At 46.8% G+C, this 250,124-nt stretch overlaps 17 protein-coding genes across 41 annotated transcripts; 11 read left to right on the top strand and 6 right to left on the bottom strand.

The window, feature by feature from the left end:
• The first annotated feature begins 6,882 nt into the window (after positions 1 to 6,882).
• On the top strand, positions 6,883 to 84,962 carry magi2a (membrane associated guanylate kinase, WW and PDZ domain containing 2a). 13 transcript variants are annotated; one of them, XM_078787784.1, is made up of 23 exons: positions 6,883 to 6,922; positions 7,063 to 7,553; positions 27,445 to 27,561; positions 56,474 to 56,593; positions 57,674 to 57,889; positions 60,699 to 60,903; positions 61,301 to 61,380; positions 68,348 to 68,405; positions 69,389 to 69,510; positions 69,979 to 70,248; positions 71,195 to 71,377; positions 72,792 to 73,448; positions 75,586 to 75,639; positions 75,726 to 75,841; positions 76,702 to 76,897; positions 76,985 to 77,221; positions 77,289 to 77,474; positions 77,542 to 77,752; positions 77,818 to 78,025; positions 78,248 to 78,400; positions 80,188 to 80,326; positions 80,499 to 80,587; positions 83,653 to 83,854. In XM_078787784.1, the coding sequence occupies exons 2-23, from the start codon at positions 7,259 to 7,261 to the stop codon at positions 83,707 to 83,709; spliced, it is 3,969 nt and encodes a 1,322-aa protein (XP_078643910.1). In that variant the 5' UTR covers positions 6,883 to 6,922; positions 7,063 to 7,258; the 3' UTR covers positions 83,710 to 83,854. The 13 variants fall into 13 exon arrangements, with proteins under 13 accessions (XP_078643910.1, XP_078643897.1, XP_078643903.1 ...); XM_078787771.1 differs by lacking the exon at positions 80,499 to 80,587 and having other exon boundaries at positions 6,884 to 6,922; positions 77,824 to 78,025; positions 83,653 to 84,962; XM_078787777.1 differs by lacking the exons at positions 6,883 to 6,922; positions 80,499 to 80,587 and having other exon boundaries at positions 7,099 to 7,553; positions 75,726 to 75,817; positions 76,705 to 76,897; positions 83,653 to 84,962.
• A 1,088-nt stretch (positions 84,963 to 86,050) lies between these two features.
• On the top strand, positions 86,051 to 108,304 carry LOC131132475 (fatty acyl-CoA reductase 1). The gene is made up of 11 exons (XM_058078169.2): positions 86,051 to 86,322; positions 90,999 to 91,250; positions 103,534 to 103,709; positions 103,857 to 104,036; positions 104,585 to 104,762; positions 105,435 to 105,479; positions 105,550 to 105,736; positions 106,405 to 106,576; positions 106,657 to 106,786; positions 106,896 to 107,023; positions 107,994 to 108,304. The coding sequence occupies exons 1-11, from the start codon at positions 86,314 to 86,316 to the stop codon at positions 108,154 to 108,156; spliced, it is 1,620 nt and encodes a 539-aa protein (XP_057934152.2). The 5' UTR covers positions 86,051 to 86,313; the 3' UTR covers positions 108,157 to 108,304.
• Positions 108,305 to 110,472: 2,168 nt separating this feature from the next.
• kdm7aa (lysine (K)-specific demethylase 7Aa) lies at positions 110,473 to 126,435 on the top strand. 2 transcript variants are annotated; one of them, XM_078787744.1, is made up of 17 exons: positions 110,473 to 110,598; positions 119,210 to 119,295; positions 119,391 to 119,508; positions 120,240 to 120,400; positions 121,777 to 121,918; positions 121,995 to 122,181; positions 122,268 to 122,430; positions 122,800 to 122,887; positions 123,036 to 123,142; positions 123,217 to 123,395; positions 123,468 to 123,800; positions 124,564 to 124,691; positions 124,778 to 124,908; positions 124,979 to 125,067; positions 125,145 to 125,263; positions 125,344 to 125,681; positions 125,821 to 126,435. In XM_078787744.1, the coding sequence occupies exons 1-17, from the start codon at positions 110,501 to 110,503 to the stop codon at positions 125,907 to 125,909; spliced, it is 2,556 nt and encodes an 851-aa protein (XP_078643870.1). In that variant the 5' UTR covers positions 110,473 to 110,500; the 3' UTR covers positions 125,910 to 126,435. The 2 variants fall into 2 exon arrangements, with proteins under 2 accessions (XP_078643870.1, XP_057933050.2); XM_058077067.2 differs by having other exon boundaries at positions 125,139 to 125,263.
• Positions 126,436 to 127,477: 1,042 nt separating this feature from the next.
• Positions 127,478 to 129,803, bottom strand: ndufb2 (NADH:ubiquinone oxidoreductase subunit B2). 2 transcript variants are annotated; one of them, XM_078787757.1, is made up of 5 exons: positions 129,681 to 129,803; positions 129,512 to 129,607; positions 129,227 to 129,371; positions 127,672 to 127,747; positions 127,478 to 127,561 (listed from the first exon to the last, which is right to left on the bottom strand). In XM_078787757.1, exons 2-4 carry the CDS (start codon positions 129,595 to 129,597, stop codon positions 127,673 to 127,675), a joined length of 306 nt encoding a protein of 101 aa, XP_078643883.1. In that variant the 5' UTR covers positions 129,598 to 129,607; positions 129,681 to 129,803; the 3' UTR covers positions 127,478 to 127,561; position 127,672. The 2 variants fall into 2 exon arrangements, with proteins under 2 accessions (XP_078643883.1, XP_078643879.1); XM_078787753.1 differs by having other exon boundaries at positions 129,512 to 129,733.
• A 1,166-nt stretch (positions 129,804 to 130,969) lies between these two features.
• On the top strand, positions 130,970 to 152,646 carry kmt2e (lysine (K)-specific methyltransferase 2E). 7 transcript variants are annotated; one of them, XM_078787725.1, is made up of 25 exons: positions 131,941 to 132,300; positions 135,519 to 135,718; positions 139,816 to 140,000; positions 143,664 to 143,775; positions 143,874 to 144,103; positions 144,195 to 144,334; positions 144,778 to 144,962; positions 145,046 to 145,084; positions 145,150 to 145,350; positions 145,433 to 145,563; positions 145,631 to 145,748; positions 145,819 to 145,928; positions 146,000 to 146,252; positions 146,660 to 146,758; positions 147,681 to 147,866; positions 147,981 to 148,307; positions 148,373 to 148,660; positions 148,737 to 148,887; positions 148,961 to 149,187; positions 149,263 to 149,319; positions 149,401 to 149,925; positions 149,995 to 150,269; positions 150,338 to 150,417; positions 150,491 to 150,570; positions 150,639 to 152,646. In XM_078787725.1, exons 3-25 carry the CDS (start codon positions 139,930 to 139,932, stop codon positions 151,596 to 151,598), a joined length of 4,845 nt encoding a protein of 1,614 aa, XP_078643851.1. In that variant the 5' UTR covers positions 131,941 to 132,300; positions 135,519 to 135,718; positions 139,816 to 139,929; the 3' UTR covers positions 151,599 to 152,646. The 7 variants fall into 7 exon arrangements, with proteins under 7 accessions (XP_078643856.1, XP_078643851.1, XP_078643857.1 ...); XM_078787730.1 differs by lacking the exons at positions 131,941 to 132,300; positions 135,519 to 135,718 and adding an exon at positions 130,970 to 131,266; XM_078787731.1 differs by lacking the exon at positions 135,519 to 135,718 and having other exon boundaries at positions 144,781 to 144,962.
• Positions 152,647 to 152,903: 257 nt separating this feature from the next.
• On the bottom strand, positions 152,904 to 157,705 carry lhfpl3 (LHFPL tetraspan subfamily member 3). The gene is made up of 4 exons (XM_058077079.2): positions 156,956 to 157,705; positions 155,039 to 155,269; positions 154,229 to 154,286; positions 152,904 to 154,166 (listed from the first exon to the last, which is right to left on the bottom strand). The coding sequence occupies exons 1-3, from the start codon at positions 157,389 to 157,391 to the stop codon at positions 154,264 to 154,266; spliced, it is 690 nt and encodes a 229-aa protein (XP_057933062.2). The 5' UTR covers positions 157,392 to 157,705; the 3' UTR covers positions 152,904 to 154,166; positions 154,229 to 154,263.
• orc5 (origin recognition complex, subunit 5) lies at positions 157,436 to 162,380 on the top strand. The gene is made up of 14 exons (XM_058077070.2): positions 157,436 to 158,387; positions 158,530 to 158,622; positions 158,678 to 158,863; positions 158,933 to 159,007; positions 159,137 to 159,248; positions 159,383 to 159,513; positions 160,255 to 160,303; positions 160,385 to 160,475; positions 160,752 to 160,801; positions 160,876 to 160,988; positions 161,707 to 161,757; positions 161,838 to 161,948; positions 162,031 to 162,143; positions 162,245 to 162,380. Exons 1-14 carry the CDS (start codon positions 158,274 to 158,276, stop codon positions 162,288 to 162,290), a joined length of 1,335 nt encoding a protein of 444 aa, XP_057933053.2. The 5' UTR covers positions 157,436 to 158,273; the 3' UTR covers positions 162,291 to 162,380.
• Positions 162,381 to 162,873: 493 nt separating this feature from the next.
• Positions 162,874 to 165,650, bottom strand: guca1aa (guanylate cyclase activator 1Aa). Its single transcript, XM_058077080.2, has 4 exons — positions 165,355 to 165,650; positions 163,603 to 163,752; positions 163,315 to 163,408; positions 162,874 to 163,233 (listed from the first exon to the last, which is right to left on the bottom strand). Exons 1-4 carry the CDS (start codon positions 165,550 to 165,552, stop codon positions 163,106 to 163,108), a joined length of 570 nt encoding a protein of 189 aa, XP_057933063.1. The 5' UTR covers positions 165,553 to 165,650; the 3' UTR covers positions 162,874 to 163,105.
• A 1,675-nt stretch (positions 165,651 to 167,325) lies between these two features.
• Positions 167,326 to 180,852, top strand: golgb1 (golgin B1). Of its 2 annotated transcripts, none has more exons than XM_078787714.1 (17): positions 167,326 to 167,535; positions 168,160 to 168,412; positions 168,486 to 168,599; positions 168,674 to 168,958; positions 169,046 to 169,159; positions 170,027 to 170,660; positions 170,729 to 170,826; positions 172,461 to 172,518; positions 172,601 to 177,437; positions 177,504 to 177,915; positions 177,973 to 178,968; positions 179,053 to 179,246; positions 179,317 to 179,476; positions 179,544 to 179,644; positions 179,708 to 179,797; positions 179,866 to 179,935; positions 180,009 to 180,852. In XM_078787714.1, exons 2-17 carry the CDS (start codon positions 168,170 to 168,172, stop codon positions 180,144 to 180,146), a joined length of 8,544 nt encoding a protein of 2,847 aa, XP_078643840.1. In that variant the 5' UTR covers positions 167,326 to 167,535; positions 168,160 to 168,169; the 3' UTR covers positions 180,147 to 180,852. The 2 variants fall into 2 exon arrangements, with proteins under 2 accessions (XP_078643840.1, XP_078643843.1); XM_078787717.1 differs by having other exon boundaries at positions 179,708 to 179,779; positions 180,009 to 180,851.
• Positions 180,853 to 182,113: 1,261 nt separating this feature from the next.
• hcls1 (hematopoietic cell-specific Lyn substrate 1) lies at positions 182,114 to 186,558 on the top strand. 2 transcript variants are annotated; one of them, XM_078787690.1, is made up of 15 exons: positions 182,115 to 182,244; positions 182,629 to 182,712; positions 182,799 to 182,872; positions 183,905 to 184,028; positions 184,087 to 184,197; positions 184,430 to 184,484; positions 184,555 to 184,665; positions 184,747 to 184,857; positions 184,923 to 184,978; positions 185,052 to 185,121; positions 185,201 to 185,349; positions 185,417 to 185,509; positions 185,651 to 185,954; positions 186,064 to 186,129; positions 186,195 to 186,558. In XM_078787690.1, the coding sequence occupies exons 2-15, from the start codon at positions 182,629 to 182,631 to the stop codon at positions 186,329 to 186,331; spliced, it is 1,545 nt and encodes a 514-aa protein (XP_078643816.1). In that variant the 5' UTR covers positions 182,115 to 182,244; the 3' UTR covers positions 186,332 to 186,558. The 2 variants fall into 2 exon arrangements, with proteins under 2 accessions (XP_078643814.1, XP_078643816.1); XM_078787688.1 differs by having other exon boundaries at positions 182,114 to 182,244; positions 184,555 to 184,857.
• On the bottom strand, positions 186,007 to 187,409 carry llph (LLP homolog, long-term synaptic facilitation factor). The gene is made up of 3 exons (XM_078787706.1): positions 187,284 to 187,409; positions 186,823 to 187,055; positions 186,007 to 186,758 (listed from the first exon to the last, which is right to left on the bottom strand). Exons 1-3 carry the CDS (start codon positions 187,367 to 187,369, stop codon positions 186,595 to 186,597), a joined length of 483 nt encoding a protein of 160 aa, XP_078643832.1. The 5' UTR covers positions 187,370 to 187,409; the 3' UTR covers positions 186,007 to 186,594.
• Positions 187,410 to 187,884: 475 nt separating this feature from the next.
• pex26 (peroxisomal biogenesis factor 26) lies at positions 187,885 to 190,346 on the top strand. 2 transcript variants are annotated; one of them, XM_078787692.1, is made up of 5 exons: positions 187,885 to 188,278; positions 188,353 to 188,493; positions 188,603 to 188,913; positions 188,980 to 189,111; positions 190,093 to 190,346. In XM_078787692.1, the coding sequence occupies exons 1-5, from the start codon at positions 188,067 to 188,069 to the stop codon at positions 190,197 to 190,199; spliced, it is 903 nt and encodes a 300-aa protein (XP_078643818.1). In that variant the 5' UTR covers positions 187,885 to 188,066; the 3' UTR covers positions 190,200 to 190,346. The 2 variants fall into 2 exon arrangements, with proteins under 2 accessions (XP_078643818.1, XP_078643820.1); XM_078787694.1 differs by having other exon boundaries at positions 188,356 to 188,493; positions 190,093 to 190,341.
• Positions 190,347 to 206,227: 15,881 nt separating this feature from the next.
• LOC131131977 (G1/S-specific cyclin-D2-like) lies at positions 206,228 to 224,235 on the top strand. Of its 2 annotated transcripts, XM_078787703.1 has the most exons (6): positions 206,228 to 206,373; positions 208,682 to 208,819; positions 214,002 to 214,217; positions 217,446 to 217,605; positions 219,203 to 219,351; positions 222,476 to 224,235. In XM_078787703.1, exons 3-6 carry the CDS (start codon positions 214,077 to 214,079, stop codon positions 222,623 to 222,625), a joined length of 600 nt encoding a protein of 199 aa, XP_078643829.1. In that variant the 5' UTR covers positions 206,228 to 206,373; positions 208,682 to 208,819; positions 214,002 to 214,076; the 3' UTR covers positions 222,626 to 224,235. The 2 variants fall into 2 exon arrangements, with proteins under 2 accessions (XP_078643829.1, XP_057933057.2); XM_058077074.2 differs by lacking the exons at positions 206,228 to 206,373; positions 208,682 to 208,819 and adding an exon at positions 212,940 to 213,348.
• Positions 224,236 to 224,635: 400 nt separating this feature from the next.
• On the top strand, positions 224,636 to 228,770 carry tigarb (TP53 induced glycolysis regulatory phosphatase b). Its single transcript, XM_058077077.2, has 6 exons — positions 224,636 to 224,725; positions 224,807 to 224,844; positions 224,992 to 225,113; positions 225,240 to 225,317; positions 225,417 to 225,527; positions 227,108 to 228,770. Exons 1-6 carry the CDS (start codon positions 224,694 to 224,696, stop codon positions 227,468 to 227,470), a joined length of 744 nt encoding a protein of 247 aa, XP_057933060.2. The 5' UTR covers positions 224,636 to 224,693; the 3' UTR covers positions 227,471 to 228,770.
• On the bottom strand, positions 227,738 to 230,141 carry fgf23 (fibroblast growth factor 23). The gene is made up of 3 exons (XM_078787684.1): positions 229,716 to 230,141; positions 229,536 to 229,639; positions 227,738 to 229,360 (listed from the first exon to the last, which is right to left on the bottom strand). Exons 1-3 carry the CDS (start codon positions 229,960 to 229,962, stop codon positions 228,923 to 228,925), a joined length of 789 nt encoding a protein of 262 aa, XP_078643810.1. The 5' UTR covers positions 229,963 to 230,141; the 3' UTR covers positions 227,738 to 228,922.
• A 5,457-nt stretch (positions 230,142 to 235,598) lies between these two features.
• LOC131132260 (fibroblast growth factor 4B-like) lies at positions 235,599 to 237,771 on the bottom strand. Its single transcript, XM_058077726.2, has 3 exons — positions 236,762 to 237,771; positions 236,516 to 236,619; positions 235,599 to 235,910 (listed from the first exon to the last, which is right to left on the bottom strand). The coding sequence occupies exons 1-3, from the start codon at positions 237,054 to 237,056 to the stop codon at positions 235,734 to 235,736; spliced, it is 576 nt and encodes a 191-aa protein (XP_057933709.2). The 5' UTR covers positions 237,057 to 237,771; the 3' UTR covers positions 235,599 to 235,733.
• An 8,395-nt stretch (positions 237,772 to 246,166) lies between these two features.
• On the top strand, positions 246,167 to 249,856 carry rad51ap1 (RAD51 associated protein 1). The gene is made up of 9 exons (XM_058078671.2): positions 246,167 to 246,419; positions 246,498 to 246,547; positions 247,537 to 247,660; positions 247,721 to 247,815; positions 248,035 to 248,103; positions 248,178 to 248,267; positions 248,335 to 248,511; positions 249,404 to 249,538; positions 249,602 to 249,856. Exons 1-9 carry the CDS (start codon positions 246,403 to 246,405, stop codon positions 249,727 to 249,729), a joined length of 885 nt encoding a protein of 294 aa, XP_057934654.2. The 5' UTR covers positions 246,167 to 246,402; the 3' UTR covers positions 249,730 to 249,856.
• The last annotated feature ends 268 nt before the right edge of the window (positions 249,857 to 250,124 follow it).

The raw sequence follows: 250,124 nt of genomic DNA, 5'->3' as shown, positions 1-250,124 counted from the left end.
GTAAAGGGTCTACAGTCTTGGTAGAGAAGGTAAGGGTCCACAATCTAGGTAGCACATTTGAAGGGTCCACGGTCTAGGTAGACAAGGTGAAGGGTCCGCGTCTAGGTAGAAAAGGTGAGGCGTCCATGGTCTAGGTAGACAAGGTGAAGGCTCCACAGTCTAGGTAGACAAGGTGAAGGCTCCACAGTCTAGGTAGACAAGGTGAAGGCTCCACAGTCTAGGTAGACAAGGTGAAGGCTCCACGGTCTAGGTAGAGTAGGTGAAGGGTCCACGTCCAGGTAGAGTAGATGAAGGGTCCGCGGTCTAGGTAGAGTAAGTGAAGGGTCTACGATCTTGGTAGAAAAGGTAAAGGGTCCACGGTCTTGGTTGAAAAGGTGAAAGGTCTACGGTCTAGGTAGAAAAGGTGAAGGGTCTACGGTCTTGGTAGAAAAGGTGAAGGGTCTACGGTCTTGGTAGAAAAGGTGAAGGGTTTACAGTCTTGGTAGAGAAGGTAAGAGTCCACGGTCTATGTAGCAAAGGTGAAGGGTCCACGGTCTAGGTAGAGTAGGTGAAGGGTCCACGATCTTGGTAGAAAAGGTGAAGGGTCCACGGTCTTGGTAGAAAAGGTGAAGGGTCCACGGTCTTGGTAGAAAAGGTGAAGGGTCCACGGTCTAGGTAGAAGGGGTGAAGGGTCTATAGTCTTGGTAGAGAAGGTAAGGGTCCACGGTCTAGGTAGAAAAGGTGAAGGGTCCACAAACTAGGTTGAAGGATCCACGGTCTCGGGCCCACCCCCCACCGTAGGAGTCTACGTACGTACGTTGATAAGTCATGTCAGCAGGCTGGGGTGTAAATAGAAACAACAATGGTGTCTTTATTCTGTTGGCTGTTCCCTGCTGCCACCCTCTCAAGGGGGGGGGGGGGGGTAAGAGGTCTTATCAGCCCCCCCATGAAAGCAGCAGACTTCTATTCTGAAGGGTGCAGATGTCACGGGTCTGACTTTGAGTACACCTAAGAACCTGAGACTCTGGGATCGGACTTTCGATGACATCGAGACTACATGACTTTAGTCAGGATTTTTGACTGGACTAAGATTAAGACCACATAAATTTAGACTGACACCGTCATGTGACGTCAGGTCACATGACAACATGCGTCAGAAAGGCGGTCTTTGGTCGCTGCTGGGCTCTCATCTCCACACGGCGTGTGATGTCACTGCTTGCTGGCGCCATGGCAACAGGGATCGGGGAGGAGAGATGGCGACACAAAGATGGGGGGGGGGAGTTGGTAAAAATAGCTGCTTTGGGGGGGGGGGGGGGTTGTTCCCCCGTGGGAGCACAAAGCGGCCTGGCAACATTTTTCAGGTTCCCTTTTTGTTGGCAAATATGGCCGCCTGGTCCAAAGATCCAAAATTGTGTTTTGAGCCGGTTCATTAGCTTAGCATTAGCATTTTTGACTGTTTACACTCCAGACCAGAAGGGGGCGGCATCGTACCAACAGTACATTGTTAGCCACTAAGGAGGGATTTATTGGAAGTCAAAAATGACAATACCTGAACCTGGATCCGTGTCGGGACCACATGACTTTAGACTTGGACCACATAAATGAAAACTGAATGGAAATGAGCGAAGACCATCTGAGACTTGAACCAGCTGAAGTATTCATGATTCTCAGAGTCTTAAACCACATGACTGTCGGCCATCTTGAGAGTGGGGTAACGTGACCTAAAGCTGAAGTGGGACCAAATGAATTCAGGCTGGACCACTTGACTTAAACCTGGATTGGGAAGAAGAAAGCCTTCCAGCAGTTGATTGTCCTGCAATCACACATGGATTTGGGTCTGGTTTGACACGGAGCGTCTGCATGTAATCCCACGCAAATCCAGACTGAGCTGCGGCATTGTTCTCCCGCTTCTGGGCCAACAAAAGTTCCAGCCAGGATTACAGTGCGAGTTTTTGCACTCTTAACATTCCTGCCTGACCTTGGCCAAAGGGAGCCCCCCCCCCGCCCCACTTCATCCTGATGCCAGTTATCCTGCATTCATTCATATATTAGTATTGAATGAATGTCATGTATTTAGATTATTTCATATAATAATTTATCACATTATTTGTTTCATTAGTGGTTTTACTCCTGGATTTATCCTTTCCATGACCGAATAAGCAATCGATTTATTGTATTATTATTTCTTATATTTCTTATTAATATGATGAAGTAGGACAAATTACAGTAATAGCCTTTTCCATGCTTATGGCGCCCTCTTGTGGAGAACACTACACCTTGCTTCTTAATAAATGTACAATACTATTATACAGCTTTAATTTGAATCAAATAACTAATAGTACATTACAAAGTACAATACATGAAGGTGAATTATTGGAGATATTAGCATTATCGTACGTCATTGTCCTTTCTAGTCGTCTTCCATCCAAACAAAACACCTAAATGCCACTTTAGCTATTTCAAGCCCAGCCCCGCCCCGCTGCCGTCGGATGACGCTAATTACCCAGTGTTCCCATGGAAACGGCATAAGGTCAGACGGCACTTTCTTTACGCATGCGTAGACTTTAGAAGTCCAAATGGCTGTAACTCCACAAATGGCACATTTCTTCGGTTTAAGTCCTGTTTTCCATCGTAGAAAACGTAACTATCATTTGTCGCTCTGAAATGACGTCACTGCGTCTACTATAACTGTAGTTAACCACTCGTTGACTTTAAATACAAAGTAAGACTCTTGGGGTCCTGTTGCACAGTTCAGCCACAGGGGGCGCCGCGGCTTGGTTCATTAGGAAGGCCACACACAGCAGCGAAGAAGAAGAACAAACTCCTGCTGTGTTGGGAAGTTAGCGACTTGTTCCCGCTCTTTTTCGTGTTTCAGGTCGGTAAAAAGTACTTTAACATCAACAAATACGATGTGTAATACAGTCAGATAGGGTGTATTTTCCTACACTTAAACCCACAGGGGGCGCCGCGGCTTGGTTCGTAAGGAAGGCCACACACAGCAGCGAAGAAGAAGGATAAACTCCTATTGTGTTGGGAAGAGACTGACTTGTTCCCGCTCTTTTCCGTGTTTCAGGTCGGTAAAAAGTACTTTAAAGTCAACAAACACAATATGTAATACAGTCAGATAGGGTGTCTTTTCCTACACTAAACATATGTGATCCTTGGAGTTGTTTTATGTGAAGAAACGGTTGCAAATGCTCATGAAGCCTTAGGACGCTAACAGTTAGCATGTTGTCAGGAAGCACTTTGGGCATGTGACCAATCACAGTGGAGTGGGCGTGCCTGAAATAAATTAAAACAGCGTTTTGACATGAAGCACTAATCCAAGGAAATCCATCTGGAATAGCTTCAGATTCTGCTAGATCTAAAAGGTTTTCTTATATATCGGTTTTCTTATATTTCTTATATATAGCTGCTCTTTCGGCGACCACAAGTCTAAATTGAAATGGTTTAATCGACGCGATTAAAGCTGTCTTGTATGCTAGGACGCCTGGTGGCCACCAGGTGGCAGCAATGTCGCTTCCGCTGTGATAGAAGCCTCTTTTTGCATCTTTTTGTATTTCATTCATTTATTTACAAATGTGAAAATATAAATAAATAATAATAAAAGACGAAATATACAATTAAAGTAAGTATAATAATAAATTAATACTTGCATAAAAATCTAGGAATATACCATATTGATACAGTGTAACTGTACCTCTGCAAATTCCAACCATATAATATAGTAGTTATATTGCATGGTTAATAGCGCTGCATAAACAATATTCCGTCATACACAGTGATATTATGTTGACAGTAGAATGCAGGAGGACAATTCATCACAACCTTCTCCAGTTCTTCATCAGCGCCAAGTCAGACTAACGGATCCTTGAGTCCCAGCCAGTCATTTGCATTGATTGCAAAATCAGATTAACGAGCAGGACGACGCGCCTCTCACGTCCTTTTACTCGCCGATGGATGGAAAGCGATGCAAATTTACGGCAGCGTCTGCAAGGAGGCAAGGAGTCCTGGAGCAAACCTCATCAGCATGGATGGATGACAAAGTGGCTCCAGAGCAGGAGAAACAAGGGCGTCTTCCCAGGCCATGATTCTCCATTTTTATTGCCATTTATGGCAATCTTGATGATGATTGGGGACATTTAATTTCAGCGTCTCCGAGGCCTGTCCTTGATGAAGACGGAATGGGGGGGTGGTCTCACTTATCTTTTCTTCTTATCTGTTTCTTTAGGACAATTACCTTGTTCAAATCTATGTCTCGGGTTTTGGTTCTTGGTTCATTCCATCCATCTCTGGGGTCATCAACCCTTACCGGGGGACCGTGAGAGGATGACATGTTTGTCTTTTGCCAGGCCTTACACCAACATCATGTCCCCGTCCCCATCATTTGGGGGTCTGAGTGGTTCCGTTCAACCCTCATTTGCCATACTTCGGTCTGCATAGGGTAGGAAACAGCAAGTAAGGAGACAAACCAAGGACACTAAAAGAGCACAAAATGAATAGAGTGCTCCTCTACCTGCGTCCATTAGTTTCCACGGCAACGCCCACTCACACAGAGCAGGGGAAAAGCAGCCAAGCGGTCCTTATAGCAAGCTTTATTGACTTATTACCCAGGTATAATTGAGGCGTCCCCCAGGGCGCTGTTGTTAGCCCCCATCAATTTCCTGTCCTCGGCTCTCTGTCTTGTTTGTTCAGACCGCATTCTCTTATCCAGCGTGTTTGTGCTGCCATCATGCAGATGGAAGCACAGTAAGGTAGCTAGCATAGCAACGGCGGCAGCATCATTTCCAGCGAGCGTCCCACAGGTCACCCAGACTAGCATAACGACGCTGTGTGGTCCAAAATGTACTCTGTGCTCTTAAGTAAGCCCTGGAAAATGAATGCGCTCCCTCCTCCGTCTCCGAGCTTCACAGGAGATGTCACTCATGCTCGTCTGACAGACGGTTCTCTTCAAGTAGGTCACGTCTAACGAGAAAAAGCCTTTTTTATTCCCGCTTCCTCTCAGTGGCCCACACACCAACATCTGCACATGTCTTGCATTTCCACCGTTCCTCTTGGATTTCTTCCCGGCCACACCAGCCATCTCATGGATTTTCCCAAATGAAGTCATCCATATGTGACGACTGTATGTATATTATATATATATATATTGAAGTACACTGAACTTATACTTGGCCTACATGAAGCCATTCCAAGAGTCATTTTATGGCTAAACGGTCGAACTAAATGAATTCAATGGAAATCCAAGGCAGGAGCGGCATTGCATTGTAGTATTCCACATTGGCCACTCGGTGTCGGTGTTCAGTGGGACACTTTTACTGTGACACTCCTCCTGCAGGACTGGCACACATTTTTTAAATGCCTTATATGGTTTATTTTGTCTTATTCTGTCTACTATTTTGGGAATAGATGTGTAAATGTAACTATAGGGGTGTTATTTTATGTCTGGAGGGCTCTAATGTTAAAAAGTGTATTTAGAAGGAGGTAAACAGGGATTCAATGTCATACGAGTCTTAATTCTTCTTATTATGTTTACTATATTGGGTAATAGGAGTGTAGACGTGGTTATAGGGGTGTTATTTCATGTCTGGAGGGCTCTAATAATGCTAAAAGGAGGTAAACACATTTTTATGTCTTACTGTATGTTTCATTTGTTCTTATTCTGTCTACTATATTAGGACTACATGTGTGAAGGTGACTGTAGGGGTGTTATTTGTTGTCTTGAGGGCTCTAACAATGTTTTTTGCAGACATGTTTCTGTGTCTGACTCCGCCCACAGATCAGCCTAAATCATTGAGTGAGGCGGCGTTCCGCCGTGAAAGAAGTTTAATGAGACGACCTTTGTGCTTTGGAAACGATGCTGATCTTTCAACAAGCTTGTGTCCGGGTCGTATGCAAATGTGACCATTTCTTTCATGGCCTCTGGGACACAAAGTCCTGTGTGGAGGCGAGGAGACGGGGAAAAAAAAAGGCCTTCAGTGGAGGCTTTGTCTCCTGCAATCTTTGCTTCTATCTGCTGGCGTTTCATCCAGTCCACCCGGAAGCTTCCAGAAAGCCCAGTCAGTGTGTTTATACTAACATGTATATCATGATATGATTTATGCTCCACCTATTATTATTACTCCACCTATTGAATGCTATTTTCATCACTTACTGGCCTTTAAACGCCTCATATCACAAATCAAATGTCAGCTGACTTTGACGGATGTAACGCATGATAGTATAACCTAACCTTTTCATTATTATCATTCATAATAATTCATGTTGTATTATTATTTTTTTCATTGTGATTAATAGTAATGCTATTATTTAATGATGTAAAATAGTAATAATAATTATTATTACTCATAACTATGCATCATAACCACTACTATAATTAGTACTTCACTACTAATTACTTCACTACTACTAATTCACGTTATATTATGTTTAGTTGTCATTGTTATTTCTGTAATTATTATTAGTAGTAGTAGTAGTACTATTAGTAGTATCCAGGAGAAAGTAGTCCACCAGGGGGAGCTATGGAGCCAAAGCCAAATCATCTGGGTTGCAACCTGCCTCTCTTATGTTTAGATGTAATCATTATTATTATCCTCAGTCCATATTTTATTGTTTTCATATTTCCCAATATGAATATGATTTTAGTGGTATTATATTTTTCTACTTTTGGGAAACTTTGACCATGGCATGAAGACAGTGTGAGAGGCCTTTTTCCTAGGGGCGTACCACGTGACCTTTGGAATAACCTCCTAGAATAGATCTTATGTTATTCCAAATGGACTATTCCAATTAAGTTCGATTTGTTTATGAGGTTGATTTTTGTCATTAGAATCTACTCAAAATATTCTGTTTTTTGTCTTTTTCCCGCCATGGAAAGAAAGATGTTCCCCCAGCAGGATTCACATCCGGGTCAGTCATGGACGGAGTTCGGTGTTGCCTTCAGGTTACCCTCGTACATCGGCACTAATATCATAACAACGTGTGATAATACCGTGAAACGTCCGATGATATGAAGAAGTTATAAAAAATAGAACAATAGTGTAGACAATCGCTTAAAATTAAAACAGCGTCACTTTTCAATAGTGAGGCTGTAACCTCCCACTTCCGGCGAGCCACTCAACGCGTCACAAGTTGAGACCGTGAAGGCAACACGGAGTGTCAACCCAGCCGCCTCACCGAGGACATGGGCTCAAGTGGCTGCCAACACGGAAACATCGCCCCGGGGGTGGGGGGCCCTCATAGTACGCCGGAACTTTCCTCCCCCGCCTCGATGTGAGCCATGTCCAAGAGCCTGAAGAGGAAGAAGAACCACTGGAGCAACAAAGTCCATCGGCGCGTACTTGGTCGGAGCGCGGAGGGAGAGCTGCTGGCTCCGGAGCTGAGGGGCGGCGCGGAGCATGGCCAGTTCCCGCTTGTGGGCGAGCTCCCTCCCGGTGGAGCTCCGTGCCTTCCCCTCCAAGGCGAGCTGCTGCTGGAAGTGAACGACACCCCGGTGGCAGGACTCACCAGCCGGGACGTGCAGGCGGTGGTGAAGCACAGCAAGGCGCCGGTGACACTCAAGTGCGTCAAACAAGGTAAGCACGCAACTTTGTCCTCCGGAGTGGGACTCGGATAGCTTCCAATCAATCCTAAACATTCCCAACTAACGCTTGAGTGTTGTCAACGTGGAGGACGCTGTGTGCGGTGTGGTATTGCATGTGGAGAAATGTTTTGTTATGCTAGCGAAGGGCTGTGTTGCATTTGAGGCAATCAGAAAAGAAACAACCTCAAACAGTTGGTGACGACTCTGCATCCATGACGAGGCTTTTTGTTGCTTGCAAAGTATGTCATATTTACATTGGCACGGCAGAACACTCGAAGCTATGATATCTATCTACTATAGGTGCACGTGACTACTACCAGGAATACCATGACACGACTACTAGTACATGACTACCACCAGGAATACCATGACATGACTACTAGTACATGACTACTACCAGGAATACCATGACATGACTACTAGTACATGACTACTACCAGGAATACCATGACACGACTACTAGTACATGACTACCACCAGGAATACCATGACATGACTACTAGTACATGGCTACCACCAGGAATACCATGACATGACTACTAGTACATGACTACCACTAGGAATACCATGACATGACTACTAGTACATGACTACTACCAGGAATACCATGACATGGCTACTAGTACATGACTACTACCAGGAATACCATGACATGACTGCTAGTACATGACTACTACCAGGAATACCATGACATGACTACTAGTGCGTGACTACTACCAGGAATACCATGACATGACTACTAGTACATGACTACTACCAGGAATACCATGACATGACTACTAGTACATGACTACTACCAGGAATACCATGACATGACTACTAGTATGTGACTACTACCAGGAATACCATGACATGACTACTAGTGCGTGACTACTACCAGGAATACCATGACATGACTACTAGTACATGACTACTACCAGGAAAACCACAACATGACTACTACTACCAGGAATACTATGACCGGACTACGACCAGGAATACCATGACATGACTACTAGTACCTGACTACTACCCAGAATACCATGACATGACTATTAGTACATGACTACTACCAGGAATACCATGACATGACTATTAGTAAATGACTACTACCAGGAATACCATGACATGACTATTAGTACATGACTACTACCAGGAATACCATGACATGGCTATTAGTACATGACTACTACCAGGAATACCTTGACATGACTACTAGTACATGACCACTACCAGGAATACCATGACATGGTGATGATGACCTCCTGTCCTTTGTACGTGGTTGAGAGGGAGCTGCAAATGAACAGGTTTTGTCTTTTATGTCTTATTTTGTCTTATTATGTTTACTATATAGGGTATTGGAGTGTTTAGGGGTGTTATAGGGGCTCTGATAACGTTAAAAAGCATAACTGGAAGGATTGTCCTTGTCTTATTTTCTCTTGTTATGTCTATTAAATTGGGTAATGAGAGTGTAAAGGTGACTATAGGGGTGTTATTGTGTGTGTGGAGGGCTCTGATAAAGTTGGAAGTCTTTATGAATCCTTTTTAGTGGAAGTGGACGTAACCAGTATCCACCACTGGGAGGGGTGGCATGCATGTACTATAATTTTACGATTGTGGAGGGACGTTGCATCCTACTGAGGGATGTTTTCCAATATTTTCCTTACCTAATTGAGCTAGACAGCTCTCAGCATTGTGCGGGATCAGGAATAATAAATACAGTGTGGGTGTTTGTTTGCCAACTCCCAGAGCAGTCGTCTTGATGCTGGCACTTTTGAAAAGCACACACAAATCCATGTGAACGTGCACCACAAACGGCAAAAGTCCGTGCAGACATTTGAATCTTTTCCTCAGGGATCCCTTAATTGTACGCACCTTTTATCAGCTCTGATTTGTTTGTGGGAAAAAAACCTTGTAAAAAAACGAAGATTTATGTAAAAGTGCAGCCAAGTCTATGAGAAACTAATATCAATTATTTACTATTTACGCTTCAGTGATTGCCTTTTTTTTTAATCCAATCAAAACACATGAATTCCCTTTGAGTTGATCATATTTCTAACATCTGCCTACATGATAAGTAGGACGAAGAAAAATCTACTTTTGGAACCAATGTGGAGGCAATATTATTTTTTCTATTAATAAAAAAATGAATATATATTTTATTTTATTTTTTTCATTCATTTTCTACCGCTTTTCCTCACGAGGGTCGCGGGGGTTGCTGGAAACTATCCCAGCTGTCTTCGGGCGAGAGGCGGGGTCCACCCTGGACAGGTGGCCAGCCAGCCAATCACAGGGCACATATAGTCAAACAACAATTCACACTCACATTCATACCTATGGACAATTTGGAGTGGCTAATTAACCTAGCATGTTTTTGGAATGTGGGAGGAAACCGGAGTACCTGGAGAAAACCCACGCAGAACATGCAAACGTGGGTGGAATTGAACCCTGCTCTCCTAGCTGTTAGGTCCTTGCGCTACCGTACCACCGTACAGCCCCCATTTTTTAATCTATTTTTCAAATTGATTGTAAATATTTTTTTCTATTGGTGAATTGACCCTAAATGGGGCATAGTGGGCCGACCCACAGCACATACTGAGCCCCATGAGGGCGTGCCTGGCTGAGGTTGGTGACCTCTTCCCTGGGCTGAGGGTGAGCAGGATTACGTATTCCCTGAAGCAAGATAGACGACTCTTTGCCTCAAAGGAATGGATGATGTGATCGGAGGATCCCATTCCGGGGAGCCGCTAAAGTGTCCCGCGTGGATGAAGACATTCCTCAAAAGTTGTGTGGGAATTGTTCTGCTAGTTCTCCAGCGGGTGAATGAGAACTTTTTGTGACCTTCTTCATTATCAACGCTCTAGAAAGTTGCACAGAGGAAGTGAAAATAGACTGAAGAGCCTTTTTACACTTTCATGGCCATGCATTAAAGATGAGCACCAGACGTTTTTTGCTTGAGAGTTCCATTTTTCTCCATTGGAGAAGACGTTGGACCGGCTCAGCTGATCCGGTTCAGGCGGTCCGGCTCAGGCAAAGTGCTTCCCACTTCCAGGTGTGTACAAACTACGAGTGAATGTAAATTTCCATAGTGCTTTTCCAAAAGTTCTGCAGAATTAGCATCATATCTTGAGAAGCAGAAAGTGCATCCGATGAAAAGTGTTTCCCAAGCGAGGAGATCATGCTCTGCTCCACAGTGTCACGGAGCATGTTGGAATGTCAATAAAAGGCAGCACTCGTGCAGCCCCTGACGCTTGTGTTGGCGGTTTGGACTAGAATGGCGGTGTGACGACTGACTCTCCGTGGTTGGCCATCCACCAGGGGGTATGCGTGGGTTGTCTCCGGGTACTCCGGTTTCCTCCCCCATTCCAAAAACATGCTAGGTTAATTAGCCACTCCAAATTGTCCATAGGTATGAATGTGAGTGTGAATGGTTGTTTGTCTATATGTGCCCTGTGATTGGCTGGCCACCAGTCCAGGGTGGTCCCCTCTCGCCCGAAGACAGCTGGGATAGGCTCCAGCACCCCTGCGATTCTGGTGAGGAAAAGCTGTAGAAAATGAATGAATGAATGAATTATTATTTTATTTATTTATTTATTTATTTAACAATAATGTTAAATTATTGCTCCAGCACCCACCGTGACGATAAGCGGATAAGTGAAAATGAATGAATAACGGTACTTTGACAAGTAGGCCAGATAGCTAGCTAGCTGGTTAGCATTAAAGCTACTGACACACAAAAGGCCGCGTGGCCACGTGGGCGGAGTTAAAGCACTTTTAAAGGCTGACACACCTCCAATACCTTTCCCACGGCTGGGAAATCCTCCAGTGGTCCGTACTGAAGTCAGCCGTGCCCTAAAGTGCGTCTGATGACGCGTGTTTTTCCACCGTCAGCGCAACATGGTCGCCCTCGCCCGTTTGTGTCAAATAAATGTTTGGCCTTCAAATTAGACACCGAGCGCTAAAAAACCCACCAAAGTGGCACCGGGCTGCCAAAAGCGACACGGCGTTCCGTTAATGACGTCTCAGCGCCGCCTTTCAAAGCATGCGGAGAATGCGCTTGGAAGCAAAAAGCAATTTAAGAAGCGGTGGCGGTGACGGATGTGAAGTTGAAACACACCATCAGGATGTCTTCCTCTCCCTTCTCCTCCAGCACGTCTGCGTCTTCATTTTCTATCCGTGCCATCTTCCCTCCTTGATGCTCGCAGTCGTCCGCGTCTCCAATGTGCTCGGTGAGCCAGCAGCTAATGATGAGTCATCTCCAGACAGTCTGCTCCGAGTTAATGAGGCTTAACAGATCTCACATGGCGCTGACGTTCGCCTGTTTCGTCGTCTTCATAATCATCTGAATCAGTCGGCCCCCGTGGGGGACGCGACCCATCACGTGGTCGGGGGGGGGTGTAAATTTCATCTTCTCTGCTCTCGCCTGCCTCTCCTCCCATCGTCCCACTCGTGATTGTGTCTGAAAGCTGACATCACGAATAGGAGGCTCACAGTCGTAACCATGGCCGCTCTACACACCGTTTCTTCCTTCACGGGAACGCACGCAAAGGGCTGCCGGAGCACCTCGTCCGCCGCTTGGCTTCCCTCGGAATCGACCGCGTGTCTGGAACCGTCCTTGATGCCTCGGCATCATCCCGAGACCTCCTTGATGTCCTACTGGCTGCTCAGAGCCTGTACCCTAGTACAGTACACCCAGCTGGGCTCCAGACTCCAGATATTTCTTGTTGGTGTATATCATATACCATATCATATCGGTATTGCTTCCTCCATTAATTCTTCTTCTTCTTATTATTATTATTATGATGATGATGATTAGTAGTAGTATTAGTAGTATTAGTATTAGTATTGGTATTGGTGGTGGTATAATTATAATTATTATTATCATTATTATTATTATATATTTTTTAATTAAGTTCCATATTGTATGATATGATAATTATGGGGCTCCATGGTGGTCGAGTGGTTAGCGCGCAGACCTCACAGCTAAGATACCCGAGTTCAATTCCACCCTCGGCCATCTCTGTGTGGAGTTTGCATGTTCTCCCTGTGCATGCGTGGGTTTTCTCCGGGTACTCCGGTTTCCTCCCACATTCCAAAAACATGCTAGCCACTCCAAATTGTCCATAGGTATGAATGTGAGTGTGAATGGTTGTTTGTCTATATGTGACAAACTGTGATTGGCTGGCTGGCCACCAGTCCAGGGTGTACCCCGCCTCTCGTCCGAAGACAGATGGGATAGGCTCCAGCACCCCCCACGACCCTGGTGAGGATAAGCGGTAGAAAATGAATGAATGAATGAGATTCAAAAATGTAAATATACATATACATATATATATATATATATATAAGACATAAAAATAATATAAATATATATAATATAAAATATATATATATTATTTTTTATTAATATAAAAATAAATTAATTTTAATTAATTGTAATTTTAAAGAAGGTTTTCCAGGAATAAAGTTCCAATAGTACAGGAATAAACCTGAAAGTGGAGATTTGACCGTGTTAGACCAGACTGTCGTTGTTGCAATACCACCTGCTTCCACTGGAGGCAGCAGCTGTTGTATACAGTATCAGCATAAATCTTCTTTGTTTGGCCTTGTTCTCCAGGACAGTCCTACGCTAGCCGCATGGCGTCGTCCATTAGTCACGCTGTACGTTGTTTATGCTCACAAAGTCTCCAAGAAGACAAACTTTGGGGTCTCTCCTCTGACTGATTGGTTCTCCTCCGGCCCAGATGGCCTCGGCGGGGCTATAAAGTCGCCGAACGCGAGAATGATCTATCCCGTGCCGAGCGCCCCCACGGATCAGTCTCATCAAGAGACGACAGCAGGCCGTGAGGTCATTAATAAAAGCTCGGCGGCGGGACGGAAGGCGGGAAAAGTCACCTTATGTCACATCATTGTCTATTTATTCTTTTTTTTTCCGGGCCTTATTTGTTTGCGGCTCTTGAAAGCCGTGAAACATCCCGGAATGATCACATCGATTCTGGCTGAGCGAGTCGCGTCTCGGGAGTGATGTGTCAAAATGAAATGGCCTTCACATCGTTTATCTCCCGCCTTGTTCCCCGTGACGCGACCTTGCCGGGAGGGAGAAACAATAGGAAGCAGACAAGTTTTTAGGATTGGCTTTTAAAGGACCTGCCGCCCCCAAATTAGTGGTCGGCTTGTAAGCAAGGACACTTAGCCGAGTGCAGATAGCAGCGATAATCCGGCTGTAGAAAGACTACTGTATTACTTTCAAAATACCCCGTAGGAACCTTTCATGCGCACCCTAGTTATCATTTAGCAACCCCCCCACCCCCCCTTGCTCTCCCCGGGGGTATAATACAACCCGACACCGAGTGGTACTCCAGGTTGATCCCGCTGCTGCGTGGCACGTGTGTGTGCATATCCGCTAAACGAGTGCGCCGTGTAATGGAACACGCCCACCAAACACTCCCAATTTCACAGGGCGCTCCATCCGTAATGGCCCCCCCGAGACCGCCCCAGGCAGCCCACGGATCCGGTGTTTGGATGTGCGCTCCGCCGCGGTCAGCTATCTCCATTTATTTCCATAATCTGGCGGTGCACATCACCACTCGGGACTCGCGAGTGGTTGGAGGGAGGGGGTGCGGGGGCTCTCGTCGCTTCTTGACTTCCAGAGTAGTTTTGTTTCCTGGATTGTGTGGCTAGCGATGCATATTTAAGGAGGAAAGCCTCACGGTTCGTTCTCATTAAAGTCGCCCCTTTCAAGGCCAGGTAACCTTTAAGGCCCCCGGGCTACGTTGCCCAATCTGGGGACCAAAAATAGCTCGGTAAAAAATACCAGAGCAGCAGGGGGCACCGCAACATTTTAATTTGGTCACTAGGTGTCAGTAATGCTACATCCATGAGATGGACGGACCTTCACACCACACGCAGCCAGAAGGTCTGGCATGATGGAGTCAAAGACAGTTCTCCCATTTAGTGTGGAAGTGGTATATTTCATCCAGTGTTAAGGTAATGTAGGACAAGGAAGAAGTATTTGAAGTAGTTGTGGGTGTTCTGTGTGGGGTTGGTGAGGGGTTGCTGGTTCCATCCTCAACATATATTTCAGACCTTCTGTATTTCACTTCAGCATCAGCATCCACCTTGTTGGGAAGACTGGATATGGTTTGGGATTAGAAGCCGGGGAGTGTTAGAGTCCAGTTAAGGCCCTGGTTTTCCTTTGTGCTCTTGGCTACTTGGGGGGTCCATCAGAGAAGATAGGAGAATAGGGCGAGCATCAAGAAGCAGGCGTGCCTAATAAAGTGTCCAGGAAGCAACACGGAATGCCGGCTGTATAAATCCCAGCAGTCGCTCCGAGCAAAACGACACAGGTGTCGTCCTCTAAAAGTCAACGGCCCGTATAGTAAATCCAATATAAAATTATTGCGCTGGAAAACCAGCGACAGCCGTAAAAGTGACTTATTGGGACGTCAGCCGCCTCTCAAACGCCCCCCCACCCCCACCCCCTCGGAGTCCGACCTGTCGGCTCCAATTACCTGAGGCCAATGTTTGCCTCCGCCTGGGTGACATCTGTATCCTAATTGCCGCCGCCTGGTCGGCGAACGGCACTCCGAGGCGCCCATGTTTTGGGCGGCGACGGCTCGATTAGCTCACAAACAAGCGTTTTATTTTGAAAGGGATTGTTCATCATCACTACGCAACGGGGGGGTGGGATGGGGGGGGGCACACGGCAGACGCTTGCTCAGCAACTTGGGAAGCGGGGGGGGGGGGCTCTTACACAGGTCAGATGTACTACATGTACAGGTCAGATGTACTACATGTACAGGTCAGATGTACTACATGTACAGGTCAGATGTACTACATGTACAGGTCAGATGTACTACTTACGTACACAGGTTAGATGTACTACATACGTACACAGGTGAAATGTACTACGTACACAGGTTGGATGTACTACGTACACAGGTTGGATGTACTACGTACACAGGTTGGATGTACTACTTACGTACACAGGTCAGATGTACTACATACACAGGTTGGATGTACTACATACGTACACAGGTGAAATGTACTACGTACACAGGTTGGATGTACTACATACACAGGTTAGATGTACTACATACACAGGTCGGATGTACTACTTACGTACACAGGTCAGATGTACTACATACACAGGTCGGATGTACTACATACACAGGTCGGATGTACTACATACACAGGTCGGATGTACTACATACACAGGTCGGATGTACAGTGCATCCAGAAAGTATTCACAGCGCTTCACTTTTTCTACATTTTGTCATGTTACAGCCTCATTCCAAACTGTATTAAATTAATCTCTTACCTCAAAATTCTACACAAAATACTCCATTATGACAATGTGAAAAAAGTTTTTTTTGACATGTTTTGAATTTATTAAAAATAAAAAACAAAAAAATCACATTTACATAAGTATTCACAGCCTTTGCCATGAAGCTCAAAATTGAGCTCAGGTGCATCTTTTTTCCACTGATCATCCTTGAGATCTTTCTACAGCTTAATTGGAGTCCACCTGCAGTAAATTCAGTTGATTGGACATGATTTGGAAATATAATAACTGTCTATATAAGGTCCCACAGTTGACTGTGCATGTCAGAGCACAAACACCAAGCATGAAGTCAAAAGAACTGTAGACCTGCGAGACAGGATTGTCTTGAGGCACAAATCTGGGGAAGGATACAGAAACATTTCTGCTGCTTTGAAGGTCCCAATGAGCACAGTGGCCTCCATTATTCGTAAATGGAAGACGTTTGGAAGCACCAGGACTCTTCCTAGAGCTGGCCGGCCTTCTAAACTGAGCGATCGGGGAAGAAGGGCCTTAGTCAGGGAGGTGACCAAGGCCCCGATGGTCACTCTGTCAGAGCTCCAGCGTTCCTCTGTGGAGAGAGGAGAGCCTTCCAGAAGGACAACCATCTCTGCAGCAATCCACCAATCAGGCCTGTATGGTAGAGTGGCCAGACGAAAGCCATCAGACCAGAGAATTTTGTTTCTCATGGTCTGAGAGTCATTCAGGTGCTTTTTGGCAAATTCCAGACGGGCTGCCATGTTCCGTTTACTAAGGAGTGGCTTTCGTCTGGCCACTCTACCATACAGGCCTGTAACATGACAAAATGTAGAAAAAGTGAAGCGCTGTGAATACTTTCCGGATGCACTGAACCACATACACAGGTCAGATGTACTACGTGTACAGGTCAGGTGTACTACATACACAGCTCAGATGCACTACGTGTACAGGTGAGATGTACCACGTGTACAGGTCAGATGTACCACGTGTACAGGTCAGATGTACCACGTGTACAGGTCAGATGTACCACGTGTACAGGTCAGATGTACCACGTGTACAGGTCAGATGTACCACGTGTACAGGTGAAATGTACTACATGCACAGGTGAAATGTACCACGTGTACAGGTGAAATGTACCACGTGTACAGGTCAGATGTACCACGTGTACAGGTCAGATGTACCACGTGTACAGGTGAGATGTACTACGTGTACAGGTGAGATGTACTGCGTGTACTGGTCAGATGTACTACGTGTACAGTTGAAATGTACCCCAGGTGTGTTCTATGTTCTGTGTTGAAGTCGGTGTTGATTGGACGGGATGTTATTCCAGCAAGTGTCCGTCTGTCCCAGGAGGATCCATGCAGCCCAAAGCTGTTTTTTAATTGGCCTGCAGCACATCCTAAAAATATCATCTAACAAGAAGTAAAAAAAGCTCTAGTAGCAGTAGTTCTACTACAACAGAAACAGCAGGAAAACGTTGTGGTTTTAGCAGATTAGTATTAGTATAATATTAGCAGGGAAATCATGTCATTTTAGTTGCATGGAGTTAAAATGATTACACAAGTAAATTTATAAAGATTATTTTAAGAAGAAAGTTGAATTATAGGGAAAATCTTAAAAACAACAAAAATTGAAGACCAAAAAAAACATATTCTAATCAGCACCACACGTCCCACAGGGGGCGCCCGTGAGCTTCCACCAGAGCATTACCCCCCCCCCAAGGAGAACATCCACTCCATGCCTGGCGCTCCCGTTACACAAGCCTGCACCTGCATGCAAAAATAACCTGGAAAGCTGAAAATGGAGCACGCTAAGAGGAATTGTTCCTGCCTGGGCCCCCACCCGGCCCCCCTCGGCCCAGTCCCAGAAAGGCTCTCAACGCCGCATAAATGTTTCATGACTACTACACGCTTAGCATGTGCGTTGTTGACTTCGACCAATCAAATCCTTCCTTCCTTCCTTCCTTCCTTCCTTCCTTCCTTCCTAAGCATGTGCATTGATGACTTCGACCAATCAAATCCTTCCTTCCTTCCTTTCTTTCTTCCTTCCTTCCTTCCTTCCTTCCTTCCTTCCTTCCTAAGCATGTGCGTTGATGACTTCGACCAATCAAATCCTTCCCTCCTTCCCTCCTTTCCTCCTTCCTTCCTCCTTCCTTCCTCCTTCCTTCCTCCTTCCTTCCTTCCTTCCTCCTTCCCTCCTTCCTTCCCTCCGTCCCTCCTTCCTTCCTTCCTCCTTCCCTCCTTCCTTCCCTCTGTCCCTCCTTCCTTCCCTCCTTCCCCCCTTCCTTCCTTCCTTCCTTCCTTCCTTCCTTGACTTGCAGTCAGGTAAAGTTGCCATTCTTGGAAAATTAAAAAAACAGCAAAAATGGCAGAAAAACTGCAAGAAGAATAAAGTAAGAAAAAAGTCATTTTATTAGCATAAAGTTGAAACATTAGCACCTTGTGCTGGTGAAGTCATAGCATTAGGAGAAACAAAACAACGGGTAAAGTCTATTGATCCCATCTGCATATAGTAAATAACTTCGGCTACCAGGGAGCCGCTTCCTGACGCGCTCCCAGAGGGACGGCCTGCCATTCTCAGCGATACCTTTGGCACCACCACCGCTCCACCAAATCCGCCCGCAGAGGAAGTATTCCCCTTTGCGTCGGTTTTGGCGGCGTGACTGATCCATGGCTCAGCAATACATGGCAGCCGTCCCCTTGATGTCCGTCGCTTCTGGAGGCCCCAAGTTGTTAAGTGACACTAACACGCAGAAAGGAAACTAGCACCTCTCCCATCAACGTGATAGCCACTTGTAGCTTCCCCGTGGGACAAAAACAAGCTCCACACTAACCACACTAACTGCTTGTAGAGAGAACGTCAGTGTGGTCATTTGGAGTCTGAAGCTAAAGGTTTGTCACTGACAAGGGTGGGACCTTTAGGAGGAGCACGCTTCATCTGGAAGGTCATAGTTCAATCCTCAGACCGGCTTTGACAGTGATGCTGATGGAGCGTGCGAGTCCTCAATGGCATGTCGTGCCGCATCCTCCCACTTGGCCACAGGGCTTCTGGGGCCGGGATGCCTGGCAAAGTCTGAACGAGGCTTTCTTTTTTCTAGCTGAAGTTTGTGTCCAGCCTCCACATCAGCTACTGGACCTGTCACCTTTCACTATCATGAGATGTTGTGACACCCTAATAGGAAGTATTCAACACTGGTCCCTAGCTGTCAGTAATGTCATCTTGATGGGACAACAGCCAGGAACAACAAGGAACTCTCCCAATGGAAATTGCTATATTGTGTTTTACTTTTTCTCATGGAATGGTAAATAATGGTGACTATAGGGGTGTTGTTTCATGTCGAGAGGACTCTTATAATGTTAAAGAGTGTATTTAAAAGTTGGTAAACTTATTTACTATGTCTTTTAGATCTTATTGCCTCTTATTATATTTACTATATTGGGTAACAGTAGTGTAAAGGTGACTATAGGGGTGTTATTTCATGTCTAGAGGGCTCTAATAATGTTAAAGAGTGTATTCAGAAGGTGGTAAACAGGTTTTCTATGTCTTTTAGGTCCTATTTCTTCTTATTATATTTACTATATTGGGTACCAGTCATGTTGAGGTGACTATAGGGGTGCTATTTCTTGTCTAGAGGACTCTAATAATGTTAAAGAGTGTATTTAGAAGGTGGTAAACTGGTTTTCTATGTCTTTTAGGTCTTATTTACTTTTATAATGTTTACTATATTAGGTAACAGTCGTGTAAAGTTGACTATAGGGGTGTTATTTCATGTCTAGAAGCCTCTAAAATGTTAGAGTGTATTTAGAAGGTGGTAAACAGGTTTTCTATGTATTTTAGGTCTTATTTCCTCTAATTATATTTACTGTATTAGGTAACAGTAGTGTAAAGGTGACTATAGGGGTGTTATTCCATGTCTAGAGGGCTCTAATGTTAAAGAGTGTATTTAGAAGGTGGTAAACTTGTTTTCTATGTCTTTTAGATCTTATTTGCTCTTATTATATTTACTATATCGGGTAACAGTAGTGTAAAGTTGACTATAGGGGTGTTATTTCATGCCTACAGGGCTCTAATAATGTTAAATAGTGTATTTAGAAGGTGGTAAACAGCTTGTCTATGCTCTAGCAACCAGAATATTCCATATACGAGTAAGGAACCTACTTTTCAGCGCCAATTAACCGTATGAAGGACTGGAACTGGAAAGTAACACCAAAAGTTGCACAAAGAAAAGCTAAAACCAGCAAAGAGTTCATCGAGGGGTGCGATTGTGCCTCACTGGCTGGGATGGCCATAAAAGTCTTTCAAGTTTGGATGAGAGTCTTGTGCAAAACAGCAAGTATATTTTCCCTGTGAAAGCACAGCGCTGTGCCGCTAGTGACACAATAATTAGCCTCCTCTCGCTCGCAGGAAAAGAAAAATCGATGAGCTACGTGGCACAGTCATTACTTGGAAAATAGACTAGCCTGTTTAAATGTTGATTTTCTATAGTGACTCCGTGTCTTTGTGCACGGGGCAGGAAATCGTTTGTCCTCGCAAGTGGTGGCTGATGTCTGGGATAGGAAGTCTATGGAATGTGTCTTTCGAAGTCTAACAGCTTGTTGACAAAAATACACAATAATACGTGGGTGGAGTATCAGCTAGGCTACAACAGCAGACCCTTTTAAACCGGGGGAGGGGGGGCACAGGGTATCCATGGGGTCTTCACAAGTCTACAACCCAATCCTTTCAATGTACGTCCTGAATGCGTTTTTGAAAGGTCTTTCAAAGAATGGGGCTGTCAGTCGCTAGGTTGGGATGGAAAGTACAAACATACCCAGGGAGGGGTTCAGGGTACCATGGATGGACAGACAGATGGATGGACGGATGAACGAACAAACGGATGGATAGATGGACGGACGGACAGACGGATGGATGGATGGACTGACGGCTGGATGGCTAGACAGATGGACGGATGGATGGATGCATCAACGGACAGACGGATGGATGGATGGGCGGACGGATGGATGGACTGACGGCTGGACAGATGGACTGCTGGATGGATGGACAGACGGATCGAAGGACAGATAGACGGATGGATGGACGGAAGCATGGATGGATGGATGGACTGACTGACGGATGGATGGACAGATCGACAGACAGACTGATGGATGGGCAGACAGATGGATAGGCGGACGGAGGGACGGATGGATGGACTGACAGATGGATGGACGGCTGGACAGATGGATGGACAGATCGACGGACAGATGGCCGGATGGATGGACAGACGTATGGACGGACGGATGGATGGACAGACGGACGGATGGACGGATGGATGGACTGACAGATGGATGGACAGCTGGACAGATGGACGGACGGACGGATGGACTGACGGATGGATGGATGGATCGACGGACAGATGGCCGGATGGATGGACAGACATACGGACGGATGGATGGATGGACGGCTGGACAGATGGACGGACGGACTGATGGACGGATGGATGGATGGATCGACAGACAGATGGCCGGATGGATGGACAGACGTACGTACGTACGGATGGATGGATGGACAGACGGATGGATGTTGCACATGTCTGCGTGGTTGCACCCTCATCAAAAGAAAGGTTGTCAAAGTGAACCCAAGGGTGGCCGTAAGAGCGAGGTAGGTACTGAAGGGTGTTTGCGGCTCCCGGCCTGACCTTTGTGTTGGCGCTTCTGTGCGCCACGCTGATGCAGCAACACGGCTGCTTGTTTGTCTGGGAATTCTTGTCCACGATCCGTGGACGGGAATGTTGGACGCCGACTCCAACTTTGCTGTGATCAGGAGTCAAACTGCCAAGCGCAGTCGGGCAAAGGGGCCCTTTGAAGCGTGCTGTGATTGGCCGAGCGTGGCGACTGCTTTGACAGCGCGCCCTGTGACGAGGAGCCACAGAAGCTCTCTAGGTCACCCTGTCTGCACCACGGCGTGGGCGCGTGTGCGTGCGTGCGTGAGAGAAGGAGTAAATCTCTTTTTAACGCTCCATGCTGAGAGACGGCATAGATTTACTTTGCAAACCTCCCGCAGCTCCAAATTCCCAGCTCAGTCATTTCCCATTTTTTCCTCCCCCAGTTACAACTTTGTGTGGAATACTAACGTTTTTAAACTCAATTAGAAAGTGAAACGTTAGCAAGCGGTGACCTAAATACAGGAACTCGAATATCAACGCAACACTTTGGCTCTTTGGCTGCTTGTTCACAAGGCGGCCTGTCGCTCCGAAACACTGTTTACATGTGTGTGACGCTAGCGTTGGGAATGAATCCTTCATCCAGCTGCATGTCAGCATTCCAGGGCTGACTCCACATCTGGCGATGTTAGGAGTGTTATTTAGAAGTTTGCAAACAGATTTTCTATGTCTTTTTTTGTTTTATTATGTCTACCATATTGGTAATAGGAGAGAAAAGGTGACTGTAGGGGTGTTATTTCATGTTTAGAGGGCTCTCACGATGTTGGAAATTTTATTTAGAAGTTTGCAAACAGATTTTTTCATGTCTTTTTTTGTCTTAATAGGTCTACTATATTGGTAATTGGACTGAAAATGTGACTGGAGGGGTGTTATTTCATGTCGTAGGGCTCTAATAATTTTAGAAATCGGATTTAGGTGGTAAACTGATTTTCTATGTCTTTTTTGTCTTATTATGTCTACTATATTGGTAATTGGAGTGAAAAGGTGACTGTAGGGGTGTTATTTCATATCGTAGGGCTCTAATAATTTTAGAAATCGGATTTAGGTGGTAAACTGATTTTCTATGTCTTTTTTGTCTTATTATGTCTACTATATTGGTAATTGGACTGAAAAGGTGACTGTAGGGGTGTTATTTCGTGTCTAGAGGTCTCTAATAATTTTAGAAATTGTATTTAGAAGGTGGTAAACTGATTTTGTCTGTCTTATTTTCTCTTATTATGTCTACTATATTGGTAATTGGAGTGAACAGGTGACTGTAGGGGTGTTATTTCATGTCATAGTGCTCTAATACATTTAGAAATTGTATTTAGAAGGTGGTAAACAGATTTTCTCTGTGTACTATATTGGTAATAGGAGAGAAAAGGTGACTATAGGGGTGTTATTTCATGTTCAGAGGGCTCTCATGAAGTGTTGCCTTTCTATTTACGTTGAGCATGTGTGGACATTTCCACAGGGGGAGATCAATGTCATGTCAGTGGGATTGTTCAACCCTTATTTGTATCTTCTAGTTAAAAATAAATCTCCCCGTTGCTTCCACAAGGCTTCTCTCCACTGTTGCTCCATCATTACCCACAATTCCCTTCCACCAGCACGTGACAACGAAGTGTCACATTTGGGACGCTCCCTTCCATCAGAGTGCGAGTGCGGCGGCGAGCTGAGCAGACTGCGATGCTCCTGAGCTTTGGCTGGATGAGTTCAATTAAAAAGGGCCGCCGGCGACATATAATGAGAAGTGTGTTGTCACGGTGACGGCGACACAGCCACATTAGGCCAGGATACCTTTGTTAGCGTCTTTGTGTGCTGGTGGCTACACGGGACACTAAATTTGGCTAAATCAGGTGATTTAGCCTTGGTAGCCAGCTGTGGCCGCCTCATCAATTAGTGTTGGTAGTAGTGTTGTTGTCAAGTAGTGTTGTTGTCAAGGCAACCGTGCTGCCAAGCACTCGCTTGCTCATTCCCGGTGTACTCAAGCAGCAGCGGTGGCGAGGAGGCACTCGGGCAGGAGGAGGTAGATCCTCCTTGCGATGAGTGAGTGGCGAGTGGAGAGATAAGCGTCTTGGATGACGTTACGTCTGGCCTCCTGAGGGAACCTGATTGGTGCATCCCAAATGGAAGGTCTCCTAAAAACCAGAACCTTCTGTGTTCTCCACCTTGTCCCCATCTGTTTTCTTGCATGCAAATAAGTGTATTGCAAACTTTTGCAACGTGAAAAGACACCTAATTGGTGGCACAGTTAGCTGGTAGCATCTTCATCCCTGGGGAGGGACCAGCTGCTGCCTTGTTTTGGACTCAAAGCAGGCATGGGTTTGCCGCCCGGGGGGGGCGACGCATGGCACCTGCTGAGTGCACAAAAGCCTGGTCTTCTGAGTCATCCCATCCATCCTTCCATCCATCGATCTATCCTTCCATCCATACATCCTTCCGTCCTTCTATCCATCCATGATCCCCTCCATCCATCCTTCCATCCATCTATCCATCCATGCATCCATCTATCCATCCATGCATGCCATCCATCCTTCCATCCATCATCCATCTATCCATCCATGCATCCTTCCGCCCATCCATGCATCCTTCCGTCCATCCATCTATCCTTCCATCCATGCATTCTTCTGTCCATCCATCTGTCTATCCTTCCATCCATGCATCCCATCATCCATCCATGCATCCTTCCATCATCCATCTACTATCTATCCTTCCATCCATCTATCCATCCATCCATCCACATATCCATCCATCCATCCTTCTACATTTCCATCCATCTAGCTATCCATGCATTCTTCCATCCATCCGTCCATCCATCCACATTTCCATCCATCTATCTATCCATGCATCCTTCCATCCATCCGCATATCCATCCATCCATCCTTCTACATTTCCATCCATCTAGCTATCCACGCATCATTCCATCCTTCCATCCATCTATCTATCCATGCATCCTTCCTTCATCCATCCTTCCGTCCGTCCATCCATCCATCCATCATCCATCATCCATCCATGAAAGGAAACAGCTAGCGTGGAAGTGTGATGGAGAGGTCCACACTTCTTCCACGTAGTGGACCATGAAAGGATGCCACATGGATCTATTGTAAAGATATGCTAAGAGGTTATGCTAAGCTAATGTTTTTCCCAAAATTTCCCAAACGTTGTTATGACGTTTCTTTTCATAATATTATGATTTTATTCCCACCTTATTTTCACTTTTTTCCCCAACCTAATTTGACAAAAATGCAACTTTATTTTGTGTTGTTTGTTTCTTATAATAATAATTCTTCTAATATTCCCACTGTGTGCTACTAAAAGGCTCACAGTCACGAGGTTGTAGGAAGCGATCCATGTGGTGGTGATGGTGGGGGGGGGCGGGTTGTTGCATGTCCAAGGCCCAGCAGCAGGATCAGTCGGTCGTTCTGCTTCTCCTAGAAGGACCAAAGCTTATCCAGTCTGGAGTTGCAGGGGAGGATGTTGACACTGAAGCCGCAAACGTGAGCGGCAATGAGGAGAGCGTGAGAGCCATGTAGTACCCCCCTTTGGTGGACAGGGGGAGCCCCTAGGTCTGGGATCTTGTCGAAAAGAGGACTCTCTCCCAGTGTGATCCTCTCCCTCACTCTTCCTTCCCTTCCTCTTGATCCACTCTCCTCGCCGCCTCCCTGTCACTCTTATTTTCCACGCTCACCTCTTCCGGTTCCTGGCTTTTTCCACCGAGCGCACGCACACACACACACACACACACACACACACACACACACACAGCGAGCGAGAGAGCGGTGATGGGAGTGGGAGGGGGTGCTTGGCTGGCAGGCTGACTGGTCGCGGCTCGATTGCAGCGAGAAGAGATTGAGTTGGGTGACCGGCAAAAATACCAGCGGGAAAGCTCGATGTGCCGTGGCCTTTCCGACAGCGGACGCATCGGGGACGCCGTGGCTTGAGGACGCTATCTTTTCCAAGAGGTGACATTTTGTGTGTTGGTGTGTGTGTTTGATTCCCGTGCGTGTGCACACACCTTTTCAGCATGCAGACCGCCCGCCTGCTTGGCTCTTCTCATGCAAATGCTAATTGGCCACTCGTGCCGCCGCTCGCCGTCTTTGACTGAGGCGCAGATGCACTCGCCCGCTTCAATTCCGCTTCCTTCATTAGGATGCCGCAAACGACTTGGGCTCTGATGGATCACACGCACACGCGCACGAGCGCGCTGATTAATGCGTGCCAATCTACGCCTGGAAACTTCTAAACTAGGTTGGCCTCGGATGATGGACTCACCTGCACCTTCTGGTCCCAGACCAGGACATCCGTGCCTTGGAGACCTGCACCTCCCTCTTTGCCCCCATCTGTGGAAACGTGATTATCCCAGCACGTCCATGGATTTAGGGACAACCCAGGAAGAGTCAAGTTGATGCTTGTTCTATGCCCAAACCCCAACCACCCCCCTCCCACCCCCAACTGGGGACTGCCCTCACCTTCATCTCACTTATCCTCCGTCGCCGCCGTCGTCACTTTTCTTCCATGCTGAGCCAGCGAGATTCCCTGGATTGCCACAGAGGCAGGGGGTGGGCTTTACGGGCCATTAGTGGGTGTCGTCCCAGCACATGTTCTCCAGTTAACACCTCCACCGGTCCATGGCCTCCTCGGACTGATACTGGATCAGAACCTTGATGGTTTGTGGGACGCTGATGACCTGATACCCTCCTGACCAAAACGTGACCACAACCAAAAAATTTTCACTTTGCTGGCTCGGATCTTAAAGGGATGGTTGGGATATTTGGACCTGACATCCCATCAGCAGTGTAGAGCATCAATAGTGACTTTCCCCCGACCTGGGTCCATGAGTCCAGTCCTGGGTTGAACTGGGCTCACAGCACCAGGTTCTAAGTACACAGGACCAGGTTCTAAGTACACGGGACCAGGTTCCAAGTACACGGGACCAGGTTCCAAGTACACGGGACCAGGTTCCAAGTACACAGGACCAGGTTCCAAGTACACGGGACCAGGTTCCAAGCACTCGGGACCAGGTTCCAAGCACTCGGGACCAGGTTCCAAGCACACGGGACCAGGTTCCAAGCACTCGGGACCAGGTTCCAAGCACACGGAACCAGGTTCCAAGCACACGGGACCAGGTTCCAAGCACACGGGACCAGGTTCCAAGTACACAGGACCAGGTTCTAAGTAGGTTCAGCAGTGTAGAGCATCAATAGTGACTTACCTTTGACCTGGGTCCATGAGTCCAATCCGGGGATGAACTGGGCTCACAGGACCAGGTTCTAAGTACACAGGACCAGGTTCTAAGTACTGGGACCAGGTTCCAAGCACACGGTACCAGATTCCAAGTACACAGGACCAGGTTCCAAGTACACGGGACCAGGTTCCAAGTACACGGGACCAGGTTCCAAGTACACGGGACCAGGTTCCAAGTACATCCGCCGTCCGGAACTCCGGTCCATTTCTGTAAATCCATCCCAAATGTTCTCCATTGCATGGAGATGAAGGGAAGACCCAGGATGGTCCAAAAAAGTAATCCGGCTGCCGTTTGGCACGACCATAACCATCAAACGCCATCTGTCAGAGAAGAAAAGATCTTCCATCGGCTGTGGAATTAGCGGGAGGGCACCAGAAGTTAGAAATCTTCCTGTGTCCAAGGCCAACATTTGGGCCTTTACAAGGCTACAATCTTAAACGGCCGATTTCACTTGAATGCATCTTTGAAATCAGTTCTTTATTCGTCTCGCTTCCATTTCTTCTTTTGCGTTTAGAAGCTCGCCTTAGAACCTCCTCCACATCTGGATCGGGATGGTATCGGTTCTGTTCTAAGATTCCCAAACGTCTATCCCTGTTTTTCACCCCCCCCAGGCCAGCGGCGGTTCCTTTTCCTTTAGCGTGACGTGTGACTGCTGGTCTTCTTCCTGTGTCTTCCTCCAGGGGGCGTGATCGACCAGGACCTGTGCCGCTTCCTCAGCCTGCGCTTCCAAAAAGGCTCGGTGGACCACGAGCTGCAGCAGATCATCCGGGACAACCTCTACCTCCGCACCGTCCCCTGTGAGTCCAAAATGGGGGAGGGGGGTTTTACGTCTTCAAGGAGCCGTGACGGCGTACCGGTGCGTTAGCTTAGCATTAGCTTAGCTGCATCATTAAGCCCGCTGAGCTGCCTCCTGAAGAGATGTGGAACCCCGGTTGCCAGATGATCGGGTTTGATGGTTGTGGTTTCAGGCTGGATGACAAGATGTCTCAACACCTGGGGCGTGTTGGTTCTATAGCAGAGTGAACCCTCCTGTCAATCATTCAGTCAGTTGGTGCACGGGACCGGTGGTCAATTCAGTCTCCTGGCACCAACTGACTGAATGACAGGAGGGTTCACTCTGCTATAGAACAAACACGCCCTGCATGTCTCGCCATCCAGCCTGATGGTTTTAATTTATTGTCCGGTTAATTGATTGATTGATTGGGAGGAGCCTAATTGTGTGTGAATGATGGCTAACTCTGTTTCTGTCTCCTTTCTTCCTTGCTGTGCTGATGAGGCGTTCAAGCGCACTGCGTATTTCTGTGTGGTTTTTTTGTGGCGGCCGCTGGCTGAGAGGCATTGAGGAGGAGGTGGAGGAGGAGGAGGGGAGGAGGTGGGGAGACAAATTGGAGAAGAAAAGCATGCAAATAGACAAAAGGGAAATGGGCTGCGTGCAGAGAAGCAATTGAACGGCACAATGACGCTTGATTGCTAAGCCAAGAACGATGGATGGACGGCTTTTTGCCCGAGAAGTTCCTGTTCGAGTATGAGGTCACGTGACGAACTTGGCAGGCGTTGGCGAATAAAAGCAAAGGCGACCTGATAAACGCTCGCTTTGCAGCTCTGACGCCTTTTAGCTGGGGAACGTCTCAAGTAGCGGCGTTCAAGGCCAACACTTCCTAACAAAAACACCAAAACAGGGTGGACCCCGCCTCTCGCCCAAAGTCAGCTGGGGTAGGCTCCAGCATACCCGTGACCCTCGTGAGGATAAGCGGCATAGAACAGGATGGATGGAAAGAAAACAACGGAGGTGGAAAATGGAGCCCGGTGCTCTTTTAGGGGGGTGGCTGTCATCAGGTGGTTCTCTTCTAAAGATATCAAAAGAGCTAAAAAGGGGCAGCTAATAGAGAACTCCAACAAGGTTTTGTGGCTGTCTCTACGTACTGTGAGTGTGTACTAGCGTGTACATTCATGATGGGCGTGTAGTACTGGTAACGTGTACATTCATGATGGGCGTGTAGTACTAATAACATGTACATCCATGATGGGTGTGTAGTACTAGTAATGTCTACATTAATGATGAGTGTGTAGTAATGTGTACATTCATGATTAGCGTGTAGTACTAGTAACGTGTATATTTATGATGAGCGTGTAGTACTAGTAACGTGTATATTTATGATGCGCGTGTAGTACTAGTAATGTGTACATTCATGATGAGTGTGTAGTAATGTGTACATTCATGATGAACGTGTAGTACTAGTAACGTGTACATCCATGATGAGCGTGTAGTACTAGTAATGTGTACATTCATGATGGACATGTAGTACTAGTAATGTGTACATTCATGATGGACATGTAGTACTAGTAATGTGTGCATCCATGATGAGCGTGTAGTACTAGTAATGTGTACATCCATGATGACCGTGTAGTACTAGTAACGTGTACATCCATGATGAGTGTGTAGTACTAGTAACGTGTACATCCATGATGAGCGTGTAGTACTAGTAACGTGTACATTCACGATGAGTGTGTAGTAATGTGTACATCCATGATGAGCGTGTAGTACTAGTAATGTGTACATCCATGATGAGCGTGTAGTAATGTGTACATTCATCATGAGTGTGTAGTCATGTGTACATTCATGATGAGCGTGTACTACTAGTAACATGTACATCCATGATGAACGTGTATTACTAGTAACGTGTACATCCATGATGCGTCTTGGATGTTTTTTTTGTTATCACTCTCTCTTTCTAATCTCCATTTCTTTTTCAGTTGTGGAGGAAATGAAAAAAAAATCCACAAAAAGGATTTAGTGATTTTAGCCCCTGCGTGTGGTCCCGTATATTGTGATGGGGGCTTAGTCACATGGTAACATGCAACCAATCACTGCCGGCGTGGAGATTACGGCAGAGGCGGCCACGTGTGGGAAATGTTGGCTGAAGGCAAAATGGGCCTTTTGCTAAATCATCAGATACTTTTTGTAAAGTTAAACAGCTCTGTTTCCCGGAGCTTTATTGTTATGTGCAGCTGGTGTTGAGATTTGAAAAGATAACATTGGACGGGGTGGGGGGGTCTGGGGGGGGGTGCTTATCTTGAAACTGTACGCCTGTTGAGATGGCTGAGATAAATCTGGGAGCTTGAGAGAGAATGATAATAAATGATAATAAATATGCCAGAGATCTGAAGTGCTTCATCACAGCAATTCCAACATCACCCTTCAGTGGGGAGAAGAGACATTGGGGAGGGGGGGGCAGACAGGTAGAGAGTGGCTGCTACTCATACTAATCTAGGAACTTGAACCCAGCCGGAGGGGGTGGGGGGGGGCGTAGCTTAGAAGTATTGCCTGCTGGAAGTCCAAGGGCAGAGCGTTAATAGCCCGGGTTCGTGTGAAATCAGGCCTATCATGGCGTAATCCTCGTAGACCTGATGAGAGCGATAGATGGGGGGGAGGGGGGTGGGGGGCAGTATGCCAAGTCGTAGTGCCGAACGGGAATCCCTCCCTAGCGCTTCATTGCTTTCTCGCCCGCCCGCCGTTCAGCTATGATGATGCTAATAGACATGCTATCATATGTACCGTATGATGATGCCAATAGACATGCTATCATATGTACCATATGATGATGCTAATAGACATGCTATCATATGAACCGTATGATGATACTAGTAGAGACATGCTAATAGACATGCTATCATATGTACCTTATGATGATGCTAATAGACATGCTATCATATGTATCGTATGATGATGCTAATGGAGACGTGCCATATGATGATGCTAATAGACATGCTATCATATAAATCGTATGATGATGGTAATAGACATGCTATCATATGTACCGTATGATGATGCTAATAGAGACATGCTATCATATGTACCGTATGATGATGCTAATAGACATGTTATCATATGTACCGTATGCTGATGCTAATATAGACATGTTATTATATGTACTGTATGATGATGCTAAGACACATGCTATCATATGTACCGTATGATGACACTAATAGACATGCTAATAGACAAGCTATCAAATGTACCGTATGATGATGCTAATAGACATGCCAATTATGTACTGTATGATGATGCTAATAGACATCCTATCATATATACTGTATGATGATGCTAATAGACATGCTATCATATGTACCGTATGATGATGCTAATAGACATGCCATCATATGTATCGTATGATGACGCTAATAGACATCCTATCATATATACTGTATGATGATGCTAATAGAGTCATGCTATCATCTGTACCGTATGATGATGCTAATAGACATGCCATCATATGTATCGTATGATGACGCTAATAGACATGCTATAATACAAGCTATCAAATGTACCGTATGATGATGCTAATAGACATGCTAATAGACATGCTATCATATGCACCGTATGATGATGCTAATAGAGACATGCTATCATATGCACCATATGATGATGCTAATAGAGACATGCTATCATATGAACCGTATGATTATGCTAATAGACATGCTATCATATGTACCGTATGATGATGCTAATAGACATGCCATCATATGTATCGTATGATGACGCTAATAGACATGCTGTAATACAAGCTATCAAATGTACCGTATGATGATGCTAATAGACATGCTAATAGACATGCTATCATATGCACCGTATGATGATGCTAATAGAGACATGCTATCATATGAACCGTATGATGATGCTAATAGACATGCTATCATATGTACCGTATGATGATGCTAGTAGACATGCTATCATATGTACCGTATGCTATACTGTACAGTATATTTATAGCCAGAAATTGACATGGAGTCCATGTGTCCAAAATATGTTTTCTAAGATGAGGAGTTGATATGATAGGTGATGGTGGTGAACTGACAGGCGCGTCCCAAGACAAGTTCATGGAGGGTTTGATTCTCCCAGGGAGAAGAGTCGGCTTGTCCCATCCGTCCATACGCGGTTATTGGTTAGATCGTCCTTTCCATGTGACTGAGGTGTGTCCAGATGTGTGATGGATGGATGGAAGGTGACACAAGTCTTCATGATGGACCCATCCTGGACCCATCCCAACCCAAAGTACTCCAACTGACGTGTGGAAAAGTTACCCGCTTTCATCAACGTCGGATCACAAAGATGCTTTTCATCAAAAGCTCAATTACTGTCGTCCATCTGATCCGTCCCCCTTTCTCTTCCCTCGCTCGTTGGAGGCAGGGTGGGGTTTCCATGGCAACCCTTTCCACTCCCCGTCTACGTCAAAGTCTTTGCTGCTAAAATTCTCATTTCTTTTTTTTTCTTTCTCTCCCCCTCATACGTCTCTCTCTCTCTCCTGTCAGTCGGAGTCTTCACCCAAGAGTTCGTCTTGGGTTCCTGTCCTCATTCAGGCCCATCGAGACCCGCAACAACGTGGAGGTACTCCTGCGAGTCATTGTGGGGAATGCGGACTGGGGGGGGGTGTCGCCTGAAGTGTCCCCATGCACTTCCATGGATTGGTGAGACTCGGACCACTCGGATTCGGGTTTGTCACTGCCTTAGGCTGGGGTGTTCCAAAGGAATCACGGCCTGGTCACTAGCAGCTTTCCTAGCGCCAGATGACCACTGGCTTCCTGCCACCTGGTCTAAAGAAGTCTTGTTCGAGACTTTAATCAAACACTTCCTACATTGCTTGGAGTTTGTATTCCCACCGACACAGAACCCCCCCCCCCCCCCCCCCCCCCCCGTATGCTCCATCTTTTCAATTTTAATGACAGACAGCGGCAGGATAGTTATCTGCACATTTCCTGCTGAGCTACGTCTGACAGCCTTATCTCGGGATGTCTCCCTGGAATATTTGACGCTAGGCTGATGGTAGCGTACTCTCGGCCCCACTTGGCACCTCGTGCAGCTGGGGGCTGGCTTTGTTTTGATTGGCCCATGACATGACATGTTCCAATAATACAATTAAACAAGAAAACAACAGCAAAAATTGAAACTCAACTTTTTTGTATTTGTACTTTTCTGTGTTGTAAAGACATACAAACAGGTAAAAGAGGCCACCAATGAATGTATTTAATGGGACACACCTATTTCAAGAAGCTCCAGCTTTCTATCCATGCGTGGCTCAGGTGGTAGAGTGGTCGTCACCCAACCTTAAGGTTGTGGGTTCGAACCCCTCCGTCTTGCCGTGATCATGTCAAAGTATGTCAAGATAGTTGCTCCAGTTGCTAACTGTGCTGACAATGTAGGTGGAATAATGACGATGAGATAATGATCTATACAAGTGAAAGACCGGTAGCATAGCATGGTTAGCATAGCATGGTCTGAGCCAGTGTGGAGTTGCTAACTGTGCTGACAATGTAGGTGGAATAATGACGATAAGATAATGATCTATACAAGTGAAAGACCGTTAGCATAGCATGGTTAGCATAGCATGGTCTGAGCCAGTGTGGAGTTGCTAACTGTGCTGACGGTGAAGGTGGAATAATGATGATGAGATAATGATCTATACAAGTGAAAGACCGTTAGCATAGCATGGTTAGCATAGCATGGTCTGAGTGAAAGCAGGGATCCTGTGATGCTAAGCACATTTGTGGTTCTTCCTCATGTTTGTCCCCCAATATGAGGCCAAGCTCAATGGGGTTTGTCACCCGACGGGCACAGAAAGCTGTCAGAACCTGGCTAGATGCTGAATGGACCACGTCCACGTGGACACATTCCGCTGTGTTGTTCTTTCTGGACATTATCCCCGCTAATGATGTCCTCCAAAGCTTTTGAAGTGCTCTACATACTAAGTCCCAGGTGTCTCTCTTCTGTGAGTGGTGGCTCATGTCTGCAGAGGACAAAGAGGGACGCTTGATTGGGTCCACAGAGCAGCTCTGGAGGACAAGAGCTTTAATATTCATGGCCAGAGACTCTTGTCGCCAAAAGGGCGTTCTTATTCCGGCCGACAGGCCCTCCTTTTCAAGTGTCCTCCTCCGTGTACACGCTCCCAGAACAACCAGGGACGCCATCCTTTTCATGGGGAATCATCCTGAATCATTATTTCTCGACTTCTGCTGCCATATGTCACACATCCGACGCGCCATCAGCGTCTTTATGGTGTCAGGAATACCAAAATATCCTTTTTATTTCTCTCTGCTTTGCAGCATTCATGTAGCGTTTCACTGCGAGGCGCCACCAGGGCGTGGTGAAATAGTATAATAGTAAACACCCGCAATTTCAAGTCTTTCCGCCGCTGATTTATGGACCCAATCTGCAAAAAGGACATGAAAAGCATCAACAGTGCCTCCTAGCTGCTGCTCAATGGAATGATGTAGTTTTGCACGTAGCTGGGAGCATCCCATTGATGAATGAAATCCATATTTCACTTGTACGGAGTACATATAGGAAGGTAGAGTACGTATAGGACGGTAGAGCACGTATAGGAAGGTAGAGTACGTATGTGTAGAGTACATATAGGAAGGTCGAGTGCGTGTAGAAAGGTAGAGTACATATAGGAAGGTAGAGTACATATGTGTAGAGTACATATAGGAAGGTCGAATGTGTATAGGAAGGTAGAGTACATATAGGAAGGTAGAGTACGTATGTGTAGAGTACGTATAGGAAGGTAGAGTACATATAGGAAGGTAGAGTACGTATGTGTAGAGTACGTATGTGTAGAGTACGTATAGGAAGGTAGAGTACGTATGGGTAGAGCACGTATAGGAAGGTAGAGTACGTATAGGATGGTAGAGTCCGTATGTATAGAGTACATATGTGTAGAGTACGTATAGGAAGGTAGAGTACATATAGGAAGGTAGAGTACGTATGTGTAGAGTACATATAGGAAGGTAGAGTACGTATAGGAAGGTAGAGTACATATAGGAAGGTAGAGTACGTATGGGTAGAGCACGTCTAGGAAGGTAGAGTATGTACAGTGCATCCGGAAAGTATTCACAGCGCTTCACTTTTTCTACATTTTGTCATGTTACAGCCTCATTCCAAACTGAATTAAATTAATCTCTTACCTCAAAATTCTACACAAAATACTCCATTATGACAATGTGAAAAAAGTTTTTTTTGACATGTTTTGAATTTCTTAAAAATAGAAAACCAAAAAAATCACATTTACATAAGTATTCACAGCCTTTGCCATGAAGCTCAAAATTGAGCTCAGGTGCATCTTTTTTCCACTGATCATCCTTGAGATCTTTCTACAGCTTAATTGGAGTCCACCTGCAGTAAATTCAGTTGATTGGACATGATTTGGAAATATAATAACTGTCTATATAAGGTCAGTGCCTCCTAGCTGCTGCTCAATGGAATGATGTAGTTTTGCACGTAGCTGGGAGCATCCCATTGATGAATGAAATCCATATTTCACTTGTACGGAGTACATATAGGGAGGTAGAGTACGTATAGGATGGTAGAGCACGTATAGGAAGGTAGAGTACGTATGTGTAGAGTACATATAGGATGGTCGAGTGCGTGTAGAAAGGTAGAGTACATATAGGAAGGTAGAGTACATATAGGAAGGTAGAGTACATATGTGTAGAGTACATATAGGAAGGTCGAATGTGTATAGGAAGGTAGAGTACATATAGGAAGGTAGAGTATGTATGTGTAGAGTACGTATAGGAAGGTAGAGTACATATAGGAAGGTAGAGTACGTATGTGTAGAGTACGTATGTGTAGAGTACGTTTGATTTGGACATGATTTGGAAATATAATAACTGTCTATATAAGGTCCCACAGTTGACTGTGCATGTCAGAGCACAAACACCAAGCATGAAGTCAAAAGAACTGTAGACCTGCGAGACAGGATTGTCTTGAGGCACAAATCTGGGGAAGGATACAGAAAAATGTCTGCTGCTTTGAAGGTCCCAATGAGCACAGTGGCCTCCATTATTCGTAAATGGAAGACGTTTGGAACCACCAGGACTCTTCCTAGAGCTGGCCGGCCTTCTAAACTGAGCGATCGGGGACGAAGGGCCTTAGTCAGGGAGGTGACCAAGGCCCCGATGGTCACTCTGTCAGAGCTCCAGCGTTCCTCTGTGGAGAGAGGAGAGCCTTCCAGAAGGACAACCATCTCTGCAGCAATCCACCAATCAGGCCTGTATGGTAGAGTGGCCAGACGAAAGCCATCAGACCAGAGAATTTTGTTTCTCATGGTCTGATAGTCATTCAGGTGCTTTTTGGCAAATTCCAGACGGGCTGCCATGTTCCTTTTACTAAGGAGTGGCTTTCGTTCTGGAAGGCTCTCCTCTCTCCACAGAGGAACGCTGGAGCTCTGACAGAGTGACCATCGGGGCCTTGGTCACCTCCCTGACTAAGGCCCTTCGTCCCCGATCGCTCAGTTTAGAAGGCCGGCCAGCTCTAGGAAGAGTCCTGGTGGTTCCAAACGTCTTCCATTTACGAATAATGGAGGCCACTGTGCTCATTGGGACCTTCAAAGCAGCAGACATTTTTCTGTATCCTTCCCCAGATTTGTGCCTCAAGACAATCCTGTCTCGCAGGTCTACAGACAGTTCTTTTGACTTCATGCTTGGTGTTTGTGCTCTGACATGCACAGTCAACTGTGGGACCTTATATAGACAGTTATTATATTTCCAAATCATGTCCAATCAACTGAATTTACTGCAGGTGGACTCCAATTAAGCTGTAGAAAGATCTCAAGGATGATCAGTGGAAAAAAGATGCACCTGAGCTCAATTTTGAGCTTCATGGCAAAGGCTGTGAATACTTAGGTAAATGTGATTTTTTTGTTTTCTATTTTTAATAAATTCAAAACATGTCAAAAAAACCTTTTTTCACATTGTCATAATGGAGTATTTTGTGTAGAATTTTGAGGTAAGAGATTAATTTAATACAGTTTGGAATGAGGCTGTAACATGACAAAATGTAGAAAAAGTGAAGTGCTGTGAATACTTTCCGGATGCACTGTATAGGATGGTAGAGTACGTATGTGTAGAGTACATATAGGAAGGTAGAGTACATATAGGAAGGTAGAGTACGTATGTGTAGAGTACATATAGGAAGGTAGAGTACATATAGGAAGGTAGAGTATGTATGTGTAGAGTACATATAGGAAGGTAGAGTACGTATAGGAAGGTAGAGTCCGTATGTGTAGAGTACGTATAGGAAGGTAGAGTACATGTAGGAAGGTAGAGTACATGTAGGAAGGTAGAGTACATGTAGGAAGGTAGAGTACGTATGTGTAGACTACATATGTGTAGAGTACGTATAGGAAGGTAGATTACATATAGCAAGGTAGAGTACGTATAGGAAGGTAGAGTCCATATGTGCAGAGTACGTATAGGAAGGTAGAGTACATGTAGGAAGGTAGAGTACGTATGTGTAGACTACATATGTGTAGAGTACATATAGGAAGGTAGAGTACATATAGGAAGGTAGAGTACATATAGGAAGGTAGAGTACGTATGTGTAGACTACATATGTGTAGAGTACATATAGGAAGGTAGAGTACATACGTATAGGAAGGTAGAGTACGTATGTGTAGACTACATATGTGTAGAGTACGTATAGGAAGGTAGATTACATATAGCAAGGTAGAGTACGTATGTGTAGAGTATGTAGAGGAAGGTAGAGTACGTATGTGTAGAGTATGTATAGGATGGTAGAGTAAGTATGTATAGAGTACATATAGGAAGGTAGAGCACGTACAGGAAGGTAGAGTATATGAAGTATTGGGGCATCCCGATACTTCACATACTCTACCGGCAGCAGTGGGGGAGGCGGTGGCAGAAGGAAGAAGGTTCCCTGAGGTGGGGGTCCTTGGAGACGGTGTCTGAGTAGTAGTTGTAGTAGTAGCAGTAGTACTACGGCGTTAGCAGCGTTAGCCGCCCCCCCTCCTTGTGGCTGATGTTAATTACGGAGGCTGTAGGAGTAATTGTCTCATCTTGGACGGTGAAGCTGGAAGGAAGGGGGGGGGCACATTGACAGAGACTTTTATCCTCCCCCCATTGGCCGTCCCTCCCCCGTGTGGATGGCGTGTTTGTTCTGGTACGTACGTGTCCATCACGTCAGCTCCTAAGTGGGACAATAACGTGCGTTCGCTCGCCGCGTGTGTTGTCAGCGTTTGACAAGTGGTAGAAATCAAAAATCCTCCCCTGCAGCTCGGCCTGATTTGCCCGTCCTTCCCCGGAATCCTCCACGCGTTATTTCATTATTTATCCGGGCAGATTGAAACCTTGCTACGCGCCGTGCTCTGTTGCTTCAAGCCGCCACCTTGCCTGCGCCGCTGGTGGCGGCACGCTGTGTGTTTGTCCGAGCCGCTAATGGAATATTCCATCAGCCGATGACCAATTGATGCGCGGCAGCTGTCGCCGTGTGACCCACCAAAATGTCAGCCGGCGTGTCGCCATATTTGGGGCCATCACTGCAAATCAGCACCACATGCTAAACGTCCCGCCACGCCGGCCCATCATGGCGGTGAAAGTGGACCGTTTGAAGTTTCACGGCGTTTCATAAGAAAACCCACGGGGCGCTGAAAAATCCAACACAGGCCGACTCATGTGAAGGCGGCTTGCTCTTTTTTCTTAAAGTACATCATGCCATGTTAGCTTAGCGGCCACCGTAGCCATCCATTGCGTAACACATCACTTCTCTTTATTTGTTTTATCATCTCTAAGACCCCCCCCCTACTACCCCACCCCTCCTCCTCCTCCTCTCGCAGCCTCAGTGGCTCCGCTGCCTCTTGGGGATGATTAAACTTTCATCTTATCTTTAAAGGAGACCACGTACGCATCGCTAGCGTACGCTACGCCATACCACGCTACGCCGCAGGGCTTTGAGATACACAACCACGCAGAAGAACCATCACATTGTTCAATAAATATTGAAAATAAATCAATATTTCACTCTGTTACTGCTGTACTGTACTGCCAGGGTAAATACAATCCATCGCGCTTCGGGTTCACTCTATTATTCATTTACTCCATTTGTGCTGGAGCCTATCCCAGCTGTCTTGGGCCGAGAGGCGGGGTCCACCCTGGACTGGTGGCCAGCACATATAGACAAACAACCATTCTTTGGGCGAGCCAGCCAATCACAGGGCACATATACACAAACGACCATTCTTTGGGCAAGCCAACCAATCACAGGGCACATATAGACAAACAACCATTCTTAGCGAGGGCTCACTGGTAGCGAGCACCAGGACGTGGACCTTGGCGCCACGTAGTTGCCCAGCAGATAAAGATCCCTGAAACAGGAAGTGTCCATCCAGCTCGCGCTCGCGGTGCCCGAGGCTGTGGCGGCACATCTGCGGCGTCCATGTCTGCTCTCATTAGACCCGGCCGGGGCTTTGGGGGGGGAGCACCTGCTCTCACACACCTGAAGAGCATTTGATGGCTTTTCAGGATTGAATGGTGTCTCGTATGCACGTGAGCGCCACCACAGCTGCCTCCTCTTTCCTCACACTTTTGCAAGTGAATTAATCAGGGTTAATTAATCGTTTGCAGCTCATAGCGGTTCATTGGTTCCAGACCCGACCACAATAAATTAGTGGCTTCACTCTTCATAAATCCAACGTTTCCATAACTCCAAAAACCTTCCATTCCGCCTTTCTGGACCCTCGCTTATCACGGTTGGGTCTGTAAGCAGCAGACCGTGATAAAGGAGGGCCTGCAGTATGATGTTCTTAGCTTCTCATCTTCACACAAAGAAGTGGACCTGGAAGTTCTGCTACGTCTCCACGCTGCATGAGTGACACCGCAGTGTGACTGGCGCTGAGGCTTGACTGATGGCGTCTGTGGGGACCAGACGACAGCCAATTAGGAGCCAATTAAGCTGATGAATGGGATTGCGGCTCCTACCTCTCCTGGTCTGCTCGATACTCAAAGCCTCGTCAAGCGGAAGTGGCAGGATGATTGCTAACGTCTCTGCCGATAGCTGCTACCTTCTTGCCGCCGACTTATTTGCGTGCCGGACGGTTTGCTTTTGAAGTGACCAATTAGCGGCTGCAGGCGGGTTTCCGCCCAGCAGTGGAAAAAACTGGTCTTGAAGCAGGGATGGTAGGAAATACTCGTGAGGAAATACTCTTCGTCCTCAACGATTTCTGTCCACAGACCTCTGCCTAAAAGCAGACCAACGTCTAATCTTGGGCTTTTGTTGGCAAATCAAAAGACTACAGACACTAAAACAGAGCTTACTATAGGGGTGTTATGTCTTGTCTGGAGGGCTTTACGAATGTTTAGAAGGTGGCAAACAGGTTTTCTATGTCTTACTTTTTCTTATTATATCTCCTATATTGGGTAATAGGAGTGTAAAGCTGACTATAGGGGTGTTATGTAATGTCTGGAGGGCTCTACTAAAGTTGAAAATAATGTTTAGAAGATGTTAACAGGTTTTGTATGTCTTACTTTCTCATATTGTATCTCCTACATTGGGTAATAGGAGTGTAAAGCTGACTATAGGGGTGTTATGTCATGTCTGGAGGGCTCTACTAATGTTTAAAAGAATGTGTAGAAGGTGGCAAACAGGTTTTCTATGTCTTACTTTCTCATATTATATTTCCTATATAGGGAAGTTGGAGTGTAAAGCTGACTATAGGGGTGTTATGTCTTGTCTGGAGGGCTCTGCTAATGTTTAGAAGATGCTAACAGGTTTTCTTTGTCTTACTTTCTCTTATTATATCTCCTATATAGGGTAATATGAGTGTAAAGCCGACTATAGGGGTGTTATGTCTTGTCTGGAAGGCTCTACTAATGTTTAAAAGAATGTTTAGAAGATGTAAACAGGTTTTCTATGTCTTACTTTCTCATATTATAGCTCCTATATAGTGTGAAGCTGACTATAGGGGTGTTGTGTCATGTCTGGAGGGCTCTACTCAAGTTTAAAATAATGTTTAGAAGATGTAAACAGGTTTTCTGCGCTCCAACTCTGAAAAATTCACTTATCCCAGTCAGGTCTGGAACCAGTGAAGTGCCATAAACAAGAGATTACTGCATGGATTATTAATACTTGAAATAAATAACACTTTCTTAGGTTATTTAGAAAAAGATAACCGTAATTTCCAAATGTCAAGTAGAAAATCGGTGCGTGTACGTGCACGGCTGGCTGCCAGTCATTGCATCCACAGAGAAGCCAAGTGAAAAGTCGCTGAGCGTGCAACTCCTGTCCGTGTGCGGCGGTGGTGGGCCGGCGGTGGTGGGCCGGCGGCGTAGCATGCACGGGCCACGGTTCTTGTGTACAGTGTAACAGGCTGTTTAACTGCGGGGCACATTTATTATTGATGCTTACAAGAGAGGTGGACATCTCTCAGCGGCACTCGGGTCCATCGCGCTCAGCGAGAGAGTCTGGGCCTGAGAAGAGCTTTTGCCGAGGTTGAGGAGGCAGAGCGCGACCTCGTGCTTGAGCCGACGGCGTGACTCACGGGAGTTCATTCAAGTTCTCCGGCTAATCTGCTATCTGCCAGCGTGGAGGAAACGGCTGCAGCTGGCAAATGAGGGGACGGGATGGGCTTTACATGCAGCAAGGAAGGAGGAAGCTCCGCCACGGCAGATGGACCAGCTTGGACAGAAAAGCACGGGACACGTTGGTGATGGATGTTCTTCCCAGGCAGGGATGGAGGCTACGGATCCATCGTCCCTGGCAACCAGCAAACCTTCAACAAGGGAGGTGTCCAAAACCACATCAGTTCCAGACCGCGGATGCCCTCTGTGACGCCATCTTCACACCTGCGGCCTCCTGGCATCCCTGAAGGACCTGAGGAACCTCCATGTTGGTCGGGTGAACACAAAGAAGAATGACTTCCTGGATGTGGCCTACAAAAAGCCTGCAGAGGGAACTTTGATGCACCAAAGAAAATGAAAGAAAAAACCTTTTGGCGTGCTAAATGTCTGCAAGTCAGCTTGTGAATCTGCTCAATTGCACACCCCCCCCCCCCCCCAACCCCCCCTGTGTGCCAAACGCCAGCCCTAATCTGCTTTGTGAGGCAAAGATAAAGGAAGGTAAAAAAAAAAAAAAAAAAAAAGCAGGCGACATGGGACAAAATGTGTGTTTGCGACGTTTGCATCAGCAGTCGGAGAAAGAAAAGAAAGCGTGGATTTAAATCAGATTCTGCCTCCGCTCGCCTTCGCCGTCGCTCTCACACCCCCGTCCGAGGCCTATTTTTAGACGGGTGACTTTACGAAGCAAATAGGTCAAGGCTGTTGAGAAACACACAGGATCACATTGTTCGGGATTCCTCCTGACTCCTCCGCCGGCTTCAAATCCAAAGCCTGAATGCTTGGCCTGCTTTCATCCGCTGCTCAGCACGCCGCCCCCGTGAGGAGGTTCTGGTCTAGTCTTCGCCCGGATCACCACCGTTTGGGGGACAGCCATATCAAGACAGGGAATCAAGACACCAATAGGAGTCCACTCCTCCCCCCGTTTTTGGGGAGGTGGAGAATGCGCTGCACGTTAGCATCTCACTTCCGTAGCTCATCCATCTTGACATTTGCAGCGTAACGCAAAGGTTGCGCTGAATCAACACCGTCATTCGCCGCCGTCAGGAGGGGAAGAGTAAATTGCTGTGGAATTGGAAATAGACGCGCTACCTTGACGTTTGTTATTTATTGCTTCCAAAATGGACGCAAACCGAAGCGGATGAAAACCGAGGGCGTTTTTTTTTATCATACGATATAACCCAATTCCAGCCACCAAAATAAAAGCTTTTACAGAGGAAATGTAACCAAACGATTGGGGGGGAAAGTTGTCAGGAAGAAAGCAAGACGTGTATGGAGTGAGGTTCCACGGATTAGTAAAGTTAGCACATCCCAGAAACACGTATGTAGAGTTTATCCCACCTCACCTAACCTAGTTTGCCACCTTAACGTTAACTCTTGAGCAAATCCTAGTGCAAGAATAGAGAATGACCAGAGTGAGGTTCCCCACCGCTGCCAAAGTTAGCGCATCCCAATTACTCAGCAAACTGTCATGCAATTTAAGTAGCTTGCTGCCTAAAGGCTCTGCGATAGACGTCATAACACTAAGTTGTAGGGAACAAAACAAAGATTGGAAAACGTGTATGGAGTGAGGTTCCACGGGTTAGTAAAGTTAGCACATCCCAGAAACATGTATGTAGAGTTTATCCCACCTAACCTAGTTTGTCACCTTAACATTAACTCTTGAGCAAATCCCAGTGCAAGAATAGAGAATGACCAGAGTGAGGTTCCCCACCGCTGCCAAAGTTAGCGCATCCCAATTACTCAGCAAACTGTCATGCAACCTAAGTAGCTTCCTGCGTAATAGCTCTGCGATAGACATCATAACAGTAAGTTGTAAGGAAAAAAACAAAGATTGGAAGACATGTAAGGAGTGAGGTTCCACGGGTTAGTAAAGTTAGCACATCCCAGCTATGAAACACGTCCCTGGAGTTTTTCCCCTCCTAACATAACAAGTTTTCTGGCTAAATGTTAAAACATAAGCAAATATTGGTGGGAGATTGGCGAGTGAACTGAGCGATGTTCCCCACAGCTGCCAAAGTTAGCGCATCCCAATTACTCAGCAAACTGTAATGCAACCTAAGTAGCTTGCTGCCAAAAAGCTCTGCGATAGACGTCATAACACTAAGTTGTAAGGAAGAAAACAAAGATTGGAAGACGTGTATGGAGTGAGGTTCCAAGGGTTATTAAAGTTAGCACAATCCCGGCTATGAAACACGTCCCTGGAGTTTTTCCCCTCCTAACATAACACGTTTGCTGGCTAAATGTTAAAACATAAGCAAATATCGGTGGGAGATTGGCGAGTGAACGGAGCGATGTTCCCCACGGCTGCCAAAGTTAGCGCGTCCCAGTTACTCAGCAAACTGTCACGCAACATGTTGACACGCTGCTCTTTCTCAGCAGGCATCAGTAGATCTTTATTTTGCAACACTTGGCATGTGCATTTGAATGTGCGGAGGCTTAGCTCTGAGCCTCAGGCTAAGCTGCCTTTCTGCTCCACTTTTCCCTCCTTCCTTCCATTAAAGCAAGCCCGTATGTGAATATGCGGATGTCATTTTCATGCGTTTGTTTAGCGTGTGGAAAGAATGCTAAAGTTATTCTGACCCTGGAAACTGAGTGAAGATTTATGACCAGATACCAGAAGCTCTTCCCAAGTCCGAGCCGGAAGGCTTCCGTGTCACCGTGGCTTCGTGTGACCTTTGCACTCAAAGTCTGTTTTCCGCTTGACGGCGAGCCGACTGTTGCCGAAAGTGTCAGCGCTTCCTCCTCCCTCCTTGATCTTGGTATTCAGCGGCGGTCGCTTCCTGACACGATGTTCCTTCACGCCTCTCCCTGAGGATTTCCGACTCGCCGTCTCTCTCGCTCTCACCTCACTCACCCCCCTCCCCAAATACAGCGGCGGTTTCTGTCCCATCGCCATGGAGACAGACGTGATGTCAGCAGGGATCGGCCTCGCAGGTGACTCGCGCTGGCTTTGTCATTACGCAGGACATTAGGGCCACCTGCTGAAGAAAATAAGGTCTATCTTCTCCAGGATGGCCGATGGATAGATACCTTCATAGATATGATAGGTGCCTTCATAGATACCTTCATAGATACCTTCATAGATATCATAGATACCCTGATAGATATCATAGATACCTTCATAGATACCTTCATAGATATCATAGATACCTTCATAGATACCCTGATAGATATCATAGATACCTTCATAGATAATTAGATTCTGGTCCACATTGTCATGGTTCCTTGTCCGGTCTTGTTAGACCAACATTGTGATAAAACCGTGCCGCTAGAACTCCTCCAAGAGCCCTCCTTGGGCTTTGTGTAGCATTTTACGGACACATTATTTGCCAAGTTGAATTCCGGAAGAGAATAAAATAAAAAGCAACGTACTGAGCCCGGCACGGAGCCTTCCCAGAACAAAACATGTGACGGGCAGGAAGGCCATTTCTCAGCAAGAAGAGGAAAACATGAAGCTTTTAGAGAGTCACATGTTGTCGTAGGAGCATATTCCATTTTAGAAAAAAAGAGTCAAATGATTCTTGTGTAGCCATGAAGGAGACGCTTACAAAAGCTCCTAAACCTCATGTAGACTGGACTCGTGGCTTGGATCTGGACTTGGTCTTTGTCAGGCTAAGCAACCCAAACGATCAAATAGCAGAAAGAACCTTTGCTATTCATACCTTCCATCCATCCATCTGTCATACATTCTTCCAGCCATTCTTCCTTCCATCCATCCACCCACCCATCATCCTTCCATCCATCTATCATCCTTCCACCCATCCATCATCCATCCACCCACCCATCCATCATTCCACCCACCCATCCTTCCATCCATCCACCCATCAGCCATCCATCCATTCCATCTGTCCATCCAACCATCCATCCACCATTCATCCATACACCCATCCATCATCCGTCCATCCATAATCCTTCCATCCAACCAACAATCATCCAGCCATCCATCCATCCATCCATCCATCATCCTTTCTTCATCCATCCATCCATCATCCTTCCATCCATCCATCAATCATCCAGCCATTCATTCTTCCTTCTTTCCATCCATCCATCATCCATCCATCCTCCATCCATCATCCATCCATTGAGAAGAACTGAGTGCTATTTGCGTCTACATTTTCCCTAATCTTTCCTGCTTTTGTCGTTATCTCCTTCCACTCATCAAGATATTTCTATTGCTTCATGGCAGCAGATGTCCATAGCTGATGGCCATAGCTGATGTCCATAGCTGAGTGGAGTTATTTTGCTTGGTAGTTGAAAGGGAATCATCAATGAGCCCAAAAGCATAAAAGCACAGCGTGCTTGTAAATAATTGAGTCATTGAGCCGTTGACGTTGGAGCTAGCATACTAGCGTGCTAAGTCGTTACACGCTTGCCTTCACTTCCTGCCAAGGTCCGCCTGTTTGGTGGCATGTGGGTCAATATGATGACGATCAGCACTCATTTTATTTCTACTTCAGGGTTTTTCTCTTCAACATTTGATGAACGGCTGATTCATGCTTTCATGCTTGTTTGCAATAAATATCGTTTTTGTCTGATTCCCATTTCTCCTTTTAACATCCTTAAGATCCAACAATGACTGTGTCACGCGCTCCCCTGGTAGCCCGTCGTCCACCCACTCCAAAGAGGGCCCCCGGTGTGGCCTCCCACGTCCTCCGTCTGGGTTGAAGTGCGTCAGTGCAGACATATCGCCCGTGGATACGCGGTGATTCACCATTACCTGTTTGTGCCAGCGTGAGCACGGCGTGAAGCGCTGACATGTGGCCTGTTTTCCCGCCAAAGGGCCCGGCGGCTGTGCCAACAGTCGTGTGTCAAATCAACAGTTAGCGCCACCACGCCGCATGCCTCTTGATGCCAAACATCTAAGTGCCACATGAAGGCATCTGGACTTTCTCAGACGGCTGCTCGGGGGCTACAGGGGGGGAGGGGGTTGGAGTCTTTATGATGAGACGGCTTGAGTCAAGTCAAGTGGCCCTGGTGTGGCGCCCCCAGGATGCCAGTGACACCCACATGTTTATTAGCACTCACATGTGCCCTATCTCTGGAATGGCTCGTCTTCCAAGCCGACAAGCATCCCAACCTCATTCCCGGAACATTCCATCCCTTTCACGGCCCCCACGCTGCTCAGGGCGGGGGCATGCTGGAGCCTATCCCGGCGGAGAGGCGGGGTGGAGATGATGATGTCATGAAAGGTCGTACTTCCTAGCTAGCGACAAGCCGGTTAGCGACGATCCGGCTAGCGACAAGCCGGTTAGCGACGATCCGGCTAGCGACTAGCGACTAGCTAGGAGTTTTATACCAAAATAATAATACATTTATCACATACACACATTTATTTATTTATTTATTTATGCCCCTTTTTTTTAACCTGTTTGTGTATCTTTAGAAGAAGACTTGCGGTGATGTCTGACTTAAGGATGGTGACATGATGGAAGTCAGGTGAGGGGGGAGGGGGCAGCGCACTTTAAATGTCTTGATGGGCCGTCTTTGATGCTCTGGCTGGCAATCACTGTGCTTAAAAGAGCAAAAATGGCCCCCGGGGGGCGAGACAAGTCACATTAGCGAATTAGCTTCCATCGCCGGGACGAGAGGGGACAACGGCGTCTGGGCTCGGCGTTGCAGGCGTGACCTTGAACCTGACGTTGTTCTTCTTGTCCGCCGGCGTCCGAGTGCTCGTTGGTAGCGGAAATGGGGGGGGGGCATCATATAAACAAAGATATACTCACCTGAGCGTCCTTTCACCTTTTCATTCAGCGTGCCGTTCGCCGACTGAACAAATCCAAATGTCAGGACACGTTTAAAAGCCATCCCACGCCATCTCTCCTCACGGCGCCGTGCAAATGGAATTTCAGCATCAGTATGCGCAGCAAGGTCGTTAAATCTCCCGCTCGTTATGTACATAATTCCTTCCAAGGTCAACACCGGGCTCCTTTGTCCCTCCTTGTTGCCATCAGACAAGTCCTGCTTTCGTTGATGATGTGATGTCACGTCCACTTTATGGCCGGCAGGAAACGGACGCGCTCAAGAGGCTGAAGAGCGTCCATCATCACAGACTTTCTCTTTTCTCTGCCTTCTGAAGATATGAAAACAGATCAAATGAAGCAGATAATGCACGTAATGGGACGCCCCCCCTTTGTAAACGTGGACTCTGCCAACAGTCCGGTTTTGGAGGTAAAGGCAGACCCTTTAAGGGCATGTAAAGTGGGCTCCTTCAGGCGTGGATGCCCACGTTGCCGCTAAGTAGCGACAACAAGAGAGGCTGGACTCGTCAAGCGTGAAGAGTCTAACACCAGCTTTCATGCGCTTATTTCCCCCGACTTGGCAAACTTTTCCAAAGTCTGAATATACATAAGTCGCTAGCGTCTTCCTCTTTGACAATGATGAGATCCCCACCGTGGCGGCGTCTACTAGAGGCCGACGGGTGGGACCTCTGGAGGCCTTCGACTTCCATGTCCGCCTGTCTGGGTCCGCTACCGCCATCGCCATGCTTGATGTAGGCAGTTATCTTATATGTATATACATACATACATATTTATTAGGGTGGCCCTCTGTAAGGGGGTGAAATTTCAAACGAATAATGTCTATGCTCCAAACCCGGATTCTTGTTCCTTTTGACCCAGAAACGTGCTGTGCAAAGTTTCGTTGAAATCGGAATATATTTAACCGGTGCTCAACAACTCTGAAATTTTACTCAGCGAACGCTAGTCACAAGCACTCCGGGTCCCCCTCCCACGTTGCTCTCGTGGGAGTATTAGCCGCTTTCCTCTCCTGGCGGGGGTTATGTGGCTGCTAGCCACTCATTGTCGCCCGGTCCGTGCAAGCGTTCCCTTCCTGGTGTCCGGGAACTGGCGCCGATGGTCCGCGACGACCTGGACGAGGAACTGCAGTTGTTCTTCGTCCTTCGTCAGGAGCCGGTTATATTCCTGAATCAGGGCGACGCCTCGTTCCGCGTGGTCATTGGTGACCGACAGCTTCCCCAGCGCTTTGCACGCCTTGCCGTACGCCTCATCCTTCTTCCAGTCTGCCGGTTCCAACGCCAGGAATCCCTTGTCGATGGACATCTTGTCGAAGAACGAGGACGTATTGGAGGTCACGAAGTCCTCAAGGCTGCAGCCGCTGATCGCTGAAGCGGGAATGGTCACTCGCTTCTGGGCTGTGTCGTTGCCATCCTTCTCCTCAATCGCCGCTACCATCTTCTTCTTTGTTTCTGATGAAACCCGGTCATCGAAGAACGCCAGGGCTACCAGCTCTTCCGAGAGGTACCAGAGGTGGCCGAGGAGCTTGTTTGTCGCGGCCTTGGAGACCTCCGCGTCCTCGTACCCGTCCAGTGCCTGAAGCAGCTGAAGATCGTTGAGCGGAGCCGCGACAGCAAGTGGGGATTGCGTCCAGGCTTTGCTGTAGAGGCGGGCGGAGAACATGGCCACCCTCAACAGTCCGCGCTCCTCCTTCGGCGTCAGTTTGAACTGTCCCCTGAACAGCCACACCTTGAGCGAGTACAGCACCTTGCTCATCCTCCGAGCGTGGTGCATGGGGCCAGGGGCACGGAAGCGGATTCCGCGGGGAGGTACGCCGCCGAGAAAGATGACGGTTAGTTCCAGAAGTTCCCGGTAGTCGTCCCGAAGGTCTGTCCGCTCTTTCAGGGCCTGAAGGAACCACTCGATGTCGACCTCTCCTGCTCCATCCTCGATCGGCTGGAACTCGCCTTGGTTGATGAAGGGCCACCTCTCCTGGAAACGCTTGAACGCTTGAGAAGGAATTCCTTCTCAATCAGAACGCACTCCAGAAACATGCAAACACGTTGAAAAAGTACTGCCAAGCACTAGACAAATCCTAGACAGAGGAAAAGGAGCACTAGACGAGAGTTGCCACACACAGTCCTTGGTCCATAGTCCACCAACGAGAGCACCTGAGAACAGAGCCGCGGCATTTGTCACCGACAAAACCCCTGTATCGTTGAACGTGAAAATGATCTTATATAGTAAAACTTTAAGGTCGTTGAGCACCGGGTAAATATTATTCGATTAAAAAAAAAAAATTACTCGCGTGGTTTTCTCATGGAGTGGAACAAGAATCCGGGTTTGGAGACTGAATTTTCAAACTTTCGAAAATAAGGGCCACCCTAATATTTATGCATCCATATTTAGATAATAATGGCCGTGTGTTGACACAGAATTCATGTTTTCTCAATGCTGGTGTCGGCAGCACTCGTGCAGCTCCGAACCATGTTGCTACCAGGTACAGTAATGACCGTGTGTTGAATTCATTCTGTTCATCACTGCCGGTGTCGGTGGCACTCGTGCAGTTCCAAACCTTGTTGCTACCAGTTACAGTAATGACCATGTGGCTGTGTGTTGAATTTATTCTGTTAATCAATGCTGATGTCGGCAGCACTCGTGCTACTCATGTTGGTACCAGGTACAGTAATGACCGCGTGGCTGTGTGTTGACTTCATTCTTTTCATCAATGCTGTATAGGCAGCACTCGTACAGCCCCAAACCATGTTGCTACCAGGTACAATAATGACTGTGTGGCTGTGTGTTGACTTCATTCTGTTCATCAATGCTGTATTGGCAGCAGTCGTGCAGCCCCTAACCATGTTGCTACCAGGTACAATAATGACCGCGTGGCTGTGTGTTGACTTCATTTTTTTCATCAATGCTGTATTGGTAGCACTTGTGCAGCCCCTAACCTTGTTGCTACTAGGTACAATAATGACTGTGTGGCTGTGTGTTGAATTCATTCTGTTCATCAATGCTGGTGTCGGCGGCACTCGTGCAGCCCCTCACCATGTTGCTGCCACCAGCACCATGCTTAACATTAGCAGTTATCTCGCTACTCTTGTGTTGCCAGATATGAGGCAATGATGGCTGTGTTGACGTAGAATTAGTTTTTCTCGATGCCGGTATTGGCAGCACTCGTGCGGCCCCACTATTGGCTGATGAAATGAAAAGTGAGGAGTGGCCGTGTGTCTTCTTCTGCAGTCTCCGCACATCGTACCTTGCCATTAGCTAATGCTAATGCTAATTTCCGCCTGTTTTTGACTTCATCCAATTCCAGCAGGTCATGGCTGGAAGACGTGAATATTCCAGGGATTATCAAGCCCTGACAGCCAATGAGCATCAGCGAGAATATTTTCCAACAGCGGCTTTAGTTGCTTTTTCCCTTTTTTCCCTCTCGTTGTCGTTGAAGGATGCGGCGCTCTGAGGGTCGGCGATAAGTGGCTTCGTTCGGCTTCTCACTGGGGCGACGCCAGATAGGTGAACACTAAGCCGAGCGGGGGGGCTGCACGGTTACCCCGCCCCCACACACACACACATACACACTCTGGGATTTCAATGGGGATTGTAATGTAACAAACACGCTTCCTCGTTCTCAGTACTCGCCGATGTAATCCCTCGTTAGCAAAAAAACGCTGCATTGCGCTCGTCGGTGGAGATGAAGCACGAGTGCTTCTTCACTCTGGACCTTGCACTCCCACACGATACCGACACACACTTTCTGAAGCACACCATCGGATGAAAATGCAAGATTTTCAAAGTAAAATGCTACATGGATGAAGGCAGTGAAGGAGAAAAGGAGCAGATAATAATAAATATATGTAATATAAATATATAACATATATAACAGAGGTAGGGAACCTATGGCTCGGGAGCCAGGTAGGGCTCTTTTGATGACTGTATCTGGCTCTCAAGCATTTCTTACCACAATAAAAATGTATTTTTGCTAACATTTTAAAGTAAACCATCACAGAAATGACATTAATGTGTTTGCATTAAAAATAATATTCAAAATCAACAACTTTCTTATGCATTTTAATTCATCCATCTATATTCTGCTGAAATACGGCCAACCATATCCATCTTTCCTGATGATATTTTCCAGGTCAAACACCAAAACTTGATTATTACTGTGTAATGCTGTAGTCTACCTCGGTCATTGAGATGTCAAAAAAACATGTAAATGTAAACTTTCCTCCTTTAGTCAAATAGCTAAAGCTGCAGAACCAAGCCTTCTGACGAAGATGGACAAAAGAATGAAATACGTCTACAGAGTACGGTGCAAAACTATGCAGCAGCAGAAGTTGTATTAATGGCAACAAGTATTTGATTTATTATTAGACACTGCGCTGCTCACGAAAGTGTGCTGGCCACACCCCATTGGTGTGGAGTAGTGTGCCTGGTCTACGTAATTAGAGCCCATTATATCTAAAACTGTTGGTTTTACATAAAAATGCACACATTTTATTGCATTCAATGTTTAAAAAAATGTATATGGCTCTCACAGATACACATTTTAAAATATCTGGCCTTCATGGCTCTCTTAGCCAAAAAGGTTCCCGACCCCTGATATATAATATAAAGTATTTGAAACTGAAATAGTGTTTAAGAAGCTCCAAAATGAAATTTGAAGTGAAGTCATTTTTCAAGTTAAAGTTCAATGAAAGTTACATTTGTTTGGCGAGTCAGTCAAGCATCATGGAGGAGAAAGATGGCTGCAGCAGGCGCTGGGATGAGCGGTGGAGGGGAGGTGGGGGGGGGGGTTAGGAGGTGATGCAGCACGTACGGGAGCGGAGAGTGGAGTATTTTATTTTGAAGGAAATGAAGGTCTGTGATGTGTTTACCTGTGATGTCTTGCATATTACCACTGATGGCTGAACTTTCAAATGGGGGCTGAGGTTGCACACACACACGCACACGCACACGCACACACACACACACACACACGTGACCTTTCGAAGTATTCACCCTGCTGGCCGGCCTGGGAGCGTTGCTGCGTTCAGGCGCCATTAGCGCTAATTGAAGGCGGCAGATGAGCTTTCCAGCAGGTGGGGCGAGGTAGAAAGGTTAACATACCAAAGTGATGAATGGACCGCCTTTTTATTTTATTTCCTCGCGTGCGTCATTTTGGCAAACGCTCTTCATCAAAACGGAATCTGCGGTGGCGCCGGCATATTTTGGAAGTAATCAAGTGTATTTAATTAAGCGGCAGGCAGATGGCGGCGCAGGTGATTTCACGCCGCCTTGTGTTTTATGCTTTACATTCTAACCTTACATGAAAGTCAACGGGGGGGGGGGGTGTCTCCGCTGGAAGCGCCTCTGCCGCCTTTCCTCTGGCGGTCATCTTTAAGGGCAGGCTGATCCGTCTTCATGATGGACCCCGTCACAAATCCACTTTCTGGAGTAAACACATCTCGCTCTTTTCAGGGCGGCTGAGCTATGAAGTGTCACAGCAGTCGCTGACAATTCCCGCTTGTCCTTTCTCCGGGAGACGGGGGGGCTGATCCATCATCTGCTCTTACATCTACACGAGACAATGATCCTGCATTTTGACCGTGAGGGGAGACTTCTCCCTTGGGTGTCCCTGGTTTGTACGTAATCTCTGACATGCCTTCATGTTTTAGCCTCATCACATTAGTGGCTAGCATGGTGAATCCATTCCACTCCATGACCACGCCAGTTATGCTAATCCTCCCTCATTGGATGAGTACATTTCAGCAAAGTAGGGGTGGAATGTCTTGCTAGACGGAGCATAGAAAACCTGTCTACCAACTTTGACATGATTAGAGCCCTCTAGACCTGAAATAACACCCCTATATTCACATTTGCACTCATATCAGCCAATAGAGTAGGCATCATAGAGAAAATAAGACGTACATATTAGCCACAGACGGCTTGTTTACAATCTTCTAAATACTCTTTTAAAATTAGAGCCCTCTAGACCTGAAATAACACCCCTATGTTCACCTTAGCACTCATATTAGCCAATACAGTAGGCCTCATAGAGAAAATAAGACATACATATTAGCCATAGACAGCTTGTTTACAATCTTCTAAATACTCTTTTAACATTAGAGCCCTCTAGACCTGAAATAACAACCCTATATTCACCTTTGCACTCATATTAGCATAATGAGACAAAAATTTCAGCAACATAACATTGAAATATGGAAGAAAAAATATTATAATGTTGGAATATTATCTTGAGGGAATAAAGTCTAAATATTATGCTAATAAAGTCATAACATTATGAAAACAAAAAAAAATAAGACACTAGAAACATGAAGTAACTTAAAGCACGGCGTTATGATGTCATACCGATATGTCTGCACGGATCATGAATAAAAACGCTGCAAATCAAGTGCTCCTTCCCCCCTGACTGTGATGTTAACAGCCCGTCATACCTCCCCTTGATGTTTGCTGGAGAGCTCCAGTGGCTGCTCGGAGCGTGTGCCCGAATACAGTGCACCTTGCTGGGCTACGGCAGGTGGCTGCTCCCCCTCTGTACTAGAAGTCATGTCATGGTGTTCAGTTATCAGGTACCTTTGGTCACATACTTCCAGGAGGGTACTAACCACATGAAGTAGACATGGTAGTGTTTGGCATTCTGATGTTTTGATGAAGATGAGGGAGCGCTTGCATAGCCGCCAGGCACGCCACCCCACGCCACGCAAGGACAGACAGGTTTAATTGCAGCAAAGGGTCAGAAGGAGATAGCTTAGCCTTTGGTATTAAAAAGTCACAAGGTCTGGGCATGAGATGATTACCGCCGGTTTGCTGGGCAAAGATTATTCCTGTCTCTTTGACCCACTCCTTGAAATCCCAGCCTGATCCGGAGAGCGCCATCAGCAGGAGACGCCGGTATCGACTCGTCCATCCGGCGTGGTGGAGATGCGGGGCAGCCATGACGGGGCGTCGGGGCTGAATGGAGGCGACAGACAGTTGGTGTCATTGTGTTTCCGGAGCCCCCGGTGGAGGGATTAGGCTGACGCAGCGGCCCACCATGGACGCCTAAAACGCCATCCAAACAGATGACATCAGCTGCTCTTCTTCCACCGCGGGACTCCTGTCTGGGAGAGTTCCTATGAAATGTCCGCAGGGAATCTGTTGATTCACTGGAATTGAAAAGCAGAGAAAAGAAGGAATACCGGTCTCAGGAGACTTTGGGGTCGACGGGAGAACTTTTCCCTGATTCCTTACTTGGAAGGATGCTGCTGATGACATTCCGGTACGTCTTCTCATCATGTCCTTTATCGTCTCTTCCTTCTTCTCGCCCCCCCTGTGACGTGGATTTGAACTTTTACCACGCCGGGTGTTTTGGCTAACGTGAGCTGACAAGCCACACGCTAGCATGCTAAATGTTTTAGCACCCGGGAGAGCGTTTAGCAAGCGGAAGCAGGATTAAAAAATGTTGACATTAGTTGATGATAGGACTCCTGCTGTGCTCGTTTCTTCGCCATGCTGTTGCCACTTCCTGTCATGAGTGTCAAGCGTTTTCATCCAGCGGGGCTGGCAAAGTACGGCTCGGGGGCCGTTTGCAGCGCGCGACAATGGACAAATCATTTTATTGGGGGGAGCCAAACAAGAGAATAGGGTCAAGCTATGATGGAATAGTTATCCCATAATACCCGTAACCATGGCGACCAGGGTTTAGTATGAGGTCTGGAAGATGGCGGTGCTTTCCTCCCACTATTCCACAAACATGCCTGGTAGTTCCGTGGATTGAATGTGGCGTTGGGGTCGCCCAAAGGCCGCTGGTGTAGGCTCCGACATTAAAAAAAAGTCGGCCATGTTTGCAAGGACGCAGGTCACAGCAAGCATAAATGACAAATGATTGCAGCCGTTTGAGTCCCCGCTCCGTATCGCCAGGCAAATCTATGATGAAGCGTTCAGCTAAAAGTGCAAGGAAAGCAACTTTTGGTGGCGAAGCGTTATCCTCTGTGGCCGCCGTTTGTCCGCAGACGACGGGCGAGGGGCTGAATGGCGAGCTAATCCGTCCCACTAATGCCGGGGCATTAAGGGCATTAGGGCTGCCCCTCGCTTCCTAATTGGCTAATGTGGCGTACAATACGCCCTGCTGACGCTCGACACACGTGGCTTAGCGACGCCTCCTCGACATCACAATCATCCTTCCTCCGTCCTAGCCTACACAATTAATAATAATAATACTCAAATATGCTTTACAGTGAAGAAAAATAGAGTTGAGTAATAAAAAAAAATCCAACATCTATTGGGAGATAAAAAGGCTAAGGGGGGGGCACAGCAGTCAGGAACATCTACCACCTCAACCACAGGACTGAAATCTACATGACTCATTTGCATCAATGGCCACAACACATCCATTCATACATACATACATACATACATCTACCATCTATACATCCATCTACCATACAGCTACCACCCTTACATACATCTACCATACATGCATACATCTACTGTACATCTACCATCCTTATATACATTATATACATCTACCATCCTTGCATACATCTGCCATCCTTACATACATCTAGCATACATGCATACATCTACCATCCTTACATACATCTACCATACTTACATACATCTACCATCCTTGCATACATCTACCATCCTTGCATACATCTACCATACATGCATACATCTACCATCCTTACATACATCTACCATCCTTACATACATCTACCAAACATCAACCATACATGCATATATCTACCATCCATTCCTACATCTATCATGCATACATCCATCTACCATCCATACATCCATCTACCGTACATCTACCATCCTTACATCTACCTTACATGCATCCATCCACCATCCATTCATACATCGACCATACATCTACCATCCATACATCCATCTACTGTACATCTACCATCCTTACACACATCTACCATACATGCATCCATCTATCATCCATTCATACCTACATCCACCTTACATACATCAATCTACCATCCATACATCCATCTTCCATACATCCATCTACCATCCATACATACATCCATGGACCATCCTCCTTGGACCCCGGGAGGAATCTTCAAGGTGAAGAAGATTCTAAGACTTGCCTAACTGATAGCTAACACGTTGTGGTTTCTTCAGCGGGAATGGCTTTAACAAGACTAATTAGAGTGTTTATAAAGTTCCTGTGTTTAGCAATTGATTGTCTCATCAAGGAAGGTCAGGTCAACAGGTCAACAGAGGACAGCGTGGGGGGGGGGGTCCTGCCTCACCATCGGTTTGTTTTCCACAAAGTAGAAGAGTTGCTTTGATGTGCGTGACTGAGCAGCCATGACAACCAAGTGTTCAATAGCACCGTGGGGAGCTCCTAAACTTCATCCAAAACCACAAACAACAAACTTTCCTGGTGTTTCTGTGTCCTGGTCGGGCCCCACCCTTGGGTGATCCCATCGGTGCGCGCGGGGCCCCCTGACATTATGGGTCAGCCTCCGGTGTAGTCGATGCCACGGAGCTGTGAACGCGTGATCACGTGATCCCCGTCTGCAGTGATGAGGTCTTAGGGCCTCCTTTGGTTTGTCACCCACAGGCACCACCAGGCCGCCCAAGGAAGGAGAGGTCCCGGGGGTGGATTATAATTTTGTGAGCGTTGAGCGGTTTCTGGAATTGGAAAAAAGCGGCGCCTTGCTCGAGAGCGGAACCTATGAAGGTAAGGACGGACTCCGGTCACGCTCCGCAAACCCTCTTATTGGGGATTTTGGTTACTTTACTCTTTTTACTCTCTACTCTCTTTACTCTTTTTGCGTATGCGTGGTAACCTTGCAAAGACCCGTCAGTCAAAGCGAGCGTCCATCGCTTCACGCTTCCTCCATCCGTGAGAAATGTCATCACTCATGGAGGCCCCCGAGAGCGGGACACGTCCTCCAGATAGACGCCCACGCGTCTTCAGTGTGTAATCACGGCCAACACTTCCTCTCCATCCACTTGTGGGCACACTCCAAAAAATTCCTCTCTTGGCCCCGCTTCAACCGACCCCCCGGGGACCCCCTGCCGTGATGATGATAACACAAAGTGCGTCCACGCCGCGTCCGTGCAGTGATTACCAAATGCAGGTGGGACGTTTATTGGCGCTCAGAAGGAAAACTTAAGAAAGTCTTTTGTTTTGTTTTGTTTTGTTTTGTTTATTCTGAACAGGCTTGGCCATTGAAAATACGAATAAAGTTTTTGTTGTGCTTAATGAGCTAATCCTGTCCCCCAGCTGAATCGCCCATGATGGACGCATGAGGAACAGGACTCAATCATGTTCAAATATTTCAGATACAGAGTATACAAATGTATTCAGGAGTCATTGCAGTGCCCCCCCGACAGTGCCCCGGGGGGGCCCGCCCCACAATTTGACAAAAACTGCCCGACAACTCCTATGATTTTTTACTGGCATCACATTATTTTGCTATGTGATCACTGCAGAGACATAACAGGCGGCTGCTGCTAGCATAGCAAGCTAGAGAGCTAATGTGTTAGCCTCTCCAATTTATCAAAACTGTACCACTTCCACACGGAATGACATTTTTTTTTCATGTGATGAGATTTAAAAAAACAAAACGAGTGATTAAAAAAAACAAACTTTCACAATGATTCCTGGACCCCTACTTGATCTGTGGCGGGCCAGCCCAAATAAAGGAGTGTACGGGAGACACTGCAGTCAATGGAACAGCCATGTCCGTTCCTGTATGATAGCACATGTAGAAACATAAGCACTTACATAAGTGTGTCCTCCTCTTTGTTCCAGATAACTTTTACGGCACTCCCAAGCCCCCCGCCGAGCCCAGCGCTCCACCGCTAAATGTAACGGAGCAGCTGCTGCCGGGCGCCAGACCCAGCTCCGAGGGCAAGCGCAAGCGCAACAAGTCGGTCAGCGACATGGAGAAAGCCAGCATCGAGCCACCGGAGGACGAGGAGGAGGAGAGGCCCGTCGTCAATGGCAACGGGGTCACCCTCACGCCAGGTCAGACCCGACAGGCGGGGGCGGTGCGGAAGAGGGTCCCGGTGGTTTGGTTTGGCGACAGCTGGGCTCGTCCGGGGTCGTAAACCGGGGTCGTGGCGCGTTTGAGCCGCCCGAGCGGTTGCTTGGCAACAAGGACAGGAGCAGATTAGCGCTTTTAATTGCGTACACGAATATGGGTGGAGATACTGTGGTGTGAAAGGGGGCGGGGGGGGGCCCCGACCCTAATAAGGATAAGTGGTATAGACAGTGGATGGATGGATGTTTACATCGAGCAAAAAAGTGACAAAACAAGAAAAGAAACAGCCATCAAATATCAAATCTGACTTTTCTGCACGGTGGAGAAAGTGTTTAGTATGTAGGCTACTCAGTCAGGAGATGGGAAAACCTGAGATGGGAATCCCTCGGCCATCATCTGTATGGAGTTTGCATGGAGCGTTTTAATGGAATTATTTTCAGTTAAGAATCCACCAACCAGCCTGCATGGCGGACAAGTGGTTAGCGCGCAGACCTCACCGCTAGGAGACCAGGGTTCAATTCCAACCTCGGCCATCTCTGTGTGGAGTTTGCATGTTCTCCCTGTGCATGCATGGGTTTTCTCCGGGTACTCTGGTTTACTCCCACATTCCAAAAACATGCTAGGTTAATTGGCATTCATGTGGGATTCATGTGGGATTCATGTGGGATTCATGTGGGATTCATGTGGGATTCATATGGGATTCATGTGGGATTCATGAGGGATTCATATGGGATTCATGAGGGATTCATATGGGATTCATGTAGGATTCATGTAGGATTCATATGGGATTCATGTGGCATTCATATGGGATTCATGTGGCATTCATATGGGATTCATGTGGCAATCATATGGGATTCATATGGCATTCATGTGGGATTCATATGGGATTCATGTAGGATTCATATGGGATTCATGTGGCATTCATATGGGATTCATGTGGCATTCATATGGGATTCATATGGCATTCATGTGGGATTCATATGGGATTCATATGGGATTCATGTGGGATTCATATGGGATTCATGTGGGATTCATATGGGATTCTCGACCCAAAACGGCTGGGATAGGCTCCACCCTAGTGAGGATAAGTGAGGATCCATGGATGGTCTTGGAAGGCTAGCCTGTCCAACCTGTCCATCACAGGGACCCCAGCCCCGTCTGGTCCTCGTCCCTGTGGTCGCGCCACCAGAATATGTTGCAATAACTTCTACGGTGAAGCGTGCATGGATTTTACCCGGTCTGATCTGCACTTGAAAGCATCCCGGGTCACATGAAGGGAGCGTCATAAAAGAGGCATTATGACTTAGATTTTCCTGATTGTAAAGCCAACACCACGCTCGAGTCCTGTGACTGTCTAAGCTGGTTTTATGCCCTCAAGACGTCCAAATCTCTCTCTCTCTATCTCTCTCGCTTTCTGTGTCTCGCTCGCCTGCATTAGCAGTCCGGCGACTTCTTTTTGCTTTTTGCTTTTCTTGAAGTTGCTTTATGTTGCGAGTGTTGACTATCAGACGAGAGGATGAGGTTTTGGTTTTACCACAAGGACCTCAAACAAGGTAGGCTGCTTGATGGTAGAACATAGTAGCACCGCTCCGGTTTACCATATGATTCCGAGTCACATTCAAGCTGCTATCCATAAGAAATGTGACCTAGCATGAATATAGAAGGCATTCATTCATTATGAACAACTCATTAGTATTAGTGAATTGTAGATATGGTAATGGTAATGGTTTAATTTCATTTGAACATGCAGATTGCAATTGAATGCATCACATAATCAGTTCACAGTTCCACATGTCCAAAAGGAGTAGGAAGAAGCAAAGCTTATTAGATCCTACCCCTCCATCTGGTACTTTTATATTCAGTAACTGTTACATTTGTTCACTTCTTGCTTTCCTAATATAGTTTAAGGTTTTTTTTATTTATTTTTATTTTATTTATTTTTATTTTATTAATTTATATTTTATTAATTTATATTTTATTTTATTTTTTAATTTTATTTTATTTACTTATTTTTTTATTTATATACGATGAATAAAGTACTGAATAAATGGAAGTAATTGATGTATTTATTTGTCACCCTAAAGTGTCACACAAATCAGGGAAAAAGCTCCGTATCGGCCGATACTTGCCTCTGTCAGGTGGCGGCTATGGCGCCGGTCCCGACCCGCTGTACTGGGGTCGCCAGTGGGGGCAAATTTGGGAATGAGTACCCCTCATTCCGGGTGTTGTTGATGTTGTGGTAAAACTGGGATATGAATAACTGTCTCCCTTTGGCATCGCTATTGTTATTTCAGTACGGGTCCGCACATCGGGATTCAGGAAAGGTGATGCTGGTTCACAGCACACGCGTCCTTTTGGGACAATCAGATTTCTTCCCGGGAAGCTGGGCTAATGTAATCCGGGATTAGAGGAGCCTGATAATCGGGATAATCGGGATAAGCGCAGTTTCTGTGTGCAGGTAGCCCAGCTTTTCGACACGTACCTGTCCCAATACTTTTGTCCACACATATTCCGACATAAAGCGACCCCCCCCCACCCCCCACACTCCCCGCCTACACACGCTCTCTATGGGTGGAGGTTCTTCATGGCTTCTCCTCTGTGACGTTCCCACCAGCTAAGTAGGCCACGGCAGGCTGCTCCTCTTGCTGTATCGTCTTCCACTCTTGTCAACCTCGCCCCCCACCCCTCTGCCGTCGTCTCGCCCCCGGGTGACGGCTTCCTCTCCCCCTTTTCTGATGATTCCCTCCCTCGCCTCCTTTTAAGTTTTATCATCCTCCTCCTTTGTCACCGCAGAGTCCAGCGAACATGAGGACAAGAGCACTTTGGGGGATGCCGTGCCCCCGCCGGGCAACATGGCCGACGTCCCCGCCGAGGTTCCTGATGACCCGACGCAGTCCCCGAAAATACTCCCCACCTTGGAGGCCAATGACGAGTTGGGGCCGCTGCCGGACAACTGGGAGATGGCGTACACGGAGAAGGGAGAAGTCTACTTCATAGAGTGAGTTTCTCCCAACACTTCCCAGTTATAAAGACCCCAAAAGGCTAGAAATAAACAATTTTTCTGAGGAAAGAGAGTCCAAAGTTCCTTTACACAGCTAGGTTAATTGGCCACTCCAAATTGTCCATAGGTATGAATGTGAGTGTGAATGGTTGTTTGTCTATATGTGCCCTGTGATTGGCTGGCTGGCCACCAGTCCAGGGTGGACCCCGCCTCTCGCCCGAAGACAGCTGGGATAGTCTCCAGCACCCCCCGCGACCCTTGTGAGGAAATGCGGTAGAAAATAAATGAATGAATGAATCCGCCAAGCTGCTCTGTCTCTCCTCCATCCTTGCCTCCCTCCCTTCCTCTCCTTGCTGTGCTCACTAAGCTGTGTTTCTTTGTCGCCTTTCGACAGCCACAACACCAAGACCACGTCCTGGTTGGACCCGAGGCTCGCTAAGAAGGCCAAGCCGCCCGAGGAGTGCAAAGAGGACGGTGAGTGTTTGCCCAGCCTGTCATCGGGACATATCAGGACGTGTCGGAACGTATTGGGACGTATCCAAACGTTGGTAACACAGGAGAGACGTGGACTTCCTATTTATGGACTTGCCGTCCAGATAGGCCGCCCACTGCTTACAAAGAATTCTTTATCCTCTGCTGGGAGTCAAACGGTGTGTCCTTCAGCAGCCTCTCCCTTTGTTTACATCATGGTGACTGATGGCGTTTTTGGTGGCGCGTTCACAGGCCCAAGGACAGTGTATCAAGTACACAGAAGGGTCGCAGCTGATTAGGTTCTGTTTTTTTTTTCCCATGTATGTTTATTGGGTTTTTCTCTTTTTTATAACACAAATATACAAAATACAAATTCAGAACACAAAACATAATATACAAACATAACATCAATACAACAAGGCAGGTTGCCAGCCCACCCACCCCCTATCCCCATTGAGGACCCATATAAAACCTCACTTGAATCTTGAAGTGCATGTTACATTCATCATTGAGCTTGATTTGTATTTACCAGATATTGAAGAAAAGGTTGCCACGATGTTTCAAAATGTTGAAGTCTGTCTTTCAAGATATATCTTATTCTTTCCAGATGGAGTGTGTTCGTCAACTCCTCTAGCCACATCTTAGTTGATGGTACACTTACACTTTTCCACAGCATTAAAATCAGTTTTTTCGCTATAATGAGACCATATGAAATGAAACATTGTTGTGCCTCATTTAGCATTTGGAAGGATTCAGAAACCCCAAGGATGATGAGCAGAGGCTCTGGCTTTAACACAATCCCCCAAACCTTGGACATTATATCAAAATCACCAGACCAAAAAGAGTATATTCTGGGGCAGAGTGCATAACTATGAAGATGAGTTGCCTTCGAAGATCTGCACCTGTCACAGATAGGCGAGACATCTGGGTATATATTATGTAGTTTTACCTTTGAGAAATGGAGCATGTATATAATTTTAAATTGAATAAGGCAATGTCTGGCACTATGCGAGCATGTATTAATTTTTTCAAGTGCACTATCCCAGAGATCATCTGTAATCGATTCGCCAAGTTCTTTCTCCCATTTATGCTTATGTATATGAGCTGGAGAGGGAGTCATTGGCAGGAGGGCTTTGTAGATGCGTGTTATCAGTTTTGGTTCGTCTATTGTCAATTTCAGGCAATCATTTATTAATGTTTTTGACTCATTCCGAAAGTCCTCCATATGTTTACGTATATAATCCCTAATTTGCAGATATTGAAAGAAAGAATTATTTTCCAATCCAAATGTATGCTGTAGTTGAGAGAACGAGGCAAAGATACCCTGTATATATAGATCTCCAACACATTTTATACCTTTCTGGCTCCATTTGGCAAAACTTCCTCCCAGACCAGATGGGGCAAAAGTGGGATTTCTATCTATGGGTAGGGCAGGGGATATAGAATTGAGGTTATAACTGGCTTTAATTTGTTTCCAAATGCGAATCATGCTGTGGATAAGAGGGTTATTGTTGTATAATGATCTACTGATCGGGGTTGGTGCTAATAGAATTGCGGCTAGTGAATGTGGATGGCAGTCTCCCTGTTCCATCATTAGCCAATTGGGTGGGAACTCTGTGGTGTTTAGACAAACAATAAAATTCTTGAGTGCTGAGGCCCAGTAATAAAACAGAAAATTTGGGAGAGCCAATCCTCCTTCAGATTTTAGTCTGTAGAGATATTTCCTACCGATTCTAGGGGATTTATGTCCCCACAAAAAGGGTGTAATTATGGAGTCTAATTGTTTAAAAAAAGATTTTTAAGGAATATTGGAATGTTTTGGAACAGGTATAGTATTTGTGGGAGAAAGACCATCTTGATTGCATTTATTCTTCCGATCATTGAAATCGGAAGTGCATCCCAAAAGAGCAATCTAGAGCGCAGACTCTCAATTAAGGGCGGAAAGTTCTCTTGGAAGAGAGAGGTGTGTTCTCTTGTCACCTCTATCCCCAAGTAGGTGAATTTATCTAGGGAGATTTTGAATGGGAGATTAGACAGGGACGTCAGAACATCTGTACGAGCCTGATTAGGTTCTGTTGTTGTAGAACCCACAGAACACACTTTGATTACCCAAATGACCCAAATCCACCAAGACCTGACAGTCCTAACTCTGGTCTGTACCACTTCATGGACACCCCCCCCTCCCCCTTGCCCCCTTGTATGGAGATAGGATTCTTCTCAGAAACGGAAGGGAGACATGAAGGAAAAAGTCCTACTTCGGAATGTTTACTGACGGAACTTCCTGTATTTCAAACGTTGTCATGAAGACTATTCCCATAGAGATAGAAACCTAGACCATACCATCCCACACAAGACCCCACTCCCAAAAGTCGTCCACCCAAGTCGTTTCTTGTGACCTTGTTCTTCTGGAACTCTGAGTAGCTTCATCCTGTCCAGACACCTTGACGCTTTAATCGGTTCCAAATAATCTGGGTAGGTTCCTGCAACCACAGGATCATCCATCTGGTCCATGAAGGGAACTTCTCACATCTTAGGACCATGAGCCTTTTGAAAAGCCCGTGAGAAGCGACTCCAAAAAGAGCGAGGAGGAAAAGTGCTGACGTTGTTGATGATTGTTTATGTCCGTGGTGGCCCGCATGCTGCATCACGTGGTCATGTGATGTGTTCGTAGTCTGCCGCCTCTGGAAACTTGCACTCCAATAGACGCGTGTGTGTGTGTGTGCAGGAACACGCATTGAGCGTGCACGCCTTCAAAGCTTTGGTGGCGAAGGCAGCAGTCGACATCACAGACGCCTTGTCGTTACATAACTGGCTTGATATTTCCGTCTTCTTGCCTGCCTGCCTGCCTGCTCCTCACCTCCCATCCTTCTCTTCATCTCATTCCGTCTTTGTCCCACTCCTTCCTTGTCTTCCCTTCCCTTCCCACCTGTCTCCTTTGCTTCTGGCAGACGAGAACAACCAGCATGAGCTTTTTTTGCACGTTCTTCCTCTCCGTCTTTGTTCTCGCTCACGTAGTTTGCTACACGTTTTGTCGACACCAACATGGATGAAAATGGAAGATCTTCAAGCTTTGCTAAATTGATAACTAAATAAGATGCTAAGGAAGTTAGCATTTCTTCCTTTAAAGAGGGCTAATGATGCCTTCAGGACTGCTGGGAGTGTGGAGTTTAAGGAGCGCCGACCTTATCACACTTCATTGAATACTTTTGGTCAGGACATAGTTTCTTTGGGGCTGCACGGCGCTCTAGTGGTTAGCGCGCTGACCTCACAGCTAGGAGACCAGGGTTCAATTCCACCCTCGGCCATGTTCTCCCCGTGCATGCGTGGGTTTTCTCCGGGTACTCCGGTTTCCTCCCACATTCCAAAAACATGCTAGGTTAATTGGCCACTCCAAATTGTCCATAGGTATGAATGTGAGTGTGAATGGTTGTTTGTCTATATGTGCCCTGGGATTGGCTGGCCACCAGTCCAGACTGTGGCCCGCCTCTCCCCTGAAGACAGCTGGGATAGGCTCCAGCACCTCCATGAGCCTTGTGAGGAAAAGCAGTAGAAAATGAATGAATAGTTTCTTTGGAACATGTGCTGAAGCTAGTCGCTAGCCGGCTTGTAGCTAGGTGTCGCTACAACAGTAAGCTAGTTCTTGGGCGTACCAATTAGAACAATATTAACAATGTGGTTCCTAGAATGGATGTGGTTCCTTGGAGGTTTTTTTATTGAAGGTGATGTCGTACATTCTTAACTGCTTTTTTTAGCTGTTTGAATATATTTAGAATTATAAGGATTGCATCTAACGGACAACATCCCCCTTTTTCAGGGACCGATGATGCTCATTGTTGTTCTTCGTGTTAAGTTGTGGACTCCTGTAGAGCAGCTACACGCAATAACTCCCACAGAAAGCTTTCTAGATCTTCCACAATCTGCACCTGTACTTCCATGGATTTTCCCCAACATGTGTTTTCGTTTGTTCCAGGAGAGATAGTGAAGGTGATTGATGGGTTCACGTGTCTCCATCCATGTGTCCTGGTGTTGTGTTTAGTAGTCTGTGAGAGGGCCGTCCCAGTAAATTTCACGGCGAGTCGATAAGAAGCACATTTGCACGTCGTTATGGTGGTCTGGTACTTCTTCTTGCGGCGTGTGCGTGTGCGTGTGCGTGTGCGTGTGCGTGTGCGTGTGCGTGTGCGTGTGTGTGTGTGTGTGTGTGTGTGTGTGGTAGTGCTGAGTTATTATCACCCTCCTTCACCTTGAGCCTCCCGCTGCAGTGGCGAGGAGCTGGCATGGTGTCGTAGACGTCTGCCACATGATTGATGGCTGTATTTTGAGAGCATCCTAGCACGCCTGAGGATGGAAGATTGGACAGGAGTGGGGGGGGCGGGTCTGAGTGTGACTGAGTGTGTGTTTTGCTAGCGTTGTTAGCGGGGACATCCAGCATACTTGCATTACTCTGTTTCATTTATTGCCGATGACTTCCACGCTTCTTGTCATGTGATAGGAAATCAATACTTGATTGACGCGATGGCGTCTTACTGAGTCGAGTGTCATATTTTGTAATGGAGATCATTAATAATTCTATGTAGTTTTACAACCAGTAAAACCAGTCCAGGCAGGCTGGACCCCGCCTCTCCCCCAAGACAGCTGGGGTAGGCTCCAGCACACCCCCACCCTAGAGATGGATGGATGGATGGACTTTGGACTCTTTTTATTTACAACATATTGGGCAACTGCAGGGTCTTGAGACACATGCTAACTCGCAAACTAGAGAAGCTAGCGACCTAAACGGTAGCCTTCAAGTTATTTCCTTTCAACTTAAATAGCCAAAAACTTACCACTTCCGCACGGATAGGGAGGATAACTATTAACAGTTATTTAACCTTTAACATGAACATTAATCAAACGTAATAATTTTTTTCTGAGTACACGATACCATACAGCATCCATATCAAACTTGCGCGGGCCGCGTGTTTGAGACCCCTGCCATAAAGTGTCTACAGCGGAGAGCACGTGGAGGAAGTTCAGCCAGAAGATGTCAGGTGAAGGAAAGCAGAACACGGGAGGCTCGAGACGAGACGAGAGCGAGCGGCAGGTCACGGTCGGCTAAAGTCGGCTAATGTCGACTAATGTCTGCTGCTGCCGTCCCTGCGCTGACTCGATAAGCCGCCAGCCTCGTCAAGTCGTCTTCTTATTCTTCTTGTTTTACGGCGCCGCAGAACACTCTGCTGTTGTCTGCGGCTCAGAGCGACTTTGGACGCAGGAGGGCAACGCGAGGACACACGCCATCAAAACCCAAAGCTTTCAAAAAGCCGCCCCCCTCCCCTAAACATCTCGGTTATGGTCGCTAGTCATGGCACGGCTAGGAGGGGAATTTCTCATTAGCTTTTATTTCATGCTATTTTCATATTGAACTTCAACATCTGGGATGGCAGAGTACACAGGCGGCCATTATGGAGAGCAGATTGATGGCGAGAGTCATTGAACACACGCGTGTTTACTCCTGCTGCAGTGGAGGTCAGCGATCGATGAGGAGGTCAGCCGAGGTTTGGTGGAGCTCCTCGCCGGGCTCCAATCAAACGGCGACGCCTTCCTTCTTTTTTCCCCTGCGCTCGCCGCCATTTATCACTCTGAACAGGCTGGGGATTCAATTCACACTTGGGCTGGGGTGTGTATTAATACTGGACCCCCCCACCGTCCCTAAGCCCCCACTGCTCTCCACACGTATGCATACCATGACAGGCCACTTTTACAGCGTGAGATTTCTACACCTCCGCATTAGAAGGTGATAAAATGTGACAAATGATAACCTCAGGAGGAAGGAAGGAGGGCGATCCCACGGTTGGGAATAACACCGGACCTTCCCGTTCATACACTTGGATCATTTGGACAACACGTCATCCTCATCATCCACATCAACCACCTCATCCACATCATCCATCTCATCCACATCATCCATCTCATCCTCCTCATGCACATCATCCACCTCATCCAGATCATCCATCTCATCCACATTGTCCACCTCATCCTCATCGTCCACATCATCCACCTCATCCTCCTCAACCACATCATCCACCTCAACCACATCGTCTACATCATCCACCTCATCCACATCATCCACCTCATCCTCCTCATCCACATCATCCACCTCATCCACATCGTCCACATCATCCACATCGTCCACCTCATCCACATCGTCCACATCATGCACCTCATCCACATCGTCCACATCATGCACCTTATCCACATCATCCACCTCGTCCACATCATCCACATCGTCCACCTCATCCTCATCATCCACATCATCCACCTCATCCTCATCATCCACCTCATCTGTCCACCATCTTTCTTGATACTTGACGCTACATTTCATGTTTGTTTGTTTCATCCGTGTAATGAGGCTGGAGCTTCTCCAGGCTCAAAGCTTTTTAAAACCAGGAGTGGAAAAGGACACTCCGAGTGACGCTCCTCCTCATTTCTGCTGCCTTGAGATTCCCAAATGTTGGAGAGGTTAGTCTGTCTGCATCACTTTGGAGACTTTTTCTCCACGTGGGAGGACAGGAAAGATGAATGCAGGTCGCTCTCTGTCCGCTTTAACTAGGCCAAGGAATAATATTCAAATATACCGTGGCCATAATACAGCGCCCACCCCCCAACCCCCCCAACCCCCCAACCCAACACACATACACACGGCAACCCAGGTGCTGGTAAACAGGTGCTGTAGCGCCCCCTGTGGTGGCTTTTCATTCCTTCCCAAGGATGTCTGCACTTCTCACCAGTTGTTTACCAACTTAAGACAACATTTACAAGCATGAAAAGCTTGAAAAGCTTGCAGCATGAATATTTCCCTGCTATTAATGAAGCCGCAGGCGTTTTTATCATTTATTCATCTTTGGACAGAAATGGAGAGGAATACTTCTATACTACTATACTACTATACTACTTCTTACAGCTAAAGAACAATCCTTGTGGCTTTCTTTTCCAGAACTTCCGTATGGCTGGGAGAAAATTGATGATCCAATCTATGGCAGCTACTATGTGGAGTAAGTTGGCAGCTTGGATGAAACTTAAGGATCCTGGTACACAACCTGGTAGTACACACACAACCTGGTACATTCACAACCTGGTATATTCACAACTTATTACATTCACAAACTGGTACATACACAACCTGGTAGTACACACACAACCTGGTACATTCACAACCTGGTACATACGCAACCTGGTACATACACAACCTGGTATATTCACAACTTAGTACATTCACAAACTGGTACATACACAACCTGGTATATACACAACCTGGTACATTCACAACCTGGTACATACACAACCTGGTACATTCACAACCTGGTGGTACACACACAACCTGGTACATACACAACCTGGTAGATTTACAACCTGGTACATTCACAACCTGGTAGATTTACAACCTGGCACATTCACAACCTGGTACACACACAACCTGGTACACACACAACCTGGTACATTCACAAACTGGTACACACACAACCTGGTAGAATTACAAACTGGTACATTCGCAAACTGGTACATACGCAACCTGGTACACACACAACCTGGTATACTTACAACCTGGTACACTCACAACCTGGTAGATTTACAACCTGGTAGATTCACAACCTGGTAGATTCACAACCTGGTACACACACAACCTGGTACACACACAACCTGGTACATACACAACCTGGTACATACACAACCTGCTACATACACAACCTGCTACAAACGCAACCTTGTACATACACAACCTGGTACATACACAACAACAAAAACCTTCATTCATCTCTCCTAAATACCTACCAACACCCCCAACCCCCCACAATGCCCATTCTGCAGCTCAGTTACATAATATGGCGGCGGGCCATTTAATTAATCATCATAGCGACAAGGAGAGAGAGAGGAGCCCGCCGCAGTGCCGGAATTGATCTTTATTTGGGGGGGCGGGGGGGTTGGTCGAGTGTGAAATGTGAAATGATTTGTTTTTGTTTCTTTTTGTTGATTGTAGCCACATCAACAGAAGGACCCAGTTTGAGAACCCGGTGCTGGAGGCCAAGAGGAGAGTCCAGCAGCAGCAGCAGATGCAAAGCCAGGGTCTCTCCTCGCTTCCGCTTCCTGCCATCTACAAAGGTACGCGGGCACACGCAGCTTCCTGTCCGATACGCCACCTGCACTACCTGCACTTCCTGCACTACGTGTGCAGTACACACAGATAGTACACAGTATGTACACACAGCTAGTACACAATGATGAGCGTGTCCATCCAATTACGGATAAGTGGGCATGTCATTGAAGACCCAGATGCTAACTTCCTTAGCATTAGCTTTAGTCCGTGATCAACATGCCAGCTATGGTTTTAAGTTTTGGTGAGACTGCAACACTTTAAGGTCGGCCCTCCTTAAACTCCAAACTCCCAGCAGTCCTGAAGGCATCGTTAGGCCTCTATGAAGGAGGAAATGCTAACTTCCTTAGCATCTTATTTATTTATCAATTTAGCAAAGCTCGAGAGCCTCGTCTCCATGGCGACGCATCCCAGTGAGGCTCTCTTTCCTCCTTTTTTGCACCCCTCTTTTTTTCCGCCCCAAATGTCAAATATAGAAGATGCCAGCCCCTGTGCCCCCCTCCCCAGACCCTACCCGCCGCAGGTGGGCCCGGCATCGGCGCCGGAGCGGAGTCACAGCCTGGGCGACCTGTCCTCCTCCTCCCGCTCGCCGCCCATCCCACGGCGGGCGGCCTCGCCGTTCGCCTCCGCCGACATCTCCCCGCTGCGGCACGTCCTCACCCGCCGGATGAACATGAGCCCCCGCCGGCTGCCGCTTCCTCATCTCCGCAGCGCCCGTAGCCCCTCCCCGCTGTGGCATTGCGTCAGTAAGTAGGTCAGGACAGACGGAGACAGGCTAGCATCCTTTGACTTAGCATGCTAGCAATGTAGGAGCGGCGAGAGGCTTGACGGGAAGCGAGCTAGCCCGCTAGCCACACCCCCTTTTCCTGGGATAAGCCACGGGAGGTTCCTCTTTTTCACAGGTCTTCCCTAACACCCCCAAGCTTCCTCATGGAGCTCATCCCTGATTGACAGCATGCCTTTGGCTGGCCCCTCCCCTGACACGCCCCCTTTTCACCCCCCCCTTGCCGCCATATTCCTGGAAGAAGTCATACTTTACACTGCAACACTTCTCAAACACCAAGAGGGATATTTACAACCTCCACGCCGTCTTGAACGCATCATGAGCACTTATTGAAGGAGTAAATGCTAACTTCCTTAGCATTAGCTTTTTTTGCCTTTTCTTATCAGCGTGGTCAACCATCTTGGTTTTGAAACAGTTTGAGCTCAGACTCTGGGCGGGGGGGATTTCCAACACTCGAACGCATCGTTAGCACTCACTGAAGGAGAAAATGCTAACTTCCTTAGCATTGGCTTTGTTTGCCTTTTCTTAGCAACGTGGTCAGCCATGTTTTCTTGTTCGACTTAAATAGTTTGAGGTCGAACCCCTTAAGCTCCAAGTGACCCCCCCCCCGTCCTTTCTGCAGATCTTCCCTAAACCCCCCCGCATCGTGTCACGGAGCTCAGCCTTGATTGACAGCATGTCATTGGCTCGATTTGTAGTCTGGTTTAGCAGGTTGAAGGGTTTCCTCATGTACCTTCTGCACGGGGGTCCACCTGCATCCGCCCCCAAACCCAACCCGGTCCCACGCTTGGGCAAATGTCCTGCCAGTTGTCCACCTTTCGGGACCAGCTTCTACTTAACCCTTACCCCCCCTCCCCCGGCACGGTGGCCACGCCCATCCTTCCATCTCGTGTTCTTTCCTGTTCCAGAGAAGCCGCTGTTCACGCGCGACCCCACCCAGCTGAAAGGCAGCTTCCTGTCCACGGCGCTCCAGAAGAGCAGCATGGGCTTCGGCTTCACCATCATCGGAGGCGACGAGCCCGACGAGTTCCTCCAGGTGAAGAGCGTCATCCCGGACGGGCCGGCCGCCGCCGACGCAAAGATGGCCACAGGTAGGAGACGACGGCGGGATACGCAATAGCGTGCATGGAATGTTCCTCCCTGTGCCTGTGCACTTTTAGCTGGTCCATTAATCAGCCGGGGGGGGGGGCTTTATGAGCCCCATTAATCCGGCCGGGGGCCACACGGGGGTACAAAGTGGACAGGAAGCATCAGGACTGTTAAGGCATGGCGTGCTGCATAGTAAATATTTGGGTCTGTCATCTTTTCATAACTCCTCTGCAGTCCCACCTGGCCCCCCCCATCAGTACCCCCCCGCCCCACCAGATTGGGTGTCCTACTTCTGCAGCTGACGTGATGACAGGAGCCGCCCCAAAAAAACACACCGTGCTGGGAAGGTGGGAGGTTCCTGATGACGTTATTTGTACATGGTTTACTCTATATAGTACAAGTACACATGTACATGATATACTCTACATAAAGTACTGATATACGCTACATGAAGTACACATGTACACGATATACTCTACATAAAGAACTGATATATGCTACATAAAGTACACATGTACATGATATACTTTACATAAAGTACTGATATACGCTACATAAAGTACACATGTACACGATATACTCTACATAAAGAACTGATATACGCTACATAAAGCACACATGTACATGATATACTTTACATAAAGTACTGATATACGCTACATAAAGTACACATATGTATACTAATGTACTTTCCATAAAGTCCAAACATCAAAGTCTGGCTAAGCCCTGCCCACATCTTATGGACCAATCGAACGTCGCCTATCTGTCTCGTGTCCGTCGGGGTCATTCGGTCAAAGTTTGTTAAAATACAAATCCAAAATGGCCGACTTCCTTTTGGTTTTGGAGACATTTTATATGTGTCTTGTCATGATTGACAGGACGTCATGATTGGCGGGCCCTCATAAAAAAAAATGAAGAAATTGGCCCCAGTTGGCTGGCCCCCATTCCAGGGTGTAGTCAGCTGGGGTAGGCTCCAGCTTGCCTTCACTGGAGTGATGTCTTTATCCACGATGACATCATCGCTTTTGTCACGCCGTCCTAACGACCTCGTTAGCTTTCTGCTATCGACGACGACGGCACTGCTGCTCAAGGCCGCCGTCGCCTGCCTTTCGCCAGATTCGTGAAGAACGTCTTCTTGACGCGCCGTAACGCCACCTTGGCTCGGTTGAGCGCAGCATAAAAGATATTTAATGGCTGCCTTTTACGACGCTCTTGGAGGATGACACCGACGCTGAAGGTCGCGCATGATGCAGGTTTTAGTGGCGGGGGATCTGCTTCCCTCTTAGCCCCGCCCTTGCAGACATCAGCAACAGGCTCCGCCTCTAATATTTTGCCTTGATTGGTGTAACGTTACTGCAGATGTTTCCTTCTCCTAAACGACTGGTGGCGGTCCCCACGGCGTCTGTCTCCCTGCAGGTGACGTCATCGTCTACATCAACGACGTCTGCGTCCTGGGCACCACCCACGCCGACGTGGTCAAGCTGTTCCAGTCGGTGCCGATTGGGCAAAGCGTGACGTTGGTGCTGTGCCGAGGGTACCCGCTGCCGTACGAGCCCGAGGAGAACAGCGGCGCCGACAACGCCGGCATGGTGTCCCCGCTGGGCGTCATGGACCAGCGCCCCATCCTGGTCAACGGTCGCTCCGGATACGACAACTACCTGGATTATCTTTCCCGCACGGCCCGCTTGGTTCCGGACAGCGGCCACGACCCCGCCCGGCAGCTCCTCCCCCCCCACCCGGGCGACACCCACTTGGACGGCTCGTTGGCGTCCGCCGCCACGCCTCCCGACAGCGTCTCCGTGTCGTCCGGGGCCGCACAATCCGAGACGCTGGCCCTCACCATGGTGAAGGGCGCAGACGGATTCGGCTTCACCGTCGCCGACAGCCTGGCGGGACAGCGGGTCAAGCAGGTCCTGGAGCCGCAGGGGTGCCCCGGGTTGAGCGAGGGCGACCTGATCGTGGAGATCAACAAGCAGGCGGTGCTCGGACTCACGCACGCGCAGGTGGTGGAGATGCTCAAGGAGTGCCCGGTCGGCGCCGACACCGGTCTGCTGGTCCAGAGAGCGGCAGCAGGTAGGGCCGGACTCTAGGGGGGCAGCAACGGAACAGTAGATGTTCCACTAAAGTCAAAGAAATATGATTTTCATAAGTCATGAAATGTAACTTTCCATTTCCTGCTTGATTGGCGTCATCATCACTTTCCTCTTTCTCATTTTATGACTCATTGACTACTGCAAAAATAGCATTTTTATTGACAACATATAGTATATTTATATCGAATTTAATTTCCAGTATCTTTTTAGGCCTGACAGCATATAAAAATTCTAAGTTATGATAAAAAAATACAATATTTGGACATGGAATATCATGATAATAGTGACTGAATTCGCCCTTAGCATACTAGCAATATGACAATGGATAGTGAGTGGCTTTCAAAGGACACCAGCTGGTACACGGATGAGGGTTCTGGTGCCCCCTGGTGGTCGCTGCTTGAAGTGTCAGCATCACGACTTGGCCTTCAGCAGAGTTTAGGATGGGACATGGAAGGCTTTGGTGTGGGTGTGGCTAGCGTCCATCTTACTGCAGTTTTTACACCAACGGCAAAACTGAAAACACGGCAGGATACGTTGTGGTCGTCCTCTAACATGGCGGGGTACGTTGTGGTTATCCTCTAACGTGGTGGGATACATTGTGGTCGTCTTCTGACACAGTGGGATGCGTTGTGGTCGTCCTCCAACATGCCGGGATACGTTGTGGTCGTCTTCTGACATGGCAGATACATTGTAGTTGTCTTCTAACGGTGGGATACGTTGTGGTGGGATACGTTGTGGTCATCTTCTAACGTGGTGGGATACGTTGTAGTTGTCTTCTGACATGGTGGTCATCTGCTACCATGGTGGGATACGTTGTGGTCGTCTTCTGACAGCGGGATACGTTGTGGTCGTCTTTTGACATAGCGGGATACGTTGTGGTGGGATACGTTGTGGTCGTCTTCTAACACGGCGGGATACGTTGTGGTCATCTTCTAACATGGCGGACATGTTGTCGTCGTCTTCTAACACAGCGGCATACGTTGTGGTCGCCTTCTAACATGGCTGGATACGTTGTGGTCGTTTTCCAACATGACGAGATACGTTGTGGTCATCTTCTAACATGGCTGGATACGTTGTGGTTGTCTTCTAACATGGTGGGATACGTTGTGGTCGTCTTCTAACATAGCTGGATACGTTGTGGTCGTCTTCCAACATGACGAGATACGTTGTGGTCGTCTTCTAACACGGTGGGATACGTTGTGGTCGTCTTCTAACATGGTGGGATACGTTGTGGTCGTCTTCTAACATGGCTGGATACGTTGTGGTCGTCTTCCAACATGACGAGATACGTTGTGGTCGTCTTCTAACATGGTGGGATACGTTGTGGTCGTCTTCTAACATGGCTGGATACGTTGTGGTCGTCTTCCAACATGACGAGATACGTTGTGGTCGTCTTCTAACACGGTGGGATACGTTGTGGTCGTCTTCTAACATGGTGGGATACGTTGTGGTCGTCTTCCAACATGACGAGATACGTTGTGGTCGTCTTCTAACACGGTGGGATACGTTGTGGTCGTCTTCTAACATGGTGGGATACGTTGTGGTCGTCTTCTAACACGGTGGGATACGTTGTGGTCGTCTTCTAACACGGTGGGATACGTTGTGGTCGTCTTCTAACACGGTGAGATACGTTGTGGTCGTCTTCTAACACGGTGAGATACGTTGTGGTCGTCTTCTAACATGGTGGGATACGTTGTGGTCGTCTTCTACCACGGTGGGATACGTTGTGGTCATCTTCTAACACGGTGGGATACGTTGTGGTCGTCTTCTGACACGGTGGGATACGTTGTGGTAGTTTTCCAACATGACGAGATACGTTGTGGTCGTCTTCTAACATGGTGGGATACGTTGTGGTCGTCTTCTAACATGGCTGGATACGTTGTGGTCGTCTTCTTACACAGTGGGATACTTTGTGGTAGCTGCAGTGTAGTCATGACAACTGTGTTTCCCATCATGCATCAGTGTGAATATGCGAGGATATTACACGCCGTAAGCAGTTCCTGACTTTTATGGAAGATTTACGGCGATGTTAACGCTGATCTAAGTTCCTTTCATCCGCCTGGAAAGGAATATTTCTTGTTTATGGATTGCTCCTACGTCTTTTTTTCCCTATCCAGAACCAGCCGGCCTGCCGAGGACAACCTTCCCCACCGACTCCTCCCCCCCCTCAGGTAGACGCCCCCCCACCCCCCACAAGCAGCCCACGTCAGCTGTAAGTGAGTATTAACTAAAAAGCCTGGATGTGTCCGTCCCCCAGGGGCCGAGTACCAGGACATGGAGGTCCACCTGCGGAGACAGAAGTCCGGCTTCGGGTTCAGGGTCCTGGGCGGGGACGAGGCGGGGCAGCCTGTGAGTCCGGAGACACGTGAGAAGGCTCGTATGGCGATGGGACCCCCCCTAACGCCCCCCCAACACCAAGTCTAAGCCTGACCTTTCAACCCAGACAACAATAGTTATTATTATTATTATTATGAACTATAAGCACCTATGAATTTGTAATAGTTGTAATTAATAATGCAGATCATATCCAAATATTCATGTACATTTTCCCTGCTGCCATGTTCTCTTTTCATAACTACAACATGGATTTGGAAGTACAAATAATAATCATCTACACCAAGTATAGTATAGTACAGTATCTACACCAAGTACAGTATAGTACAGTATGTACAGTATAGTATAGTATGTACACCAAGTACAGTACAGCATCTACAGCAAGTATAGTACAGCATCTACAGCAAGTATAGTACAGTATCTACACCAACTACAGTACAGTATCTACACCAAGTACAGTATAGTACAGTATCTACACCAAGTACAGTATAGTATAGTATGTACACCAAGTACAGTACAGCATCTACAGCAAGTATAGTAGTACAGTATCTACACCCAGTACAGTACAGCATCTACAGCAAGTACAGTACAGCATCTACACCAAGTACAGTATAGTACAGTATGTACACCAAGTACAGTACAGCATCTACAGCAACTACAGTACAGTATCTACACCAAGTACAGTACAGCATCTACAGCAAATACAATACAGTACTTAAGTATGATTCAACAGTAGAGTCTGCATGTACTGCATGTGTGATGATTGAACATGTGTAGTCGGTACTACGTGTACGTGCGTATCGATGATACGATCGAAGTGCAAAGGAAAGGGCCGTGATAGTGGTTTCTTTAGACAGGAAGTACTTCCTGCATGTGAACGTCTTTATTTATTTTCACAGCAGATCTTAATCGGCGCCATCATCGAGAAGAGCCCGGCGGACCTGGACGGACGCCTGCGGCCCGGCGACGAGCTCCTCTTCGTGGACGGCATTCCCGTGGTGGGGAAGCCGCATCGCTACGTCATCGACCTGATGCACGGGGCGGCACGGAACGGCCAAGTCAACCTGGTCATCAGGAGGAGGCTGCACGCCGCGGGTAACGTAGTAGCAGTAGTAGTACTACCAGTAGTAGTATGATAGTATTTGACGTGTGATGCTAGGAGTAATACATCTTTGCCTCCAGGCGACTCGTGTCAGGAGAACGGTCGCCATTCGGGTTCGGTTTCCACGCAGCACAGCTCACCGCGTAGCGAACTCACGTACGCCAACAGTACCGGGACCGCCCAAGCAGGCGGCGGCGGCGGCGCCTCCGACGTAAACACGCAACCGAGCGACGTCCTCATCCACCGCAAGGAGAGCGAAGGCTTCGGGTTCGTCATCATCAGCTCCCTCAACCGGCCCGAGGCGCCCGCTGCCAACCGTAAGACCGGACGAGACCGCGCCGCGTCGTGTCGGGGACCTCCCGCTTATGACTTTGTCCCCCGCAGCCGTGCCGCACAAGATCGGGCGCATCATCGAGGGAAGTCCGGCCGACCGCTGCGGGAAGCTGAAGGTTGGGGATCGAATCCTGGCCGTCAACACGCAGTCCATCGTCAGCATGCCGCACGCCGACATCGTCAAACTCATCAAGGACGCCGGACTCAGCGTCACCCTGAGGATCGTCCCACAGGAGGGTGAGATTCGTTTTCGTTTTCGCTTCATGTTCACGTTCTCACCGATTTTTGTTCAACTTCACTCCAGAGGTCGGCAACCCCCCATCAGGCCCCGCCTCCCAGCAGCAGAGCCCCCTGACGCAGCAGAACAGCCCCCAGATGCAGAAGCCTGGCGGCGGCGTGGCCCCACCGCCCGGCCCGGGTGTCCAGAGTCCAGAACCCAACACCAAAGCCCACCAGAGTCCTGGCACCCAGCTGCCCGTCCCCCCGCCCCAGACCACCTACACCCACGAGGGCAGGTAGGACCCTCAAGGCTCGTCTCGGTTCTCGGTTCTCGTTTTTCCATTCACCTCACATCTCTCAGTTACAGGTCAGAGGTCAAAGCCAGGCAAGACGTCAAACCGGACATCTGCCAGCCGCCCTTCACCGACTACCGCCAGCCGCCCGTGGACTACCGCCACCCACCGGTGGCCGACTACAGAGCTCCGCCCACGCTGGACTACCGACACCCGCCGCTGTTGGACTACCGGACCCAGTTTGCCATCCCGGAGTACAGGATGCCCCCGGTTCAGGTACCGTGGCTTTCAGACCACACACCAGATGCCAAAGTCCGGCTTGGGGGGGTGGGGTCATTTGGGTCTCCAGCGCCCGTGTCAGCAGTCCAGACTTCCCGGTCCCCAGCCACCTGGTCCATCCTTGTTTTAGGATGGAGGTGAAAGAGTGAATGATGATGCTATGACCTTGAAGTGTGAAAGGTCAAAGGTGAAAGGCGTGTTGACGTCTTGTGCTTTCAGCTGTCGCAGGACTTTGACTTCTTCACGGTGGAGCTGGAGAAGAGCCTGAAGGGCTTCGGGTTCAGCATCCGAGGAGGTCGGGAATACAAGATGGACCTGTTCGTCCTCAGACTGGCCGAGGACGGGCCGGCTGTCCGCAACGGGAGGATGAGGGTAGGTCGCCGTCGCCGTCTCCCGCCGCTGCGGCGAGGTGACAAGTCGCTGCACAGATTGAAGTAATCCTTTTCAATCCGCCCAATCCGTCTCCGATCTCTCCGGATTAGGAAGACTGGCTGTAAAAGTAGGATATTACGCAACCATGCTGTCGTGGCGCTGTGTGGATTAGGATACGTTGTGGTGGTCTATTTTTCTACAGGCATCTTGATAGCCTTCCCTGCAGCCAAGCATGACTCAGCTTTTTTCCTTATCAAACACAAAATGACAGCCATAGTCGCAGAGAGCGTTTCATTCCCAGTGGGAGCGTGAAAGCAGGCGCCCATCAGTCGCTTCAAGAAGGCCACGCCCATCCCGAATGGTGCGTACTTCGTCTTTTCTCTCCTCCTCCTCCTGTGAGGGACAGAGACCATGAAGGGCAGACTCGCATGCCCAGACACCAAAGGTGTTTGGATCAGGTGATTTGGGGGGTGGCTTAGATGGTATGGTAAAATGATTTAAATCACCTAAACGGGACGTGTAAAATGCCATTTAATCTGGATCTGGTCCAGATTGGCCGCAGTGTAAATAGGAAGTGTAAAAAATTGCCAATTAATCTGGATCTGATCCACATTGGCCGCAGTGCAAACGGGATGTGTAAAATGCCATTTAATCTGGATCGGATCGAGATTGGCTGCAGTGTAAACGGGACATGTAAATTGCCATTTAATCTGGATCGGATCCAGATTGGCCGCAGTGTAAACGGGGTGTTTTATATGCCATTTAATCTGGATCTGATCCAGATTGACCACAGTGTAAACAGGACATGTAAAATGGCATTTAATCTGGACCCGATCCAGATTGGCTGCAGTGTAAACGGGACATGTAAAATGCCATTAGCCGCAGTTTAAACAGGACGTGTAAAATGACATTTAATCTGATTTTCGATCCAGATTCGCCGCAGTGTAAACGGGACGTGTAAAAAAAAAAAAAAAAAAATGCCATTTAATATGGATCTGATCCAGATTGGCCACAGTGTAAACGGGACGTGTAAAAATGCCATTATATCTGGATCTGATCCAGATTGGCTGCATTGTAAACAGGATGTGTAAAATGCCATTTAATCTGGATCAGATCCAGATTGGCCGCAGTATAACCGGGACGTGTAACATGCCATTTAATCCAGATCCGATCCAGATTGGCTGCAGTGTAAACAGGATGTGTACAATGCCATTTAATCTGGATCTGATCCAGATTGACCACAGTGTAAACAGGACGTGTAAAATGGCATTTAATCTGGACCCGATCCAGATTGGCTGCAGTGTAAACGGGACATGTAAAATGCCATTAGCCGCAGTTTAAACAGGACATGTAAAATGACATTTAATCTGATTTTCGATCCAGATTCGCCGCAGTGTAAACGAGACGTGTAAAAAAAACACAAAAAAATGCCATTTAATCTGGATCTGATCCAGATTGGCCACAGTGTAAACGGGACGTGTAAAAATGCCATTAAATCTGGATCCGATCCAGATTGGCTGCATTGTAAACAGGATGTGTAAAATGCCATTTAATCTAGATCAGATCCAGATTGGCCGCAGTATAACCGGGACGTGTAACATGCCATTTAATCCAGATCCGATCCAGATTGGCCGCAGTGTAAACAGGATGTGTACAATGCCATTTAATCTGGATCCGATCCAGATTGGCCGCAGTGTAAACAGGACGTGTACAATGCCATTTGGTGTGCTTCCTTTGCTTTTATCCGTCAAATCCCGTTGAGTGTTGAGTCTTTGTGTCCCGTGCAGGTCGGAGACCAGATCATCGAGATCAACGGCGAGAGCACGAGAGAAATGACCCACGGCCGCGCCATCGAGCTGATCAAGTCGGGAGGCAGACGGGTGCGTCTTCTTCTCAAGCGCGGCACGGGCCAGGCGCCGGAGTTCGGTGAGTCCCTGCTGGCGCCCCTCGCCCCCCCCCCCCCCCCCCCTCCACGTCTTCCAGCTAACATGAGCGTGCCAACATGGCTCCTGTGGCGCACTAACGCTGGTTCTATCTGCCGTCCATTGCGGTCGGGTGTGACTAACTGATGGCTAGGTTGTGACTCCCCCTTCTTTAGGAATGGCATCTTCCACTCACTCCATGTGCATGAAAAGTGACACGCATGGCGCCCCCTATTTCGTCCTCATGGGCCACGCTAAGGACACGGTTTGTGACCACGCCAGCCTTCTTCTCTTCTCCGCGTAACCCCGCCCCTGACTGATGCTCGCCGTGGTGTGTCTTTGGTGTGTTGGTGTGTGAGGCAACCGGAACGTTGGAAACCGCTCTCGTTGGGATGCTAGCTGTTTGTTAGCATCCTGTACTCATTTGCATACCGAACGCTTATGCAAATCGTCTGCACTGATTGTTCTTACACGTGTGTGCTCATGCTCCAAGGTGCATCATACCCGTTGTGTGTACGCAGCCCCCGGCGTGGGGGCTGTTGTTTGGTTTTTAAGGTACAACAAACACCTCGTGATGGACAAAAGTATTGGGACACACCTTGTTGTCATCAATCAGGCTTCACACTTCATTTAACCTTCTGGACCTCACATGAGACTCCACGTGAGGCCGGGACCCCCGGTGAGGCCACTGGCGAGGGGGTGGGACGTTTCCCCACCAACGTGCCACTTTGTTTTTCTGGGGGGGAAAAAAGCACAAAACATTCCTTGGTCCAGATTCTCTTCACGTGTCACTTCCTGTCAGTGATGGCCATGTGTCCCAATACTTTTGCATGCTGATTGTGTCTGCTTTTTAGTTAATACTCATGTCAATACATACATACAGTACATATATACACACAGTGCATACATACATACATATGTACATACATACAGTACATACATACAGTACATACATACAGTACATACATACAGTACATACATATGTAGTACATACATACGTACATACATACATACATACATATATACATACATACAAATGTACATACGTACTACATACATACATACAGTACATACATACGTACTACATACATACATACATACAGTACATATATACATACAGTGAAGAAAATAAGTATTTGAACACCCTGCTATTTTGCTATTTCTCCCACTTAGAAATCATGGAGGGGTCTGAAATTTTCATCGTAGGTGCATGTCCACTGTGAGAGAGATAAACTAAAAAGAAAAATCCAGAAATCACAATGCATGATTTTTTAACAATTTATTTGTGTGATACAGCTGCAAATAAGTATTTGAACACCTGTGTATCATCTAGAATTCTGACCCTGAAAGACCTGTTAGTCTGCCCATTAGAAGTCCACCTGCACTCCATGTATCATCCTGAATCAGATGCACCTGTTTGAGGTCGTTAGCTGCATAAAGACACCTGTCCACCCCATACAATCAGTAAGACTTTAACTTGTAACATGGCGAAGACCAAAGAGCTGTCCAAAGACACCAGAGACAAAATTGTACACCTCCACAAGGCTGGAAAGGGCTACGGAGCAATTACCAAGCAGCTTGGTGAAAAAAGGTCCACTGTTGGAGCTATCATTAGAAAATGGAAGAAGCTAAACATGACGGTCAATCTCAATCGGAGTGGAGCCCCATGCAAGATATCACCTCGTGGGGTCTCAATGATTCTAAGAAAGGTGAGGAATCAGCCCAGAACTACACGACAGGACTTGGTCAATGACCTGAAAAGAGCTGGGACCACCGTTTCCAAGGTTACTGTAGGTAATACACTAAGACGTCATGATGTGAAATCATGCATGGCACGAAAGGTTCCCCTGCTTAAACCAGCACATGTCAAGGCCCGTCTTAAGTTTGCATATGACCATTTGGATGATACAGAGGAGTCATGGGAGAAAGTTTTATGGTCAGATGAGACCAAAATAGAACTTTTTGGTCATAATTCCAATAAGCGTGTTTGGAGGAAGAAGAATGAAGAGTACAATCCGAAGAACACCATCCCTACTGTGAAGCATGGGGGTGGTAGCATCATGCTTTGGGGGTGTTTTTCTGCACATGGGACAGGACGAGTGCACTGCATTAAAGAGAGGATGACTGGGGCCGTGTATTGTGAGATTTTGGGGAACAACCTCCTTCCCTCTGTCAGAGCATTGAAGATGGGTCGTGGCTGGGTCTTCCAACACGACAACGACCCGAAGCACACAGCCAGGAAAACCAAGGAGTGGCTCCGTAAGAAGCATATCAAGGTTCTAGCATGGCCCAGCCAGTCTCCAGACCTGAACCCAATCGAAAATCTTTGGAGGGAGCTCAAACTCCGTGTTTCTCAGCGACAGCCCAGAAACCTGACTGATCTAGAGAAGATCTGTGTGGAGGAGTGGGCCAAGATCCCTCCTGCAGTGTGTGCAAACCTGGTGAAAAACTACAGGAAACGTTTGACCTCTGTAATAGCAAACAAAGGCTACTGTACCAAATATTAACATTCATTTTCTCAGGTGTTCAAATACTTATTAGCAGCTGTATCACACAAATAAATTGTTAAAAAATCATGCATTGTGATTTCTGGATTTTTCTTTTTAGTTTATCTCTCTCACAGTGGACATGCACCTACGATGAAAATTTCAGACCCCTCCATGATTTCTAAGTGGGAGAAATAGCAAAATAGCAGGGTGTTCAAATACTTATTTTCTTCACTGTATATACAATACATACATACAGTAAATAATTATGTGGTACATATATACATACATACATACAAATGTACATACGTACATACATACTATATACATACATACAGTACATACATGCGTACAGTACGTGCCTACAAACAGTACATACATACTTACATAAATACGTACAGTACATGCCTACATATGTACATACAGTAAGTACATACATGCATACATACAGTACATCATATGTACATACATACATACAGTACATAAAGTACATACATACAGTATATACTGTACATACATACATACAGTACATAAAGTACATACATACAGTATATACTGTACATACATACGTACTTACAGTACATAAGTACATATAGTACATACATGCAGACAAAAGTATTGAGACACCCACCAGAGTGATGACCATGTGTCCCAATACTTTTGCACGTGTGTCCTTGTGTCTTGCACTGCAATGTCTTCACGTCCAATTGTGTGTGTGCTGTAGGTTGCCACGGCAACCAGCAGATGCTTTTATTTTGAAGGCATGTTTGGTTGTGCCGTGGCATGCGTGGTAGCGGCCGGCCGTTGCCTTCACCGTCGCTGACCGGACTCGCTTGTCTTCCAGACAATAACGCCTCACGGGATGCTCGCCCTGCAGCCTCTCCAAGCCTGTCGGAAGTAGCCCCGCCCCCTGACGGCCTTCCTACGCCGCCGCCGCCTTCATCCCGCTCGGCCGCCTCCCCGGACCCGCCTCTCTCGGTCAAATCCGAGGCGCTCCAGAGAGATGATCTCGTCAGGAGAGCAGGCGGCAGGGCCCCCCTCCAGGGGCACAGGGTGCCGCCCCCTGCTGAGGGGGACGCGCTTCAAAGCACCGCAGGCGGAAAGCATCCTTCTTCTTCCAAACACCCGCACGCCAACGGGACCAGCAAGGAAGATGCGGGGCCCGGACTGAACGAGAGGGACTCGGCGGACACCTGGTCCGGTAGGGGTGCCGGTGGATCGGCACGGAAGTCCACCATCTCCCCCGGACTCTGGAAGATCCCCGGATCGGACAAGCTGCCCGGCACTCTGCGGCTGGGAGCGTCCACGCTCAGATAACCCGACTTCCCCTGACATGGATCCGCTTTTTATTTATCAGACTCTTTGCTAAATTATTTGACACCCTCCACCTTAAAAACTGGAGTCATCCACCGCAGCTGGGCTCACAACCAATCAGATGTCAGCAGCTGATTTCGGAAAAAAAACTTAGCAGGACACCATGCAGTCTATTTTTAGGACTAGTGGACTTTGCCTTAAGGAGAGCAACAATCAGAAGAAATGTACAGGAGATCATCTTGAATTGATGATATATGTGGGGGGAGGGGGGTGCCTTAAAGGGACACTGAGGGGGTGTTAAAAGGCTGCTATGAAAATACCCAATTCCGTACTGTGAAATACATTTCCGTTTCACTCCACGTCCTGACATGATCCCCCGTGCAGGAGGTTTTTTTTTTTGTTGTTGTTGTCTAAAAACGACATTTTTGTCTGCGTTCATCACGGTTGCCATGGCGATGTGACGGACCTTCATGCACAAGCAAAGAGGTGGGACCCGAGCACATTTGTGTGTCAACAGGACTTCTTCTTCTGTTGGGCGCCAAAAACCAAAACGTGTACATCTGTGTGCACATATGTACTGTGTGTGTGTGTGTGTGTGTTTTTACACACAGCTCAGAATCACTGTGTAGTGTAAAAAAAAACAAACAAACAAAAAAACAGAACTACAGTATGGAAAGGACTTGGTCACCAATTATTGTAGGAAAAGTGAAGCGACTATTTTTATGATGAAATGCAGCACTATAAATATATGAACTTGTTTTTTCAGAAATCTTGTTTACCTGTATGATAATCTGACAAATAAAACATTGACACAACACCAAATATGCTCCAAGTGTGGACTTTTGGGGTTAAAAGTCATTAATAATATGATAAATAAATGAAAAATATAAATAAATAATAATAATTAATAAATAAATATTAATAAATAATAATGAATAAAAGTAAAATATAATTTAAAAACATAAATAACTCACACTGCCGGTGTTTGTTCTTGTAATGACAACGTTTGGCCACAAGAGGCACTGTTTCACGCCTTTTCTTTTGTAGTGACAACATTTATCTACAGGAAGGCGCATGTTTGTGGTCATTCGGTCTGTGTTGTATTTTTACTGCATGGCCACTGGAGGGCGGTGTTGATCGTCAGTATTTGATAGAGCTTTAAAGTGACTCAACCTCTTCCTCACACACTATATTTGTTATTAATAATAATGACAGTCAATTTAATGTACTGTTATTGATTAAGTATTAGAATAAAACTTGAAATATTAATGTAGATAAGTGGGGAAGTTATTGGGCCTGCAAGACGCCCTGAGGTCACCACAGGTCACACAAACTTGACTCACAGGGTGTGGAGGACTTGATTGAGAGTGGGAGCTCCTGATAATGGATGTGGATGGGAGGAATCCGTTTGGGGGTTACTTCAGATGCAGACCTGCATCATGTGTGTTTGGGGGGGGGGGTTCATGCAGACATGACATTCCACCTCACAAGCACACCCGCCTGCACACAACTACACACACATACCTGGCATTCTCCAATACAGGCTGTCCAGCCTGTTGCACCACATGCTGCTAAGTAGTGTAAACGTCAGCAAATAAGGCATTGATTCAGGATTCGTTCAGCTATAATGAATTCAAATCGGAAGTAGTGATTTTATGTACAAATGTCCAAGTTTACTAAAACATGCCAGACTTGCATGAACTATCATTATTTACTACTGTAATAAAACTTCCAATTCCAGTTGGCATAATTGAACAGCGATATAAAAAAGATTACGCTATGTTAATCGAATCCGGATTTGGCATAAAAGGGAATTGACCAGTGGGATTGGATTTATAGCACCACTTCCGGGAAACGACTCCCTCTGTGTCGGCCAAGAAAGTGTCGTTAACTTGGCACATTTCTCTCGGGAATTTGGCAGCAGAGCCCCACACACACCCAGAGAAGCCGCGAGAAGGGGTGTGGTGACAAGCCGGACCCGCTCATCGCCTTCGGGGTCCCACAGGGAAGCCACGTTGCCGTCGAAGAAGAGGCGGTCAGCGGAGATTCTTTTTTTTTTCCTCCTCCACGGTGGAAGCATCCGATCGGTCGGGGGCGGCCGGGTGGGAGGAGGCAGAGAGGAAGCAGCTGCCGCACCGCACCGCACTCCCTCTTTGACAGGCGCAGGAGGACGGAAGCAAGCTCGCCGCTCATGTCTACGGTAAGAGCCGTTTTATACCCACATTTGAACCGCAAACCTCCGGTTGTTGTGTCCCGTGTGGCCGTTGACTAGCGGTTGGGTTCAGTGGTTCCCTTCCGCGGGGAGCATCTTCGCTTTTTGTCGGGACTGCGCGGTTCGGACAGTGAAGTATCCATCCACGCAACCGGGGGCTTTATGCGAGGGACAGCCTACTTCATGTTCCGGTTGTTTTAGTTCGTGTTTAAACCACGGAGGTCGCTCAAGCTAAGGGGGCCGGGTGGAGCTCACCCGCAGCCGCCACTGGTGGCAGGGAGGCGGGCGACGCGAGAGCCAGCGAGCCGGTTAGCTTGGAGCCGGTTAGCTAGCAGCAGTTAGCGCCGATGATACCGGAAGTGCTGCCTTCAAATGAAATTCTCTCCTCGGGTGTATGAATTAAAAAGATGAATTCAATCAAACGTTGCAGTGAAACGGATCAAATTAGAGGCGAGTTTGTAGTCAAAAACGACCACCAAGTGGGCGAGCTAGTAGCCATTTTCGGACGTTCTTTTTTTCCACAATTAATAAAAATGAAAAGTTTAGAATTACGTGCTACATTCCCGTTCGTGCTGTCGCAATACCAGAAGTGGCGTTCAGGTTCAAGTTGAGGTTTCGATGCAAATGAAAAATCCTGATAATTTTTCTCCAGTATTGGAGAAAATATATAAATCTGTCCTGTGTGTCAATCTAACTAAGACGTTTTAATCCTAGGGGTGCTATAAAAAAAAAAAAACTCAATGGGCAAACTCAAAGCTACATTCAACCCTAATTGTGACAGTGTGGTAGTGACGTCACTTCCGGGTACGTAAACGCACCAACTAGCTTGTGTGTCTTGTTGTGCCTTTTGGGTTAAAGTTTGAGGAATCTTGCAGAACTTCCCAAACCAGTGCAGTTACCCTGAAGAGGGGTGGACTTGGGGGGCCTGGACCCCCCCCCCCCCCCCCCCAATAAGACCACATCCAAAACCAAAGTGGGGCTAAAAGGGGGACTCTGGTCTCATCTTCTCTTATGGAGACCACAGCTCCAGTCATGAAGGAGCACAAGTGGACACAATGTCCATTTCCACCGGTCACCTTGCACCGCCCCCCCCATATCACCCCCCCATATGCTTTTAATAACCATGTGTGGCACGACTTTGAACCCTGGCAGAGAAGGGCGTGGCGTTAATAGCATGTCACCTGCGAGGATTTACGGCTGTGGCGTCCCGATGGTACCGATGGCCTCCATGCCCCTCCCCCTTGCAGAGTCCTCCACGAGACACCACCCCCACGTAAAGTCTTGGCTTCATTTCCAGAGAGCTTCTTCGGTGCGTCGAGGAAAGTGAAGCACGGGAATACAACCGACCGACCGGCCGACAGACTGAAATCGGAGGCTTCGTTTCGAAAAAAATCACGGGCGGGTGTCCGTTCCTCGCCAGGCGTAAGGGGACACCCGGTCGTGTCACCCGGGGTTGGGCGGTGTAATTACAGAAGCACTCTGCCGCCAGACATCATGTAAACACACAGACTGTCAACCCTGACTCTGTTAGCTAGTTAGCTAGCTAGCTAGCTGGCTGGCTAGTTAGCTAACTAGCATGTAATTGCTGTCAGTCCGTTTGCTAGCAGAATTGGTATCAGGGACTTAGCACGCCTGACTACAGTGAACGTTTCCGCGTCTTTTGTTAGCTAGCGTTGGCTGCTGTTAGCATGCTGAGACGGCCATGTTGGCCCGGCCACTGGTTCCATGCTGTTTTTCATCGTCCACTTGACTAAAAGCAAGCTAGCGCCGCTCTAAATAACGTGATTCCCTCCATTTTTGCCCCCCCCCCCTTTTTGTGAGCGTCTGTAAAGCTCTCAGCCAGACCGCATCTGTTGAGCTCGGCCATGGCCTCCGCCGAGCGCCGCTGACCCGCTAATGGAGGGTTTGTGTGAGCGCCCAAAGGGCCGGGGGTGGAGGTGGGGGGCGGATGCCTTTAAAGCGCTAGCAGCTCAAGCGTCTCTAAACGTGAATGACTTTGGCGTGCTGCTGTCAGGACGCATCCTAACCTGACCCGAGCGAGTCCTGGGAAAGTCCAGGCTAGCAGGCTTCATTTGACATAAAAGGAAGGGGCGGGGCCTCGGCGGCCCCCCCAGTAAGAATGAATGTATTTGTGAATATGTGATCCACTACAATGATCGTTTAATTTACGTCTAATACATACCTCGCCCCCGTCCCTAAACACCCACCCCGTCCCCGACCCCACCCTGACCCACGTGGGGCTCCCAAACAGCTGGACTGTCTGAAGCCGATCCAGAGGACTTGAACTGGAAAGATGGGATGAAGCTGGTGGATAAATCAAGCACACCCATTTTTTGTGCTCTGCAGTGTATAATTTCCTACAGGGAGGGGGGGCAAAGTCCCCAACCCCACCCTGACCCACGTGGGGCTCCCAAACAGCTGGACTGTCTGAAGCCGAACCAGAGGACTTGAACCTGAAAGATAGGATGAAGCTGGTGGATAAATCAAGCACACCCCTTTTTGTGCTCTGCAGTGTATAATTTCCTACGGGGTGGGGGGGTCAAAACTAGCAACGTGGCCTTGTTTGGTTCCCCTCGGGAGGGTTCGGCGTTTAGGCCGCCCTGCCGGGAATTTGTGGGGGACGGGATGGTGTGCGGAAAACGTGCTGATGTCAGGTCGGCCTCAGAGAAATGTAGCGGCGCCACCGCTGCCAAAAGTCTTCCCGTAGGTTGGCGACGTGTCCCTGCTGCCACGGCGACCGCCAACCCGCCTGCGTGAAGTCACGTGAGCGGCGCTTTGTGCGGCGAAGCAACGACAGCACAATAAAGTTGCGCTCGGTGGACTTTTATACGGACAGTAGTTTCACGTGTTTAAACATTCACCCTATAAACCGCACTGGATCACTCATTATGTGCCCCGTCGACCCCCCCCCCCCGTCCCCCCCGTCCCCGCAGAAAGCATCCCATAGGACCTGGCCCCCGCCGCCGCTCCTCATCCTATGAGTTGGCCCAAATAATTGCACACGCTCCATTACCGTGGCAAGCGGTCTCTTAATGAGGCTGCGTGGCGTGTCGCATCTGGGTCACGGGGGAGGCAGCTCGCGGGACAGCCCCCCCGCAGGTGAGATATACGGGGTGAGGGGCCGGCGACCCTCTTCGTGCTAAAACGGCTCGTAAAGCCTGAGTCAAACATTCAGTGACTCCAACGTGCGGCCTGTCAGCGGAGGATGCAATATGGCCGTTTCTTGGCGGGCCCGGCAGCTCCGACTTGATGAAAGAAGGAATGTGACCCCCGAATTCATATCAGGGGTCCCGCAGCAGTGGGGTGGAAAAGCCCCCCGATTTTCCCCCGACTGTCCTCTTAGTCAGGCCTACTGGGAACACGCTGTCTTCAACGTGAATGTCAATGTACTGGAAGAAGTACTTTGGGGGTACTTCATCTTCTTGTACTGGAATTCTGTCATAAAGAACAAATACCATGACATGACTACTAGTACATGACTACTACCAGGAATACCATGACATGACTACTAGTACATGACTACTACCAGGAATACCATGACATGACTACTGGTACATGACTACTACCAGGAATACCATGACATGACTACTGGTACATGACTACTACCAGGAATACCATGACATGACTACTGGTACATGACTACTACCAGGAATACCATGACATGACTACTACCAGGAAATACCATGGCATGACTATTAGTACATGACTACTACCAGGAATACCATGACATGACTACTAGTACATGACTACTACCAGGAATACCATGACATGACTACTACCAGGAATACCATGACATGACTACGACCAGGAATACAATGACAGGACTACTAGTACATGACTACGACCAGGGAATACCATGATATGACTACGACCAGGAATACAATGACAGGACTACTACCAGGAATACCATGACATGACTACTAGTACTTGACTACTACCAGGAATACCATGACATGACTACTAGTACATGACTACTACCAGGAAATACCATGATATGACTACTAGTACATGACTACTACCAGGATTACCATGTTATGGCTACTACCAGGAATACCATGACACGACTACTAGTACATGACTACTACCAGGAATACCATGACACGACTACTAGTACATGACTACTTCCAGGAATACCATGACATGACTACTGGTACTACATGACTACTACCAGGAATGCCATAACATGACTGCTAGTACTACATGACTACTACCAGGAATACCATGACATGACTACTACCAGGAATACCATGACATGACTACTAGTACATGACTACTACCAGGAATACCATGACATGACTACTAGTACATGACTACTACCAGGAATACCATGACATGACTACTAGTACATGACTACTACCAGGAATACCATGACATGATGTCTAGTACATGACTACTGCCAGGAATACCATGACATGACTAGTAGTAGTAGTAGTAGTAGTAGTAGTAGTAGTAGTAGTAATACTCATTGGGACATTTTCAAGGAAGATTGAATCTAGAAGACGTGAGATGTTTTAGGACTGGTGGTCCTCCATCATGTTCTTCAGCCAAGTCATAGAGTGTGTCCATTCTTTCAATATTTCTCCATATGTATACTTTATAACGCTTACTTGGAGTTTAAAATGAAGTCCTCACACTGAAATGCCCCCCCCCTCCTCCCCCCACAGGATCTACGTGAAGGCCGGGTCAAAGAAGCGCCGACCCGGCCGTCGGACCCCAGCAGCGGCGCCATGGCGTCCGTAGCGAAATACTACGCCGGCAAGAACGTTCTCATCACGGGGGCCACGGGCTTCATGGGCAAAGTCCTGGTGGAGAAGCTGCTGAGGTGCTGCCCGGAGGTCCGAGCGCTCTTCCTGCTGGTCAGACCCAAAGCCGGCCAGTCCATGCGGCAGAGGGTGGACGACATGATGAAGTGCAAGGTGAGCGGCCTTCCTCGTGCGCCGAGCGCCGTTCCAAAAATACCTGGGTGACTCGGCGGCCCCCCACCCGAGGCCTGCTGAGGTCATGGAAAAGTTGAGTGGTGACGAGGCGCCTTCTCGGCACCTTTGGGGGCGCTGATGTCTGGAGGGGGAGGAGCTGGGCGGACGACACGTTTAACTCAGTGGGAGTTGTCATCAATATACTATATAGAATATTATATGTTTAATATGTCTAAAAGGTGAGGAATTACAATTTAAAAAATCTCAATTAAATTTTTTTCTCATATAAAAAATAATTTTTAATTTTTCAAAATTTTTTCAATTTTTTTTTCTTTTTTTTAATGTTTTTTTTTCTTCAACCCACAACAATACATTAGAATATATCACACCGGTGAGACATTGACAGCACATTGCATAGCATAAGCAGCTGTTGCCATGGCAACCGTCTGATTATTTCAAATTATTTTTAGAAGACCCAGAGAGTCTGTTCCCGGCTGCCCTTGTCCCGCCCGGAAGAACGATTGCAAAGGCGACTCGGCAGGAGGGAGCTGATGTGGGAGGAGTGGGTGTGGCCAGCAAAGCATGACTCATCAGAAAGGATGTCGGACATCTTAACATTGGCGGGACGCCGGCTGCGTACTGATGATGCTTTGCGGTGCACTGACGATGGCCTCAAACTGTCAGAGAATGAAAGTCGTCCACTTCCAAGTTTCTCTCCTGCGGTTGTACCGTGCTTTAAGGCTTATGGGGCGTGTCTATTGGAATAGATCATTGTCAGCACTCTGGGACTTCGTTTTAGGATGTGTAGTGAAGCCCGCTGTCGGCCAGAGAAGGAAGTTCCTGCACTTTTTCACGTTACAGACATCTGCTCTCCAAACAGGAAGTGATCTGTGAATTTTTCCAAATATTTCCGACGCTTGGCATTCCCGGTTCCGTTCTTAAAAAGTCCACCAAAGGAACATCAGGTGCCAGATGGGAGCTGATTCATGAGAAAGTAGCCTTTTCATCAAGCATCCCTCCGTTGCACCTGTTGCTAGGTAACCGCCACAGATCCCGTCCTGCCGGCCGTTTGATGGAGGCGGCGTCTGTCCATCCGTCCGGGCACACTGGGCCTCTATTTGCTTTGCGGAATGCCCTTTTTGCCCGCCTACTCGCAGAGCCTGCTTTCTCTAAACACTGCAAGCCCTGTGTTGGACGTTGGTGGAATTCCTCAGGAAGGGGGCGGAGCTTGTGCCGGTAAGGTAGGAGTGTGAATGGGGGGGGGGGGGGGGGTTAGAAGGTTATTGACAAGCGCTTTAGAGCAGAGCTGCTAAAAGCCTCACCAGATCATGACTACTACCAGGAATACCATGGCATGACTACTAGTAGATGACTACTACCAGGAATACCATGACATGACTACTAGTACATGACCATTACCAGGAATACCATGACATGACTACTAGTACATGACTCCTACCAGGAATACCATGACATGACTACTACCAGGAATACCATGACATGACGACTAGTACATGACTACTACCAGGAATACCATGACATGACTACTAGTACATGACCATTACCAGGAATACCATGACATGACTACTAGTACATGACCTCTACCAGGAATACCATGACGTGACTACTACCAGGAATACCATGACATGACTACTAGTACATGACTACTACCAGGAATACCATGACATGAGTCCTAGTACATGACTACTACCAGGAATCCCATGACATGACTATTACCAGGAATACCATTACATGACTGCTACCAGGAATACCATGACATGACTACTAGTACATGACTACTACCAGGAATACCATGACATGACTATTACCAGGTATTCCATGACATGACTATTACCAGGAATACCATTACATGACTGCTACCAGGAATACCATGACATGACGACTAGTACATGACTACTACCAAGAATAACATGACTACTACCAGGAACACCATGACATGACTACTACCAGGAATACCATGACATGACTACTACCAGGAATACCATGACGTGACTACTACCAGGAATACCATGACGTGACTACAAGTACATGACTACTACCAGGAATTCCATGACGTCACTACTAGTACATGACTACTACCAGGAATACCATGACGTGACTACAAGTACATGACTACTACCAGGAATACCATGACATGACTACTAGTACATGACTACTACCAGGAATACCATGACGTGACTACAAGTACATGACTACTACCAGGAATACCATGACATGACTACTAGTACATGACTACTCCAGGAATCCCATGACATGGCTATTACCAGGAATACCATGACAGGACTACTAGTACATGACTACTACCAGGAATACCATGACATGACTACTACAGGAATACCATGACATGACTACTACAGGAATCCCATGACATGACTATTACCAGGAATACCATTACATGACTACTACCAGGAATACCATGACGTGACTACTACCAGGAATACCATGACGTGACTACAAGTACATGACTACTACCAGGAATACCATGACATGACTACTAGTACATGACTACTACCAGGAATACCATGACATGACTACTAGTACATGACTACTACCAGGAATACCATGACATGACTACTACAGGAATCCCATGACATGACTATTACCAGGAATACCATTACATGACTACTACCAGGAATACCATGACATGACTACTACAGGAATCCCATGACATGACTACTAGTACATGACTACTACCAGGAATAACATGACTACTACCAGGAATACCATGACATGACTACTAGAGCATAACTACTACCAGGAATACCATGACAGGACTACTAGTACATGACTACTACCAGGAATGCCATGACATGACTACTAGTACATGACTACTACCAGGAATACCATGACATGACTACTAGTACATGACTACTACCAGGAATACCATGACATGACTACTAGTACATGACTACTACCAGGAATACCATGACATGACTACTACAGGAATCCCATGACATGACTATTACCAGGAATACCATTACATGACTACTACCAGGAATCGCATGACATGACTACTAGTACATGACTACTACCAGGAATAACATGACTACTACCAGGAATACCATGACATGACTACTAGAGCATAACTACTACCAGGAATACCATGACAGGACTACTAGTACATGACTACTACCAGGAATACCATTACATGACTACTAGTACATGACTACTACCAGGAAATACCATGATATGACTACTACCAGCAATGGTATCATGTCCCGCCCTCCCTTTGGTGAAGATCATGTATTCCTGAAGAGGTTTGTTCTCACTGAATAATGCATCCGTGTGACGAGAGCGTCTTACACTCCGAGCTGCTGTTGTAAAAGCTTCTGCTTTGCCAAACCATCCTTTCCGCTCCGACGCCACCGACGTTGCATTCAGGTGACGCTCGGTAGCAGGCAGCCGCTCCTCCCCAGACAGGCGGTCCGAGGGGAGCGCCGTGTAATTAGGTCGCAAATTATCTCGAGTTTATGGAATCAATTGGGACCCGGAGTTTGAGACGCCATTGTTCCGGCTGTTTTTGCTGTTTCAGCTTCAACATGAGCTCACGGTGGAATGCGATGCCACAAGCATTTGGAAAAATACCACATTTTCCTCTTTTATGTCCACTTGGGACGGATACTTTGGGTCGCTATGCACACCAGATTGTTTAACATGACACACGAGACCATCCGAGGACAAACACAGACGGGAGGGGAAAACAGGACAAACGCCTTCCGTGTTCTCGTAACTTAAGAGGTTATTGTTATTGTCCTGGTCATGGTGTCCTCAAGGCCTTGAATCTATCCTAGCTGGACTGTTCCGAACACTTTTATCCGAGCCGGCTTCAGGATTGGACGGCTCTCGTCTAACAGAATAAATAAATAACCATAATGACGTTGGACTGGAAGAAGGCAAGTGAAGGTGGCAATGATGCCCCAAACCCTGGGGTGAGGTTTACCAACACCCCCAACAGCCTGCATCCTTTGATCGTCTCTTCAAGTATTCCCACCCTTCCATCCATCCATCCAGCCATTCATCCATCCATCTATTCAACCATCCATCTATCCATCCACCCTTCCATTCAACCATCTATGCATCATCCATCCATCCGTCTGTCTATCCATCCATCCATCCATCCATCTATCCATCCATCCATCTTTCTATCCATCCATTCATCCATTCATCCATTCAACCATCCATCATCCATCCATTCAACCAACCATCCATCCATCCATCTATCATCCATTCATTCTTCTATCCATCCATCCATTCAACCATCCATCCATCCTTCCATTCAACCATTCATCTATCCATCCATCCTTCTAACCATCCATCCATCCATCATCAAGTCAAGTCAAGTCAAGTTTATTTATATAGCCCTTAATCACAAAAGAGCCTCAAAGGGCTTAACAAGCAGGCAACAGTAGAAGACAGACAATAGACGACAGACGACATCCCCTGATCTGAACCCCCATCAGGGCAAGGAAAAACTCAAAAACCCATTAGGGAAAAAGAAACCTTGAGAAGGGACCGCAGATGGGGGAATCCCCCTTCTAGGATGACCAGGCTGCAATGGATGTGGAGAGGTTTACATGTGACAGTTAAATAAAAACATAGAGTATAATAGTCCAGGTCCAAGATGTGATGCCATTAGGACAGTTGGGCAGCCGTGGGTCTTGAGATGATCACTATCCCTCTGCTGCAGCGCCTCCAAGGTAGGCCACGTCCGATGTCCAATTTCGTCAAGGCAAACTTCCAAAACAGCCTCTCCTGGACCCGCCCCCTCAGCCGGAGGGGCGGTATGGGAGAGAGAAGGAGCGGCAGTCAAAGCAGGCGGGGAATATTTTTAACAAAACGCTAAAGTATAGAAATGAGTCTTAAGTCGGGACTTGAACATTTCTACTGAGGTAGCAGCTCTAATATTAACAGGTAGATCATTCCACAACGTTGGGGCCCGAATGGAAAAGGCTCTAGAGCCTGCATACTTCTTTCTGGCTCTCGGGATAGTCAAAAGACCGGCGTGTTGTGAGCGTAGGTTTCTAGACGGAGCATAGGGTACAATTAGGTCCACCAGATAAAAAGGTGCCAACCCGTGTAATATTTTGTAAACCAGAAGCAGTACCTTAAAGTCACATCTTAAGTGAACTGGGAGCCAGTGCAGGTTGGCTAGTATTGGTGAAATATGGTCACACTTACGTGTCCTTGTAAGAAGTCGCGCTGCAGCATTTTGTACTAACTGTAAGCTTTTGAGACTCGCCATTGGAAGACCAGAAAGCAGTACATTACAGTAGTCAAGGCGAGACGTGACAAATGCATGGACTAGGGTCTCTGCATCAGAAGTTGATAGAATAGGTCGTATCTTTGCAATATTGCGAAGATGAAAAAATGCTGTTTTAGTAACATTCTTAATGTGTTTATGAAAGGATAAAGTCGGGTCCAATATCACACCCAGATTTTTTACAGAGTCACTTTGGGAAATTATACTATTATCAAAACTCAGAGTGGTGTCCTTAAACAGGCGGCTCTGTTTAGCAGGGCCGATAATCACCATCTCAGTTTTATCAGAGTTCAGGAGTAAAAAGTTACAGGACATCCAATGTTTAATATCAATGAGGCAAGCCTCCAAATTAGAGCAGTCGTGCGGGTCAGTTAACTTTAGTGGGACATAAAGCTGAGTGTCATCAGCATAAGAGTGAAAGCTAATCTTATGTTTGCGAATGATGTCGCCAAGCGGTAACATGTAAATGTTAAATAAAAGAGGGCCGAGCACTGAACCTTGTGGAACTCCACAGGTGACATCACAGAACTCTGAAGTCATATCATCACAGACGACACGATGCGTCCGATCCTCAAGATAAGATTTAAACCAAGAGAGTACCGGACCAGTAACACCAACATATGTTTGAAGGCGTTCCAGTAAGATAGAGTGATCGACAGTGTCGAAAGCAGCACTGAGATCAAGTAATAGCAATATTGTAGATGTGTCACAGTCCATAGAAAGAAGAAGATCATTTGTCACTTTTGCAAGGGCTGATTCAGTGGAATGGTTTCCCCTGAAACCAGACTGAAAAGGTTCAAAAAGATCACCCAAAGCCATGTGGTCATTGAGCTGTTGTGCTACAATTCTTTCAAGGATCTTGGACAGAAATGGGAGGTTAGACACCGGCCTATAGTGGGAAATACTCCCGGGGTCGAGGGTTGGTTTCTTCAGCATGGGTCGAATCACTGCAGTCTTGAAAGCTGCAGGCACAGTGCCAGATGAGAGTGATAGATTAATTATATTTAAGAGTGAGGGGGCTAAAATTGGGAACAGTTCTTTAACAAGTTTCCCAGGAAGCGGGTCAAGCAGACATGTTGTCTGCTTTGCTGCGCTGACAAGTTTTGTAAGCTCATCCAGAGATACTTCCTCAAAGTAGGAGAAACTAGTGGGACAGAGGCTGGAAGTAGTCCCAGCAGCGGTCATGGCGGTTGACATGTTAAGCCCATCTGGCGGTAGGGTGTCCTTTATTTCCTTCCTGATGAGCTCAACTTTATTTGCGAAGAATCGCAAGAACTCGTCGGCTGAGAAGGGGGAACTACTAGGAGAGGTCCTCTTCTGGGTTAGCAATGCAACTGTGTCAAATAAGTATTTAGGGTTATTTTTATGGAGGTCAATTAGTCTAGAAAAATAGTTTGTTTGTCAACCATCTATGCATCATCCATCCGTTCGTCTATCCATCCATCTATCCATCATCCATCCGTCTGTCTATCCATCCATCTATCCATCCATCCATCTTTCTATCCATCCATCCATCCATTCAACCATCCATCATCCATCCATCCTTCGATTCATCCATCCATCTATCTATCCATCCTTCCAACCATTCATCCATCCATCTATTCAACCATCCATCTATCCATCCATCCTTCCAACCATCCATCCATCCATCTATTATCATCCATTCATTCTTCTATCCATCCATCTATCCATCCATCCTTCCATTCATTTTTCTATCCATCCATCCATTCAACCATCCATCTATCCATCCATCCTTCCATTCATTCTTCTATCCATCCATCCATTCAACCATCCATCATCGATCCATCCTTCCATTCATCCATCCATCTATTCAACCATCCATCCTTCCATCCATCCTTCCATCTATCCATCCATCCTTCCATTCATTCTTCTATCCATCCATCCATTCAATCATCCATTCATTCTTCCTTCCATCCATCATCCATCCATTCAACCATCCATCCATCCGTCTATCCATCCATCTATTCAACCATCCATCTATCCATCCATCCTTCCATCCATCCTTCCATCTATCCATCCATCCTTCCATTCATTCTTCTATCCATCCATCCATTCAATCATCCATCCATCCTTCCATTCATTCTTCCTTCCATCCATTCAACCATCCATCATCGATCCATCCTTCCATCCATCCATCCATCCATCCATCCTTCCATCTATCCATCCATCCTTCCATCTATCCATCCATCCTTCCATTCATTCTTCTATCCATCCATCCATTCAATCATCCATCCATCCTTCCATTCATTCTTCCTTCCATCCATTCAACCATCCATCATCCATCTATTCAACCATCCATCTATCATCCATCCTTCCATCTATCCATCCATCCTTCCATTCATTCTTCTATCCATCCATCCATTCAATCATCCATCCATCCTTCCATTCATTCTTCCTTCCATCCATTCAACCATCCATCATCCATCCATTCAACCATCCGTCTATCCATCCATCTATCCATCCTTCCATATATCATCTGTATGTACATGATGGACTGTGATTCTATTTACACCATGTTCCGAGAGCCACTCGGGGTCCGATGTAGACTGAGGCGGGGGTCAGGGGAGCATGTACTGGTGCGGGTGAGTTGTCGGGCGAGCGAAGCGGCGTGGACATGGCCGTCTGGCTGAGCTGGTAATGCTGGTAATGCTGGTGGTGGAGCGGGCGGGCGGTTGCGTGGCTGAGGAAGGCCTCCATGCAGATGACCGGGCGTCCAAAGTGAAAGGAAAGGCTGCATTGTCTCGGGTTGCCATGCTGAAACCGAAGCCTCTTGAGGTGTCTAGTGTCTGTGAAAGTCCAACCGGCGGACACTTGAAGGCCTCTTACGTGAGATTTATTGCTCTCGCACTGATAAAAAGAAAAAAACTATGTCCTGTACATAGAAAGGACAAATGTTGCTCCCCAAGAAACGTCTGCAAGCATGACCTTGACGCTGCGGAGAGCAACACTGGGACTGTTGTTGTTATCGAGGACCGGTGACTGGCACCACAGAGCCCGCTCACAGTCCCACAGTGTCCTCCTCGGCCCCACAAAGAGCGCCGTTGAAGCCGCGTCGCCCGACCCCCACGACCTCTGTTGCACTCGTCATTATCTCTGCATTGCCGCTTGTCTTCGTCTTGACGTTCCGGCTTGGGGGGGGGGGCACCCGGAAGCTTTGAGACGACTTGCAGAAGCTGATAAGCCACGAGCGCTCAAGATTAGCATTTTTGTTTTCCTTTTAGTAGACAAATGGTCAATGACTTATTGGGCCTAAGTCCCGCCCCATGCCCCTGCCAATCTTGCTCTAGTTTTATTAACCCATGTGTTTGCTACTCGCCGAAAGAGGTGCACCAAATTCCCTGGTGATTTCGGTCAACATGCTAAAGTTAGCGCGTTTGTTTTGTTGAGCTATGTGAGTCCCACCTGTGGTGTTTAATGACCTGACCATCGTCTGGTGTTTTCTTTGAAAAGTAACACATGCCACACAGTCAGGGTGCACACCTTCACACCTTTTCACCCTTTGGTGTTCACGCAACGATGCTATTGTTGGGTAGCAGCAGCTCCCAGGGGTTTCCCACCAAGTCTGGGGAATCGATCCCGTGAAGGGATTCTAGAGTGGGCTAGAAATTCCGCTCCAGTCGGCTACTTTTATGTCAGCCAATCAACAATTTTCATGAATGGCAGAGCTGTAAGGAAGCAGTTGGCACCTGTTATGGCATGTTTGTATTAAAATGACAGTGGGCCTATGACGGATCCCAGGGGTTTCCCACCAAGGCTGGGGAATCGATCCCATGAAGGGATTCTAGAGTGGGCTAGAAATTCTGCTCCAATTTATGTCAACCAATCAACAATTTTCATGAATGTCAGCGGTTGGCATCTGTTACGGCATGTTTGTATTAAAATGACAGTGGGCCTATGACGGATCCCAGGGGTTTCCCAAGAAGGCTTTTTTTTTAAAGATTGTTGGGGAATTATAGACTAAAACAGAAATTGTGCTCCAATCCGGCTTTGGTACGGTGGTTTCCGTGTGTGGTCGTGTCATCCCAAAGGGAATTGTGGGTAATGCGATGTTGACATTATTAACAGGAAGTGACACACGCTGCAGAGAATCAAGCATTCTATTTTTTGGGAACATTTCATTGCTTCACACGACACCTCCCCGGATCGCCGGCCGGCCGGCCCGCCCGCGTCGGCGCCAGCTGCTGGCTCACTGTTTGCATTACATAACACTTAGCTGCCTCGTACCGCCACGCCACGCCCCTCCCCTTCCCCCGCACCCCCATCTGGTTTCCAGGCGATGGCCTTACTACCGCGCACACATTTGGGGAAGGGCGGCATCACAGAAGCGGAGAAGAGGAGATGTACGCAAACGGCGAGCACGAAAGCAAACAGCTGTCCGAGTCGGCATCTGTCCCCCTCCAGCACTTAGCGGGACAGCTGACACGCACACACACACACAGGGAGCGGGAACGTCGTAATGCCGCAGCTGCACCGAGCAAAGCAGCGGGGTAAACATCCGACTGGTGCTCTATCTTCCTCGTTGCCCTCGGCAACCCGTTCTGCTCGCTTGGCCGACAAAAGAATACGACTCTTATCGGGCCGGGAGCGTTGTGTGTGTGTGCGAGCCGAGTTCACTTAATCCCTCCCTGCATGTCGGAATGTCAGCCGTCCGCTGAGCCAACACAGGCGTAAACAGGTGCAGTCACACCGGAGGGAGGAAAGTGGGACTGCTGCACCAAGCAGATGGGAACTGCTGAGAAAAGCACAAATGAATACGAGTGTGAAAAAAAATGGCGTCTGCAACTCGGAGTGACGTGGTTAAGTTGTAAGAAAAATGGAGGCGAACTCCTGGATGTGCTGCATTCACAGTCATCGGGGAAGGACGCGGCTGACGGACATCCGCCGTATACCCGAGATTCGGGTTGAGCAACACCGACAAGAGACTTGGGGGCATTTTCACGAGTTGAAGGGAAAAATGGAACGGAGAGGCAGTTGAGGCTCAGAGCTAAACTTTTGCTGCATAAATGAATACATTGAAAATACACATGGAATCTGATGGGTAGCCCAAGGTTAGTTTAGAGGTGGGCATTTGTGGATATTTACAGCAAGGTTCTCCGTGTTTAAATGGATCAGAATGGCAGTCGAGGCTCAGAGCTAAACTTTTGGCATGAAGCTGCATAAATGAATACATTAAAAATACACATGGAATCTGATGGTTAGCTTAGAGTTGGGCATTTGTGGATATTTACTGCAAGGTTTTCCGTGTTTAAATTGATCAGAATGGCAGTCGAGGCTCAGAGCTAAACTTTTGGCATGAAGCTGCATAAATGAATACATTGAAAATACACATGGAATCTTATGGGTAGCCCATGGTTAGCTTAGAGGTGGGCATTTGTGGATATTTACAGCAAGGTTCTCCGTGTTTAAATGGATCGGAATGGCAGTCGAGGCTCAGAGCTAAACTTTTGGCATGAAGCTGCATAAATGAATACATTAAAAATACACATGGAATCTGATGGTTAGCTTAGAGTTGGGCATTTGTGGATATTTACTGCAAGGTTTTCCGTGTTTAAATTGATCAGAATGGCAGTCGAGGCTCAGAGCTAAACTTTTGGCATGAAGCTGCATGAATGAATACATTGAAAATACACATGGAATCTGATGGGTAGCCCATGGTTAGCTTAGAGGTGGGCATTTGTGGATATTTACAGCAAGGTTCTCCGTGTTTAAATGGATCGGAATGGCAGTCGAGGCTCAGAGCTAAACTTTTGGCATGAAGCTGCATAAATGAATACATTAAAAATACACATGGAATCTGATGGTTAGCTTAGAGTTGGGCATTTGTGGATATTTACTGCAAGGTTTTCCGTGTTTAAATTGATCAGAATGGCAGTCGAGGCTCAGAGCTAAACTTTTGGCATGAAGCTGCATAAATGAATACATTGAAAATACACATGGAATCTGATGGGTAGCCCATGGTTAGCTTAGAGGTGGGCATTTGTGGATATTTACAGCAAGGTTCTCCGTGTTTAAATGGATCGGAATGGCAGTCGAGGCTCAGAGCTAAACTTTTGGCATGAAGCTGCATAAATGAATACATTAAAAATACACATGGAATCTGATGGTTAGCTTAGAGTTGGGCATTTGTGGATATTTACTGCAAGGTTTTCCGTGTTTAAATTGATCAGAATGGCAGTTGAGGCTCAGAGCTAAACTTTTGGCATGAAGCTGCATAAATGAATACATTGAAAATACACATGGAATCTGATGGGTAGCCCAAGGTTAGCTCAGAGGTGGGCATCTGTGGATATTTACAGCAAGGTTCTCAGTGTGTAAATGGATCAGAATGGCAGTCGAGGCTCAGAGCTAAACTTTTGGCATGTAGCTGCATAAATGAATACATTGAAAATACACATGGAATCTGATCCTTCCTGTTGAGAAATACCACCATATCGGTCCAAAGTTGTAGGGGTCGAGATGAGCTGATTTTGCAAGCCTGGGGAACCTCGCTCCATTCACGTATCTCGTTGACAGTATTTCCTTTCTACCGCAGCCCATTTAGGCAGGCCGCTGAGGGTTGATCTAAACTGACTAAAGGCGGGCATTCAAGGACATTTCCAACACTGCGCTGCGTATTTACACATTATACATGAAGGAAGACATGGATCAGAAAGGCAGCGGAGGCTCAGAGCTAATTTTGTTGACTCAAGCTAGAACAGAGCAATTTGAAAAACTTAAGTCCTTCTTGTTGAGAAATCCCAACATATCGGTCCAAAGTTGTTGGGGTCGAGATGAGCTAATTTTGCCCGCCGGGGGAACCTCGCTCCATTCACGTATCACATTGTACCGCAGCCCATTTGAGGACATTTCCAGCAATACGTTATAAACATATATAAACGTCATATATGAAGGAAAAATTGGACGAGTGTGGCGGTTCAGAGATAAGGTCAGGTTAGTATGCTAATTCCTCCTTCCTTTCATTTTTTTTTTTTTTATTTGCAGCTGTTTGACCGCGTGCGAGAGGACGACCCAGACTTCCACCAGAAGATCGTGCCCGTCAGCAGCGAGCTGACGCAGCCCGGCCTCGCCATCAGCGAGGAGGACGCCGCCAAGCTCGCCGCCTGCATCAACATCGTCTTCCACTGCGCCGCCACCATCCGCTTCGACGAGCCGCTCAAGTGAGTGTGTGTCAGTTGCGGAAGTTGTGTTCAAGAACACATGAGGAAGTAGCAAACAATGAAAGTTTCCGGTTTTCTTCACCGGCGACAGTAGCGCCGAGAGGAAGTGGTTTGGAGTAGAAAGTGACGACCGTCCCTTCCTTCCAGGCACGCCCTGCAGCTCAACGTGATCGCTACCCAGCAGCTCCTCGGCTTGGCTCAGCGCATGCGCCACCTGGAGGCCTTCATCCACATCTCCACCGCCTATGCAAACTGCAACCGCAAGCACATCGACGAGGTCATCTACCCGCCGCCCGTTGAGCCCCGGAAGCTCATTGAGTCCCTCGAGTGAGTGAACGGGGACGAATATCACGAAAATTATGACATCATACCGATATATCCGACATGAAAAACAGATCTGATTACAAATAATTTTTTTAATGCTACAGAGAGGCGATATAAAGTGCAGGTGAGCAAATCAAGTGCTCCTTTTTTTTTTTATCCTGCCTGTGATGTCACTGTCACTTTCAAACATCCCGAGGAATTTTGCAAGCTAGTCGTACCAAATGCTCCATAAGGAGAAGAAAAGAGCACACCCGAAAAGTGCAAATGGTTTTGTCCGAAACCTCCATGGCGTCAGAGGGGCTGCTCCGAGAGTGTGCCCGAATACAGTGCACCTTTTTGGGACACAGCAGGTGGCTCCTTGCCTCTACTCTGGTTCTCCTGGTACTAGTGATGTCATCATATTTTTATAACAATACAGTTACATCGAAATTAGAAAAGTAGATCTCGTTATCAGTAGAAAGAAATCTCGTTTTCGGGACCATGTCGGTGGTTGGGATCTGTTTGTGAAATATCGTTACTGTGTTAATATCCCGTCCCTTTCTGCACCTCAGGTGGATGGACGACGGCATCGTGCGCGACATCACACCGCGGCTCATCGGCGACCGGCCCAACACGTACACGTACACCAAAGCCCTGGCGGAGTACGTGGTGCAGCAGGAGCAGGACAAGCTCAACATCGGCATCATCCGCCCCTCCATCGTGGGCGCCAGCTGGCAGGAGCCCTTCCCGGTGAGTCCACCCGTGGGTGGATATCGATAGCGGTTGTGGCGTAGAGGATCAGGGATTGAATTGGTAGGAAAAGGGAAGTGAGTTTTAGAGACGCCGACCAATTAAATGTCACGGCGGCAAAGGGAGGGGAAAGTTCGCTCGAAGGCCAGCGAACGGGTGGAGAGGTGGACTCGGATGCTAACGGCCCAGCGCCTGCGGCTTTAAGCTGCTTTCATTCAACCGGATGTCTTCATCGTCCATTGCCGTCAAGGAGTCAGTCAGTCCGTCTGGTGGGCGGGATTACGCCGGACCTTGGGTGAGAGTGGCGGTTTGTATCATACCCGTCTAGTCGACTGCGTGCTTTTAACAGCAAAACATGGCATGACGGACTCGGGGCGACCTCGAACACCGCATCGCACAATCGTGTGCACATGTAGAATACGGCAAACTCAAAACATCTCATGTCAGTCGTCGGTGGGGGTGTGGCCTATTCTCCCGCTTTTCCACCTTCTTGTTCTCGCCGGACTTGGCACGCTTGCTGCTGTCTGGGAGTCATCCATTTTTAATGGCGTCTAATTGACAATCACCGCTACTACAATGGCTCCCGCCCGCAGGAAGTAACCTGATCCGCGCACGCACACACACATACGTGCTCGTATGGGCATGCCTTTTTTTGACCTGTTCTTTCTGCAGGGCTGGATTGACAACTTCAACGGACCAAGCGGAGTCTTTATTGCTGTAAGTCGGACTCACACACACGCACACACACACATGCACAATTTGACATCCTGTTGTGAAACGGTGACAGGCCGGCAAAGGGATCCTCCGCACCATGCGGGCCAACAACGACGCGGTGGCCGACCTGATCCCGGTGGACGTGGTCATCAACCTGACGCTGGCGGCGGGCTGGTACACGGCCGTGCACAGGCCCAAAACGGCGCTGGTGTACAACTGCACCACCGGCGGCATCAACCCGTTCCACTGGGGCGAGATAGGTAAGTACGCGGCGGCGCAGGATATCCGTCTGGCCGGGACGTCGGCCGTCGTTTCCTGTTTCCTGTCAGATTAGCGCGTGCTGGAAATTGCTACCAGATGGCTTTCTGTGGGGCGGGATTAGGTCTCATCATCATCATCATCGCTGTTACGAAAGACGCCCCCCCCCCCACCGCCCCAATAACGTGTTCCAAAGTGACTGACAGAGCTCATCCCATCCCCGCCATCTTTATCTTTTCTTTCCTTTAAACGTCTTGGAGGGCCTCCAGCCTGCTGTCGCATCGCATCTGGTCATCTCTGCCCCCCCCCCCCACCACCCCCACTCTCAACCCCCCCCCCCCCTGCAACCGCCACAGACATCTGTTGCCATGGTAACAGAGGCCCGTGTTGCGTGCTGTGTGTGAGTGATGTAATGTCAGCAGTCACGTGACACCCCTCTTTCTGTATAACGGGGGCGGCCCGGGGCGGCCCTCGTTATTCCCACGGAAGGCGCCTCAGAAGCAGGAAGTTTGGCTCAAGGCGCCATTTTTAATCAAAGACAAAGGACGTCCGATGGCGATCCACTTCAGCAATCGAATGAACGCCGTTGTTTGATATCGTTTACGGTGAATTTGTCGGTGTCGCTATTACGTAATGAGCGATGGGCGTATGATTTTGTGCGTGTGCGCAGAGCACCACGTGATGTCATCCTTCAAGAGGAACCCTCTGGATCAGGCCTTCCGCAGGCCCAACGCCAACATCACGTCCAACTATCTCATCAACCAGTACTGGATCCTGGTCAGCCACAAGTTCCCCGCCCTCATCTACGACCTGGTCCTGCGTCTCTCCGGACAGAAGCCGCAGTAAGACCGCGACACGGCGAATTGTCGCGGCGGAACGAGCGAAGGTCCTGACCTCTGTTCTCTCCCTCTCCCATCTCCAGGATGATGCGCATCTTCAACCGTCTGCACAAAGCCATCAGCCTGCTGGAGTACTTCAGCAGCCAAGACTGGGAGTGGAACTCCGACAACATGAGCATGCTGATGGCTCACCTCAGCCCGGAGGACCGCAAGGTCCGTCTCTTTTCTCACAAATATGCACCGTTACCAGCTGTTGGTTACCTTTTTTTTTTTTAACAAAACATCTCTAAAAAGTCCTAAAGCGTGCGTGTCTTTCTCGCAGACGTTCAACTTTGACGTGCGCCAGCTCAACTGGCCCGAGTACATCGAGAACTACTGCATCGGCACCAAGAAGTACGTCCTGAACGAGGACATGTCCGACATTCCCGCCGCCAGACAACACCTGAGGAAGTAAGTCGGCGTTGATGTAAAGCAAGGATGCGTAACGTTGCAGCATTTCCGTTTTTTGGGAGGTGTAAGAAATCTACACAGCCCCCCCCCCCCCAACCCCACCCACACACACACACACACACACTTTAGAGAAATATGTAGGAAAATAAGATGACCTGACTCAACTGCGCCCTCTACTGGCCTCCCCCAAGTAGTCAACTCTATGATGGTTCAAATTGTCTCAGTGTGGCATTACCGTGACGACTAACAACAAAACAAATGCTATTCATCCAACTGCTTATGTTCACAATCATTTTGCAATAGTCACAGAGCTAATTAAATATCATATCATATAAAATATCATATCATATATAAAAATAATATGATTAGAAGTGATCATTTAAGGCTGCACGGCGCTCGTGTGGTTTAGCGCCGGGTTCGATTCCGCCCTCAACCATCTCTGTGTGGAGTTTGCATGTTCTCCCCATGCATGCGTGGGTTTTCTCCGGGTACTCCGGTTTCCTCCCACATTCCGAAAACATGCTAGGTTAATTAGCCACTCCAAATTGTCCATAGGTATGAATGTGAGTGTGAATGGTTGTTTGTCTATATGTGCCCTGTGATTGGCTGTCTGGCCACCAGTCCGGGCTGGACCCCACCTCTCGCCCGAAAGACAGCTGGGATAGGCTCCAGCAACCCTCGTGAGGATAAGTGGTAGAAAATGAATGATCATTTAAAAATATGAAAATACAATACGTTTAAACGGTGTTATTCCAAATGAATACACTCCCACAAACAAAAATTCAAAACTGCTCATAAAATTAAATTGTTTAGTATAAATTAGTATATTGATGAGAAACATTTCTCACTATAATCACTATAAAGCTGACCTTTCACGACCTCTAAACGGCTCATGAAATTTTGAAACTTGTAGAATTTTTTACTGAATTTTGTATTTACATTTTGATCTTCGTTCTTGTGGCGGGTGCAGGCTGAGGAACATCCGCTACACCTTCAACACCCTGCTGGTGGTCTTCATCTGGAGGGTCTTCATCGCCCGCTCCCAGATGGCCCGGAACATCTGGTACTTTGTGGTCAGCCTGTGCTTCAAGTTCCTGTCCTACTTCCGCGCGTCCAGCACCTTGACCAACTGATGAGTCTTTTTTCCTGCTCGCCGGACTCTCGGGCGGGGCGGGGCCGAGCCAGCGTGGACCAGCAAGGACGACACGGGTGCACCGCCAGAACTTCTCCACACACACACACACACACACTCACTCAAAAGTTATCCATTGGATACGTTGTTCCCCTCTCTTAATATATGCAACAATTCCTGGCGTCGTCATGGTTACTGCATACTTGCCTTCTGCTTCTTTTACTTGAAACGCGTTAAGGGAGGACTTTTTTTTGTTTTTTTTTAAATGAAACCAGAGGATAGCCAAGTCGTCTTTGAGGCGATTCGGATATCCGCATGTCTTGTCGTACTTGTACCTACTGCCTTTTCCAAGATGGAAGCATTGTTTGTCTGGAGGCCAGCCCCCCCCCCCCCTCCCCCGTCCCTGACCGTCTTTTTCCCGTTAGCAACTCTGTACAGCGATTTGTACTGACACTGCGTTTACTACTTTTTCATCTTTGTACTCGGCCCGGAGCTCCATGCGCTGCGACTGAAGGTTGCGTTGGAAGGAGAAGGAAAAATAAAAAGTGCGGGGTTTATTTGCCGTCGACAGCCGAGCGAGGCTAATGACCACTTCCTGTTGTTGCGGCCAAATGTTAATCAAGCACAGTCATTTCATTGATGCCATTTTTTTTTCCTCAAGGCAAGCGGCTTGGGGTTTTGAGCAGTATCGAGACGCAAAGGGGCTAGGTACACAGCCCTGTGGGACGCCTCCATTCACCAAACAGGACCTGCGTCTTTTAGTTTGTTCTTACATATTCTATTGCTGATTTGGAAGATGTGTAAATAGTTTATGGTTCTTCTAAACCACCAAAAAAAAGGGAGCGTAGGAAAGCGATGGCGTCGAACATAACGTAACAAAGTAGCGTTCTTCGGCAACACAGCCACGAGCCGCCGAGAGGGAAAAAGGGATGAAATGTTTATGCAAAGTTTATTTTTTACCAGCCAAAAAAAACGAAAAAAAAAACAAAGTGTTTGATCCCGAGCTTGTCGCGGTGGTCACGCGGGACGAGCGCCGACGCCTCAAACACGATCAAGGACTTCATCTCATTCCATCTGACGTTTGAGCGTGTCTGCTCCGCCGTGCTTCATTCAAGTGTGAAATAAACCAAACCAGAGCGACAACCTACCATGTCCACGCCGCTTTTTTTTTTTTTTTTTGCCGTGGGTGGCCACTACATTAGGAATATCTGCCATCTCAGGTAGCTCCAACTACAAACACAAACTCCATCCTGATTCATTTATCCCAAACGTACCTTAGAAAAACAGGTTATGTCATAGGAAAAATTGATTGGATTATTTATAGATGTGTTTATTGGATGTGCTAAACAGAAGTAATCAAGAAAGGTTGATTTTATAAACTTAATTTTTGCAATATTTGCAAAAAATTTGCCTTTTCTACTGCCTTTCTACCCTTTCTGGGGCAGGGAAATTAATAATGGATAAATACTGACGCCTAGTGGCCAGAATACGTACTTCAATTCTTAAATGCTACACTGACACTTGATCACTGATTGATATTCACACAGTATATTTCATATTTATAAATCAAATTATGTACTGTATATTTACTGTATATGTTTACCGTCTGCCATGAAGCGGTATATTATTTTTAAAGCAAATATTACCTTATTCGTATGTTCCACTTCCGTCGCGTTTGTACTTGTAATGTTATTAACGCCGTATTTCATCAAATGTAATTGAACTGCACCACTATTGCGTCATCACGACGCCTTATAAATGGCGCCGGGGCAGGGCTAGCTTCCGTGTTGTTGCGGCTGCGCCGTGACGTCAATGACTTACGTACGGACATGCAGGCGTTACGCAGCTCATCCCCTAGATGGCGCTGCTGCATCGAGGTGAATTATCCTGATGATGCAATTTCCAGGAATGTGATGCGTGTCCAGCTGTGGGAGTGTTTGCTCTTTAAAGACAGAGTCAGGTTGTTTTTGGGCTTTTTATGGCCTTCTTGTAGCATAATAGTTTGACTGAAATTAATTGACAAGAAGTGGGAGGGACGACACAAGAAAATAAACAGTTTAAATAAAATAATTTGTTATGCAGTATTAAGCAAAATAAACCCGTTCTGTTAAGCACATAAATATCTCCTTAATGCGTACTTTGCACTCACCTAATCATCTTTTGTCATGTTTGTTGGGGGGAAAAGTCCCAAAATGGACATTTTGCAAAGTGACGTCAGAGGAGGGATTGCCTCGAATGGCCGGGGATCTTCGTGAGCGCTCGGGCTCCCCATTCGGCTATTTCCGGCTACTGGGCTAAACTCTCCGCCCCTCGTCGTCCCTGCGTTGTTTGGGGACAGTAGCAAGATGGCGGCGGCCCCGCTGTACTGTGTCTGCCGGCAGCCCTACGATGTGAGCCGGTTTATGATCGAGTGCGACATCTGTAAGGACTGGTTCCACGGCAGGTATGTGGGGTAGGGCGTTTCCTCGGCTGCGAGGTCCACCCGAGACGATAAACACCCGTGGTTTCTTTTAAGAAAGGCGACGGTTCACTTAGCTGTGGACCGGTGGCTAAGTTAGCTTAGCTAGCAACTGGCGACGGGGTCTTTAAACCGTCTATCCATCTTTACTGAACACTGGGCTTCTTTTCCTAGAAAGCGGCGTGTATTTTTGTCTGAATGCGTGTCTAACGCAACAACAATACGCGTTAATTGTATATTTTTCTGTAAGGTAAGATTAATGACAAAAGAAGTACTTTTAGGAGCTGAATCTTTTATCGTCGAGCGGTTGTCAGTGTGAGTGATCGTCATCTACAAAGGCGGCGTGTTTAGCACCCGAAATCACTCCACTCCTATCTGATCTTTTAATATCTTTATCCGCTTTAAATATGTACCGCGTTCTGTCGCTGGAGATTGTTTACGGGGATGTCGCTGGACTTTTAACGTATTTCCACTCCTGGAGCAACTTCCCCTTATGGTGACACATTGTTAAGCGTGGCCCGGTAATATTCTGTTAAAATATGAAACAGGTAGATAATATGTAACTCGTAAACAGGAGCTTTATTGTGTTGTTTTTCTTTTGACGCGAAAGGCGACGTTTGAGAACAAGGACCTTGTTATGGTGGTCTTTTTGATTGACAGCCGTAGAAATTTAAATCCCCCCCTCCTTGCCATGCGCATGGCCTGGGGGGCTCCTCTAGTGGTGAGAATGGGAACTGCGCGTAGGACTTTTTGTTCTGTTGGGTTGTTTTGAGCTGTGCAAAACATGAGCAAAAATAATTTTACTCATTTATTTAGTATAATTGGACTCAGTATTGGACTCCGAATAAGAGATAATGTTGTTTCAAAATGCTTACAAATTCTAAATCAGCTATGGTATTATCCCTCCTCTTGTGTTAGGGTCGGCATCGACCCGTTTTACATTTTAATGCTTAAAAATAATCACATAACATTTGTTTATTGCATCAAGTCTTTTTGACTTTGTCAAGAAACTCTATTTCAACAAAATAAAACCAAAAAAATAATTTTTACTACATTTTAAAATGGTCTGGTTGAAATTCTGACCACTGTCCGGTTATAATAATATGACTATAAAGCAATATTTTGTAGCCACAACTGAAATCATAAGTGTACAATTAGCCAACACAATGACAACCAGCTCATTTTCTCATCATGTAAGCTTCAGGGGATTCTCATTTTGACCGTTTTTCCCGTTTACCATGTGAGGTGAATTCACTCATTAGAATGGCTGATTTCACATTTACAATTTGGATCATGGAAAAAAAATGGCAAAAAGTACAGTGAACCAAGACCTGGACCTGTTCTGCTTTTTGATTTCAATTTAAACTAAAGTTCTGTTGCTGAAAACAATAACTTTTTCAACCTTTTCTTGACATTAATATATATGGGTCAAAATTCACCCCAACACCATCGATGTTTCTTTAGTGATTAATACTAACATGAGAAAATAAATAATTGATTTAAGAGATATGTTCTGTAGCTCTCAGTAATAGCCAGGAAACAAAAGAACCTTCAATTTATTAATATGATTCTATTGAGGTTCATTTTACCATTTTTGGAAATTGAAATCAAGGGGTTAAGTGACAAAAAAAGGCCTACATGCCCACACCAAAAGTATTAAAACCAACATTTTTATGGATGAGGAAGCCTAAGAAGGTAACCAAGACATGAGAAGCAAATTTGATGGCAACTTATAGTTTTTAACGTATTTTATAGCTGATTTAATACATGGGTCAAAAGCGACCCATTAACATAAGAGATGATACCAGAAAGCTAACACAAGAGGAAGGATATACATGCACGTATTCGCCAGCATTAATTTGGCACTTGTCATACTTTAAAGCTAACTTAGTCACGTCCAGCGAGCCCGCCTGTGCTGTTATCAGCGCTCCCTTCCGTGTGACTCATTGTGTCGTTACGCAACATTATTGTGCGTGTGGATTGGATTATTAAGTTAATTGGCACACACATGCCAGGGAAGTTCATTTCAGGCCTTGAGGTCACAACCGCCGCGAAGCTTGCGTCACTCGTAATTGAGTAACCGGGCTTTAAAGTCCGTGTAGTTGTATCCTCTGACACGTGTCATCACAAGCATTCACCGTGACCTGGGAGAAGTCGGCTCGAAATAAAGCCACTTGTATCCTGCCCTCAAACGGGAGAAACATAACCCTTGGAACGGACTAAGAAGCGTGGTCTTGTACCACAAGGCGTTTATTACGTACATCATGTTTAACCCTTAGATGCATAAGTGGGTCAAAAATGACCCGGTCAGGTTGTTTTCTTGAAATATCTTTGTAATGAAAAATTGTTATCATTTCATATTCCATGTATTCCTCAAAAAACATGTTTTTGATATCATGCCATTCAAATTTTTAACTTACCTTTTATACATTTTAAGAAATTTTTAGTTTTTGTGTTACTACCCCAACCTTCCATAAGTGGGTCAAAAATGACCCGGTCAGGTTGTTTTCTTTGTAATTAAAATTTTTTATCATTTCATATTCCAGGTATTCCTCAAAAAACACGTTTTTGATATCATGCCATTGACATTTTTAACTTACCTTTTTATACATTTTAAGAAATTTTAGTTTTTGTGTTACTACCCCAACCTTCCATAAGTGGGTCAAAAATGACCTGGTCAGGTTGTTTTCTTGAAATATCTTCGTAATTAAAAAAAAATATCATTTCATATTCCAGTTATTCCTCAAATTACATGTTTTTGATATCATGCCATTTTCTTTGTGTGAAAAATGAAGATGTTTCTAACATGAAATTATTTTTGTGTGGTCCTAAATATAATACTAAATATCATACAATTGATTATTCCTAACCAAAATGGCAAAATTTGCATAAAAAGGCATTAATTCTAGTATGGGTCGTTTTTGACCCGCTTATGGAAGAGTATAGGGTCCAGTCACTCGTGCATCTAAGGGTTAAACTCTAAATAATATATATATTACAGTATATTTCCCAAGGTTTCATGAACAACACATACTGGCGCTTTTTAAGCCTCTTTCCCCAAAAAGGATGTCAGGAAGTTAGTAAGCTCAGCGCGGCTCGCGGCTGTGTTTATATTTGGGTGAGACGCTTGCTTTATCACAAGCCATAACAGGATTGTTCCCGGTTGTGTTGCTCCAAGCCCGTTTGCATGTTCTGGGAATCGTCAGCAGGCCGGGGTCGACTCGGGTGACTTGGGTGGATGACGGGACAGAGGGAGGTGATTGATGGGTGCAAGACAGGGCCAAGTTCATTGTGTTGTCCGTCAATGTCGTGTACTAAAGAGAGATGGATCGGCGGTGCGGAGTGCCTTTTTTTTAGTTGAGCTCCTCCTCCTCTGCTTCATCCGTTTAGGTGTGGGGCGAGCGGCTCCTGGTAAAAGCTGTGTTTACCTTCATTAGCAGGGCAGCAACACCACTTATTTTGGCTTGATGGGTGTTGATTTGGGCTCGGCATCCCCCCCCTTCCCCTCGCTGCCAGGCGTGTAAATATATATAAATATAGTTTTTTCTGTTTTTACCTGTCTAGAGTCACCACCGGTGAGTGTTTACACCAGATGGAATGGAACCATGTCCTCTGCAGTGAAAGTTGGAAGTGCATATGGTTTCACATGTGGATATCCTTCTGAATGTGAGGAAAGTAGTGTTTACGGGTTCAATTGTTGGAGTTATCACTAAATCCAATCCACTTTATTTATATAGCACATTTTATAAACAAACTTTCCAAAGTGCTGCACAGACTAAAAAAATAAAAAGTAAACGTAAAATACAATAAATAAAGGTACAAATTGAATTTAATCCAAAACTAAAAGATCAAATAAGAAATTAAATAATAAAATAGATATTAAAATATTAAAAACAAGAAGCAAAGCAATAAAAGTATAAAAAAATAAAAGAAATTAAAATAAAAAGAAAGGTTGGAGTTATCAGCAAATCCAATCCAATCCACTTTATTTATACAGCACATTTTATCAACAAAGTTTCCAAAGTGCTGCACAGACTAGTAAAATAAAAAGTAAAACTAAAATACAATAAATAAAGGTACAAATTTAATTTAATCCAAAACTAAAAGATCAAATAAAAAATTAAATAGTAAAATAGATATTAAAATATTAAAAACAAGAAGCAAAGCTATAAAAATAAAACCAATTAAAATAAAAATAAAGATTGGAGTTATCAGCAAATCCAATCCAATCCACTTTATTCATATAGCACATTTTATAAACAAAGTTTCCAAAGTGCTGCACAAACTAGTAAAATAAAAAGTAAAAATAAAACACAATAAATAAAGGTACAAATTGAATTTAATCCAAAACTAACAGATCAAATAAGAATAAAAATAGTAAAATAGATATTAAAATGTTAAAAACAAGAAGCAAAGCAATAAAAGTATAAAAAATAAAACCGATTAAAATAAAAAGAAAGGTTGGAGTTATCAGCCAATCCAATCCACTTTATTTATACAGCACATTTTGTAAACAAAGTTTCCAAAGTGCTGCACAAACTAGTAAAATAAAAAGTAAAAATAAAACACAATAAATAAAGGTACACATTGAATTTAATCCAAAACTAACAGATCAAATAAGAATCAAAATAGTAAAATAGATATTAAAATGTTAAAAACAAGAAGCAAAGCAATAAAAGTATAAAAAATAAAACCGATTAAAATAAAAAGAAAGGTTGGAGTTATCAGCCAATCCAATCCACTTTATTTATACAGCACATTTTGTAAACAAAGTTTCCAAAGTGCTGCACAGACTAGTGAAATAAAAAGTAAAAAATAACATACAATAAATAAAGGTACAAATTGAATTTAATCAAAAACAAAAATATCAAATAAGAAATAAAATAGTAAAAATAGATATTAAAATATTAGAAACAAGAAGCAAAGCAATAAAAGTATAAAAAAATAAAACCAATTAAAATAAAAAGAAAGAACTAAAAGACACAGGACCATACAACTCACTCCGAGTTAAAAGCCAGAGAATAAAAGTGTGTTTTAAAAGGCTCGGTCTCCCCTGGCCTTAAGTCTCGTCTTGGGCAGGGAAAGATAAGTTCTCCAAGACCTGCCGAGCGCCTTTTACTAAGTCAGCTTGTTGACAGTCACTAGGACGACGGTGTAGCTTTAATTTTTTACGTGCACCGGGGGCCTTGTGATGACCACGTTGAAGACGTGTGTTAAAGTGCTCCAGGCCTGGATGTAACCCAACCTGCAGTAAAAACAATGATGCCGTTAAGACCCTCCAGTGCCTTGTAAACAACAAAGCGCTCCGCTTTTGTTGCTTTAACGGCCCGCGTGCTGCGATGTCACCCGGTGTGTGGATCAAACCACAGATCCCAGTCCCATGTCACATGGATCAGCGGGGGGGGGCTCTAGGTTAGGTAAAGCTAGCTTGTCCTCGTCTCCTCAACATTGTACACCGGGTCTCTCGTGCGGGGTTGTACCGCGTGCTTACTTAGCGCTTCAGATAAATAGCCATGCCCGCCTCCAGTCTTTTGTGTTGTTGCACTGATCACCGAGGACAATGAAGCCCCTTCTCACAGACTGGCTAATGAATAAGCCCACTCATGCCACACAGGAAGGAGGCCCTTGATGAGAGGAAGTGGAAGGAAAGGGCCGGCTGACGCTCGGCGTTGAGCCAAGTGCCCGGGAAGGAAAGTTGTGCTCGCAACTCTCTAACGAGGGCCCTGTTCACACGGGATTTTTTTTTAGGCGGGTTGAAGACACATGCATCTTCCACTTTCCGACAAGGCTCAGCTACCGTTACAACAAAGCGGAATTACATGTGCGCCATTTCGGGAGTGAAAGTTGGAGAAATCCTCCCCCTGAGGACTCTAAGTGGTTTTTGAATACAGGGTAAGGGAATCTTAAACAACCAAATTATAGAATGAGAAGCAGATTGTTTATTCCTGACAACAATACCTAATACAGACGTCCGGGCTTATCTGCAGTCCCTGTATGCCTACAAGTAAACGGGTCTTATTACAGCGCAGCTGCAAAAAGGGGTCTGTTTTAGCTTATATCTTTAGCTAGCACGATTGAGCAAATACCTTCAAAAGACAAGAAAATACCAGGACAATGTGGACTGGCATGAAGTCATAACGCTCCTCTCTGGTCATGTGACGGCAACAGGTCGCTTACGTTATTTTTAAAAAGCAGCAAACTGCTTGTCCACACAGAAACGAAGAGCCTATGTTTAAAAACAACAAAGAAGACCGCTTCCGGGTGGCTGACACCATAAAATACCTTGCGGTTTTGACTTAAATGTTTCTGTCTGTTCAATCCATCGCCGTCACAAGACCAGAAACGAGCTTTAAAGCCATAAAGCGGGCGCTAACAGCGCCATCTGCTGGATATGGCGGGCCACCAGCCCAGGCTGTCCTGGAAACAGAACCTGTTTGTGTGCTCGGCAGATTCTAAGACAAAGACAATGCTGTAATCATAACAATACATGGCGGTCATGTGATTACATGGTCACATGGTCTGCCGAGGTCTGATGCAACACATCTCCGGAGAGCGAGCAAGCGAGAGCTAACGAGAGAGAGAGAGAGGAAGGAAATACTCAGCCTCCCCCTCAGTCTTTAGCTCCGCTTCTTTCCCACCCGAATTCCCTCCGCATTGCCGCGGCGCCTCCAAGTCGTTATCTCAAGTAAAAATCGCCACATGTGACGCATCAGCTGAGCCGTGCATGTGGCCGGGTGCCCTGCCCCCCCCCCCCCTTCTCCACCCCCTAAAACACAAGAAATGCACGGCGAGGTCTCCTCCTCAGAGGCAGTGAGTCATGCTTTCCCCCAATGAAGGAAAGGCCTGAAACATGAGCCAGCCCGAGACCACTACGGCCAAGCGGCACTTGGTTGTTGTTCCAAGTCATCTGCTTCCTCACGTGAGGATGGGGGGGATTACGGGGGGGAGCACATCTGGTTGCTTCATAGCATCAGTAAGAGCCAGCATGGTGTTGATTTAGATAGATTTGTTAGTAAGTCATTTAAGGACATGCCCCCCCCCCTTTCAGTGGAGATGTTTGTTCCAATAGCAGCTGCTTGCTTGCATGCTTGCCTCACAGGAGCCCTCCACTTCCTGTCAACTTAAGGGCCCTCCGCTTTTATTTTCTTTTTACAGTTTCCTGCCATTCCAAGTAGATCAAAGCCGACATCCCCCTGACATGAGCCCCGTCCCGGGGCATCTAGGACCGGATTGAACCTGTAGTCCCGACACAAGCCACGTCCCGAGGCATCTAGGACAGGTTTGACCCTGTAGTGCCGACGTTTGACCCTGTAGTCCCGACATGAGCCCCGTCCCGAGGCATTTAGGACAGGTTTGACCCTGTAGTCCCGACATGGGCCACGTCCCGAGGCATGTCGGACAGATTTTACCCTGTGAGCCACGTCCTGAGGCATCTAGGACAGGTTTGACCCTATAGTCTTGATAAAAGCCACGTCCTGAGGCATCCAGGACAGGTTTGACCCTGTAGTCCCGATGTTTGACCCTGTATCCCGACATGAGCCACGTCCCGAGGCCTCAAGGACAGGTTTGACCCTGTAGTCCCAACATGAGCCCCGTCCCGAGGCATGTAGGACAGATTTTACCCTGTGAGCCACGTCCCGAGGCATCTAGGACAGGTTTGACCCTGTAGTCCCGAAATGAGCCCCGTCCCGAGGCATGTAGGACAGATTTTACCCTGTGAGCCACATCCCGAGGCAACAAGGACAGGTTTGACCCTTTAGTCCCAACATGAGCCACGTCCCGGGGCATCTAGGACAGGTTTGAGCGTTTAGTCCCGACATGAGCCCCGTCCCGGGGCATCTAGGACAGGTTTGGACCTGTAGTCCCGACATGAGCCCCGTCCTGAGGCATCTAGGACAGGTTTGACCCTATAGTCCCGACATGAGCCCCGTCCCAGGGCATCTAGGACAGGTTTGACCCTGTAGTCCCGAAATGAGCCCCGTCCCGAGGCATGTAGGACAGATTTTACCCTGTGAGCCACATCCCGAGGCAACAAGGACAGGTTTGACCCTTTAGTCCCAACATGAGCCACGTCCCGGGGCATCTAGGACAGGTTTGAGCGTTTAGTCCCGACATGAGCCCCGTCCCGGGGCATCTAGGACAGGTTTGGCCCTGTAGTCCCGACATGAGCCCCGTCCTGAGGCATCTAGGACAGGTTTGACCCTATAGTCCCGACATGAGCCCCGTCCCAGGGCATCTAGGACAGGTTTGACCCTGTAGTCCCGACATGAGCCCCATCCCGAGGTATCTAGGACAGGTTTGACCCTTTAGTCCTGACACAAGCCCCGTCCCAAAGCATCTAGGACAGTTTCTGAAGTGCCTTGCAGCAAACCAACTCATGGGGCAGGCCGTTTTAGGTCAAGCGATGACAAATATTTCCCCTCCCGATCATAACGCTACCACCAGAGATGGATTAAGTCGTAAGTCTGCGGCACTTAGAGCACAAAGGCGTCTTTGTATGCCAAACCTCTAATATTGCATAACACCAGCCGATCGGGCAAGCGCTAACATTCCATCATGGCCGCCTGGTTCTGACTCCTCTCTCCATCCGCTCCAGCTGTGTGCAGGTGGAAGAGCACCATGCGGTGGACATCGACGTCTACCACTGTCCCAACTGCGACGTCGTACACGGACCCTCCCTGAGTGAGTTGACCTTCCCACCTTGCGTAGGTCCCAGTAGGTCCCAGTAGCAGTGCGATGGAGGATCCAAGGTGTCTTTTGTTCTCTCTCGCCTGCAGTGAAAAGACGCCACAACTGGCACCGCCATGATTACACGGAGCCCAACGACGGAGCCAGGCCGGTGCAGGCCGGGACCCCCGTCTTTGTCAAGGAGCTGCAGAGCCGGACATTCCCGAGGTAGAATCATTGCTGTCATGATGTTTTCCTTATTTATTCATTATTAGTCATTATTACATCGTTTATTTATTATTTATTGTTGGTTAGCTTCAGTGTAGCAACGTTATTGATGAATTCAGAGGCTTATATTCTAAAATTGTTGGTCTTGTTTCAAAATGCTCTCATTTAGTTGTATTCAGTGTGAAGAACATTATATGGATCTCTAAAAACCCGGGTTCGATTCCCCCCTCGGACATGTCTGTATGATATTCTCCCTGTGCATGTGCCCTCAAGTGGGCATTTACAGGGTTGAAATTCATTCTTTCATTTTCTACCGCTTTTTCCCTCACGAGGGTCGCAGGGGGTGCTGGAGCCTATCCCAGCTGTCTTCGGGCGAGAGGCGGGGTTACACCCTGGACTGGTTGCCAGCCAATCACAGGGCACATATAGACAAACAACCATTCACACTCACATTCATACCTATGGACAATTTGAAGTGGCTAATTAACCTAGCATGTTTTTGGAATGTGGGAGGAAACCGGAGTACCCGGAGAAAACCCACGCATGCATGGGGAGAACATGCAAACTCCACACAGAGATGGCCGAGGGTGGAATTGAACCCTGATCTCTTTCATGAAAAATAATCAGGCCATATGGAGTAACACAACCAAAATGAAAGTGAAAGTGTGTGTGTTTCAAATCGGGTTTTTCGCCTCTGACCCGACGATATAACTTTAACGTTATCTTTGCAGTGGCGAGGAGATTCTCATGAGGATGAAGGGCGAGCAGGTGACCCCAAAGTACCTGGAGCGCCACGGCTTCAACTACCCCATCGTCGTCACGGAGATGGAGGGCCTGGGACTCAAGCTGCCACCCCCGACATTCAACGTCAGGGACGTGGAGCAGTACGTGGGTAAGTGAGGCTTCCAAAAGCTGAAGACGTCAAAACGAGCGGCCGGGAGAAGCAAACACCAAACAGTGGCCAGCTAAGTGGCCATCTTGTGTGTCCGTGGAGCCCTTTCCGAGCTGGCGCAGGTTCGAAACCCACGTCTCTGCCGTCAGGCCGGAACTGATAAGCTTTCTCTGCCGCCACTTCCCGGCTCCTGTTACAAGCCCACTACCCGCGGCGGCAGCCGCCGCCGCCACCGCTCTCATCGTTAAGTTCAGATTACACAAGCAGCCCTCATCCATGGCCCACTGAGCCAAGCACGGGTGCCGTGGGCGGCCAGCGTGGGTCACATTACATTTCTTAGCTGCTAGCGGTAGTCCAACCAAGCAGACAAATGGTTTTATTTGTTGTCGGAGGTTCTCTGTTGAGATGTCTTCAAGGGTTGTCGTGTACAGATGCTGGCATCCGCACCTTTGGTGCCTTCAAGATGTTTCAGCCAGGCGTTTGTTTTCACTGGCTGTCCAGCTGTTGTCTGCCATCAGATGCGTGCCAGCTGCTGTGGGTGTGCTGTGGAACATGCCGAGGGGGCAATAAAAGGTGTGTGTGTGGGAAAGTGGGACATGCAGCTGTCCGCCCTGCATGGCTGTCCCGCTCTCTGGAGCGTCGCAGATGCTATCTCCGTGCGGCGTTTTTTCCAGCATGGATTATGGATTATGCCTCACAGGTATAAAAAGATGGCCGCACATCTGCATTTCCAGGGAGGTTTGCTCGTGCTACTTAAGTACATTTGACTGGTTGTCTACATAGTCTCAGAGGAAATGATAGCGTTCCTAAGAGTATGTAAGAGTAACGTGTAACAATAACTAGCACAGAAAGCTTTCTAGATCTTCCAGAATATGCACCTATTCTGCTGTATTTCTTTGGATTTTGTGCTTCCAGGAAATGATAGCGTTCCTAAGAGTATGTAAGAGCCCATGCGGACTCCTACAGAGCAGCTACACACAATAACTAGCACAGAAAACTTTCCAGATCTTCCAGAATCTGCACCTATTCGGCTGTATTTCTTTGGATTTTGCGCTTCCAGGAAATGATAGCGTTCCTAAGAGCATGTAAGAGCCCATGCGGACTCCTGTAGAGCACTACACACAATAACTAGCACAGAAAGCTTTCTAGATCTTCCAGAATCTGCACCTATTCAGCTTTATTTCTTTGGATTTTGTGCTTCCAGTGAATGATAGCGTTCCTAAGAGTATGTAAGAGCCCATGCGGACTCCTACAGAGCAGCTACACACAATAACTAGCACAGAAAGCTTTCTAGATCTTCCAGAATCTGCACCTATTCGGCTGTATTTCTTTGGATTTTGTGCTTTGTGAGTAATGGCTTGCTTCCATCCATCCAGGTGGTGACAAAGTGATTGACGTGATTGACGTAGCGCGGCAGGCCGACAGCAAGATGAAACTCAGCCAGTTTGTCAAGTATTTCACCAACCCCCACCGGCCCAAAGTCCTCAATCTCATCAGCCTGGAGTTCTCAGACACCAAGTGAGCCCCCCCTCGACTCCTCTTGGTCATCAGCTATGAAAAAAAAAAGATTCATAACGTTGTTCTCTCTCTGAAGGATGTCCGAGCTGGTGGAGGTCCCCGACGTGGCCCAAAAGATGTCCTGGGTGGAGAACTACTGGCCGGATGACTCCTTCTTCCCCAAGCCGTTTGTCCAGAAGTATTGCCTCATGGGCGTCAAGGACAGCTACACGGATTTCCACATCGACTTTGGCGGCACGTCCGTCTGGTACCACGTTCTCTGGGTAAGGGGGGGGGGGGACACACTCCGTTTGTTACAGGAAGTGGAAATGGAAAACAAAGACGCTGAACGTCTTCACACGCTCCACAGGGTGAGAAGATCTTCTACTTGATAAAGCCCTCGCCCGCCAACCTTGCACTATACGAGGCGTGGAGCTCCTCGCCCAATCAGAGCGAAGTGTTCTTCGGCGACAAAGTGGACAAGTGTTACAAGTGTGTCGTGCCCCGAGGGACCACCCTGCTCATCCCCACAGGTAGGACGTGTGCCACCCCCCTCGTAAGCACCAACTGTCAATACCATCCGGGTGGCGGTCGCCGTACGCCCTCGGGGGCTTTGTCCCCGGGAAGCCGACAGTGGTGGGTGTGGAGAGGTTGGAATTAAGCGGGGGTCAGAGCTCAGTGGGCTCAGTCAAGCAGTGTTTATTGTCAGGCCTGTCTATCACACAGACACCTCCCCGTCTCGCCCCGCCCACTAGAATCTGCTTTCGCTCACTTTGACTCGTTGAAATGTTTAACTCTGTCGTGGGTAACAATTGATGTAGTGGACCTAATCTAGAGTGGAATTTGTTTGGAAGTGGAAAAGTTCTTCCGTGTAAACTTCCATGCTGTGGCGCCCCCCGCAGGCTGGATCCACGGCGTGCTCACCTCTCAGGATTGCATGGCCTTTGGTGGGAACTTCCTGCACAACCTCAACATCGGCATGCAGCTCAGGTACACACGCAGGTTGAGAGACGGGCATCAAACCCCGGTGATAGATCTAGACGGGTCTCTGCTGGTCGGCTATTTCAAAAATCTAACCAAACCGATGGCGCTTTTGCGGTTGAATGCAACGTTTCCGTTTGTCGTTGTTGTTGGGCAGGTGTTACGAAATGGAGCGGCGTCTGAAAACGCCGGACCTCTTTAAGTTCCCGTACTTTGAGGCCATCTGCTGGTACGTGGCCAAGAACCTCTTGGAAACGCTCAAAGGTAAAATGTCCGACATGGCCTCTTTGCCTCCTCCTTGCGTGTGTTCTCATCAAGTCGTCGTGTCCTCCCATCAGAGCTCCGAGAAGACACGTGCCCGCCGCCTACCCATCTGACGGAGGGCGTGAAGGCGCTGATCTGTGCGCTGAAGACCTGGTTGAAAAGGGAGGTGACTCAGCCCAACAGCGAGGTCCCGGACAACATCAGGCCCAACCATCTCATCAAAGAGCTAACCAAGGAAATACGCCACCTGGAGGTCAGCAAACGTGACGCTTCAACGCCACGCCAGACGACGGCCAGCCTTGAAAGACCACTGTTGTCTCTTCAGGAGGAACCGGGCGGCGGCAGCGGAGGAGGCGGTGCCGGTGTTGGCGGCAGCAGTGGCGGCGGCGGCTCCAGCAACGTCAGCGGCGTCGCCAAGCCCGTCAAACCTCAGGGAAGTGTCTGCGGCGTTCCCGCCACACCCGGCGCATGCTCGTCCACCCGTGCCACGCTGGAGCGTCTGTGCCAGGCGCGGCAGGCGCGGCGGGCCGCCAGGCGTCTGAGGGAGCAGCAGCAGCAGCAGCAGCAGCACGCCCCCAAGGCACCGTCCAACCTGGACATCCTGGAGCAGCACACCAGGGAGGTGCTGAGGAGGCTGGAGGTGGGACCGCTGGAGGAGGTGAGCACCGATGTTGACTCAAATGTGCAAACGTGTGGCTTTTGGCTCGATGGCTAGCGCTCCCAACTCTCATTCTGCACTCAAACGCGACCCCGCCACCTCCTGAATTTCATCTTCATTCATGGACATTTTATTCGCCCCTCCGCCCCCCCGAGGAGCACGCACCCTATTGGCTATTGGTTAAGCTATTGGTTAGCAGCGTTGTGGATGCAAGTCACATGACTTGGACACAACTATGGACTGGACTTTGCCGTCAGTGACCCAGGACTCGAGTCTGACGACTTGAGGGAGTGTGTTGCGTAACACGTTTCAAGACATAGTCAGGTGATTATGATGTCATTTCCACCCTTTTGCATGGATCGACATCCAATCAGGGTCAAGAGCAAACTAGAAGGGGCGGGGTTTCATCAACCCTGGGGGGAAAATGAACCAATTGAAATGCATTCATTGAAAATGGGAAAAATAATAATAAAATAAAAAAATAAAAATGGAAAAAAATAAATAAAATTTAAAAAATGAAAAAAATAAAATAAATAATAAATAAAACAATAAATAAATAAAATAATAAATAAATAAAAATTAAATGCATTCATTGTATTTCAATGGAATAGATTAGATTATTTATGTAGATTATTTACGGACTTGGCGGCGCCTTGTCTTATTACGACTTGCCTAACGTCACATTAAAGTTATCGTTAGGACGCTGCGGACAGTAACGGCGGCGCGGCGTGCACGCCCATCTCACCCGACCCCCTCTCCACAGGATGTGGCGTTCTGTGCCAAGGTTCACGGGAAGCTCAACAAAGCGTCGACGGCATCCGCCGCTGCCGCCGCCGAGTCTCTGGAGGAGAACCACCTCCGACTCACGTTGGTCAACGGCAGGATCATCAAGTAAGCTTGGAGTTGAACGCGCTTACAGCGACGCCGTACCGCCAAACGTTCCTGATGGGAGTCTGTTTCCCGTTTCTCTTTGCAAGGGACGTGAGGCGGCCCGCCGCCAGCCCGCTGAAGACGGAGGCCGGCCAGGCCAGAAGCGTGGACGTCAAGTCCGAGAGGACGCAGGCCCACCGAGGGCACCCCGGCGACGCCCACAAAGCCGGCGTCTTCTGTGAGTCTCCACATTCCTCCCCCCCAAAAGCGCCGCAACCATCACGTCATCTCCTGCTGTGCTCCAGCAGGTCTGGATGGGAAGACTGAACTCAGGGAAGACGTGTCGGGACTCTCGTGTGTGTCAGACGTGGACTCGGACAGCGACGCTCCCATGCGGGTACGTTGACGTGAAAGTCGAGGAACATCAGCTCGTTTTTATCTCGTTTTTAAATGTTTTGGCGCCCGCAGCGTAAGGTGTCTCCGTTGTCGTCATCCTCTGATGAGGATTCCGAGAGTTCCCAGGAGGACGACGTGGAGCGGCAGGAAGGGCACACCATTGCGCTGGACCGGTCTCCCCACAGACCACTCAAGCGGTAAGGGGGGCACGATGGAGGAAGACGACCATATTAGGAGATCCCGGCCGCTTAAACATCCGGCGCCTTTTTCCCAACAGGGAACGTCCTACCTCACCCAGCACGGAAGAAGCCATTCAGGGGATGTTGTCCATGGCCGGCCTGCTCTGCTCCGCCGAGCCGGAGAAGGTGGCCGCCGCCGCCGCCGCCGCCTCCCGGGAGCCCTGGTGGGAGGGGCAGCAGAGGGGGCCGGCGCACCAGGGGGGTGACGCCAGCCCCATGGACAGCCAGGGCAACAGCAGCGAGGCCTGGGACAATCAGGGGCTGCCCAGCCCCGAGCCCGACTACCAGTACTGTGACCCCTCCATGTCGCCCCCGCTGCACCCCTCCAAGAGACACGCCCCCAACCCCCCGCCCATCAGCAATCAAGCCACGAAAGGTCTGCACTTTGATTGTTTCTATTACCTCCATCTCAGTCGCCACGGTACTCACAGGTTTTTAGCAGGTGTGTGGGGACCGCCCCCCCCCCTCCCGGGTGTCATCAGTCTGTGTCACACGCTTCTCTCTCTCTCTTTCAGGCAAGCGTCCCAAAAAAGGCATGGCCACGGCCAAGCAGAGACTGGGCAAGATTTTGAAACTCAACAGACACAGTCGCGTTTTCGTCTGAACGCTCCAAAAACGACGTTCACTACCACCCCTCCCGACGCCCCGGGGGCTCGTTGGGTTGACTGTGCATGCTTAGGAGACAGGGTAATGGATCCCACTTTTACTACAAGCACACCAGGAAGAGAACGGAGGAATACGGCGGGTTCTTCCATCTTCCGAAGCTCCCGTGGGCATTGGGACAAATGGAGGTTGACCAAACAAGACCCCTCCTGCTTTTGAAGCCGAGTCCCCCCCCCCATCTTTTCCTTCCCCCCCTCTCTCGGCCATCTCTGAGGGCGGCGTTGCAGGGGCTTCCAGGAGGCCAGAGGGGGAACTGAGATTTCAAAATGGTGCTCATCGTTTGTACTTTACCCCCCCACCCACCCTCTCTCCAAAATGACTTGATCACACCAGCAATAATGCCCCCCCCTCAAAAAAAAATCCTTTTTCTTCACTATTCCTCTTTTGTACACTTGAGTGCAACATTGCTCCCCCTGTTGGTTTGAAATAGGAATCACAAGTAAGGGGGCGGGAAAACAAAACAAAAACCCCAAACGACTCATGGATTTTAATTTATTTCTCGTTTTATTCGATTTTTCTGTTGTTTTTTTTTTTGTAATGTTATTTCTATGAATTCTGATGTATTTATTAATGAAGAGATACAATTTTATTCTATTTTGACCCCAAACCTCGACTACCCCGAGGCGTCCGCTTCCCCTACGGGCTTTTTCCTTTGACGTAAATGTGAAAGTGTTTTGCGTTGGTGTGCTGGCCATCTGTCGTGTAGCAAATCGTTTTTTTTAGTTCTCCTTAGCCAGTGGTTTTGGCACCGTACGCGACTAGAACAGGTCTTATTTTTTTTGTTTGTTTCGAATGAACGTCACATTTTCTACAGCAGACAAGCGTCGCTTTCCTGCGACCAATGCGCAACCCGAGCAGTCGCGGCTTGTGCCACTTGGTATTGCCTGGGGTGGGGGGGTGGCAAAGGAACTTCAGTGTTGAGTTTTTTTTTTTTTTTTTTTAGTGCTGATGTGTTTTGCAGTTGTTCACTCTCAGGGAAATGATGCCATGAACAGAACCTTTTGATAAAGCACCAGCCCAGTTCAGACTTCTTTTGCAGCTTCTGCCCCCCCCCCCAACCCCCAGTGTTATTTGAGACATCCTGAAAATGAGTTGATCCAACTTGACTAGCGATGCCAAGTAGCTTTAAGACCACTCTATCTCTCTATCTCTCTGGAAGCTTTGCTCAGGTTGAAGCGCACGTGACCTGCAAGTGACTCTTTCGCGTCCTCCGTTCGGACACCTTTTCCGAACACTTAAACCTCTCTTTGCATGTCAAGTTGTTTTTAAAACAGCGAGGTTTGCTTTGCAGCTCTCCTTTTTTTTGGCATTTTGTGTTCATGTGTGATTTCCCGTCATTTTTAAACGGAGTTGAAAAAAAAAAAAAACACTGGCAAATTGAGACACTGTTAATGGATTTTGTTTCTGCATTTCAGAAATTGCGTGTAAATAAAATGGAAAAAAGGACTCATTGGGTTCATTGTTGGAATACTAACATCACTGTACAGGTCAATGAGTTCAACAAGAGTATATACTTACTTAGAAGATATTTTATTTGCTATGTACAACCATGACTTTAGAATATTTGATTGAAGCAGCTTCACTCCTGAAGGTCTACAACAAAAATATACAAAAAGTATAGGGCATGACATTCTGAGGTGTAGTGGGTTGAAAAAACAGTTCCATGTTTGTGGAAAAGGGGGCTAATGTGGCTATATATTCACCTTATTCCTCGTCATCTGCTGGGATTCCCAGCTCCTCGTCTGTCCATGCAGAAGCATCAGGCCATGGAAAGTGACCCTTCAAAGGCAACAATAGCCCATTAGTCCCATAGTCCGGGCCTAGCTCCCTAGGGGGACTACTTGCTGAGCTATGTTTACAGTCACGGGCCTAGCTCCCTAGGGGGACTATTTGCTTAATCTATGTTTACAGTCACCTAGCCTGGTAGCAAATTTGGAATTGATAGTGATTTATGTATTTAATGCTTACCAGTACAGCATCGGAGTAGTAATTTGTGTATTTAATGCTTACCAGTACAGCATCTAGGTAGTAATTCATGTAATGCTTACCAGTACAGCATCTAGGTAGTAATTCGTGTATTTACTTAATGATTACCAGTACAGCATCTAGGTAGTAATTCGTGTATTTACTTAATGATTACCAGTACAGCATCTAGGTAGTAATTCATGTATTTACTTAATGATTACCAGTACAGCATCTAGGTAGTAATTCATGTATTTATGTAATGATTACCAGTACATCATCTAGGTAGTAATTCATGTATTTAATGCTTACCAGTACAGCATCTGGGTAGTAATTTGTGTATTCAATGCTTACCAGTACAGCATCTGGGTAGTAATTCATGTATTTATTTAATGCTTACCAGTACAGCATCTAGGTAGTAATTCATGTATTTACTTAATGATTACCAGTACAGCATCTAGGTAGTAATTCATGTATTTACTTAATGATTACCAGTACAGCATCTGGGTAGTAATTCATGTATTTACTTAATGATTACCAGTACAGCGTCTAGGTAGTAATTCATGTATTTACTTAATGATTACCAGTACAGCATCTAGGTAGTAATTCATGTATTTACTTAATGATTACCAGTACAGCATCTAGGTAGTAATCATGTATTTACTTAATGGTTACCAGTACAGCATCTAGGTAGTAATTCATGTATTTACTTAATGATTACCAGTACAGCATCTAGGTAGTAATTCATGTATTTACTTAATGGTTACCAGTACAGCATCTGGGCAGTAATTCATGTATTTATTTAATGCTTACCAATACAGCATCTGGGTAGTAATTTATGTATTTTTTTGCTTACCAGTACATCATCTGGGTAGTAATTTATGTATTTAATGCTTACCAGTACAGCATCTGGGTAGTAATTTATGTATTTATTGCTTACCAGTACAGCATCTGGATAGTAATTTATATATGTATTTATTGCTTACCAGTACAGCATCTGGGTAGTAATTTATATATGTATTTATTGCTTACCAGTACAGCATCTGGGTAGTAATTTATGTATTTGATGCTTACCAGTACATCATCTGGGTAGTAATTTATGGATGTATTTATTGCTTACCAGTACAGCATCTGGGTGGTAATTTGTGTATTTATTTAATGCTTACCAGTACAGCATCTGGGTAGTTATTTATGTATTTATTGCTGACCAGTACAACATCTGGATAGTAATTTATATATGTATTTATTGCTTACCAGTACAGCATCTGGGTAGTAATTTATGTATTTATTGCTTACCAGTACAGCATCTGGGTCGTGCCACATGTGCCACAGGATCCAGAACCACATCGCACCACTGATTAGCTCCGACTCAAGCTTCTGTTTCTTGGTGACCTGAGGATATTGCCTGTATTGTGGCTCGATGTGTGGGCCGCCGCTTGCCCTGCAACAGCGATACAGGAAGTATCATGAAACAAAACTAGCCAGAATGCACCCACGGAAAGCTTTAGCTTTTATTTATTGACGCGTTAGCAAAATGGCTGCCATATTAGCATAGAGCCCAGTCGTGGAGATGTCGCTTACTTTCTGCTCATTATTCTTTGTCGGCCGCCTCTAAGGAGCAGTGTGGTCCCTCGAAGGACCCCCAAGACCCTTCCAAAAGAAGACATGGTCGTTCACCTATCCGAAGACGACGTTTTAGAACATTTAGGCTAATAACTGAACGAAACAACAGCGCTTGCCGAGGAGTCACCTTCTCCTCGGGTCAACAGACGGGTACTTCAACATAAACATCTCTGATTGGATAAGGTTGGTGACTGTGGCTGTAACCTGTGCGCTGATTGGCTGAATGGCAATATCATTGTTTCGACACAGTGTCTAGGAGTACTTCGCGTTTCGATATGACATAATTGACTATTTTACAATACAATCGTTCCATGTAATATTTATATATGTTTATTACTCATGTATTCGGTATTTTTTTTAGGCTTATACGTGATTCCAGCAAATCTAACATATATATTGACGCTTTTTCATTATTTTACTTCATGCTATGTGCTCGTTTCTTTGCTAGCATAGCCAACAATGGAGTTCTTTATGTGTGGTCTATTATCTTGAAATGAAAACGTCAATAGGTGGTTATTTTAGTAGCATCCACTAGATGGGGTCATGGGGCAAATAATGCTTGTTGGGGACTTTCTGCTAACGTCCAGTGCATGTTTTGTAAATGCAGTACAGTATGTTCGAGCTTGAATAATGCTGGGTGATGTACTTTGGTGTTAAGTGTACATGTAATATCGTGCAAAAGGCAATAATTGCAAGTGAAAAAGTCGCATTTATGCAAAATGCATCAAAATCTGGGCATAACACCGTGAGTGAGTAACATGTAAGACTGCAAATACCAACTTATTCTAATTATTCTATGTAAATATGTATCGACGTAGTATCTTCTCGTGTATAAACTTACTTACTGTAGTTGTACTTGTAACAGAGAGCGATTGCAGCACACATACACGCTATAATGCCAATAACAAATTTTGGTGGCTGCAATAAGAAAAACACCGGAAGTAAATGACGAGAGCGCGCACGCTTGCGCCCCCGCCCTGCACTCAAACAAGACACGGGCGCCATCTTGTTTCTATCGCGGACGGTGGGAATCGCATCGAAATGAAGGGGAAATATCATTGAAAGACGGGCATTTTCAACTAACACACACTGTTACTGAATATTGGTATCGACTCGCCACCCCCAAATAACTGTACAATGAGAGAAACGGTTTGTTATGTCTGTCACTGCGACATTAGTGGCTAATGGCTGCTCTCCGGCTGCGCCCCTCTCCCCTCATAGCTCAGAGCCCGCCCACTGAATACTAGCCGGGTGATGTAATCACGAACGGCTTCACAAATAACACAAATATTGTGTTTTCACTTTGATTTATGTTGAATGACTGTCATTAGTACGCCATATACGTTAACACAAAGGCGGGTCGTGTCGTCTTCACACCAAAAAATCAAACAAAAAAAACACGCGGTTCATTCACAAGTGCTGTCCTCTCTGGTGAAATAAAGATGTCTCGTTGTGTCCTCCGTGCAGGTGGCGCCGAGTGGAAAGAAATAGCCGAATTTTAAGGCGCTCCTCGGCCAACTTTGTGCAAGAGGACTGCTCGCTTGCTGCAGCGCACTCAACAGCGAACCTATGCGGCGATGGGGCATCGGTGCGCATGCGCGAGGAGCTGCGCCCATTGTAGGGGGGAAGGAGGACTGCATGGACAAGATGAGGACATCCTCTCCTAACAGATGATGTCAAAGGGAATTCTACACATGCTGCACAGAAACAAAGGTGTGTAGCAAAATCATGCACACACCATATACCACACTTTTAAAATTATTTGGTTTACATAATCAACACATCAAACATTATCATAACAATGGAGCCTATTAACAGGATGGATCCACATTACATATTTGTGTCTGTAACTTGTACCTATATCAAATATTTAATCATCTTTTAATTATAGGTTCAATACTTAAAAGATCAATCTAATATAAACAATCTGCTCTTGTATAAAGTGTTACATAAGAGCTTAGATGTCCCCCCTGCATTGTGTTAAGGATTTGTTACACAGTATTGCTCTTCATACACGCCCCATACACAAACTTTTTATACTGAGATGAGTTTTTTATATTGAACAAAAAAAACTCAAAAAGGCACAATGTAAAGGGAAAAGACTGAGATGGTTCTAGTAATAATAACAGTTTGACTTTAAATATAAACGTTTTTAAGTCTGTTCACAAAATATATAATATTTACAACATTATCAAAGTGCAAAGTGGGAGATGACTGGTTTAATTCATATCAATAGACTAAACAAAACAGTAATGGCTGCCCTGGACAGGAAACACGTCCGTGACCGCGCATCGGGTACGACGCCCCTGCGAAATGGACGGGGCAGCCCCGCAGCTTGTGGAGGCGGAGCCCTGGTGTAACTGATGGGAAGGTAGGGGAGGGGGGCACGCGGGGGAGGCGGAGTCTCGGCAGTCCTGGCAGGGCCGCCATTTTTGCACAGGGAAAAGAGACTGCTTTTGAAGGGATCTAATTTCTAAAAGTCGCTCTTGATCAGCGTATAGTTTTTTTTAACGGTTCCCCTCTCGATCCTTGCACCCAGACTGTGCAGCACTAGAGGCAGGGGTTTTGACAGCGGGGAAAGGACTATTTCCGGAGGACCAGGGAAATCCAAACCTTTTAGTATAGCTTTGCTAGTGATCCGCAGTGTGTGGACACAAGTATTGTTTTGGTTGTGGAGGCTGTGTGGAGAGCGGCGAGGGTCTTGCCCTGGACCCGTATTCGCTACCCCTCGACGTGGACATAAAACGGTACGTAAAGTGCACTGTGTTGTTCTTCTGAGGGCTAGCATAACCCGGAGCTGGGAGGCTATTGTTGGCTTTACTTTAGCTGGCACATCATGCTGATGCTGGCTAGTTGTATCAGCTGAGTGTTAGCTTACAGGCTAGCTCAACACAACACTCGCTTTTACCCATGTCTCCCCATGGTCGTCTCCTCGGTTTAATTCGCATTTAGGAGGCCTTTTTGGGGGGAATATGTAGGTGACGTAAGCTAATGTGTCAAGTTGGCAAGGGAAAAGAGCGCTTGCTAGCTAGCTAGCACATGCTAATAGCTCGAATTAGCTTAACACAAACGTAATGGCAAAGTCAAGAGTGGCAAAACAAACGTCATACAAAGCTCTGGGGTTGATTAATGTACATGCCACAGCGATCGCTAATGGGCTTTGCAAAAAGGCATAACACCAAACTTAATATTGAGAAGGAACGCCTGTAATGGGAAATGCGTTGTTATAATTGCAGATAATGTCAAAATGCAATCAACGCTGAAGTCTACTTGGATGTCGAGATCATTTAAAGGCTACTTTAATGTGACAGCAGTCGTCGTTTGACACAGTAATCGCTGCGGGCCACATTGCGCGCAGTTTCCTCCGATTCAGTCCTAAATCTTCCATCATAACATTACGCGATATTTGTAATCAAAACAAACGCTTTTAAGCGTGCAAGAAAACATGTTTTAGTCAACCGTGTGTCTGCCTTATCATGCAATAATAAGCGGATAATCTGTTTTAAACTTGCAATTAGTCGACGTGAGTCTTATCCTGTTCACAGCGACTGATTTCCGTTCCAGCTGAAATGCCACAGAACAATAAGCTCTTCGTAGGTTCATGTAAACAAACTATGTAGACTCCAAGTTGCAAAGCAAGGGAGCAGCTGCTGGAATAGCTCGAATGCTTGTCTACATTGCGCAGTGTTCGAACGCCAATGGGCTTTTGTGTTTTCTTTTTGCATTACCACGTATGACAAACTATAAAGATCACAGTCGCTTAAAATGGCGATTTTTCTGACCGTGTGCTATCTTAAAGGGCACAAGTAAAGTGTAATTGAATGTAGCTTGAGAGAATGCTGCAAGCATGGGGGAGGGGACGCCCCGTCATATACTTCGTAATGCCCCCTCGATCCCGTATGTTACCGACACTTGTTTAAAAAGCACCCCGTTCCGTTTGAAATGCGAGTATTTGTCAAACACCGACGCGGTCGCGCCTTCCCGTCGACGATGATGCAAACAGCCCAATTTTCATTGTCCCCGTTAGCTTTGCCCAGCTAGCTAGCTAGCCATCACCCATTACGTATTATTCCATTAGCGGCGGTGCGAGCTGTCGTTTGACCTTCAATGGCGACTCGACGTTCAACCCTCAATGTATCGCCACTCTTTAACGTAACAATGTGGAGAAATGGAGACGACGTATCATGTTTGCCCGTCCTGGTGTGCTCCCAAGTGTTTATATCCAAAGCCTGTGCGCGGTCGAGTGGCCCAACATAATTGCTAGCCGATTAGCTTGTTCGCTTCGCATTCGACAAACAAAAAAAAAACAACAAGGCTGGGAGACTGCGTCGAGCGGCTGGTACTTAGGATCGAACGTGTGAGAGGAGAGGCGATTGAATGCATTCTCTAGTGGAGAGGGGGTGGAGGGGGATTTTCCTCCTCCGCCGGGCTTACAACGACCGTCCCCAGGAAAAAAGCGCTAGGAAAATGGCGTCCTCGGCCAGCCTGTTGTGGCAATATAATAGCAACGCCGTCGCCTCCACACCCCTACCGGCAGCGATCACTGCAGCGCCGACACACTCCCCGCGAAGCAACTGCACAACATTACATGCATTTATTTATTTTCTCTTTAAAGTGTCCAATTGATGTCATTGACACTGACAGTGAAATGTTTTATAAGTAGTCGCTGAAGAGCATGACGTATGCTGCATGCTGGGTGCTCAAACACGACCTTCTGCCTGTGCACAACACACCAACATTACTGTACAGCATCCGTTCTTAGTACACGTACACACTGGTGCTGTGGAACCACCTTGGAAGCGGAGCATCAAAATGCAAAAAGAAGGAAATTGAGACAGACAAAAATTATCTTCAAATCTGCAATTAAGTGTGTCCACACAATAGGCCAATTTGTTCTTGTCCCTTGCATGGTGCTGCTATTAGGAACATATTAATCACTGTTAATATCGCTAATGTTCTGCAGAAGCATATTTTATATTCATGTCATTCATATTTTAGTGGTACAGACTGACACAATACTACGTTTTTAGGATAAAGGTTGTTAAAATGTGTTTAGTTTTAGTTTAGACGGAGACAGACACACAAAAGATGGACAATGTTGGCTTTCTTACTGATATCGTCTATACTGATACGGTCCAGTACTTCATTACAATTTTTGATATTAAGGAATACCGATATCGGCCTCAAACTAATGACAAGACACAGTCACTACGAAATACGTACCCGGAATGGTGCCAGGACTATGTCGCATCCTCCACGGCGCTTCTGTGGCAACAGGTGCTCAGGTAGTTTTTTTTAAAAATATGACCATAAATGGTAAATGACCATACTTCATATATGTAATATATTGTGGGGGTGACTTGTTAAAATACTTGGTTAGCATGTGGATGTTTCCATCGTCTTATGACATCCACCAAGACTGAGAAAATGGAAATAAAACGGATCAATGGACGGCGTAGATTACACATGGTTTACACGTGACTGCTGAAAACTAGGCCGAGCCGATGTAGACGCGTTGTGCACATGCGTTGAACCAATTGCGCTGTGGGTACGTATTGCGTAGTGACGGTCACATCGCAGCATGTAATGAATGAATACGAGGGGGGGTCAGAAGGTCTCATGCACTTAAAACGTGACAGATTTCTCGTTCTCGTTCTCGTTCTCGTGGTCATTAGGCCTGGGACAATAACAAATGAATTGCACAATAAATGAAAATGACCTGGATAGTATATTGCCCTGTGTTTTCCTTGGCTTTAGCCCCCTATAACAGGCAGGTAGAGGAAACTGGAAATTAGATGAGAAGTATAGTGATGGTGAGTGAGTTCCTGACCAATTAAGTGAAACAGATGAGTGTGTTCGTTTGCTAACAAGGCCTGGTTCTCTTGCAGATGATTTCTTTTGGAAAAGAAAATCCAAATATGATGACTAGAGTCGTGTTTTCCTGCTCCCGCTTGTCTCCCGACAGGACAGTCAAAATGGTCGCATGTCTGTTTTGGGGTTCGAAGCTTTGGAGTTCGCCATCTAAGGCCTAGTAAAGCTGCGGCAGTGATCTCACGCCTGTGGTACCCAGACCCCGAGAGACCCATCAGATAAATGCGCCCGGCTCCTGTTTAGCTCGGCGCAGTCACATGACCTCCCAGCTGGGCGGAGGAGCCAGAGGCTCAGGTGACCTGTTTTTGGCCTGTAATGGATCCCTTGTAGACACCTTCATAGACGGCCATGTTTTTTAGCCGTGTTTGCAAAGTGACTCCCATTTAAAACAAGTTGTAGCATCGCTGTGATGCAACAGCACTGCATGACAGTCGTCAACGGGATTTGTACAAGCATGTCCAAACTATTTGTTGTTTTTCTATTCTGCATCTGCTGCTTTTGACAGGAGACGTAGCTCTCTCCATGCCTCAGTAGCACCTTGTGATTATTTGATGTGCACTCCATCACTTTTAAGCAGCTTTAGCACGCCTGGCTCTAACACAAGGCGTCGTCAAGCAATTTTTATGTGCAATGTGGTGACCCCCCTTTAAATGTAGTCCTTTAGACCGGCGGCCCCCTGCTTTAGACCTCCTTTGTTGTCGTCATTTGTTTGGCCGCCAGCCTGCAGGAGTGCTGCTAGCCTCCTCGTCTTTTCATGCTCACTAGTTGCTAGGTGGGGTGGGGGGGTGGCACAAACACTGCGAAACATTGTCATCCTCAACTTCTAAATGGTCTTTAGAGGCTGGTGGGGGGGTCTCTTGTTTATGCACTGTTTCTCTTGTCGCCGTGGAGTGTCTACACACCCACTTCCCTGTTCGCCTTGATGCACGGGGTTGTACTTGAGGCCATCGCTGGAGCAGTTTGATGAAGGTCCACGTCCCGTTGCAGAAAGCAGAGCAGGCCTACATTCCATCTGGGTCACACTTTGTGTATATATGGATGGATTGGATTCATCTGCTGCTTCGCTGAGTCACTGCAGCCGCCTACCGGGAGGATGTCTTAAACATCTGTTTGCTCTTTGGTTGGGAAGGATAGGATCGGGGGCTGCAATTCCTAATTGTTCCCCTCTCTCCTGCTCGCTCTCCACTTCTTCTCAAAGTCTCCCATGAAGAACCCGTATGGCAACGCACAGGAGTGTGAGAAGCTGTTGCAATGCTGTGGGTTTTCCCTTACGGCCTTTAAAAGGACACCCCCCCCCGACCCACCGCACAATGACACCACTGTGTCCCCACACTGTGTTACAGTTGAGTGTGTGTCTGTGTCCGAGAGGGCCCAGTGCCGCCACCCAGAGTCCACACAGGGTTAAAGCTGTGGAGGTGGGGAGGGTCACTGTCAGACAGACAACCCCCCCCCCCCACACACACACACACACACACAAAACGGAGACCTTTGTTGTGCCTGGAATTCCAAAGGTGAACAGCAGAGATGGACTTGACTCATTTTTGTCCTTGTCATAGGCCCCTCCCCCTTTCGCCTGGTTGTCATTAGGCGCCGTGTATGTGTGGGAGAGAGAGACACCCCCTCCCCTTTTGCGTCTGCGTCACTCGTGTCGGGTTTATTTAGGAAGTACACAGGAGGGAAAGAAATCCGGCTGGGTGGGGTGACCAGGCAAAGGAAGAGTGGTGTGGTTTTTTTTTTTTTTTCTTTTCCAACCCCCTTTTTTTCCTTGACGGCTTTTCTTAGGGGTGACGGACAGTTTCTGTAAAGGAAGTGGGAAGAGGAGGAGCAACATGAGGCAGTCTGAGCTCTGGTTTAGTTAGGAATGCTGTTGTACTGTACTTGTTTTTCCCTTTTTGCCCTTTTCCCCTCACAGCCGCCTTTTTTCAGTCCCGACAGTATGTTTGCACTGGACCACCTCTTAGAGGAAGGAGCGCTTGTGTATGTTTGACCCCATGAGGAGGTGTTTCAGGCTTCTTGGACATGCCTCACACAGGAAGAGACTCAGGATGGAGTGCAGTGCACAGGGGCTTGATCTCCAAACATAACTTATTGGTACCGTGTACCAAGAACAGCATCGTCTGACATGTTTGTTCTTTTGTTGACGGCTGACACACTCTTACAACAAAGGAAAACTTGCGCTTTGTCCAAAAACTATTTATTTTTCCAGAGTTTTGTCACATGCAAGTTAGACAGAATAATATTTGAATAATATTGTCATATAGTCATGTAAAATATGTTTCTTTAATACCAATGCTTCTTTTAGACAATGAATTCAAATAGCTGAATTTTGTGAGCTGATTTTTTTCCTAAAGTGTGCATTTAGCTAATTAAATTTTTAGCATATCATCATGTAAAAAAAAAAAGCTTTTTGGACTGAATTTTACTTTTTTAAACTTTGTATTTTAATGAGCTGATTTTTTCTTAAGCGTGCATTTAGCTAATTACATTTTTAGCATATCATCATGTAAAAAAAATAAGCAAATTAAAATGTAAAATTCAGTCCAAAAAAGTGCCACAGAGCCAGCCAATCAGGTGTAAAGTGCATAGTCACGTGACACAGGTCTTTTTTCAAAAATCATTTATTTGTTTACTTTTTTTTTTTTAAAAGCCAGCTCCTGTCGAGTGAAGCTGAGTAAACCCACTCCAGTTTAGTGAGCTACAAGAAACACAGTGAAAAACAGTGGAGTAAAAGTAAAAGTTGTATTGCAGTGTGTGGGAAGATGTAGTCACCCATGCAATTCAAATTGCATTATTAATGTAAGATTTTTTAGCACCCTGATTGTTTTAAAGGGGACCTATTATGCTTTTCCACTTTCCTGACTTAAATAAATGTAGTTAGAATGTTGTATCATGGTGTTAAATGATGTCACAGTGAGTCGGACTGCAGTGTGAAGATTTCACTGTGTTAGCATGGCTTGTGACCTTGGGCGGAATAAATTTAAACGGACTGTTTTGGAAAGCCAAGGGAATACAGCTGAATAGGTGCAGATTCTGTAGGTTCTAGAAAGCTTTCTGCTCTATAGGAGTCCACAACTCAATTGGACGAGGCGCTCTTATTTTGAAGACTGAAGACTGTGTTCTGTGTGTGTTGGGAATGTCCGTCTGTGTACTGTTCAGGCGAACTGCGTGCAGGAATAAACGTGCCTCTCATCTTTTTCCCTACTCAGATCTCACATGTTGTCAGCGGCATCGTTAAGCGAGCGCCCGTTTACATTCAAGCGGTAAAACATAGTGATTGATTGGTCTGTCTTGGAAGTACTTCCTTCTACTCATGACATCATTTCCTTCACATTTTAACAGTGAACAAGTTTTTTATGACCCAATTGTGTAATTGTAGAAATCATCAGGCTGTAACGTGAGGATGACATGCGCATTTGAGACGAATAAGATCGGACAAAATGTGCGGATTGGACAACGTTGTGGAGATTGGCTGAGTTGCCGTGAATTGGTTCAATCCAATCCAACATCCTAAAGGGTCAGTCTAAGCGCCCCTCACTGACTCCTCTGTTCCTAATATGTACAATATTTGCGATTGCCACCCGTTGTCTGGCCACCCAGTTTGCCGCACCAGGCGGAGGTGTGACCTGCAGCCTATTTTGTCCCGGCATCTGTCCCCTCCCACTAATCCTGCTTATCAACAGAGCTCTGTATCAGGGCCAGCCACACTGACACACATGCTCCTGTCTGGATGCTCACAACACACACAGACATACTCAAATCTCCACCTTGCCATTAATGTCCGTCCAGCCCTTCTAACAGCTGTGGAGGCAACCCAAGACGTGATTCCACTGAAACCAAGCGTCCCCAACAATTACAGCATGTGTATTTAAAAGTGAGTGTTTTTCAGCAGACCAGGGGGGTTGGAGGGGGGCGGGGGAAAATGGCCTCTGTGTGGAGTCGTGCTTCTCCCTCCCTTTCATGGCGGCTGGCTGCTGCGTTCTCGTGCTCCGCTCTGTGGACGATCGCTAACGGTGCAGCTTTACTGCAATTTATTGCATGTTTCCAATCTGTCTATCATGTCGTGGTCTATAACAATCCAAAGATGTTAGCATAAGATGACTGTAAAGCAAATCGCTCTTTGTCGCCTGTGTATGCTAACACTCTAAATAAAACGGCAAAACTTCACAATGATACAGAAAGTCAAAATCTGTTGCACACTTGCTGAGTGGGAATTATCAACACAACCACGTCGAGACATAAATGATGTCCTGACAGTCAGGTAAGAAAAATAAAGCAATAGCGTTTGATTACAGCAAAAGGAGCGCTGTTGTGTCGGGAACGTATCCTTTCTGTGACTTGTATTGGTAGGGCAAACACTGACGCGTTGTCCCCACTCTGTCCTCTGTCCTCAGGCCTTGTGGATGCACTTAGATGTCTGCAATGACTGCTGTGGCTGGCATGCCTCAGTGTTTTGGACTCCCATTCTCTGGACTCAGTAGGACAAGAACTGATCAGCAGAGAACGTCATGAGCATAGTCATCCCAGTAGGGGTGGACACAGCAGACGCCTCGTTCCTGGACATGGCTGCAGGCTCGGAGTAAGTAACTCCAAACGGACAGTTTTGTGCACCTTTGACAAATGTCCTATAATTCCCCCCTCTGTAATGAAATAATATTTATTCTTAATCGTAATGCTTCCATAATCAATTAGGACAAAAACTTGGAATGTGTTAGCTGTAATGGACAGTTGAATCCCCCCCCGCCCCCTCCATTGATCGTTCTTGCACTTAACCATGGTAGCTATTAACTACATTCGTCTGTGTCAAAATGGCAGCGAGCCCAGAACGAGCATTTTATGCCGCCTGTGTCTCTAACGTCACACTACAACACATGAACAGCCCCCCCATCACCCTCCCTTCGTCCTTTTCCCCGTTTTCCAGCCTGATGTGTGCTCATGTGTACGCCATGTTCAGCCACTGAGGCAGAAAGGTGCACGCCGTCATGGCAACAAGCCTCATGTTGGGCCCCCCCCCTCCCACGGTTCCTCATCAAGGACACTGCCGTGGCTTTCTCTGGCAGATAAATGAAGCAAGATGTTCTCGCATGACTAAAGAGTAACACACGTCATCCACTCGTTGGGGTGCGGGTGGGGCTGGGGGTGGTGGTGGTGCGAGGCTTGCGCCTGTCTCTTTAAATGAAGGAGAGCCCACCTTCATCAGAGCTGTTGCAGTGACAGCTTGTGTTGCCATGGTATCTACCCCCCATCCTCCCCTCTGCACTGCGCAAGGCCTGTTTCTATGGAAGCAGCCCTGAGTGACAGCTGGCCCTCACAAAGCTATGGCGTCCTAAATGCCCCCCCACCACGCACACACACACACACAGTTCTTCCTCAGTGGGACTCTGCGGCCAATTGGGGGGGTGGCAGATACCCCTCTTGACTCTGGTTTGCTCTTTGTCCATCCTCTGCCTTCATTTACAACATTTTAAAAAGAAGACATGTTGGAAAAGGTTCCATGCTGTGAAAAAGGACAAAGCATCTCCTTGGAGTGTTGGGAGAGGGAAACAGCGGCGTGTCCTTTCCACATCCCCTCTAGTCTGCACCAGGGTGACCAGCTGTTGGCTAATGCTGCGTGCACACGTGTGTCCACAGTTACACATGCGCGTGCACACTGGCGGAGTACGTAATGTTGCCATGGTAGCGAGTGGCAGCTCTTCAGAGTGAAGGCGTTGCCTCTGGCTGCTGCTCTTCATTAGTCCCATTTAGTCCCCTTTTCTCCACATCAGCCTTGTTTGTATTTCTACATTCTCATCTGTTGTCTAAGATATGCTGCACAGCAATTATTGACAAGGTCTTCTTCTGAGTGGCTGCACCTCTTCTACATAAATCCTCTTTTCCTGCCTCCTTTACGCAGACCTCCCAAGCGTGGAGACATGAATGATACAAACCCTCGAGCCATGCACATATTCAAGTATCCCTTCCTCGTCACTGTGCAGTTTCACTTACTGCAGTTTAGTGGCAAATAAAAGCACCTGCAAATTCTTTCTTTTTACTTCTACTCGTTTTAAAATGGGAAACTTAAATAACAGATATGGATATGAGCAATCACACTTAATTAGGGACGCTCACACTTTTTCAGCCTGGAAGGTGCATTTAAAACGACCCAAGTCCCCAACATCTACCACCTGTTATAAAATCATTAAAAGTATAGAAAGGTGGAATATATTTACTGTATTAGAAATGATGATTTTGCTATGTTGTGCATGTATATCACACACCTTTTCAGCATGCAAGTTAAAAAGTCGATGTGATCTGTCACTTAACTATAAAACATATATCAAATCCAACTGGTAAACTTTGAAACTATTTACTAAAAACTAGGGCGGCACGGCGGTCTAGTGGTTAGCGCGCAGACCTCACAGCTAGGAGACCAGGGTTCAATTCCACCCTTGGCCATTGCATGTTCTCTCCGTGCATGCGGGTACTCCGGTTTCCTCCCACATTCCAAAAACATGCTAGGTTAATTGGCCACTCCTTATTGTCCATAGGTATGAATATGAGTGTGAATGGTTGTTTGTCTATATGTGCCCTGGCCACCAGTCCTGGGTGTACCCCGCCTCTTGCCCCAAGACAGCTGGGATAGGCTCCAGCACCCCCGCGACCCTCGTGAGGAAAAGCGGTAGAAAATGAATGAACACTAGTTAGTATTTCACATTCACTTTCAATGTTGATTTCATTCATAGTACTATTTGGCAGGATGTAACCTTCGTCCATGTATTTAACTCCATGCAGTTTACACATTACAGGTATACAAGGTATGAAAATGATTTAGCAGAAGTCACCTTTTTTCAGCATAACTAGGCACCACAAATGAAGGATAACTTCTTCTAAATATAGGCAACATAGCACCCAGAGTGAATGGCCTTAGCGAACCGGAGTAGGCCTTGTCATTTGAAGATAATGAATGCTGATCAATGAGCCATTAAACAAGTGTCAGGCAGCTGAGAAATATGATAAAGTATGGACAATGAAATATGATTGGAGTCAATACTGTATGCCAATGTTTGTTTTTAGCAGCGCTGCAGATCTTAATGTTTGCTCTAAAGTCATTGTATATTTGCAGAGTGCGGTATATGTTAGCATCCGAGTGTTGCCACAATGCATAACAAGAAAGCTGCTATGTTTAGTTATTATTCGAAAAGTTAAGCTCCTGGTATGTTCTTCTTCATTTCTTTTCTTTCTCCACTCTCCCTCCGCCTCCTTATGTCTTTCATGCCCTCAACGGTGAGGAGCAACCGGCCCGTGTGGCGGTTAATCAGTAGTGTAGACACACAGCACAAAATGTGCACGCACACACCTTAAGAGTGGTTCCGCCTCCCGACCTCATGCATGCACTTATATTTTCACTTTGACGGGGCGTACTTGAGCAGCAGTGCTGAGTGCAGGAAGTGCGAAGGCCGCCTTTTTCACGGCGTGTTCCACGAGGGCTCAAGGCAGGTACTGTAGCACCACTTCCAAGTTTGGCAAAAATGAGGCGTTTAGAAAGGAGGAAACACATTTTCTTCCTTTTTGGCTTTGTGCTTTAAAGGCATTCTGTGTGACTATCGGATAAAGCAGCATGCTTGCCACATTGGCAGAAATGCTGCATGGCTTGTTTCACTCTGTGGTCATTTACCTGCACATGTCTGTATTTTGCCTTCTTCGTAAAATCCTGTTGAATGAGTTAGGGTGGATTTTATGACTGAGTTGTGCCGCTACTTTTTAAAAATATAACCCAAAGTTAAGAAAAACTGCTGCATAAAATCATAAAAGTGTTTCCTTTACCACACATTCCTCCAGTAACCTGACATGCTTGTTTGACTCTGCACATTTTATGTCCACTTCCCTCTCGGGCGGCACTATTTCCTACCTTAAACACATCCGTCACACCACCGTGTGTGCGTGGGTTGGTCACAAACGGCCAAACAGGCTCTCCACTTTGGATCTCGCCGAAAGCTGATCTACAGGTTTGGTGTGAGCCAAGCTGACAAGTGATTGCGTGTTTGTTGTTCTGCCTGCGTGGCAGACAACACACGTCTCTCATGAAGTGCTTCAAGTTCTTTTGGTTTTAGCGTGACTTTACAATAAGAGTGTTTTCCACTCGCAAACATCTTTGCTACTGTACCTGTGCCAGCATGCCCTAATCCTGCTGCAAATACACAACAATGCCTTTGCTCTGTGTAATATTGTGCACTAATGTGAGTATTGTATGTGTGTTTTGCAGACCAGAGTCGGTGGAGGCCAGCCCTGTGGTGGTAGAAAAGTCCAGCTACCCACACCAGATCTATAGCAGCAGTTCTCACCATTCCCACAGTTACATCGGCCTGCCTTATGCCGTGAGTACTTCACTGACCCACGAGGAAACGGTGCTGCCGCTGTTGGTTGAGACATGTTCCTAGTCACTGTACTTGTGCTCTTCCTGTTCACCTGCCAGGACCATAACTACGGGGCGCGGCCCCCGCCCACGCCGCCGGCCTCCCCTCCCCCCTCCATGTTGATCCGGCAAGGAGATGGGGGGTTGTTTGTTCCGGGGGGCCAGGACGAAGCATCCACAGGTACCACGCTCAGCACCTCCGAGGATGGCAGCTACGGGGCCGACATCACCCGCTGCATCTGCGGCTTCACCCACGACGACGGCTACATGATCTGCTGTGACAAGTGCAGGTTGGGCCCCTTTTTGTTCGCGTTTATGTGCCTTTTTGGCGACATGTCCCGCCCTTTTGTTTCCTCAACTCTGTGGTGTGATTCTCTCCAGCGCCTGGCAGCACATAGACTGCATGGGCATCGACAGGCAGAACATTCCTGAGACGTACCTGTGCGAACGCTGCCAACCACGACACCTGGACCGGGAGAGGGCCATCTTGCTGCAGACAAGAAAAAGAGAATGTTTGTCAGGTAAGGAAAAGGCCACATGGCGACACTTGCACTTTGTGTCTCACACAACCGCATTACTTCCAAAATAGATACACATTTACATTTCATTTGTATGTAGTTGTGTCAGCGCCGAATTCCCCATTTTAGCTCAAACTACTACTTTTACTCTTACCATCATTGTATATTTTAGCACATTTCCACAGCATTTTAGCTTCCGAACGGCTCTTGTTCATTCAACGTTTACGTTTTCAAAGCTTTTCAGTTTTGCTTCAGCTTGTCAGAATTCTCACATAATGTCTTCTGACAGTCCATTATCTAGTTATTTACAAAATAGATTTTCATATAGTGTGTTTTTGATAGCAATTGGGTCTGCTATCTGTCTAGGTCTGAACAATGACACCTGCTGGACTAACCTGGGAACATTTTGTAACCCGCACGTTTTTACTGTCTTTTTTTTACCCAAGTAGACGGGGACACCAGTGCCACAGAGAGTGGAGATGAAGTTCCTCTGGAGCTCTACTCCACCTTCCAACACACGCCTACCACCATCACCCTCACCACTGGGCGCCTTGGCAATAAGCAAGCAGATAAGAAGCGCAAAAAGAGCGGTGAAAAGGAGTCCCCGGCGTCATCCGCCCGAGCTAAGAAGGTGTCCATTAGTGCAAAAAACTGTGTACGCATTCATCAACATACTAGATATACAGCTCTCACCTTTTTGATTGCATCCCGCAGGCCTTCCGAGAAGGATCCAGGAAGTCCTCGAGAGTAAAGGTAATGACGCAACATGTCACCTCTTTCGCTTATGACCAGATCCTCAAATGGATTTTCTTGTTCAGGGTGCTGCTCCGGAGCAGGACCCGACAGAGCACCCGTCTCTATGGGAGAATAAGATTAAGGCGTGGATGGAGCGCTACGAGGAGGCCAGCAGCAACCAGTACAGCGAGGACGTCCAGGTGCTGCTCCGCGTCAAGGAGCAAGGCGACGGAAAGAGCCTGGCCTACAACACACACCCGGCCTCCTTCAAACCCCCGGTGGAGGTACCACCCTTGTTGCCCATCTGCTCGTGCTCACGCTATCTTGGGAAGTCAGTTAACATCCATCGATGTGTTTGCCTTGTAGAGTCAAGTTCAGAAGAATAAGAAGATCCTTAAGGCTGTAAGGGACTTGGCTCCAGATTCCCTCATCATTGAGTACAGGGGCAAGTTTATGCTTCGACAGCAGTTTGAGGCCAACGGGTACTTTTTCAAGAGGTCAGTATTTACATCTAATCGTATTTAGATTTGTGGTTCAATGGCGGCCTTTTGCTTCATTTTTCAGACCCTACCCCTTTGTGTTATTTTACTCCAAATTCGATGGGTTGGAGATGTGTGTGGACGCTCGCAGCTTTGGCAACGAGGCGCGCTTCATCCGCCGCTCCTGCACCCCCAACGCTGAGGTGAGGGGACGTCCCCGACAGCCAAATATTACTGTCTATACTGTCTGCTAAATGGCCCTGTCTGCTCCAGGTGCGACACGTCATCGAGGACGGCATGTTGCACTTATACATTTACTCGCTGAGGCCCATCTCCAAAGGCGCAGAGATCACCATCGGTTTTGATTTCGACTACGGCAACTGGTGAGTTCCGAGACGACTTTGCAGGCTAACTGCTCGTTTGGCCTTGACTTGTAACGCCGTCCTGTGTGCAGCAAATACAAGGTGGACTGTGCCTGCGTGAAAGGCAACCCCGAGTGCCCAGTGCTCAAGCACAACCTGGAGCCCACCGAAAACCTGGGCTCTGGAGGCCGGCGCCGGGGCAGTCGCAAGGACAAGGACTCTGTGCGGGATGACCAGGCCCAGAACCAGAACATGGGCGTGGATGGCGAAGGGAAGGGCAAGAGTGTGGGCGACTGCAAGCAGAGGAAACTCTCTCCTCTTCGCCTCTCCATCTCAAACAACCAGGCAGGCCTTTTTTTATTTAACCTCTCACACATCATACTTTCCTTTTCTACTTCCTTTAAGTCTCCATAGGTGATGCATGTCATTTTGGTGAATGTAGTTGAATGTTTATGCACGTGATTTCCAGTTTAGTTCCTACCCCCCCTTCCATCCCCATAGCCATTCACCTTTCTCCTCCCTATGATTTACATTTGATTTGACTCACTACTTCAGTGGGCGGGGTAAAGCTCACACACCTCGCTGCAGCTAGTTGGTTTGTGCAGGTGCCCACTTAAAGCACCCCCAACCCGACCCAATGTCCCTTCCCTGTCCTCCACTCTCACCTGTTCTCCCGCTAGTCTGTAGCCAGACTTGAATGATGTGTAGTGATAAAGCGCCGTACACCCCCTCTTCCCCCCTCCCTTTTACAGGATCCCGACTTATTTGAGGATCTAGAAGACAAAACGTCCATTAGCAATGAAGTAGAGATGGAGTCAGAGGAGCAGATTGCAGAGAGGAGGAGGAAGATGGTAAGTGTGCCAAGCGAAAGGGGCTGTTTAGCTTTTAGTAGCTTCGCTGCCGCCATGCAGCCGCCCAGCACACAATGACGTTGACGAGCAACCACGACGACCAAAAACACATGGCCCCCGTGTCCCTGGGTGTGGTCTGATAATTGGCTCAGGTGCACCTGTCTTGTCCTTTTTTTTTTTTTGTCCTCTTCATCGTCCTGCAACAGCCTGCCCCTCTGCTGATACCCTCCCCCGAAGCCGCTGGCTTTTTAAAACATCCTGCTGCTTCGCCGTCTTGTCTTTGCTTTCACAGCATCTGAAGCTTCATGCCGTCATGCATTGTTTGGGTTTGATCTTATCCCTGGTGCTGGGACCGCCATACTCCGACTTTAAAATGGCCACTTCTCTCCCGTATGTTCCTGAGAGATGCGACCAAACAAGTGCGCGCACAAACCAGCGTGGAGTCCGCTAAACACTGAAAAATCACGCCCGCACGCACGCTCTAAATTATCCCGTAGTCAGCTTCATTTCCCATGCTGGAGCCTGGGCATGAAGTGCTGACTCATCGTTAGCCAGCGCTCCCGCCAATCGAAAGATGGCTCTCCTCTCTAAAGTGAAGTGGGGGTGTCATCCTCGTCCATGCAACAGTGCCTTGCCGTGTGTCTGACTTGCTTTGGTGTTTTGCGTCTTTCTTGCTTGGTGGATGTCTGCTTTGTGATGACGTCTCATCACTGGACACGCTCATGACCGCCGTTTTCCCTCTTTGGACCACCTCTGACCTTTCCTCCCTCCGAGCCGCAGTCAGCAGCTTTGTCCCCCCCGTCCACTCCTATTTAGCCAAAGTTAACCCATGCTTGTACCATGTGACACAAGCCCGCCGTACACCAATGGATTCCGCTCCCTCTTCATCTCTGTCACACCTCCTCATGTTAACTCCATGCAGACACGAGAGGAGAGGAAGATGGAGGCCATCCTGCAAGCTTTCGCCCGCATGGAGAAGAGGGAGAAGCGGCGGGAGCAAGCGCTAGAGCGGATCGGTAGCGTCAAGACGGAGGTCGGCGGACGCAGTGACATCAAGGAAGAGCCGCCTGCCACTCCTGAGATTGCAGACTCTCCTTCTGTTATGCAGGTCAGATCATGAAGGATTATTTTCTTCTTATTATTATTTGACATTTCTTTTGGGTTTTTTTTATTTAGTGGTACTGGTTCATAGCTCTAAATGCTCTTTGCTCTCCCTTGGTAGCCTCTTCTGGAGGTGAAAGAGGAACCAGGAGTGAAGCCAGCCAAGGTCAAAGGATCCCGCAACAGGAAAAGTTTTTCCAGGAACCGCACGCACATCGGCCAGCAGCGGCGGCGAGCTCGCACCATCAGCACTTGCTCCGACTTACCCCCGGGCAGTCCCGTGGAGCCCATTGAACCTCTGAGCAGCGAAGCCCCTGAGGGCGAGCCGCCTAGTGTGCCCGAGCCCGAGACCGTCCCCGCCCAGGTGCCCTACACCAGCCCTCCACACAGCAGCTCACCTGCGCCCGACCGAAACCGCAGCGGGAGCAAGAACTTTAAAACGAAAAAGGTAGGCGCACATATTTATTTATGTCATGAAGTGATGCCTTGCTGAATGGCTCTTCGTCCCTGCAGCACTTTGTCAGTGAGTGGGTGGGAGAGAAACAGCTGGATCGCACCCCAGAGCCAGTGCCTGAGCGGCCCCTCCGGATCAGCAGTGACCCCGAAGTTCTCGCCACCCAACTCAACGCCCTCCCGGGGCTAGCCTGCTCTCCGCAGGTCTACAGCACGCCAAAACACTACGTCAGATTCTCTTCCCCTTTCCTGGCCAACCGCAGCCCCACGACCCCTGGAGTCCCGACTGGGAGACGACGGTCCAGAGAACTGCCAGAAACACCTACCACCACCGGCTCTTGCAAGAAGGTCCACTTTTTAGTCCTAAATGTTTTGGTTTTGTATTATAGTGGACTGGATTCGTAACGATCCTGCTTCCCTACAGCGATGGTTAAAGCAAGCTCTAGAGGAGGAGGGGTCCACCAGCCCGGCCAGAAGACCCAGTCTCTTCATGCCCACTGAAGGTCCTCTCAGCCCCTCCATCAACGGAGACTCAGACAGCCCCCTTCCTTACAACGGCTCCTGTTCACTGCCCGGTATGTCTTTTTAAAATTGAAATGAAGTAAAAATAAGAGGTGGCACCAAGTATTATTCATCTTTATTGTTCAGAGTTGCCCACGCCTTTGAAAAAGCGACGTTTGAGTCCATTGGACGCCTGCATGTCTGAGAGCTCCACCCCCTACGACTCACCTTGTGCCACGCCCACTCGAGGAGACCAATCCGAGACATCCGCCCCGCCCATATTAACGGCCACACCACCACGTCCCAGAAACGAGGAGACTGGCATGGAGCATTTGGCCAGCACCCCAACGCAAACACTTACCACGCCCCAGGAGGTAATGTTGGATGCCGCCCACACCCCGCCCTCTTTCCCACCGAGTTCATTAAATGATGGCGTCTGCTCCTCACAGAGTGAATCTTCAACAGAAAACTCGCCCGATGTTAGCATGAAAGTATCTTTGCTTGAGGTGAGTGAGTTTTACGTTCAAGACCTCAAATAAGAATAGAAGCTGATGTTTTTTACGCCGCCATCTTTGTTTTCCTTGCAGGCTGAGCGTCCGCCTTCGTTGATCCCGTCTCCTTCCATCCGGGCACCAAGCTCTGATGTTGTCCCGCCCGAAGCTAAAACCTCAGCACCCGAGTGTCCGCAGCCTCCAGCCGTTGACTCTGTGGACTTTGCAGAGGACCGCGCTGATGCGGCGTCCGTCGAGAGCAGCTGTGAGGCGGCGTCCTCTGCCGAAACGTGTGCTTCCTCCTCCTTCCCCGGCTGGATCAAGAGCCCGGAGAGAGGCCTGACGGTCCCCGCTGGCCTCAACTTCTCTCCCATCAACTCCAACCTTAGGGACCTCACCCCCTCGCACACCCTGGAGCCTTTGGTCGCCCCCTTCAGGCCGGAAGCTGCGGCGGGGCCGGTGGCGGGGGCAGCCTCTCAGCCACCCTTCAGCGAGGGGCAGGGGCCACTCTTCTACCCCTGCTCCGAAGATGCAAGCGCGGTCGGCTTCTCTCGCGCTCTCAACGGGGACGGCTCTTGCGAGGGGGCGGGTTCGGCGCAGAATCCCCCACAGAAGAAGAAGGTGGGTTGCACCTTTGGGTGCCATGCGAAGCTTCACTGAGCTCCAACTTGTGCTGCTTTGTCCTCGCAGGTGTCCCTGTTGGAGTACAGGAAGCGACAGCGTGAAGCTCGTCGCAGCGGCTCCAAGACGGAGTGTAGCTCCCCGTTGTCCACTGTACCCCCCATGACCATGGACACGTTCCCTGTTGCCGTGGAGACCAACAGTGAGACCGCCTTACCTCCACCACCACCTCCTCCTCCTGCGGCTCTCTGCAGCATCAAGGAACCTCAGACGACGACGACGACGACGACAACGACGGAGGAGGTGGAAAGCACGGGAGAAAGGGAGGGAGGAGAGGGGCAATGGTGAGACATTCTCCAAAACGCATCGCCTTGACATTTGTGCGCTCGCTTCACGTACGCTCCCTTTTCAGGACATCGTCCACGTCCGTGGAGCAGGCTCGGGAACGAAGCTACCACAGAGCGTTGTTACTCAACAAAGACAAAGATGCAGGTGATTAAGGAGACATCAGACACAAATTCCTGTCAGATACGTGACCTCATCCTGACTCGTGTGTTCCTTAAAGATGGAGAAGCTGAAGGTGGAGAGGCACCCGCACCCAGAGACTGTCCATCTCCAGGACCCCAGAAGACCCCAACTCATGCTGTAAGTCATCATCATCATCATCTAAACGCACAACAGACATCTTCATCAGATGTTTCCTGTCCTCACAGCCGGGCTCTCCTGGTCCTGCGCTGCCCTCCTGCTGGCCCACGAAGGAGGACGACGGCGACAGTCAGCCTCGAGCGACCAACCCCACCCTGCAGCCACCCAGCAAGCCCAAATCGGCCCCGGTCACCCCAACCAAGATGCACCCGGCCACCCTGCCTTCCTCACCGGTGCACTATCCGGGACCCGCCCTCCTCCATGCCCAGTCTCAGGGCTCGCCGTACCGCAGCCAGAGGGCGCTGTTCTCCCAGCCTCAAAATCAACCCACGCCACAGGCCCCGGCACCGTCGTACCCCCCATACAACACGCAGGGCACCCCTCCGCCGCCCCCGCCTCCTCCACCGGCGCCGCCGGTGTCTTCTGCCTACTTTCCCAGTCAGACTACCCCCGCTGCGGGTCCCTTCCCTGGGTTCAAACCAGCGGTCTCAGCCCCTTATCCTTCTGGCTCTCAGCCCATGATGCAGACTCTCCCTCACAGCGTGCACTACCAGAGCTCAGTGGCCCCGCCGCCCCCGCCGCCGCCCCCGCCCCCTCATCACATGACGAGCCCCACCCTGCTGCACGTCAACCTGCAGCCCCCACCCATCCAGCAGCACCAGCTCCTGCTGACCACCGCCCCCTCGTTGCAGCAAGGCCAGCCCCCGCAGTCTCTCACCCCTCCTCCCCCGCCGCCCCCGCCGCCCCCAAACCCGTCCGGCGGCGCCCACCACTTTCAGAACTTGAGTGGGTTCCAGACGGCGTTGCTACACCCCACTGCCACTGCCAACCCCCCGGCGCCCTCGTCCTCGTACCCCACCTCCCTTCAACAAGCCGGGCTGCCTCCGCCTCCCCCTCCTCCCCCGCAACAGACTCAGCAAGGCGCGGCCCCGGCCGCAGCCTCTCAGATGCCCTCTGGCACCCGTGGAGCCCCCACCTCCTCGACGCCCTTCCACAGTCCGGGTTACCTGAGCACAGGTTGGCACTGAACTCAGCCTGAAGAGGATGTGTGGGGGGGGGGGCGTGTACCTTTTTAAAGTGTAGATATGTTTTCTATGGCCAGTGGAAAAACAGCTGATTGTTGGATAAATGGGTATTTAAAAAAAAAAGAAAAAAAGGACTGACATAAAAGACAAATCTTACAAGATGGACGACCCCCCCCCTCCCCTCCCCTGTCTTTTTTTATACAGCCTTCCTTCCTGTCACGGGTACGGGAGGGGTTCACTGTCATGTGTCTTGTTTGGGCTCCCGTTGTTCGACCCCCCGCACTTTGTTTGTTTAATGGACATTCCAGCCTATAGCACCCCTCCCCCCGACCCCCCCACTCCTCTTCGCTTGTCTGTCGTCCCTTTTGTTTTATTTGTTGAAGCTAGCGGCGCGTTAGAGCAAACTGAAAGCTTTGTTTTGTATAGACAAGAAGAAAAAACTCTTATTTTTTTTAATTCCGCTGTCTAACAACAAATATCAGTTCACTGCTGCAGCGATGGAGAGGGGGCCCGCCTCACCACCTTGGGGGATGCCTGTGTGTGTGTGTGTGTGTGTGTGTGTGTGTGTGTGTGTGTGTGCGTGCGCGAATGTGGTCCTCTGAGGCTGGTCCGGCCGGCAGTTCGGACGTTAGCAGTTTTATTTTTGGATATCAGGCGTGACTTGTAGAAAGTGTAATTTAATGTATAGGTGACTCCAGCTTTCACCGGGAAACGTAAATATTGGCTTTGTTTTCTTTTCTACGCTTGTACAATTCGCTCCCATGCCCCCCCACCCAGCCCATTTTTTTTGGAAATAATGGTTGTACATACGAACGCTCGTCTTGGCAAAAGCTGAATGTTTCTGTGACTGTAGCATATTTTTTTTATTTCAACCTTCTCTGGACTTTTGTCCTTTATTTTATTTTTTTTTAATTATTATTATTATTATTATTTGTGTGTGTGAGTGTGTTTGTGGCGAGGGGAGGAGCTCACAGACACTGCACTGGTTGGCTATTTTCATGGTTCATTATAATAAATCACTGTAATGACAGTTTTATACGACTTGTGCTGACCACTTGCTCAGCTTTCACTTTTTTTCATGACTTTTTTTTTCCACTTTGGGGTGTTTGAACCGTCATCATTGCGCCGCTAAGGTGAGTCGAGGTGAACATTTTGGACCAATCACAGAGGAAATGTTTCTGTTTTTGTTGTTTTTAATTCAACAATATCAAATTATTCTGTGATTTTAGTGTTGGACGTAGTGACTGGATGTAGTTCAGCTTTTGGTTGAATACCGTCAGATGATTTTTATTACTACTGAAGTTCACACATTTATGCATGCACTTGCTTGACGGGGACAAAAAGAAAACAAATGTGTTAAAATAGTCGAAAGTTGTTTTAATATAGATGTTTGTTTATTTAGCTTTGCTTTTTTAGGCTCTTAACCTGCATTTCGTCTTTTGGCCACAAGAGGGCGACATCACTGCCTCCATCTCATGACAGCTGTAGTCTGCAGTGGATGTACAGAACTTTTCATTTAGGGCTGCTAGAAACGTCATCATAGCTCAAGTTAATCAAGGTCAAGGTAAGTCAAGGTCAACATTTGTTAATGTCAATCAAGCCCCAAGCATGCAAGCATTGACCGGAAGCAGACAAACATTGGTTCAAATAGTGTTTTTTTAAAGAGATTTAGCTTTGCGTTCAGGCTTTTTAACCTGCATTGTCCTTTTTGGCCACAAGAGGGCGGCATTACTGCCTCCATACATATAATGACATTTGTAGTCTGGCGATTGATTTACATATTTCATTTATGGGGCGATTAAAAATGTGATCATAGCTCAACTCAAGGTAGTTAAAGGTTAACAATTTGACCCAATCAAATGATGATTTATTCCTTTTATGCAATATCACATTCATTCACAAAAAAATGAAGTGGGTTTGAGTTGTGCGGCATGTTACAGTTGGTAGAGTGGACCCCTCCCAACCTGAAGGATCCTCCCTTATCATGTTAGAACTGTTTAACCCGACCAATGTTGTTTTAACGAGAAGTTAATTTGGCCATATAACTTGCATGCTTGCTTGTGGCCACAAGAGGGCAACATTCCTGCCTCCATAAAACGTCAGCTAAAGTGATGAATTTATTGGGCAAAAACAAAACATGAGTGAACTGTAGAGGTAGCATGCAGCACTTTGGCTGCTGTCCTTCCCATAATGCATTGCTTTAGTACTCCACAATACTCAACTGTATGGCACATACTATTCTTAGAGAGTAAATTCTAGTGCATTTTCACCTCTACAGTTAAACACCAAACATCGAAGTATAACAAAACCTACTCTCCACTCAGTTTGGCCCTTTTTTAGAAAATGAAAGTGAAAATGTTTTCTTTGTCCAATTTGTGTCCCAGAGCAAAAAGTCTTTTTTTCCCGAACCAAGTTTATAGGTGATGCTGTGTCCCATCCACGTGGACAATGTCTCATTCAGGACACAACCTATTTTACACTTGGAATATTCCCAGTGGACTGGCATCAGCAGCTTTGACCGGAAGAAGACGGCAGCATCCTCCGGTGATCACGTGATGCAGGAAGTAAGACCTATATTGTGGAAGATTATACGTCACATCTAAGTATATTTAGCATCTAAATACACTGCTTACCTTTTGCATGTGCGATACTGCTGATTTCCTGCACGTTAAATGGCATTGCTACCACTCTCTGGGGGAGAAATGGAGAGAGAGAGAATGGTTAAAATGGGCGGGCTGCTGCCCAGTACCGCTGTTGACCACCAGAGGGCGGTGTTGTGTTGGATTGAGTGGCAGCAAGCAAAACGGCTGCCATTTGGAACATCCTTTTAATGTTAGAAGTCTCCATTTTATTGATATCTCAATTTAAATTCATTTGAGAATTAATTTCTTTGGCGTTTTATTATGATAATCTTGTGTTTTAATTAATGCTTGTGTATCATAGTTATATATAAAATGTAAAAACTGCTGAAAATAAGTGTTTACAAATGAAGTTTCTGCTGAGGCTAATGGCCATAAAAACATCCTCTTTAAATTTTTTTTGTTTTTCTTTTCTTGTGACCTTCACTTCATTCGCTTTTTGTCTGCTTGTTGTTATTTTGACGTTTTAACAGGAAAAAACGAGATAGCTTTCTTAGTTTTGTTTTCAACTGTATCCTGTCTGGCCTGGCGTCATTGCGCCCTCTACCGGCCACTGCTGGTATCAATCTCTAATTGCAGCCTCTGCTTCTTTGGTTCCTCAGATAACCACGCCCCCCGGCTGTGATTGATGAGGGCGGGGCTGGCAAGGAGATGCGGAGACCCCCATTGAGGCCTTGGATTAACCCTCAAAATGGCCGCCCCGTTGCCCTCTATCATCTCCACCTAAAGATCTAAAGATGCCTGACATGTGCTAGTGAGTTCCCTGTGAGGGAAGGAATCCTGGAATGGGAATCGTGTCCTTACTGTCTCCCAGCAGCTCCTCGGACATGAGGTTGTCCTGGCGGTTCCCCAGCACGAAGGCCAGGAAGGAGAGGATGAGGGCGTCCATGATGCCCATGATGGCCAGGATGTAGGCCCAGCGCACCGAGCAGGCGCCCAGCGTGTATTTGTCCGTCTGCTCGCCACACATCCGCTTCACCTCGTCGCTGTCCCAGCCGTCCGGGTAGATCATGCAGCCCAGGACCAGGCACGTGCCTCGGGAGGAAAACACGCCCACGGTTAGTATTTGCTATACTTCAATATTCAATATCCATGTATGTATTTCAGTCCTTAATTATTGATCAGTACAGCTCCTTTCATTGCTTTATTGACCGTTAAATGTCATTTAAGTCAAATTGCATTCATTCATGTTCATCTTATAGTTCATGTATTCATATTATGATGTAAACAATAGGAAATACTAATTATCGTACATGCATAGAGGACTAAACGATAGCAAATACTAATTATTGGACATGCATAGAGGACTAAACGATAAAAAATACTAATTATCGTACATGCATAGAGGACTAAACGATAGGGAAAACTAATTATGTTACATGTATAGAGTACTAAACTATAAGAAATACTAATTATTGGACATGCATAGAGGACTAAACAATAAAAAATACTAATTATTGCACATGCATAGAGTACCCAACAATAAGAAATACAAATTATTGCACATGCATAGAGTACCAAACAGTATGAAATACTAATTATTGTACATGCATAGAGTACTAAATGATGGGAAATACTAATTATTGTACATGTATGGAGTACTAAATGATAGGAAATACTATTTATTGGATTAATTTTTAGCTACTTTTTTTTTCTTGGCGCCATGGATGACCTCGAGGACCACAGCGCCCCCCCCCATCCCCCCAATTTGAATGATTGAAGACTTCATCTTTTTTGTAGACGTGCGCTCCTGTGACGGCTGCTGATGCCGAAGGAAGAGGACAGGAGGCGGTTGCCATGGCGATGGCAGCAGATAGCCGCTTATGTATGCCACTACATCCTTACGAAGACTGCAGACGTAACAATCTTTGACCAGCAGTAGATCCTGAATAACAGTAGGGTGTTCCTGTCATATAGAGGATCTTTGACTATCACAGCAGCCATAGTGAGCGTCTTTGACCAGGAGAGTGCTCCTGTAATATAGACAATCTTTGACTCGGAACAGCTTCTCACAAACAGCAGCTGTATAGAGGATCTTTGAGTAGTTTATTTGCTTAAAAACAGCAGGGCGCTCCTGTCATATAGAGGATCTATGACAAGTGTGTCTGTGCCAATTCTTTGCAGGGTTGTTTCCTCCCACGGCCATTTTCTTTCTTATGTCACGGTAGATCAAATGAGCATCTCTGGCGGATGGCGTCCGATGGTTATGGGACCGCACTCGGCACCAGTACCGACCTTCATGGGGGCCCAGGATGGTCCCGTGTGTAGATGGACAGCCAATGGGATCCTGCTCTTTTGGCTCTACCACTTGACCTTTTAGTCCCCCGAGCCTCAGGATGTTTGGAGAAGTTAGAAATGGCGTTCTTCCTGCGTCCAAGCTCGGCAGCGATGGCGCTGCCCGAGGCAGCTCAACCATACCAGCTTGGTCAAAGAGAGAAAGCTTTTTGCCTTTGCCACCAGGATATGATGACTGTGTGAATGCCTGACACTAAATCATATTCAAGGCTGCAATCTTAAACGGCCTATTTCACTTGAATGCATCTTTTGCAATCAATGCTTTGTCTGGCTCCCATTTCTTCTTTTTGCGTTTTGAAGCTCTTGAACCTCCTTAGAACCTCCTCCACATCCATCCATTTTCTATGCCGCTTGTCTCACCAGGGTCGGTGACCCTGCAACCAAAGTTGCACCTTCCTGGTAATCTGTGGGTGAAAACGCGCCTACCTGCAGCCAGCTGCATCCACCCGCAGATCTTGTAGACGGTGCCAGTGCCGCAGAAGAAGAAGAGGACGAAGCATCCGATGCAGCCGAGCACCAGCGCCATGGACATGCCGATAAAGAAGGAGGCGGCCTTGAACGCACCGGAAGGGATGCTGGCGAACTCGGTGAAGCTGCCCCGGCACGTCAGGTCCCGGGACAGACCGCTGCCGATGCAGTAGTGGAAGAGGCCGAAGTAGCCCGCCTGCGGGGTGTCGGCGCCGTCCCCGATCCAGTAGGGCTGGATGAAGCACACCACGTTGACGATGGCGAAGAGGATGGTGAAGATGGCCCACAGGACGCCGATGGCGCGGGAGTTACGCACGTAGTTGGTCTGGTAAATCTTGGCTGCCTCCAAGGCGGGGAGCATGGCGGTGCCGGGGGTCGGAGCCCCCGGAACCATCCTCCGGGCTCGACGGATGGGGAAAAACTCGAATGTGCCGCTTCTATTTGACACTCTCCTTTCAGTCCAAATCCCAGCACCGCGTCCCTGTCTCCTCCACGGAAGCGTCACGATGCTTTCCTCTCATGCCTGTGCATGAAAAGCGACGCGAATCCGGACAGGATCCACCGTGAAATATTTCCCCGAGCAGAGTCCAGAGATGTGTGCTCGACGCTTGCACCGCACACAGCCGTGGATAATTCAGGGCTAACCCACATCCCTTAATCCCTGTCTGACGTAGCCTACACTGCGCGCGGGTGCTTGTGTGTCTGCGTGTGCGTGGCTTGATCAAGCACGCAATTGCATCTGCAGTGCAAAAGTCAATGTGTATATGATTTGTATATTATTATATTTTACACAACTTAATACACACAACGAATGTAATGATTCAAAAATATTTATGTATTTATTCATTTATTTAACCAAACAAGCACCGTTGCTTTTCGAGGAATACTAAATCGCCATAAAAACACCATTACCCATGACTCTATGAGAACAATGCTTCACTGTGATTGGCCGTTTTCACCACGTGGTTCGTGAGGTCCATGAAGAACCGCGAAACTCTTTTGCCAACTCTGACTGTTAAGCTAGCTGAGTCATTTCTGACATTTTGTGGATTATCTAAAGGTTGTTATCCGTGTTAGTGTAAGTTAGCGACATGTCACCGCGTCTTTGTTGTTGAATGGGCTAATTTACGGAATAATTCCCAGTTTTATTCGCTTTTGTGCTCAACTTCCGGTGAAGTTAAAGCGCTCGAAGAGCTGACGGCTAGCTAATAAAGCAAGCTAGCATGTACGAGGTGTCTTTCTAAGTGATAAACTAGCTTAAAAAGTGGACACCTTCATGGCGTCGTTGCTGCAACAACCGGGCTACGAGGAGGACAGGCTGCTGAGGGTGGCCGAGCAGATACCCGGCAGAGAGCTTCAGGCCGGGATGTTGCTGTCGCTGATGGGGGAGGTCAGACGTCACTTTGTTTTGACTTGACACAATGTACTTAAATGCAGGCGGTGGCTATGTATGGAGTTGAGTGTATTGCCACTGCATTTTCAGCCATTTTGTATGTATTCCTTTATGATGGTATTGTAATGTGTTTCAACAGCCACAGCACTACAGCTTCCCTTCAATCTTCATCTACGGTCATCGAGCCTCTGGGAAGAGTCATGTTGTCAACATCCTACTGAGGGAGCTGGAGGTAAAAGGAAATATGTCCCCAAGATGTCACCCATGCGTTATTTGTATCTGTGTAGTTGCCTCACGCTAGTATCAGCTGCGTCGAGTGCATTTCCATCGCCCTGCTCTTTGAAGAAGTGCTTCTGACTTTCTTTGGGCGAGACGCCGCTGCCGCGCTCCCAAGGAGCCCGTCGTTATCCGACTTCGTCCGAATCTACAAGCAGCATGGCTCCCGGTTCGCCGCCACAGAGACGCGGTACATTGTGAGTGAACACATAGCATCCGATTAGGCTGATGTTGTGATGAGCATTAACAAATTTGGGGATTTTCAGGTGGTGGAAAAAGCTGAAATGCTACGAGACATGGACGCTAATCTCCTCCCGGCTCTCCTGCGTCTTCAGGAACTGGTGAGCACGAGTTAGCTCCTTGCATGGAACCATATTTGGTAACGGAAGTGGAGTTCTCTGTCAAGGCTTGGTCTGTTTAGTTTTGGCCACGCATGTGTGAACCTACACACGCCCCCCCCCCCCCTGCAGGTGGAGGACAACGTGAGCATCATCCTGCTCAGTGAGATAGCGTGGGACACGTTCAGGCCGAGCACGGGCTGCTTTGAGCCTCTTCTGCTCCACTTCCCTGACTACAGCAAAGGTATTTATACCCTGGTCCCGTCACACCGCCTGACGATAACACCTCAACCATGCGAGATGTTTTCTTTGTGTGAATATATGGTGTGAATATATGTGAAAGTGTGGATATCATTTTTTTTTTTTTTTTAAATTTAGCTGAGCTGCACCAGATCTTGTCCCAGGACCGACATCCATCCTATTCCGCTGACTTCTACTCTTCCTACATCAACATCCTGCTGGGTGTCTTCTACGCAGTCTGTCGGGACCTCAGAGAGCTGCGCCACCTGGTGGGAGGGGCTCAAACGTCACTCAAATATTTCTCCTAATTCAAGGGTGTCAAACTCGTGCCGTGGAGTGCCGAGACACTGCAGGTTTTCTTTCCAGACGGTCACAAAAGCGGGTGATTTTGAATGATGAAACCCTCCTTTGGTTTGAGGGAAGGAGCTCGTCAATCAAATCAAATCATTGAAGTCAAAGAAACTGCTTGGAAAAAAAAACCTGCATTGCTTGGCCCGCTGTCGACACGTGTCCTATTTGCTTTTGCCAGCTAGGCCTACCCATACATCCATCCATCTTCTATGCCTCCGTGCTGGAGCCTATTCCAGCTGACTTGGGCTGGTGGCCAGCCAATCGCAGGCTAGGCATGTCAGGACAGATCATTCGATATTTTGACATATACTCCCTCTACCAAACAGTCTGGATGACAGAGGGTTCACTCTGGGCGTGTTGGTTTTATAGCAGAATGAACAGAGTGAGCCCTCCCGTCAGTCATTCATTCTCTTTGTGTGCTCTTTGTGTGCTACTTGCTAGCCCCACACACACACACACACATTGCGTTTTACTAGTTTAATACTCTTGAAATTAAAGTTTATTGATTTTGATGTGGTGTCCTTGCATTATTATGCCATATATTATTACATTCATGAAAAGACACTGACAATAATATCGTTTATCAGCAATCATTTATGGTGCAATTATCGTGTAGCACTATTGCATGTTGACATTTTTTTTCTTTCTTTTGAAACCAGGCTGCGCTCAACTTTTCCAAGTTTTGCGAGCCTCTGTCCGAAGGGAAAGGTAAGTTATTCATATGGTTCAAAGATTCCGTGTGTGTGTGTGTGTGTGCTTGTGTGTGTCTTAATTGTGTTGTGTTGCCAGTGAAAGAGAGCGACACCCACAAGCTGTGGCGAAACATTGAGCCTCACTTGAAGAAGGCCATGCAGACGGTCTACCTGCGTGAGGTGTCCAGGTGAGTGCAGCCTGTCCACTACTTCCTGTGTGCTTATGTATATGTGTATATGTATATATGTATGTGTGTATATGTATGTGTGTATATGTATATATGTATGTGTGTATATGTATATATGTATATGTGTGTATATGTATATATGTGTGTATATGTATATATGTGTGTATATGTGTATATATGTGTGTATATGTGTATATATATATGTGTGTGTATATGTATATATGTGTATATGTATATATATATATATATCCGCACACCTTCATGTGTGTCTTCCAGCCTCCAGTGGGAGGAAATGCAATTGGAGACCGAAGCCGGGCCTGTGAGAGGTACGCAACGCTCATGTTTATGTTTTTGTATGAAAGCCAGGAAGCTGCGAGCAATCACGTTGTTCTCCTCTCAGGCTTGTCGGCGCACACGCACGTGGAACTGCCTTATTACTCCAAGTTCCTGCTGATCGCCGCCTACCTGGCGTCCTACAACCCCGCCCGCACCGACAAGCGCTTCTTCGTCAAGGTAAAGGCAGCCCTGCACTGAGGCAGGCGCTTGACAGCAAGCCCCAGGGGAGATGGAGCCACGTTCCTGGCGCCGCTGTCACCATTACAGCAGGAGCCCGAGATAGCGACTCGCATGCATGAGCTGTGCTGTCAAAGGAAGAAATAAATAGACTGCGGGGGGGGTGTTGGTTGGCGAGATGAGCGTGTCATGAGACGTGTGTGGCATTGACATCTCATGATGTTCTGGACGTACAACGTTGGTTTTGTTTGTAGCACACTTAAAACAGTGATGATGCTTCTTGGGCTCCATGTTCTCCTACACCAGGGGTGGGCAAATATTTTGACCCGTGGGCCGCATTGAGTTAACAAAATTGTCCAGGGGGCCAGAACATGTATTTAACACACACATTTTCCTTGAATGATTTGTCTAATTGTAGCTGTATGTTCTCATGTGGCTTTTTTCAGGAGCACTTTAAACATCAAACTATGTCACTAAATTTTACATTTAAAAAAAAAATGACTAAATAAGACATGTTGCCAGTTTGTATGTTAAAAGTTGAAATACTGAAAAAGCAACTGGCGGGCCGGATTCAAACACTTGGTGGGCCGCATGTGGCCCCCGGGCCGTAGTTTGCCCACCCCTGTCCTACACCAACATCTCACTCTGCACATTTTGGACTCTGCACCAGCAAGTCGACTGTGCTTGCTTGACTTGCTCACCTTTTCCTTCCCGACAGCACCACGGTAAAATAAGAAAAGCCAAACACTTCCTGAAGAAGAACGAGAAGGTGAGCATGCAGACTCGGAAGCACGTCACTTGGCTCTTCACGCACCCAAACCCAAAGCTCACATTGTCGTCCATCTTCAGACCAGCAACCACTTGCTGGGACCCAAGCCGTTCCCTCTCGACCGCCTCCTCGCCATTTTCTACAGCGTGGTGGACAGCAGGGTGGCACCCACCGCCAGCATCTTCTCTCAGGTCGGCGCAGTCTTTAGTCTCTTGTTTGGGCCCGAGCTGTAACCACGGTGATCATCTCACCTCATCTTTTCTCTTTCGTTAGATCTCCTCCCTGGTGACCTTACAGCTGTTGACTCAGGTCAGCCATGACGAGCAGCTGGACGCCCCCAAGTACAAATGTGCCGTCTCCATGGATTTCATCTGTGCTGTATCCAAGTAAGTGTGTGTGCGTGTGCGCGTGTGTGTGTGTCCTCAGGGATACACATCCACCAACGCCATGACTCCACCTGATGCAAACGCTGGCACTCTTCTTCCAGGACGGTCAACTTTGACATTATCAAGTATCTCTATGACTTCATATGAGGCACTCCATCTTCATGGACACTCTGATTGGACTTTAATAGACGCAGTTATGCTGCCACCTTTTGGTCATGGTGGAATAAATCACTCAACATGCATGGGGTTGGGATTGGCCTCCGTTCTTTTGACTTTATATTAATTCATTCATTCATTTTCTACCGCTTTTCCTCACGAGGGGCGCGGGGGGTGCTGGAGCTTATCCCAGCTGTTTTTCGGGCGAGAGGCGGGGTACACCCTGGACTGGTGGCCAGCCAATCACAGGGCACATATAGACAAACAATCATTCACACTCACATTCATACCTATGGACAATTTGGAGTGGGAGGAAACCGGAGAACATGCAAACACAGAGGGTGGAATTGAACCCTGGTCTCCTAGCTGTGAGGTCTGCGCGCTAACCACTCGACCGCCGTGCCACCCTGCCACTTTATATCTATATGTATGTGTATATATATATATATATATATGTGTGTGTGTGTGTGTGTGTATGTGTGTATATATATATATGTAATAATTATAATAATAAGGGAAGATGTTAAAATGCAATTTCCATTTCACTGGAAATATTACACCCACCGGATAAATGTGACACCTGTCAACTTTATTGTACAAACAAGCACTTGATGAAAGTACGTATGATGCAGCGTTGCATCCGTTGGGGATATTTCCATATGTTACAAATATATACATTAAAAATCATAGCAGGAAATGCCCGACGGCGTTCCCCTTCCAGCTCCCGTGAATTCATTTGGATAGCAACAGGCTAAGGCTAACTTCACGGGTCAGATAATCACAATAATTCCTATACCGTCCCTGTCCTAAACACTGTGCCTCCGGCTGTGGATCATGGCCACGATGTGGGACAGGTCCAGACTTTTCATCATCACCTCCATGAAGTCGGTGTCGGTGCGAGCGCCCGCCACAAACTCTTCCAGGGAGAGTTCGCCTGTGTCGGAGAACACGTTGTTTTTTTTCATGAAACTCAATCGACCATTTGTAAAATATGCTGAAAATGGCCGGTAATCACCATCGCCGTTGATGTCGATGCGGTCAAACACTCTGTTTGTGAAGTCCTCGGCCGTCGTTTCCTGGCTGTCTGTGCCGTTGATGGCGCGAATGGCCTGCGGGATACAACACACTTATTACTATTGTCATGATGTAGTATGTCCCGATATCATCTACACAGACAGTCCCATTATAAAGAGCGGGGTGAACATGTTGTAGCACTGCATCTATCTGTGGCGGTCCAAGTTGATTCATGGCAGGCCGCCAGAACTAAATGCCTGCATGAGAAACCGCATCCAGGTGAAGTCACCTTGATGATGTTGAGCAGCTCGTATCGGTCTATGCAGCCGTTGCCGTCCACGTCGTACAGCTTGAAGTACCAACGCAGCTTGTGCTCCATCTTGCCGCGCATCACCAGGCTGAGCGCCGCCACGTACTCCATAAAGTCGATGTAGCCGTCCTGTGAGGGGTGGGGGGGCAGCGTACTGTTATACCGAAATGCGATGTTTAGTCAACGTAATTCAGTTCTCCACCACGGTAACGTAACGGTCCTGTTTCGGTTTTCTGACGGGACGTCATAGTCTGAAGATATGAAGCGTGTCAGGGAGAGTCGGGACAAAGTAATCTGAGCATCAGATAATCTGACAGTTCAGATCATGTGTAAAGATTACCGTCATCTGGCACAAGCTGTCGGGGCGTCTAATTCGGGAACCAGCGGGCCCCCGCCAGACAGACGCATCCTGTGATGACCTTGTCTCAGACATATCCTTCATGTAAATCAGGGGTCTCAAACTCAATTTACCTGGGGGCCACTGGAGCTAGGGTCTGGGCAAGGCTGGGCCGCATCAGGTCCCCCCCCCCCCCCCAAAAAAATGCATTTATTAAAAACAGAAAAATATACAAAATAAATAAAAATGAAAATAAATAAACAAATCAAGAATAAAGAAAATCAATCAATCAGTAATAAATAAATATAATAATAATAATAAAACAGCAGATAATAAAAACTTAAAAAACCACATATAGTTGGTGGGTAGACAAATGATTTTTTTCAGATTAAAATGAACAAAGCATTATTAGAGCCCTTTAGACATGACAAAACACGACTATAGTCACATTTATACTCTTTTTTTTTTTTTTTTTTTATTTACAACATATTGCGCAACTGCAGGGTCTTGAGACACATGCTAACTCGCAAACTGGAGAGCTAGCGACCTAAACGGTAGCCTTCAAGTTATTTCCTTTAAACTTAAATAGCCAAAAACTTACCACTTCCACATGGATAGGGAGGATAACTATTAACAGTTATTTAACGTTTAACATGAACATTAATCAAATGTAATAATTTGTTTCTGGGTGCATACCATACAGCATCCATATCAAACTTTACATTAAACTTTCATATCAAGGCGGGGGCCTCAAACTAGTGTCCTGCGCGCCACATTTGGCCCGCGGGCCGCGTGTTTGAGACCCCTGATGTAAATGATAGGTCATCGTTTGAGCAGACGTTATTTACACTCAACGGCCACAACATTAGGTACGCAAGCTACTGCGATGTAATCCGTCGATATTGCTGACTTGGCATCGTTTTTTTTTTGGTTTTTTTCGTTTTTGGCCTCACAGCTGTGTGTAATATTTTGAACATCTTTATCACCTAAACATTCTAGCACGGTTTTCCATTTTTCTTGCCCTAATTAGGTCACGGGTCATCTGGCGGGGTACACCCTGGTCCGGTCATGGGCACACTTGGACAACCACTAACTCTTGCATTCAATGTATCGTCTTCATTTAATGTTTTCATTTAAAGTGACAGGAAGTCCACACAGATTGGAGCTAACTCAGCCCTTCGTGACGCCAGAGAAGCTATTAAGTCAATTAAGCGTTAATTAAACGCTTGAGGGTATCAATTTAGCTCAACTTGCTTAGCTTTCCGCCGTCCACGTGGACACGGATTGGTATCAGCATGAAAGCCACCGTTCTACTGCTAGATTCCCATCACATCGGATGAAAACAGAAGTACAACTAAAAGCTGCATTCGAGAGCCCTGTGTAATTCGGAGTACCTTATTCATGTCAAAGGTGCGGAACATTTGCTCAATGTAGTCGTTGGCCTCGGCGTCCAGCCCCCGCAACCCGAAGAACTGCTTGAACTCGTGCAGGGTGAGCTGACCCGACGGACACTCCGTCATGAACTTCTTGTACCAGAGGTGCATCTCCACCGCTTGCATGTCGTCCACCGTGCTGCCCGTAGAGTTACCCATGATGCCGACTCCCGACTGGTCTACTGTGAAGCGGAGCGCGTCCGTCTTCACGGTCACACAACAGCGGGACGTCGCAGGGTGAAGAAGCGCAGGAGCTGGCAGACAGCTTTTGTAGTTCACGTGTTTGGGTCTGCCACGCCCACCAGGGTGCCCTCGTCGGGTTTAATCCCCGGTTTTAATCCAGGCAGATGAGCGGCTTAAGAATTCCATTACACATTACAATGGATGCTCACGCTTCCTCTGCAGATATGCTGGCAAATCACAAGTGTCAATCACTCCATGTGGATTTGCATCTGCGACACGCTATGTAAAAAGATGGCATGATGATTCAATATGTGCTTTATTTACAAACCATAGTTTACAGTGCTGAATTCATTCATTCATTTTTTTTTACCGCTTCCCCCCCCCCCCCCCCCCCCCAACAACGGTCGCGCGGGGGTGCTGGAGCCTATCCCAGCCGTCCCCACCCTGGACTGGTGGCCAGCCAATCACAGGGCACATATAGACAAACAACCATTCACACTCACATTCATACCCATGGACAATTTGGAGTCGATAATTAACCTAGCATGTTTTTGGAATGTGGGAGGAAACCGGAGTACCCGGAGAACATGCAAACTCCACACAGAGATGGCCTGAGGGTGGAATTGAACCCTGATCTCCTAGCTGTGAGGTCTGCGTGCTAACCACTTAACCACCGTGCAGCCCTGACTAGCATTCATTCATTTTCTACCGCTTTTCCTCATGAGGGTCGCGGGGGTGCTGGAGCCTATCCCAGCTGTCTTCTTCTGTCTGGTGGCCAGCCAATCACAGGGCACATATAGACAAACAGCCATTCACACTCACATTCATACCTATGGACAATTAACCTAGCATGTTTTTGGAATGTGGGAGGAAACCGGAGTACCCGGAGAAAACCCACGCATGCACGGGGATAACATGCAAACTCCACACAGAGATGGCCGAGGGTGGAATCGAACCCTGGTCTCCTAGCTGTGAGGCCACATGAACCATACACGAGGAAATGTTGCTCTAAATAAAAAAACACATGCTTACTTGCACATAATATTCAACAAACAGAAACATACACAGTGTATGTTAGTTTAAAAGTAGAAGATATGAATGCAAACATATTATAAAAAAAACAACTTTGTTGTCATACGTACATTAACAAAACAAAATTGCAATTGAGAAATTGCATGTAAATGCTTGGAAAAGCAAGCTGGTTGGTACATCACAGCGTGTCGGAGCACCCCGCCCCCCTCCCTCCCATCCCCCAGCGCGGCCCAGTCTCAGTAAGTGCTATGATCTTCAGTCATTGAGACATTTTTTTTTGTCCCTTTTGCAAAATTGCTGGTGTTTTTTTTTTTTTTATCTCTGTCATAAACCTAAACTTATCCCAAGGTCACATTTCAGGACTTGATGGATGACCTTGTCTTCTTCCTCCATCCTCCAAATAACCATCACGGCGGATGCTGGTCCACGCTGGTCCTCAAGAAGCGCCGCAGCTGCCTGTGGATGGACTCCAGTGCGGACACTGTGCAGCGTGAAATCACGGTCATCCACTTCACCGCGTTCACCATCCACTGCACCGTGCGACCCACAAACTCCACAGACACGGTGGTGTAGTGCGCGAACAACGCCAGGCTCCTCCCCAGCTGCCTGCAGTTGCTAACGATCAAGTCGACTCTCAGGTCCTGTCTAGACATTGTTGAATTATCTTTCTCCTGTATGGGGGGACAATTTATTATTTTTTATGTGTGACTCATCTTTGCGTTTTTAATTGACGAGCCCCAGCGTGGAGCGAACGCAATATGTGGCGTGTGGTACTTTGCACACAGTCCCTTACCGTTCTCGTCCAATTAGCGCGGAGGAAGTTTTGTTTCCGGGAGAGTTTGGTGATGTGGCTCTGCTGCCTGGAAATCCATCCGATGAAATATTAGCGGATAAAGCACAAACATCCACCAAGAAGCACTCTTACAGGTGAGTCAAATTTAATCTCTTTTAAAGCGTCGCCGCTTTGTTGGCTTCCCGAAGAGACGAAAGACATTCACCGGGATTTGGAGGAAGGATATTGGAGGGTATTGGCGAGTGTTAGCTAGCTAGCTAGCCTTCACACGGAAGCTACAGTAAACAAAATAATTCCTTGCTCCCCCCTCCGTTTTGTCATAGTCCATCACGTCCAATGCATTCTTAAGGCTTTAGTGTCAAGCTGTGCGGGGGAGTTTTCTGTTCAATTTCGTAATAGCAAGAATCGCCTCTGTTGATGTGTACGGTGACGCAGCCGCAATGGACTAAAGGCTGTGTTCGGGGAAGTTCGGCTATTGTCGTTCTAGTCCGGAATTCTTTGCTAAGGGATCGCAGTCAATGTGAGCTGGCAGGAAAAGTGAAACTCTGACAGACGTATTGGTTGACAAATTATCTTTAGAATACTGGCCTCAATATTAGGGACACACAGATGTGTAGTGATACATTAAAATACTTTTGATACAAATGAAGTACTAGTACTGCTACTGTTTGTATTTAAATAATAATTGCGCTGGATTTCAGTGTTGTTTTGATGGAATAAAGTGTCGACCCTAAAATGGCCTCCCCTTCCCATTGCAGTGCCGTCCTCATGCTGAGCCGCCTGGCCACAGTCCTCCAGGAGCTCTCCGGAGAGGAGGGCCAAGATGGACACTCGCAACAGGACGAGCTCACGCCTCAGCCCCCCGCCGATGGGGGCCAAGCACCTGCGGAATCCGAGGCGCCCGAGGATGCGACAGAGCGCCTGGCCCACCTGGAGCAGCTGGTGGTGCAGCTGAAGGAGCTCATCCGGGACAAGGACACGCAGCTGGCGGGCACGGATGCTCTGCTTAAGGTGTGCACCACGTTCCACACTTGGCAAGATGTTGTGGCGCCGACTCATTGGTCGGATTTTGTTTGTTTGGCAGAATGAAAGGGAGGCGGGGGAGGCTCGCTTTAATAAACTCAAACTGCAGGCCAAAGCCAAGATGGTTGCACTCAATAAACAGATCGCTGATCTGAAGGGACAAGAAGGAGCAATAGTAAGTATTAACCAGACAGCATTCCACCATTTCCACCAGTTCCTAAGCTTTCCATCTCATTTTGTGTCCACCAGAGCCCCGACATCTCTTTTTCCAGAGACGTGGCCGCAGACGGCGACGTGCACGAGCTCCAGAGCAAGCTGAGCGAGGAGATGGCCAACAGCAACCAGCTGCTAGGACGACTCGACGCCGCTGAGAAGCTGATGGTGGAGAAGGAAGCCGCTCACGCCGAGCAGATCAAACTCCTGCAGGCTGTCGTGTGCGAGAAGGACGTGCGTTTCCAGGAGCAGATTCAGAAGCACGAAGAAGAGCTGCTGGCGGCCACGACCCAGCCGCCCAAGGACGGGGAGATCCAGCAGGTTTAAGATGGCACACTTGTTGTTTTTTTTTTAAAATCTGCAATGAAACACGCTCTGATGGTCATCTTCTTTGGTGGACCTTTGTAGGCGCTGCTTGTAGCACAGCGGCGTTGTGAGGAGCTCGAGGAGGCCTTGAAATCACGCTCGCAAGTGCTGGAAATGCTGCAGCAGGAAGTCAGCAGTGCAGATCAGCAAAAACAGGTGCAGATTCCCAAATTCACATTCCCATTTCTGGGCTCCAGACTGCGAGCGAGTAGCATAAAGACAATGAGCACAGTCAGAGTGGAGATGTGCTTCGTAATTAAATAAACAACAAACAAAATGTTGGCCCACCCTCTGCCATCTCTGTGTGGAGTTTGCATGTTCTCCCCGTGCATGCGTGGGTTTTCTCCGGGTACTCCGGTTTCCTCCCACATTCCAAAAACATGCTAGGTTAATTGGCCACTCCAAATTGTCCATAGGTATGAATGTGAGTGGGAATGGTTGTTTTGTCTATATGTGCCCTGTGATTGGCTGGCCCGCTCGAAGAATGGTTGTTTGTCTACTATATGTGCCCTGTGATTGGCTGGCTCGCCCGAAGAATGGTTGTTTGACTATACGTGCCCTGTGATTGGCTGGCTCGCCCGACGAATGGTTGTTTGTCTACTACATGTGCCCTGTGATTGGCTGGCTCGCCCGACGAATGCTTGTTTGTCTATATGTGCCCTGTGATTGGCTGGCTCGCCCAAAGAATGGTTGTTTGTCTATATGGGCCCTGTGATTGGCTGGCTCGCCCGAAGAACGGTTGTTTGTCTATATTTGCCCTGTGATTGGCTGGCCACCAGTCCAGGGTGGACCCCGCCTCTTGCCTGAAGACAGCTGGGATAGGCTTCAGCACCCCTGCGACCCTTTTGAGGAAAAGCGGTAGAAAATGAATGAATGAATGAAACAAGAATATTCACTAACATGAATATGAATACATGAATATTGATTTGAGTGGCCGCTCCTAAGAAAAGTGAGTCTGGAGCCCCGCGTTAGTTCAACCTGTCCATGAAAGCGCTTGAAACCACAATTTGCTCATCCACTCAGATCTTGACGGCCCAGTTCCGGCAAATGGATGTGGAACTGACCGAGGCCGTCAAGCTGAGGGAGGAACTGGCCCGACGGTCCAGCGAAGCGGAAGCGGCCCTCCAGGAGGCTCGGCTAGAGATGGCCCAGGCTGAAGCACGGCATGCGAGCGAGCTGACTTCCGCGAGAGACGCGTTTAATATGAGCCTGGAGAAGGAGAAGGCGGAGGTTGCCAGGTTGACGAAAGAGGCCATCCAAGCGTGCCAGGAAACCTCAGAGAGAGACAAGTTAGAAATAGCTCGCCTTGAAGGAGAGCTTAGGTCTTCAAGAGCGGCTGAGTCACAAGCCGTCCAGGCCGCTCAGAGCAGCCTGGAAGAGACCAAATCCCAAGTGGACAAGCTGGAGCGGGCGCTGGCTTCTCTTCAAGAGGAGCAGGAAGACTCCCAGAAGAAGAGTGACATCTTGGCCGAGGTTTGGCAGCGCTTGCAACATCTCGCCTTTCAAGAAGTGCGACCATTGGAGAAGCTTGCAGATCTTTCCGAGGTCGTGGACACGCTCCTGTTGATTGAGGGACACGTCACCAGGCTGGACGAGGAACGCTCTGACGGCGAGCGACGTTGTGCTGAGCTCACAAGCACCATGGAGGCTCTTCAGGGTGAGAGCTTTCATCTTCTCGGAAATGTCCTTTTGTGTTCACAAACAATAAAAACAATCTGCTTCCAGAACAACTGGACAGGATCACCGCTGAGAAGGGGGAAGCCGAGACTCAGCAGCTGGAGAGGCCACATGACCCGGCGAGTCCTCCTAAGAAGACAAAGCAGGTATTAAGTACAAAGTCAGACAAGACGTGACAGCAAGCAGGTCATAGGAGGAAGTGAGCCCGCTAATCCCTCCGACACTGACCCACTCGCTAATCTGACCTTCAGCTCTCCACGCTGACGTTTATGCTGCACTGACACCTCCAGACCAGGGGCGTCAGGCTCAATTGAACTCAAGGGCAAAGTGTAACAAACACTACCCCAAGCACACAAAAATACACACAACCGGCCACAATGAAAGCATCAATTGGTAGCGCTTTCATCCTGACACGCACCTACTGTACATGGGAGGGTTTATACAGTGCAGGGATTCAGATAAAACACTCACTGCATAACATTTTTACCGCTTTTCCTCACAAGGATTGCGGGGGGTGCTGCAGCCTATCCCAGCTGTCTTCAGGCAAGAGGCGGGGTACACCCTGGACTGGTGGCCAGCCAATCCCAGGGCAAACAGCCATTCACACTCACATTCATACCTATGGACAATTAACCTAGCATGTTTTCGGAATGTGGGAGGAAAACCGGAGTACCCGGAGAAAACCCACGCATGCACGGGGAGAACATGCAAACTCCACACAGAGATGGCCGAGAGTGGAATTGAACCCTGGTCTTCTAGCTGTGACGTCTGCGCGCTAACCATTTGTTCACTTCCTGCTTTCCTAATATAGTTGAAGTATTTTTTTTTACTTCAAGAAAATTTTCATTCACTTCCTGCATTCCTAATATAGTTTAATTTATTATTTTTTACTTTTTAAAAAATATATATTTTTTGTTCACTTCCTGCTTTCCTAATATAGTTTAATTTTTTTACTTAAAAAATGTCGTTCCTTCCTGCTTTCCTAATATAGTTTAATTTATTATTTATTTATTTTTTTACTTTAATAAATATATATTTTTTGTTCACTTCCTGCTTTTTTTTTGTCACATACCAAAGTACAAGGTGATATGACCATCCAATGACATAATGGGTACCATAGTAAGTGTCAATATAGTGATATATATATATATAGCACATCATGGTTGAAGACTCTTCATCCTTGTATTTAGCAAACATCAACTGCTTGTATTGTTTCTTGAATTGGCTCATCGCTGTGCAATGTTTGATTTCCTTACTCAATCCATTCCATAGTTTGATTCCACATACTGAAATGCTATGGCTAGCATAACATAGTCCTAGCATAGAAGTGTTTCAAATGTACTTCTTCCCTAAGATCATATTTCTCCTCTCTTGTAGAGAAGTACTGGATGACATTTTTAGCTAATTGCTAATTTTTTAGCCTTATGCATTATTTTAGCTGTTTGAAGATGAACTATATCAGCAAGTTGAAGTATTTGTCATTTTAGAAATAAGGAGTTAGTATGTTCTCTGTAGGCGGCATTATTAATTATCCTTACTGGCCTTTTTTTGCAGTACATTTAGCCAGTGAAGATTGCTTTTATCGTTATTAGCCCATATTTCCACACAATAAGTAAGATATGGTAGAACCAGAGAGCAATAAAGATTGTGGAGTTATTTCTGATTGAGAACAAATTTTTTGAAATGTTGGGCGCTAATTGTTTAGCATTTTTATTCATGTCCCCCCATGGCAATTTGCGTACCATGCTTTGAAAACAAAATCTTTCTTGCTTTTGTTCAGCCTCCTGAGATGGTTTCACAGCAGACAGAAGCCGAGGTTTCCTCTGAAGCTGAGAAAGGTACAGCGTGATAGTTTTTATTTTTTTCATCAAGTAGACGGCTATTTTTCCTGACTTTTTGGACCATTGTGGTTTTCCCTAGCCACCATCTGGGACCTGGAGCAACACGAATCGCACCAACTGCCTCAAGAAGGTTGCACGAGTGACGTCACGACAGCTGAAAACGTCCACGAGAGCAAAGATGGTGACAGCGAAAACAACGCCGCAACACCTCTCGACTCCCTGGAGGACACCCAAGAAGACGAGACCACCCTGGTCGCGGAGGACATGTCAGTCCTCTCCATTTCTGCCGGCAATGAGAGCAGCCCCGAACTTATCGAACATCATGACTCCCATGAAGAATCCAAAGGGACTTCCTCTGATGAGATGGTCACCAGCAACAGCAGCTGGACTCTTCTAGAAGCTGTCAACCAGGATGGACGCCAGGAGTGGCCGTCCATCATGCAGGACTTTGGCCACATGCAGTCATGGGAGACCACGAGCATGGAGCAGGAAACCTCCACAACTTTAGTCACGTCCTCTTCCGTGATAATCCGACAAACGGTTGAGGTTCACGAGACTACGCAGGGTGCTTCTACACTAGATGGTTCTTCTTCTTCAGGCCTTACCGACGAGCTCCAAATGAGGTACGGCGAACTTTTAGCGGAACTGCAAACCCTCCGGGAGGCGGCTTCATGGTCCCAGGAGAAAATGAAGAATCTGGAAGAAGAAACGCAACGTCTCACTGCTGCTAAGGAGCACTCTGAGTCTCAGGCAAGTGACTTTGCAGAGCAGCTCAGGTGTGCCAGAGAAGAACTGCTAGATGTTACCCAGCAAAGCAGCTCGGTGGCTGAGAAGCACAGCGCTGAAATCAACCTTCTGGAAGAACAAATTAACATTCTGAACATCGACGGTAGCGCCAAGGAGCTGAAGATCCAGGATCTACAGGCAGACCTGGAAGTGGCTCGCCAAGCCCTTTCTGAGCAGGAGAACCAGGCCAGCTTGCTCGGCTCACAGCTGGAGGACAAGGAGCTCTTATGTTCGGAGCTGGGTAGGAAGCTCGAAGATATGGAGAGCAGCATGTTGGAGCAGTCGCAGGTATCGGCGATTGACAGCGACTCTTTATCGAAGAAGGACTCTGAGATTTGCGAGCTGCAGCTTCGCCTCAGCGAGAAGGAGCAGCAGATGACCGAGCTCAGCGACAGCATGTCTGCAAAACTTCACCACGCAGAAGAAGAGCGAGTCTTAGTCGACGGTGAAGTCAGTAAACTGAAGGAGCAGCTCGTAGAACTTGAGAAGACCGCGGATGCGGAACCAGAGGCTTTACGTCAGGCCAAAGAGGAGATGGAAACTCAGCTGGCCATCACAAGAAAGAAGTTGCAGGTTGCGCTCATGCAACGTAAAGAACTCATGAAGAAGGTCGCTGACCTGGAGATGGAGGTGAAGAACCCAAAAGAAGACGTATCTGAAACTGCTGCAAACGTTCCAGAAGTGGAACCAGAAGTCCAGAAGTCACTGGAGGACATGGACGCCAAACTGTTGGAGCTGGAGCAAGCAGTGCTCTCCAAAGACGAAGTCATCGAGAACCTGGAGAGCACCATCAGCCAACAGAGACGACTTCTTGCTGAAACGCGTGGCGAGCAAACCGAAAGCCCTGGCGAGTCCGACACGCCGTCTGACAACAGCTTGTTGCAATCCCAAGTGGCCTCTCTGGAGGCGGAGTGTGAAACACTGCAGAAGAAAGTCCTGGAGGCCCAAGAGTCTCGTAAGGAGAGCATCCGCAAAGCCAAGGAGAAAGACAGACACCATCGGAATCAGCTGAAGCAGCACAAGGACGAATACGGTGAGCTCATGGAACGTTTTGAGGTGCAGAGTAGCGAGTATGAGGTTCTTCTCGTGAAGCTGAGGGAATTAGAAGATAATATGAATCCTCAGAAGGAGGAGCTGCCACCTCCACAGAGCAAGGACCTGGTTCCGCACTTAGAGAAGGCCACATCTTCTGACTGGGGCCAAGAGGACTGGGTGGATTTTGCCGGATCTGAGACGGACTCGGTGCAGCCGCCATCTGGTGGTCAGCAAGACCAACCGTCTGAGCAGTGCAAGGTCTCGTCCCCTCAAAAGGAGGAAACCATGAAAGCTCTTGGAGATGAGATCTCAAGTGTGCAAATGGAGAACTTGAAGCTGGTGAATAAGCTTCAGGAAGCGGAGACTGCTTTGTCCCAGAAGGAGACGGACCTCCAGGAGGTTAGCAAGGAGCTGACGGCCCTGCGTGAAAACGAAAGACAGCTTGAGGTCCTCTCAGCAGAAATGAAGGACCTCAGAGAGAAGTACCAGCAAGCCGAGTTCTATGCTGAGGCCTTGAAAGCGGAAATGGGAGCTGCTGCCGCTGCAGCTTCCTCCCAGTCCTCCAACTCCATTGCAGAACTTCAAGCGGAAGTTGAAGACTTCAAGAAATTCCTGGATGACAAGAACACGGAGATCGCGGCGCTCAGCCAGCAGCTTTGTGAGCAGAACGTTCTCCTACGTTCAGTGCAGGACACCGTGGAGCACAAAGATGGCCTTATAGCCTCCTTAGAAGAGGAGCTGAAAGCCGAACAGGAGAAAAGCAAGAAGGTGGAGCTCGAGGAGGACAAGGACGAAGCCAAGACACAACAGCTTCAGCGGAAGCTTCAGGCGGCGTTGATTTCTCGCAAGGAGGTGCTCAAGGAGAACAAAAGTCAGAAGGAGCAGCTAGCCTCAAGTGAAAGCCTCCTTGCAGAGCTGCAGCAGAAGATGCAGGTGGCGGACGATGAGCTGGAGAAGCTCCGAACGGAACGCGCAAAGCTGATTGATGAGGTTGACCGCATGTTGCTGGAAAACCAAAGCTTGGGCTCCTCCTGCGAGAGCCTCAAACTGGCCATGGAGGCCATAGCCAGCGAGAAGGACGCATGTCAAAGAGAAGGCGAGTTGGCCAAAGAGGAGGCGTCCAGGATGTGCGGCGAATGGGAGGAGAAGGTCCGCGGCATGAAGGAAGAGTACGAAAGCTTACTCCGCTCCTACGAGAACGTGAGCGACGAGGCGGAGCGTGTGAGGCGAGTCCTGGAGGCCGCCAGGCAGGAGAGGAAGGAGCTGGCGGCCAAGGTGAGGTCCAACGAGGCCGCCAAACAGGAAGCGGAAAGGCAGGCAGAGGAGGCTCAGAAGGAGGTAGAGTCGGTGAAAGACAAAATGAGGAAGTTTGTCAAAGCGAAGCAGCAGAAGATCCTGGAGCTGGAGGAGGAGACCGAAAGGCTTCGAGAGGGGCAGGAAAGCAGAGAAGCAAAACCAGAGGATGAAGCTCAACCTGAAGATGTTCCAGGACTTCAAGGTGAGCTGCAGACGATAAGAGCTGAGTTGGACGCCAGAACGTCGGAAAGAGACGGCTTAAGACAAGAGATTGAAGACCTGAAGACACAACTTGACCAAATGGAGAGAAAAAACGCTGACAAAGTTCTTGAGGACCTGAAGACACAACTTGACCAAATGGAGAGAAAAAACGCTGACAAAGTTCTTGAGGAGGTTCAGCACCCAGAGACCGAAATCATAGAGGCCAAAGAAACCAGCACCCTCGGCGAGAATCCAGATGACCTGATAAATTCCAAGTCATCAGGAGAACAAGAGGTTCTATTAGAGACCAAAGTTGGAGAGCTGGAGGCAACTCTTCATTCGGAGAGGGAACTCTGGCAAAAACGAGAAACCGAGCTCAAGGCTGGACTGGCCTCCCTTGAGAAAGATCTCCAGGAGAGCAAGGAGAAGTCGGACCTTACGGCCTCCCTGCAAAGCTGTCTGCACGAGAGCAAGGAGAGGGAAAACCATCTGATGGAGGAGGGCTCCAAGCGAGAAGAACAGTTCAAGGAGCTCCTCAGAAGCCTTGAAAGCGAGAAGGACAACCTGGAGGAACGTTTGATGAACCAGTTGGCCCAACTCAACGGGAGCATCGCAGGCTACCAACAGGAGGCGGCCAGCAACCGGGAGCTCCTTGCTCAACTTGAGCAGGAGGTGCATCGCTTGGAGAGAGAGCGCGGCGACCTCGAAGCCGAGGTCGAAGCCCAGACGGATCGAGCGTCCCGCCTGGAGGAGGACATGAGGCAAGCCCAGAGGCAGAGAGCCGAGACTGAAGCCGAAACCGGGAGGCAGAGAGAGCTGGAACAGCAGCTCAGGTCCGCTCAGAGAATCAAAGAAGGCAGCCAGAGTCGAGCCCGTCAGCTGGAGGAACTCCTGAGGGAGAAGCAGATGGAGGTCCGCCAGCTCCAGAAGGACTCCATCCAGTACCAAGAAAGGATCAGCGAGCTGGGAAAGGAGGCCAAGGCGCTGCAGCTTGGCCACGGTGAGCTCAGCAAAAACCTCCAACAGTCCCAAGATGAGACTTCCAAAACCAAGGAAGACCTCAGAAGATTGGAAGCAGAGTTGGCGAGCTGTAAATCAGACCTGGGTGAAGCCAAGGAACATCTCAACGTGGTCATGGCTGACAAAACCACTTTGGAACAGAGTCTCCAACAGAAAGAAGCGCTGTTGAAAGCCGAGGCGGAGCAGACCCTGGACTCTGTGAGATTCCGTCTCGGTGCCGAGCTGAAGGAGATGGAGCTCAGACTGGAGGAGGCGTACAGCGACAGAGAGAAGGAGGAAGAAGCCACGTTGGAGGCCAGGGAGACTGCAAAGGCGGCTGAGCGGAGGACCCAGGAGATGCAGGCCCGCCTGGACGAGTCCCTGGCGAGGCTGGCCGCCTTCTCGCGCTGCATGTCGTCGCTGCAGGACGACCGGGACCGCGTTCTGGATGAGACCCGGCAGTGGGAGACTCGCTTTAACGATGCTCTACACGGAAAGGAGGCTGAGGTTCGGGAGGCTGAAAGCAGAGCCAAGGAGCTGATGGAGAACCTCCAGAAAGAATCTTCTCTAAAGGAAGAACTTCAGCTGTCGGTGGACAGGTAATCCTTGCACCATGATGCCAAGTTGACGTTTCCATGGTTACCTGACATTCTTCCGTGTTGCAGATTACAGAAAGCAGACCAGGAATTGAGGCTGAATCTGGAAGAAGCGGAGAAGAAGTTAAGCGAGAGCCGAGCGGAAGCGGAAAAGCAGCGTGCCGAGCATCTCCAAACGACGGCTGAGTTGCAGGCTGTGCAAAGCGAAGCCCAGCTCCTGAAGAACGAGGTGGAGAGCCACAACTCGAGGGCTCGCGCTCTGGAGGAGGCCGTGGCTCAGCTGCAGGAGGAAGTGGGCCGAGCCAGGGCGGAGCTGAGGGAGCGGGAGACGGACGAGAGGCGTCTGTGTTTCACCTTGGAGCAACTGGAGGCTGACCTCCACGCCTCCAAGGCCTTGACGGAGCGTCTACAAGCTGAGTTGCATGAGAAGGAGAAGAGGGAAGTGGAGATGCTGGATGAGAAGGAGCAAGCTGTTGTACAGGTAAGACCAGAACATCTTCTCCCACTGAGTCCACCTTCTAACGCTTTGACTTGGTAGGCCACGGAGGAGGCACGCAAGGAGGCAGACGCCAGGGCACGGGAAGCTGAGGAGGAGCTGGAGCAGAAACGAGGAGAACTGCGAGATTCCAAGGAAGAATTACAAAGGTCCAAGGAGGAGATCAACACCTGCAATGCCAAACTGGGCTCCTTCACAAATGCCATGGGCTCCTTGCAGGAGGACCGAGACAGAGTCCTCAGCATGTACAAGCAGCTGGAGGAGAAACACCTGCAGGTCATGATGGACAAGGATGATGTGATCCAGGAGGCTGCACGGGAGAGCAACACCCTCAAGGAGGAGCTGCGCTCTCTTCTGGTCCAGAGAGACGACCTTCACGCGGAAAAGGGCAAACTGTCTGCTCAGCTCCACGGCTACCGTGATGAACTCCAGCAAGTTCTCAGCTTGAAGGACTCCCAGCACAGGCAGCTCCTCGCGGCGCAGCGAGAGCGCATTGCATCCCTGGAAAAGGAGCGCAACGACTTGGAGAGCACGTTGAGGAGCAGTACCAAGGTGGAAGCTGAGACCCCGTTACAAGCCGCCCAGGCTCCGGGAGCTGAAGTCGAGAAGCTAAGGGAGCAGTTGGAGGCGGCCAGACAGCAAGCACAAGCCCTGGAGGAGAAGCTCCTCGGGGAGCAGCAGGAGCACCAGACAAAGACCAAAGAACTTACCGAGCTGCGCTGGGAGGGAGGCGTGATGCGCACCGAGTCCGAGAGCGCTCAGGAGAGGGTGGCGGAGCTGGCCCGCGACCTGCTGGCCGTGGAGCAGAAGCTCCTAGAAGAAAAGGAGGCCGCTGAGCAGCTGAGAGCAGAGAACCAGTCGTTCGGCAAAGCCATGGCATCGCTTCAGGACAGCAGAGACCAGGCGGAACACAAAGTCCAAGAACTCAGGATGAAGCTGGACGAGATGAAAAAAGCTGGAAGCCCCGGAAGCTCCGCTGGAGAAGTATGGAGCTTGAAGAATGCCCTGCAAGCTCTCCAGAATGACCGCGAGAGACTGGTGAGTGGCTCCTTCCAGGTCTTTCCACTTTCTGTTCTAACTTGAGCGGAATAATCGGAATAATGATCTTCTGCTCTCCGGCAGCTGGAGCAGCTTCAAGCACAAACATCAGAGCTGAAGACGCACAAGTCCGAGCTGGCTCGTCTGGGAGCAGGAGAGCTGATCAAAGTCAGCCAGGAGCTGTTTGAGGAGAAGAACAAGAACCAAGCCATGGTGGGTGCCATCAGGCAGCTGGAGAACATGGTGCAGGTGGACAAGCAGGAAATCGAGATGCTCAGGTGAGACGTCCAACCCAAATCCATGTCCGCCACGTGGAGGTGACAACAAACCAGCGCTTTGTTCCTCCAGACTGGAGCGTGTGGACTGGATGGCTCAGGCAGAGCAACTCAAGCAGCAGACGCTCGGCGCGCTCTCTGAACGCGACCAGCAGCTGCGGCAGCTCGCCGCCATGTTGGAGGAGGCCCGCGCGCACACGCCCAAACTCCAGCAAGAACACGACCAGAGAGAGGTGCATGAAAACGGTATCTTACATCATTATCCATAACTCCAACCTTTCATTCGCTCCTTTAAAAAAGGCCTCACGGGAAGGAGACAGCGCTCCTGGAGCTCCTCAGGAGAAGAACAGTCGCCAAGCGCTTCACGCGTCTCGCTCCAACATCTCGGAACTGCAGCAGAGGTACCAACACGGATCCATGGAAGAACTTGCATGATTCAAACGAGATGATGTTGTCCATTTCAGGCTGGAGGAGGAGACGCAACAGAGGCTGGCTGCGGAGGAGCAGCTCATGGAGGCGCAGGATCGACTCAGGCGGTACAAGGAGGAGATGAGGTGTCATGCATCCCAATGGAGGACGTAAAGTCACATCTTCTCACATTTTTGTATTCATTTGCTCACAGCCAATCCAAACAAGGCGACCACTCCGAGGCGGCCGTTTTCATCGAGGCGCCAGAAGGAAGAGTCACCCGGGTGAGTACACGCCGGCATTTTCCCCACGCGTGACTCTCTTCCACCCTGAATGATTCTTTTCCACGCCCCACAGACGCGTCGAGGCGGCACCGGCGTGCTCCGGGCACTGCGAGCGGGCATGTGCTGGCGTCGCCGCACGCCGCTGCTGCTGAGCATCTACCTGCTGAGCGTGCACGTGCTGCTGCTGCTGTGCGTGGGCGGCTTCCTGTGACGGACATGGAGGGGACGGCGCCTTGCCGAACCGAGGATTCCGCACACAAACATTGCACTTTACGGGACGGACGCTTACATGACACTTGGTAATTTATTAGGAACGCCCGTCAGAGACTGAGGGGTACCTAATAAACTGACAAGTGAGTGTAGATGAATGGGGGGCTGCTTTTGTTTTAACATTTGCCATAAAGGGACGAGGTTTTTCTGGAAAAGAATATCCAGATATTCGCCGTGTATAATGGTGAGAGGTTTGCTTTAGGTCATGTGATCACATGCACAAAAACCCGGTATGGTGAAATTCATTCCTTCAACATTCCCTCATGTGAATCCCGTTAGGATGATATTTATGCCTATAAGCTTCTTCCTGGATACATATTCCCTCTAATATCCATCCCATTGTCAACCATGCTAGGGTTAATGTAGTCTAGTTTTTCTGCTTGAAATGCACCATCAAACACTTTCTACATATAACCAATCTAAAGGGCTGCAAAGGAAAACATGAAATCAAAATCAAAAAGTGGTTTCTAGTCGATAATTGCCTCTAATTTTTACTTCATAAAACGGCATTTAAATAATAAAAGGATATTTTTAGTGGGAACAAAAGTGTGCTTTCCGATTTTTTTGTTTCACCTCAGACATGACAATAATACTGTAACACTCTACGCGCATCCAAACACCAGACCAGACGGGTGGAACAACATCCGGTTTTTTACTAAGGTCAAAAGAACCAAGCTTCCTAACAAGGGCTACAACTCCCTAACATGCGGGTTCTGTCTCACTTCCTGTCCGTCACCCCTTTTCCTTCCCAACACCGGAACATATCTCTCCATTGCAACACATGCGCAAATACAACACATAATACCCCTAAGAGTCATTACAGTATTTTTCCGCAAATTAGGATTAAATATTAATAATATTTTCCTGGTCTGAATAGACACTTTTACACTATTATTATTTTGATTTCCATCTACTAGCTGAAGGCTACGGAATCCCCGTAACAGCAGCGCAAGCTAGCAAGCGAACTAGTTAGCCTCCAATGTACTTATTCTAAACTTAAGACTTCCAAAAGAGTGGGGAAGATGGACAAAAGAAGCCAAAAACATACAATTTCCACACGGAATGAGAGGAGCTCAGCTATGAAAGCTCAGCTATGGGCTCGTTATGCAAGGTAATTGATCACGTCATCTCATAATATTAGCTTTAGCCTTGTGACCGCAATATTACAAGTAACATAACTTGTCTTTCAGGACTGTCTTCACGAAACTGAACATTTATTACTTTCTTTACAAAAACGCGATCTAGAGCGGGATCATATTTGAAGTTTTATATAGCCAAGTACAGTGAAAATTTACATTGACAAATTAATATTACACATGTTTACATTATTATTACACACTGTAAATAGTGAAATATTGACAAGACAAACGGTGCCACACCGTTTTATTGTTTAAAATACGACTTGCACATTTTATTTGATTATTTTATTTGATTCTGTTTTGTGTTTTGTTCTGTTGTAAACCCAATATTGGCTCGCGACTGATATCCACACAGTAATTCTGCCCTCTAGTGTTGCAGCTCGGTATTGCGGAAATTGAACATTCTCATCGGCTTCAAAGTACACGTTTCCTGGTTGATAAACGGCTTTTAGCTACTTATAGCCTCAAAAGTACAATAGGGTTAGATAATCGGGAACAGGCCGAAATAAACAAACAATATGCTTTATTCCCTTTCCAATAGAATTACACACTGTTACTGGAATGACCCTCGTTGGAGTTGACGATGTCCGAAAGTACTTGAATGCAGCATTCCAAGCCCAATACTTGATCGATCTCCAATACTAATATCACATTAACATTGACTGACTTTGAAGTTTCTGATGTCCGAACGTACTTGAAAGCAGCACCCCAAAGCCAATTTCCTTCAAATTCAGCACTGAATGTGTTTTAGTTCAAAACAACTTTAAAATATCAAATATTTTTTCAGTTGACAAGGCGCGTTCACGCTTTGCTGTGCTCGTTCACGCGGCTTTTGTGGCGTCACGTCGACTCGATGCGGAAATCTGGAAATCCAGTAAATTGCAAAGACCCGACTGAAAGGTAATGGATGTCTCTTTTAACGGACATTGTTTTGTCATTTATTTCAACTTCCATAATGTAGAAAATATGATATTTGATGACTGAATGAAAAGTGCTGATGTTACTGTTCAGGAAGTTTTAAAAGGAATGCACTTTATGTCAACATCCCTAGCTAATCAGGTAATAATTGTAATGTAACAGGAAGAGTATAGCAATAAAGTACACAATGTTTTTGTATCAATTGTGAAGTATAGATTTTAATACTTTAAAATAACTGTTAAATGTTAGTGTTGATCATTTTAGGGAAATGAGACTTGTAAGGGTGGCTACTTTTTCCAACCATGGAAATATGAGTAAGTCCCTGTGTGTGTGTGTGTGTGTGTGTTTGTGTGTGTGTTTCTGCAGATGTGGAAGTCAGTGGTGGGCCACAATGTGAGCATGAAGGTGGCTGCAGAAGGCGATGACTGGGAGACGGACCCCGACTTTGAAGTATGCTCTTCTGTCATTGGACTTCCTGCACTGCAGTGTGTGTGTGTGTGTGTGTGAGAGGTTGATGCAACCGCTTCCTGTTTCAGAATGATGTGTCGGAGCAGGAGCAGAGGTGGGGGGCCAAGACTATCGACGGCTCGGGCCGTAAGGAGCACATCAGGTAAGAAGTTAGTGGGTGGTGTCACGTCTGCTCGTGCGTGCTGGTCAAGATGATGAGCAGATGTTGTGCAACAACAGGAAGAGGAAGTGATATTACCCTAAAGTCAAACGGTGTTGGTCGCAGACACCGAGCCAAAATGACATGAAGTATAGTACTGGCGTTTATACTGCATGGGCGTTGTACGTTTGGTCTTTTTCATATATTCATATATATTTACCTCTATTTTTGCTTGGGTTCACTTAAATGAAAGTATAAACACATATACATAAAACACTTAAATGAAGAAATAAATAATCAGTAGAGATTAATACATATAATTTACACAAAGATTTAAATAAAATTGGTAAAAAAAGACATAAAAAGGACAATGTAAAAATAAAAAAATACAGATATTTTATATATTTTTAAATATTGTTTTACACTAAGTAATTTTTGTACAATTTTTGTATTCATTTTTATTTACATTTATTTTTATTTTTTATACTGACCATATACTGTCCTTTTTAAAAAAAAAATTCTGTATGTATTTTTAAGTCATTTTTGTACTGAGTAAAAATATGTAAAAAGTGAAAAAAACAAAGTAAAATTTAACTAATAAAAGTATAACATTAAATAAAAATGACTTGAATAAATATGTAGACAAAAAGTGACTTAAAATGTAAATTATGTAATTAAATTGCAAAAAAATACATTAAAATAAAAATGTTTCCAATTAAAAGTGTAAAAAAATAAAATGACATAAATAAATGTGTTAAAAATATTTAAAAAATTGAAGAATTCATTTAATAAAAATGTTATTATTAATGGAAAAAAAGCTGTAGATAAAGTCTGTCATGACCTGTGACCTTTTGAAAATGCGTGGAGACCATTTGAGAAGCTCTGCTCTTATGTAGATCGGTCGCCGTATTTGACGTCATTATGAATGAAATATTATTATGAAATATGTAATTGCTCTTTGGTGGAAAAGGACATTCCAGCTGGCAAGATGGAAGAAGTGTAACTGGTCGCCGCTCCGTCTTTCTTTGACTGCAGCGTTGCCGAGCTGAGACACACGGTGGCCGCCGAGCACCAGCAGGTGAAACATCAGGAGGAGACGGCCAAAGCATCCTACGGCTACGGGGGGAGGTTTGGCGTGGAGAGGGACCGCATGGACAAGGTTTGGTGGACCTGATCGTTGCGGTGGCGGGGTGGCTTACATGAGTGTGGACGTGCAGGTGGCCGTGGGACACGACTACGTGGCTCGGGTGGAGCAGCACAGCTCCCAGAAGGATGCGGCCAGAGGCTTTGGAGGGAAGTTTGGGCTAGAGGAAGACCGCGTGGACAAGGTGGGAGGACTTCCACACGTCTGTACACATACTGCTTTGGATTAGATGTCCCTTTATTTGTCCCTCAGTGGGGACATTTACATTGCACAGCAGCCAAGAGGACAGAACCGGTTAAATAGTAAAAAACCTAAAAAGTATTACTTTTATTTGCACTTGCACTTGGATCTGCATCATGTGTCGTTTTATTGGATCTTCCCGGATTTTTCCTGACTTCCCAAACGTGTCCCTGCAGTCTGCGCTGGGCTTCGAGTACAAAGGACGAGTCCAGCAGCACACGTCACAGACAGGTGAGTGAATCAGCAGCGGAAAAGGATTCGTACGTGTCCGTGTCTCCCGTGTTGTCGTGTCCCCGTGCAGACCACTCCAAAGGCTTTGGGGGCAAATACGGGGTGGAGAAGGACAAGGTGGACAAGGCGGCTCTTGGCTACGACTACAAAGCCCAAACAGAGAAGCATCAGTCTCAGAGAGGCCAGTCCCACCCCCCACCCGTCCCACTGCTTCTTGACCTCCACTTCACCTTCACCCCCCCCTTCTTTTGGCCCCTGGTAGATTACTCCAAAGGTTTCGGAGGCAAATACGGCACGGAGAAGGACAAGGTGGACAAAGCTGCCATGGGGTACGAGTATTCGGGCCACACGGAAAAGCACTCATCCCAAAAAGGTGAGGTGACCGTTTGACCTCGCTGATTCGGGACAGCTCACTGACGGATGGGGGTGTGTGTTTAGATTACGCAACAGGTTTCGGCGGTCGCTACGGTGTGCAGTCGGAGCGCATGGATAAGGTCTGTAAAGATGGCGTCAAGACGTGGAGAACATCTGAAGCACCGAGGTCCGAACGTGATATTCTTTCTGTAGAGCGCTTCAGGCTTCTCCGATGTGGATTCTCCTGCCTCGGCGTACACGAAGACGCAACCGGTGGAAGCCGGTGAGTTCCTCATCTCGCTCTGAAGCTCGAATGATCACAAAAATTCATCCATCTTCCCTCGTCATCGTGTCTGTTGCAGCCGCCGGAGGCGCGGGAAAGCTTAAGGCTCGTTTCGAGAGCCTGGCCAAGGCCTCTGACGAGGAGGACCGGCGGAGAGTAGAAGAAGAAAGAAGCAGAAGGAGCAACAGAGAGAAGAAGGAGCAACAGGAAGCCAAACGTCGACAACAGGTGACCCCACGAAGACCTCCTTGCGAGGTTACCACCTCGTTCCTTCCATCTTGAATGTTTCCTGCAGGAGCAGAAGCTCAGAGAGGAACATCTTCATCCAGTAGAATGTGAATCCCCACCACAGATGTACCTGAACATGCCAGAAGAACCCAAACCACAGGTCAGAAGCTCCCATTTTTGGTTCCTTCTGCCATTAAATGTACACAATGCTTGTAATGCAAAGTCCCAACACAAGGGGTCGCCATTGCGCCATACAAATCACTTGCACTAAAACTAAAGTACTACTTTGAAACTATTCCAGCCAAAATACGAGGAGGGGCCTCCAGCCTTGCCTCCACGTTCAGACCGTTTCCCGGACTACCCGGCGCCCCCCATGGTAGAGGAGGATGAGGAGGATATTGTCGTGTATGACGAAGGTGACGAGTACAAGGAGGTTCCACCAGCGCCTCCTGTGGAGGAGGAGGATATGGGCGTGTATGATGAAGTGACGTCAGAAGATGTAGGCGAGGAGTGTGAGGAAGTCGTTCCAGCGCCCCCTTTGGTGGAGTACGGCGGTGATGATGAATACGAGGAGGTTGCCGCAGCGCCCCCTCCGGCCTGGCCGGGTATGGCATCACAGTCACAAGAGCTCAGGAGATTTAAATAACAAGATGGAAATATCTGACAAAAAATGATTTATTAAAATGATTATAATGCAATTAAATGTCCCTGCAGCTACCGGCGACTACGAAGACCTGTCAGGCGGTGTCCACGCCAAAGCGCTTTATGACTACCAAGGAGGTACGCCGTTACTTTTATTTCTTGATTTCAATTCCCATGCACTCGTATCAGATCATTTTCCGCAGAGGACACCGACGAGATCTCCTTCAATCCGGACGACGTGATCACCGACATCGAGATGATCGACGAGGGATGGTGGAAGGGACGTTGCCACGGACGCACTGGCCTCTTTCCAGCGGCGTACGTTGAGCTGATGCAGTGAGCGACGCCAACCACAGCGTCCGGTCACGTCCACGTGTAAGCTTGTGTCGCTCGTACGCCAATAAATCCGATAAATCGATCTTCTAGAGAGTCGAAAGGAATTCTGAGCTTTGCGTGTTTTGAAAAGGAATATTGCTCCAAGCATCTTTAGTTTGGCAGTAGAGGTGAGGAAATACCAGAAAATACATTGGACTGTCTATATCGATCAATAAACATCATTAAGGACAATATCATCTTCAGTCTTTGGAAAGCAAACATCTTGCATCACCAGGCAATGCCCTTCTTCTTCTTGACCTGGCCTCCCTTCTTCACCGTCCGCTTGCCTTTCAGCTTCTTGGCCTGTCGCTGGTTCATCCATACGGGATACTGTCCATGTTCATTCAGGAGCGTCTTCTTGTTCCGCTTGCTGTCCAAGTCCATTTTCCCCTCTGCAAAAGGAAAATTAAAAATCATTTCCGGTTTCCAAAGCAAGAGAAGATAAGCCTCACTCACCATCATCACCACCGCCTTCTGTCACGTCAACGTCTGCATCCTTCTTGATCTTTTCAGCCGGCACCACAATGGCGATCTCCTGCATGTCGCTCATGATGGCATCCGCTTTTTTGTCCTGGCTCAGGGCTTGTTTGAGTCGGGCTAGCTCCTTGGGAGCATTCTTCTTCCTCTTCTCTGCTCGCATCTTTCGCTTCCATTTGCTCCGCAAGCTTTTGGCCATTTTTGGTGATGTGCTGTTAAGGCAGAATATAACAGGTAGTATTATTATAACATGTATTTACATAACAAGCATCACGGAACATGAGTTATTTTGCCAACTTCCACTTAGCTTAGCCACAATCAGCTAGTTCCTTAGCGATCTGGTTGCGAAGCTACTTTCTAACGCGTATTACGTGTATTAAAAGTTACATATATCATGTGACTTACACAACAAACAAAACACAAAAAGTCAAGTATCTTACACGGAACGCTTTTGCTGCTGTAATCGCTCCGTGGGTAGAAAGGATAGACAACGCGTATTACGTGTATTAAAAGTTACATATATCATGTGACTTACACAACAAACAAAACACAAAAAGTCAAGTATCTTACACGGAACGCTTTTGCTGCTGTAATCGCTCCGTGGGTAGAAAGGATAGACACGTGTTTACAGAGCTAGAACAGTCATGTCCCTCACCGAAGAAGCTGCGATCTGATTGGTTAGCCGTTGCACGTCTAAAAGCTACAATCTCTGATTGGATGTTTCTCACCCGGGAATTACGACCTCTGATTGGCTAGCCGTTGCACGTCTAAAAGCTACAATCTCTGATTGGATGTGTTTCACCCGGATATTACGACCTCTGATTGGCTAGCAGTTGCACGTCTAAAAGCTACAATCTCTGATTGGATGTTTTTCACCCGGATATCACGACCTCTGATTGGCTAGCAGTTGCACGTCTAAAAGCTACAATCTCTGATTGGATGTTTTTCACCCGGATATCACGACCTCTGATTGGCTAGCCGTTGCACGTCTAAAAGCTACAGTCTAAAAGCTACAGGATGTGTTTCAGCCGGGTATTACAACCCGGAAGTTTTGGAAATCAACATGGAACCGAGGTTCAATACGCACAAATAAAACAACGAGGCGTGTAAGGTTGGGTATTTAGCAACTTTTAACAAGTCAACAATGGTGTTACGAAACGAAAACTAAGACCCAATTGCAGCAGTGAGAGTTCTTATGAAGAGTTATCATAATATACAGAGTCATGAGTAGCCCTTGTGCAGGTGGCAATTTTACGCCTGTCTTCAATCCACTGCTCTCTCCTCGTCTCACAAAAATGTTAAACATGTTGGAGAATGCCACAGAACAGCTAATGCTACTTAAAGACTTCCAGGCGACCTTTCAAACATGCGACAGAGGCCTGGGGAGTGTCGCAGAGGCCGTGGGAGAAGAAAAAGAAGAAGAAGGGGACGTCAGGTGACATGTTTATGTCTGACTGCAGTGTTTTCTCAGCTTCTGTCAATTATTATTTGAATATTTTGTCCACTCAGCAGGGCCGAGTTGAAGGCAGGCTTTTGCATCGTGGGGATCCAAGCTCTTGCCGAGTTAAATCAGTGGCGTGGTGTCCTCTCTTGGCTCCTTCAACATTATAAGCATGAGGAGAAAATTCCTTCCAAAATCATGCAAATGTGGTGAGTACAAGTCAGGTAATTTATCTGTGGGTTATTTTTAGAAACAAGAATGTCCTCTTCATAGGGTGGGGTGTCATCATAAAGGTGCTTTTCATCCTTTTTTTGGCAGCATCCTTCTTTACTCCCAAGTGGGGGAGCCAGCTGCGATAAAGGATGCCACACGGGCATGGCTGCACAGCCCGTCCAACCGATGCGTCTCCGGCTTTGGCACGGTGGCCGAGCTATACCTCCTGCACGTCCTCCTGCCCCTAGGATGCACGGACCAGGCTAGAGATTTTGTCGGCGGTGAGGTGGGAAGCATCACGTTCACGGACGAGCAAAAGCAGACCGCGCTGGCCGTCATAGAAGAAGAAGAGCGTCAGAAACACGACGCCGCTGTCGCTGCAGATTGTAGCGGTCGTGAAGCGTTCACGACAGAAGGTGAGGGATGACTTTAGTCTTCCTTTTAAGAGCGACGTCAGTGAAGGTTGTCTGGCTTTTGCACAGGTTCCCTACTCCATAAGATGGAAGCTTTGTTGAGACTTTCCTTCAGAAGATTGATGTCTGGATCCGTCTCATTCCAGAAGCTCTTCTTGGCTGCTCTTCTTGTCTACATGCTGTTTTTACGCTTGGATCCAGGTGGGATGCTCTGCTCTCTACTAGAAATGCCTGTTTTCACATTTATTAATTAATCAGAATTATCACAATTTTCAACCATATGTGAAATATGCCTTTTTTTTTTTTACTGTATTTTAAAAACAAACAGGAAAATGACAGGACATAGTTTGCTAAATATGTGCTATAAATTACTATGGTACCCATTCTGTCATTGTAGGGTCATATCACCTTGTACTTCAGTACATGACAAAAAAAATTATAATTTTTTTTTTAATTACAAAAAAATAACTTAAACTATATTAGGAAAGCAGGAAGTGACATTTGCACTTTTTAATGGCCATGTCGCTTGGGGCTTCAGGTGGCTGATTAGACTTTTACTGCATCATATCACCTCGTACTTCAGTACGTGAAAAAAGAAAAAAACACTTATAATACAATACATATAATACAAACGTATAATATAATACAATATAATATTATATTGTATGGTCATATCACTTTGTACTTCGGTACGTGACAAAAAAAAAACTATTATGAAAGCAGGAAGTGAACAAATGTAACAGTTACTGATTGTAAAAGTACCAGATGGAGGGGTAGGATTTAATAAGCTTTGCTTCTTCCTACTCCTTTTGGACATGTGGAACTGTGAACTGATTATGGGATGCATTCAATTGTAATCTGATGCATGTTCAAAAGAAATTAAACCATTACTATTACCATAGTTTTATTGATTAGTAGATATTAACAGCTGCAAATGAACAGAAAATATTACAATTTAGCTATTACTGGTTATTTAGTAGTAGTGCAACATTTCAATCATACTTTAATGGCGTTATGATAAGCCATGAGGGGTGCGTTCACCACATAATTTTTTTTTTAATGCAATTGACTGATTTGATGGTGAGGTGTATTTTGTGGGATTTCTGAGCATACTCACATGCAGTAAATTGTACTTCCGCATGAAGAATGACAAAGTGAGTGATAAGAATATCCATTTTTCAGCGCTTCCGTCATCCTTCATGTGGATTTCCAAGCTCCATCAGCTGATCGGAGAACTGTGGAAAGCGGCGTCGGGCCCGTTTTACCATCAGAGATCTGTGATGGACTGACGCACATACACTCGGACATGAATCATCAGAAATGAAGAATCCTAATGCAATATGTTTAATTTCATTATTTTATTTGGGCATTTTTTTCTGCTTTTATTAAAATTCCGAGGTCATTTCCCTTCTTAAAAGGCAACTTTTGTTTTCTTTAAAAAAACAACAACAACACATGACTCCAATTTGAGACAGTTGGCCTGGAATTGTCTTTGTAGATTTTAGACACAAAACGCTTGATCGTCTCGTCAAGGTCGGTAATTTTCCCCCCAAACATGTGTCGGTTGTCTAATGGATGGGAAACGTGCTGATGTTGTCTTTTTTTTTAACGTTCCCAGACGGCGATGTACAGAAGCGGAGACCACGCTACAGAGGCGGGAGGGCGGGCCTCTCCAGGAAAGGTTAGCAACAACAACAAGAAACATGTTTTGAAAATGAAATATATCAGCCGTGTCATGTTGGCTGGAGACCTTTAGGTGGTGCAGGAGACTCCATTTGGGTTGATTTGGGAAAGGGGGAATTCCTTCCAGGGTGTTCACTTTTCCTGACACGGCCGACGTGTAAAATGAACGATGCATAGTCATTGGTGCAAAAGATGCAAACATCTGCATTATTGGTATTTTTTTTTTTTGGGCGACACGGGGGAAACGGTTCCCATATCTGCAGCCCCTTTTTGGCACAGACCTGTGACGTTCCCAGCCCCCCGCCAAGCGTGGAGGTGGTTGATTGGGAGGGTGGGTGGGGCGTGTGAATTGGTTCCTGTGTGCTGCGGCGCTTCTGACAGAATGGAACACGTCTGCACGCTGCCACAGGCCTTGCGCTGAGTCATGCAGCGCATCCGTGGGATACCGCCCCCCCCCCCCCATTCCCCCATCGCTTCCCCCCTCCTCTCCCCGCCACCTCTCAAAAGCCACACGTCTGCATCGTGTCGCCGTCGAGTTATGACATGCATCTCGTTGCAGTTTTAGCACCCATATGCTTTTTTTTTTTTTTTGCAGGTATTATGCTAGTCAGGGCTGCACGGCGGTCGAGTGGTTAGCGTGGAGACCTCACAGCTAGGAGACCGGGGTTCGATTCTACTCTCGGCCATCTCTGTGTGGAGTTTGCATGTTCTCCGGGTACTCTTCCCACATTCCAAAAACATGCTAGGTTAATTAGCGACTCCAAATTGTCCATAGGTATGAATGTGAGTGTGAATGGTTGTTTGTCTATATGTGCCCTGTGATTGGCTGGCCACCAGTCCAGGGTGGACCCCGCCTCTCGCCTGAAGACAGCTGGGATAGGCTCCAGCACCCCATGCGACCCTTGTGAGGAAAAGCGGTAGAAAATGAATGAATTACAGTGAAGAAAATAAGTATTTGAACACCCTGCTATTTTGCTATTTCTCCCACTTAGAAATCATGGAGGGGTCTGAAATTTTCATCGTAGGTGCATGTCCACTGTGAGAGAGATAAACTAAAAAGAAAAATCCAGAAATCACAATGCATGATTTTTTAACAATTTATTTGTGTGATACAGCTGCAAATAAGTATTTGAACACCTGTGTATCATCTAGAATTCTGACCCTGAAAGACCTGTTAGTCTGCCCATTAGAAGTCCACCTGCACTCCATGTATCATCCTGAATCAGATGCACCTGTTTGAGGTCGTTAGCTGCATAAAGACACCTGTCCACCCCATACAATCAGTAAGACTTTAACTTGTAACATGGCGAAGACCAAAGAGCTGTCCAAAGACACCAGAGACAAAATTGTACACCTCCACAAGGCTGGAAAGGGCTACGGAGCAATTACCAAGCAGCTTGGTGAAAAAAGGTCCACTGTTGGAGCTATCATTAGAAAATGGAAGAAGCTAAACATGACGGTCAATCTCAATCGGAGTGGAGCCCCATGCAAGATATCACCTCGTGGGGTCTCAATGATTCTAAGAAAGGTGAGGAATCAGCCCAGAACTACACGACAGGACTTGGTCAATGACCTGAAAAGAGCTGGGACCACCGTTTCCAAGGTTACTGTAGGTAATACACTAAGACGTCATGATGTGGAATCATGCATGGCACGAAAGGTTCCCCTGCTTAAACCAGCACATGTCAAGGCCCGTCTTAAGTTTGCATATGACCATTTGGATGATACAGAGGAGTCATGGGAGAAAGTTTTATGGTCAGATGAGACCAAAATAGAACTTTTTGGTCATAATTCCAATAAGCGTGTTTGGAGGAAGAAGAATGAAGAGTACAATCCGAAGAACACCATCCCTACTGTGAAGCATGGGGGTGGTAGCATCATGCTTTGGGGGTGTTTTTCTGCACATGGGACAGGACGAGTGCACTGCATTAAAGAGAGGATGACTGGGGCCGTGTATTGTGAGATTTTGGGGAACAACCTCCTTCCCTCTGTCAGAGCATTGAAGATGGGTCGTGGCTGGGTCTTCCAACACGACAACGACCCGAAGCACACAGCCAGGAAAACCAAGGAGTGGCTCCGTAAGAAGCATATCAAGGTTCTAGCATGGCCCAGCCAGTCTCCAGACCTGAACCCAATCGAAAATCTTTGGAGGGAGCTCAAACTCCGTGTTTCTCAGCGACAGCCCAGAAACCTGACTGATCTAGAGAAGATCTGTGTGGAGGAGTGGGCCAAGATCCCTCCTGCAGTGTGTGCAAACCTGGTGAAAAACTACAGGAAACGTTTGACCTCTGTAATAGCAAACAAAGGCTACTGTACCAAATATTAACATTCATTTTCTCAGGTGTTCAAATACTTATTTGCAGCTGTATCACACAAATAAATTGTTAAAAAATCATGCATTGTGATTTCTGGATTTTTCTTTTTAGTTTATCTCTCTCACAGTGGACATGCACCTACGATGAAAATTTCAGACCCCTCCATGATTTCTAAGTGGGAGAAATAGCAAAATAGCAGGGTGTTCAAATACTTATTTTCTTCACTGTATGTTAGTCATTCATACGCCCTTGTCCACCCTTAAAAGCCTAAAAGCAATGTAAACATAATGTAGAGACCGCACACACATGCCCCCTGGTGGCTGAGGAAAGTATAGCATGACAAAGCAAATTTCCAATGTGCAAAATGGATGACGTGAATATGTTGCTATGTACGCCTGATACTAATGACAGATGATGTCATCATCATTGCCCCCCCCCCTCCATGTTGTTTAGTGTCATCCTGCTGTGATGGCCGCTGTAATTGAATGGAGCCACAATGGCCGCCTGCGCACGCCACACGTGTTCACTGCGCACAGTGTTGATGCGTGTTTAGTTTGTTACTAGGCGAGCGTGTGCTGGAGAAAATGAACATTTTTTTTGGGCTTTTGGAGATCTCCCCCTCCACTCGCTCCCCCCCCCCCCCCCTTGCTTTGCGGCCGAGCGCCACACAGCATTCCAGACATTTCACCGCCGTCATCAATAACGTTTTTCGCCGCGTTGTAACAGCATGGGAAAATAAGTCTGATTTGGGTTGACGGTATTTCATGTTTGAGGTGATTGACAGGTGGCTGGACCTATCGGGTGACTTTTTAGCTTTAGCGTCAATCGGCAGCCATGGCAGTAAGATGAATGCCAAAGGAACATGAGGGGGGGGGGAGAAATGGACGCATTGTCCGTTTTTTTTCCCCCCGCCGTGAAAACCGGCACCACATCTCCTCGCTAGCGTCCAGTTACATAATCAGCTTCCGGGTCGGAAATGGTCGTGTTTTTCCTCTCAACACAGACCCGGTGACCATGGTGAGGTCCGCTTCTGTTGGTGGCAAACAAAGACGGGAGTGCTTCATCGGAGCTAGCTAGATTAGCGCCGACCTCGCTGAGCTTCACTTTCCTGGCATTCCTTTAGGCTTGAAAGGGAATTTTATCCGTGACGTGAGATTCTTCCGTGTTAAACATCTGCTGTAGCGGCTGAAAAACGTGCAGCGGCGGTTTTGGTTTGGATCTCGACTGAGTGACTTTTGGCGCGTTCTTGTTGTCAGTCGACGTCACGGCGAGGAAAAAATGCTGAGCCGGCATTTCGAAGCTCTTGAGTCTTCAAGAACCGGTCCAAAGGCTCAATCCGGCCCCCCTTCCGATAATTCTATTCATGACATATAAGTCGCCCCGCCCCGGTCGTTAGCCTTATCTTCGGCGCTTATCATCACGCTAGGGATTACATTGTAGCGTTTGAAGCCGCGGCGCTCAGGTTACTGGGAAAGGGCTTCAATGATGACACGTTTTTTCTCCGACATCCTGTCCCGGGCGCCATCTTGGCTACCCCGCCTTATCAAAGGTGTTCTAAAAAAAAACACAACAAACATCATCCGGTTGCAACTTGTCTCCGAGGGACGACTCATCTGAACAGGATCGGAACGCTCGGATAATAAATTCACCTGGCGCGCCTTCAATTCAAATCCCACTTTATGGAGGAATGAACGGCATTGCACCTCCGGGCCAAACTGTGCCTTTCGCATTCCAGCCGGCACAGCACCGTCGCTCTTGTTTCTGCACCAATTAGTGGCTGGGAAACTAGCAAGCTAGCATGCAGGGACGTACTCTTGCTAGGTTTGGGGTTCTCTGGCCTCTCCTACTTCCTGTACGCTCCCAGTGATGCGTTATTGTTTTCTTTCATTCATTTTCTACCGCTTATCCTCATGAGGGTCGCAAGGGTGCTGGAGCCTATCCCAGCTGTCTTCGGCCAAGGGGCGGGGGCCACCCTGGACTGGAGGCCAGCCAGCCAATCACAGGGCACATATAGACAAACAACCATTCACACTCACATTCATACCTATGGACAATTTGGAGTGGCTAATTATCCTAGCATGTTTTTGGAATGTGGGAGGAAACCGGAGTACCCGGAGAAAACCCACGCATGCACGGGGAGAACATGCAAACTCCACACAGAGATGGCCGAGAGTGGAATTGAACCCTGGTTTCCGAGCTGTGAGGTCTGCACGCTAACCACACGACCGCCGTGCAGCCTGTTTTCATTCAATGATTCCCAATTGGAATTAGTATCGAGAAGCCGTCATAGTAATTTATCTGTCCAAACATACAGTAGTCCCTCGTTTATCACTGTTAAAGGCTTCTAGAGCTGACTGTGATAAGTGAATTTCCGCAAAGTAGGATTGCTTATTTATTAAGATGTTGTGTCGTGATGCTCGGCCTACAAGACGAGATTCAATCTAGGGCTGCACGGTGGTCGAGTGGTTAGCGTGCAGACCTCACAGCTAGGAGACCTGAGTTCAATCCCACCCTCGGCCATCTCTGTGTGGAGTTTTCATGTTCTCCTCCAGGAACGTTCTCATGTTTCCTCCCACATTCCAAAAACATGCTAGGTTAATTAGCGACTCCAAATTGTCCATAGGTACACTACTGCTACACTCTGTGTGTATGTTAGCCGCCCCGCCTCCACCCGCCGAGATAAAGTGCCTGTCTGACTGACACTCCGGGTGCACTCCGTTCATGCCGTTGTTTTATGGAACAAACATACCAAGGTGCTTGAAGTAATACTCCGAGTGAAGCCTCTTCCCGCCTTGGAAGCCAGAGATGAGGAAAACAGACGTAATCCACTTCATTTATTGTGGGAATCATTTGTTTATGTGCCCGAGAGATGATTATTTTTATGATCCGGAAGTCCGTCATGTTTTTATCTCCTGATCCAGATCTTGTGACACCTCTATTATTTATAATATATTTGTAGTTAGAACATAGAAAACCTATTTATGAGCTCCTAAATAACATGTTTTGCCATGATTAGAGCCCTCTAGACATGAAATAGCACCCCTATAGTCACATGTACACTTTTATTCCTCAATTTAGTAGATATAAAATAAGAGTTGTCCAGGCAGGAACCAATTAGAAGCGCATAGAACGGGTAAATATAAGGTTAGGTGGTGGTTGATGCCAAAGTGGAGAACCTTGAGGCACCTTGACTAAATTCACTGACCTGGTGGATTCTTTCCGGTCTTGATTTGATTGACAAGTCTTGAGAGATGAGCGACGGCATTCATTAAAAAAACAGGAAGTGGCTTTTGACTGTGGATTATTTAGAGTGTGTAGTTATCCCTTGTTTGGAGCTTAAAGGAGTTTCCATGATCGTTGATTTGTTGATTCGGTGAGTCGTTGAGTCGTTCATTGGTTGAAGGACTTGCGAGGCCTGTGCTGTGCTTGTACTAACCTTAAACAAGAAGTCCAGACATAAACAAAGCGACTTAGACCATGCGTGTTTTTTTTTTCCCCCTTCAAGTATGAGTGTTACCGAAAAGCGCTAACGGGCAGATTTGGGAATTTTGGTACCCCGTTTTCATGTACCGAACTTTTTCTCATCAAAAGTATGGGCTGCGGTGACGAGGTGAGAAAGCTCAGAGACTTTCTCATGCCAGGTAGTCGGCATTCCTGAAGCATTCCACCTCAGGGGGGGGGGGGGAGTTGCCGGGATGGGGATGAAATATGCCCGGAACAAAGCCGTACTCTCATTCATAGGCTTTAGGCCTGTGTGGGAAAGTCCTGACTGGACTGAGGTCGGATGGCCTGAGGAATGCGAGGAGGATGTGTGTGTGTCTCCACGAGGGCCAAAGAGGAGATGGAGGGGAGGTCTTCCGAGAGGAGAGGCCGATAGCGCCCTTTGATTTATCCAGGCTGTTTGCACATGCTAGTCAGGCTGTGTTTGGATTCCTGCGGGATGACGTCGGGTGGACGGGATGATCCGTATCTGCTGCGTGTGCACATACGACAGCGCACGTACAATACATGCGTGTGTCATGGTCGTGTGGAAGAAGCTTTGGTCTGGTCAGAGGGGGGGCCTGCTTGGTTTTTACAGGCTTGTTCTTCCACTCCAAACTCATCCAAGCGAGACGATGGCTACCCAATAAGCAGTGATCGGTACTCTGTCCCATCATGGCACCAAAACAAAAACTTTTGGTCATAGGGTGGTATAAAGGTCACTATAGGGGTGTTATATCATGCCTAGAGTGCTCTAATAATGTAAAAAGTGTATTTAGAAAGGAGTAAAGACGATTTCTATGTCTTTTATGTTTTATTTTGTTTTATAATGTTTACGATATTGCGTAGTAAGAGGGTAAATGTGACTATAGGGGTGTTATATCATGCCTAGAGTGCTCTAATAATGTAAAAAGTGTATTTAGAAAGGGGTAAACAGGATTTATATGTCTTATGTTTTATTTTGTCTTAACGTCTACAATATTGCGTAGTAAGAGGGTAAATGTGACTATAGGGGTGTTATATCATGCCTAGAGTGCTCTAATAATGTAAAAAGTGTATTCAGAAAGGGGTAAACTAGATTTCTATGTCTTTTATGTTTTATTTTCTCTTATAATGTTTACTATATTGGGTAGTAAGAGTGCAAAGGTGACTATAGGGGTGTTATTTCATGTCTAGAGGGCTCTAATAATGTTAAATGTTGATATAATGAATAATGTTTATCCAGAAAGGTGTAAACTGGATTTCTATGTCTTTTATGTTTTATTTTCTTTTATAATGTTTACTATATTGGGTAGTAAGAGTGTAATGGTGACTATAGGGGTGTTATTTTATGCCTAGAGTGCTCTAATAATGTAAAGAAGTGTATTTAGAAAGGGCAAAGTTTTATTTTCTCTTATAATGTTGACTATATTGGGTAGTAAGAGTGTAGAGGTGACTATAGGGGTGTTATTTCATGTCTAGGGGGCTCTAATAATGTTAAAAATTGAATTTAGACAGGTTGTTTTAAACTGTATTCCGTTTATGAATATTGCGTCCTATATGGCATACATTCATGTGTCGTGGGGGGTGGGGGGGTCTGGTCTCCACAAGTTCCGCCTCACTGGGTTCTGTATAGCAGGCGGTCGTGAGCGGCGCTGCGAAGCGGGTGGCAACACGACGACTCTGCCGTTGGTCTCCAGTCACAGCGGTGTCGTCATGGCGGCGGCGATGACGCCTCGCTGACAGACTGACTTTGTCACGGTTGCAGGCATGAAGCGCAGCAATGGGGGTGGGGGGGTAAATTGTAGCCTTCCTCGCCATAAAAAGCTCCGGCCCTGCTCGATAAACGAAGCGCTGGCGCTCCTAGAAATGAGAAAGCGGCTACGGCTTCAGCGTCAAAGCCGCCTTTTGTTTATACTGCGGCCCGTCGCCTCAGCCTATATATCTTCATGGCCGGCGGCGTCTATATGCAGCGCATGGTTTGCGGGGAGCACATGGAGACATGAGAGGAGATCAATGGCCGCCCGCAGGCTCCTTCGCATGCTCTGATGTGGCGCACAACTTCCTCCCCCTTCCACAGGAAATGCACGGCCCGAGCGTGTGTGAATGAATGTATGTCGCCGCTCGGAATCTTCTAACTGCGGCCTCCCTGCTCGCTGTGAGGAGGGAGTGTCCCGTCAACCTGAAGAAGCGCTATATATGATCACAAAGGTATTTTTGCTCAAGGGGAGGGGGGGGGGGTGCCGGGCTCGAACATATAGGCCGCACAGGTGGTGTACTGTCTCTTTAATTAAAGTCAGCACGTGCCTTCCATGGCGTCCTGTGTGACATGCAACACCATGTTTCCGTAGGTAAGGTTGTAGTCCGTAGGTTTGATACCGATCACATAACCGTCGTGCTAGTTCGAAAACCGATACGCAAATGAAAATATCGATGCTTGCGATATCTCAGGTATTCTTTGGAACGATGGCGGATCGTGAACGTTTTTCTCGGTATTGGGTCGTAAACGCCATCAGTTGTATCACATGCGCTTTTATAGCTGGGGCGGAGTCTGATATGATTTTTCCAATCATATCAATATCCAATTGGGACGTGTGCTGTTTTGTGCCCCGGGCCGCACTTTGGACACCCCATTCCCAGCATGCAATATTCATTTCTCGCTGATAACGAAGCCGCTAAGATGAGGAGAAAGTTCACCAACAAACAAGCCGCCCTCCTTCTCGTTAAGGCCTTCGCTCATCTGCAGCCTGTTATGTTTGGAGCAAGGCGATGACATCATACGGGTCTCGCGGCGGCGGCGGCGAAAGCGGCGACGACGGCTGGTAATTGGCCGCCTCTTCTCCTCCTGGCGGCGAAACGGAACACACAAGTGGAGCCAGGCAATGCGAGTCAGATGGGTTTTTCCAGAGCGGCTGCTGTTTGGGGGGGTAGGAGGGGGGCACAGGGGGGCCTCAAGAGAGGGGCGGCGGCGGCGGGTGCGCACCGACTGTAAAAGTCAGAAATGAATGAAGAGCCTCAATTCAAATGAAATGTGATATCGTACCCCCCCCCCACCCCCCGACCCCCACCCCTGTTTGATGTGTCCTACAATCCACACCGCCTAAAACGGTTTTTTTTTGTAAGAGTCAGAGAGCGGTGAGCCCACACGGTGCCGCACCGTGGTCACAGTCGGCCATTGTTTGAACACCTCCATCTTGGAAAGGCGCTCACGTGGCCGCATTCCGAAAGACAGGGAATGAAGTTAGCCGCTTTGTGCCGTCGTACGCTCAGTATGGGGACATGCTCTAGTTGCCTTGAAGCAGGGGTGGCCAAGGTGCGGCTCGCGGCACAACATGGAACAGTCATTTTACCACAATAAGTACGTCATACGTCATTATTAAGTAACAAGTATTCAAAGAAAAAAAGTTGTAATTTATCATAATGATTATGTAATATTTGTCATAATATGAGCAAAAAGAGCATCGTTTTCATCACATGAAGGTGAACTATTTAAAAGTATTTATAATTATAAATAATAATAATGATATTATATTAAAATATTTATTTTATAATATATTAATAATATAATAAAATAATAAAAATTATAACTATATATAACTATGTATAAGTATTTTAAAAGTGATACTACTTTCTATGTCTTTTATGTTTTATTTTCTCTTATAATGTCTACTGTATTGGGTAGTAAGAGTGTAAAGGTGACTATAGGGGTGTTATTTCATGCCTAGAGTGCTCTAATAATGTAAAAAGTGTATTTAGTTAGGAGTAAACAGGATTTCTATGTCTTTTATGTTTTATTTTCTTTTATAATGTCTACTATATTGGGTAGTAAGAGTGTAAAGGTGACTATAGGGGTGTTATTTCATGCCTAGACTGCTCTAATATTGTAAAAAGTGTATTTAGAAAGGGATAAACATGATTTCTGTGTCTTTTATGTTTTATTTTCTCTTATAATGTCTACTGTATTGGTAGTAAGAGTGTTAAGCTGACTATAGGGGTGTTATTTCTTGTCTAGGGGGCTCTAATAATGTTAAAGTGGATTTAGTTAGGAGTAAACAGGATTTCTATGTCTTTTATGTTTTATTTTCTCTTATAATGTCTACTGTATTGGTAGTAAGAGTGTAAAGGTGACTATAGGGGTGTTATTTCATGTCTAGAGGGCTCTAATATTAAATGTTGAATAATGAATAATGTCTATCCAGGGGTAAACAGGATATCTACGGCCTATCTTTTTGCGTCTGCGTGGCTCCGTCATGCCGGCGTGTTTGCCGCTATGCACAGAAGCAGATTTCCCGATTAGCTGTTATCCGTGGGAAAAGACGTTGCTCCCAGCAGGGCGCAGCGCTCGGCGTGTCGGCGCGTGCCCACGAGCTTTGTCGCACCAACGGGTGTCACTTGTTGTCAAGGTGCGCTCTCTCGGTTCCTGCCAGTTGCAGATCAGCGTCTGGGGGCAGGAAAACCGCCGAGTGAGCAAAAAGAGAAGCCGCACACAAACACAAGAGACGCGGCCATTGTTTGGAGAAGTTGCGCAACTCTCGGCTAAGCGCAGACTATCGTGCGCCATCAGCGTGGGTGGACGCTTGTGCAGCAATTTAATGGCGGCAGAGCAGCGTGTGTGTACTTTTGGTTCCCACGCCGCTCCCGTCTGTCACCGGGTAGGCGAGAGCGATGTCACAAAGGAATCCAACCTGGCTTTCATGTGTCATGGCCGCCTTTTCTCCAGTATCTTCCACGTTTTTATGTTTTGGCAACTCCAAATCAGGAGAGTGTTTGTTGACAACACAAAAAGGTGGAATACTTGTATTATTATCTGGTTTTATGACTGGGACTGGACTCCAGGGCAGCTGTGGCTACAGATATAGCTTACCACCAGTGGTTCTCTTAAAGGGGACTTGCACTTTTTGGGGAATCATTCACAATACTTATTTCATTCCCTTTTCTGTGCATTCTAGCGCCAGAAAACGATATAACATTAATATGAGCTTGCCAGCAACGGAAATACCTAGTTTGAAAAGCATTGTTATTAATACGTTAATTATGTTTTTAAGTGGTTAGCATGTAGGCTACACGGTCAGGAGATGGGAAGACCTGGCTTGGAATCTCCGCGTGGAGTTTGCATGTTCTCCCCGTGCATGCATGGGTTTACTCCGGTTTCCTCCCACATTCCATAAACATGCTAGGTTAATTAGCCACTTCAAATTATATGTAATATTATATATAATACAATATTCATTCATTCATTTTCTACCGCTTATCCTCACGAGGGTTGCGGGGGTGCTGGAGCCTATCCCAGCTGTCTTCGGGCGAGAGGCGGGGTACACCCTGGACTGGTGGCCAGCCAGCCAATCACAGGGCACATATAGACAAACAACCATTCACACTCACATTCATACCTATGGACAATTTGGAGTAGCTAATTAACCTAGCATGTTTTTGGAATGTGGGAGGAAACCGGAGTACCCGGAGAAAATCCACTACAATATAATATTATATTGTATGGTCATATCACCTCGCACTTCGGTAAGTGACCAAAATGTTATTTTATTTTATTTTATTTTATTTTATTTTATTTTATTTTATTTTATTTTATTTTATTTTATTTTATTTTATTTTATTTTATTTTATTAAAAAAACAAAAAATATATAGTTTGAAAGCAGGAAGTGAACAAATGTAACAGTTACCGATTGTAAAAGTACCAGATGGAGGGGTAGGATTTAATAAGCTTTGCTTCTTCCTACTTCTTTTGGACATGTGGAACTGTGAACTGATTATGGGATGCATTCAATTGTAATCTGATGCATGTTCAAATGAAATTAAACCATGACCATTACCAAATTGTCCATAGGTATGAATGTGAGTGTGAATGGTTGTTTGTCTATATGTGCCCTGTGATTGGCTGGCCACCAGTCCAGGATGGACCCCGCCTCTCGCCCGAAGACAGCTGGGATAGGCTCCAGCATACCCCCACCCTAGTAAGCTAGACTTGCATTTGTTTTGCATTGCAGCTAAATTCTCCTTGGAGTAACTCCTAACGAAGGACCTTTTGGTTTCTGCTCGGACGGAACTAGAATGTGGAAAATGTGCCCTGAAGAAGTCGAGTCTTTAGACTTTCAAGTAAAAACCTTTCCAGATGTCATTGTTAAGCTCAGCGCTTGTTTTTAGTAACTTAAAAAAAAAAAGAGATGCAAATTTCCCAGCACATTTTCTCCGTCTGCTGGAGCTCGCTGGCGAAGCAGAAACGGCGCCGCAGGGAGGAAGTGATCATAGCACAAGAGAATGTTATCACTTTCTCCCCCCCCCTTCCCCCCCCCCCGACCGTACTGTCACATATTGGCACTGACGCTTCCTTCACACGCGTCCAACGATTGGCCACGCCCGGATACGCCATGTCACCCTGTTGTACGGCGGCTCGGTGTAAATGTCGATATCGTGTTTCCTGACATTGTTGTGGTTGCTGCTAAACGCTAAACGCCATCTTGCATATATAATTAAATAGAAAGACGTGAAGTAATCCAACAAGTTAAAACCTGTTTTCTCCGGGTACTCCGGTTTCCTCCCACATTCCAAAAACATGCTAGGTTAATTGGCCACTCCAAATTGTCCATAGGTATGAATGTGAGTGTGAATGGTTGTTTGTCTATATGTGCCCTGTGATTGGCTGGCTGGCCCGAAGAATGGTTGTTTGTCTATATGTGCCTTGGGATAGGCTGGCTCGCCTGGAGAATGGTTGTTTGTCCATATGTGCCCTGTGATTGGCTGGCTCGCCCGAAGAATGGTTGTTTTGTCTATATGTGCCCTGTGATTGGCTGGCTTGCCCGAAGAATGGTTGTTTGTCTATATGTGCCGTGTGATTGGCTGGCTCGCCCAAAAAATGGCTGTTTGTCAATATGTGCCCTGTGATTGGCTGGCTCGCCCGAAGAATGGTTGTTTGTCTATATGTGTCTTGTGATTGGCTGGCTCGCCTGAAGAATGGTTATTTGTCTATATGTGCCTTGGGATAGGCTGGCTCGCCCGGAGAATGGTTGTTTGTCAATATGTGCCCTGTGATTGGCTGGCTCGCCCGAAGAATAGTCGTTTGTCTATATGTGCCCTGTGATTGGCTGGTTCGCCCGAAGAATGTTTGTTTGTCTATATGTGTCTTGTGATTGGCTGGCTTGCCCGAATAATGGTTGTTTGTCAATATGTGCCCTGTGATTGGCTGGCTCGCCCGAAGAATAGTCGTTTGTCTATATGTGCCGTGTGATTGGCTGGCTCGCCTGAAGAATGGTTGTTTGTCTATATGTGCCTTGGGATTGGCTGGCCACCAGTCCAGGGTGTACCCCGCCTCTCGCCCGAAGACAGGGCGAAGCAGGGATAGGCTCCAGCACCCCCGCGACCCTTGATCGATCCTCACTGGGGTGGAGGCTATGCTGGAGCCTATCCCGGCTGACTTTGGGCAAGAGGTGGGGTCTGTGCTGACGTTGGTTCATGAGTGATGCAACGTCTGCCTGTCACGTGACGTGTAACATGACGTGTAACATGACATGCCGTCGTCCCCGGCGACTCCGACTCCAGCCGTCGGTGACAGCAGAGGGCGGATCAAGCAGCCGCACCTTCGCGCTTTGGCAACCGTGTGCGTCTAGCAAACAGCCACATGTGTCAGAGCTCTCCTCCCACGCTCGGCATTTCACACATTCCTCAAGAATGTTTGCTTTTTCCTTTTCCAGGTCAATAGCCTGCCACGGCGCTCCGAGTCTCCTCTTCCCCGTTCTTCCACGAGAAGTGCCTTTCATGTGCAATTTAATTTTGCCGCGTCATCAAGTTCGGCATGTATTTATGTCCTGACCATGAAGAGCTGCATTTCCTCACGGCCGGTGGCGGTCCTGACCAGCCTGCTCCTGCTCCGGCCGTGCTTCCAAGCATAACACCGACTCGGACCGCTTCCTGTTAGCCGCCATTGCGTAAGCTTTGGAAACAAAGACATGACAGGCTGTCAGGGAGAGGTAACCCCTCCCCTAAATTCTCATGACAATGTCGGCGACACGATACGTTGCAGTTTAGGCTGGGAGACTTCCCACTCGGGATGGAAATCCCCCTTGAAGTTGCACGGGATGGAGGAGAGGTCCCGGGAAGTCCGTTATAATAATATGAATAATTACTCAATTCAATTGCGGAATTGATCGTGTATTTTGTATGTACTGATTGTTTGAATCGAATTGGACCCCGGTCTGTTAGTGTTGGGGTGGATGCTTCCTTATGCTGAGGCCGGAACTTTCTTCCCGCCTCTCCCCTGGGGAGGCGCACTCGGTCCTGGGAAGCGGTGGCCGGCGATCAATTGGACACGACGGCACACGGGTGACCTTCTTTTTCTCACAGCTGCCTCAGTGGGAAGAATGGACCAGTATCATCCGCCCCCTGCCCCCCCTCTTATCAGTGGTCCCAGTACACTTGCCGCTAACGTGGGAACGGCTCCTGGGGACAACGGCGGTGTGTCATTCATGATCCGGTCCCGCAAGGTGGTAATTCCATTGACGGCGACTGGAAGCGTTTTTAGCGATTTTGACGTGTGTCAGCTTGTCGGACTGGATTTCCTTCGCTGAGCGATGCGAACGACGAACGTCCATGTTGATGTCATCCGTGGCGATGCTGACTCGGCATTTCCTGGCGATAGGATTAGATCACGTGCACATTCCACATGCACGCTGGGATCTCATCATCACCTGCTGTTGGAGGGCAGGGCTCTTTTTCTCATTGGGGGGGACGGGGCCCGGGGGGGTCTGACTGCTGAATCTAATCAAGCAATGAGGCCAATTACGTCTGGAGCTGCCTCGGCCCTCACAGAGGCCCCTTTATGCCAGAATTGGGGGGGGGGTGGGGGGTCCAGACCGCCTCGCTCCATCATACCTGAGCGGAGCATATCGTCTAGCTGGGGCCGCTTTTCAAAGACAGACCCCCCCACCCCCACTGCCACCCCCACCCCCACCCCCATTTCCTCCCCTTTCTCTCGGGAGGCAAATGTAAGCGTGCAGGAGTGGAAATGTTGCCGTGTGTGTGCACGAGTGGAGTTATTTGAGGAACAATGAGGCTCTTTGAAGAAAAGGATTGTACATTTGGGGGGTACAATGCCTGGTCCCCGGGTCCCGGGTCCCGTTGAGACGGATGTATTTGGAGCTTGTGTGGTACACGGTCCGCTTCAGTTCACCTTGGAATGCTGTCAAGCTGGTCGGCGGCTCCAGAATCTGAACTTTTACAGAAAAATGTCGATGGCCGACGAGTCACAACATCTCGTGTCTGAAGATTAAATCGTCTTGTGGGCTGATAATAAAAAAAACGCTAATTATCCCGCATTGAGTATGAGGGAATGATGATGTCATACCGATAAATTAAAAATAGCTCTGACAACTGATCATTAAAAAGCTCAGAGAGTAAATCAAGCACTCCTTTTTTTTCCTGCCTGGGACGTTAACTTCCACTGAGCTCTCTTGTAAACAAACATCCATGCTAATGCTAGTTGTATTTTATTTCATTTTGAACATGCATCAGATTACAATGCATCACATGATCACATCACTCCAAAAAGGAGTAGGAAGAAGCAAAGCTTATTAAATCCTACCCCTCTATCTGGTACTTTTACAATCAGTAACTGTTACATTTGTTCACTTCCTGCTTTCCTAATATAGTTTAAGTTTTTTTTATTTTAATTTTGATTGAATTGAATAATTAAAATTATTTAATGTTTTTATTTTTATTTAATATTATTTATTTAAAGGAGTAGGAAGAAGCAAAGCTTATTAAATTCTACCCCTCCATCTGGTACTTTTACAATCAGTAACTGTTACATTTGTTCACTTCCTGCTTTCCTAATATAGTTTTTTTTCCAGGTACTGAAGTACGAGGTGATATGATGCAGTAAAAGTCTATTCAGCCACCAGAAGCTCCAAGCTCCATGTCACCAGAGACCTCCATAGCATCACAGGGGCTGCTTGGAGCCTGTGCCCGAATACGGTGCATCTTTCTGGGCCACAGCAGGTGACTCCTCCCCCCTCTAGCCTCTGCTTCTCCTGGCGGTAGGCATGTCGTGATATTTCATCACCAGACGGTTATGAGTATTGGTATCGATATCGATATATGTATCGTGTCCAAAGATTAAATCTCGTGGGCTGATGAAAAAAACACTAATTAAAACACTAATTATCTGGCATTGAGTATGAGCCACCAGAAAACAAGATATTGAGTATCTATGAATAAGTACTCATAACTCATAACATAACAGGCAGGAAGAGGGTTCACTCTGTGCATTGGTTTCTGCACCTTGGCACGGCCGTTCCATGGAACAACGACACGAACGGAGTGAGTCTTTTTGCGGTGTCTTTGTCTCAGTGGGTGCAGGCGGGGGCCGCTAGCAGTCTGCGTGTCCAGCTGCTTGGGCCCCCCCTCTGTTAAGCATCCTGTCCCCAATTAATTGTCACTCCACTTCCGGGGCCACACCCCTTCAGCGGCTTTAGCCAATCGGCTTCCTCCAGCACACGCAGCTGCCACACGAGCAGCGCCGCCAGAACCCCCCCAGGCCCCCACCCTTCCTTCCTTCCCTAATCTCTGACCACACACACTGACAGGCAGCTCTTGGCCACCCCGCTACATGTGTGAGTCGGAGAGCGGAACAAGGGGGCCCCCCCCCCCCACAGCCGGGTTACATAACACATGTCCAGACGCCCCGTGAACATCTAATCCGCTCATCCGAGTTCGACGAGACGTTGGGATCCGACTCCGGTGTCGGTCTTGGAGTGGTTGGCCTCCATGCTGCTGAACCGCAGACCCTTTGTGGCTCTGTAGCTTCCATGCTAATTCCATGCTAATGACCAAGCGCCATTGTGAGCTTTACGCACTGGAACTTGGCACGGTGTCATTTACAATGTGTAGCGAAGCCTGCTTTGTTAGGTTTGTTTTGGTTGAAAGTAATGCTAAGACGTTGGGGATCCGACTCCGGTGTCGGTCTTGGAGTGGTTGGCCTCCATGCTGCTGAACCGCAGACCCTTTGTGGCTCTGTAGCTTCCATGCTAATTCCATGCTAATGACCAAGCGCCATTGTGAGCTTTACGCACTGGAACTTGGCACGGTGTCATTTACAATGTGTAGCGAAGCCTGCTTTGTTAGGTTTGTTTTGGTTGAAAGTAATGCTAAGACGTTGGATCTCACCGCCATGTTACTCCTCTACAGGAGGACATAAGCGTTAGCGACACTAGCATGGCTATGTGATGCTAACGTTACACTCCCATTTTAACTTGGTTTTAGCTAGGTTAGCCTATTTGCTGCATAAGAACGAGGTGATCATACCTGGAGCTCCCACGTCTGCAGCTGACTGATTATTATTATTATTATTATTATTATTATTATTTTTCTAGTAAAAAGGGGGATTACTAGCATCACTCTTTCTTGTTTTGTTGTCTTTGTTGATTTTGTTGATTTCCTTCTCGCACTATGACAACTTTATTCTCATATTTGGACTTTATTCCCGTCTAATTATAACTTTTCCCTTGAACTAATTATGACTGAAAACAAAGTTATTTCTCCTTAATATTTCAAGTCTTTTTTTTCTCTTTTTTCTTTTTTTAACTCGTTTTATAGTTAATACTAGCGCAACTGTTTTCTCTTAGAATTTGAACTTTATTCTCTTTGTTTCCATTTCTGATGTTTCCAAGGATAATATAATATATATATAATATATAAAAATATTATGGTATTACCACTTTATTCTTGTAAAATTACTGCAGATTATTATTTTATTGTAGTTTTATTGTTAAATATATTCTTCGACTGTGCCACGGGCCAAATAAAAAACAGCTGTGGGCTGCAAATGGCCCCCGGGCCGCACTTTGGTCACCCCTGGGGTACCTTTAGACCTTTAAGAAGGAAGCGGCCTTGGAGGTAGTCAAGGTTCTGGAGCGTTCTGTGGTAAATGCCTGATGTGCTGTTGTTGCTAGCATGTGCCCCCACCCCATCGCCGCCCCCCCGTCCCCTCCACCGCCACACCATAATATGTGCCGGACGTCAGACTTAATAGAAGTGGGGGTGTAGTCTACACTGACCCGGGGTCCAGAGTGTGCAGAATAAAACCCTCTTGTGTTCCAAAAGGCAGACCAAAGTCCAGGCCCGGATGTTGCTATCTGTCCCCTCATTGCCCCCCCCCACCCCCCCACGCCGCCCCCCCTAATGCCCCCTAATGTTGGCATTCTGTTGTGAATGATGGCTTTCCGAATAGCCAAAGCATTCCAGAGACTCAGTGTGGGAAGCATCCCGTCTTTCTGCCCACGCTGTTCCCTCCATTTGTTTTTTCCAGGCCGGCTGCGGACGTGAGGACGCCTGATGGAGCGAGGAAGGCGGGGCTTCGCACACCGAAAACGTGCTTGGTGAAGGAAATGACTTTACTGTTGGACTTCTCCTGGAAAGCACCTTCATTTCCATTTCCCCCCTCCCGGTGAGTGACACCCACTGCTGCTGATTGGGCCCCGGAATAGCATCTCCTAGCATGTGACCGTTGACATGGCCTGCCATTCATGTTTGGGCTGTAATAAGCGCACGAGAGTCTGAGACCATGTGACACACACAAGCCACTTTATCTCCTCCTCGCCGCTCTTGACGTTCCGTTGAGCGTTCCCGCCATGGCGCCCTCGCTCGCCTGTTACCCGATTGGCGTTCAAACCCACTGAAACTTTTTTACGCTTGCGTCCTCTTCTTAAAGCCCCTCCCCCTGTATGCCGTCCTTTCAACTGATTGGATGACAGCCAGAAGGATTTTCTTTTAGCTGCCAATCTTAAAGATGTCATGGAGTAACAAATGTCTACAGGATGGCACCATGGCTTTGGGGGGGGGGTCGTAGTGGGAACACTTTGGGGAACGGCGTCCATCAAGGCCGAGTGGCATGAACTTGGTGTGGAAATAGGTGGAGGTATATATGATATAGGTGGAGATATATATGGAGATATACGTATATGGACATAGGTGGAGATATATATGGACATAGGTGGAGATATGGGTGGAGATATATATGGAGATATGGGTGGATATATATATGGACATAGGTGGAGATATAGGTGGAGATATATATGGACATAGGTGGAGATATAGGTGGACATAGGTGGAGATATAGGTGGACATAGGTGGAGATATAGGTGGAGATATATATGGACATAGGTGGAGATATGGGTGGAGATATATATGGAGATATGGGTGGATATATATATGGACATAGGTGGAGATATAGGTGGAGATATATATGGACATAGGTGGAGATATAGGTGGACATAGGTGGAGATATAGGTGGAGATATATATGGACATAGGTGGAGATATAGGTGGAGATATATATGGACATAGGTGGAGATATATATGGACATAGGTGGAGACATAGGTGGAGATATATATGGAGATATATATGGAGATATGGGTGGAGATATGGGTGGAGATATAGGTGGAGATATATATGGACATAGGTGGAGACATAGGTGGAGATATATATGGAGATATATATGGAGATATAGGTGGAGATATATATGGAGATATGGGTGGAGATATATATGGAGATATGGGTGGAGATATAGGTGGAGATATATATGGAGATATAGGTGGAGATATATATGGACATAGGTGGAGACATAGGTGGAGATATATATGGAGATATAGGTGGAGATATATATGGAGATATAGGTGGAGATATATATGGAGATATAAGTGGAGCTATATATGGACATAGGTGGAGACATAGGTGGAGATCTAGGTGGAGATATATATATAGAGATATAGGTGAAGATATATATATAGAGATATAGGTGGAGATATATATGGAGATATAGGAGGATATATACGTATATGGATGTATATATGGAGATATACTATATGGAGATATATATGGACATAACATAGTAATTCTAATAATATTCTAATTATAACAATAATAACGGTAACTTTTTTCCTTTCATTTTTCATCTTTGTGCTGTTTTTTTGTCTTCTGACTTTACTCTCTTAATATTCTATAATAATTCTTATGAATGACTGCTCCTTTTTGCATTTTTACTCTTGTTGTTTTTTTTCCTGTCAAATTGTATTTTTTTTAGAAAGTGCAGAGTAAATAAAATCAAGTCATAAAAAACAGCTGCGGGCTGTAAATGGCCCCCGGGTGGCTGTTTGAACACCCCAGTTGTACAGTGTCAGAATGAATAATGTACTATGTATATTACTATGTATATGTATGGATAGAACCACAAACACGGAAGAGTACATGAAGAGTACATGAAATGAAGAGTAAATGTCCACTATTTTTTTCCTTGTTGGTGTCTTCCTCTTGCTACCCCCCCTCCCCCCTGCCCCCCTCCCTCCCGACTGGGCTGGTATGCAGCAGGAATCTTTCGGATCAAGGATTTCACGCTCCTCCACCTTTTCCCAGGGCCGCCAGCTCGGCGTGTGATAGCGGCCGACACGTTGTTATCACAGGACTGGCGTTCTCCGTCTGACACCTCAAGTGTCGGACCGTCTGCCAGTCTTTGGGATTTGTTGGGCGGGGGGGGGCACTGTGACATGTCAATTCTAAGATGAATCTCCTCTTTTAAAAAAAAAGAGAAGAAGAAAAACAGACCGCCCCTTTCCTTTGAAGTTGAAGTAACCTTGACATTCCCTTCCCACTCGCCGCTCTCATAATAGCGCCACAGTTCTCTCGCTCTCTTTTTTTTTTTTCTCAATGAAACTCCATATCTCATTCAGCTCTTTGGTGGCAAGCCGGGTGGTGGGCTGGTGGGGGTGGGGTGGAGGTGGAGGGGGCGGGGTAGACGGTCTTTGTGAAAAGTAGTTGAGCAGAGCGCCTGTCATTCAGCACAACAGTTTTCCCCTCGCACATGATCGGAAACAGCTCGTTGGACCTTGGAAATGCTTTTAGTGTTTGGAAATCTTTGATAACATCTCTCTCTCTCACACACACACACATACATGCACACACACACACACACACACGGCCTGCTGGGCAATTAAAAGTGAAAGGGTTGATGGCCGCGTGACTTCCTGTCCTAATGTCGTCCTACCTTATTGACCAGGAGACATGACTCTCCTTCCGTGGCTGTGACCTCCTTTCAGGAGAGATTTAGGAAGACGTGTATTTACCCTACACACACACACACACACACACACACACACACAGGGCTGCAAATCTACATGTGACACTTGTTGAAAAGCATGCTTAAACTGTGTCCTTCCTCTTGCTAGTTTAGCAGAGATCTATCCACTTTACAATACAGGGTCAGCTGGAGCCTACCCCAGCAGAGTTCACCCTGGACATAGTCCATTGTTTACATTCTTTAAATGACTTTACTGCGTGTGTCCACATTCATTCATTCATTCATTCATTCATTTTCTACCGCTTATCCTCACGAGGGTCGCGGGGGGTGCTGGAGCCTATCTCAGCTGTCTTCAGGCGAGAGGTCTGGTGGCCAGCCAATCACAGGGCACATATAGACAAACAACCATTCACACTCACATTCATACCTATGGACAATTTGGAGTGGCTAATTAACCTAGCATGTTTTTGGAATGTGGGAGGAAACCGGAGTACCCGGAGAAAACCCACGCATGCACGGGGAGAACATGCAAACTCCACACAGAGATGGCCGAGAGTGGGATTGAACTCAGGGTGAGGTCTGCGCGCTAACCACTAGACTGCCGTGCAGCCCTAAACTAAACTAAAAACTAGGAAGTAAAGTAAAGTAAAGCTGTGTCATGCCGTGTAAAGTAAAGTAAAAATAAAGTAAAGTAAAGTTGCGTCACGTCGCATAAAGGTCTGCGCGCTAACCACTCATCCGCCGTGCAGCCCTAAACTAAACTAAACTAAACTAAACTAAACTAAACTAGCTAGTAAAGTAAAGTAAAGTTGTGTCACGCAAAGTAAAGTAAAGTCACGTAAAGGTCTGCGCGCTAACCACTCAACCGCCGTGCAGCCCCAAACTAAACTAAACTAAACCAAACCAAACCAGGTAGTAAAGTAAAGTTGACATGTTCAAGACTTTTATTCTAGGTTTTTCACTTGTCGATTAAAAATGTGAATATCATTTTGACTTGAATCCAAACTGACGGAACAATGAACTTCTCCGCTCACACAGCAAAGCAGGGATCAGGCGTCTGGAGCGTCCCTTCGGTCCTGGACTCCAGGTCTTGGACTCGAAGCCTATTTAACTGGACCAAAAACGATATGTCCATTTGCAGGAAGTTTTAGTTTCGTAAAGAAGCGTAGATGTTTTGCATGTGAATTTTGATTTTTTTTTTACTCCACGTAGTTACACTAAATGTTTTAGCTGGGACATTATCATCACGTTGTCATAATTTGAGTGGAGTTTTGCTCTTTTTTTCCATTTTTTTCATTTTCAGCAGCACCAGCAATAACGCTTGTTAGCCTAGCTCGATTGTTCATGTACACACTGAACAACAAGCTAACATCAGAGCACATTAAATCGATTGTCTATTTTGTTATCATTAACTGGAGGAACGTAAACGCGGACGCACGGTTTCGTTTCCACGGAAACTCGTTTTATTTCGAAGGTCTTCACCGGAAATCCCGCCTCCCCCGCTGGTTTTAGCTTGACGGCGAAGAGTCTCCAGAAGGAGGACCGAGCCAGCCGGAGGCAGCAAGACTGAATTAAGCTTGCAGTCCCAGCCTCATGCTTCGACCAGGACTGCGCTCCTCCTGTCCGTTGTCTCAGCTATATCCATTTAATCGTCATATTTAGCCACAAACAGGAAGCGGGGCAAAGACAACGACAAAGGGCGCCGAGTCATGGAGCTTTATTGCCTCGAGTCGGACTCGGTGGTGAAAGCCCAGCCTGACCCAAACATCCTGAATGATCACAGAGTGTTGCAAAGTTTATTAACCATCGAGGACAGGTTTTTACCTCAATGTTCATATTTCCAGCGGGTCCAGAAGGAAATCCAACCTTATATGAGACGAATGGTTGCAGGCTGGATGCACGAGGTTTGTGCCTGTTTTCATGCTAACTAGCTAAGCGGCTCTTGCGTTTGTTGTTTGTGGATTCTTTGCATCGTTCGGCCTGAAATTGATGTTTTTCCGCTGGTTTGCGCGGAACTGTGTGACAATCGGGCGAGGATGACTCACCAAAAGGCGTGGGAGAGTCGAAAATTCCACCACCACGGAGACAATTCAGCCGCAAAAAGATGTAGCCTAGCTTGATTATTTACATTTGCTAAAGCCTTTACGAAGACCTCCTGATGGCAGGAAACCCACTCGAAGCCTACAAAACACCCTGGTTTTAATTTAGCCGATGCAAAAAATCAAATTTGTGCATTGCATTAATTATTATTAATTTTTTAAAAGAAGCGAGCAGGCTGAAGGCAGACAGCCAAGCAGCATGGCAGGCTCCAAACTTTTCGTCGCAATGGCATGCAGACTATTGATATGACTCTAAAGTATTTTAAGTATTCGAAAAAAGGAAGCTTAGTTGCCTCATGACTTCCTATTGAGCTCGGATTTGCAGCAAATCTGCATTTTTTGCAGATACATATTTTATATGTACAACAACCCCTAAACATCTCCAACAGAAACACTCAAATCCTTTCATTCTGCTTGGAATGGCAGCCATTTTCTTATTATTTCTGCTTATTTTCCAGGTGTGCGAGGAGGAGAGGAGCAGCGAAGACGTTTTCCCTTTAGCTATTAACTATTTGGACCGATTCCTAGCAGTGATGCCCACAAGGAAAAGTTTCCTGCAGCTCCTGGCTGCTGTGTGCATGTTCCTGGCCTCCAAGTTAAAAGACAGCAGGCCGCTATCAGCAGAGAAGCTTTGCATGTACACGGACAACTCCATCACGCCTCTGGAACTGCTGGTAAGATCACGTTTTGACCGGCAGTCAGGGGGGCAATCGATGCAATTCTTCATTGGAATGCTAATGCTTTCTCAGGAACCACCCGGGTTTCCTTTTCAGAGCTGTGCTATAAAAAAAAAATGGCCACATTCTTGCTTTGGGCTGGAGAGGAGTGTGATGCCATCTAGTGTTCTGACTGAAATTCAAAAGAAGTCATTTTTAGTCGCACCCAAGCAAAGAAAAGCAACAACGCCTCCCAGTCCCGTTTGAATGGACAGGAAAGTCGATGCTCATTCTTTCAATCGTTCGGCCATATTTGAACGTTTTAATAAAGCGGCTCCTCGCATCCTATTGTGTTTAGGGAAATGACCAATGACCCATTTGATGGTCTCGGCCTACATATTCCTGGATATCCTCACAGGATGGCCTGCTTCTTCAGCTGGAGCATTGGTGGGGAGGGGGTGTGGAGGGGGGGTTGACCTCGGGCAGGCATCTGTCCAGGAAGTGATGTTGACTTGGCTTCAAACAGGTTAAACGCAAGCATGTGTGCATCGGCTTTGGTAGCCCGGCGTTCATGCTGTGACGGGGTGGCCATTATCTGCTTGATGTGGGTTATTCCCGCTAGTGGGGGGGCACACAGTAGGCAGCAAATTCACTCCTGTCACAGTCCAGAGGTGTCCAAATTGCACCCTGGCCTCCATTTGTGGCTTGTGGCTGTTTTTTTAATCAGCATGCGGCACATTCTGGAGATGTCGTTTAACAAGTAAACAAGAATAAGGTCGAAATCGTAAAAGAAAAAAAATGAGGAAGAATAACACTTGAAATGAAAATATTAAAGAAAAAAATTTGAGTAAGGAAAATTGATGAGATGGAGGAAATACGATAGTCCCTCGTTGATGGTGTGGAATTGATTCCTGACCCGATCGTGATAAGTGACTTTAAACGGAATACTTGCGAGAAAACCTGTTGACCGCCTTCTAAATACGCTTCTTAACATTAATAGAGTTCTCCAGACATGAAATAACACCCCCATAGTCACCCTTACACTCTGAAGATGTCATTTAACAAGAAAAAAGTCGAAATCATAAATGAAAAAAGTTGTAATTTCGCAAGAAAAAGTTGAGAATAACATCTTCTTATGAGGAAGAATAATGCTTAAAATGAAAATATTAAAGAAAAAAAGTTGAGTAAGGAAAATTGATGAGAGGGAGGAAATACGATAGTCCCTCATTGACGGTGTGGAATTGGTTCCTGACACGACCATAAGTGAATTTAAACGGAATACTTGCTAGAAAACCTGTTGACTGCCTTCTAAATACGCTTCTTAACATAGATAATAATAGTATAATAATAGAGCTCTCCAGACATGAAATAGCACCCCCATAGTCACCCTTACACTCCTATTATCCAATATAGTCGACATAATAAGACTTGAGTGTTACAATAAATGTGGCCAGGAAGTGAGTTTGGGGCTTCAAAGATGACTTTTAGCTGGAATCCCGCCGCTACGTTAGCACGTCTTATTATTCTGATGTTTATTGTGTGCCGGTTGTGAGGTCATTCAGACCTGCAATAAAAGCCTGTTGCTCCTGCTATCAAGCCCGGGGTTTGGTTGTTTCGCCTACTGACCCCTAGTGACCAGTGTGCAATACTGCATGACAATTTCAATGCTTCTTCTTTAGGCTTTGTTTGCAAATATGTCAAATATAGCTAGTTAGCATATCTTGGCTAAATGTCGAGCACGAATCACATGTTCATTCGCGTCATTGAACTTGTGGATATATGCCAGCCCACCAGTGAGGAAATCCTCAACGGGGCGGCGGCAACTTCAAGCGCTCTAATGCACATATTTGCCCTTGATAACAGGAAGTACAGTCACATTTGGCCCCACCCTTGCTTATCTTTCTCTTTCCACCTATTTGCATGGAGCTAAGATGTAACACGCCCACCCACACACCACAGAGTGATGTGAACGTGGGTCATGTCGAAAGTCAGATGAGCCGCCCACGCAGACGTTTCCATTGTTGACAAAGTCACAAATGTTTGACGGCAGCGTGCTTCGGAAGCTAATATTTGCACTCGTCTTATTTAGTTTATTGGTACTAATGCAAATGTCTGTGACGGTTCATTCACACGTCGTCCCTCGTTGTGCCGTACATGAATCATAAATGAAATATAATTGATTCTCTTCATGATGGTCATATAATCCTGTTTTTGACCTCCGTTTCGGTCCGATATGGTAATGGTTTAATTTCATTTGAACATGCATCAGATTACAATTGAATGCATCCCATAATCAGTTCACAGTTCCACATGTCCAAAAGGAGTAGGAAGAACTTTTATAATCTGGTACTTTTATAATCAGTAACAGTTACATTTGTTCACTTCCTGCTTTCCTAATAGAATTTTTATTTTTTATTTTTATATTATTTATTTTTTTATGTATTTTATACAGTTTTATTTATTTATTTTTAATTTTGTTTATTTGTATTTTTTGTATTTATTTATTTATTTTTGTCACGTACCAAAGTTATGGTAATGGTTTAATTTCATTTGAATGCATCCCATAATCAGTTCCCAGTTCCAAAAGGAGTAGGAAGAAGCAAAGCTTATTAAATCCTACCCCTCCATCTGGTACTTTTACAATCAAACTGTTACATTTGTTCACTTCCTGCTTTCCATAAGTTTTTTTTTTTTAAATAATGTACCGAAGTACAAGCTCGCTCACTTTCTATTCTAAACTGTTGTCTACAAATAACCCGCCATGCGGACAAAAAAAGCCGATTGATGCACAGGTTGAGGAACACTAAACAGTATTTGTAATTTTTATAAAATGTATTTTAGTAATATTTTGCTAACTGATAAACAAGCTGTAGAAATTCCATCGGGGCAGGATTTGGGGGACGGCAGGCGCCCGCCGCCCGGCAGTGCCCCGTCAGGATGTGAGGCATGACAAAAGCAGGCGGGTGATAAGGTGGAAGTGGGGGGTTTGTGGTGCCGCAGATTCCCAGCCTGTTGGGGGACATTGTGGCTGAACCCCATCTTTTATTTTTAACGTTCCTCCATCATCAACGCGTCCGCCTCAGGCAGCCATATTGTCCTTTTGGTCCTTGATAGAGATAGTAGACCAGCTGCCAGTTGAATTTGTGGCGGTCTGGATTATTTTATAAATAAGTTCACGGCCGTAAGGTCCTAGAAGGTGATGGGAAGCAGAAAGACTGAGAAGAAAGCTTCTTGTGGATGTTTCAGGATTGGGAGCTGGTGGTGCTGGGCAAGTTGAAGTGGAACATGGCCGCCGTCATCCCCAACGACTTTGTGGAGCACATCATAGGCCGTCTGCCCCTCCCCAAGGAGAAAGTGGCCATGGTCCGCAAGCACACGCAGACCTTCATCGCCCTCTGCGCCACAGGTAGTCCCACCTTGACCCCACTTCCCCTCCCTCCCCCTCCCCCGTACGTCTGCATGCTTTCCCACGCGTGTATGCTAGCATGCTAGCATTCCCCCATCATGAGTCATCATGCATGTGACCTATTTCTTGCCTCCCTTATCCCGCAGTCGCTGGCTTGAACCTGGAAATCACCATGTCCATCCTTCTTCTGGCCTATCACCCCCCCCCCCCTCCCCCCCATCCCTGTTTGTTGACAGGGAAGCCTCCAGGTTGGAAAAAGTCCCGTGATCTTCCTTCCTTCCTCCCTCCTTCCCATCTTGGCCTCGTGTCCAAAATAAACTCTTCTCTCTCTCTCTCTCTGTTGTCCTTAGCATAGCGCCGCGTGTGCTAGGAATCCTTGCTAATATTTTCATATCCTGGACAGCGGCGCTGATCCGACGTCACGCTTTGTCTCCCGGCGCCGCCTCCCCGCTCACTCAATGGCAGGAAGCGCCGCAAAGGAGGTCATGCCCATCAATTTAGAGGCAGTTGCGGCCTTCATTTAGCCTCACTTGATTGGTTCTAGGGCGAGTGGTTAGCACGCAGACCTCACAGCTAGGAGACCAGGGTTCAATTCCCCCCTCGGCCATCTCTGTGTGGAGTTTGCATGTTCTCCCCAATCCGAGTACTCCGGTTTCCTCCCACATTCCAGAAACATGCTAGGTTAATTAGCCACTCCAAATTGTCCATAGGTATGAATGTGAGTGTGAATGGTTGTTTGTCTATATGTGCCCTGTGATTGGCTGGCTGGCCACCAGTCCAGGGTGGACCCCGCCTCTCGCCCGGAGACAGCTGGGATAGGCTCCAGCATCCTCACCATTCCATGCTGCTAATGGTGGAAACCACACTTCCTGTAATCTGCGCCTCGCCTGAATGAAAAATATTTGAAATTAATTTTTACCATTTTATTCAAGTCGAGGAAACGAGGAAGCAGCCGAGTAAATGTAGGTTTTCTAAGGAGTTGATGTTCCTGTGGTTCCTATGCTGGAGGACCTCCTCCTATGTCCATCTGGTCCGGGAGGAGCCAGACTGGACATGCACCTCCATCAAAAAGCGAGTCAATCATGCAAGTCATTGCACTCACTTGGTGGCGCATGTAAACGCCTCATCATGTTCCTCGGTGGAGGACTGGTAACGTTGGAACATGGAACGTTGGGCATGTTGATAGAAGAGTAAAGGAAGTTTGAATGTCACATGACCCCCGAGCATGCCCCCCATTGGGTAGAAACATAGCTTTGTTTTTACGTTGAAAGTGGAATTGGAACAGACCAGCGTGGTTTTGGTCTTGGTCTGGAGCGGTCGGGTTGCTTGACTGCAGCGTCCGTCCGTCCAGGCCTGTTAGGGTTCAGTCTACCAGACGTGGACTGAAAGGACCCGTTCCCAGAATCCCAGGCGAGGCGAGTAGGAGAGTAGGAGGATTCCTGCCCTGTTTTTCTAATCAAGACTTTTTCTCCAAGGGGGGAAAACGCACAAGTTCCATCCTGTGTTGGAAACCCAGACCCTGGGAAAAAGCGGAGCGTGTGTGCACCCAGCTGCCGTACTTCTTGTCGCTTATCCTAAATCTGCTTCTTCCGACCAGATGACCGGCTGGCCATGAACCCCCCCTCCATGATCGCCAGCGGCAGCATGGGGGCTGCCGTCTGTGGCCTGCAGCTGGACCACAGCGACCAGAGGCTGGCCCGAGACAACCTGACCGACCTGCTGGCCAAGATCACCAACACAGAAGTGGTAAGCGTGCTGGCCCGGGGAGGGGCCACATGGGAGTTGTTTGTCCTCCTGGGGGGGGGCCTGCTGCTATAACGAGCAGCGGCGGAGCGGGAATGTCTCCGTAAAACTAAAACTCACAGTCCGCATTCTTGCGGTTGCGCACATGCAGTTTCTGCCGGAGCGCCTTTGCCCCTCCTGGTGGAGGATCAAGCTCACCACGCCGCTCGGGATACGACTTTAGTTTGTAGCCCTTTTTGGCTGGAAACACGCCTTAGAGAACCAACCAATCAGGACTTGGGGGCATATGATTGCACTCTGTTATTTTTATTATTTATTAAATTATTACATTTTGTTTGTCGGTGCACATGTGCGTTTTAGTTACAGTATATTATTGTATGTGTGATTTTGTGTGTGTATATGGGGAAGAAATAATAAAAATAAATAATAAAATATAATAGTAATAATAATTTTATTAAAACAATTGCAATTATCACAATTATATCTTTTTTCAATTTACAATACATTAAATAAATTACATATGTGGGAAAGTGAAAATATGTAAATGTAATAACTTAATAACCACAAATGTAATATGAGTCAAAATAATGATCTTTGTGGTTGTTGTTGTTGTTTGTTTTCTTCTTTTAATGAAGGAGAAGGTATAGATGTCATTTTGAGGATTTTAACAAGATAATTTGTGGAAAAAATATTATTCAAAGTATCATTTGAATACATTAAAGCAATCTTTAATTATTAAATTATAATTTATTAAATTAAAAAAGATAACATAATTGTGATAATTGCAGTTGTTTTAAAATTATATTATAATAATAATAAATTATATAAAATTTATAATAAAAATAATATACTGTAACTAAAACTCACATGTGCGCTCACAAACAAAATGTAATAATTTGGAAATTCAGTATTACGTTTGCAGTGGGCAAATTTTTTTACGTTTGTGGGGAAATTTCTTACATTTGCGGGATTATTACATTCAAAGCTGCAGATTTGTATTAAGTTTGTGGGTGTAACACCCTCACCTTTTAGAAAAGAACTTGGTAGGATAGAAATATTCCAAGAAGTCAGAACGTCAACCAGTGGCTGACTGGTTGAAAGGGAAACACATGGAAAATCAAGTCCCTGACAAATCAATAAAATAACTTATTGAATCGTAACGGCATTCTGCCATCATGTACATAAATAAAATAAGGCTGATGAAAAGTTTAATGCCTTGCTTTTTAGACTTTAAGACTCGGTTCTCTACTTTCCATCAAGACTAAAACCTCGCCGTCGTGTTTTGCTCACAATCAACGCTCGTCTATAGCGGCCAATCCTAAAAAGGCGGAGTTGCACCGCCGCCGAGCTTTGTGGTGGCGTTGCCGTGGCGACGCAGCCCCCACAACCTCCTCCGCCATCACAACAGGCAGCTCCATCGGGTTCCAATTATCCGTACGTTTCAAAGGAATGCTATGCGAGCCCCCTCTTTTGTGAGCGGCGGCACATTCTTGAAGCTGCCGGCTCGCGGCCGAACCAGCGACCTCCCACGTCTGCTGGGGGGGGGGGGGCTTTTTAAAGACATGTCCAATAACATCCGCTCACACCGTCCCAGCTTCACCTTTTACACCTTAAAGTGTGTGTGCTTGGCTGATGGGGGGTGGGGAGAGGGGGTGTCACCAGCCTCCACTTGGACAAACGACCACTGAGGACCTCGTGTGGCTGGTACCATTGTTCTAGACCACCTAGCTCTGCGCTATTATAATTAGCAGATTTCCCGTGCATGTGACGCATTGTACTCTCATGGACCCCCCCCCAAGACCCCCCCAATATGAAACATGTCATAGAGATCTTCAAAACATCACTTGTGTAAGCTCAGCAGCCTTGCATAAAGACTGGAAATAGTCCACAAAGTCATAGAAATAGTAGTAGTAACATAGTAGTAGTAGTAGTAGTAGTAGTAGTAGTAACATAGTAGCGGTAACGCAGCAGAGTAGAAGGTGTTTGGACTCGATGAACGATGGCGCCAATCTGACCCAACGTGGCCCCTCCAGGCGAAAAAAGGTGAAATGGTACAAAATAGTACAAAATCAACCACAGTACATCATGGACGCCATCTTGCCCTGCTCCAAGTCGTTCATGTCAGTGGCAACCTTGCTCAAAGTAAGCCATGACTGGAAATAGTCCACAAAGTCAGATATGGCAGTGCGTGACTCAGCAAAATATAAGGTGATCTCCATCATTAATTAAGAACAACTTCAAATAAGACTCAAAATAATCCACCCAGATGTAGTAATTGTGATCAATGGCGGCACGGAAGGTGTCATTTCCATTCATGTGATGAATTAATTCACGTCATGAATCGGTGGCAATCTGGCACACAACTCCCAATAAAGTGGCTACATTGGCTCCCCGTCCGCTTTAGGATGGATTTTAAGATTCTCTTACTGGTTTTTAAATGTCTTAACGGACTTGAACCTTCTTATTTATCTGATCTGCTTTTACCATATCAACCCCCCTTTTAACAATACCAAAACCCAGAACAAAAACCCACAGTGAGGCAGCATCAGGGCTGAAGAGACTGTTGATATTTTTAAAAAAAAGATTAAAAACACACCTTTTTAATTAGGCTTTTAACTCGTATTTTCTTGCGTTTTTATCTTTTTTTAGTCCTATTTTATGCTCTTTAGCTTTTAACTCCAGTATTTCCTCGGGGGGGGGGGGGGTCGGGTCTGCTGAGGGGGTGCCATCCTTGGGTCCCTTTTTCCTTTTAATTGTGGTCATTGTTTTTAATTCTGTAAAGCACTTTGTGTTGCATGCTATAGTGCTATACAAATAAAGTTGATTTGAATAAGGCTGGAAATAGTCCAAAGTCGTAGATATTGTAGTAATCCAGCAGAATGGATTGTGTCATTTTGGCACCATGATCACCCCCACCCTATGCAGTCAGTCATGACCGCAGCAATCTGGCACAAAAAGGATCAAAATGACCCCAAATAAGGCTGCATATGATCTACAAAGTCGTAGAAATTTAATAACCCAGCAGAGTAGAAGTGATGGGACAAGCAAAGTGGGGGGCCAACATGGCGTCTTCATCGTATAAGAATAGCGTTTTTTTACAGCTGTGTCCATGTCCCCCGTGTCGCAGGACTGTCTGAGGGCGTGCCAGGAGCAGATTGAGCGTGTGCTGGCCGCCAGCCTGCAGCAGGAGAACCGGGGCGGCGGCGGGGGTCCCAAGTCCAGGGAACAGCAGGACCAGTCCAGCACCCCGACAGACGTGCGTGATGTCAACTTATGAACTCCCACGTCTCACCCCACCCACCACCCCCACACACGGCGACAATCCACGAACTTTTAGCATTTATGAAATCCCCCCCCCCCCCCCCCCCCCAACTTGTTTTTGTATGTGCCACATGTAATCAAACAAGATATTTAAGAATCTTGAAACTTGATAGTGCCTTAGGTTCTCCACGGCGGGAACCTGAATATATTTTCATACTTGAAGAAACATAGCTTACTTTGATGAACTCTACATATTTTCCTTTGACAGCCAAAACTATGATAGCGTATGTTAGCTAGTATTTAGTTGTTACTCGTTTAGCATCTTAAGCCTACAGTTAATCACTCACAGTTTGATGCGGGGGGTTCCACGAGCACCACGTCACGCGGAAGAGAGGAGCGGCGGGCTGGGCCTGCCCATACAGGAAGTCGTCACGTCGACGGAGTGGAGGAGGCGGTTTACGTGTGTTGGCGGAAAGAGAGAGAGAGTGGGATGAGTCGCGAGTTTCACGCAGGTGGCGAAGGCACAGATGCAGGTTTTGAGTCGTGATGGACGCTCGGATGCCCCGAAAAGTCGGGAATGTAAGCTACAGGAGGAAGAACTCCAGGTTCCCACGTTTTAGCTTCGCTGCAGTTTCTCCTATCAGCAGGTTTTGAAATTTCGGAGCGATTGCGGGATAGGAACGATATTGATGCACTTTGAAAAAAACAAAACAAAACCCTCCTTAAGAATTCTAAGGGGGTGGTAAGCGAGGAGAGTCCATTTGGTTTATTAGGGTTTTTTGTTTGTTGTTTAGGTTTTGGTTCTGGTTCTAGTTTTTCTTAAGTTATTTGATTTACTCGCTTTTTTTTTGGGCTGGATTCCCACGGGGTCGTGGAAGCTGCACCCCCCCCTTCCCCTCCACAGCAGCAGGTGATGGACTCCACAAGGAATATTTCCATGGAATATCAACAAGTTATTTCATCGTACTTGAATAGTTAATTCCCGGTCAAATCTTCCCAGAGTGAGGATTATCCTGTTCAGATCCTTGTCTTCGGTGCCTGACCTTGTACATATCACACCTTTGCCCCCCCCCCGAGTGTCTCGTGTTGATGCTTTAATCCCGAAATGCGTGTTTTTTTGCTTTGAAAAGACGTCGAAGGGGAAAAAGAGCTCATTCCAAAGTGACACGTCTCTACACGTCATTCTCTTGCTGCTACGAAGCTTTTCTTTTCTCGTCTTCAACAAATTTGCCTAATTGTGATTCACTCGTTTGCTGCTATTATATATGACTTTTTGTTGTATTTTGCTTTTTTTGTGTGTGTCTTGTGAGTTGTACTGGCGGGAACGTGACAGTTTGCTACCGGACTGGAAGTACTCGTTTTTTTTTTTTTGGCCCATCTTTGGAATATTCTTTTATTGTGTATCTTTTATCTTATCTGTTGTATTCTTGCTGCTTACCTGGTAATTGTTTGTGTACCTCAGGTTAATTTGGACGGATAGAGCGTTACCTCATCACACTTTTTGCCACACCCTTTTTTTTTGTTTCTGAATTTTAGTAGTAGGGGGGACATTATATGGCAGGATGCGTCATCTTTTGAAAAATAATTAAAAAGAAAACGTATGCTATCAGATTCCAAAAAAAACAACTCCCCAAGACATTTCACATGTGTGGTGCTGCTCAAAACACGCCCTGTACTGTATGACACATCCAAAAGAACAAAGTTTTATTTTTCTTTCCATACTTTGGTATTCATCTGCCTGTTTTAAATCACTTCATTGGAATTAAGTGGGATCTTTTCTTTTGAGGTACCACCAGAATGTTTGGTGTGTTCTCTTACACCCCCACCCACACCCCCTCACCCCCACCCCCTATTTGCAACCACACATTGTACCTCAATAATTTCTCAATAAATTGGCGAAAAATCACAAGACTTCTCTTTTCTGGGCTTCTATTAGCGGTGTTAACCTGTTTGCGTCCACTAGAGGGCGGCATTGTTGCTTTACAGGACTGTCTTCATCTGCGCAGACTCGAGAATGAAGCAATGACGTCCACGGCTACGTCATCACTGCGCGCTGCGAATCAGGAAGTGCTCTGTGCCGGAAAATGTTTACGTTCACTTTAACCTTCGTTCGTCAGTAAGTGTCTTTTAATGTAAATCTCACCGCTACTATGTAAATATATAACAATTTAACATGTTTTTTCATGTGTTCACACAGTGGAGAAACGCAGTACAACAGGGACAAGCTATTGCAAGGTATTTGTCTTATTTGTGTGTAATAGTAGCAGGTTAGATGTTGAATATAACAATGTATACAGTGTGACACACATATATAGCATTAGATTGAATTGGGACCGCTTTTTAATATGGCATAATGTATATTCTCCGGGTGTTGTGTTCCAGGCCAGGGTGTGGACACCCCACTCTCGGACACGGGTGTACGGCAGGCCGAGGCCGTTGGTCGATACCTGGCGGACGTTCCATTCAGCGAGGTGTACGCCAGTAACCTCCAGCGGGCCGTGCAGGTATTTTTACCTTTTCCCGGCGTTTAGCTGTCGTCACAGTACATATATTGATATATCATATATCATATGACTTGTAATAATAAGAGACGTGTTATATAATCCGCGTGATTTGACTTCCCACGCGAGACTGCTGAACACATCCTGGCTAACAACACGTGCTCCTGTGGCGTGGAGCTGCTGCTGGAGCCTTTGCTAGCGGAGAGGGTGAGCCATCTTGACCTCGAGTTGATGTTAGCATGTTCGCACGTTAGCGTGTTAGCATGAGTGTCTTCCTTGAGTTTCAGCGTTCTTGTTTGTTTTCAGGGTTTCGGTGTCGCCGAGGGGCGACCCAAGGAGGAGCTGAAGAACATGGCCAACGCTGCCGGTCAGTCGTGCCGGGACTTTACGCCCCCTGGTGGAGAGACATTGGAGCAGGTGAATATTCAGATCGATACTTTTAATGTTATAAAAGCCATTCTCAAATCAACATATCAATACTTTTTATTTTATAGTAGTAATATAATATAAGAAAATATGTATATATAATAATCATTTTATTCAAAATGATTTAAATTATTTGTGCAATTTAATGTCGTTTATTTATTTTCCACATTATTATTTGTTATTATACGGGAGCCATGCAACAACATTATCTATTTATCTAGCTCTCTATCTAGCTCTCTAGCTCTCTCTATCAATCTCTCTCTCTCTCTCTCTCTCTCTATCATCTATCTCTCTATCATCTCTATCTCTCTCTCTCTCTATCCATCTCTCTCTCTCTATCATCTATCTCTCTATCATCTCTCTCTCTATCCATCTCTCTCTCTCTATCATCTATCTCTATCATCTCTTTCTCTCTATCCATCTCTCTCTCTCTATCCATCTCTCTCTCTCCCTCTCTCTATCCACCTCTCTCTCTCTCTCTCTCTATCATCTCTCTCTCTGTCCATCTCTCTCTCTCTCTCTCTCTATCCATCTCTCTCTCTATCCATCTCTAGCTCTCTCTCTCTCTCTATCCACCTCTCTCTCTAGCTCTAGCTCTCTCTATCCATCTCTCTCTCTCTATCCATCTAGCTCTAGCTCTCTATCCAGCTCTCTCTCTCTATGCATCTCTCTCTCTCTATCTATCCATCTCTCTCTATCTATCCATCTCTTTCTCTCTCTCTCTATCCTCCTCTCTCTCTCTATCCATCTAGCTCTCTAGCTCTAGCGCTCTCTATCCATCTCTCTCTCTCTATGCATCTCTCTCTCTATCTATCCATCTAGCTCTCTAGCTCTCTCTATCCATCTCTCTCTCTCTCTCCCTCTCTCTATCCATTTCTCTCATTCTCGCTCTCCCTATCCATCTCTCTCTCTTTCCATCTCTCTATCATCTTTCTAGCTCTCTATCCATCTCTCTCTCTCTATCCATCTCTCTCTCTCTATCCATCTCTAGCTCTCTCTCTATCCATCTCTCTCTCTCTATCCATCTCTAGCTCTCTCTCTATCCATTTCTATCTCTCTCTCTCTATCCATCTCTAGCTCTCTTTCTGTCTCTATCCATCTCTAGCTCTCTCTCTCTCTATCTCTCTATCTAGCTTTCTGTAAATAGTTTTCATTGGGATAGTAGTATTTATTCCGTAGTATTTTATTTTCTGTTGTGTGAAATACCATGGGAACATATTTACTATGGTTTAGACATCGTTTATGTTGCTGTTTATTAGCTTGGCTATGCTATAAATCACCCTGTACTTCAATGTACTTCATGGTTTAAAGTAAAGAATATGGTCAATATAATACACTTTGGGGGCGGGGCCTAGTGGGTACGTTTGAGGGGGGGTTAGCTTTATGTAGGCGCTAATGTTTATTCATGTTTGTGTAACAGTATACGCCCTTTAAATCACATGTATGGACTTGGAATGATAATAATCATGTTGACATTCCCTTAGCTTAGCATAGCATAGCATAGCATGCACCAGTAGCTGCTCGGTCGTCTAAAACTTCGATCCATTTCAAGCTTCTTTTGTTCCTTCCAGGTGAAGCTGCGATTCCAAAAATTCCTGAAGCTCCTTTTTGCCAAGATGCAGGATGCGCAGGGCTGGGGGTTGCCCGCGGCCGCCCCGGACGAGGAAGGCGCGCAGCGGTCCTCGGCCCACGTGCTGGTCGTCAGCCACGGCGCCTACATCCGTGTGGCCGCGCGTCACCTGCTGGAGGACCTGAAGTGCTCGCTGCCCCCCGCCTCCAAGATGTCCCAGCTGCTGTCCCCGTGCCCCAACACGGGCGTCAGCCGCTTCGTCCTCACCCTCGCCGCCTCCTCGTCCGGGCCCGTCCTCCATGGCGCTCGCTGCGTTTTTGCCAACAGGAAGGACCACCTGGAAACGCTCAGGACTGACCTCTAGCCTGGACGGGGGGCGTTCGGCATCGAACAGGGTAACCATTGATCATCTTATTTATTGATCTGCAACACTTTATGGCAATCTTCGAGTTTACGTGTGGAGGAGGAGGAGCGGCGCCACCGCATCACGCCATCGTGTGTACCCATGTGACCGGTGGGAACACGCCGCCGCCATCGATACGTGACAGCTCAACGAATGAAATTAGCCAAGAAAACACAGACAGGAAGTCATCGTCAACAATCTTTGGACCTCTCACTCTTTGTTGTTTGCTTGGCTTTTATTGAGCAAACTACTACACAAACTGTGTACTTCATACTCCCTAATGGTGGCTGTGTACATAGTACTGTGTGTACTCCAACAGCGGTGGCTGTGTACATAGTACTGTGTGTACTCCAACAACAGTGGCTGTGTACAAAGTACTGTGTGTACGCCAACAACGGTGGCTGTGTACACAGTACTGTGTGTACTACATACTCCTTAATGGTGGCTGTCTACATAGTACTGCGTGTACTCCAACACTGGTGGCAGTCTACATAGTACTGTGTGTACTCCAACAGCGGTGGCTGTGTACATAGTACTGTGTGTACTCCCAACAACGGTGGCTGTGTACATAGTACTGTGTGTACTCCAACAACAGTGGCTGTGTACACAGTACTGTGTGTACTACATACTCCTTAATGGTGGCTGTCTACATAGTACTGCGTGTACTCCAACACTGGTGGCAGTCTACATAGTACTGTGTGTACTCCAACAGCGGTGGCTGTGTACATAGTACTGTGTGTACTCCCAACAACGGTGGCTGTGTACATAGTACTGTGTGTACTCCAACACTGGTGGCAGTCTACGTAGTACTGTGTGTACTCCAACAGCGGTGGCAGTCTACATAGTACTGTGTGTACTCCAACAACAGTGGCTGTGTACACAGTACTGTGTGTACTACATACTCCTTAACGGTGGCTGTGTACATAGTACTGCGTGTACTCCAACAACGGTGAGTACTACTACCGCATGTTTATTAGTTCTGTACGTAGACACAATACAATGACGATATACTGAATGTGTACTCCTGATGTGTATAAATAACATAAATAAGGTAAAGAATGTACTTCAATAAATAAATCATCTTCACTGACAGGAAGTCCTGTTTGGAAGTTGAGGATTATGAATGAATATTTACATCATATTTACATGAAATGGTTGCACTGACAATTGATTAGGCACGCCAGCGACCCGCACTACTTCATGATGAAGTATTGTGGGGTACTTTAGTACAGATAGTTGAAATAAAAGCCTTATGAAGAGATACTGCAGGTGTGCCTAATGATTGAAGTTATTGATCTATAATACCTGGATTATTGAAGTGTTTCTTAGTAATAAATACACGCACGTCCACGATGGTCTCACAAGTCTGGAGGAAACGCCGTGACATCCGGAGTGGAGCTCCCAGGTCCAACATCATCCCACGGTTCCGCCGCTCCTCGGGCTGGCCGGGTTGGCTGAGTGGACTCCCCAGGGGTCGTGCGGTGCCGGCGGCGGTTGCTGCTGCTGGAGCATCTCCCGGGACGCGTTCCTCCCTTCCTCCCCGGGCTCAAGCTCCAGCTCAGTCTCCGCGTCCGGCTCCGCGTCGTCCTCCGGCACGGCCCTGGAATCGGATCCCTCGCCGGCGTCCGGCAGCCGGTTCCTCCTCTCCCGGTGCAGCAGGAGGCGCTCCAGCGGCACCGTGCTCTTCTTGGGCAGGAAGAGCGACGTCTGCGGCAGGTTGAGTCCCGCGGAGAAGACCTGTCGGGAACCCTCCAGGTCGAGCAGGATGCCGGTCCGGCTGGAGTAGAACACGTCCCGGTTGTTCTCCAGGAGTTTGTGGTCGAACAGGCAGTCGTCACGGAGACACACGGACTGAAAAAAACACTTTTTTTTTACATTTAATATATTTTTTCTACATATTCTTACATACCTTGTTAAACATTACCTTGTTCGAGTCCGCTATTATTATTAATCGGTCAACAAAACCCACGAAAGTATGCTAGCGTGGAAAAGGTGAACTGGTGCCAAAGAAGCCATGAGAACTTACAGATGAGAAGGGTGTTCCATCCAGGTCCATGCAAAGGTACCGACTGCTTTTCACGCCCAGGATAGCGAGACGTTCTCGGGTGTCAGCCTTCAGCATGATGACGCCTGCGCACAACCGTCCCAACAACAAGAAGACATGAACGAATGAATGGAGGCATGCACTCAATTAAGGACAACGTACTGTATGGCCCCCTGCTGGTGGTCTTCCGCACGGTTCCGTCCAGTTTGATCTCCAAGTAGAAGTTGTTGAGCTCCGTGGAGGTCTGCAGGTGGACGTACCTCCTAGGGTTGCCCCAGTTGGAGCCCACCAAAGGTGACGGGTTCGGGGCCGTCTCCGCGCCAGGGACCCCCTGCACGAGGGCCACCAAGGCGAGCATCCATCGGGCCGGCGCGGCCCTCCTTGCCCCCGGTCTCCTGTGCGCCTCCATCCTGCAGCGGTCCGATGGTGGAAGTGTGCTGAGCTTCTGAGGTTCTCCTTCTCCGGTTGCTCTTTAAGAACCCGCGCTCTCGCCACTCCTGCTTCCATACTTTGCGGGGGAAAAACACCAACTCGCCCCCGAACGCAGATGAGCGGCTTTGCAGCGGCGGAAGGGCCACTTCCACTCGGGTGTTTACGTCTAAGCCCCCCCCCCCCTCCTCCTCCTTCTCAGACCGCTTGGCCTCCTGCTCCTGTTTTATTTTGGTACTTCGTCATCATTGCCGCCCCCTTGTGGACAATTAAGTCCTTCTGGGCGGGAAGGAAGGGAAAACCACAAACATGTCACGTTTTTTTGTTTTTTTAAATGTTCCACAATTACACCGTTTTGACAAAAAACGTAAGGGGTTAGTATGTCGTTTTTTTCATTTTTTTCAACTTGCTTCTAATGCACTTTTCTGGTAAAAAAAAACCAAGGGAAACCTCACACACGCTCATCAGGGGGCCCAGAAGCACCCAAAAAGGGCATAAAACGACAATCTTTGAGGGGGTGATTTTTGACAAAAAACGTAAGGGGTTAGTATGGCGTTTTTTTCATTTTTTTCAACTTGTTTCTAATGCACTTTTCTGGTCAAAAAAACAAGGAAACCTCACACACGCTCACCAGGGGGCCCAGAAGCACCCAAAAAGGGCATAAAACGGCAATATTTGAGGGAGTGATTTTTGACAAAAAACGTAAGGGGTTAGTATGGCGTTTTTTTTCATTTTTTTCAACTTGCTTCTAATGCACTTTTGATACTACCTTTTGTTTACTGCAATTGTACATTTTGTTACTGTATATGTTATTGTTTAATATTTATTCTGAACGGCACCTGCCACTTTATATTTATATTCTTTTCCTTATTTTTATTTTTACTTTCTACAAAATGTGGAGTAGTGGAGTTGCACTCAAATTTGGTTGTATGCAATTACAATGACAATAAAGTTGATTTTGATTCTGATTCTAATAAGGGGTTTGTATGTCGTTTTTTTTTCAACTTTCTTCTATTGCACTTTTCTGGTTAAAAAAAACCAGTGGAAACGTCACACTTGCTCGACAGGGGCCCAGGAAACACCGAATAACAGCATAAAATGGCGGTGTTTGAGGGCGATAATTTTTGACCAAAATCATAAGGGGTTAGTATATTGTTTTTTTTCCAACTTTTTTTTCAAAAATTTTTTTCTGACTTTTCTGGTTAAAAAACATTGGGGGAAATCTCACATATACGTGTATATATACATACTTATATATTAGGGCTGTCAAAAACAACACATTAACGTAGGTAACTAATTTACTTCATCAATTGCAATTACATAATTAATTTTTTTAGGGGTGTGAATCGCAGCATTCGATACACATCCAGCGATACCATACTTTAACGATACATGGAATTTTCTCAATTCGATACGATACGATAATCAATGAGTTCAAATCAATGTGATTCGATATATGGTGATATATAATATTTCTTGCGATATGATGCAATTCAATATGATGCAAATAAGCAAAGAAAAAAATTGAATTCAGTAGAAAAAGTCCTCCAAAAAGGATTTGGCTTTATTCCTTCTAGGCACTTGGCAGTAAATGCAACTAAAGTGTTTATTTATTTATTTTTTACTATTCACTATTTCTTCATCATCTTTCTTAAAACAGCAACACTTTAACATGGCTACTATGTCATTCCAAGAGCAGTGGTTCAGTGGTGGAATCAAACAATTAAGCAATAAGCATCACCTGCTGTGTTGAACACTCGTGGGGGGGGGGGGGGGGGGAACTTGTTCTGACCTGATTTGCTTGGTTCTTCTCCGGTGTCCGACGAGGAACTAGACGGGGGGGTCTGCATGTACGCAGACGGACGTTTTGCATGTCCAAACATAACGTTTAAACGTTGCAGGGGCGGGGGGGGGGGTAAATTACAGAAACTTCCTCGCTGCTGCTAGCTAGGAACGTCCATTCTGTTTTCCTAGTAGTACTAGTACCTGTATGTTCCTCTCGGCTTCCGTCCGTAGTCAATACAAAACGCCAAATAATGATGGTGCATTCAATGCGCCTGGGGAACAGTGTGTATGCAGCGTGTATGCTTGTATGTGTGTTTATTTGGATTTGTATGTATGTATGTATGTATGTATGTATGTATGTATGTATGTCTATATATAAATATGTGTATAGATATGTATATTTCTGTGTACATGTACAACGTGTATATGTATGTATATATACTTGTGTATAGATGTGTATATATGTGTATGTGTATACGCATATGTATATCTTTATATATGTGGTTATGTGTATATGCATGCGCATATATATGTGTAAATGTTTGTATGTGTATGTATATATATATATATATATGTGTATATTTGCATTCATATATATCAATAAATGTGTGTATATCTACATGTGTATGTGTTTATATGAATTGTGTATATATGTGTGTAAATGTGTATATATATTTAAGTGCACATGTGTGTATATAAGTTTTATATACTGCTATGTATAAGTACTTTGTAGTCTGTACTGACCTGTGCAACACATCCATTGTTTGTCCAGCAGAGGGCGTCCATCCTACGGTGACATGGTGGGCAAACAGTACATAAAGTACATACAGTATAAAAGTACATACAGTACATACACATAGGAGTACTTGTCTTTACAGTTACATTTAGTTACATTTAAATGACAATGATGAAGGATTGGAAGATTGGAATATTAGAAAAGCAATTTTGACTGTCAAAATGTGGTGTGAATGACTGAATTGATATGCTGTTGACATATGAATGTAGCATGAATATCTACATAATGTAGCATGAATATCTACATAATGTAGCATGAATATCTACATGAACCAAGTGTAGGAAGAATGGAAAGAAACATGTAACATGTAGCATGATAGCGCAGAAGTTATACTGCAGAAGTTATACTAAGTGTTAGCATGCCAACATTAGCCCATTAGCATACTAATTGTAACATGATCATAACAACAACATTAACACATATAACAATAATATGGGCTAAAAATGCTAGTATGCTAATGTTAACATGTTAACATTGCAAGCATTGTAAACTAGCATACTAATTTTAACATTAACACATTTAACATTAAAATGGACTGAAAATGCTAGTATGCTAATGTTACAATGCTTGCAATCTTAACATGATAACATTAGCATACTAGCATTTTTAGCCCATTTTAATGTTAAATGTGTTAATGTTAAAATTAGTATGCTAGGGCTAAAAATGCCAGTATGCTAATGTTAACATAGCATTGTAACATTAGCATACAACAACATACAACATTAGCATACTAATTTTAACATGAACACATTTAACATTAAAATGGACTAACCATGCTAGCATGCTAATGTTAACATGTTAACATTGCAAGCATTGTAACATTAGCATACTAGCATTTTTAGCCCATTTTATCAGTAGACATCTATTTAAACACGTTGCCTGGTGTTAGCGCCTGATCTTAACATGTAATATTTAGCATGGCGATATTAACATAGGAGGTTTTTATCCATTTTCAAAGGCAGACACTATTATGCTTGGTGTTAACATGTTAATGTTAGCATGTTAGCATTGCTAGCATGCTAAAAGTAGCATTTTTAGCCATTTTTATTATCAAGAAAAGTGGCTAGATATCAGCGCTTAACTGCGATGTGTTATCATCATATAAACAAATGTAGCTTTAGCTTACAACGGATAAATGAAGTGAAGTGTTGTGTCAGTGAGCGCGAGTCCCACACCAGGTCAGCGGGCGGTTATGTAAAAGTTTTTTTTTTATTGGTTTGGCGTCAGGAATACAGTGGAGGGCTGTGCACAGCACATATGTACAAAAATAAAGATACATCCAAACCATAAGGCAGCAGGTGAGGGCGCTCGTTTGGGCTCATGCAGCGGCACGTTGAGTATCTTACAGCATATTCTTTTTTTGTCAACAAAAACATCAGCAATTTCTTCCTGGTGGAGGCTGAAAGCGGCTCCGCGGCGTTTAATTGACGTTTATCGCGACCACCACCAGGAAGCAGAAGGTGCTGCTTCTGCTTGCAGTCCATGCAAGACAGCTCCTCCACAAAAATAGGCAGCGCTCTTCTCTTCTTCTCTCCCACGGAAAGTTGTGTGCTGCAGTGAAATGCGTCCTGTTAGGCTGAGCTAATGTTCTGCACCACAGAGCTGCGTTTGTCGCAGCTGTGAGTGGCCACCCCCCGTAGCTCCTCCTCCACCGGGTGCAGAATGGGGTGAGGTTCCCCAGGCTCGCTAGGTTAGCTCTGATCCTCAGCTAGTTTCACTTATTATTTTGTATGTTCCTGGGTTGCTAGTGACCACAATAGAATAACCCATGACATCATGTGCTGCATTGACCTTTCACAGAGTGCCGCCCACTCATCACTAATCACACACACGCTAGTAGGTTAAAGGTCAAGGGCATGTGGATGTCTTTACTTGGCTAAAGCATCAGATGCTTTTAAAGTTTAAGGCAATATTTACATTTTTCATATACGGTCTCAGTCTCCATGACTTGCAGTCCATCCGACCACAGCAAAGAAGCAGAGATCTTTTAAAGCGCCTTTCAGTTTGAGGCCCAACTTCTGGGTCGTCATTCCTATTTTTGACTCTGCCGGGTGTCTCTTACATGCTAGTTAAAAGGGGCGGATGAGGGGGGGGGGGTTGGAGGGTGGGGACGCCAAGGCACCTTATAGTCTTCCAGCGAGTTAACATTGCAAGCACTTTAACATTAACATAACAACAACATTAACACATTTAACATTAAAATGGGCTAAAAATGCTAGTATGCTAATGTTAACATGTTAACATTGCAAGCATTTTAACATTAGCATACTTGCATTTTTAACCCATTTTAACATTTAACATTAAAATGGGCTAAAAATGCAAGCCCATTTTAATGTTAAATATTGGCTAACAATGCTAGTATGCTAATGTTAACATGTTAACATTGCAAGCATTTTAACATTAGCATACTTGCATTTTTAGCCCATTTTAACATTGAATGTTTAACATTAAAATTGCAAGTATGCTAATGTTAAAATGCTTGCAATGTTAACATTAGCATGCTAGCATTTTTAGCCCATTTTAATGTTAAATATGTCAATGTTGTTATGTTAAAATGCTAAAAATGCTAGTATGCTAATGTTAAAATGCTTGCAATGTTGACATATTAACATTAGCATTCTAGCATTTTTAGCCCATTTATATGTTAAATGTGTCAATGTTTACGTTAGTAATGTTACTAATGTTAAAATTAATAGTAATGTTACTAATGTTAAAATTAGTAACATTACTAACGTTAACATTGACACATTTAACATATAAATGGGCTAAAAATGCTAGTATGCTAATGTTAACATGTTAACATTGCAAGCATTTTAACATTAGCATAGTAGCATTTTTAGCAGCAATCTAGCAACGCCATCCTTTGAGGTCATTGGAGACATTTTTAAAGTTGCTTTTCTTCCATGTCGATGTACACACTCTGCGGACTAAAGTATTGGGACACCTGCAGGAGGAACAGGTGGAGATGTGTGCGGAATACTTTTGTCCGTAAGGTGTTTGAGCACGCACCGAAAGGCCCGTGAAGCAGCACAGCAGTGTAGCATACAAGTACAAAGATAGCATAAAGGAAGGGTGTGCGCCCCTCCCATCCTTGTCACATTGGCGTCTTATACGCGGCGTTGTTACCTGGAGGAAAAGAAAAAAAGAGTCCACGTGTGCAAATGGTGGCGTCACAGCCGAGGGAGGAAGTGCGTGCCGGTGGAGGCGGTGGTGGCCTTGTCGCCTCGCCGCGCCCGCCCGTGCCTGCTGAGGGCCACGTAGAAGCCCTTGTAAACAAAAGACTCGTAGGCGTTGTAGTTGTTGGCCAGCAGTGTCTCCTTGAACTTGCACTCGGCGCCAAAAAGCCTCTAGGACAGAAACAGAAGCGGGAAAAGGGGGAGATTAACCAAAGAAATGTAAGTAGTAAGTAGTAGTAAGTAAGTAAGTAAATAAGTAAGTAGTAAGGCGGGCATCTGCACAGACACCTATTTGTTTGACACTCGTCTAAAATGTCAAACTAACCGTCATAAATGCCAAGTAGTGATTTATTTATGGTTAACGCTACAAAAAAAACTATTTTTAAATATATTATTTTTATTTTTTATATTAAATTATGATTATATAATAATATTTATATATATATTTTATTTTATATTTTATATAATATAATATATTATATATATTTTATTTTTTATATTATGATTATATTAAATTATTTTTTATTTAGATATATATTATTATATATCATATTTTATATAATATAATAATATATATATTTTATTTTTACATTATATTATTTTATTTATATATTTTTTAAATAACTTTTCTTGCTTCATTGAGATGATCTGCTAAAAAGAGGTCTACCTGTTCTGTACAGTTTTTTCTTTAAAAAAAAAAAAAGACTTAAAAAAGACCAATACACGATGGCCCAGTGCACGTGCCACGCCAGGTCACGCCCCCCCTACAGACGTACCGTCCCATAGAGCCTCCCCCTGCGGCTCATGGCCACAAAGAACTCCGTCTTGACCCCCAACAAGCTGACCACTCCTCGGTCCACGCTGGAGATCTGAATGAGACCTGAAGGCAGGGGGAGGGAGGGAGGGGGGGGGGGACACACATGTTAGCATCATCATCAACATCATTTGAGAGGCTGGTGAACACTTCCGGCTCCTTCCGCGCATGCGGAACTCTTTTACGCACACGGTCGGTGCAAACTCACTGTACGGGTCTTCCAGGTGCGCGCCGCCGATGCTTCCGTCCGGCAGCACCTGCAGGTGGAAGCCGATGCCCACGTTGCAGTAGAGGCGGCGCACCCGCTTGATGCCCTGCAGGTAGTCGCTCTGCCAGCTCAGCTCCAGCCGCCCCCCAGGTAGACCCAGGTACGAGCGGGAGAACAAGGTCTCCCAGCGCCGCTCCAAGTCGGTGCCATTAGTCGCGCTCGGGGCGGCCACCCCCCAGAGACATGCCCAGAGCAGCAGAGCCGCCGCCGGCAGCGTCCTGGCCGGGCTCGTCATGCCGCAGAGGCGCCTTTGCGCAGTCCAACTCGGGGGGGCAAGCCGTCACCTGCCCTAAGAACGCACCTCGTCGTACTTGTCGCCCTGTGACATTGGGGGGGTGAAGGCAACTCAAGGCCCCATGGCCCGGGATCCGGGAGGGAGGGAGCGCGTCCGAGCTTGAAGTGGTGCCGGCGGCGACGAGCATCTTTCGCCGCCTCGTTTGCCGGGGCCGGCCGGGGTGGAGGGACACCGCAGAGGCAGCTCACCTTGGCCCTGCTGACGCTGTCATCCCTCTAAATGACATCACTGTGACTGCAGCACCCCCCCCCCCCTTTCACTGCACCCCCACTGAAAAAAAAACCGAGTCACGAGTGGGAGAAGGGAGGAGGTGGAGGAGAGAAGCAAATGGGGTCCAGGAGTCCGGGAGAGACAGTTCTGATGGGGAAGATGGGGGGTGATGCACCTTCACACCCTCGCCAGCCAAGACACACGATGTTCACAGCAAGAGTTTCCTGTTGTGCCTTTCAAAATAAAACACCTACTTGTATTTGCGGAACAAGATTCAGGAGAACTGAACCGCCTCGTCACCAAGCTGTGCCAGTTTGTTCCACAGGGGGCAGCAGTGAGTCACATTTTGTTTTTGAAGTTTTTTCTTGAAGTACTTCAAGGGAACCTACTGTATTATGCTCATGGCGGGAGTTGTGGACTCCCGTATTCCACAAGCTGACCTATTCCAGCTTTATTTCCAAACCAGTCTGGTTTAACTGTTCCCACCCTTGGCCCGCCCACTCAGCTTCTACCCGGGCACGCCCATACAAGGAAGTCCGGCTCGCTGTGACGTCACAGTTAGGAAAACTCTCGGAGAGCCAATCCCAAACTTCCTTCAGGGCTCACTTCCAAATCTGCCAACCTCTTAATGTGAAACTTTGCCGCGGTTTAACACTACAATGCGACATTCCATACGGAATAATAATACGTAATGTTGTGATGTTACGGAATAACATCACAACAATGCTGTGATCTTTTATGATCCATCGTCTGGCTAATTTTATTTATTAGCTTTTTCATTGTAGCGCTTTCCGCTTTTATTTTGAAAGCATATGGATCTTTGTGCTGGCTCCCTCTCCGGGTGGGGTGGGATTTGACTGACACGGGAGACCTCCGGCATGGGAGGGAGCGCATGGGCCGGGTGGCAGAGCGTGTTTGACATTCATTGGTGTTGAGCAATCACGGCATGGAACAGATAGACGGACGGAGGGATCCTGTATCTCCGACGCTTACATTTTGGACCGCGGCCGCTGCCTTATTTAGCAGGAAGGTGCAAAAGCACTTGACACTTCCTGTGAGACGTTTGTCCAGGACGTTTACACAAGCAAACATTTGGCCCGCTCACATTGCAAGTGCGAAATACAGATACGATGCTATTGTTTTTCATTAGCATAAATTGTACTAGTACAGGTTATAATTAGGAGCACGGTTCAATCTCCTTTGCATCCCTGGTTGCATCCTGTAGGGAGCTGCTGGGACACTCGGGGGGATTCCCAACACGTCACAGAGCGCCGCGGCGTCCCGTCCCAAGGAACCCGTTGCCACGCTAGCAACCAGAGACACCTTGGTACCCTGCTAGTAAACAGCTGCCAAAAGATATCAATCTAGGACATCCATTCTAGCTGTTTCCTGCTGTCCGCTTCCTGCCCGTGGGTGAAAATGTGGTTCTGCAGAGCCAGCATGCTGCCTTGCACAAGGCCACGCAGCGTCTGAATAGACAAAAACGTGCTGCCCTATTGACGAGTGAAACCTGATTCGATGCAGCGTGGACACTTTTAATGAACACTATACGGCTTAAAGCATGACGGTGCGTCCACGCCGAGCACACGCACCTGAGCTTTGATGCAAAGGTGATCACGCTCAGGGTTATTGGGCATCGGCTGTCTCCTGTCATCCATTTAGTGCACACATGCAATCCATGAGAACGTGGGCCACGGGGACTTTAGCCCACGGTCCGTGTAAGTGGACCCAGTGGGTTGCAAAGCTCACAGCAATGAGCGTTGATTAAGTCGGGCTTTAAAGAGGAGCAGCTGAGGGGGGGGGGGTATTGGGATATTGGGCTATTTCTGGAATGACATCAGAATACTTGACATAGACTATCATAATTAGCATTGACGTATATTAGCTGCACAAGCATCCATTTTCTACAGCGCTAGTCCTCGTTAGGGTGACGGGTGAGCTGGAGCCTATCCCAGCTGACCTCGGGCGACAGATCACAGGCGAGATTCAATTCATTTTCTACCGCTTATCCTCTCGCGGGGGTGCTGGAGCCTATCCCAGCTGGACTGGTGGCCAGCCAATCACAGGGCGCATATAGACAAACAACCATTCACACTCACATTCATACCTATGGACAATTTGGAGTGGCTAATTAACCTAGCATGTTTTTGGAATGTGGGAGGAAACCAGAGAAAACCCAAACTCCACACAGAGATGGCCGAGGAATTGGAATTGAACCCGGGTCTCCTGGCTGTGAGGTCTGCACGCTAACCACTCGCCCGCCGTGCAGCCCCTATTTTGGTTATTCGTTCATTTTCTACCGCTTATCCTCATGAGGGTCGCAGGGATGCTGGAGCCTATCCCAGCTGTTCTCGGGGGCGACACCCTGGACTGGTGGCCAGCCAGCCAATCACAGGGCACATATAGGCAAACAACCATTCACACTCACATTCATACCTATGGACAATTTGGAGTGGCTAATTAACCTAGCATGTTTTTGGAATGTGGGAGGAAACCGGAAAACCCATGCATGCACAGGGACAACATGCAAACTCCACACAGAGATGGCAGAAGAATTGGAATTGAACCCGGGTCTCTTAGCTGTGAGGTCTGCACGCTAACCACACGTCCACCGTGCAACCAACGATTCACATTCTGCAATTAAGCCAGCGTGCATGTTCAAGCACGGGGCGATTTCAAGCACGTTCTTCCATGCTCCGCCATGGTGGCGGTTGCACCGGCGACCGGTAGAAAGAAGACTACAATGTGTAGCTTGTGCTCACTCGCAGCAATGCAGTGATCAATACACCAAAAGAAAAGTAGAATCAGGACGACTAAATAGTGAGCTGGTGGTGGGGGTGGGGGTAGGGCGGTGGGGTTGATTCTCGCTGAGTCAGCTGATCATTAATTCAGCAGCCAGAGTAACCTTCTACTCCTGCACCAGCTCTCCAAGGGTACACAGCCTGTGCACCTTGCAGAGGTGGACACTGCCAAAGTGAGGGCGGCGGTGGTGCTAGGGGACTTTAATGGTAATGGTTTCATTTCATTTGAACATGCATCAGATTACAATTGAATGCATCCCATAATCGGTTCCCAGTTCCACACGTCCAAAAAGAGTAGGAAGAAGCAAAGCTTATTAAATCCTACCCCTCCATCTGGTACTTTTACAATCAGTAACTGTTACATTTGTTCACTTCCTGCTTTCCATAATACAGTTTAAGTTTTTTTTTTTTTTTTTTTTTAAATAATGTACCTTGTACCGAAGTACGAGGTGATATGACCATACAATACCCAATACCCAAGCAAACGGCGCATATCTCATATATCTGCTTGTCAAAAATGGGCCCCAGGCCGCACGTTGGACAACACTGGTTTAGAGTGCTGATTTCATTAAGGTTCGAAGTTTCGACAGTCTAATGGAAAAACAGTTTCCTTTTAATACGTGAACTTTCCTTATTGGCTAAAGGGCGGCGTTAACCGTCTCAGCTTGCGGCGCCGTTCACGATTTCGACTGTACGATCTTTGTCCATTTTATATTTCGGGAAACGGTAGACTTTGACGAAAGCCCTTGGCACCCTTGCTAGCCAAAGACTGTACTGTACTGTACTAGACCCTGGACCTTGATTGGCGTCATTCATTTCTCCGTCCGACACCACAAACATTTCCTGTACCTGACTTTTAATGTGAATACAGTCTGAATCTCATCCCGGCCATGAGGACTGAGGGAAGTGACGGGTGTCCGATGAGGACTTAATAAGGGGGTCAGCGAGGGCGACGTTTGACTGCTTTGTCATCTAGTCACTTCCAAAAAGCAAGATATCCTCCATTATTGTTCGCCGTATGGCTTCATGGGTGGATTTACGATTCCAAACCGTACCGCGGCGAGCTGGATGAGTCCGCTTGGTGAACTACGACCCTACACTAAAGCCTGTGAAGCTTACGGATGTGTCCGCAAAGTCGACATTACGCTGCTCAGGCCTGGGAAACAACCAAAGTTGTCGATTTTGGTTTACGAGAAGATGCAAACATCAGAGGTGTCAGCTGCTGAGTCGCCAGTCCGTTCCCTACATGCTCCTCCTTCCTCTCTCCGGGGAACCCAACACTGAGCCGGAGAATGCGAGGAATCCGCTCACACATTTTTCCCGCCGGTTTGCTCCTTCTCACCCCCCCCATAGGATGAAAACCACACCGGAGGCGAGCGGCGGATCAAGGCAATTTGGAGGACGGGTGAAGCGGGAGCGCCAGGAATGGTGCAGGGCTTGAGAGCGGTCCCGAGAGAGAGGGATGCTGTCACTCAGCCAGCACAACAAAGATCTGACTGGTTTATTTCTGTCGTGGCCTCCGATGGATGACATCTACACCCGCAGGGAGTTCATCAAAGCTTTTGGAGCATGGCCCGTCCCGGAGAGGAGCTAACGAACGATACTCCAGAAGAAACCCAGGATACGTCAGCTTTACCCAAAATGTCATCAAAAGTCACTCTTACTATTTCTACACATAAAAAAAGAAAAGACCTTCTGAACCAATCAACACGGGAAGAAAGTCATTTCTGGAAAGGACAACAACAACAATGCTGAGCCGGCTGGTCTGGTGTGTAACTTATCCCACTCGGACACGAAGCCACCTCAAGTTGTGATGATGCTCCTCTTCTTCGCTGCTCTCTGTCCTCCTCTGGCGTCCAGCAAGTGAAAGGACATCCCACCTGGAGGCGTGCGACTACGTTCCAACGCAGTCCAAAGACATAGAGCAGATAAAAAGAATCAAAGTGTCAATCATCAAAGAATCAACAGAATTGAGAACAACACTCAATTCCCACCATAAGATCTGCATATTAGCCGAACTATAGCAACATTATTATAAGAACTACGTTGCTGCCGTAGTGACACCTCGCCACACCACGAAACTACTGTATACTGTTCAGTATTTTATGTTGTAATGAAATGTACCCGTCCTCACAGAATAAAACCTTGTTGATGTTTTATTAGCTGGCTGCGTCCCGTTACATGCATGAACTAGCTGCCTCTTGACATGCGTTCATGTCTCACCTAAGGATTGTGGCTGATGAGCAATATTCCCCCCAAAAAAGTGCTCTTTTCATTTCCTTACTAATAATTCTCAGTTTGAATGTGATTTTGGACCAGCTGTCTGTAGACGCACTTTAGGGTCCTGAGCCAGTAGTTGAGAATCTGACTTAATGTAAACCCTCCATGCTAAATGCCTCCAGAGAACATACTAACTCCTTATTTCTAAAATGACAAATACTTCAACTTGCTGATATAGTTCATCTTCAAACAGTTAAAATAACGCATAAGGCTAAAAAAATAAGCAATTAGCTAAAAATGTCATCCAATACTTCTCTACAAGAGAGGAGAAATATGATCTCAGGGAAGAAGTACATTTGAAACACTTACGTATATGCTAGGACTACGTTAGCGTTAGCATAGCATTTCAGTATGTGGAATCAAACTATGGAATGGATTGAGTAAGGACCTCAAACAATGCACAACGATGAGCCAATTCAAGAAACAATACAAGCAGTTGATGTTTGCTAAATACAAGGATGAAGAGTCTTCAACCAGTCATGATGTGCTATATATATATATATATATATATATATATATATATATATATATATCACTATATTGACACTTACTATGGTACCCATTATGGCATTGGATGCTCATATCACCTCGTACTTCGGTACATGACAAAAAATAAAAAAATTAAAAAAATATTTTAAAAACTAAAAAAAAATGTATGAAAATTTATAAAATCAATTAATAAATAAAATAAATTTGCTAAATACAAGGATGAAGAGTCTTGAACCAGTCATGATGTGCTATATATATATATATATCACTATATTGACACTCACTATGGTACCCATTATGTCATTGGATGGTCATATCACCTCGTACTTCGGTACGAGGTACATTATTTAAAATAAAAAAAAAACTTTTCCCGTTTCCCAAAATATAAAATGGACAAAGACAAGCGGATAAGCGTCCCGATTTTATCGTACAGTCGAAATCGTGAACGGCGCCGTAACCAGTGTTGTCCAACGTGCGGCCTGGGGCCCATTTTTGACCAGCAGATATATGAGATATGCGCCGTTTGCTTGGGTATTGGGTATTGTATGGTCATATCACCTCGTACTTTTTTTTTTTTTTATACAATAACTAAGGGACCTGGTGTTGCCATCAGAGAATTGATGAAAAGCGGTCCACTAAGCTAAAGTTAATTTCCATTTAAGGACCGAAATAATACTAATTATTTTAAGTCAAAATAGCAACTAAATGCTGATTAATATTTTTCTTGAATATAAAAAACAAAAAAAAATTAAACTGCATTATGGAAAGCAGGAAGTGAACAAATGTAACAGTTACTGATTGTAAAAGTACCAGATGGAGGGGTAGGATTTAATAAGATTTGCTTCTTCCTACTCCTTTTGGACATGTGGAACTGGGAACTGATTATGGGATGCATTCAATTGTAATCTGATGCATGTACAAATGAAATTAAACCAATACCATTACCATTACATTCACGCGCAAATAATAAAGGGCGGAAAGCAGCAGTGATATTTGGGGAATGGCTATCGGTGCTCCGGTTTAATTGAACATCAACATCAACACCAAGTCCGGTTTGAGGCTGACAATGATGGAAATCAAACTAAAAGCTATTATTGTAATCAATGCTTGCTGTTTTCTAAATGCGTGCAGTCGCCGGCCTGCATTCACGTCCCTAGCAATTAGCTTTGTGGCTGCCGTGCGCATGTGTGCGCCCTAAAAAGAAACAAAGACCAAAAGAGCATGTACTTAAGACGACAAGGTCTTGGAAAACAAACTCCGGAAGCCACTGATTGACAGATGTGTCTGCCCACCACCAAAGACGCGTCTGTGCTGCGGTTCGCTGTCGCTATGCCACTAGAAGGACATTTGATGCGAAGGTCATTTCCAGGTTACAAATAACCGGATATCCGAAACAGAGAGGAATTCATCCAGCCAGATTTAGTCTGGAACGCTGGAAGATAACTGGCAGAGCACCAGTGTGAGGACACCTAAAAAAAAATATATACTGTATCTCCAACATGGGGACAAAGAAATCCTGTTTGGTTCACACAATAACAAAACGTGGCCGTGCAGCTAAATATTCCACGCGGCGACGCAAATAAAAGCGGAACGACCATACAAGGGCACCGGCACTGGGAAGGAGAGCGCCCCACGTAAACTACCACCCTGGAAGGCGGGCGTACAACATAATGATGGCATTCATCATGTGAGCGGTCGGGTACGGGGGCTGGGGATGTTCGTGCATCCTGACCACTTCCAACCAACACGCTCAAATTATCGCCGACGACCTCAATGCTGCCAGCTGTGGGCTGATCCATCATCGCCTTCAGGTCGAGTCAAATGATCAATCGCAAAAGGTGTGTCCCATTATGTGCATTCTTTGCCACCTCTTTTTTTTTTTTTTTTTAGCTGTTTTTATATATTTACAACACACACAAAAGAGGATGATGGGCAAGGTTGCAAAAAAGTGCACCTTTACTTGTTGTGTTCTACTGGTAGTCACATGTCTGCTTGGGAACATCATGTATGTGAAAAACACACATGGCTACCACGTCCCAATGTAAATAGGGAAAAGTGTTTATGAGTATTATGCTAACTGAGCATTTAGTCCAGGGTATTACACAATCAAAATATTGACATCTGCACACAAGCAAAATATTGCCACCGCAGTGTTTGCATGGCAGGATCTGATATTTTGGTCACGGAAGCTCTGGAGGAGTTTTGGAATGCGCGACCACAGGGCATTTGGCCCCGGGGTTGCGTGTCTGCTTTGCTTGACACGGACCATCACATCCCAGAGCGTCTCCTCCAGGTCCACTTTGTGACAAACCACAGACGACAAACCACCCACTCGCACCAAACGGGAAAATGACAAGCCTCGCGGCGGGACAATTCCTTCTTAGAACTGCATCCAACCCCCGAGTGTGGGCGACTGGGCGGCCCGCAGACGCGACAGGTTCGTAGGTACCTCTCAGGACGGAGAGACCGGCACTTCAGAGTGGTGCTGCCCTCTGGTGGACGTCCGGCAGCACACCTCCATTTTTATCAGTGACCACACCGAGTCTGTCACCACGCGATCCGCACTGGACACGTGATCGGTTCTGCACATGCGCAACAGCACTTCTGCGATATCAAAAATGCTATGGTAATTATTATTTTTTAAATTAAACTTTTAAATATATGAACACAAATAGTCAATAACAATTCACCAAATGTTTGTCTGTTTTTCTCAGTAGTAAAAATCATAATAAAAAGATACATTATGTTGTGATTTCTCCATTCTTACACATACAGCATGTTCACGTGAACGTAAAATAGCTCGAGGGATGACGTAGATTGCAGATGCGTGGTACAACTGGGCTTGGCTCATATTGGTCGCACTTTCTGGACATGCGCAAAACCGATCGCGTCGTGACAGCCTAATCACACCTGCAGACTGAAAAAGAATTAAAAAAGCAGTTATACTTAATATCTATAGGTATTTAACACTTATGTACACAAAGCGATATACAATTAGTAATGTCATATTTATACGGTAATTGCAGTATTATTAAATACTACCGCATATTATAAAATGCAGTATCCTCTGAGGACCCCCACCGTGGCCCTGTTGTAATGGCACGAACGTAAGCTATTTCACCGCAGCAGATTCGACACTTATTTGTTAAAACAAAATAAAACTGAGTACCCTACATGTGCTTACTTTTACGCATATACGGGAAAAGACAAACAAATATTGCCAAATAAGAACATATTTAAATTTTCTTATCATGTTTATCTAAGTTAGCATTCAAACGGATGTCCTTTGTCGTCACTTCTCTTCCTTCTGGCGGGCGGCTTCAAAACAACAACGAAGCAACAAGAGTCTTTACGCTGCTACAAGTCCGCACAAAATGCTTTTATTACGTCGAATAATCTAACGCTAGCGTTTCCAGGTGCTTTGCTACTTTAGCTTGTGAGCGGCGCGGCTGGCTAGCAGGCTAGCAGCAAGTGTCGATTAACGGAGTTAAGTTGTTAGCGTATAAATGGAGCGACCGTCGAGGTTTGTCAACGTACTCAATAAACTACACAACATAGTTTGTCTTGATAACTTGACATGGAAAGTGTTTGCTACTTACAGGAAGACGAAGACTGTCAATTACTGCGAGACCAGGGACTTTGACGACGATGGTGAGTTTATTATGTCGATTAACCGAACAAATGCTCGCTCGTCCATTGATTAGGTAAGCCCTCGTCATGTGGCGTCCTCCAAATCAAGAGGAAGTGACCTAAAAAGATGTTATAGCGTTTAATATGTTTAGCATAACAATCATTGTGACGTGGCCCGATTGGGCATTTGCAATTGGCATTGACAAGGTGGAACATCCGGGCACTTTATGACGTGTATGCTGCCAACCGGTAGTCGCCATATTGATGTTGGGCATTCTATACAGCTGAAATGAACATTTAAATAACATTTAAGAAATATAATGAATACCCCTAAACATCAGTTCACCTATTCTGCCTTAGTTCTTGGCAGAGTCATGTGATTTTATTTATAGTAATGTAAACTATTTATGTGACACTCTTACTTTGGTACCCCCCTTACAGGATGTGCTGTTATTTTGAAGGCCGGACCTGGTCGGTTACAGTAACAGTTTTGGGAATAATATACTATAGTTCTCTTAAAAACATGAGGGATATTCAGATTCCGGGTGAAATTTCACAATGAATGTAATATTCACTTCAGGCTTTACTGGTCAACTTCGTAAAAAAACAGCTAAAATGTGAACATTCAGCAGTAATTTTAAGAAGAAAGTCAAAACATTAAAATAAAAGTTGTAATAGAGCCAGATAATGGCATAATTCTACAAGAATAATGTATTAATGTCATTCTAGTAGCATAATGTTGAAATATACTAAATTAATGAAGTTTTAATTTTTCAAAAAGGAGTTGTGATATAAGAATGAAGTCTAAATATTATAGGAATAAAGTCATAATTATGAGGGGAAATTGAAATAGTGGGGAAAAAAACAAGTAATCACAAGCATAAAGTCAAAATATTTGATATATAAATAAATAATATATATATAAATAAATAATATGGGGGAAATAATGTCTCTTAAAGTCATAATATGAGAAGCAAACAAACCAAAGGAAGTTGTAACTTTGTCCACAGACGACGACTTTGCCAGCGTGAAGCCCCCACCCAGTAAAAAGCCCAGGGAGGGGGGGCTGAAGCAACAGGAGCACAAAAAGCCCTCAAGCCAAGAGTCCAACTCACCAAGTCAGAAGGTGGACAGGTAGGTGAGAAAAATGGCCGCACAAAGAAATGTGTTTGTTGACCACACGTCCTCTTCCAGAAAACCTTTAGATGAGACGCCGCTGACTCGGGATCTGGAGGCTGCCATCACGCTCTCCCTGCTCAATAATCCAGATGGGATTCCCGGCGGGAAAGGTGGGAAATGTTCCCGGCAGGCACACATCATTGATAAAATTGCTGAATTAGGTCATGATGTTGAGCAACACAAACACAAGGTGCATTTACTGACATTTGGATCTTGGTCACTTCACAGAATGAGTAATAATAATAAATAGCACCATAAAATTGTCCCGATTTTCCAAATCCAACTATACTTGAAAAGTATATGAATGTTCATTCAATGTTGTATTTTAGAAGCAGACGAGAACACAGAGCCCCCCTCCCTGCACCGCTCCAACTGCAGCGTGGACTCATCCCTCTTGGGTATACGCTCACGGCCTCATCCAGGTCATCAAGCATGAGATCACGTCACAACGTTGCCTTTTCTTTTCCCCCAGGATTGGATACAATCTCATCGGAGAAAGACGGCAGACGGAGAAAGGCCGTCCAGGATGATGAAGACGACTACCGACCCAAACTGACGCCAGGTTCTGCACCCCCAACCCCTTTCCCCCGAGTTTGATTTTGGACCAAAGCTTTAGCCTTTCATTGCAGATTCGGAGAGTGACGACGCTTTCAGCGAGGGGGCCGAGAGCGAGGATGAGGAACTCACAGTGAAGAAACCCAAAAGGAAGAAGACGACGACGACGACGAGCAGGAAGGACAAGACTCGGGAGCGTCCCGTCTCTAAAGAGGAACCTCCAAAATTGAAAGCGCAGCCAAGAACAGCAGGTTGAATATTTCCATTTTGGGTAAAAGGCTGGGGGGGGACTTTGGCATTTTATTTTTCTTGTAATATTTTAACTTTTTTCTCATATTTTGAATTTATGATGGGAATATTATAACTTTTTCCTGACATAATTTTCCAAAATATCTTTTGTATTATTTGGCAGTCGCACGGCAGTCGAGTGGTTAGCGCGCAGACCTCACAGCTAGGAGACCAGGGATCAATTCCACCCTCGGCCATCTTTGTGTGGAGTTTGCATATTCTCCCCGTGCATGTACTCCGGGTACTCCGGTTTCCTTCCACATTCCAAAAACATGCTAGGTTAATTGGCGATATGAATATGAGTGTGAATGGTTGTTTGTCTATATGTGCCCTGTGATTGGCTGGCCACCAGTCCAGGGTGTACCCCGCCTCTCGCCCGAAGACAGCTGGGATAGGCTCCAGCACCCCCGCAGCCCTTGTAAGGATTATCGGTAAAAATGAATGAATGAATGATGTTTTGCAAATTTGGAGTGGTCAGACCGGAGCAGGAGGGGATAGAAAAGAAGAAAAAAGAAAACGGCGGGGGGAGTGCATTTTTAGACAAAATGTCTAAACAACGATGCCACAACAATGCTACTCCGGTTTCCTCCCACATTCCAAAAACATGCTAGGTTAATTAGCGACTCCAAATTGTCCGTAAGTATGAATGTGAGTGTGAATGGTTGTTTGTCTATATATGCCCTGTGATTGGCTGGCCACCAGTCCAGGGTGTACCCCGCCTTTCGCCCGAAGACAGCTGGGATAAGCATCCGCAGGTCACAAATGGCCCCAAGGGCGCTTTGGACACCCGATTCAGATGAAGCTATTACTGATTGAAGCTTATTTTAAAGTTGCATCATGCTTCTCTGTCTGCAGCACCTTCCACTCGCGCAAGGAGCCCCCCCACGCTTCAACTCGCCACCAAAATCCCAACTTCGACAGCCACCGTGCCTAAAGCTGCAGTCTCAATGAGCCCAACAGGGGGCAGAATTCCCAAATGGAACCCACCAGGTACGGGAAGAAGTTGTCAACCTCCATTCATCCATCCATTAAAAAAATATATTTTCTATGCAGGCCAAATCGGGAAAAGTCCGTCTTCATCCCAGAGTCCCCCAATGAGGTCTCCAGGTCAGGGTCTGCGACTGGGACTCTCCCGTCTTGTACGGGTCAAGCCTCTCCACCCCAGCGTCGCCACCACCTGACACCAGGAATCAATCAGCTTTTAACAGCCGCTTGTAAATATTTGTTTTTCCAATATCCTGGTTTTATTTCAAAGGTGCCATGAAATGTCTCTAATGTGTACAGCGTGTGAAAATAAACTTTGAACCAACTGCAGTCAATTTGAAATTGTACTTGAAATACTGTCATACTGTAGTTGTCCGCCAGTAAATAAGTACAATGAAATGGTGTGATTATCAAATCAATCTACCGCTTTTCCTCACGAGGGTCGCGGGGGGTGCTGGAGCCTATCCCAGCTGTCTTTGGGCGAGAGGCGGGGTACACCCTGGACTGGTGGCCAGCCAATCACAGGGCACATATAGACAAACAACCATTCACACTCACATTCATACCTATAGACAATTTGGAGTCGCCAATT

This window comes from Doryrhamphus excisus, linkage group LG2 (genome assembly GCF_037039965.1).
Source record: "Doryrhamphus excisus strain RoL-2023G ecotype Guam linkage group LG2, RoL_Dexc_Guam_v1.1, whole genome shotgun sequence".
NCBI classification, from domain to species: Eukaryota; Metazoa; Chordata; class Actinopteri; order Syngnathiformes; family Syngnathidae; genus Doryrhamphus; species Doryrhamphus excisus.
The sequence above is the reverse complement of the archived record's forward strand: the minus strand, read 5'-3'. Positions and strand labels throughout refer to the sequence as shown.

Excerpts from the sequence above, each read along its gene's own strand:
- kdm7aa (XM_058077067.2), top strand. The coding sequence starts at position 110,501 with ATGGCGGCGGCCCCGCTGTACTGTGTCTGCCGGCAGCCCTACGATGTG. Across the intron at positions 122,182-122,267 it reads TCTGGTACCACGTTCTCTGG|GGTGAGAAGATCTTCTACTT; the intron begins GTAAGGGGGGGG and ends CACGCTCCACAG. Across the intron at positions 122,431-122,799 it reads CACCCTGCTCATCCCCACAG|GCTGGATCCACGGCGTGCTC; the intron begins GTAGGACGTGTG and ends CGCCCCCCGCAG.
- fgf23 (XM_078787684.1), bottom strand. The coding sequence starts at position 229,962 with ATGGAGGCGCACAGGAGACCGGGGGCAAGGAGGGCCGCGCCGGCCCGA. Across the intron at positions 229,640-229,715 it reads CACCAGCAGGGGGCCATACA|GCGTCATCATGCTGAAGGCT; the intron begins GTACGTTGTCCT and ends GGTTGTGCGCAG. Across the intron at positions 229,361-229,535 it reads ATGGAACACCCTTCTCATCT|TCCGTGTGTCTCCGTGACGA; the intron begins GTAAGTTCTCAT and ends TGTTTTTTTCAG.
- llph (XM_078787706.1), bottom strand. The coding sequence starts at position 187,369 with ATGATATATGTAACTTTTAATACACGTAATACGCGTTGTCTATCCTTT. Across the intron at positions 187,056-187,283 it reads CAGCAGCAAAAGCGTTCCGT|CACATCACCAAAAATGGCCA; the intron begins GTAAGATACTTG and ends CTGCCTTAACAG. Across the intron at positions 186,759-186,822 it reads AGAAGGCGGTGGTGATGATG|AGGGGAAAATGGACTTGGAC; the intron begins GTGAGTGAGGCT and ends TTCCTTTTGCAG.
- ndufb2 (XM_078787757.1), bottom strand. The coding sequence starts at position 129,597 with ATGTCTTCTTTTGGAAGGGTCTTGGGGGTCCTTCGAGGGACCACACTG. Across the intron at positions 129,372-129,511 it reads CAAAGAATAATGAGCAGAAA|GGCAAGCGGCGGCCCACACA; the intron begins GTAAGCGACATC and ends TCGCTGTTGCAG. Across the intron at positions 127,748-129,226 it reads ACGACCCAGATGCTGTACTG|GGTCACTTTCCATGGCCTGA; the intron begins GTAAGCAATAAA and ends TTGCCTTTGAAG.
- guca1aa (XM_058077080.2), bottom strand. The coding sequence starts at position 165,552 with ATGGGTAACTCTACGGGCAGCACGGTGGACGACATGCAAGCGGTGGAG. Across the intron at positions 163,409-163,602 it reads AGCTGCTCAACATCATCAAG|GCCATTCGCGCCATCAACGG; the intron begins GTGACTTCACCT and ends TGTATCCCGCAG. Across the intron at positions 163,234-163,314 it reads CATCGACATCAACGGCGATG|GCGAACTCTCCCTGGAAGAG; the intron begins GTGATTACCGGC and ends TCTCCGACACAG.
- hcls1 (XM_078787688.1), top strand. The coding sequence starts at position 182,629 with ATGTGGAAGTCAGTGGTGGGCCACAATGTGAGCATGAAGGTGGCTGCA. Across the intron at positions 184,858-184,922 it reads AAAGCACTCATCCCAAAAAG|ATTACGCAACAGGTTTCGGC; the intron begins GTGAGGTGACCG and ends GTGTGTGTTTAG. Across the intron at positions 185,122-185,200 it reads GACGCAACCGGTGGAAGCCG|CCGCCGGAGGCGCGGGAAAG; the intron begins GTGAGTTCCTCA and ends TGTCTGTTGCAG.
- kmt2e (XM_078787730.1), top strand. The coding sequence starts at position 139,930 with ATGAGCATAGTCATCCCAGTAGGGGTGGACACAGCAGACGCCTCGTTC. Across the intron at positions 140,001-143,663 it reads GACATGGCTGCAGGCTCGGA|ACCAGAGTCGGTGGAGGCCA; the intron begins GTAAGTAACTCC and ends TGTGTTTTGCAG. Across the intron at positions 145,929-145,999 it reads GATTTCGACTACGGCAACTG|CAAATACAAGGTGGACTGTG; the intron begins GTGAGTTCCGAG and ends TCCTGTGTGCAG.
- LOC131132260 (XM_058077726.2), bottom strand. The coding sequence starts at position 237,056 with ATGACGAGCCCGGCCAGGACGCTGCCGGCGGCGGCTCTGCTGCTCTGG. Across the intron at positions 236,620-236,761 it reads GCACCTGGAAGACCCGTACA|GTCTCATTCAGATCTCCAGC; the intron begins GTGAGTTTGCAC and ends CCCTGCCTTCAG. Across the intron at positions 235,911-236,515 it reads GGGGGAGGCTCTATGGGACG|AGGCTTTTTGGCGCCGAGTG; the intron begins GTACGTCTGTAG and ends TTTCTGTCCTAG.
- magi2a (XM_078787766.1), top strand. The coding sequence starts at position 7,259 with ATGTCCAAGAGCCTGAAGAGGAAGAAGAACCACTGGAGCAACAAAGTC. Across the intron at positions 60,904-61,300 it reads GGAGAAGTCTACTTCATAGA|CCACAACACCAAGACCACGT; the intron begins GTGAGTTTCTCC and ends GCCTTTCGACAG. Across the intron at positions 80,327-83,652 it reads GGGCCAGGCGCCGGAGTTCG|ACAATAACGCCTCACGGGAT; the intron begins GTGAGTCCCTGC and ends CTTGTCTTCCAG.
- pex26 (XM_078787692.1), top strand. The coding sequence starts at position 188,067 with ATGAGTAGCCCTTGTGCAGGTGGCAATTTTACGCCTGTCTTCAATCCA. Across the intron at positions 188,494-188,602 it reads TCCAAAATCATGCAAATGTG|CATCCTTCTTTACTCCCAAG; the intron begins GTGAGTACAAGT and ends TTTTTTTGGCAG. Across the intron at positions 189,112-190,092 it reads GTTTTTACGCTTGGATCCAG|CGCTTCCGTCATCCTTCATG; the intron begins GTGGGATGCTCT and ends TCCATTTTTCAG.
- LOC131132475 (XM_058078169.2), top strand. Across the intron at positions 103,710-103,856 it reads CGCTTCGACGAGCCGCTCAA|GCACGCCCTGCAGCTCAACG; the intron begins GTGAGTGTGTGT and ends CCTTCCTTCCAG. Across the intron at positions 107,024-107,993 it reads GCCAGACAACACCTGAGGAA|GCTGAGGAACATCCGCTACA; the intron begins GTAAGTCGGCGT and ends TGGCGGGTGCAG.
- golgb1 (XM_078787714.1), top strand. The coding sequence starts at position 168,170 with ATGCTGAGCCGCCTGGCCACAGTCCTCCAGGAGCTCTCCGGAGAGGAG. Across the intron at positions 172,519-172,600 it reads TTCCTCTGAAGCTGAGAAAG|CCACCATCTGGGACCTGGAG; the intron begins GTACAGCGTGAT and ends GGTTTTCCCTAG. Across the intron at positions 177,438-177,503 it reads CTTCAGCTGTCGGTGGACAG|ATTACAGAAAGCAGACCAGG; the intron begins GTAATCCTTGCA and ends TCCGTGTTGCAG.
- tigarb (XM_058077077.2), top strand. The coding sequence starts at position 224,694 with ATGTTTACGTTCACTTTAACCTTCGTTCGTCA. Across the intron at positions 225,114-225,239 it reads ACCTCCAGCGGGCCGTGCAG|ACTGCTGAACACATCCTGGC; the intron begins GTATTTTTACCT and ends TTCCCACGCGAG. Across the intron at positions 225,318-225,416 it reads AGCCTTTGCTAGCGGAGAGG|GGTTTCGGTGTCGCCGAGGG; the intron begins GTGAGCCATCTT and ends GTTTGTTTTCAG.
- lhfpl3 (XM_058077079.2), bottom strand. The coding sequence starts at position 157,391 with ATGGTTCCGGGGGCTCCGACCCCCGGCACCGCCATGCTCCCCGCCTTG. Across the intron at positions 155,270-156,955 it reads GTGGATGCAGCTGGCTGCAG|GCACGTGCCTGGTCCTGGGC; the intron begins GTAGGCGCGTTT and ends TTTCCTCCCGAG. Across the intron at positions 154,287-155,038 it reads CGAGGAGCTGCTGGGAGACA|AGAGTGGTAGCAATGCCATT; the intron begins GTAAGGACACGA and ends TTTCTCCCCCAG.
- LOC131131977 (XM_058077074.2), top strand. The coding sequence starts at position 213,154 with ATGGAGCTTTATTGCCTCGAGTCGGACTCGGTGGTGAAAGCCCAGCCT. Across the intron at positions 213,349-214,001 it reads TTGCAGGCTGGATGCACGAG|GTGTGCGAGGAGGAGAGGAG; the intron begins GTTTGTGCCTGT and ends CTTATTTTCCAG. Across the intron at positions 217,606-219,202 it reads CATCGCCCTCTGCGCCACAG|ATGACCGGCTGGCCATGAAC; the intron begins GTAGTCCCACCT and ends TCTTCCGACCAG.
- orc5 (XM_058077070.2), top strand. The coding sequence starts at position 158,274 with ATGGCGTCGTTGCTGCAACAACCGGGCTACGAGGAGGACAGGCTGCTG. Across the intron at positions 158,388-158,529 it reads TGCTGTCGCTGATGGGGGAG|CCACAGCACTACAGCTTCCC; the intron begins GTCAGACGTCAC and ends GTGTTTCAACAG. Across the intron at positions 162,144-162,244 it reads TTCATCTGTGCTGTATCCAA|GACGGTCAACTTTGACATTA; the intron begins GTAAGTGTGTGT and ends CTCTTCTTCCAG.
- rad51ap1 (XM_058078671.2), top strand. Across the intron at positions 246,548-247,536 it reads CAGGGACTTTGACGACGATG|ACGACGACTTTGCCAGCGTG; the intron begins GTGAGTTTATTA and ends CTTTGTCCACAG. Across the intron at positions 247,816-248,034 it reads TGGGATTCCCGGCGGGAAAG|AAGCAGACGAGAACACAGAG; the intron begins GTGGGAAATGTT and ends GTTGTATTTTAG.